The 253,705-nt window shown below is 43.1% G+C and overlaps 1 protein-coding gene across 1 annotated transcript; it reads left to right on the forward strand.

Annotated features, from left to right (window-relative positions):
- Positions 1-9,347: 9,347 nt before the first annotated feature.
- On the forward strand, positions 9,348-239,911 carry LOC126482390 (probable cytochrome P450 301a1, mitochondrial). Its single transcript, XM_050106497.1, has 12 exons — positions 9,348-9,450; positions 46,884-47,133; positions 71,134-71,267; positions 106,615-106,727; positions 122,429-122,545; positions 132,246-132,322; positions 139,312-139,513; positions 145,080-145,242; positions 159,436-159,608; positions 182,077-182,158; positions 203,822-204,037; positions 239,377-239,911. The coding sequence occupies exons 2-12, from the start codon at positions 46,893-46,895 to the stop codon at positions 239,485-239,487; spliced, it is 1,629 nt and encodes a 542-aa protein (XP_049962454.1). The 5' UTR covers positions 9,348-9,450; positions 46,884-46,892; the 3' UTR covers positions 239,488-239,911.
- Positions 239,912-253,705: the final 13,794 nt, after the last annotated feature.

A 253,705-nucleotide genomic window follows, 5' to 3' on the forward strand; every position in this document is an offset into this window, starting at 1 on the left:
TTCAATGCTGATAATTTGAAGATTAAGCCAAATACAGAGCACACGCCATAAGCTGTATTTTGATAGAGAGCTCAGTATCGGGCGGCTGTGTTTCACGGAGAATCAAAGTGGGGAGCTCGCAATAAACGCTGTTGCAGCACAGCTGCCGAAAACGATTCCTTTCGATAAAATCGAAGTCCATTTTAATTTAGCAGACCTCATGTTTGTAAAGGACTCTGCTCATTTTCATAGGTAAACGAACATTATCGCCTCATTTAAGCCAAATCTCTTTGAACTAGGTGGTCATTTGCACTTAGGCAGTCCTATCATATATGAACCAAGCTACCCGTAATTTTTCCCAGAGCATGATAAAGTTTAAAATCTGCAAGTCACTATAAGGGATTTACAAAGGATGAAAACGATTTTGTGATAGATTTTGGTGGTGCGAATGTAACTGTGCTTCTAGCAATGGTGTAATAAAGATGAACAAGATGGAAAGTTGACGGTGGCAGTCTTTCCCTCTAAACGAGAAGACTAAAAATAATTTGAATTTGCCAAACAAAGACGTAGAAATAGACGTCAGAGTTGGTGATGGCTGGTTTAATAATAATGCGACACATTAAGACGGTTCGGACTACACTGCCTATGAAGCCAAATCAAGTGTGAAACCAGTTGACAATTTTCCAAGTCAAGTATGGAGTGCAGCAATTGTCAAGAAAAGAGGACAGACTATCTACAAGGTAGACCATCCAGGCGTTTCTTCAACAGTTTTGTATCACCTAACGTCTTCTCTGGACGATGACACAAGATTCGAGGGAAATTTCATAACAACGAGAAGTTGGAAAGAAAAGAAAATGAAGTACTTTACCCGCTGAAAATGGCTGGCCGCTTTTTAAGGATGATAATCACGTGGGAAGAGGATTTAACGGTAACGTTGTAGGAAGTCCATATACTGGCGACGCTTCATGTTGTTGTTGTTGTCTTCAGTCCTGAGGCTGGTTTGATGCAGCTCTCCATGCTACTCTATCCTGTGCAAGCTTCTTCATCTCCCAGTACTTATTGCAACCAACATCCTTCTGAATCTGCTTAGTGTATTCATCTCTTGGTCACCCTCTACGATTTTTACCCTCCACGCTGCCCTCCAATGCTAAATTGATCCCTTGATGCCTCAGAACATGTCCTACCAACCGGTCCCTTCTTCCTGTCATGTTGTGCCACAAACTCCTCTTCTCCCCAATTCTATTCAATACCTCCTCATTAGTTATGTGATCTACCCATCTAATCTTCAGCATTCTTCTGTAGCACCACATTTCGAAAGCTTCTATTCTCTTCTTGTCCAAACTATTTGTCGTCCATGTTTCACTTCCATACATGGCAACACTCCATACAAATAATTTCAGAAACGACTTCCTGACACTTAAATCTATACTGGATGTCAATAAATTTCTCTTCTTCAGAAACGCTTTCCTTGCCATTGCCAGTCTACATTTTATATCCTCTCTACTTCGACCATCATCAGTTATTTTACTCCCCAAATAGCAAAACTCCTTTACTACTTTAAGTGTCTCATTTCCTAATCTAATTTCCTCAGTATCATCCGACTAAATTCGACTACATTCCATTATCCTCGTTTTGCTTTTGTTGATGTTCATCTTATATCCTCCTTTCAAGACACTGTCCATTCCGTTCAACTGCTCTTCCAAGTCCTTTGCTGTCTCTGACAGAATACAATGTCATCGGCGAACCTGAACGTTTTTATTTCTTCTCCATGCACTTTAATACCTACAACGAATTATTCTTTCGTTTCCCTTACTTCTTGTTCAATATACAGATTGAATAACGTCGGGGACAGGCTACAACCCTGTCTCACTCCCTTCCCAACTGCTGCTTCCCTTTCATGCCCCTCGACTCTTATAACTGCCATCTGGTTTCTGTACAAAATGTAAATAGCCTTTCGCTGCCTGTATTTTACCCCTGCCACCTTTAGAATTTGAAAGAGAGTATTCCAGTCAACATTGTCAAAAGCTTTCTCTAAGTCTACAAATGCTAGGAATGTAGGTTTGCCTATCCTTAATCTTTCTTCTAAGATAAGTCGTAGGGTCAGTATTGCCTCACGTGTTGCAACATTTCTGCGGAATCCAAACTGATCTTCGCCGAGGTCGGCTTCTACCAGTTTTCCCATTCGTCTGTAAAGATTTCGCGTTAGTATTTACCAGCTGTGACTTATTAAACTGATAGTTCGGTAATTTTCACATCTGTCAACACCTGCTTTGTTTGGGATTGGAATTATTATATTCTTCTTGAAGTCTGAGGGAATTTCGTCTGTCTCATACATCTTGCTCACCACATGGTAAAGTTTTGTCAGGACTGGCTCTCCCAAGGCCGTCAGTAGTTCCAATGGAATGTTGTCTACTCCTGGGGCCTTGTTTCGACTCAGGTCCTTCAGTGCTCTGTCAAACTCTTCACGCAGTATCGTATCTCCCATTTCATCTTCATCTACATCCTCTTCCATTTCCATAATATTGTCCTCAAGTACATCGCCCTTGTATATACCCTCTATACACTCCTTCCACCTTTCTGCTTTCTCTTCTTTGCTTAGAATTGTGTTTCCATCTGAGCTCTAGATATTCATACTAGTGGCTCTCTTTTCTCCAAAGGTCTCTTTAATTTTCCTGTAGGCAGTATCTTACCCTAGTGAGATAAGCCTCTACATCCTTACATTTGTCCTCTAGCCATCCCTGCTTACCCATTTTGCACTTCCTGTCGATCTCATTTTTGAGACGTTTGTATTCCTTTTTGCCTGCTTCATTTACTGCGTTTTTATATTCTCTCCTTTCATCAACTAAATTCAATATTTCTTCTGTTACCCAAGGATTTCTACTAGCCCTCGTCTTTTTATTTACTTGATCCTCTGCTGCTTTCACTACTACATCCCTCAGAGCTACCAATTCTTCTTCTACTGTATTTCCTTCCCCCATTCCTGTCAATTGTTCCCTTATGCTCTCCCTGAAACTCTGTACAACATCTGGCTCTTTCAGTTTATCCACGTCCCATCTCCTTAAATTCCCACATTTTTGCAGTTTCTTCAGTTTTAATCTACAGTTCATAACCAATAGATAGTGGTCAGAGTCCACATCTGCCCCTGGAAAAGTCTTACAATTTAAAACCTGGTTCTTAAATCTCTGTCTTACCATTATATAATCTATCTGATACCTTGTAGTATCTCCAGGATTCATCCATGTATACAACCTTCTTTTATGATTCTTGAACCAAGTGTTAGCTATGATTAAGTTATGCTCTGTGCAAACTTCTACCAGACGGCTTCCTCTTTCATTTCTCTCCCCCAATCCATATTCATCCACTATGTTTCCTTCCCTCCATTTTCCTACTCTCAAATTCCAGTCACTCATGACCATTAAATTTTCGTCTCCCTTTACTACCTGAATAATTTCTTTTATCTCATCATACATTTCATCAATTTCTTCTTCTGCAAAGCTAGTTGGCATATAAATTTGTACTACTGTGGTAGGCATGGGTTCCGTATCTATCTTGGCCACAATAATGCGTTCACTATGCTGTTTGTAGTAGCTTACCCGCACTCCTATTTTTTATTCATTATTAAACCTACTCCTGCATTACCCCTATTTGATTTTGAATTTATAACCCTGTATTCACCTGACCAAAAGTCTTGTTCCTCCTGCCACCGAACATCACTAATTCCCACTATATCTAGCTTCAACCTATCCATTTCCCTTTTTAAATTTTCTAACCTACCTGCCCGATTAAGCGATCTGACATTCCACGCACCGATCCGTAGAACTCCAGTTTTATTTCTCCTGATAACGACGTTCTTTTGAGGAGTCCCCGCCCGGAGATCCGAATGGGGGACTATTTTACCTCCAGAATATTTTACTCAAGAGGACGCCGTCATCATTTAACCATAAACTAAAGCTGCATGCCCTCGGGAAAAATTACGGCTGTAGTTTCCCCTTGCTTTCAGCCGTTCGCAGTACAAGCACAGGAAGGCCGTTTTGGTTAGTGTTGCAAGGCCACATCAGTCAATCATCCAGACAGTTGCCCCTGCAACTACTGAAAAGGCTGCTGCCCCTCTTCAGGAACCACACGCTTGTCTGGCCTCTCAACAGGTACTCCTACGATGTGGTTGCACCTACGGTACGGCCATCTGTATCGCTGAGGCACACAAGCCTCCCCAACAACGGCAAGGTCCATGGTTCATCGGGGTAGAACGCTTCATATAGATGGTTTTAAAAGGAGGATGATGGATTTGACATTTGCAGATTCTCGACCACACCATGGTTAAGTGGCAATTACGAATATGGAAATTCGAGTGCCTGTTGTGAAGTACGAACGAACTATGAAATGGAATTGAGAGAAAGATGCTTAAGTAGCCTAAAATACCTGTTTCATTTTTTGACCTTCAAACGCAGGAAATTGGGCGAATCAGAGGCAAAAGATATTTTGAACTTTACCTAACAAACTACTATAATTCTTTGGTGTTTCACATGTAGTATTTCAAACCAGCAGAAATAGAATCCAAGATGCAGACAAAAAGTGCTCTCAAAAAGCGGCCGTAGAAAAAGTGGCTGCCAAAAAGTGCTCGCCATCTTTTCGTAAAATATATGCGGGTTTGTCATCAAACGCCGCACTTACTTTAAGTGGCCAAGATTTCGCAAAAAACGGCCGCCAAAAAGTGACTGCCATCTTTTGGCCGAGAAGTACGGGTGCAAAGAGGCATCGCCATTACGGAAAGTCGCCAACATTTCCCAGAAAAGTGCTCACCGAAACGTGTCCGCCAAAAAGTGCCGGCCAAAAAGTGCTCATCATCTTTTGACCAAAAAGATGCGGCTTTGTCCTCAGCCACCGCCCTTCCTTCAAACTGCCAAGATTTCGCAAAAAAGTGACCGCAAGAAAGTGGCTGCAGCCTTTCGGCAAAAAGATAAGGTTTTAAGGAGGCTGTAACATTTGCGCAAAATGTTGGGTGTTTTGTCCTATACCATCGCATATACTACTAATATCAGCAAGTACAGTCCTCTTCATGGAAATTACATCCTTCATTTAAGACGTCTTCATTCAAATACTGTCGATGTACATTACTGTGGAGAGAGTAGCATCCATCATCTCAGGCGAGTAAAGCAAACGTGTTTGGCTTACTTCACTGTGACTACATCGCCATGACGACCACAATACAATATTTCATACATCTGTACCTCAGTATGGCTTATGCACGCCACACGGACAACTACTGCTGATGGACATCACCGTGGAAGCCGTGAAGTCCAGCCTCTCCTAGTCCACCATGACGACCACTGGACGACATTCAATCTCTTTCTGGCTTACGTTAAGTTATGCCCACCGTGTCAGCAATGTAGGTAGTATTTTCATACTTTTTCGATGTTATACCAGTAACATCTAATTGTTACTTACATTTCATATTTTATTAGTGGTTTATTCCGTTTTAAGCTTACTGCAGTTACATCTTAAACATACTGCAATTAGACTATTTTACAACAGACGTGTTTCGGTTTTATTTACAAAGCATCTTCTGTGGTCATTCTGGAAAGATGGATACATAACATGACTGAATACTTTGGTCTTATAGTTGAAGACTGTATTTTCTTATGAAGTTGGCGCGAAATTTACTTACAATGCTTTCCGTCTCTTTTTTAGATATTCTGCAAACCACTGCTTTTCCCTTCGTTTTTAACTGAAGCTGAACTCGAAAGAAATCTTGTTTGACATTCAGTCTTGGCAATTTTTCACATGTTGTGATACCACTCTTCTCACGCTATGTTGGCGGTATTTCTTCCTCACCTCACATCACAAAATTTCACAGCATATTTAATTTAATTTGTGGTAAGTTCCTATAGGACCAAGTTGCTGAGGTCATCGGTCCCTTGGCTTGCATACTACTTAATCTAACTTAAACTAACTTATGCTAAGGAGAACACACACATTCATGCCCGATCACAACCGAAGCAGAACTATGGTTTCATGTGTTTCGCGCTCATCACGGTGTTCATGTTTATTGATTTGTTTCTGTGTAGTTTGTGAGCGTCGCCAACCTGTTTGTTTGTGTGTGTGTGTGTGTGTGTGTGTGTGTGTGTGTGTGTGTTCCGCAGTGATGTGAGTGGAGTGGGGGCCGACGGGGGACGAGGGAAATAGTAGTTCGAGCTTGACGGCCAGGGGAGAGTCAAATGGTTCAAATGGCTCTGAGCAGTATGGGACTTAACATCTGTGGTCATCAGTCCCCTAGAACTTAGAACTACTTAAACCTAACGAACCTAAGGACATGACACACATCCATGCCCGAGGCAGGATTCGAACCTGCGACCGTAGCAGTCCCGCGATTCCGAACTGAGTGCCTAGAACCGCTAGCAGGGGAGAGTCAGTGATTATAAGGAAAGCAACAGGCAGAAGATGGTGGTGATGAAGGGAAACTGAGCGATGTGGTGGCTGGTACTGAGTGGCTGACATATTTAGAGATGAGGTCTTATGTCTATATTTAATATTATACTGAGTAGTTTCTTAGTTTAAAAGTGTGTAGTTAGCCAAGTTGGTAATATTATTTATGAGCTTTTTTTGTTTCCCGTTATTGTTATCTAAATTTGCGACCGATGTGGTAAATAGCCATACTAACAAACATCTTACTGTTAAACACCTTTACTTCTAAAACTATAAAACATTCCTGGATTCTCTTTTATTGTTTTACTTGTAACGCACACGTGTCATTATATTCAGTTACATTCCACATGAATAAGCGTGGCTTAGCCTTTGTAACTATCACACCTCTGTTCTTCACTCACTAGGCCTTTGCTCAGCATTTGACTAGCATAACTGGATATCACCTCTATGCCCACTACTGTAGCCGCAAATGTCAGATACATTCAAACTCATTTTCCACATTTTACTATTTTGTGCCGATATTACGCTATTATTTTTTGCCTTATGATCCCTTTTACCTACAACAGCTGTCTGATGAAGGTCTACTAACCGAGAGCGCTATCAACAGTGAATAAATGAGATTGAGATTGTACTTTACAGTCAAATAAATTGGTGGACCAGATGTCAACTTACACGATTCGTGTAAATACTCATTGTCAGTATGAGCAGCAGCATACGAAATAATTTACACGTGATCTTACTGTATTTGTTGCTGGTAAGCCTTTCGGGATGTGAGGTCGTGGTCCAACAAACTTTACCATTCCTGACGTTTCGTCTAGGACTGCGCTGGACATCTTCAGAGGCGCTAGCGATTCTGCAGAGCTACTGTCCAAATGCCGCTAAGTTTCATTGCCTCCTCTTTTCTATTAAAATAATCTGATGCTTATAAATTTCAATGGCTCCTCTACATAGTCGTGGATAATAATTTGACGTTGTAGATAAAGTTGACTATGCAGAGAAGCCATTGAAATCTATAATCACCAGGTTAATTTTAATAGAAACGAAGAGGCAATGAACCTTGCGACATATGGACAGTAGCTCTGCAGAATCGCTAGTATATTTTATCTTTGACAAGACGACAATCAATAGTTTTATCTTTGACAAGGATATTCTCTGCTCATCACGTGTTACTTCGACCACGCGCCCTTTCCTGCAGTATATAGGTCGCTCTCGGACGTCCGACCAGTCAGTCGGCAAGATTCAGCGCAGGAGCGTCTCTGAAGATGCCCAGCACAGTCCTAGACGAAACGTCAGGGACGGAAAAGTTTCTTGGACCACGACATGACATCCCGAAGGGTATACCAGCAGCTTTGTCATCCGGTCGTGACAGCCGTCTTACTATATTTGTATTCTCAGTAATACTGAACAAACGTGACTGAAGTGTGGCTTCTTTGGAACATACTTATTTTGGCTCGTTAGTTGTGTCACACTGGATGAGGACCATTTGGTTAGATGCTTTCTCTTGGTTGAAGATTAATAAACCAGATTAATAGAAGTTGTCATTTATTGCAGAAGATGCTTGTCAACAACAGTTACTAATTTTCTGTGGCAATTAATTTCAGGCAGGTTTCGGGCGATAGGCACACGGTTTCACCCTCTGCCGGGCGTGACCTGTTTGCAAGTTGTCTCCCTCCGATAGATCCGATTGTCTGGAAACTAAATTAACAATTAACCAATAATTGAAGTGTACTGCTGATTGCAGCTTTGAGAAACGTGTACACTGACTGTATTATTTAGTTAGGGAGATTTGTATCTCTAATGATGGCAGGAGATCTACCATAACAGTACACATGCACAAACGTAACCCGATGCACATACTCTATCGAAAATATATCAGCACCGTTGTACAGAGAGAACAGATCAAGACTAAATCACGTAAAACTGAATTATTGACAGTACGAATTAATTTAATGGATAATTCTGGACATCTTGATAGTTCGGCGCAGAAAACATATTTGCAAGGCATTTGCGATTTAGCGCAAGCGGACGAAGTTGCAGCTGTGACGGAAGATTTTCAACCGTCACCTATACTAAAAAATGTTCAAATGTGTGTGAAATCCTATGGGACTTAACTGCTAAGGTAATCACTTAAATATATCAATTTTTGGCCAATGTGTGGTGCGTCGTTTTTCTGGTGATAGAGTCTATTAAGTAATTAACTATGTGTCTGTCGATGTTTTAATTAAGAGTAATCAAAAATCTGTTTTGAAGGAAACTAGTTACCAAAATGGAGGTAGCTTGATGTCATGCTTCGACTGAAGTACATCACTTACGTGAAAAGACGTTTCTATAAAAGGCTCAAAACCAAGATGAAATTTGCTCTCCTACGAAGCTTTCCAAGATTAGTTTGTGGCAGCTATCACCCACAAAACGTATTACTTCACTGCAAGAAAGGGGTGATCCTGACTTTCAGTATACATTATTAAACCTGGGGATATTTTCTAAAAGCCGAACCAAGTACGAAAACTTGAACTGCGTTAAGAAAGCTAATAAAGTAAACACAAGTAAAAGGGTCGATATGGAAAGAGATAGTTGGTTTGAAGCAATTTTATGTAGCGGCCGAAAGTGTCTTTGTTGTTACGTAAGAACCAAATTTTATTACGTAGAATTTAAATTTAGATAATCATGAACGAAGAAGTTTTGATTTAAAACAATAGGTTTGGATTTATAAAAAGGGCGGGGACTTCGATAGAATTATATCACAGTACCAATCCTGCTACTACTTGTCACTTTGAGCGCTAGTGCGCAGTCGGCTCCCAGGCTATTGTCGAAGAGACCACTGCTGGCGCGACCTTGCCGCTTGTCCGCTTAATTCGTGATATCAGCTCTCCGTGCCCTATTGCCCCCCCCCCTTACCTCCCCCCTACCCCCACCCCCTACTGAAAGCAGACACGTCTGAGTGGTGGGGATAGCTGCCTGCACAACTCGCCGCATCCTCTCCCACCCAACAGTGGTCAGCTGCAGTCCGCTAGAGGCGCTACGGCGAGCACAAGGTCCTTCTACGATCAGGTACTTGCGCTGCGCGCAGCGTAGGCCTACACAGACTGACTATCGAAAGTTGAGCATGCCGAGTTCATCGTACTGCTGAACGATCAAAAACGATGCAGCTAGTGGACAGGGTATGTGTGCCTCTCGTGGTATAGGCGATCGCAGTGCGCTTCAGCGGCAGTTAATTGTAACTGACTGGCAAATCACATTATTTTAAAAAATGAACAGGCGTAAAATTCCTACGTTAGCTCTATTGAAACGGCATGTCCTGCTAGACAATCAGGAAAGGAGCTGACGCTGTCTCCAGTTGTAAAGCGGCTCGTCCAGTACGTAGACCTGTTGCCCGAGAATACAACCTGGAACATTTTCAGTTAAGGAAACTCGGCGGGAAAAAGGACGAGGAACTCTGAATAATAACAGAGACCGAACAACGAAGTATCACTGGAAACTACTGTCGAATTATACGAGGCACTAACGCACTGACGATGTTGTGCAATCCTGCATGTACTCTGTGCAGCTAAGTGCCACTAGAAACGAAGTCTCGTCCCGATATGATGATGATGTTTGGTTTGTAAGGCTCTCAAATGAGCAGTCATCAGCACCCGTACGAAGTCCCAATTTATTAACAGTCCAATTTTTATACAGTCAAATACAGCCACTGTCACGAATGATGATGTTGATGAAATGATGAGGACAACACAAACACCCAGACCCCGGGCAGAGAAAATCCCCCAACCCGGCCGGGAATCGAACCCGACGCGTCCCGGGAGCACAGTAACGCAAGTTCAGCGTCTGAGGCAGACTGAGATCGGAATCGGAATCCCCAGCAGCGCCGGCGATGCCGCTTATATAGGCTCGCATGACGCGCGTCGAACATGATCGCGCCATGACCTCCTGATCTCGGCTCTTTCCAGAAGCTTCTGTGCTACTACTCACGAAGTCCACACTACCTTTATCACAAAAACGCAGTTCCTCCTGCTTCCTAGCATACTTCACTGGCACACCATGTGCAACATTATACCATTAGCTATGCACTCTCAATACTTCACGCTATTCATTCGCGAAACATACGCGACAAAACATATTCCCATCCTTGTCCATATATTAGATGTTATTCCGTCCGTAGGACACATAAATAAAAATTTCAATATTCATGAATACGGTATAAGAGAAAAACGAAAGCAGTGGTCCGTCTTGTCCAGTCAATAAGAACATCGATTCATAAAGGTTCCATTACAAGTAGCGAAGTGTAAATTTGCAGTAGTTCCTCACATGAGATAAAAATTAGTTCTTCATTCTCACATTTTTGTAAAATCCTAACGTCATTCTCATATGTTCACTGTTCCTATTCAGTAAAAGAGTCTTTATAACGCGTGAAATACAAAAGTTGGAACAAGAAAGTGTAAGTTATCTTATTGCAATTAATGCAAGCTTTCTTCTGCTGTAATATATATATATATATATATATATATATATATATATATATATATATATATATATATATACACTCCTGGAAATGGAAATAAGAACACCGTGAATTCATTGTCCCAGGAAGGGGAAACTTTATTGACACATCACATGATCACACTGACAGAACCACAGGCACATAGACACAGGCAACAGAGCATGCACAATGTCGGCACTAGTACAGTATATATCCACCTTTCGCAGCAATGCAGGCTGCTATTCTCCCATGGAGACGATCGTAGAGATGCTGGATGTAGTCCTGTGGAACGGCTTGCCATGCCATTTCCACCTGGCGCCTCAGTTGGACCAGCGTTCGTGCTGGACGTGCAGACCGCGTGAGACGATGCTTCATCCAGTCCCAAACATGCTCAATGGGGGACAGATCCGGAGATCTTGCTGGCTAGGGTAGTTGACTTACACCTTCTAGAGCACGTTGGGTGGCACGGGATACATGCGGACGTCATTGTCCTGTTGGAACAGCAAGTTCCCTTGCCGGTCTAGGAATGGTAGAACGATGGGTTCGATGACGCTTTGGATGTACCGTGCACTATTCAGTGCCCCCTCGACGATCACCAGTGGTGTACGGCCAGTGTAGGAGATCGCTCCCCACACCATTATGCCGGGTGTTGGCCCTGTGTGCCTCGGTCGTATGCAGTCCTGATTGTGGCGCTCACCTGCACGGCGCCAAACACGCATACGACCATCATAGGCACCAAGGCAGAAGCGACTCTCATCGCTGAAGACGACACGTCTCCATTCGTCTCTCCATTCACGCCTGTCGCGACACCACTGGAGGCGGGCTGCACGATGTTGGGGCGTGAGCGGAAGACGGCCTAACGGTGTGCGGGACCGTAGCCCAGCTTCATGGAGACGGTTGCGAATGGTCCTCGCCGATACCCCAGGAGCAACAGTGTCCCTAATTTGCTGGGAAGTGGCGGTGCGGTCCCCTACTGCACTGCGTAGGATCCTACGGTCTTGGCGTGCATCCGTGCGTCGCTGCGGTCCGGTCCGAGGTCGACGGGCACGTGCACCTTCCGCCGACCACTGGCGACAACATCGATGTACTGTGGAGACCTCACGCCCCACGTGTTGAGCAATTCGGCGGTACGTCCACCCGGCCTCCCGCATGCCCACTATACGCCCTCGCTCAAAGTCCGTCAACTGCACATACGGTTCACGTCCACGCTGTCGCGGCATGCTACCAGTGTTAAACACTCCGATGGAGCTCCGTATGCCACGGCAAACTGGCTGACACTGACGGCGGCGGTGCACAAATGCTGCGCAGCTAGCGCCATTCGACGGCCAACACCGCGGTTCCTGGTGTGTCCGCTGTGCCGTGCGTGTGATCATTGCTTCTACAGCCCTCTCGCAGTGTCCGGAGCAAGTATGGTGGGTCTGACACACCGGTGTCAATGTGTTCTTTTTTCCATTTCCAGGAGTATATATATATATATATATATATATATATATATATATATATATGTGTGTGTGTATGTGTGTGTGTGTGTGTGTGTGTGTGTGTGTGTGTGTGTGTATATGTGTGTGTGTGTGTGTGTATATGTGTGTATATGTGTGTGTGGGTGGGTGTGTATGTGGGTGTGTGTGTGGGTGTGTGGAGAAAATGGCTCTCAGCATTATGGGACTTAACGTCTGAGGTCAGCAGTCCCCTAGAACTTAGAACTACTTAAACCTAACTAACCCAAAGACATCAGACACATCCACGCCCGAGGCAGGATTCGAACCTGCGAGCGTAGTAGTCGCGTGATTCCGGACTGAAGCTCCTAGAACCGCTCGGCCACCATGGCCGACATATATGGAGACAGTGGGATGCGAACCAGCAACACATAATTTATTATACTATTAAACTGTGTCACTTCTTACGTTACACCTACTTCAGATGAAGTAGAACTATACTTTCTATCTCACCCCCGCCTGAAGGCTTTAATCGCTCTTAACTGATATTTAATTTTAACTAATTGTATCAAGAACAATGCGGTTTTGATGGATCCTCAATATTCGGTTGCCTTTCACAGTATGCAAGTTACAGTTTCTCGTTGTTTTATTAGAACAAATCGTACAGTTAACGACGGCTTTTCAAAAGACCCACAATCTGCTGGTGCCTAGAAGCGGCATAGGTACACATAAGCTTCAGTTGAAACAAAATAGCGTCTCGCGAATCTGTACTGAATAGAGATGGCGTTATGTGAAGTAGGTGGCTTTCTTCATCTCATTAGCCTGCTTTAAACGCACTTCGAAAATGTCTGACATGCTAGGTATTGCCCTGCGCGTTCGGAGAACCTCCCCAGTGTGCTTTTTCAACGCTATGACGTCATGAGTCGAAACGCTCAACGTTCAAAGGCACGGTCTGTCTCCGTCGGCTTCAGCTACATGCGAGTGATAAACAGGGAGTAGTGCAGTACTTCTACACACAAACTAGGGAGTCCATTAAACATCACGTGGTGGAGAGTTCGTTATTACCAGTATCATCGATGTCCTATTCTTTTCCTTTGACCTTCCGATCGCGGAAAAAGAGACTATCTATATGGCTCTGCATGTCCCAATCTCTCTTATTATAGTCACATGGTCTCTGCGTGAGACGTACGACGTTCGCAGTAGAATGGTCGCAGTTTTTTTTACTGATATTTCCCTTAATCACATAGACAATAAATGCAGCAATAGTTAAAACTGTTCATAAATTACCTAAAACTTAGGATTATACACTGACGGAGAAAATAGCAACACCAATAAATAATGATTGTAGAGTAATGAAATTTCGGGAATACATTCCCTAGGTAACATACTTAAGTGATTAGCACTACGAAATCACAGGCTGAAGTAAGCGCGAGATAAGCCATTGCAATTGTTGTGCTAGCACAATGCATTAATAATCAGTGTAACCACCAGAATGTTGAATACATGCACTCAAACGTGCATGCATTGTGTAGTACAGTTGCCGGATATCGTTTTGTGGGATGGAGTTTCATGCCGGTTGCACTTGGTCGGTCAATGCAGGGACGGTTAATGCTGTTTGGGGACGACGATGGAGTTGTCACCCGATGCCGTCCCATATGTGCTCGAATGAAGACAGATCTCTTGATCGAACAGGTCAAGGCAACATGTCGACACTCTATATAGATCGTTGGGCTACAAAAGCGGTATGTAGGCGAGCTTTATGCAAGGTGCATAGGATAACCACGATAGTACTCCTGCTGTCGTAGAAAATCTCACCCCAGACCATAATTTCCAGATGTTGGTCCAGTGTGACTTGCACGCAGACAGGTTGGTTGCAGTCTCTCAACAGCCCTGCTGTCATACGAACTTTCACTCCAGACCGTAACTCCAGAAGTAGGTCCTGTGTATCCAACAGCCGGCCGCGGTGGTCTTGCGGTTAAGGCGCTCAGTCCGGAACCGCGCGACTGCTACGGTCGCAGGTTCGAATCCTGCCTCGGGCATGGATGTGTGTGATGTCCTTAGGTTAGTTAGGTTTAAGTAGTTCTAAGACAGACATCCACCCTGCCCGCAAATGAGTTCGCCCTTGATACCACTGAAGTCGCAAATGGCGATGGTTTAGGGTCAATGGAATGCACGCTGCAGGCCGTCTGCCTCAGAGCTGTCCTTGTAGTAAACGATGTGTAACATTTCGTTGTGTCACTTTGATGCCAACTGATGCTGAAACTGCTGCTGTAGATGCAGTACGATGCTTCACAGCCGTATGCTGAGCACAACGTTCATCCCTCTTGCTAATGCCACGTGGTCGTCCGGAGCCCAGTCTTCTAGCGATCGTACAGCCTGCTTCCCGTAGTCTTATTACACAACCTCTTTCAAATGCAGTGAACTGTTGATAATGACGTGTTTGTTACCTCAAAGGCATTCCTAGTATCGACACACAACTACGTATCTCAAAGGTGACTAACGCTCACCTCCAGTACTACGTGTATTTAAAGCAAACCTAATTTGCATTTTCGTAATGGCGCTATTAGCGCCACTCTTGCGCGACTGGCGAGAAATGCGAACAGACGTCATCTTTCAGATGTAGAAACACGTCTACCAACATTCATTTAGGTCGCACACCCCATTCTCGGTGTTGCAATTTTTTCCGTCACTTTAGTAGTCAGCACGGTGGATAGATCAAACAGTTTAATTGAATCAGTTATTATGAAAATGTCATGAGTCCAATTCTTCACAAATTCAGATTTCAGTTCTTTTGCAGTCTCCATCTGTAGAAGCATGCATCTGTTTCGAGAACGTCATGAGTTTCTGCTTTTAAAGCCAAGCAAATCGTTGCCAAAAATTTTAGTTGGTGTGAAAACGTCATGAGTCTAGGACTCATGACGTTTTCATACTACATCTTCTCATTAGTTTTATGTCATATTTTTTTAAATCACCGGAAGTAACCTACGGTTTATGTCCCTACATTAACAACAATCAAATTTTACCAGTACCGATTTCATGATCTATTGTTGGTACCACATTGTAATACAAATCTTGTGTGGCTGTTGTCTAATCTTTCAATAGTAGTGACAATTTAATCAGAAAAGAGAGCATGGACTCAAGTGAATAACAGCCATAACCCCATAACAAGACGAAAGGCATACAGCATTCTGAGAAATTCAAACACATCATAATAAAGAAGGATAGATTATGAGGAGAAGCGTAAATTAACTACAAAGCACAAAACAATACTGCAAGTGGTATGTTTGAAAAATCTTTCAATATTTTCCTATCCGGGGTCACTCTTTCCTACCTTGTGATAGGGTGTTTGGGCGTATAGTAAGAAAGTTACGACAAAACAAAGAAAGTTACGACAAGCTGATAGAGTTTACACTGTGAAAGAATATATTGTACTTACTCTTCATTCTGCCAATAAAAAGAATTCATTCATTGTCAACTACCTTTAGGATAACAAGAACTATAAGGACAGGTGGCCAGATCTTTCTAAATGCAATTCCCAGAATTTAGAAACAATGGGAAAAAACAATCCAATGAAAGTCAACGTCAGTGTTTCACAGTACAATATGTTTGAGTATGACAGCCACAACCCAGGGGTATTAGTAGACCAATCATTCATTGATGGACTGACACAAATCTCTTTCAGACTTTTAAAACCCCTAGGAAATGTCAGACTCCGAACAACCTTAGCACACGGAGTGAAATGTCCTATAACCAAAGTTAAGATAAACGATATAAAAATAAACTGTAGCAGTACCTCCCAGAGGATCACAAAACATTTGTATTGGTTTATTCAATTGGCCTTCAACAGCTGAAGAAGATTAAAATGTATGAAACCTACAGAAAATGTTGAAACAATGCTTATCTGTAATGATTATGTTAAAATGCTACTTGTAATTTGTGTTTATTAATTAATTCTCAAAATTCTATAGCTGTACTGTTATTAATTTTAATTTGGTTCAAAAACGTCATGAGTTCAAGATAAAAAAAATCATTTGGAGAATGTGAAAACAAAAATTGATGATTTGAAGATGTAGATTTAATGGTTTACAGGTACACCAGAGGATAAAAGTCCAAGTACTTCATATCTTCTACCATTGAAGTATAAAAAAGTTTTCTTTGAATATCTCAAAATCATGTTTTATGGACTTAATGGTCTTTTCATAATAACCAATTCAATTATAGTCATTACTTCATTACCTATAAATCTATTTTTAAAATGGTTGCGTTTGAAGCATCATATTCAAAGCACTCTGAGACTTCATTTTTAATAAAACTTCTTAATTTAAAAAAGTGTACAAAGATATCGTTGCTTGAATCTTCACATACAAATTTAAGTTTCAATTTATAAAAAAAAAAAAAGAAAATTGCAAAGGTACAGCGCATTATTCGAAAGACTGGTCTTTCTTCATGTGATAACTTGAACCAACAAAACTATAGTACACAGTTGAAATTTATATTTCACTTCCTTTTAAGATTCGGCTGTCAAAGTGTACTTATTTACATGCAATCGGCAGAGTAAGGAGGTAACACTTATAGGTGGAGGAAAACTTCTTGCAACCACTTTCTTGCACAATACTTCTCATACTTCTCTGTGCACGCCAGTTTTAAATGATTCATATCGGCATTCGACGGTTTGTTTCTGTTCACAGCTTCCAGAAAGTAGTATTTTGAATCTGTGCACATGTGCATTGTAACATCTGTGTACCAGCACCACACGAATGACAGACGTTACACAAGGTTCAAGAATACTTTGTTTCACATAGACGGACCAGAATCGAGGAAAGATGCCAGTATGTATAGGCGAAAGTGTTTGGCTACCTTTCTGCAGTATCACAGAAGGAACATGCCGCTTCTAGTAGCGCTATTACACGACCTTCTTCAAATGCAGTGAGGTTTTGACAGTGGCATATTTGACGCCTTTAAAGCGTTCTTGACTAACACCAACTTACCACTTCCAGTCTCAAAGTTACTGGGTGACAACTGTTGGTCTCAACGTTACAGGGTGACAATTTTTGAACTATATGAAACAAAATCGTCATAATTTCTGAACGGTTTGCGTTAGGACTTTCAAACTGCACAGTTGGCCGCTGGGCCGATGGGAATTCCATGGTCTGATTTAGTGACAAAGTCCCCTTTCATTTGGATGGCTTCCTCAATAAGCATTTGGTGAACCTGGAATCAGAATTTCGCGATCAAAAAATCTCTTCACCCTCAACAGGTGACTGTGTGCTGTTACAATGTCCAGTCACGGAATAGTCGATGCGATGTTCCTTGATGGTACAGTGACTGCCAAACGGTAGTTGAAGGTGATTCGATTCCTATCATCCAAGGTGACCCTGATTTCGACAAGATGTGGTTCTTGCAAGACGAATCTCGACCCGATCGAAGCAGGAAAGTGTTAGATATCGTGGAGGAGCACTTCGGGGACCGCATTCTGGCTCTGCAGTAGCTAGAGGCCATTTGCATGGGCGTCGATTGGCCGCCATATTCTCCGGATCTGAACACTTGCGACTCCTTTTTGTGGGGCTATATCAGGGTCAAGGTGTATAGGAATAACCCCAAAATCATTGCTGAGCTGAAAACAGGCAATCAGGAGATCATCGACAGCATCGAAGTTGCTACATTCCAGCGGGTCATGCAGAACTTCGCTATTCGTCTGCGCACACATCATCGGCAAAGATGGCAGGCATATCGCACATAAGTAAATCCGAAAATCTGAAGTGACTCTTACATGTTAAATGAAGTGTTTGTGTACGCCGTAGTTTGTAGGTAATTTACATTTTTTTTTCATATAGTTCAATAATTGTTACCCTGTAACTATGGTCAAGACATCTACAGCCTACATTTAAAGCAAACTTTATTTCCATCTTCATATAATGATGTAGGTTGAAGAAATGAATTAAAGTTTATGCGACAACTGGGACTTGAACCCAGGTCTCATTGTTTACTAGGCAGGAATGCTGACAGTTACACCATCTCAACACTATGGGTAACATTGCTCCAAGGTCTACCTAAGTCCAGTGCCCTCTCCAACAAAAAACTTCAATTCATATCTCTGGCCTACTTTTCCCTTCTCAGATCGTCACTATTCCCGAAGCTCTCCAGCACTGGAATAGCACTCCAGCATAATGGGGAAATCCTGTACCTCAGGTGTAGGTGATCTTATGTATCTTATAATTAAATTTTCCTCGAGACATTTGAGTCATCTACAATAATGATGGAAGCTGAAGAAATGAATTAAAATTTATGCCAAGGCCTGGACTTTAACCCGTGTCTCCTTGCTTACTAGGCAGTTGTGTTGATAATGTCTGCTGAAGATATGAAGTTTGTCATGGCACTGGACTTCGTAAACCGTGCAGCAGTGTCAGCCATAGTGCTGCAGTGGTGTGAGACTCAGTATTCCTGACTAGTAAGCAAAGAGGTGTGGCTTCAAGTCCCGGCTGTGGCACAAATTTTAAATCATTTCTTCAGCTCCTACCATTATTGTATATAAAATGAGACTCAAAATGTCTGAAGGGAAATTTAGTATAAAATCCGTAAGGTGCATCCTCATAGTTGTACTATTCTTAGGTCACTGGCGCGATGTTTTAAAAGACGTCATCTTTCAGCTGTAAAAATATGCCTACCAACTTTCACTTATGTCGCACAGCTCCAGCTTAGTGTTGCGATTTTTCTCCCACAGTGCAGATATTATCTTCCATTAGTTCATCTTTAAAGAGAGCTTTCATTCCATCAGGTGGAAATTTTGTGTAGTTTCCGTAGTTCCTAGCAATCGTTCAAATACTTTCATCTTACTGAGAAACTAGCAGCCGGTCGCTGTGGCCGAGCGGTTCTAGGCGCTTCAGTCCGGAACCGCCCTGCTGCTGCTGTCGCAGGTTCGAATCCTGCCTCGGGCATGGATGTGTGTGATGTCCTTACGTTAGTTAGGTGTAAGTAGTTCTAAGTCTAGGGGACTGATGACCTTAGATGTTAAGTCCCATAGTGCTTGGAGCCATTTGAACCATCTGAAGACAGTAGCATCGTTAGCGAACAACCTAATAGTAAAAATATTTTACATATATCGGTCTGCCTTGGGGCAAACGCGAAGTTTATTTCGTTTCCGCTGAATGTAGCGGGTTGCATCAATCAGTAATTCATCGATCAAATAACCTACCTGTGAAAATAACAAGTAGCGTCGTACATCGTCTACCAGTTGCAGTGTTGAACGCCTTTCGGTAGCAAGACAAGGCGGAATGTTAGTGTTCTTCTGCATTTACTATATGAAACGTGTTACATGTTTATCCGCAAAGCGAATTTAGTTCCGTAAAACTCGTTTACATTTTGAGAGGAGATTTATTTCGTCGGAGAATGTCATTACGTTTGAGCTTAAGTTATACTATAGCATTAACAACTAGATTTAAATCAACATCTACATCGGTACTCTGCAAAACATTGTGTGGATGGCAGAGGGTACTACCCATTGTACCACTTATTAGGACTTCTTTTTCCCATTCACGTTTTGGGTTCGGGATAAATTATAGTTTAAACGCATCTGTGCGTGCCATTTCCTGCGAGAGCGATACATAGCGGGCTGAAGCATATTCCTAGATTCATTGCTTAAATCTGGATACGGAAATCTTGGGATAGTTCACCCCCGTCTTCAAGTGTCTGGTACTTCAGTTTCTTCAGTATTTCGCTCATATTCTTCAATGAGTGACAAAAAACCTCTGACAGTTCGTCCTGTTCTAGTTAGTATATTTCAAATATCTCTCTTTAGCTCCATTAGGTAAGGATCCAACACACTTGAGTAACAGCGGCACTCCAGGAGGGATCGCACGAGTATTTTGTAATCTGCCTCCTTGTATACTGACTGCATTTTCCTGATGATTTACTTACGACTGAAACTTTATGGACATTCAATTTCATGTCCCTACAAACTGCTACACCCGGTTATTTGTATGAGTTGACTGATACCAATTGTTATTCATTGATTAGAAGTCACGGGATATTACCTATTTTCGTTTTGTGAACTGCACAAGTCAAACACTAAAGAGTTCATTGCCAGTCTTTGTATCACATTGAGATCTCATAAAGATTCAACTGAATATATTCGAAGACACTACTTCACTATGGATAAACGCATCATATGCGAAATGTCCGAGGTTGCTGTTAATATTGTCTGCAAGATCATTGCTAAATAGCATGAATAGCAAGGGTACTAACACAATTCCCTGGGGCACATTTGAAGTTACTTGTACATGTAACGATGTCTCTCCATCGAAGATAACATGCTTCATCCTCCCTACGAAGAAATACCTAATCCAGTCACAAATTTCACTTAACCAGTGATATAACTCTGTAAATATGTGTATTAGTTCTCACTTCGCACTACTCCAAAATTGTTCATTTAACAATCTTCGTATATTCTGTACCAAATCTTAAAGTAGAGTATTATTTTGGTTGTAAGGACATCGAACGGAAGATTTTAATTTGTCAGGAAGGTTGTAAGAAATTGTTTTACATTTCTAAAGTAAATCGCGCTGATGATTTTAGATTACTGCACCAGTTTTAGGACTTGTTAGACTTGACACAGATATTGAACGAATTAACAGAGGCACTGCTGGTCTAGTGAAATTTCTGTGGGAACTTAAATGAGGAGCTTTGGATGAAAGGTGACTTAGTCCTCACGAAACCTTGTTGAATGAATTAATAGATCTTGAATTCGATGAATACAGTGTGTTACCTCTGTTTCAGCATCCGTTTGACGTCTTTTACTGTACAGCCACTGTGTCATACTTACATACGATTTCAGACATGGGAAGGACCTCATTTGCAGAGTAGACCGATTTATCTTACGACGCTGGCCACAGTATGCTTGTATTTACACAGATGGCCTGCAGCCCCTCTAATGGCACCTGTCCAATGATTGCACTTCCACCTGAAACCTCTATCTACACAGCGGAGCTACTGCCGTAGGAAGGCCACATGTTAACGCATACAGACATTTAAGCTTTTACGCATATCCGACAAAAATATTAACAAATATATTCCGGATTTATTAGAGGCCATCACAGAAGTCAAGAAAAATGACACAGACCTCCATTTTTCATGGATAAAGGGACAACATCATGGAATTTTCCATAATGAAATAGCAAAGATGAGCGCTACAGATGGCGAATTCCGTCTAACACCAATCTCTGATATTGATTAAAAATCTACGATCAAGAAAACCGCTTACCATGACTGGAACCTTGGATGATATGTATCACAGTGTATCACTGAACAGTGTTTTCCACTGACCCCAAACCATCACCATTTGCGATTTCAGCCGTATCAAACAAGAGCTCATTGGAGGCAGGGTGGAGGTCTTGTTGTGTTTGCTGATGAAAGCTGGTTCTCTCTCGGTGCCCGTGATGACCACTTTCAGGTTAGAAGCAGGCCAGCTGAGGTCCTGCAACCAATCGGTCTGCGTTCTAGACACACTGGAACTACACTTTGAATTATGATCCGGGATGCGATGTCTTTTGACAACAGGAGCACTCTCGTGGTTTTCCCACGCATTCTGATTGCAAACTTGTACATCGAACTGGTGATTCGATCTGTTGTGCTGCCATTGATGAACGCCAAAGCAGAGGGTAATTCCCACCAGGATAAAATTCGCCCACATACCGCTGTTGTAACCCAATATACTCTACACATTGTCTTCATGTTGTCTTGGCCTTGCTAAATCATCAGATCTATCTCCAGTGGAGTTCATGTGGAACAACTTCGTAAGACAACTCCAGCGTCAGGCTCAATCAGCATTAACTGTCCCTGTATTAACGTACCAAGTGCAACAGCCATGGAACTCCATCCAACAAACTGACGTACAGCACGTTTCCAACACAGTGCACTCATGTTTGGATGTTTACATTCAACATTTTGGCGGTTATATCAGTTCTTAATACACCAGCATTTCACATTTGCAATGGCTTATCTCGCGCTAACGTTAATATATGGTCTTGTATTCTCATCACTTAAATATGTTGCCTAGACAAATATATTCCCGAAATTTCATTGCTCTACATTAATTATTTTTTGCTACTGTAATTTCTTTCGTCAGACTATGCAGTGTGGATTATGTTAGCACGTTATACACTTTGGACAACGAATACCTTCTCTATGTAAATCAGAATGATTTCCCAAATCAGAGATGTTGTCAAACTCAGCTCGTTCTGTTCGTCCATGACATCAGTACCGCTGTAGACATTGGCGCCCAGCTGGCTTCAGTGTTTTTTGACTTCTGTAAGGTTCTCGAAACTGTTCCATACTGTCGTTCAGTGAACATCATACGAACTTACCAAGTAAAGGGTCAGATTTTTAACTGGGTTCATGGCATCCTATCGGGTGAGACGAAACCGTCAGATGTAAAGGTAACATCCATCATATCCATCGGCCGATATATCGCGTTGTTATAGTGCCTGACGAAAAGTTAAGCACCAAGAAGACAAGCGGAAACAAATGGAATTTCTCGTATTGGAGGTTATGAGATATTATTTCGGTGGTTACAAAATCGAATCAAATTAGGAAGAACTTGACGGCATGAGTCATATTATAAGTATGACGTTGCATCCTCTCTGACCCGGATGCATGCACTTATTCGGTTGGGAAGGTTACAAAAAGGCCGTTGTATCGTCTCCTGTGCTGGCCCACGGTTGCTGTAAGCGATCATTGATATCCTGGATACTGGCACTAGGACAGAGCTGACTTCCGAGTTAGTCCCGCAAATGTTCTGACGAGGATAGATCTCGAGATATTGTTGGCCACTAGATTACCTCAGCATCACGCAGACGATAGATACATGGAACATATGTGGAAGAGCATTGGCCTGTTGAAACATGCCACCGCGAAACTGTAGCATAGGAGATAAAACATGAGACAAGTATGTCCGTGATTTACGGTTGTGCCGTCAGAGTTGCCTCCATCGCAACCAGCCCAATGGCTCCCTACAACACGACGCCAGGAGCAACACTGCTGTACCACTAAAAACCACTGGAACAATGATACCTCTGCCCATCTCGCCGCCATAATCGGCGACTGTGGTCCTCTGGGGTTGTGCAGAACAGCGACTCATCGCTGAACACAATTCGATGCCATTCATTCACGGTCATCGTACCACTGCAAACGCAACCGTCTGTGTGGAGGTGTTAATTGTCAACAGGAGTCCACCCATGAGACAGTGGTTGCCCAGTTCGTTTGCTGCGAAGGTCTGACCAATGGTGTGGAATGACACAGAATGTTTCAAGGAGTCCATTACTTTTTCTCGGTTGCAGGCATGAATGTGGACGGGTGATGATGTACTTGGTGTGAAATATGGCGAATCACCCTTGAAGTGGACATTATCGACCAGGAGGTAAGTGACGAGTACACCTGCCCTCACTTTCCCACGCAGTTCATATATTGGGTCACTGTCACATCCAGATGTCCCAAAAATCTAGGTCTGAACGACTCTTTCAACCGGCCAAATGAAGGCCCACGATATGATCAAGTTCTGGCATGTTGTAATAACGCTGTCTCACCTGAGTACTCGGTATCTCCGTGTCCATCAGTGATAACTCAACATCCGACGCTTTTACGTCCCTTATATACCCTACCACGCTGTTCACGGACGTTGTTGTCTGTAGGAAAGTTGCAGCACTAGGTGTGTTTAGCCAAATCCACGAATCTGTGCAGAGTAATGACGGTGAGTGCAGGGTCTGACAGAAGATTCTGAACATAATTAAAGGTAACGCATTGCACAAAATTTGACGATGGAATCCAATACTATTCGACAACACTGTCAGTGAATCAACAGAAACGTAACAACCGTAAAATATCAAGTGGTAGCTCTCCAAAACACCTAAGTAGAAAGAATATAAAAAACTTTCTTTACGAGAATCGTAAGTCATCCACGAGAGAGGTGGCTGAAAAACCACTCCTACGACCGCTTCTTGGTCATTGTCTGCACACTTAGTACGTGGTATTAATAAAATAATAAAGAGCCAATGAAAAGCAGCCCTCTTCTCCACAGTATCGTTTAATAAGTGTGAGAGCGTTACAGAAACACTCAACGAATTACAGTGCCACTGTTACAAGAGAGACGTTGCACATCTCGGAGAAGCTTACTGTTAAAATTTCGAGAGCGTACGTTCCAAGCAGAAGGGTCGGAACATACGACTTCCTCTCACATACGTCTCGCGAAATGACCACGGTGGGAAAATCAGAGAAACTGGAGTTCATATGAAGTCTTACCGGCAGTCTTTCTTTCTATGCACCATTTGCAAATGGAACAGGGTTGGGGGATATGATACTGGTACCAGAAGTACACTGGAAGTTGTCCTGCAGTGTACAGTTGTTGATGTAGATGAACATGCACTTAGTTTGTATTTCGTAATTCCATATTTCGTTAGATCTACATCTAGGATGTATTGTGTATGCCAACGCGCCTGATGAAAAATAAATGAAGCTCTCAGTGCGTCACGATACATCCAATTAAACTCTAACATTTGTAGAAAGTGGCTGGTACCAGTAAATAAAGATAATTATTTCATAATTGTTATGGTATGTACATTTAAGCCTTCGGCACGCAGGATGCGGCAGCTAACGTTGACAAGCAGGCAGATGGATATCCATCATCACGTGACATAGTTCCGTGGACACATGCCACGAGCTGGTTAACGTGATTTTATGCTCTCAGTGCCCTCCAGCGGCAGTTGCTTTTGTTTGGCACGCACACCATACAGTTTATTCCTATTTTAGCTCTATTAAAACGTTCATTCTTTGATCATATGATAGTCATGTTGTTCCGTCTGTGGTATACATACACTGAACAGCCAGAACTTTATGACCACCGATCTATTATCGATGTAAGCCCCTATATGCGATAGGAGCGTCACCTGGTGAGGATTGATTGCTAGTCAGACGCACGCTTGGTGCATGTAATATCAGTGAGTGTGCGATCTATCTTTGTTGTGATAGCCCAGAGGCTCTGCACGACGATTTCCGAAACTGCACGACTTCTCGGATGTTCGGGGAGTGCTGTGGTGAGCGTCATGTGGCGAATCCAAGGTGAAAACACGTTCAGACGTCATGGGGGTTAGGTGGCCACTCCTCGTTACAGATGTTGAGGCGCCTTGCCATGGTTCGCGCGGCTCTCCCCGTTGGAGGTTCTAGTCCTCCCTCGTGCGTGGATGTGTTTGTGTTGTCCTTAGCGTAAGTTAGTTTAAGTTAGATCAAGTAGTGTGTAAGCCTAGGAACCGATGACCTGAGCACTTTGGTCCCGTAGGAACTTACCACCACCACCACCGCCGCAGACTGGTAAAACAGATCGGGCGGCAAATTGTGGTGTAACTGACATCACACTTTAATGCTGCACATGTGCCTGAACACACAGTTCGCCGAACACCCTAACAATGGGCCTGTGCAGCCGACGATCCATGCATGTGCTGATGTAAACACCAGGGTCACCCTCAGTTCCGTACTGTGGCGCCTCAGCCAACTACGCTACACATAAATTCTGCTGCTAGAGACTTTGTAGTTCATGTTACAGTTTTCCGGAGACTTTAATAGGGGAAATGTTATTGAAATTTAATTATAACAAATCTTTAAACGGATAACACGCTTTCATAAATCTCCAATGGGTCGTTGATTTAAAACAGCTTATTCTCAACACGCGAGTTAAAACGCGAAAATAAATAAATACAGAACTTCTTCGACCGCCAATATGATGCTTCCCGTCATTTTGTTACAACAGATCGTGCCAATAACGATTCGTTCTCTTGACCTTCAATGTCTTTGCCCTTAGAGATAGCATATATTCGTAGGTTGTAATGTAGAACATAAGATCCATCGGATATGAGCTTCTACTGAACACCCCAAATAAAGCATGGTGTCTCAATTTCTACTTTCGACTTAGAGAACGTTCTAGTTCACGTAGTATATTGCTGAACTATCGCAGAACTTATTTTGTGTTTCAAGTGAGGAAACGACTCCTCAACGTGAAATAGCAGGAAGTGACTTCACAGAATTCGTACAGCACCACGTAAACATTAGCTCAAATGTTGTTTGTAGCAACGGTCTTAGTCACTGCCTGTAAAAGAAAGGAGAAACCTCTGGCGTCAGACTGGCCATTGTGGACTGACCGACCCCCGTGCCGTCCTCTGCGAAGACATCATTTGGCTGACATGCAGAGTGGCGCCGAGTGGGCACAGCGCTTTCCAGGCCGTACATCTAATTGAATTAGCTCCTTAATAAGCATCACGAGGTTAACTGGTCTCCATTCCAGGTCTCTCACCAAAAAAACGTACCTGGCAATACCGGTAATCGAACACAGGTCCTCCGAATGGCAGTCAGCCACGCTGATCACACTGCTACGGAAGCTGACACTGCCTCCACAATTCATTGCTAATCAGTTGTATGTCTGACAGTAGCCACATTGCTTGTTGCTAGTAAAACTGCGACAGCGCTCTTCGAAGCCACAGCTTCATAATCAGGGCTTCACCTGTTACGTGAGGGCCTTCATTGCGATGTCAATAAGCCAGAATTGGGTATCTGTGTATTTTGCTCATTTTTTTTTTTTTTTTTTTTGCATGCGATATCCCAACCGCCACCTGTTGTACACAGTGTTACACAAGGAGCGTTCAATAAGTAAAGAAGCTCATTTTTTCTGAAAGCAAATTGGTTTCATTCAGGATTCCAAAACCTCATATTATTTCCCACACTTTTAGCTGCAAAGCCCTATTTTTCAACATAACCGCCGTTCAGTGCGACATCGTTACGCCAACTTACTCGGAGAGCCTGTATGCCCGCGTGATATCACTCTGCGGGTCGATGTCGGAGCAAACGTCTTGTTGCCTCAATAACCTCCCCATTATCCACGTACTGCTTCTCGTAGGGTGCATCCTTCATTGAGGCAAACGGATGGAAGTCAGAAGGTGCGAGTTCCGGGCTGTAGGGTGGCTGAGGAAGAACAGCCCAATGAAGTTTTGTGGGCTTCTCTCGGGTACGCAAACTTATGAGGCCTTGCGTTGTCCTAGAGAGGGAGAAGTTCGTTTGCTGAGAGCAGCACAGTGCAATTGAGGGAGGACATCAAAGAGAATAACCGCTGCAGAGTCCCAGAAGACCGTCGCGATGACTTGACCGGCTGAGGGTGTGGCTTTGAATGTTTTTTCGGGGAAGGAAGAGGTAGCGTGGCACCACTCGATGGATTGCCGCTTTGGTGAACCCACGTTTCAAAGCCTGTGGCGATGTTTGAGAAAACACTGTCTCGATCAGTCTCGTAACGCGCAAGCAGTTCCACACACATGGTTCCGCTTTATGGTACGAGATGCGCTTGGAAAGTCAGTGCAAAGTCCGAGAGATGGCACAACCGGCGCGTATCGAAGTCATGTTTAGCTATTAGCATCTTTGGAAAGAATTCACACTAAGTTTCAGCAACATTGGTCTATTTCTTAGTGTTTGGCATTCGTGTAAATCAAGGAAGTCGAGCGATTGTCAAAAACGGACGAAAATTAATTTCGTGTGCTGATTACTTTATGAAAGGCAAGACGCCTCAGGAGACTAAAGAGAAGCTTGATGAACATTACGGTGACTCTGCACTTTCGATTAGAACAGTTTATAAGTGGTTTAAAAATTTTTGGAGTGGCCATATGGGCACAAGTGATGCTCAACGTTCTGGACGCCCTGGGGAGGTTACGATTCAAGAAATCATTGATAAAATCCATGATATGGTGATGGATGACCGAAGAGTTAAGGTGCGTGAGATTGCTAGTGCTGTGGGGATCCAGAATGAACGGGTACATAATATTTTGCATAAACGTTTGGACATAAGAAAGCTATCCGCAAGATGGGTTCCGCGATTGCTCACGCTTGAACAAAATCGGAATCGTGTGAAGTGTTGCAATGATGGTTTGCAGCTGTTCAGAGAGAATCTGTATGACATGGATACATTACTATACTCCTGAGACCAAACAACAATCTAAACAATTGGTTACCAAGGGACACTCTGCACTAAAAAATGCGAAGACCATTCCTTCGGACGGAAAAGTTGTGGCGGCTGTCTTTTGGGATTCGCAAGGGGTAATCCTCATCGACTATCTGGGAAAGGCTAAAACTATTAGACTTGCATATTATTCGTCGTTATTGGACCGCTTGAAAATCGAGCTGCAAGAAAACCTCCGGCGATTGGACGGCAATAAAGTCCTTTCCCATCACGACAATGCACCAGCACACACCTCAGCAGTTGTGGTCGCTAATTTAGTGGAAATATGATTCCAGCTCGTTTCACATCCCCCCTGTTCTCCAGACTTGGCTCCTTCGAACTATTATTTGTTCCCCAATTTGAAGAAATGGCTGGTGGAACAAAGATTTTATTCAAACGAGGAGGTTATTGCAGCAAGTAATAGCTATTTTGCAGACTTGGACAATTCCTATTATTCGGAAGGGGTCAATAAATTAGAACAGCATTGGACGAAGTGTGTAAGTCTAAAAGGAGACTATGTCGAAAAATAAAAAAGGTTTACCCCAAATATGAAGTAGTTTTTATTTTTGCACGGACTTTTCAAACGCCTCTCGTATTCTGTTAAGTGGCGAGGAACCGAGCGGGCATACATCTTCGAGTACCCGAACTGGTGGACGAGTACATCGGGACTAAGAAAGGAGGCGTCCAATTGTGGAGAGAGGTATTTCAGTGTGATCGGTCGATCACCTCTACTGAATGTGTCCGCTCGTTCCAACACTGTAGAGCGTGTGCTACCAAACGCCACATGGTACATCGGAAACGTTTGCTGACCTTGTTGCGAAAACAAGAGACGCCTCGCCCAACAACTCAGTGGTTTTGTTCACTGTCAGGTCTCCTTAGACGTTCTGTAAGCGCCTTTGAGTATCTGCTATGTTCTGATTTTCTGAACTCAATGACAGCTCTCTGCTTGCAAAGCACCTCCGTTACAGACGCCATTTTGAAGGCTACGTATAGTGCCGCGATCTACTGGTACTTATGAAACTACAGAGGCTGAGGCGAGAGAATTCCACGCTGTCCCATAACAAATTCCCCATTTTTCAAAGAAAACTATCTGGTAAAAAATGTGCTCTATCACTTTCGGTACGCCCCTCCTCTGAACATACACAAAGTATCTTTGAAAGGTAGAATTTACTTCATTTGAGCTGTCTTATACAGCAGAAATCAGCGGAATTCTCAGATATACCTTTGTGATGTGTTCACATTGCAATGAAGGTCGTCACATAACTGAAGCCCTGCTGATGAAGCTGTGACTTCGAAATGTACATTGTCAAACTAAAAACGATACTGAAAAGATAGTACACGAATTTTATTATAAAGTCTTCCAGAGTTTTCTATTTACTTCATGAAGAAGTTTTCCACGAGAGAGAAATTTTGTCAGAAACTGTGCTGAAGTACTGTATTACAGAAGTGGTTGCTAAAAACCCGGAATGTACCCACGAGACGGAGTCTGCCGCTGTTTGCTGTTTCGGCCACGTTTTGCTCGTACAGCAGGCAGACCTACCCCCGCAACTCCTAAAAAGCTTCCGCCACTGACAGCTGCTTCTTTTTGAGACCGCCAGAGCGCTTTCAAACAGCGAGTCAAGAGAGACGCCACAGCGACACACAGAAATGAGGAATTCGTTATCGGGTTGTTTACTCTGCGAGATGGGCTCCTGCCTGAGGAACAGCGGCCACGAGGATTCCGCAGTCATGTGCCGCCAGAAATGGACAAAACCACCGCAGCGACGAGTCATTGAAAAACCCTCGTCGTCACCCAAACGTTCACACTTGGTTTCTTTCGTAACAAATAGCTTATGTCAGACAAATACCAGTATCATCGTGGACACTGGAAAGCAGTTATTGTCTCGCACAAAACATAAACTGTACAGCTGGGTAGGAATGCAGTCCGTCTCCATTGCCATTCTGCATCATCCGCATCCACATTCCAGGAGCAGTCTTCTTGCATTCGAATTTTGCTATTCCATTCGCGAATGATTTATGGGAAGATTATACAGGGGGAGTCACAAACTATGTTCACCAAGAATAACTCCGAAAGTGTCATAGGAGCTGAAAAGTTTGTAGGACAAAGGTTGCAACGGACTACGGGGGCCATAATATGACGCTGGTTTTTTGTTGCTAGGTGATGTCGCTTCAGAGATATGAAGGTCAACTTTGGTTTTTTAAACGGGATGCTATAGTTTGCTACTTATTTTCTGATAGCGGCTATCGAGACGAATCCAGTGATGTGTTACAGTAAGGTCTTTGAAGGGCAACGGAGGTCACAAAGGTGGCATGAACGTTTATTTACAGAAGGTGTTCAAAGTGATGGTCATTGGTATCAATGCAGAGCTGCAATCTTCTTATCATGGATTGACTGGTATCCCTTATCACATCGGCACTTATCGAAGCACATGTTCTGGCAATTCTCTCTCGCATATCTTCAGGTGTAGTTGGAACGTCTTTATAAATAATGTCTTTTACGAATGGCCACAAGAAAAACTCCAGAGGCGTCAAGTCTGGCGAACGAGCCGGCCACGAACATCTCCTCCGCGTCCAACCCGATGATTTGGGAATGTGCCGGACACCCATCGTGTTGATACCATATTCTGTTCCTTGTTCCTAAAGGTATTTCTTCCAATAACAGACATAATCGTGTAGGAATGAGATGTACTTCCAGCCATTAAGATTTCCTTCAATGAAATAGGGGCCTATAATTCTGTCCTACAGGATCGCATACCATACATTCACCGACCACGGTTTTTGGTGCGCAACTTGCCGCAGCAAACATGGATTTGCAGTTGCCCAATAACGCATGTTATGCAAATTATAACTTCCATGGTACGTGAATGTAGCCTCGTCAGTAAATAAAATCAAATTAACAAGTGTGTCATACCTCTGAATCTCAAGTTGAGCCCATCGGCAGAATTCAATGCGACACATAAAATCCGTACCAGTTAATTCTTGGTGTAGATTGATATAGTAAGGATGATATTTACGGTGATGCAGAACACGAACAACACTACTCTGACTCATGCCAGATTCTCTTGCGATTTGGCGCGAACTAATACAAGGACCTCGAACCACAGTGGCAACTTTCCTCTGCCGAATGTGTTTCCGATGCATTGAAGATCTAGTTATTCTCGATTAATCATACACATCTTTAAATGTACGACGTGTAGGGTGAGTACGTTGAGGATATCTTTCAGCGTGTAAGTCTCTAACTCTAACTGAATTTCGTTGGCATTCTCCGTAAATGAGAAGCATATCGACTTGTTCTTCGAAGGAATACATCATTCACATTCCCTTGAGTCGACCATACTAGTCTTACCGTTCCTATTAGTGTTGTATTGCGAAACCGTCGAATGGTGTTTACATGTCAATGGCACGTTAGATGGATACCACGTATTCGGCAAACATTTACTATTTGCACAATATACGAGAGAGAATTGTCAGAGCATATGCTTCGATAAGTGCCGCAGTGATAAGGAATACCACTCACTCCATGATAAGAAGATTGCATCACTGCACTGATACCAATTCTCATCACTTCGAACACCTTCTGTAAATGGACGTCCGTGACACCTTTGTGACCTTCGTTGACCCTCAAAGACCTTACTGCTACACATCATTGGATTCACCTCGATGGCCGCTGTCAGAAAATAAGTGTCAAACTATAGCATCCCATTTAAAAAGAAAACAAAGTTGACCTTCATATCTCTGACGCGATCCCATACAGCAACAAAAAACCAACGTCATAATGTGTCCCCCCCGTTGTCCCATGGTACATTTGTCCCATACGCTTTTCAGCTACTATCATACTTTCGGAGTTATTCTAGGTGGCAACAGTGACTTACTTTGTATATCACTAAGCTTCGTTATGAGCTTAAATTTCCCCTAGTGTCCGTCGTGGTCATGAGGCGTGCGCGGGAGGAAGTAATAACTTCCCGAATAACACCTTCCCGACTCATCTAGAAAGACAAGCTCTCGAAATTTTGATAATAAATCTGTCTGTGATTCACATCTCCTGTGTAGTAACGCCAGCCACTGTAGTGTGTTGTGAGTCTCTGTAAGTCATTCCGTCTCTTTAAACGATACAGGGACGAAACGCATCGTTCTTCGTTGGGTCATCTCTACCGCTACCATTAATCCAACAAAATAATGCTACCGTAATGAGAACAAATTCAAGAATTACACGAGTACTTTTTAAGCAACTCCTTTAGTGGAGGAATTACATTTCCTATGGATTCTACCACTGAATCTCAGCGTGTCACCTGCTATTCTCACGAACTGTCCCATGCTGTCATTCGACAAATAATCAAATACGTATGTCCAGTCATTTTATTCCACATATTTTGAAGGTGAAGGGAGAGAGAGGGAGAAGGAAGAGAAGGGATGACTGATGTCAGCTGCATCATCTATTTACATTCAGCACGTTAGATTTATTTACGTTCCGAGTGAACCAGTTCCTGCACAAATATTCGATTCTCTGTAGGTCTTTTTGCATGTCGTTATAGCCTACTGGCGTTACAGATTCCTGTGTTCAACAGCGTCGTTCGCAAACAGCGCCAACCATTAGACGCTTAATGTGCATCGTGAACAACAACGCCCCCCCCCCCCCCCCCAATAATACACTGTCCAGTCGCATTAATATTGCCACCTCCCAAAAGCGTGAAAAACGCTCTTTTGCGAAGCGGACTGCTGAGAGACGAGCAGGAAAGGACTAAGTGATGTCCTGGAAGGTGTCGACAGGGACGTGGAGCCGACAGAAGTGCTATGAGCAGCTGTGCTAGAGTTCTCGTTTGAGGGTCCATGACGCCAACAGCCCGATCGAAGTGGTCCCACAGAATCCCCAGGAAGTTTAGTGTCCAGCAGAGTATGGCAAACGCATCCTGGTGCTCTTCTGAACACGGACGTACACTGCGAGCTGTGTGACGCATTGCATTGTCCTGCTGGTAGATAGTGCCAAGGAAAGCCAAACTGCGTGTAGTGGTGGACATGATCCCGCAGGAATAGATGCATACTGCACCTTCCCGAATACGAGACCATCCAGGGAATGCCACGAAAACATTTCCCAGACCAAAACGCTCCCTTGATTGCTGCAGGGTGTTTTCTTTCAGACGTTTCACGCTGTATACCCCAATAGCCATCTATCCAATGAAACATAAATGGTGATTCATCTCAAAAAGCCACCTGTCGCCACTCAGTGGACATCCAAGAGCAACATTCGCTGAACGGTCGTTGAGGACACACTGTTCATAGCCCCATTTATCCTCTGGCCGGTCAGTTGCTCAACAGCTGCAAGTCTGTTTGCACGTACACATCGTTCACCCCTGTTATCTATTGCCCGTGGTGCAGCGCAGTTGCCTTTATGCCAGCTTTGGATAGCCCCATTTTGCCATATACGGAATACTTTAACCACGGTGGCACACGGTTTGTTTATAAACATAGCCATTTCGGAAATGCTTCAACACCTTGCCCGGAAATCGAGGATCGTGCCCTTTTCGACCTCAGATGAATCGATCTGTTTTCGCATTGTGACAATGACTGCACTGTTTCCCACATCCCCACTACACGCTTAATACAGGGTGTTACAAAAAGGTACAGCCAAACTTTCAGGAAACATTCCTCACACACAAAGAAATAAAATATGTTATGTGGATATGTGACCGGAAACGCTTACTTTGCATGTTAGAGCTCATTTTATTACTTCTCTTCAAATAACATTAATCATGGAATGGAAACACACAGCAACGGAACGTACCAGCGTGACTTCAAACACTTTGATACAGGATATGCGCAAAATGTCCTCCGTTAGCGAGGATACATGCATCCACCCTCCGTCGCATGGAATCCCTGATGCGCTGATGCAACCCTGGAGAATGGCGTATTGTATCACAGCCGTTCACAATACGAGCACGAAGAGTCTCTACATTTGGTACCGGGGTTGCGTAGACAAGAGCTTTCAAATGCCCCCATAAATGAAAGTCTAAGAGGGTTGAGGTCAGGAGAGCGTGGAGGCCATGGAATTGGTCCGCCTCTACCAATCCATCGATCACCGAATCTGTTGTTGAGAAACGTACGAACACTTTGACTGAAATGTGCAGGAGCTCCATCGTGCATGAACCACATGTTGTGTCGTACTTGTAAAGGCACATGTTATAGCAGCACAGTTAGAGTATCCCGTATGAAACCATGAGAACGTGCTCCATTGAGCGTAGGAGGAAGAACATGGGGCCCAATCAAGACATCACCAACAATGCCTGCCCAAACGTTCACAGAAAATCTGTGTTGATGACGTTATTGCACAATTGCGTGCGGATTCTCGTCAGCCCACACATGTTGATTGTGAAAGTTTACAATTTGATCACGTTGGAATGAAGCCTCATCCGTAAAGAGAACATTTGCACTGAAATGAGGATTGACACATTGTTGGATGAACCATTCGCAGAAGTGTATCCGTGGAGGCCAATCAGCTGCTGGTAGTGCCTGCACACGCTGCACATGGTACGGAAACAACTGGTTCTCCCGTAGCACTCTCCATACAGTGACGTGGCCAACGTCACCTTGTACAGCAGCAACTTCTCTGACGCTGACATTAGGGTTATCGTCAACTGCACGAAGAATTGCCTCTTCCATTGCAGGTGTCCTCATCGTTCTAGGCCTTCCGCAGTCGCGAGTCATAGGCTGGAATGTTCTGTGCTCCCTAAGACGCCGATCAATTGCTTCGAACGCCTTCCTGCCGGATACCTTCGTTCTGGAAATCTGTCTCGATACAAACGTACCGCGCCACGGCTATTGCCCCGTGCTAATCCATACATCAAATGGGCATCTACCAACTCCGCATTTGTAAACATTGCACTGACTGCAAAACCACGTTCGTGATGAACACTAGCCTGTTGATGCTATGTACTGATGTGCTTGATGCTAGTACTGTAGAGCAATGAGTCGCATGTCAACACAAGCACCGAAGTCAACATTACTTTCCTTCAATTGGGCCAACTGGCGGTGAATCGAGGAAGTACAGTACATCCTGATGAAACTAAAATGAGCTCTAACATGGAAATTAAGCGTTTCCGGACACATGTCCACATAACATCTTTTCTTTATTTGTGTTGAGGAATGTTTCCCGAAAGTTTGGCCGTACCTTTTTGTAACATCCTGTATACCCTTCACTGCTAGTAATCAATAGTCATTCTTACGGTGCAACGTTGACATCTAAATTTTGTAAAATTTAACACCTTCTTCTTTGTTTTAAATTATTACAGAGTTTATAAATCTCAACAGCCTCTCTCTACATGCGCGCATGATTATGCTATGTTTTCGTTATGACGCTCGTCTCACCGAATTTTATTTCATGTTCACCCTTTTGGTAAACATGTTCCGCTACGTCCGCTATACGGTGCCTTCCTGATACATCCCAACAGCATTAGTCCGAAAATCAAATATCCCAGAAATGGAGAACTATGGGCAACTGAATTTTCTGGATGTTTCTGTCACCAAGCAAGGGGACAGGATGTTGGGCCATGGATGCATAGGGTGAATGTAAATGACGCGCATACTGACCGTGACCTTAATAACGTTTTTAACCGTAATTCGAGACAAAAAAAAGAGAGGTTCGATAAAAGCCTTGGTAGAGAAGGCGTACAAAATTTGTGAACCGACTTATTTAAAAGATGAGATTGAACATTACAATAAGTGACATTTCAAACGTTATGGGACAACTAATTTTGTCACATAAATCGTTGAGTAATCCTTAGACACAATTAAATATTTGAGACTGTATATGGATTTATAAAGTTGTACTGCAATTGGAAACAAGTTCTTTGCCGTCTAAAAGATTTACCCAACACATGCTGAACGTCGTTCAGCGTTCAATGGTGAGTGGTATCGCATCAATTTTATGTAATACTAAACAGTTACAAGAAAACGTGATTAACGGCGGCATACACACTACGGAAATCCTAACATTAACAGCGAATCACAAGTAATATCATTGTTCACATTACTCATCAACAGATACTTGTACACAAAGCTGTACTTAAAATGACATGGTCAACGTCTTCGTTCTGGATCCGGATGCAAACCCAGAACGTAAAGCCATTGTTACCCAAGCAAAGCTTTGTGTCTTATCGAGACTCGATCACTAGGCAGAAGGAGACGTCAAATATTGACGTTTGCATCAGTATCAGTTATCAATTATCAACTTGAACGTAAATGACGATAATGTTTGTACGAAACCAGGAACCCTAACAAGACAATTACCTTCTTGGTTATTAACCTCGAAAGTCGTTGTATATTGTTGCATTGTCAAGGAACAAAGGATGCACATGTTTAAAATTGAAATGCCATCATGTAATGCTGGTGACAAGGATGCGAACCCAGCACCTAATCGCATGGTTGAATAAGTACGTAAAATCAGAATGTAGATACTACAGTTTGTCACCAGGTTGGAACCTTAAATGTCGACTGAAGTTATATTGCCTGACCGGGATTCGAATCCGGAGCCTACCGCGGTCGTTGTCTAACCATGAACAGACGAAAAATTTCCAATGTTGGTCCATCATTTGCGAGATGTGCGCACGTTTAACTAGAAATAAGGCGACGAAAACGTCTATGCTGACTGAGAGTCGAACGCCGCACGCATGGATATGAAGACACGTTAATAATCAAATTCTTATTCTGTAGTAGCTAGGAGTAGCATCTTTAGTTGCAAACCGTAAGGCCTTTCTCATCCCTAGTAACGTGTAGCCTAATATCTGCGATATCATGGAGTTAATTTACAAGTGGATTGGCTGCTGTAAAGAGCAATGTTCTCTTCTAGTCGTGTATCATTGAGATGTAAATGAAGTGCCTCAGCAGAAAGTAATTTCCGTCGTGCAGCACGTATTGGTTCAAATGGCTCTGAGTACTATGGGACTTAACATCTGAGGTCATCAGTCCCCTAGAAAACCTAAGGACATCACGCACATCCATGCCTGAGGCAGGATTCAAACATGCGACCGTAGCGGTCGCGCAGTTCCAGACTGAAGCGCCTAGAACCGCTCGGCCACCTCGGCGGGCTACTTTTACATTCCGCTTAGTTGTCGTGGTTGAATACACGTTTTCTTAAGGCTACATCTAATGCAGAGCGCTTACAAGCAAGAATAGTTTCCTGCGTCATGCTATTGCTAGCTAGGTGAAATATTTTGTGGTAGATATGTTTAAAATGAATGTATTTTTGAACCTATTGTTCGTCAAATATTTGAATGAATCGTCAACTGTAGGTGTGCCTGCACATGTTATAGCATAACAGGTGTAGCTGCGTTAGTTTCTACTACAGACTTCGGCAGGTTAGGTGTAACTTTTGATCCTTCAAGGGGTGATCGTGCCATGCGGCCCGGGTCTGTATTAGCCGTGGCTCGCGAGCTACGGGCCAGCCAGGCTAGTCGAGGCGAGACGGAAGTGAGCGAGCTGGAGTTGGCGTTGGTGGGCCAACAGCCCGGGACGAGCCAGCACGGCTGCGCCCCACGCCTCTGCCTCTGCCGCTCCGTTTGACGTAAATATGTTTACCTCCTCTCCTGGCATCAGTGTAAGAGCGGCAAGCAGAAATACACATGAGGCAGTCTGTCGTAATGGCTCACTTGGAGAGGTCTATTCGAGATAAAGTCGTCGCTCTCATTGACGAGGGAGGATGTTCCATCGGAGAAGCTGGCAGACGGTATGGCGTACCACATACCACTGCAGCGAGATGGTGGAGGATCTGCCTTGAAAGAGGCGCCACCAACAGGGCTCCTGGCTCAGGCAGGAAGAGAGTGAGCTCACAGCAGGAAGACAGGGACCTAGTGTCTAGGAGCAGAGAAAATCCCTTTCTGAACGCGAAGCAGTTGCGGCGAGAGACCAACTTCCCCGGCTCCAGTGACACGATTAGCCGAAGGTTCAGGGACGCTGGACTACATGCACGACGATCCGCCGTGAAACAACAGCTCAGCGAAGACAACGTTTCATACCGGCTAGCATTTGCGGAGCTCCATCTGAGGGCGTCGTGGGACAACGTCATTTTCAGTGATGAGGTGTTTTCCACCAGTAACGACGGTCCACGAATCGTTTACAGGCCGCAAGGGAATCGCCATCGCCGCGAATATATAATCACGACGAGAAGAAGTGGCCGGATATCTGTTACCTGCTGGGGTTGGATTTCTGCGAGAGGACCGGGAATTCTTCACAGGATAGAAGGAACTCTGGGCAGCGTGCAGTATGCCCACATATTGGAAAATATGAGGCTTCCGTCAGTGCGAATGCTGTACGCAAAAGGGGACGTCACATTGCAAGGGGACCATTCTCCCATTCACAAGTCTGTATTTGCTCAGCAGCGGCTCTCCACGATTGGAGTCAACGCCATGGACCGGCCGCCACGGGCTGATATGAACCCCATGGAAAACATGTGGGCTGAGGTCGCCAGAACATTAACAGAGAACTGGCCACGAAACCAACCAACTAATGCGGACGCTCTTTGAGACTGCGTCCTGGAAGCCTGGGAGGAAGTTGCTTCTTCCAGCTGTTACGTCCGACGGCTTATACATTCTATTCCAAAACGCATGTTGGAAGTACAAAATAATGAAGGATTCTGGATAATATATTAGAGTCCTTAAAAGGTTTTGTTATGTCTTATTTTTCGCCATTTTTCCTCATTGGGAGCTAGTGGAAGATCGCGTGGCAACATAAAAAATAAAATATGGGTTAGTTTTCCTTTGAGTTGCCTTTTTAATTCAAGTGGGTTTCTTTTGAATATACAGTTTGTTAAATATTCTATTTGGATTTCATTTATACCCTGTCTAGATACTTGCAAGCTAATCAGCGTAGATGGACTCTGTCACACTAGTTTTTGATATTTCAAATACATCTCTCTCTTCCCCTCCATCCATGAATACACCCTCCATCCTCCACACAATACGCAAACGATTTCATATTATGTTTACTCGTTGTTAATATCTCCTCTATTCTCTCTCACACTCTATGACACTATCGTCACAAGTGCCCTTCTATTCCATTCCCCCAAAACTTTATAAACAAATCTAGCGGTTTCCATTGACGCTACATTTTCTCTTTTAATTGCTGCTGTCTTTACTCTCTATCATTCCTCTCAACACCTATGAAACCGTATTCTTTGATCTCCCCTTCCCTATAACCCATTCTTCGTTCTGAAAACAGTCCTTGCTTATCTCTCGGTCCTAAGACAAAACGAACTGTGACACACATCTAAGTAAGCAATACTTTGCAAGCATTTCACACTTATATTTTGCACTTCTGTCCATTCCCAGATCCCGCCCTCCTTCCTGTTACCCGTCGCTTGACATCTGCATCTACATCTAAATGAATACTCTGCAATTCATAATTATATGCTTGGCAGGGGGTTCTGTGGTCTGGTGGATTAATCTAGTATTGGTGTGTAAAACGTGTAGGTTCACATCTCACGTCCGGCGTAGATTTTTAACACACACAAGTAACTCTCCTTCACCCCTAGTAACGCCAAGTGCAGAACGCCAGTAAGCTCCGTAGTTCAATATCCGCAGTAAAGATAACATTTCTTCGCTGCCGACTGGGGCAGAGCGGCACTCGTTTCAGCTGTGAGAGTTGGAGAAACCCCGGAAGACAGAGACTCTGTCACCAGCAAGCCGTCATAAGCTAGAAAACGTATTTCATTTAATGGACCAATGGTCATGTAATTTCACAGGGCTCTTACTTTATTTGAAACTGAGATGATGAAAATTGTGGTACTGGACTGGGATTCGAATTCGAAATCACTGTGTTCCCCAAGATCGCAAACTCTTCTGCGCCTCCTCGAAAGGCACCTATCTGGCTTCGAATCCTGATCAGCACAAAATATTCATTATTTCATTTCAAGCCCTAGCATGTGCACTCCGAACTACTAGTGAAAAATAGTGGCATTTTCAACGTCTCTTCGTGCGTTGTCAGCTGTAACGTGTTCATTTCAACTCACAGCTGCATGATGAGCTTTTTATCACAAAATTACAAGATCAAACGTTTCCTTACATCTTTCAAAGTTTAAACATTCCTCTCCATCCTACTGGCGAAAACGGATTTCGGTTTGACGTTGTGTTCGATGTGATCACCAACGACGATATGTTGTGGATTCAACTTCTAGCCAGCAGAGTATTTTCCATTACATCATTGAAAGTACAAACATGCCACTCCTGGCTATTACTGGAAATGAACTTGATAGTTCATGTGTCTTCATGACCACGTGTGCGGGGTTTGAATTCCATTCAGCACAGAACTTTTCGTCGCCTGTTGTCTAGCTAAACATGCGCACATCTCGCCACTAGTGAACCATCAATAGCTATTTATCGTCTGTTCCTGGCTAGAAAACGACGGCGCTAGATGCTAGGTTCGAATCCCAGTAAGGCAACAAGAATTCTATCGTCATTTAAGCCTCACATCTCGCTATTGGTGAAAATATTTGATATTTAACTTCTGATTTTACGTACTTCGTTAACAATCCGATTAGGTGCTGGGTTCGCATCCCTGTCACAAGCTTTAGATGATGTCATTTCGATTTTACACATGAGCATACCTTGTTCCTTGTGAATGACACGATATTAAACGTCGTTGGGGGTAGTTCCCAGCAAGGTAACTGTTATGACAGCATTCCCAGCACAGTACAAACATTTTCGTCATTTATTTTCAGGATCTGCATTGATTACTGATACTGGTGCAAACGTCTATACTTCACGTCTCTTTATGCCTAGTGAACGGGTCTCAATAAGGCACAAACAAAGCTTAGCTTAGTTACCAATGGCTATAGGTGCTGGGTTTGAATCCAGGTCCAGAACGACGACGTTGGTCTTGTCATAATTAACGTTCGAATTTGTGTACACGTAGCTGTTGATGTGTTATGAGAACAATGATATTATTGGTGATTTGCTGTTAATGTTGAGATTTCCGTAGAGTGCTTGTTGCCGTTAATCGCGTTTTTTTACTGGTTCGTCCAATATCCAGTTTCCAGACCACTCGCCGTTGAGCGACGTTCAGCATGTTGATGGAAAACCTTTTCGAGAGCGAAAAACTTTTTTTCCAATCGCTGTACAGCTTTTTAGCCCCATATATTGTCTCAAGTATTTAATTTTGACTAAGGATTACTGTACTATATATGTAAAATAATCCGTTTTCCCATAACTTTTGGAATGTCACTTGTTGTAATTAAGTTTAGTTTATGAGTGTTATTGGGTGTCTCATCACTAAGAACGTGTTTTCTAATATGTTTTATATGACGATATTAGTTGACGATTAGACTGACTGCCATGAAGAACTTTGGTCTCTAGTAGTCTCTTGCGGTACCCATTGTGTGTAGTCAAATGACTGTATCCCACGGGGCTTTGGTGTTTAGAAAAATGGTTGAAATGGCTCTGAGCACTATGGGACTCAACTTCTGAGGCCATTAGTCTCCTAGAACTTAGAACTAGTTAAACCTAACTAACCTAAGGACATCACACAAATCCATGCCCGAGGCAGGATTCGAACCTGCGACCGTAGCGGTCTCGCAGTTCCAGACTGCAGTGCCTAGAACCGCACGGCCACTTCGGCCGGCGGTGTTTAGAGGACCTACTACACAGCTACGTTATGTTGGTTGTATTCGGCACTGACCCACTTTTTTTGCTGTCAATTGTACGTTCACAGAAGACGGGAAGGTGTTAAATTAGACAAAATTTGTATGTCAGTGTTGCACCGTAAGAGTAACGATCGATTACTTTCAATCAAGAAAGTTCGCATTACCAGAGATAATCTCGTAGCCAACGTTCGGTGATGGATTGTGGTGCCCTCTACACTGCCTATATATTCGGCGCTCCCTCGAGTTCTGGTTGCAGTGCAAGCTTGCTACTCTCCTTTAGAATCTCGACTTAAAAAAATGGCAAGATAATGTTAATCAGAACACAGGGACAAGTTGTGATCTAAATGACAATAGATTTATTCATCCTTAACATCACAAGACAGCAAAAATGACTTAAGAGATTGGAATAATAGAGAATTGTGAAGGTGGTTCGATGGACCCTCTGCCAGGCACTTAAATGTGATTTGCAGAGTATCCATGTAGATGTAGATGTAGACTAAAGAAGCGTCACACAAACATTTTTATTTGACAAACGCTTTCACTAACGTGGGGTCTATGGCGAACAAAGTGATCAGCTGGGGATCGACACACGACACTAACTGGAACACTAATTGCTTTATCTGACTTCATACACGTGAGTACGGCTTATGGCACAAAAACTAGGCCACCATCAACCATCTATATTCTACTGTTCCAAAGAAAGAAAAATATGGATCGAAATAACAAGGTGCTGAGAAACATATATTGGATCCCTACGCCATAGCAGCGAATACTTTACCCTTCTGCTGGTCGGGGTGCCACACCACAATGCGTTCGGTGACTGAAGTCATGGACGGCCGCAATCTGTTATTAATTGCGGCTCCCTAAAAATGCAAGTATGCGGTCTCGCGTTTGGGTAATTCGGAACGCAGGAACTTCCCTATGAGCCTGTGGAGCCCTGGTGGGTCCCAGTGTGCGGTTGGACCCGTTTCCTGGTCTGCCAAACCAATTTGATTCCGTGCCACGACTATGCGTGACAGAATATGTCAAATGTTTGGACGGCCGATTCAAGACCAATAAGTACAGCCAAGCATCACTCACATCACAGGCTCTAAGTGGCACACTAGCAAAGGACACAAGTATCTCCATTCAGGTAGAGACCTGCAGTTCCTTACTAGCGAAGTGATCTGTTTCCGTCTGCTTTCCTCCTCTGCTCAGTAGCAAAAGCCCATTTACATCTTAGACTTCCCCCATTTTAGCACAAGCCAATCACGAGCTGGAGCATGGCATTAGAAGCTCCAAGAGCGCCCATTGCTCTGCATACACCGATTTGACCAATCAGAGACTTTAAAGTTAATTAGGAGACATGGATAAAAGATTCAGCTTCGTGGCCCTCTTTCCCATGCACTTACGCCATGTCTTTTGCTAACAACATGACCAGGGTGGAACCACACCCCTCCATAGAAAGCTTGTTATCTCCCCTGTTGCGTCCATTTCGAAGTTTCCAAAGAATGGCCATAAACTCTATAAAAGCCTCGTGCTTTCAAAAATATGTTTTGTAACAGTGTCTGGACATCTGGGCGCCAGTGACGTGTCCCACAGAAATGTGCAGAATGCTCACAGTTGTCTTGTAGGCTTCCTGCCTAACAAGGGCCCATCCTCTGCTTTATTGCTGGTCTACAATGCGCTGGCCATTGCAGCTTCTCGGCGCTAGTCAGTGTACCTGGACATGGATGTCGACCGACTGGCGCCGACCAACGTGTCTGCACAATGAGACTGCAGAACTCTGCCATCCGGAAATGTTTCCAGCAGAAAAAATGCGCTTCCCTCGGCCCACCGTCTCTGTGCTTTTACTGCAGTCGTTTAAATCGTCGCCCTATTCCTTTGAGTGCACGTAAAGCTTACCGTTATTCCTTCCTTAGAGCACGCAAGCAAAAGCATTAACTACTCCCCACCATTTCATCATGATCTATGAAGTCAAATTGCAATAAAGATCATATTCCCTAAGAACATGAAGCAGCGTAACACTGAATCAGAGAGTGCTCTGCATCTCTCAGCAGTTCGCCGCTTTATATATGAAAATGTTTCCTGCAATCGTAGATGAAACGTTAGAGTAAAATTAAATGCATGAACCACAGCCTGTCATATCTGAAGTTTTAAGTGAAACCCCTGAGCTTGCTTTGTTGTATCACGAACTGAAAAGTTCCGGTGACGTCAGGCACACCCTGTAGCCATCATGTTGTAACGAGAAATTATGTTAAAACAGTAACATACACCGAAAAGCCACTCAACTGCGAAACATAAAATCACAGTAAAAAGTTTATTTTGTTAGCTTATTATTACAGTTTGCAATACCATCTGGAATATTTCAAGGTGTATGCCACTGTTCTGAGACTGTAACGAGCAACGACATCTGTTAGTATCAAAAGGAATTGTTCATATAAATATGGTCATTTCAGTCTGAACCCTTTAGTATTTATTCCTCTCAGTCACGAAATTAAAACAACAAAGAAAGTCCAATGAAGCTTTGTGCAGATGTTAGTGCAGCCAGTGGTGACAGCTCTGTGTACAAAGTTCCACGCATTGTAGACCCTCAAATGAAATAAAATTTTTAATCGTGGTTATTCCTGTTATACAATGTACGCACATTCCCTAAAACTTCTTTATTTTCTGTACATTTAGGTGTCATAATTTTAATGATCATATGTGTTAATTGATGAAAACTTAAACACAGAGACACGTATTAGTGAACTTCTAAAACAGTTAAGTAGAGCTAGTTTTGCCCTTCCCATAATTGCTAATCTTGTAAGCAAACGTACCAACCATCTGACATATTTTGCATATTTCCACCCAATAGTGTCCTACGAAATCACTTATTGACTGCAAAAAAGCGAACAGTAAGAAAAATATGGGGTTTTGACCTACGTACATCGAGTAGGTAACTTTTCAACGAGCTAGGCATTTTAACTGCGCCGTCATATATAATCAAACACTATCTCAGAAGAACGGTAATGATCACACAAAGAGGGAGAAAGGCATGAGCTAGCTTCAAGTTTTGTGTCGGGCCTCGTTTTGCCCTGCATATTGCAGCAACTCGTAGTTGCATAAACTCAACAAGCCGTTGAAAGCAGAAATATTGAGAGCCGCGCGGGATTAGCCGAGCGGTCTCGGGCGCTGCAGTCATGGACTGTGCAGCTGGTCCCGGTGGACGTTCGAATCCTCCCTCTGGCATGGGTGTGTGTGTTTGTCCTTAGGGTAATTTAGGTTAAGTAGTGTGTAAGCTTAGGGACTGATGACCTTAGCAGTTAAGTCCCATAAGATTTCACACACGTTTGAACATTTTTTTTTTTTCAACAGAAATATTGAGCCATGGTGCCCTTATAGCCATCAATAATTGGGAATGTGTTGCCAGTGCAGGATTTTTTGCGCAGATTGTACTCTCGACTATGTCCCGTAAATGTTCCATGGGATTCCGTTGGGCGATCTGGGTGGTCAAATCATTCGCTCGGCCTGTCTAGAAAGTTCTTCAAACCAGTCACTAACAACTGTGGTCTAGTGACATGTGGCGTTGTCATCCACAAAAATCAGATCGTTGTTTGAGAGCATGAGGACCATGAATGGCTGCAAATGATCTCCAACAAACCGAACATAACCATTTCCAGTTAATGATAGGTGCAGTTGGACAAGAGGACCAAGTCCAAGCCATAAAGACGCAGCCTGTGCCATTATGGAGCCACCACCAGCTTGCACAGTGTCTTGTTTACAACTTCGGCCCATGGATTCGTGGGGTCTGCGCCACACTCTAACCCTACCATAAGCTCTTACCAACTCAGATCGGGACTCATCTGACCAGGCCATGGTTTTCCAGTCCTCTAACGTCCAACCGATATGATCACCAGCCCGGGAGAGGCGCTGAATGCGATGTCGTGCTGATGGCTTTCGCGTCGGTCGTCTGCTGCCATAGCCCATTAACGCCAACTTTGGCCACACTGTCCTAACGGATACGTTAGTCGTACTTCCCACATTGTTTTCAGTGGTTATCTGACGCAGTGTTGACCCACTGGACCCGGCATTCGGGAGGGGAACGGTTCAAGCCCGCATCTGGCCATCCTGATTTAGGTTTCCCGTGATTTCCCTAAATCGCTTCATGCAAATGCCAGGATGGTTCCTTTGAAAGGGCGTGGCCGATTTCTTTCCCCCATCCTTCCCCAATCTGATGACCTCGCTGTTTAGTTCCCTCCCCCAAAACAACCATCTACGCAAAAGCCTCTGCTCTCGCTCATTAAGTACGGCCGTCAGTCACTGCATTGCCCATGGTGAGAAGTATTGCCTAAAATTTGGGATTCTCTGCACACTCTTGACACTGTGGATCTCGGAATGTTGAATTCTCTAATCCGAAATGGAACGTCGCACGAGTCTAGCTGCGACTATCATTCCTCGTTCAAAGTCTCTTAATTCCTGTCATAACCACATCGGAAACCTTTTCACATGAAACGCTGTTCCAATACTTTAAGTACAATACTACAGCGAAAACCGACCTTTATTATCCGTTGCTAAAGCTGTCAGTGCCTCAGAAAGGAGCTCCATACGCAGCACAAAAATATTTTGTTCATTTGATGAGTAATATAGCATGTCCGTCAGATAGCGAAACAAGTTTTAAATATAATTTAAAAATTTAAATTATTTCTCCTGGACACTACTTCATAAATTTTAACGTTAATGATGTATACACATTCTGTAAACTCGCTCCACATCATTTCTATAAAGGAGTTGTTCAAATGACCTACGGAATATGTAACTAATTAACCGTATAAAGGACTGTCTCTCCCCGTCTGTAGTCTCTTTCTCTTGGCATTGTTGCAAAGGGCGTGTTTTGACCTTCTTATAATTCTTAAATATATTCCTAGTTCAGCATAGGTAGAGTACTGTGCACGCAGCCAGTGCGTCACTTGGCAGGCCCCCACCATGGCCGGCGCCGTCCTCGCCGTGGCCGGATGCTCCGCCAGCTGTCACTGCCGCCTCCTGCCAATGCTGCCCCCAGCCGCCTTCGCCGCCGGCAGGTGGCTGTCCACCGTCGCAGCCCCCACAGAGGTGCCGCCCCGCTCTCCGTCTCAAGAATGGCTCAGCGCGAGGCCCTTCGAGGAGATACCCGGCCCGAAAAAGCTGCCCATCGTCGGTGGCCTCTTGAACTTCCTCCCCAAGTTTGGTAAGTTTTGTTTTGTTTTAAGACACAAAGACAACAAGGTCATACGCTAAGGTGACCACATTTTCTAGACTCAAATTCGGGACATAAACATATTTCCTAGGCCCAAATCCGGGACACATTAAAAATTTTGCAAAATATGCTATATTTATTTATTTATTCATTATATGAGAAGAAGGTTTCAATTAAATGTAATAAATACAAAATATCATTTAAATTTGTTACAAAGAAAAGCACATTTAAATTTTATTAATACCTTCTAACATGAATGAGTGTGATCAGGGTAACTGTATTTATCTGTGCTGTGAATTTTCTTTATCAAGTGTGTATTTTTCAACAACACATGAAAAAACTCGACACAAGTTTCATCATAATTTATTCCACTTACTAACATTGTTTTCATGGTTTCTACAGCCAACTGTGTTTTCTCACTTGTCCACATGTGTTGCACACCACTTTTCCTTTTGAGTCCGAAGAACTAATGTCACTGATAAATGGAAATTCTTTCTGCAATTGTTCATTGAAGGAGCACTTGCGCTTCTTTGAACTCATTCTTGCGAAGAAGTATTGTTATTGTTATTGACGAGGAAAAACAACTAAAGTTATCAAACGTAATATACCATAACACGACGTAACACAAAATTCAATCTGATATAATATGGCGCACACCGATTCTAGAGACCAGCATACACTGCGTTGGCGACGCCAAAGTCAACGAGAGCGTATATTATTGTTCGTCTGTTCGAGTTACTTTCTATTTCGTCTGCATGTTTGCTAAAAAACCTCCTCTGCCTCTTCCATGGCTATCAGAAAATATGCAGATTTCTTCCTTCTTCTGTTCGAGTTACGGTTAGAACTGTTTCGACCGCGCGAATGCGTTCGAGTAAGACTTTTTCCCAGTTGCCGTGGTCTCTGACTGCCCATTAACTGTTCTAGCTGCGGCCAACACGTGTTTGCATAGTAGAAACAGTTTGATAACGGTTTCGACAATTTGTCGTACCCTCTTTTCAAATAATTTCCCACCATAACTAAAACTAATAATAAAATATACCGATACAGGTGAAATGAATGTCTAATTCGGGAGGCTGAGCGCAATGAGTACAAAAGTGGTGAAGGAGCACCGCTTAACAAATGGCGATGGCTAAAAATATCTCCTTAAGGCGAGAGGGCCGAGAGGTGGTCTTCTAAGTCTCCGGGAGAGGCGTAATAACCCAGAGCTTGTTCCCATGAAGAGAGGACCAGTTGTGATGCCAAAGTGACACCACCTGCTGACAGACGGCAACACAGAGATCATCGGAGGGAATGTAAAAAATAGTGGTCTGAGATATGAGTATTGTATGCTTGGCAGCAGCGTCAGCAACCCCGTTTCCTGTCAAACCGACCTGACACGGGACCCACATAAACATCACAGTGGCTCCATCAGGAGTTAGGAAGTGACAGCTTTCCTGGAAGCCCATACCGAAAAACGTCAGTGCTAATGACGGAGGCACACCCGACAACACGGTCAGTCTGATAATTACACAAAGACACTATCACGAACTTCCACGCGAAGGTCTTGAAACTGAGGGGATAGAGCGAGGCTAGTTCGGTAAGTGCAGCCACTGCCAACACCTCTCGTAAGCGACTCAGCTATCGGGACTCAAGCTCCTTGAAGAAGGGACATTCTTGAGGCATTCTGCTGCTGAAGATGCGAAATTCTGCGATTCCAGCATGCACGCTTTCTGGTGTGGTCAATGTGAATCAGTGAGTTGCTCTGCCGACGGAGGCAGATAGAAATCTGAGGTACATGAATATCAGTGATATTAAAATTGAAATAAATGTCTACGATAGATAAGCAGTGGATACGAAATGAGGAGACTAATATTAAACACAGAATTCAGATAAAAAGAAGGGAATTCAGAGTTATTAAGCAAGTTGCGTTAGAGTATGAAGCTGTTCGACTGGTAAGAGTAACAGTCACGCGCCAATGATAAGACACGTTAATTGTCTTTTTCGATGTCTCATCTAAACTCTAGTAGTGGAGAAATTTCCAGACTGACTATCAGCAGCGTGCAACTAGCGACGACAGCAGTTGTGAACTGGAACTAGTTAGAGTTGAATTTTTATATAATAATCAGGGACTAAAATTACGAACGTGGTCCATGTTAGTTACTGAATATATAACATTTCCACACCGCCATTTATTAAGGTACAATTAATAATAATCAAAGTGTGCTAAAAAAAGTCGAAACAGGAAGATGACACTGGTTCACTGTAAAAGTTCACAGCTATAAAGCTTCCCCTGTTTACTTGTATGTGAGTTTGTTTCTAATTAAATTTGAGTTCGCTAATAACAGTTGAAATGTAGGTCGAAGACGGAGTAGAAACTTATACAGACGTCTATAAGACAAATCACATCTTTCTAACACACGAAAGGGAAGGCGACTATTCCACCGCGACAGTGGAACAGCTCTGGTGTGAGTCACAGCAATATCCTCGTTATGATGTAATACCTGCACTTAATTCATGAGACGTTTTGACAGCACCTTCATCCGTTGTCAGTTTCACCATTGCGTCAGCGATTACAGGGAAGGAGGGCACTAAACACATAATCTATTGTCCTCTGTAACCACAAGAAATGACCAGTCTACCACCGAGTCTTGTGAAGTGCGGTCTATAGTTAGTGTGAAGCTTTTGCTAGCAACAAAACGATGTGGTGCAACACAAACATGTATTCAACTTTTTAGCCACCAGACAAACAGTGATCTTAAAAGTTTTTTATCCTAGATTTAAGATTCCTACACATGCGTTGCATAGTACAGGTACGGTGTTTTATAATTATTAGTACAAAGGGGTGACAACAGGACAATGAAATCCTAATCCTAATAAAAGTAGGGCTGGAAGCCAGAGGTTTTCCGATCCGGCCCCGTTTCCTACCTGGCAGTCTTGATGGTCGTTTGTAGCTTCATTTTCTGTAACACTGGCTAATACACTATTTGGATAATGTTCCTTATGGTGCAACGATGCGTATATGTAACATGTGCAACGGTCCACTGACGAACTTTCATTGGACTGTTCGGGAATACGTAGCACGAATCTTCTACAACAAGCATATCGGTCGTGGCATACCAATTCTATGGCCTCCCAGATCGCCGTTTTCAACCTGTCACATTTCGTGTGAGGATCTATTTAAAAGCTTTCGTGTATTCTAGCCCATTTAGCAGTGAAGCTGAACTGTGGAAACGCATTGTGGATAGTATCAGTGCATTCGGAAGGCACCTGCTGTTTCTGATTTCAACAGCACGCCACAACGAATTAGCGGGTAGCGCGCCACACTTACGCAGGTTCGTGTTGCTATGCAATCGAGTCTGCGTTTAACAGGTGAGTATACTGATCAATGTATTGTAATTAAATCATAGGGGCCGGCCGCAGTGGCCATGCGGTTCTAGGCGCTACAGTCTGGAGCCGCGCGACCGATACGGTCGCAGGTTCGAATCCTGCCTCGGGCATGGATGTCCTTAGGTTAGTTAGGTTTAAGTACACTCCTGGAAATTGAAATAAGAACACCGTGAATTCATTGTCCCAGGAAGGGGCAACTTTATTGATACATTCCTGGGGTCAGATACATCACATGATCACACTGACAGAACCACAGGCACATAGACACAGGCAACAGAGCATGCACAATGTCGGCACTAGTACAGTGTATATCCACCTTTAGCAGCAATGCAGGCTGCTATTCTCCCATGGAGACGATCGTAGAGATGCTGGATGTAGTCCTGTGGAACGGCTTGCCATGCCATTTCCACCTGGCGCCTCAGTTGGACCAGCGTTCGTGCTGGACGTGCAGACCGCGTGAGACGACGCTTCATCCAGTCCCAAACATGCTCAATGGGGGACAGATCCGGAGATCTTGCTGGCCAGGGTAGTTGACTTACACCTTCTAGAGCACGTTGGGTGGCACGGGATACATGTGGACGTTCATTGTCCTGTTGGAACAGCAAGTTCCCTTGCCGGTCTAGGAATGGTAGAACGATGGGTTCGATGACGGTTTGGATGTACCGTGCACTATTCAGTGTCCCCTCGACGATCACCAGTGATGTACGGCCAGTGTAGGAGATCGCTCCCCACACCATGATGCCGGGTGTTGGCCCTGTGTGCCTCGGTCGTATGCAGTCCTGATTGTGGCGCTCACCTGCACGGCGCCAAACACGCATACGACCATCATTGGCACCAAGGCAGAAGCGACTCTCATCGCTGAAGACGACACGTCTCTATTCGTCCCTCCATTTATGCCTGTCGCGACACCACTGGAGGCGGGCTGCACGATGTTGGGGCGTGAGCGGAAGACGGCCTAACGGTGTGCGGGACCGTAGCCCAGCTTCATGGAGACGGTTGCGAATGGTCCTCGCCGATACCCCAGGAGCAACAGTGTCCCTAATTTGCTGGGAAGTGGCGGTGCGGTCCCCTACGGCACTGCGTATGATCCTACGGTCTTGGCGTGCATCCGTGCGTCGCTGCGGTCCGGTCCCAGGTCGACGGGCACGTGCACCTTCCGCCGACCACTGGCGACAACATCGATGTACTGTGGAGACCTCACGCCCCACGTGTTGAGCAATTCGGCGGTACGTCCACCCGGCCTCCCGCATGCCCACTATACGTCCTCGCTCAAAGTCCGTCAGCTGCACATATGGTTCACGTCCACGCTGTCGCGACATGCTACCAGTGTTAAAGACTGCGATGGAGCTCCGTATGCCACGGCAAACTGGCTGACACTGACGGCGGCGGTGCACAAATGCTGCGCAGCTAGCGCCATTCGACGGCCAACACCGCGGTTCCTGGTGTGTCCGCTGTGCCGTGCGTGTGATCATTGCTTGTACAGCCCTCTCGCAGTGTCCGGAGCAAGTATGGTGGGTCTGACACACCGGTGTCAATGTGTTCTTTTTTCCATTTCCAGGAGTGTAGTTCTAAGTTCTAGGGAACTGATGACCAAAGAAGTTAAGTCCCATAGTGCTCAGAGCCATTTCAACCATTTGAAATCATAGGGGTTGGTAAGTGGGTCAGTTTATTAATTGTGATAATACAGCCGGCCGTGGTGGCCGAGCGGTTCTAGGCGCTTCAGCCCCGAACCGCGCGACTGCTACGGAGGCAGGTTCGAATCCTGCCTCGGGCATGGATGTGTGTGATGTCCTTAGGTTAGTTAGGTTTAAGTAGTTCTGTTCTAGGGGACTTATGACATCAGATGTTAAGTCACATAGTGCTCAGAGCCATTTGAACCAATGATAACACAATGTTACGTCTTCAATTAGTCTAAAATCTTCTGTTGTACCATGTCCATTCATCCACAGAAACACGCCGTCTCTTGGACCCACCTTTCTCCTGTCACCGTAGACAAGGTTAATGGAATATCGCTAGTATAACAGACAACTCCGACAAATGAAATTTTTTATACACTATAACATATCTTTCGCTAAAACCCTCAAGAAATACATCTCAATACAGCCACAGTAGTACATCTGTTACCATGGCCAAATTACCAGTACTATCAATACTGAAAGACATCCTGCAAGAAGAACTACACAAGGACCACCAAGAAGATTGGTTTGGGCAGTTCCTTTGTAAGTTTTATTGTTTATTCTCGAAGAGCTAAATGTTAAATCAATACTCTCGATCACTGGAGTTGAGGGTTGTTCTTCGTTATCTTCCTCGTCGTCATCCTGACTGGTCAATAGTTCAGCATCGGTTAGAACATTATGGACACCGATGTCATCGGGAACGTAAATAAAAACATTAAAGGTTAGTTCGCTACAACTGGATAGAAGTTCCCTCCGTGAGTCTGGTGGGACTGAACTTGTTAATTCTCGTTATTTTGTTGGTTGCTGCTCGTTCTCTCTTTGCATTACAAACTCCCGCTTTTCAGTCATGGTTGTAGGCTGTCAAAATTGCTATCTTCACCTTCTGACCTCCCTCAGTGCTACCCAGCGCAACTAAAACAATTACCCAGCGGTAGAAAGTTTTAAAATTTCGTGTTATGCCCTGGGCCAATTGTTGCAATGTTGATGTTCTGCGTGAGAAAAAATTAACTTTCTTCCTGCAGTGAGTGTTTTCAGATTCTGACATCCGTCCATGTTGCAGGCTAGGACAGTGTTGCTCAGTTTTCCTCCGTCACACTTGCCAAAAATTCTTCAAACGAAAGAGACTGAGCTAAAGACCTGGCTTTTTTCCTTCAACATCAAAGCACTCACGGAACGTTGTGACCTCTACGCCAATGTTTCCACTTGAGAAAGCACCCCTCAATACAGTGAAATCCACCCTGACGTGATGTTCTACTTCCTGTGCCTGAGACACTCCCGCTGAAATCGTCCTTATTTTTTAAAATCATCGACAGTATAAATGGTTAAACGGCGTACTGGTGACGAACATCGTTTGTCGAAAGTCCACTCTCCATAGCTTCAGTAAAAACCTTGTTCCTCATAGCACTCACAATGTTTAAAAGTGTCGAGAAATTAGCCGGTGTTCAACACAGTATGAAAGCAGACTGCAGACTGGATGGAACATAGGTCACAGAAAAAAAAACTATGGACGGTCCGAGACTGTACTAGCAATGTCAAAGGTAAGGTGACTTCAATTGAAATCGCAGAAATAGATAACTTCAAATTACAGAGAGTGTGAGAGCGCGACTTCAAATTAAAAAGTGTTGGCGAGATGCCCTCGACACTACAACTTTAGATTACCTAGAGGGCTTCGATATTTTCCAACTTATCGAGTATTTTTTAAGGGGCTGAGTTTCAAATTATTGAGTGTCAAAAGTATTGAGCGTCGACTATATATAAGGTGCAGTTAAATTAAAATTGAACATCCGCCATACCTCACCATTGAATGGTTCCATTCAAAAGTAATCGCCACACAGTTTCTAACTTCTGGCCGAGACTACGTCTGTAGAGTGAAACATGGCGAAGGTTCGGTTATCATTTGGATAGCCATACCGTGGTACCCCATGGGCAACGTGGTGCCTATGCAGGGTCGATTTACTGCCAACGATTTCATGACCATGTTGACTGACCAGTACAGTGTTAGTTCCCCAAAGCTGATGCCGCGTTGCAGGATGACAGGGCCCCTGTCTGCACAGCTCACACTGGCCATGACTGGTTTTTTGATTACGACGATTAGCTGTCACATCTCTCCTGGGCACCACGGTCATCAGATCTCAATATTATCAAAATTTTGTGATCTATTTTGGAAAGGAGAGTGCGTAAATGCTGTACACTTCCATCAGCATTACCTTAATTTGCCACTATATTACAGGAAGAATGGCATCAGAATCCATTGAAAACCATACATGATCAGTATTTATCCATTCCGACTGTAAGCTGTTTCGAAGTCCAACCGTTTTCCTACACCGTATTTCGAACGGTAATATGTTGTGCTTTTGGTGTTTCCATTTTTGTCCATGTCCTGTATCTCTTCTGCTGCAAGCTCTTTGCTTTCCATATTTTGAAATATCATAGTATGTACCAAAGCAAGATAAAAATTTTCAATAAACATGGACCCTTAAATACATACCTCAAGGGCTTTGAGCCCTTGTTGAACTTCGCTGTTGTTGGAACACATCTCTTTTAATGAACAAGTTCAAAAATGTTTCAAATGGCTCTAAGCACTATGGGCCTTAACATCTGAGGTCATCAGTCCCATACACTTAGAACTACCTAAACCTAACGAACCTAAGGACATCACACACATCCATGCGCGAGGCAGGATTCGAACCTGCGCGGTTCCGGACTGAAGTGCCTAGAACCGCTCGGCCACAGGGGCCGGCTAGTGAACAAGTGCTCGTAAGACTTAAGGTACACATTTTAAACCCCAAGTTTTATTGGGCATTTTATTCAGTTCCATACTACCACCTCAGAATATAGAATACTTTTATTTCAACACTCTGTATATACACATAAGTCTCTCCTAATATTAATATTTTAGCTTGCAGTCGTAAGGCGAATTTTCTCTGGTTTTTTTAGTAGATATTTCCAAACTCATTTTTGCAGTGTGTAGATGGAATCGACCGAGAGAGCTACTGATCAACATGAGTCTCATACGACTCATACGAGATCCAGTTTCAACGGAAACCGTCGGTTGGTTACTCGTTACGAACGACATCATTTTAAAAGCGGAATTTTGCGTGCCCGGTCGATTGAGTGGTCCCAAATTAGTCTAGCTCGATATTCGGTTTAGCGATATCTTCTAGCAGGAACGGTAAAAGACGAAGAATAACCAGTACTTCAGCTCCGACTTAGTAGCACTGCTGCATGGCGGTAGCACCCGGTACGGGGCAAATTAAGGACCGCAGCTGGAGTACTCTTTACGCTTCGTGTTTTAAAGCCCCTGTTAAATGTAAATGTCGTGTGACTGGGGCCTTCCGTCTGGTAGACCGTTCGCCTGGTGCAAGACTTCCGATTTGACGCCACTTCGGCGACTTCCGCGTCGATGGGGATGAAATGCTGAAGATTAGGACAACACAACACCCAGTCCCTGAGCGGAGAAAATCTCCGACCCAGCCGGGAATCGAGTCCAGGCCCTTAGGATTGAAATCCTGTCGCGCTGACCACTCATATACCGGAGGCGGACACAGCCCCTCTTAATAAATATACATAAAACGAATTTGGGACCGTTTTATCCAATGGGCTCATAAACGTCTGCTTCAAAAACCATTTTTTTTCATGGGAAACAAACCGAAGCTGTACGTTGATGCTAGGATGACTCCAGCTATATATTACAATAACCTAATTTCAAATACACTCCTGGAAATGGAAAAAAGAACACATTGACACCGGTGTGTCAGACCCACCATACTTGCTCCGGACACTGCGAGAGGGCTGTACAAGCAATGATCACACGCACGGCACAGCGGACACACCAGGAACCGCGGTGTTGGCCGTCGAATGGCGCTATCTGCGAAGCATTTGTGCACCGCCGCCGTCAGTGTCAGCCAGTTTGCCGTGGCATACGGAGCTCCATCGCAGTCTTTAACACTGGTAGCATGCCGTGACAGCGTGGACGTGAACCGTATGTGCAGTTGACGGACTTTGAGCGAGGGCATATAGTGGGCATGCAGGAGGCCGGGTGGACGTACCGCCGAATTGCTCAACACGTGGGGCGTGAGGACTCCACAGTACATCGATGTTGTCGCCAGTGGTCGGCGGAAGGTGCACGTGCCCGTCGACCTGGGACCGGACCGCAGCGACGCACGGATGCACGCCAAGACCGTAGGATCCTACGCAGTGCCGTAGGGGACCGCACCGCCACTTCCCAGCAAATTAGGGACACTGTTGCTCCTGGGGTATCGGCGAGGACCATTCGCAACCGTCTCCATGAGGCTGGGCTACGGTCCCGCACACCGCTAGGCCGTCTTCCGCTCACGCCCCAACATCGTGCAGCACGCCTCCAGTGGTGTCGCGACAGGCGTGAATGGAGGGACGAATGGAGACGTGTCATCTTCAGCGATGAGAGTCGCTTCTGCCTTGGTGCCAATGATGGTCGTATGCGTGTTTGGCGCCGTGCATACGACCGAGGCACACAGGGCCAACACCCGGCATCATGGTGTGGGGAGCGATCTCCTACACTGGCCGTACACCACTGGTGATCGTCGAGGGGACACTGAATAGTGCACGGTACATCCAAACCGTCATCGAACCCATCGTTCTACCATTCCTAGACCGGCAAGGGAACTTGCTGTTCCAACAGGACAATGCACGTCCGCATGTATCCCGTGCCACCCAACGTGCTCTAGAAGGTGTAAGTCAACTACCCTGGCCAGCAAGATCTCCGGATCTGTCCCCCATTGAGCATGTTTGGGACTGGATGAAGCGTCGTCTCACGCGGTCTGCACGTCCAGCACGAACGCTGGTCCAACTGAGGTGCCAGGTGGAAATGGCATGGCAAGCCGTTCCACAGGACTACATCCAGCATCTCTACGATCGTCTCCATGGGAGAATAGCAGCCTGCATTGCTGCGAAAGGTGGATATATACTGTACTAGTGCCGACATTGTGCATGCTCTGTTGCCTGTGTGTATGTGCCTGTGGTTCTGTCAGTGTGATCATGTGATGTATCTGACCCCAGGAATGTGTCAATAAAGTTTCCCCTTCCTGGGACAATGAATTCACGGTGTTCTTATTTTAATTTCCAGGAGTGTATATACCGAAAAATCAGAGAAAATGTGCTTAAGGGGGAAACCAGATGGCGCTATGGTTGGCCCGCTAGATGGCGCTGCCGTAGGTCAAACGGATATCAACAGCGCTTTTCTAAATAGGAACCCCCATTTTTTATTACATATTCGTGTATTACGTAAAGAAATATGAATGTTTTAGTTGGACCACTTTTTTCGCTTTGTGTTAGATGGCGCTTAATAGTCACTAACGTATGACTCACAATTTTAAACGAATAGTTGGTAACAGGTAGGTTTTTCAAATTAAAATACAGAACGTAGGTACGTTTGATCATTTTATTTCGGTTGTTCCAATGTGATACATATACTTTTGTGAACTTATCATTTCTGAGAACGCATGCTGTTACAGCGTGATTACCTGTAAATACGACATTAATGCAATAAATGCTCAAAATGATGTCCGTCAACCTCAATGCATTTGGCAATACGTGTAACGACATTCCTCTCAACAGCGAGTAGTTCGCCTTCTGTAATGTTGGCAGAGGCATTCACAATGCGCTGACGCATGTTGTCAGGCGTTGTCGGTGGATCACGATAGCAAATATCCTACAACTTGAAACACGTATGTAACATAGCAGCGATGGCGAGGCATTGTAGCATCTGTGACCAGAGAGTTTGCGCTTGACCGCGCGAGTGTTGCGAGCGGTTCTCAGTTCTCTGTCGGCAGTCGTTGCGAGTCTGTAGCTCTGTGTAGTCGTGCAGTGCAGTACGCTAGTAGTCGTCATGCAGAGCGGTCGGTCAGTAGTAGCAGCCCAGTGCGGTTGTGTGATGTAGGCGGTCGGCAACACTGGTCAAGATGCTGAATGAGGTACACTATTAATTAATATAATCATTAGATAATGTAAAAATCTATTTACTGTAATTATTCTCCAACAAGTCCCCCAATAATAATTTTTATTTCAAAAGCATTTTTCAAAAAATTTATTTTTTATTGAGCTAAAGATTTCGTTGCACTTCCCATTTCATTCCACTTCTTTTGAAGAAAAATTTCAGTAAATTCACAGAAAAAAGGAATATTATTATTTGCAATGCAGTTCCTCCAAGCCGTGCGCAGAAATAAGAGCAGAAATTTGACATCCAGTTATTCTGAGGTAAGACTTTAATTCTGATTGTTTTACACAGGGCCAAAGACCGATGTTTCGGTTTAATTGAATTTTCTTGTCACTGAATGGACTTTAATTTTTTGGTGAAGAATTTATATTTGAGTCAGATTGCGAATTTCACATTTTTGTTCCCATTGTCAGTACATTTCATTGTGGGCAGGTTACGCATAGCGCAATGTCCATTAGTATTCATAAATAATGTTGTCATTCGTGTAAATTTTTGTGGGGAGGTTACACTCGGCTCCCATTTCTATTAAGTATTGTCTTTTATTTCTTTTAAAATTCGGTGGGGAGGTTACACTTGGCGACACCCAGTCCAGGATCGAATTTCGTTGAGAGTCTTTTGAAAAACAGTCACATATCTGCTCTTATTTGCTTAAGTATAATTAGGATTTGGCGCTACGCTTTTATTAATCTTGTGACTTTCTCTCTACAGGTCAACGGCAATTTGTTGCTTTGTTGTATTTGTGTGTTGCTTTTGCATATGTGCTTAATTGTTTTGTGAATAATTTTGACTATTGTTAAAATGCCGCGAAAGACTGTGAATAGTGTATCGCGAGGTATTATGAATGAAATTACCGACGCAAACAACTTTACCGATAGGACATGTGACACGCAGTGTAATGATGACAATCCTGCGTTCACTAACAATCAGTGCATTACAACCACTAGTGATGACTTTTACCTTGATAATGAACAAACGAACTCAATTGTCTCGTCTGTTAATTTGACGACAATTGATGACGCGGAGCGCTCTATTGTAATGAGCGCTGCCGAGCTTAACACACCCGATTTGGAAAATTTAAGTGACGAACAGACGAATTTGTCTAATGAAAATGAACAGGATACACAAAGTAAGACGGATTTATTTAATTCCGAAATAGTGAGTGACAGTGTACATCGGACTGATAATCCTTTTTGTAAGTTGCAAAATGACCAAATGGTCACACAAAGTGCGGCAACTGCAGGTACATCATTAAACAGTACTGAGAATAGAAATGCTAATTTTGGTTCGGATCAAATTATGACACTATTGCTGCAACGAATTAACCAAATGATGGAAAACCAAGACAACAGTAGTAAAGAGTTCAAACAACAATTTAGTGAACAGAACGAAAAATTAGACAAACAAAGTGAAGATTTTAAACAACTTAGTGAACAGGTCAAACAACAGAATGAAAAACAAAGTGAAGATTTTAGACAACTTAGGGAAGATAACAAACAGCTAAATGAAAAATTAGACGACAATTCTAGACAGCTTAGTGAACAAATTAGAGCTGTTGCCGCGCAGTGTCATGACACTAAGGAACAGTTGCGCGTGGAAATTGAGGGTTGTTCACAAAAAAATAGCGAAGAAATTAAGTCTGTTGCGCAAGAATTAAGGGAAATGCAAACAGCCGCGACAGATACACTCAGAGACGAAATTAGCGGAGTCGCTAAACAATGCTCTGAAAAAGCTACACAATTACGGGACGAGTTTAGAACAATGACGGTAGAACTTTCGCGCACTGTGGACGCAAAGATAGACGCGAAATTCGAACAGCAGAACACTCAGATTAACGAGCGCTTTAATCAGCACATTCAGAACAGTGATACGCGTTTCCGCAGATTTATTCAGGATCAAAACAAAGTAAAACGACAAGTCATGGAAACAATCACTGCACAAAGACAAGAGGACAAACGTAAAATGTTCGCGAAAGCGAAGACGTATGTAGACAATAATATTACTACAGTGTCCGACAAAATTAACACCATAGAACAGTTGAACGCGGAATTACGGGATGAAATTACTGATCTTAAATCAAAAACAGATACACACACAGTAAATATTCAAACAGTGACAGATAGATTCGAACAATTAGATCTAACACAGGATTGCGATGTCATCAAAGCTGATGTTAAAAAACTGAGCGAAACTACGCGTAAGTTGCAAAAACAGATTAATGCGTCCGATTCTAAAACCGATGATCAGGCAAAAATACTGACAGAAAAATATGATGAATTGGCCAGTCGTATTGATGCTATCGAAAGTGCGAATGACAATAAATCAGACGATACTGCACCGGTTTCATTTAACCAAACACCTGAATTTCAAAATTTACAGCAGACAATTAATGAGATCGATTCATCTAACAATACGTTACGTAGGAAGTTGTCAAATTTACAACAAGAAGTAACAGAGATCAAAAACATTTCAGTTAATAACATACCACAACAGGCGCCACTTTATGAGCATGTGTCAGACTCACGCAGCGCGTATAATTTGGGTAATCTGCAGAGAGTACGGGACTTAGATTCCGAACAACCACAGTTCAATAGATACTCTTACGATCCTGAACCTGTTGCATCACACAGAGATGATAATTTCGATTACAAACATTTTCTGTCAGTAAGAAAGTTCAAAATATTTAAAACCGATAGAACGCAGATTCACCCACTGGATTGGATGCAACAGTTTAGCTTTGCTCTTCCACCGACTTGGCCTGTAACACATAAACTTGAATTTATTTGCAGTTTTTTGGAAGGCGAACCGGCAACTCGTATGAGACCAATCGCGAGACAGTGTTACTCGGTAGAGGAATTTCAGAATGCTTTTCTGTCAGCGTACTGGTCGAAGACGACACAGCGCGGAATTAAAGATCAACTAATTAGTTTGCCAAACTATGAAAACTCAAATTTTCCCAGTGTGACGCAATTTTTTGAGCACATGGTACAACAAAACCAATACCTGAGTGAACCGTACAGTGAATCCGCACTTATACAATTATGCATTTCCAAATTACCACGGTCATTACGAGTGTCACTTCTAACGGGTCAGCAAAAAGAAAACATTTCAGCATTCAGAGATCTTTTACAGCTCTTGGAAGTACAGCAATCTGATTATTCTTTTGTAAACAAAAACTTTTTAAGTAACAACCAAGGTCAACATCCGTACTGCAATTATGATCAGGGACGTAATTCCAATCGGAAAGAGAACAGACGTTTTAGGAACGACAACTACCAAAACTTTAATAACAGACAGAATTCAGATTATCAATATCGTCAAAATTTTCAGCAACAGGAAACACATTTTGGTAACAATAGACGTTTTCCACCACAACAGTATGAAAGTCAGCCGGTTGGAATACATAACCAACAATGTAAAGCACAAGGTCAACCAGGCTTTAATGTTCCGCCGCGTGCGCATATAGCCCAAGATCCAACAAATAGTAACGCGCGGCAACAAGGAAACAATTACGCACAGAGAAGACAGTATTTCAATGCCTATCGTAATGCACCGTATAGGAATGACTATCACGACAGACGTAAAAACGATGAGCAGAATTATCAGCGTACATATAATAACAGTCGGTCTCACCAGCAACAAAATAATCAACAAGGACCTATTCTCATGAATGAACCCGACAGTAGGTACCATCCAGAACGTAATACGTCTGGAAGAAGTAATAGGACAGTTCAAATAGTCGAAATGCCACAACATCCTCCTAATAATAATAACGCGTCAGATAGAATCTGACTAGATACTGCACAGATCGCATCTCCCAATAATACAAGCACTACTTTAGACACGCAAAATGTTGTTCACGAAAATGTAATTACGTTTGACGACATCAGAGACACTCTTTTACAGGAAAGACCAGTTATTCAGAAAACCATTTCACATCCTGTTATCGAAATTAAAATTGGTTCATCGAAATTCTCGGCAGTAATTGATTCCGGATCACCAATATCAGTAATAAATGAGGAGACTTTCAACGAGTGCAACAAAGAGAATACCTATCCGACATTACCTTTAGGCAAAACAAAAGTGAAAGGAGCAGTACCGAGTAAAGGAGTAGACGTTAAATTACAGACGCATTTATCATTTTGTATCGCAGGTCACACGTTTCACTCTAATTTTTGGATTGTTCCTTTATTGACAACAGACGTTATTTTAGGCACGAATTTTCTGGTACAACACGACGCAGTTATCGATTTTCAGAATTCTTATTTAATGTTAAAGGATGAAAATGTACAACTTGCTTTAGAATTTCAGCACTCATTATCTGCGGAAGAACAAACAATCAACCGCACAGAGGTCATTTCCGCAACGCGTGACAGAGACTGTAATCCCACATTGTTAACGGATACGTACGTACACAACTATAATACTCCAGACGAAGCTGACTACGACGTTATGCAGTTAATTTCTGATAAGGTTAAAGAGAGCAGTGCAACTACAGACGACGAACGAACGCAATTACACAAAATTCTTTTACAGCAAGCTCCAGTTTTTGACAACATTCCTGGTACTATGTCCGGCTTTATGTATGAATTTCAAGTCAAACCGCACGACACATTTAAAGCAAAGCATTATCCTATTCCATACATTCACAGAGAACAGGTTAAAAAAGAATTGCAGGATATGCTTGATCAAGGAATTATTGAACCAGCAGTTAGTCCGTACATAAACCCGCTACATATTGTTAAGAAAAAAGATGGCTCACTTCGCCTTGTACTTGATTCACGTCACATTAATGACGTTATTATTAACGAAACAGATCGACCACAGACACTAGAGGAACTTTTACAGAAATTTCATGGTACAGCTATTTATTCTACACTAGATTTGAAATCGGGATTTTGGCAAATTCAACTTCATCCGAACTGCAGAAAATATACAGCTTTTCTCTGTTTCGGCGACTGTTATCAATTTTGCAAACTACCGTTCGGCTTAACTATTTCTTCTGCAGCTTTTATTCGCGGTTTGAACACTATACTTCCGACAGAACTTAAAGACAGAATTACGACGTATGTAGACGACATTCTTATCGCAGAAGCCAACTGGTCCGAACACAATCTGATTCTTGAACAACTGTTACAAACTTTTCATGCACAAGGACTTACAGTTAATCTTAGTAAATCGCACTTTGGCAAAACTTCCATAAAATTTCTTGGACACGTAATTTCAGCAGAAGGCATTGCACCTGATCCGGAAAAACTTCAAGCTCTACGTGACATTACCGTTCCTACGACGAAGAAGCAATTACGCAGTTTTTTGGGATTAATTAACTTTTTTCGTAAATTTATTCACCATTCTGCTTTAGACACGCCTAGACTATGCCAATTAACAGGTAAAAACAGTATTTGGTCTTGGGATAAGCAAGCACACTCTGAATTCATGAACCTGAAACATGCTTTGTTGAATGCACCACTTTTATCGCACCCAGATCTTACCAGAAATTTTTCCATTGCCACTGACAGTTCCAATACCGCTTTAGGCGTACACATTTTCCAGGAAATTGAAGAAGACGGTTCTACAGTAATTAAAAACATCGCATTTGCAAGTCGCATTCTGTCACCTGCTGAACGAAATTACTCTGTTACAGAATTGGAAACATTATGTGTTGTATGGGCTTTTACGAGATTTAGGCACTTTCTTTATGGCAGACATACCACCGTTTACACAGACCACAGAGCGATACAATTTTTACTTTCGGCTAAACTCACTCACGACAGGTTAAGCAGATGGAAACTATATTTACAAGAATTTAATTTTACAATAGTTCACATTCCCGGCACACAAAATGTTATAGCAGACGCACTATCGCGTTCTCTCGGCAACAATCAGCAAGACGTAGCAACCAACTTCTGCAAAACAAATTTCAGTGTCATGTACATTCAGCAAGTTGCATTTGAAAACTTTATTTCATCGTCATTACAGGACATAGCACAAGAACAAAACAAAGACAATGTGTGGAAAGAAATTAAACACCTTTGGCAAGATAAGAATAATGTTACGATTAGGAACCACTACACAGTACGCAATGACATTCTGTTTCGCCGCTCTCATCCTGACAGCAACAGTTGGTTATTATGCATACCTGACGAACTGGTTAACAAATTAATTTGGTACATTCATTTAAGCTACGCACATTACGGAGCACGAAAATGTTTTCTTATACTGAGACAGAACTGTTATTTTACTAACATGGAAAAACGTATACGACGAGTTTTAGCGTCTTGTAAAATTTGCCAGAAAGCTAAATCAGACACCACTTCACATATTCCTCATTTATATCCCATTGTACCTGTTAAATTAAGACATATGGCCGCAGTAGATATTTTTGGTCCGATTCCGAGAACTAACAGAGGTTTTTGCTACATCTTTGTCGCTGTTGAGCTCACTTCAAAATTTGTTACTTTCACTCCATTACGCAAAGCTACTGCTAAAACTGTTTCGAAAGCATTTGTAAAACATTTTCTATCTCATGTAGGGCATGTAATGAAAGTAATTTCTGATAATGGATCACAATTTCGTAGTAGCGTATGGACACGCATGTTACGAGCTAGAAACATTTCTCCGATCTATATATCCAAGTACCACGCTTCTTCGAACCCCTGTGAAAGATTAATGAAAGAAATTGGTAAACTGTGCCGAATATACTGCCACAAAAGACATATTGATTGGGACACACACATATTCTCATTCCAAGATGTAATTAATTCCATTCCAAATGAATCCACTATGCTATCTCCGTCTGTTATACTGAAAAATGCTGAACCACCTAACAAAATTAAAGAATTAATAACATTTCCTACATCTCGTCGATTACGACACCACGAAATAATTGACATTGCGCTGAACAACATCAAACGTGCCGCAGAGCGCCGGAGAAGACAGCAAAAACAGGTTTGTACACGCCGTGACTTTCACGTTGGACAGAAGATACTAGTACGTACACACTATTTATCCAGCAAATTAAAAGGTAAGTGCAGTAAATTTGAACTTCTATACGCAGGTCCGTATCGGATTCGCAGCATCCCTCACCCCAATGTTGTACACGTCGAAACTTTGAGAACTAGAAAATCGAAAGGCAATCACCATATCTCAAACATTAAACCGTTTATTGAGTGAAACCACTGTATTATTCAACACACTATGATGCCATTTACTAATGCAATTATTTCACGTGACTAATTACTGATGATTATCGTATTTTTTCTTGGCAAGTGCCCGGCAAGGTAAGGTTAGCAGGTCGCTTTTCTTGTCGTTACACATCAGACCGTGCACATTTTCCACTTTTTTGTGTATATGATTGTACTCCAGTTTTGTTTGTATGCACTATGAAATAGTTAAGATATAACACACACCAGTCGACTTTGACATTTTTTTTGCCTTATGACATCTCAACATCGTGACTGTTTCACATTTTTTTTTTTTTTTTTGCTGCTGCATTGTATTATTCTGTGTATATTTTGCATCTGAACACTGTCAATGTCTTTGACATATTACGTTTTCTGTCATGTTATGCTGTATGCTTAAGTATGTTACCATAAACCAGTCATTATTTAGTGGGTATATGATTTAAATGCAAGACATTAATCTCTGTTCATCAATTTCAGAAAGAAATGATGTATGTAAGAAATAAATCCAACAGAAATGGGAATTTCACCTACGGAATGAACGAAAGGAGATGCAATAACTTTATGAGGAAGAGTAAATGGATCAGGATTAACAAACATTAACAAGAATATACATTACTCATCACAGAATAGCAGTCTTAACTAATTTTTTCTTTCAGAATACAAGGTGATTGATGCAGGCTGTCAGACTGAACTACACATCTTAGTTTTAGTGATGAAATATGCTAGAGATAAGGAATAGTTATGTAATGAGTAATGAAGTGATTTTTTGCAGATGATAATGAATACTGATGAATAATGATGAAGGATATGATGTTATGAATAATGAAGTTTTTCTTTACAGGTGATGATAATAATGAAGTTATGATAATGTGGATAATGAAGTGATTGATAATGAAGTTTTTTCTTTACAGATGAGGATAATGTTGAAGTTTTATATTTATGCTATGTAGTTATTTAAGTATTTGTTGCAGTTTGCTTTGACAGCAGGTGTTATATTGCATAGTAGGATGACGGAAAGTTTTGGAAAGGACAGCTATGGAACACATTTTTATACACATTTCACTACCTGTTAATTCGACGTTCACTACTTTTCAGCATAGTATGCGTTTCTTCTTTCAGGCCAATAATCCATTTTGTATTTTTTTCCAGGAGAAGTTTTTCATGATACTTGCTAAACCTGTTACTTATTATACCTGTTCTAGTACTTGCATTTTTTTTGTATTTTTACCCATTTGTGTTTATCATTTATAAATGTGATCACATATACTGCCTTGTTACATAACCTTGCTACAGCTGACTCATGACGAATGACGTTACCTATCCTCGTTCGCAGCAATAGGTCAAAAGCAAATAGTGTTATGCCTCAGCAATTAATTATCGATCCCAACGCAATGCATTGCTAACAAAAAAAAAAAAAAGGTATTACCAGTCCCAAATAGTGACACCAGTTTGAGACAATTCTGAATAATACTGATTAGCTCTGAATAGTACGTCACTTGAGTAATGACTTCTTAATGAGACAAAAAAAAAAAAGGTATATATTTAAGATAATGCTTTGTCACTAGCTAATAACTGCCACTGTTTATTGTAATGAGACTACTTATAGTGCCTGTGATTATTAATGCTTTGATTGTAATTAACTGATTTTAATAATGACTTTGTAATGATCTGGATACTACTGAATGAGGAACACTGTTTATTGTAATGAGTACTTATAATGCCCATGATTATTAATGCTATGACTAATTAGCTGATTTTTAATAATGACTTCGTAATAATCTGAATAATACTGAATGATGATTCTATTCAATACTTGCTGGCCACTGAGTGCCAATAATTAATGTCACTCCACGAATTGTTATTAATTATGCCATTGATTAGCTCTTGTTTCCAATGTTGATACTTTGTAACCAGAAAGGAATGTGACTGTTTAATAATGCTTTGTAATTAGGAAAAGGCTAATGATTATTATTGGAATGACAAATGATTAATCAACTGTAATTAGGAGAAGGTTAATGATTCTTAATTATACTCTGTAACTGAAAAGAATGCGATTATTTCATAATACTTTGTAACCAGGAAAAGAAGGCTACTGATTCTATGTAAAACAATTAATGAACATTTTTCTGTAATACTGCATACTTAGTACAGAAATGTTCAATAACTGGGCTATGAATGCCGCAAACTACTAATGAAGACTGTAATTGTCAATGGTATGTGACATAATGTCCTTCACCTCATGAGCTAACTACCCTGAATTATTGCAATGTCCATTTGTCCTGTTTATCCTAGTGATCATGGAGCACTATATTTGGTTTTGCACTAATTCTACGTTGGTGTGCCTTGTAAGAGAGTGGTGTTGACACGACATGCTGTCCACCACCGTGAGCGATGAAGACATTATTATGGTCCCACGGTTTGGTGTACGTAATGTACTGCCAAAATGAAAACATGGAACATTACTACGACAGTTCAGTGTCTTGGCTACACTGATAAATTCTGATGGGAAAAGAACTTCAAGTTGTGTCACTTGGTGTTGTACTTCTGTGGAAAGATATGGACTTTCAGAACAGCTGTGTGCAATCTAAAGTGCTACAACCATGATGCAATCCTTCCCTTTCCTATCCTGATTCTTGTCACATAAAGAAAAAAATTTTTTGGTAACATCATTTATGTTCATAGGTTATACATTTTTCGATTCGCTGAACTCCAATGCGAGTACACTTATGTCACTTGTCATCATGATATTTTTTCTTACCAGTCTGTTTATTTATTCTGAATATGCTAAAGAATTTTTTCAGTGCCTGTGCACTTTGTTATCTGTCAAATAATTTGTATATGCATTTTTTCTGATTTGCTACTATGTTTTGTACTCACATTTGTCATTGTCTGATATATTTTGTACTTAGTGCGTGTGCACAACGTTTAAATATTCTGTAAGTTGAAGAATTTTGTTAATTAAAGAAAAATTTTGCCGCGCTTGGCAAGTCCAAATGACTCACCATCGCTGCCAAATTTTTGCCCCCCCCCCAGTGGAGGGTTATGAAACACGTATGTAACATAGCAGCGATAGCGAGGCATTGTAGCATCTGTGACCAGAGAGTTTGCGCTTGACCGCGCGAGTGTTGCGAGCGGTTCTCAGTTCTCTGTCGGCAGTCGTTGCGAGTCTGTAGCTTTGTGTAGTCGTGCAGTGCAGTACGCTAGTAGTCGTCATGCAGAGCGGTCGGTCAGTAGTAGCAGCCCAGTGCGGTTGTGTGATGTAGGCGGTCGGCAACACTGGTCAAGATGCTGAATGAGGTACACTATTAATTAATATAATCATTAGATAATGTAAAAATCTATTTACTGTAATTATTCTCCAACAAGTCCCCCAATAATAATTTTTATTTCAAAAGCATTTTTCAAAAAATTTATTTTTTATTGAGCTAAAGATTTCGTTGCACTTCCCATTTCATTCCACTTCTTTTGAAGAAAAATTTCAGTAAATTCACAGAAAAAAGGAATATTATTATTTGCAATGCAGTTCCTCCAAGCCGTGCGCAGAAATAAGAGCAGAAATTTGATATCCAGTTATTCTGAGGTAAGACTTTAATTCTGATTGTTTTACACAGGGCCAAAGACCGATGTTTCGGTTTAATTGAATTTTCTTGTCACTGAATGGACTTTAATTTTTTGGTGAAGAATTTATATTTGAGTCAGATTGCGAATTTCACATTTTTGTTCCCATTGTCAGTACATTTCATTGTGGGCAGGTTACGCATAGCGCAATGTCCATTAGTATTCATAAATAATGTTGTCATTCGTGTAAATTTTTGTGGGGAGGTTACACTCGGCTCCCATTTCTATTAAGTATTGTCTTTTATTTCTTTTAAAATTCGGTGGGGAGGTTACAAACTTTCCCCACAGAAAGAAATCCGGAGACGTCAGATCCGGTGAACGTGAAGGCCATGGTATGGTGCTTCGACGACCAATCCACCTGTCACGAAAAATGCTATTCAATACCGCTTCAACCGCACGCGAACTATGTGCCGGACATCCAACATTTTGGAAGTACATCGCCATTCTGTCACGCAGTGAAACATCTTGTAGTAACATCGGTAGAGCACTACGTAGGAAATCAACATACATTGCACCATTTAGACTGCCATCGATAAAATGGGGGCCAATTATCCTTCCTCCCATAATGCCACACCATACATTAACCTGCCAAGGTCGACTTGTCGCAGCCATCGTGGATTTTCCCTTGCCCAATAGTGCATATTATGCCGGTTTACCTTACCGCTGTTGCTGAATGACGCTTCGTCGTTAAATAGAACGCGTGCAAAAAATCCGTCATCGTCCCGTAATTTCTCTTGTATCCAGTGGTAGAACTGTACACTACGTTGAAAGACGTCGCCATGCAATTCCTGGTGCATAGAAATATGGTACGGGTGAATCGATGTTGATGTAGCATTCTCAACACCGACGTTTTTGAGATTCCCGATTCTCGCGCAATTTGTCTGCTATGATGTGCGGATTAGCCGCGACAGCAGCTAAACCATCTACTTGGGCATCATAATTTGTTGCAGGTCGTGGTTGACGTTTCACATGTGGCTGAACAATTCCTGTTTCCTTAAATAACGTAACTATTCGGCGAACGGCCCGAACACTTGGATGATGTCGTCCAGGATACCGAGCAGCATAGATAGCACACGCCCGTTGGGCATTTTGTTCACAATAGCCATACATAAACACGATATAGACCTTGTCCGCAATATGTATACTGTCCATTTTAACACGGGTAGTGTATCACGAAGCAAATACCGTCCGCACTGGCGAATGTTACGTGATACCACGTACTTACACGTTTGTGAATATTACAGCGCCATCTATCACAAAGCGAAAAAAGTGGTCCAACTAAAACATTCATATTTCTTTACATACTACACGAATGTGTAATAAAAAAATCGGGGTTCCTATTTTAAAAAAACGCAGTTGATATCCGTTTGCCCAATGGCAGCGCCATCTAGCGGGCCAAGTATAGCGCCATCTGATTTTCCCCCTTCAAGCTAGACGAGTTTCGTTCTTTGTAGCTTTTTCGTTTGATGCTTATTTCACGACATATTTGGCCCGGTCACTATCAATAGACCACCCTATATATATATATATATATATATATATATATATATATATATATATATATCTGTGTGTGTGTGTGTGTGTGTGTGTGTGTGTGTGACATAGTTACGTAATTCAAGTAGAATGTGTAATTGAGGTACAGCGTCTCTTAAGAATGAAAACGAGTATGTTTTTTTACGCCTGAAAATGAATGTGTGTATCATGTTATGATTAAATACAGTTTTATTATTTTTTGTCATTAGCTCTAACAAAATATCTTGTTAACATGTAACGAGTTGAAGAGAAAATAAAAATTATGTTCGAAAAGTCTTCCAAATAATAAACAAAATCTTTACTCACAACCATTATCATAGAAAATTTTAACGGAAATCATCGGTTTCGGCAGGCAATGGCCATCTTCAAATATACAGAAAAGTAGCTCTTCATTCATGAAAAAAGGAAAGAGTGTTAACTTAACAGAAATTTCGTAAACTATGCTTATTAAGTGAAGCAGTTTGTAGATAACTGTGTAGCATTCATAATTTAATCGTTCCGCACTTGTCTTTTTTACGAGTGGAGAACGGTTGTTGTTGATGAACCTATTTGATACAGAGAATTGTCTAGTAGATGTTTTATTTGTATCTATGCTGATCAGTAAAGGAATTTTTCTAACTAGAACTACTTTTTCCACTTACAGGTGAAACGGCAAAAAAAGATTCTATTGAAGTAGTTCAGGCGATGAGGGACTACTACGGAGACATAGTGAAATTGGATGGTTTTCCTGGAAAACCGACAGTGGTGATGTTGTTTAATGCAGATGATATCGAGAAAGTAAGTATACAGATTACACTTATCATAGCTGTCACAATTAAATGATTCTGCTTTTTCCCCAAAGTCAAGTGTCTTTCAAACTTAATTCGTACTGTCAGTCAGCTGGTCTTCGTTGAAAACACCTTATATAAATATAAAGCTACTACTTTTAAAGCTATGCGAAGTGCATCTCACGGCCTGGGCTTTGAAATATCCCGTTTCGAAAGTTAAGCGAGTCATTGTGGCATCAGTTTTACACTCAGAAGAGGAGTATGGGCTATTTTTTGAAACTTACCACGGATTAAAACTGTGTACTGCACTCGGACCCAAACCCAATCTTTCCTCTAGCAATCATGATAGATTTTCACCTATCAAGACATGTCTTCCATGCTGCTCTCAAGGCTCCAGTCAACATATACATCAATAATAGGCACATCACTTCACAGAGGGTACTACTGGTGCATCACTCCACCTCTTCCTCTTCAATTCGTGAATGTAGTGTGCGAGGAACTACTGTTGATAACCTCCCGTACCAGCTCTAGTTTATCTGATTTTTCAGTCGTGGTAATTTCATGAGATGTGTGTACCACAGAAAACTATTGTATCCTTTAGTGAAGGACGGGTAATATACAGTATTACTGAAATCAAAACTGAACAACGTGATAAGAAGAACACGAGAGACGTGGTCGGACTGAAAAGTAAGTAAGGCAGGCATTAGACAGTCTTGGGTAGTTAAGCCATGTCTCCTGGCTCCTAGCTCTGATGCCAACAGCTTCTTTTATCAGTCATAGCGGCTGGAGGCTTCCGATATAAGAAGTCATCTTAGGTCTGTCAAAAGCCTTCTTAAAATACGACGAAGAATCTTATAGACGCTGAGTGAATCCTTTCGTCATTGAGGAGACAAGTTTTCCCTAAACGTGGAGCAAACAGCGAAGGCAATCATCAAAAGTGAGCTCCAAGCAATAGACACCAATGAATTAAAAGACAGGCAAAGTGAATCCACAGGACACGCAGAACTCTAACAAAAAATTGTGATGATCAATTTCAGAAGTAACTTAGATCTCTGGGTGGAGCTTGCTCCCTTTGGGCATATCAGGAGGACGAAGAGACGAAGAATAAAGCTGTCATTCTGAGCATCGGTACATCTAAAGCTATGTGGAAACTGGAGAATCTAAACGGAGTGGTACATAGGGAAACTTGATATAGGTTTCTGAGTCGATGAGAGAATGACCACACTTTCTCCTTTCTTTAGTAAATTGCTCTACATCATTTAATGAATTTACATTAGAAGCTCTGAAAAGCGGTAGGTCAGTGAATGGTGTATCAGATGTTCGTATCGGAATAAGTAGTAAGTAAGGCAATAGGGCGGGTTACTAACAAGGAAACCAGCGACGAAACTATTCATCTGAGGATTGAAACTAAGGCAATGGAAAAGACCATTGTAGATGTTTATATGTCCAGATGATGAGAAAATGGAGAAAAAACAGTGGAAATAAAAAAATTGATAAAATATATTGATATGGAGAAAGAAGTGCAAATCTGACAGTCCCAGGAGATTGGGGCGCTATTATAGGGGAGACAATGCAAGTTAAATGACTTATTGAGCATTGTACATCAATTACCAGGTAATACTGATAGAAATGATACAAAATATCCAAGGACGAGCGGCGCGCTTCGTCACGGGATCCTTTAGTCGGTGCAAGAGCGTTACTGAGATGCTCAACAAACTCCATAGGTAACCGTTATAAGAGGGGTGATGTGTATCACGGAAAGGTTTACTATTGAAATTTCGAGGGAGGACTTTCCGAGAAGAGTCGGATAACATATTAATTCCTCTCACAAACATATCGCCTAATGACCACGATGAGAAAATTCGGAAAATTAGGTCCATTACAGAGGCTTACCGATGACCATCCTTCCCAAGCGCCATTCGCGAGTGAAACAAGGTACAGGGATCAATTAGTGGTATCAGAGCCAGCCTTTGTGACACACAGGTGGATTGCAGAGTGTGATGTAGAAGTAGATGTAAGTTTACTAGAAAATATGCCTTAATGGGAAGGAAGTGACAGGGTGGGAGACTTCCAGCGTTCTGTATTGGTTCCAAGTGATAGTAGCGAATGCTCTCTTCTGAAGAGAGGAAGAGATACGATGCACTCACTAGTAGGGGAAAAATGTGGCGGAATGGGGTTCTTAATTTTCAACACTCATTTTGCGGTTCAAAAACTAGTAAGTCGTTATTAAATTTGTTCAGACCTATTCAGAATAGTATTATTTTTATATAATCACACCATACCAATGCTTAATTATACAACTTTACATTTTTATTGAGAAAATTATAAAACGGTAATGTGCTCTGCTTTGCTAGATGGGTTGGGCAAAAATGTGGAATAATATTTCACACACAAAATTAGCCATAAATGAAAATCTAACGGTTTACATATATTTCACATATAAACACGTATTTACAAGTGGCTTATAAAATATAAGATTTTATGCTTCACATAAAACATCGTCCTCACCACTCTCGACTCCCCCCCCCCTCCCCCTCCTCACGGATTGTGAGCCTACGTGAAGCATACGCTACATTTTATCAAACTCTCTTCAGAGCCGTCAAGACAATAAGACATCAATTGGCTTCTTCTAATATACCGCTATTATTGAATGAAGACAGCTTCCGTAGTTTTGATGGTGTTTTCGAGCATGTCTTCTCTTCCTGCGTATTTTTAATGCAGTTTTTCCTTAACTCAGACTTTCCTGGATTCCTTGGACTAATTCAAGTCACCCTTTTGCAGACTTATGTTTGTTTGGTTTGGATCTGTTTCCCATTTTTTCAGCCTCTGCGTTATTAGCTCCCCCTCAAAAGGAGGAGAGGTCAAAATAAGTGTTTTGGCTCTTTTCTTTGACACTATTTTGGTTTTCTGTCTTACTTTTGGTGTCGTTAATTGGCACATGAACTGGAAATGTGGAGGTTAGGTTCTGGAGACATTGATATTCGTCAAGGAAACATGTTCGATGATTGTGTTGTAGGAGTAGCCTATGATAGAACCTCCAATCTTGCTGTGCTAGACGAGTATGGCGGCCTTGGTAGTTCGCAGTGGCTGCTGATGGTATGAAATAATCTACTCTAAAGACGCTCCTTTTAATAAACAAGTTTCCAGATTTTCGAAAACCTTTAACAGCAAGTGACATCATTGAATACTGCGAAGTGCCGGCCGGAGTGGCCGAGCGGTTCTAGGCGCTACGGTCGCAGGTTCGAATCCTGCCTCGGGCATGGATGTGTGCGTTGTCCTTAGGTTAGTAGGTTTAAGTAATTCTAAGTTCTAGGGGACTGATAACCTCAGAAGTTAAGTCCCATAGTACTCAGAGCCATTTGAACCATTTTTGAATACTGCGAATATGCACTGTCAAACAAGGCCGCCGTTTGGAATAATGTGCTCGCTTTTCCAGGACTGATCTCAGCCATTTAAGAAATTCGTCGTCATAGTATTTGCTAAAAGGTTTCATGTAGGCTAAGCCCAATGGCTGGAGCCTGTCAGAGATGTGTGGTGGCTAACAGAGAAGTAAGGGCCCATTATCCCTTGCTACACTCGTTAATTCCTAACTTCTTGTGTGAGTCAAATTTCTGTCTAGCATGAGCAGAAGTGAATTTCGTTTATTCACACGGGTCGACGATGCGAAATGTTGAACCATTCTAAAGCTAGCCCTTTCTTTAGTCATCCACCCTGTTTCGTGAACTACTGATACTGTACAAGGTGGAGACTAGTCTGGAATTTCTGTCTTATCAGTTCCCTAGGGAAAATTAACATTGCATGGACGTACACGCCACATCCAGTAAAGCATATCTTCACTGTCACAGTGTCATCTCCGTCAGCCTAGGTGACAGTCTGCACCACAAAAAGAGTCCCTGATATTCCAGTGGCATCGTTATTAAATATTTTATCCCTTATAAGATTGCACTCATGTATAACACTACGCAGCAAGTCAAAAATCTGTCAAGTGTTAGTTTATTAAGTCCAATAGCTTCTGGCTTTTGTAAACTTTTTGACGCCGCCTGAAAAGTCCTCTCACACGCTCTAAACATACTTTTCTATCGTTGTCAGATAGATGAAGCAAATTGTTAGCATCAGACAGTTCATTGTCTGAATGTCGAAATTTATTAATTCTCAGTACAAAAAGTTCAGTTTCACTTTAGACAATATATGACTAATTGAACTTCTTGTTATAAAGTAAAGGTACAATTCTATCGGCCAATACCTTTTAACACGATAGTCTTTGTTTTCAAGCTTTTGCTTGATAAGTCGCTCTAATGCGATTTGCGGGATGTTCAACCGAGGTGTCGTATCTGTATAGCCCATTCTTCCAGTTTTTACAGTGTCTACATTTCTTCCATGGATATAATGAATTAACTTTGGTTCGATAAGATAAAAATGAAGAACATATGATGTACGTTTTACTGCATTACATGTGTATTCGTTTTGCCACCAAGTGAATCACACCATAACATAGGCGAAATTTAACTTGGCGATTCATTAACAGGGACTTTCAAAAGTCCGTATTTCTCTTCACTAAAGAAAGAGAATTAGCCAACATAATGCATTTATAGCCACCTTTGACAAACAATATAAATCGTACCCCAATACACGATGTGAAAGCCGAAAAGTCATGCTACAAATGTGGATGTTCACTACAAGCCTAAAATCAAAGCAAATCATTTTTCTTTCTTTTTTGTGAGTACTGTCTTGTGATAAGTTTGATGTGGCCCGCCAACCTTTTCATCTCAGAGTAACATTTGCGTTATTCGTTAAATATATTTTTTTCCATTCTTTCCACGTTTTTCTCTCCTCGCCGTATCTGCAGAGAACTTCTTCATTCTTTATTTTATCATTCAAACTAATTTTCAGCATCCTCCTACAGAACCACACCTCAAACGCCACGATTATTTTCTTTTCCCGTGTCTGACGGTAGAGTGCCCCTGCTGGATAGTGCTATGAACTGAAAGAGGAAAGGTTCAAAACTGAGATTAGGTTGGCATTTGTTGGAGGGATTGTTGATACTCCCTCGTCACCTTCCGGGAATTCCTTACCTTCAACATGGGCTCACCATCCTTGTTCAGATCCGTTCCCAATAATACTAAAATTCCAGCAAAAGAAAGAATATCCACGGACATCCTGAAATTAGTTCCTGACCTAGTCATCCTCCTGGCAGACAAAGGCTACACCACTGTCATAATGAGTCACAGTCACTATCTGACAGAAGGCCTCCACCAACTGCCTGACCACCTACGAGCTCGGCTATAGTGATCCCATCACAGAAGACCAGCATAATCTTCGATGCATGAAAAATACATAGGCCATTTGCAGAACATCTCCCTCAGTATCCTATCACCACCTTGCACACTCACCTTCCACACGCTCTCCAAAATCCACAGATCCAATGATCACTGATGCCTCGTTGTAGCTGGTTGTTTTTCTCCCACTGAAAGAATTTCCACTCTTGTTGACCAACACCTCCAACAAGTTATCTGGAACCTAGCCTGCTAAACCTTAGATAATAACGCCTTTCTCCACCATCCCAGGCTCTTAATCGCCTGGATCCCTACTCATTACTATTGAAGGAACCTACCTATACACCAGTATCCCTCATGCCAATGGACTTGCAGCAATCGAACTGAGACGCCCTGCTCAACCCGCAGGACAGGACAGGTAGTTTAAATTGTGGAAAGTGGCCAAAGTAAGCGGCTGTCAGTTACACTCGAACATACAATTTTATTTATTTGACCAAACATTACAAGAGCCAATAAAATTAAAAGAAAAACAGGCAGCATTAATTTTTGGAACTTAATAACCGTCGGAATACGCCATACAATCTCATGCCTTAAGGGCAAGACCACCTTAATTTAAAATCGGCTGAAAGCCAATAACTTAAAACTCAAACAAAATCATAAATTTAAAAGGCAGAAGGCCTTACCGTAAATCAATTTCTTCAATTAGGCTGAAGGCCCAAACGATCTGACACCTTAAGAGCAAAACAACTTTAATTCAAATTCAGATGAAGGCCCATCACTTAAGACTCAACAAATTAAATTTTTAAAAAGGTCAAAAGCCTTACTTAAAACAGATCTTTAAATTAGGCTGAAGGCCCAAACAATTTTACGTCTTAAGGGCAAAACAACCTTAATTTAAAAATCGGCTAGAAGTCGTACAAATACAAACAACAAGAACAAATAAGAAAAGGCAGTACACCCAACGGCGTTCAGAAGTTTCCGATGGTCGGAATGGGATTAAAACACTAATGCTCACTTAGGTGAGACGGACAGTCGGCCCAATCATTCTCGATCCGACGACAATCCAACCAACAGACAGTCAACGGACCGACCTACAAGATAACTTCCGCTCCACCCCGACCAGCACGCAACAGGGAGTTCAATGGAAAAACGTAGAAGGTATTGCCGCCAAAAACCAATTATACATTGAGCTATCAAGTACACACTGTGCTGTACAGCGAAAACACGATGAGGAAAATACACTGCCTGAATTTACGTCAACGGCCAGGGCAGGTAACCTGAACGTTAACGGCCAGAAGGCAGAACACTTCGCTGGTGCACTTCATTTCAAAATAACCAAGTACAGTTAAACTCCACTGGAGGGTGGCTAAAATTTGCCAACTTGAAAACACACGTTGTTGCTTGCTGGAATGTCGCAACAGCCGACATCGAAATCCAAACGACACAATGTGAACAGTCATGACTTGCTGGTAGATTATGTCAACACTCAACTTTCGTGTCAAGAATCAGTGAGCCACAGACCTCGTAGCAATGGGAAGAGCCCTACACACTCTGACCGCGCGTAGAGGCCGCCAGTGGCCCCGACTAAACTACGCGCCGTGGAGATTTTGTCACTGCTCCACGCCAACTGACCAACTCCCAGGCATGGAAGTAGTGAAAGGACCAAATATACGCCGGCCGATGAGACGACCAACCGAACGACCAACCAACAGTCGTCCCACTCCAATCTCCCTTTCTTGGACAGTTCATGTGCGTCGCCAGCGATCTGCGAGCACTGGCTGTCCGCACCTCACCGGCGTTCCGTCCTCGACTTCACTGCTGCTGCATCCCGAGTGCACTGCTGGTCCATCTCCAACTGACTAGTCAGACACACGACGATCCGGAAATACTATCGGTCGCTCCAGAGAAGGCACAACAGTGCGCTTATCGCTACGTGCTGCTGCTGCCACTCACAGGCAAGTAAGGCAGGACGTTCGTGACCCCAGTAAATAGAATAAGAAAACGAGGCGGCACTACAGTAATAGAAGATGACAAACAATAAATGGCACGAACACGAGCTGTGCACGCTTCACGAACATTACCTTTGTCAACATCTTTTACATTGTAGACCCACCACCCATTTGCTATAACGTCTTTTAAATTCGAAACAGAACACTCATTCCTTATATAATTTACCAATCCTGGCTTACAACTACTTTTTCTTTGAAGAGAAGATACGCAAACTAATCCGTGGCACAGCCGTCAATATCTACATGCCACCATCCTACGCCAGTCTGTTTATGGATCATCTAGAGGAAACGTTCTTGGCCTCCCTAACTCCCAACTTCTTCTGTGATTTGGGTTGATTGACTGATGAAATCTTCATGATCTGGACTCTGGCTCAAGGCACCCAATCCTCATTCCTCTGCAGTCTCAATATCTTCTGTCCTATCTGCTTCACATGGTCCTCCTCTACCAAATACGCTGCTCTCCAGGACTTGACCTAGACCTGATTGGTGGCTCCATAAATGCCTCCATCCACATTAATCCTACTTATCAGCAGCACCTGCATTTCGACAACTGTCATCCCTTCCAGCCAAAAAATCCCTCCAAAACAACTTAGCCATGGAGAGATGATGTATCTGCAGTGAAACGAATTTCCTTGCCAAGTATGCTTAAGGTCTCACGAAGGCCTTCACAGACAGGCAGTACCCCCATACCTAGTTCATAAACAGATTTCAAGTGAGATATACTCATACGTCACGAATCCTCCCGCTAACGCCAAGAATTCAATAATTAAATACAAATGTGGGCCAATCTCGTCACCAAATATCACCCTGGACAGGACCAATAAAGCTGTATACACTGTCAAGACTTCTTCTCTCATTGTGCCTTGAAATGATGGACACCCTACCAAAGTTCTTTTCAACCCCTCCTAAAGTGTTGTTCCTCCATTTACCCAATAATACAACATCCTATTTCATCAGTATGTCACTCCCTCTCTCAACTCCTTGCCACAGGAGCCATTCCTTGGGGTAGACCAAGGTGCAAGATCTGCCCAGTCCCCCCACCCAGCGCTTCCTGCTTCAGTTCTGTCACAGGCTTACCCCACCCAATCAGAGGCCAGGCTTCTGTTAAATCAGCCATGTCATACACGAACTGTACTGCAAACACTGTACAGCTGTCAAATAGAATGAATGGCCGCCGCCAAACTGATGCCAAGAACAGTTTTATCAATCAGGTGGTACAACATACAGCTGAGCACATCGCACTCAGTTTCAACGGATACTTCTCAATTCAGGCAATCTGGATCCTTCCCTCCACCACCAGCTTCTCTGATGTATGCAGATGGGAGTTATCCTGAGAACAACTCATCCGCTCTCCAAATTGTCCTGGCCTCAGTCTCCGATGGCCCACTGTCCCACACCCTTCAGCCAACTGTTCGCTCCCTCCTCTGTTCTGTCACTCCCTCCCAATTCACGTTCCCACATCACTTTCAGAGTGCACTGCTCCCCACCGGTTCTGACAACCGTGAATCACATGACTAGCTCATGTGACTGCCACCCGTCCATCTCTGCATTCCTAGATGCAAACCCTCCAAGCCACTAGCCACTAGCCACTAAGACCCAGTACCTTTCCCTGGCTTCTACCTTCCCACCCCCCTCTCTACCCACCCCACTTGACACAACAACCACCATAAGCTAGTCCACTTGCTGAAAGTCATACACCACTGGCACTGCTCGTTCAGCCAGCACCGTACAGGCGCATAGGCGTGGTTGTGTGTGTGTGTGTGTGTGTGTGTTTTACTCTAATTTGAAAAAGGATCTGCATTTACATACATATCCACAATCCACTGTATGCTGGAGGGCGATGGCAGAGGCCATTACGTCGCATTTCCTTTCCTGTTCCACTCTCAAACAGAGCGAATCACTTGCTGAATCAGCAAGTGGTGTAGACGGAATTCTTCAGAATTATTTACCTCGTGCGAAACGCATGTCCTGTTGTGGGGCAACCGGCTATGGTTTTGGGACAAGTTGTACTGTCCCAGGGGCAAGGTGATCAGTTTCCCCACAACATTCAAAAATTGTGTACAATATTTCTACAGCTGCCTCATCTACTATGCTGCCTCAGCATTAATTTCAACTGACATGTTTGCAAGCAATATTAATAAACTACACAAAATTTTCCCACGTGTGTCTCACCTGCATCATTACAATCCATTAATCCGTAAATTTCTTTTCTCTAATAAATAAACTATAGTAAATTTTAACTCTCTCTTGACATGTGTGCAAGCAATATCAATAAACTTCACACAATTTTCCCACGTGTGTCTCACCTGCATCATTATAATCCGTTAATCCGTAAATTTCTTTTCTCTACTAAATAAACTATAGTAAATTTTAACTCTCTCTCTCTCTCTCTCTCTCTCTCTCCCAACTGGCTGACTCCTCAGTACCTGGTTTATAAATTGCAGTAAATTTCCTCTCTTTAACTCGCACTCATGTTCAATTTAAAGAGGAAACAACATTAAAACATATTACAAAGGGAATGAAATGAATGCAGTTTTATCCATTAGCTGATACTTCCCTAAGTAGCCGGAAACCTCAGTAGCTGACAATCCCAGTTGCAGACATCATCTCCCTGATATATACGCCAGTAAAATTACTCTCTCGAACTCCCTCTCATTCTCACTTTAATGAGGCAACAATATCATATTTTACAGCAAATGAAACGAATACAGTTTTTCTCTGTAGTTGACTTCACTCGGTAGGTTACATCCCCACACACCCAGCAGCTGAGACCTCCAGTAGCTGAAGTTTCCCAGTTGGTTGACACACGATGTAGCTGACATCTCCTCAGTAGCTAAAATTGTCTCACTGGTTTATACATGACACTAAAACTCCTATCTGTAATGCTTATTTCAAGGAGGGAAGAACATTAGAACATAGTACAGAGGGAGTGAAAGGAATACAGTTTTCCCTTCTAAATGACACCTCCACCAGTACCTGACACCCCAACAGCTAACATCATCTCTCTCACAGTAAAATTCCTCTCTCTATAACGTTTACTGTAAGTAAGCAACAACATAATATATCTCAGAGAGAATGAAAGGAACATAGTTGTCTCCTGTAGCTGACATCCCCACAAGTCCAGCAGTTGATACCCCAGTAGCTGATGTCTCACCAGTGGCTGGCACCTGCAGTATTTGACGGTTCTCCAGCAGCTGATATCCCTCTGATTTAGCCGGGACGTCCACTGGAGCGGTATTTGTCTGACTTAGAAGTTGTCCGAGGGACTGTACAACTACGACTGACCAATGGAGCTCGTCAACTGTAGCCGAGTAACAGTAGAGACACGGCTGGCAACCAAAAGGCGTGAAGCATGTGAGTCCAAGACTCACCTGGTGAGACCATTCGTACTGTCAAAACTTCGGCCACAGCGAAATGCTTTCAACAGGGGTCTTTCTAAGAATAATGACAATGGAAGTTGCAGCAAACTGGTGATTAAATTGATGAGTCTGATAATCTGGACATTGTAGTCGAATGTATATGCTGGCTACACAACGTCACATTTCACACGAAGGGTTGAGACAAGTATCTGCATTCATTTGTCATCTAACACAATCGACATAACCTTCTCTCGGCGGCAGTTGTTGTGTCAGTGCCGCGTAAACCACACGAGATAAATTTGTGACATTATTTCGCTCAGGGGAAGTGCATGGATGAAAGTAGTTTGTGTACTTTAGAAAATACTAGTTACATAGGGTGAATGTATGGTTGTAGGTGCTCTTCTCATTTTGATTTTAAATAGAGTCTCTAGAATTTTTGAAACAGCCTTACTGAATGGAGTGCTTTGAACCTGACTTAGATGTACAAAGAGAGCAGAGAATTCAGTAGAAAAATACAACAAAATATGCTTTTTCCAAGATCGACACTTTTTCTGTCACCAAGCCACACTAACATGGTACGACAGACGTTGGAAAGACGGGATTATAGAACTGTGAAGTATTTTAGTTTTTTCTCAATTCTGTTTTTAAATACAGTTTCCAGAATTTTCTAAACAGTCGTTTTGACTGTACGTTGTGCACCACTTATCACATATTCAATATAGGATGGCACAGTATTATATTTTTGCTACATTATGTTTAATGTTTTCTTTTAGCTTCCACACTCATGTCCTCTGGAACTTCCAACCATAGTTTCCTCTGTAGGCCGAAGTGGTGATATCTCTAAACTCGCTGTTCGAAGGGTGGCGTGTTCTCCTTCAAAAAACTTCTAAGCTTCTTTTCATCCATCGTTGCTAGTTACGTGCGAAACTTACCCACACACAAGCAACGACAGCCACTCGCCTGCAACAGCTACATCCGGTCAATCCCTTTTCACTACGATCCGCCGGCCGGTGTGGCCGTGCGGTTCTAAGCGCGTCAGTTTGGAACCGCGTGACCCCTGCGGTCGCAGGTTCGAATTCTGCCTCGGGCATGGATGTGTGTGATGTCCTTAGGTTAGTTAGGTTTAAGTAGTTCTAAGTTCTAGGGGACTGATGACCTCAGTAGTTAAGTCTCATAGTGCTCAGAGCCACTACGATCCGACCGTCAGCAGTGGCCGCGTTCCTACACCGCTATATGTCTTGTCATTAATTGGCCGCGTGCTGTCGTACAAGGCCGTCCAACTAATCGGACGAATACGGTTCCAGTGGACGCTCAGCCTTATATACACAGTAAAATTCCTCTCTCTACGTCTCTGTAATGCCGACTTTAATGAGGCAACAACATTATGATATACCTTAGATGGAATGAGAGGAAAACAGTTTTCACCGCCAGCTGAAACTAATGGCTAACTGACAACACAGCAGCAAATACCAGCAGTGGCTGAAATCTCCGCAGTGGTTGAAACACCCCTGAGCTAACATCTTCCCAGTAACTGGCACCACCTCTCTGTTTTATGCACTACAGTAAATTTCCTTTCCCATTGTAATCCTTACTTTAATGTGTCAACATCAACAATACATTACTGAGGGATTGAAAGGAATAGAGTCTTCCCCAGCAACTGACACCACCCCTAGTAACTGGCATTCCCTATAGCTCACATCATATCTCTATTTTAAACAGCTCTCTAAATTAAACGGCTTCGTCTCGGTCTCTTCTCCCTCTAACCCTTATTTTAATGAGAGAAAAGCTTCATAATAAATTATGGAAGAATGAAAGGAATACTAGATTCCCCAATAGCCGACCTCCCCCCCTCCCCCCCCCCCCCTCACGTATCTGACATACACCGGAGTAAATTTCATTTCTTTCAGTAATGTTCACTTTAATGAGGCAAAAATGTAATCATATTGAACACAAGATATGGAACGAATACAGTTTTCCCCAAGTGCTCCACTGCGTAACAGTAAAAAGTGACCACTCTTTTAACAACCTGGATGTAGCTAACACCCTACTTTGGTATCACTTTAATATCTCACAGATTTTGACATCGGAAGTGTTTCTGATGTCATTAGACGTTGGAATAACATTCTTTATGTTGGTAATTCTTGACGACAGGCGCAAATTAGATCATCAGCAGTGCCCGTAAGTGTTCTGTAATGTCACAAAACCAACAAATATGTATGTAGGAGACTTTACAAATAACCAACTGGGCTCATGCACTAACATTTCATTTATCTCAGTAGTGCGAATAAGTCAGGAGCGTGTATTTTAATAAACTAACCTGACAATGTACAAGTGTAAATGTTAAATCTGGATGTCAATTGCGCTTCGAAATTGTGGTCCTCAACAAATGCTGATAGAGGTGTAATTTATGTCAATAGTATTAATATGCAAGTCATGCTATTTCTAATGTACAGGTACGTCTTAAGCAGTTGAAGAAGAATTCTAGGGTGTGTTGTTATTGTGGTCTTCAGTCCGAAGACTGGTTTGATGCAGCTCTGCATGCTACCCTATCCTGTGTAAGCCCCTTCGTATCCGAGTAACTACTGCAACCTACATTCTTCTGAAACTGCTGACTGAATTCATCTCTTGGTCTCCCTCTATGATTCCCCCCCTCCCCCCCCCCCCTACCTTTTCCTCTACTACCAAACTGATGATACCTTGATATCTCAGAATGTGTCCTACCAACCAATCTCTTCCTATAGCCACGTTGTGCCACACATTTCTTTTCTCCCCAGTTCTGTTCAGCACCTTCTCATTAGTTACCTGATCTACCCATCTAATCTTTATTCACTGTCTAGTCGAAAGGTTTTTTGTGCAGTGCACATGGCTCCAGGAGTAAGAGGACCAGACCTATTTAAGGAGACAATACAATACGCTTTTTACTTCCTTTATTTACCACAACACAATAACACAACTCACAGGTATCAGCACAGGCAGCACCCGGTAAACTTTGTTCAAACAAAATGTAAGAATAAAATGACAAACTAAAAATGACAGTATATTGAAATTATAACTCGGAGCCACCGGCGACTAGCCCGTGAAATATAACACACAATAATCAAAAGCGTAAATTCGTACGAAAAATAGAATATTTACATATGAACGCCTCAATGTAAAACAAAATCACTCTTGTAACGTGAACAAATGGGAACGGCTCGTGAAGTTATACTACAACATAATTTAAACTCCATGTTAAAAAAAAACTCAGTTCCGTAAGAAAATTAATTATCGCAAGGATATAACCAATTCCATGTCAAGGGGACCAAGTATGACCGATGTCACAGCACTTAAACAAACATATCTTCGAGAAAAATAGAAAAATCAAAATCTTTCAAACAGCAATTAAAGGTTGTCTACTCTGCAGCCTGATGTGTCCTGCGAAATCAGTACCCTCTACTTCCTGTTACTTAAAATAGCTTGATTTACAACTAAAATGTTTTTTCTCAGGGAAGGCGCTTTCTCAACAACATTGAGTCATAGCCCCTTGAGAGAGCATGCGTCTAAAGGCATCAATACCTAAGGCAGCCTCCGACACGACACAGACAAAGAAGTTGCACTGTATAGAACAAGGGAAACCCAAAATATGACTCTTGTGAAGTCGTCATCCTTTTTCTCACCAATAATCTAAGGTAGCAAATATTAAATTAACTGATCAGAGGAACCAACTGTTTCGGTAAATACCACATAGCTCATACTGTGGCTCATATAGACCGACTTTCAAACAAGGAAGTTAATTTAATTATGAGCCAGTTTCTACTTTTCCTCTTCAAATAACCATAGCGCAAGTGGGCAACATATCAGTATTTCACCACAGAACTCATGTTATAGAAACACTGGGCGATTAACAGGCCTAACTAACCTAAGTAACACCAAATACCAGTAACGCGCAGCAAATAGATTTGAAATTTACAGAGTATAGAACGACACCTCCTGGGCTAAATGTAGTTTAAGAATCACTAACTGAACTACTGGAGCTTAGAGTTTTTCACTGGTTTCATGTTAAAACATGTTAAATGTTACGTGCCTAGCATGACCACAGAATACTTATTTTAAAGGCACAAGGAACTGATTTAAATATGCATAGCAGTATTGAAGGGGCAGCACTCGGGCACTGTTGAGCCAGAAAGTAAGGCTGTGCAGTCACAACATGGCATCGTTTCCAACAGAAAAATATCTGCCAACAACTTGGTATTTCGGACCACAGAACGTACAACGGCGAACCCGCTACGAAGGACGCCATCTGTAACAGCAGCATGAAAGTTGGAGTTACTGCGTCATGCCACAGGACAGGACACAGCCACACACAAGCCTAAAAGCCCAAGGACAGCAACGGCTTCCATGGTGGATGCTGACAACCCTAGCTCAGCTACGCCAACGTGGCTTCACCGCACCGACCCACTCAGCGGTGTTACTCCCTCCAAAGTCGCTGAAAACCGACCTCCTAGCCCTTCTGAGCCCGCTCCTTTTAAGCACCGCGTGGCCATTCACACCACAGTAAAGCACGCTAAGGCGAAGAGCCAACACACGGCTGGCGACAGAGATAAAGAGATGGCGCCACGGCTCAGTACTGGGTGCAGAATACGGAATGAGAGTAAACTGAAGAAACACGATAGTAATGAGACGTAGCACAAATGAGAATAGCGAGAAACAACATCAAAATCGGTGATCACATAATAGATGAAGTTTAGAAATTCTTCTTCCTTGGAATCAAAATAACCCATGACACATGAAGTGAGGAGGAAATAAAATACAGACTAGCACAGGCAAAAAGACATTTCTCGCCGAGAGACGTCTTCTAGTATCAGATATAGGCCTTAATTTGAGGAATTTCTGATAATGTACATTTGGAGCACGGCGTTGTATGGTAGTGAATTATAAATTGTAGGAAAAGTGGAACAGAGGAGAATCGAAGCATCTGAAATGTAGTGCTAGAGAAGAATGTTGAAAATTTTTGGATAGATAAGGTAGTAAATGAGGAGTATCTGCGAAGAATCGGCGAAGGCAAGGATGTATGGAATGTACTGTCAAGATAAACGGATATGTTAAGACATCAGAGAACAACTTCCATGGTACTAGTGGGAGCTCTAGAGAGTAAAATCTGCAGGGGAAGACGGAGACTGGAATACCAGCAACAGATAAGTGAGTGCATATGTTGGAAGTGCTACTCTCAGATGAATTGGTTAGCACAAAGAGGAATTCGTGGGGGACACATAAACTAGGAGGGTGACTGATGACTCAAAAGGGAATTAAATTATGGTAGTAGTGCCAAATGTGCTTTATGTGCTTTGTGCTTGATGTCTTCCATTTTATGAGAAATAATACAAATTTATTTTGCTGCGAAGTTTGAATTTTCGTTAGTGGTCAGAGATATGTTATTATACCTAGATATTATGACAAGCATTCTGTGGTGTACGTGTGGGTGCTATTCTGTCATTCTGCGCAACGGATTAATCTGAGATGTATCCTTTACCCTGTGGATCCTGCAAGATGTAATTTCCACCCCCACACTACTACAGAAGTCAGACAGACGCTCCTAACGTTCTAAAGAGAAATGTCTGAAAAACTTTCAGCAATAAATACCTTCTGGAGTCGTCCGCTGTAAGAAAATGAAACAAAAAATTCACAAAATTTCTTACGTAACTAGTGGGATACTTGGCTACTGGAGTAGTGCTAGTTAGTGTAAGAAAAACATTAAACTAACGAAAATTATTTTTTTTTTGCAAAAATTCTGAGAAATCACAATTGTAATTTTAGTTATGGACTGCACAAGTTATTTCCGGGTTCTTTTCAGAATGTGAAGTTACCTCTTAAGGATAGGATTCACTAGCGAAATTTCTATACAATTTTAAGATAGTTATTGACTTGGCAGAATGGCTGAGAGCCGCACCTACTCAATTTGAATAATTATCCATTAGAATGTTGCTAGGTACGGTCGAGGCTGTCGCATGTGAAATGGATGAAGTGTACTGTTGTGGAGGAAATATGGGGCTCGCAAGAGCTGTAGCACACAATACCGTAAGCTGTGATGACTGCTGTCTGCGCCGCTCACTGTTGATAAATAAGATAACTCTCGTACTGTCTGGATTGACCTTTGCCAATCAAACTCTCCCTACACCTTGATGAAGTCAACAACACCTATCAATGACTCCTATTCTCCCCTAGTCCAACTATTGGCGTGGTACACTGGCCAGATAACCAGTCCACCACGATGGCACTCAAAAATTCGCTCGCAGGCGTTTAACTATAACTCTGTCCATTCACACCGCACAATAAGTGTGGCGGCCAACACAGTGAACAACGCTTAATTGCAAGGACTCAATATAGAGTCGCACTCCAATTTGCTCTCGACAGAGGTGCTCTCCCAGTGAAGTACTGAGGAGAGACTTGTTCCTCACTCTTTAAGTACACGTACGAGCGCACACGCTCTCGTTACGTGTTCTCACTCCAAGAGCAACAACAGAATGGCCCCTCTCCATGCCAGACGTGAAGGGGTACATCTTTCGGTCTCTTCCATTACTCCTTCAGCTCAAGGCGTCAGGAATGTCGTATGCCAATCAGCATTGCTCTTTTAAAAAGGGGAGCCGGCCGAAGTGGCCGTGCGGTTAAAGGCGCTGCAGTCTGGAACCGCAAGACCGCTACGGTCGCAGGTTCGAATCCTGCCTCGGGCATGGATGTTTGTGATGTCCTTAGGTTAGTTAGGTTTAACTAGTTCTAAGTTCTAGGGGACTAGTGACCTCAGCAGTTGAGTCCCATAGTGCTCAGAGCCATTTGAACCATTTTAAAATGGGAGAATGACATTTCGTTTAAGGTGACCAATCCGGGAATCTGTAGCATCAGTGTTTGTCGTTTGCTGTCTCCCTGTGAAAACGTTTGAAACTGTGTGCAATGTTTGTAAAGAATGTGTAGGCTGGGTGCTCCCACACAATGTAGCGGAATTTGCTTTTAAGCTGAACACAGAGTTATTCTCCCTTTCACTCAGGCAAACGCTGTCTGCTCTATGGGCGGTTGCTGGCCGACATAGGTAGTTTGACTCTCCTGGCGTGTGGTTTACCTCTCCCAAACTAAAAGCTTTTGTGACCGTCATGTCTTGAATGTGTGTGTGTACGCCAGCCTAGAGTATTTCAACCTTGGTGCACACTTGCGATTTATTTGTGATTTGCATATCATTTACATGAATTCATACAACACTGACTTTATCTTATCGAGTTTGGGTTGGAATGAAGAGTCTTGATGTGTGGAATATGATTGTGAGGGAGGAATATGTAAGCAATGAATGTCAGGAGACCACGATGTTTTACGTACTGCCCTCCTTCTGACAAAATTTTTGTCTGGGGTTTGTCAATGCCGAGGAAACCATTGACAAAGTCAGGCAAAAATTTTTCTTTTAGATTAACCAATAAACTTAACAATTTTTCTAGTGATTTCTTTATAGCTGTTGTTTCTATTTTTTAATTCTACAATTTATGTTTTGTTGTTAGGGAAATACAGACTTTACAAAGGTTGTTATTCTTTGTTGTTTCCAGTATGTGTCTCTGTTTTTCCTTTTCATTTCCAAAAATTGTTTTTACTATATTAATTTTTCTAAACTTGTTAGTGTACAGTGTATTATGTTTTAATGTGGTTATATCTTTTCTTTAGTTAAGCTTCGCGTGAATGTTCGCAAAAGCTCTGTTGTGTGATATGTAATAACACAGCATAATATGGTAAATTTTAGAACCAGAAAATCTATTGAACTGATAATTTCACTTTCTGTACTGATAGGGATAAACCATAAATACATAACACTACACTATAATGTTTACTACAAAACTTCGTACTATCTATTGATCTGATTACAATCGGGCATAGGTTACCCTAGAAATAGCACTTTAGAATCACACACACAACGTCAATTTTGATAAAGGTAAAACACTGATAAATTTTGGTTTTTTATATTGACTTTAACTTTGCTGATCAAATCAGTCTAGAACACTTCAGAATTCAAATGAATAAAAAAGATGGGGGGGGCCCTGAAACTGTTATGATCACTGTATTAAAAAATTCGATTACTGAAATCATTATGTGCTCAAGATTTCCAATATATTAGTTACTACTCTTTTCACTTTATTTCCTGCTCATTTAAATACCATTATATCTGTCTCGAAATGATTAAACTTCACTACTAAATCAATATCAAAATTATCTTCCAATTTTGTCAGACCTTTGTTATTCGTCTATTAGTTCATTAACAAAAAAGTTCTTTAAACATCATTCTAACATAGCTAGGTCTGCAGGTAATTATTATTAACATAAACTTTAATTCTTCATTTCGGGACACTCCGATTGCACAACATTTGGAAAGGACCTTGGCTATGTTAGTTGTGAGGATAATTAAATGATAGGACAGTTCTGGTAATATTTAAGTTGTTATTGAGCAGTATGGAACAAAAGTAACACTGGTTCACACGAATACAGTACTAAAAGTTTCAACCTGTTCGTATCGATGCGGCGGTTGGCGGGCGGCGAGATGCCGAGGCACGGAGCACACATACAACCACAGCAATGGCTCTTGATGTATCGGCACTTTACTTCTTCATGGCGTCGCTATACTTTTCCATTTAGTGCCTATGGAATTTAGCCATGCTGTATAGGCGTCGGAACGGCATATCCGAGGCTCAATGAAACTACGTCTTCCAGGAGAGCCTCCTCGATCCAGAACGTGTTGCTCAGACCAATGCCCAACTCCGACTACTACTGCTGAGCCCGTTATGCCGTGCAGCGCCCGTGCGCATTTTCCCGCGCTCACCTGCCATCCACCTTTTACTGCTCCCCTTCAGACAGGGTATTCACCCGAGGTTTTGCATTCTACGTATTCTAACACATTGCCTACGTATGGATCAGACGCACAGTTACAATTTTAAACATCTTACAACAGTCTCAACATTTGTTACATTTCAATTCTATTACAATATTGCTTGACATTTGACATAAACATTAATATTCACATTGAAATTTGTTTACAGATTCCTTAACATAATGGCATGAAACAAAAAAAATTGAAATCAGAACATCGATTACACTAATTTATCGAAAAATCAGATGGAAAAAAAATTTACTTATATGTACAATAGTACAGCGTTGTTTTTGTTACACGTTATTGACTTGGCAGAATGGCTGAGAGCCACACCTATTCAACTTGAATAATTATTCGTTGGAATGTTGCTAGGTATGGTCGAGGCTGTCACGTGTGAAATGCATGAAGTGTACTGTTGTGGAGGAAATATGGGGCTCGCAAGAGCTGTAGCACACAATACCGTAAGCTGCGATGACTGCTGTCGGCGCTGCACGCTGCTGACAAATAAGATAACTCTCGTTCTATCTGGATTGACCTTTGCCAATCAAACTCTCCCTACGCCTTGATGAAGTCGAGGACTCCTATCAAGGATTCCTATTCTCCCCTAGTCTAACTATTGGCGTGGTACACCGATCAGATAACCAGTCCACCGCGATGGCACTCAAAAATTCGCTCGCAGGCGTTTAATTATAACTCTGTCCATTCACACCGCACAATAAGTGTGACGGCCAACACAGTGAACAACGCTTAATCGCGAGGACTCAATATAGAGTCGTACTCCGATTCGCTCTCGACAGAGGTGCTCTCCCCGTGAAGTACTGAGGAGAGGCTAGTTCCTCGCCCTTTGAGTACACGTATGAGCGCACACGCTATCGTTACGTGTTCTCGCTCCAACAGCGACAACGGAACGGCCCCTCTCCACACCAGACGTGAAGGGGTATATCTTTCGTTTTCTTCCATTACTCTTTTAGCTCAAGGCGTCAGGAATATCGTCTGCCAATCAGCATTGCTCTTCTAAAACGGGAGAATGACGTTTCGTTTAAGGCGACCAATCCGGAAATCTGTAGCTTCGGCGTTTGTCGTTTGCTGTCTCCCTGTGAAAACCTCTGAAACTGCGTGCAATGTTTGTAAAGAATGCGTTGGCTGGGCGCTCCCACACAATGTAGCGGAATTTGCTTTTAAGCCAGACACAGGGTTGTTCTCCTTTTCACTTAGGCAAACGCTGTCTGCTCTACGGGCAGTCGCCGACCGACGTAGATAGGTTGACTTGTCTTCCCAAGCGACCGGCCTCCTGCCATGTGGTTTGCCTCTCCCAAACTAAAAGCTTTTGTGACCGTCGTGTCTTGAATGTGTGTGTTTACGCCAGCCTCGAGAATTTCAACCCTGGTGCGCACTTGCGATATATTTGTTATTTGCATATCGTTTACATGAATTCATACAACATTGACTTTATCTTATCTAGCTTGGGTTCGAATGAAGCGTCTTGATGTGTGGAATATGTGCGGAATATGTAAGCATGAATGTCAGGAGACCATGACGTCTTACAGCTCGTTGGATCTGTTTTGTACTCGGAATAATTATTTATTGTTATGAATAATTTTCTTGTCATAGCGAAGTTGTATTTTCTAGATATCGGTTTTTTATCTCCATGTTTTTGTAGTGTCGTCTTTGACCAAGGTTCATGTCTGTCTTGTTTCAACACTTTCCTTGGTTATGTTGTGATGACTGTAAATGCAGCCCAATTTCCCCTAGTGTATAAAAAAATGCAGTTTAAGTGCTACATCATCATTTTAAAAAATCTCTTCGGATCACCGTCTTCATTCCTTCATAAGATCGTGCAGCTGGTTTTTTAACTTCTGGCTATGATGTCTGTGTTTTTTTCTCTACATTACATAGCTTGATTAGACGTTGGTGTTATGCAGTAGTTGGTTATAAGAAATATAGTTTTTGTGAGTCGTAGCACACAGTTTCGATTGGTGAAAACTGCCGCATTCCTTGAAAGGCCATTTTATGCTTAACCCATAGTACATTTAGGTCAAATGAAAATAAAAAGCAATACTAGGCTGCTAATAACACTGATTCTATTTTCTAGTGTGGACCACGAAACATTATCTTCGTCAACCCCAAGCTGATACTTGCTAACATGAATCATTACAGAAAATCCTGTAAGAACGATAGATGAAATCTGTTTGTACTATGAACCATCAATAACGTATTCTCACATTGAAATGACAACAACTTTTATCTACAAGTGGAGATACCATTGTAATAGTTGAGAAGAAACAGACACATTCAATTTGAGAGTGCACTGTATCTACACCAATTATAGGACTACGTAATGGATACCTAATTGATTGACTGTTAATATAGTATAACAGAGATGTTTACATACAGGGGTTAAAATTTTTAAAATATAAAACAATGAAATTCCAATAGTTTGCAGTAGCTGCATTTATTGAAGTTGGTTAGAGACTCTCACAACCAGTTTCGCAACTTTAAAGTTGCACCTAGAGACTCTCACAACCAGTTTCGCAACTTTAAAGTTGCACCTTTTGGCATACATATTGCAGTGTCATATGGTATAAGGAGTTATAACAGAACGTCGCAGAGTAACATATGACTTGGTTTAGCAAAGTTCTCAGCTTTCTTCTGTTGGTAGAACCATCGTCAATGACGGTTATCCTGTCTGTGTTAAAACCAGGATGAATTGTCATCATTTGACCGATTAAAATATGTTCCTGTGGGCCTATGACAAGCAACGGACGGTGCCCCTCGTAAATGTTATCTGGGAAAATACAAGGTCCGGAAGCCGACACGCTTATATGTATTTGCCACCAACAGTAATTCTAGCGGCTGACAACACAAGCTACGAGATGTGCACAGTATTTTGCCGGAGCGTGTCCGGTGTCGATTGCATGATCCTCAAGAAGGCCATTGGTGCAAGCACGTTAAAAACAACGATTATTGCATCCATTTTAAAAGGAGAGTACTGACTGACGTAAGGGCAGCAACCATCGTGCTTATCGCGAATCTCATGGGCAACCAGTAGCCCCTCCTCCTTATTTACAAAAAAGATAAAAGGTGCACGGAAGTAATGTCTTGTATCTCGTACATTGTTCTCTTACAGGAGTTTAGGTTTCGGGAAACATGTCACCACGATGGGCTCACTAGGAGTGTCTGTTAGCAAGGGTGCCCATTCATGGGGGCAAAAAATATAGTGCAGTCAAATGATTTTCTATAAAAATGATTTAAAAGTCAGTATTGCGGTGGTTTTCAACATGGTTTGAACTGGAACTTAATTATGGTTACTTACAAGTCGCATTTCGTCTTCCAAAGTATTAAAAATACTTCATACCCCCGGTGTGCCCCCACCCCCAAAAACAATCGTATGGGCGCTCGTGTCTGTTGGGAATGTGCAACTGAACTTCTCAGACATTGTTTATACGTTTGCAGTCTTTCTTAGGTGCTAAGGAGGGTTATGGTAACATTGAAATTTCTATATGATGCCAAAACCTGTGTATTCTGGTTATATACCGATCATAGTCACCTAGTTACCGCTTTTTCTCCGCCACATTATCATAAATTTAAGTACGACAGACGGACCACTAATTTCGAAAATCATCTGTAATGGTTTACCGCAAGTGACAGACCACTACTTGTAACACACATGCCAGAGAGATCTGTAAACCATTATGCTTTCCTGTCACCTTTCTAGAGAACGCGGAAAAACTCTGTCAGGTACACTACGTGACAAAAGCGCGAAGCACCTACAAGGGGAAGCATAAATATGAGACTTGACGAGTTGAGAGGGTATGTGATGTTATTTCAGTGATTACATAACCGAGTCAAACTTACAAAGAACTTGAGAGTAGGAGCCCAGCTGTCAGTATGACGTTGTGCCGCTTCTGTCCTGGATGCACCACTCATATGATTGGCAAGGATGTCACAAATCAGTCATATCCTCTCCTGAGGCAAGCTGACAAAGAACTGTTGTAAACGGTGCTTTACATCCTGGACACTGACACTAGGACAATTGACATCTGACCTACTTACACACAAGCTATATCGGCGGTGGATCTGGCGATCTTGGGGAGTAATTCAACGTTATGCAGACGTCATAGGGTCACGTGCCACGTCTGCACGAGCCTTGTCCTGTTGAAATATTACAACACTTCACTGTCGCATGAGAGGTAATAAAAGAGGACGCAGGACGCCGCGGCGTAACGTGGGCGTTTGAGTTCTCTCAATCACTGACAATAGTCACGGGAAGTCATATCTGATGGATCCCCCCCTTATGACTCCAGCAGTAACCCTACTGTGCCTCTCGAAAGCATCGGAAGAAAGGGATCTAAACCCCCCTCCCCTCCCTCTCCCCGGGGACACCATACTCCATACTCGCCGACGATAGTCCTCCGGGATAGTGGAAAGACTGCTATTCACCGTTGAACGCTATATGGTGTCATTCATGAGCAGCTATGCTTCGCCGTTACAGCACCAGTCCAAACGCAGCCATCTGTGTTGTGTTAACGTGAGCCTAGGCAACGGAGGGTAATTCCCTTGTCTGGCTGCTGCTGGTCTCCGACGAATGATGCGGGACGACATAGAACGTTGCAGAAAGTTCAGTACTTGTCCTGGATTGCAGGTTTAGATGGCTCTAGCTCTGAGCATTATGGGACCCAACATCTGAGTCATCAGTCCCCTAGAACTTAGAACTACTCAAACCTAACCAACCTAAGGACATCACACACATCCATGCCCGAGGCAGGATTCGAACCTGCGACCGCAGCAGTCGCGCGGTTCCGGACTGAGGCGCCCAGAACCGCTCGGCCACCGCTGCCGGCAGGTTTAGATGAAAAACACACTTGTGAATCACAGTTTCCTTCATTCATACACGATATCTTGCAACCCATAGATGCACCTGAAAAGGTAGGTTGCGTCTCTCTAGATCCACGAAAGGTGTTTGGTGCATACGCGTCTGACGCATACGTGTGATTAGTTCGATGTACGTTTAACTAATAGAACCCAGTACTTCAGATTCGATCGAGAATTCTGAACATAAACGAAATTAGCTTATGGTGTTCCTAAACGAAATGTAATAGGAACTCAGGTGTTGACAATAGGCGTAAAAGATAGGATTAGAAGCACAGTGGGGTAGGATTTCATCGCCATTGGAGGATCGTAGGGGAATTCTGGGCCTCAGGGAACATTTCCATTTAGCCCAATGAAATGCAGCTGTATTTTAAGGAGGAAAAACGCAATGTAAGGCCCCTGCACTGCACTGGGGCGTGCCGCGTGATTAGGCCCTGGGTGATGAGGTGAGCGTGTGAATGTTTACGGGATATGTATGTATCCATGGTAGTTGCGCCTCTCACTATCATTTCATAGATATTATACCTTATTACAATGGTTGTGGATTTTATTCTGCCGCTAGCCACAAATCGAGCAACGCTAGATTTACGGCGGTTGGGTGGAAACACACACCGTGATCAGTCGCCCTGATGGCGGGGTTCGAGGACAACCACCGAAATCAGACATTCGAAGGATTTGGGGACTAATCACAATCAACCCCGCAAGAACAGAAAACTACGTTACCATACAAGTAGCTTATTCGCCAGAAATATCAATGTCTAGCCATATCATTCGTGCTCTAGAATCACATTTGCAATACTCAAGTAACGTTTCATGGTCAGTATCAATCTTTAGAAGACAATGGTTTACAACAAAATGGAAATAAGCGTATGGCATCATTGGCCGGGAGGCCCCAATCTGGAAAGGTCGGCCGCCAAATGCAAATCTTTTTTCAGTCGACGCCACATTGAGCGACTTGCGCGCCGATGACGATGATGAAGTGATGATGTGGACAACACAACACCCAGCCCACGAGCAGAGAAAATCTCCAACCCGGCCGGGAATCGAACCCGGGCCCGCTTGCATGGGAGGCGAGCAGGTTACCATACAACTAAGCAAGCGTACAAAGGTTTTCAGTTACATCTTAAATGAAATGTACAAGCCAATGCACCGGTTCTTAATTGCAAAAACAGACACATTTCATATTTGTCAATTACGGAGCTAACTATCGCGAATGGGAGACAATGGTTTGAGTAAACCGTACGTATTTTTTGTATAGATTCCCAAAAAAAAAAAAAAAATTGCGGGGGGGGGGGGGGTGACGTGTGATTACCGTTTGAAAATACAAAGTTGACCCGGTCCACGCACAATGGGAGGGCAGTAGGTGGCTGTTGTAGTACAGAAAACTGTCTCATTTATCGTACGATGCGACGGTGCGTCGCTTTCGAGACATTTGGCTGACTGAAGTGAAAACAAATAACCATATAAGCGGAGTAGAGGAGAATGAACAATCATTCCATTGATTATACGGGCCGCAAATGCGTAACTTCCACTATGGGCAGATTGCTACGGCCCGGCGTTCGGAAACGAGAATCTAGTAAACGGCGAACCTGCTTGCCTGTTAACGTTCTATTATCGTGAGCATCTTATGGAAAGTAGATGCTGTGGAACCGCGAGTAGGCGACAAGTTTCAGCACCTCGAAGCGTCGTCACTGAAGGTGGAGTTCTGTGGTGTTCCCGGCCTGTAAAGCAGGAAAGGCGGCGATCGTACCTCAGAGTACAATGCTGGTGAAAGAACGAGTGTTAAAACAGCGCACCGTTCAGCGCACATTTTTTAATATGGAACGCCTACGAGTTCAAACGTTGAACCAACGACATAGTCAGTTACGATTGCAGCGGGCATAGGACCGCTGGGTAGGATCTTATATCAATGGAAATGGATCGCCTAGTCGTGAGAATCACGTGTTCTATCACAACTGCTCGATGGCCGTGTCCGGATACTCCATCATTCAGACAGCCCTTTGCTCGAAACGTGCATCACTCCACGAACACAAGCCAGAGGAAGCAGCACTGTGCTACGCGGGAGATACTTCTGGGTTTTCATTTGAATTGTTATTAGTGATTGGAGGCATCATGACAGTTGCGAACCACGTTAACATTATTGCAGACCATCTGCAGCCCTTCATGTTCGTTGATTTCTTCACGCTGTGTAACAGTCTGCGATACAAGAAACGTCTTACGGTGATCGAAGAGAATAATAGTGGTTCAAATGGCTCTGAGCCCTATGGGACTTAACATCTGTGGTTATCAGTCCCCTAGAACTTAGAACTACTTAAACCTAACTAACCTAAGGACATCACACACGTACATGCCAGAGGCAGGATTCGAACCTGCGACCGTAGCAGTCGCGCGGTTCCTGACTGAGCGCCTAGAGCCGCTAGACCACCGCGGCCGGCCAGAGTAATAGTGAACTCTTGATGTATGTCATGGCGACCTAAGACTGAGGGCCCATTGGAACGGTATCCGTCCGACGAGTTCGACGGCCGTATACGACCGCAAGCGACTGAGTACTCCCAAGGCTTATAGTGCCATATACAGGCGTCCACTGCAAACATACGGCCGTACACGGGCGACTGACTGACGGATGTCAGTAAAGTTGCACTGCCCCGAAGTAATCGTTGCAGGCGACTGCTTGTTGTTCCTCGTGTCTGTGTAAGTTTAGCACTTCATTACCAGCTTTGTGCGTAGAGAAGGTGCTAAGTGTTGTGAATGAGAGCAGGTCACCCTTGGAATAGCAAGATAAGAGAGACCACCATCGCGATTTACAGACGACGCTGTGGTTGAAAGTTGCAGAAGACATGAGTGTGCAAGTAAGGGCAATGGTAATCGTAAGATAGCAGAAAATATAATACTGTGTGTCCCGATTTATTGAACATACGGTACGTTATGCACAGCCTACAGTGAATAAGACTCTTTAAGATATTCTAGAAATTTTATTTAAAAGCACACTGAGAATTATATAGGACTTTCCACAGTCCCGTAATCCCACCTTGTCTACGTCTGTCAGATCGTTTTAGTGCGGCTTGGCGACGGAAACAGTACGGAAAAGACATATTTTGTTATATTTTTCTGTAGAATTCTCTGCTCTCTTCGTACATCACAGATCGATTGCAAGCTCTCCATTCAGTAAAACTGTTTAAAAAGTTCTGGAAGGTTATTTAAAATCAAAATTGGGAAAAACGTCTTCAATCAAACGTTCACCCTACGTAACTAGTATTCTCTGAAGTCAAAATTTTAGACATGGGTGAATAAGCAACTGCTGAAAATCTTCAGCATAAATAATAACAGCCAAACAGTTGCAGGATAAAGATTTATTGAAATCCTTGACCACGATTTCTGTATATCTAAGTATACCTTCATCAGAAGCAAAAATACACTACAATCACATCCTACAGTGGAGGTGCATAAAACGATCGTCGTCAGGCTAAGTACTAATAGTATGCCGTGTTCGCATCGACCATCTCTTCATAAACATGCTGTACAGATGGAGATGTTATTTTAACTTTCACTACTGACGACGATTGTTTTATGCACCTTCACTGCAGGATGTGATTGTAGTGTATCTTTGCTTCTGATGAAGGTATATTTAGATATACCGAAACCGTAGTCAAGGATTTCAGTAAATCTTTATCCTGCAACTGTTTGGCTGTTATTATTTACCGTGAAGATTCTCTGAAGTACTCAAACCGTTTTCATTCATGTACTTACCCTGAGCAAAATATCATAAATTTGACAAGAATGGATTACATAGCAGTGACACTGCGATTCTCGCCGAGAGTTGCATAACTTCTTGTCGACTGTGTCAGATGGAAAGTAATGCAGTTCTTTGGCAATTGCGATGTTGTGAAACAAGTATATACATTTGAGTATAATTGCTACATTATCAGGCTTATCAGATTCAGCACTATTTTGTTGCAGTTTCCATTATTCCAAACTCAAATTCAATCACTTGTCGTATCTTAGAAAGACATAAGTAGTTTGCATTGGTCCAAGTTTTGACGCTGGTAATGATCTGGTCAGGTAAGTCTTCAGTTCAGTTTCCTCGCGACTATTGGTTGTTGGCCGAATGACGGATGTTACTCATCTGCAGTGGACGAACTTCATCGATCGACGGTAGTCGTATGACCTTACGGACAACGTGTTAGTCCGACGAATACGACCCCAGTGGAAGTCCAGGCAACCGTCTGAACTGAACCGAACGGAACACATCTAGGAAGCTATTGGGCACCAGTGCTGCGTCTACAAACCGCTGGCCCATAATTTACGGGAACTGCGTGACATGTGCATAGATTCATGGTGACACGTACCTCCGGAAACGACAAAGGACTAGTCGGGTACACGACATGCAGAACTGCTACTGTACTGCGTGCCAAACATACACCAACACGCTCTAAAGTCAGCAATCATGTTTCGGCTTACCTGTGTGTACAGGGTGTATCATAATTAATAGCGTAAAAGCAAACACTTCTAAGTACACGAGCCGGCAGATGTAGTCGAGTGGTTCTAGGCGCTTCAGTCTGGAACCGCTAGACCACTACGGTCGCTGGTTCGAATCCTGCCTCTGGCATGGATGTGTGTGATGACCATGGGTTAGTTAGGTTTAAATAGTTCGAAGTTGTAGGGGACTGAAGACCTCAGATGTTAAGTCCCATAGTGCTCAGAGCCATTTGAACCATTTGTTAAGTACGCGACAGTATACTGTTTGCATCACAAGAATAAATCAGATGTAAACATTACATAATGTATTCTGCCGCGTTTGCTTGAATCTCATTGGATTCGTTCCACATGGAGCGGTAATCAAGCTCTGTCCATTACACTCAAATACAATCATCAGAATACGATGTATGCTGTGTTACACGCACATAGATTAAGCGATAATGCTGGACAACTGCTGTACCAGTGCATTGAAATTGCACAGCACTGGCCAGCCAGCTGGTCCACCTAATCTGCAATGATGTGAGCAGTTGCAGTTCATACGCCAAAAGAGACGACCAGTGAAACAATATAGCTTTGAATGACATTTAATTTTTAAGGAGAATGAAATAATATTCGGCAGAACTCCGTAACCGCACGTGGCGAGACGGGAAGCATAAAATGATCTCATTCTCACCTAACATAGTACTCTAATTACAAATAAGGGTGATGAAAATTCCTAATTTAAACACAGGGTGATTTTTCTGAGCGAGCTATGTGTGATGCAAAAGAATACTGGAGGTACGTCACTGTACTGCTGAATACTGAAACCACTGAAGGTATTCATTACAGTCGGTCGTCTGGTAATCTCTTAGCGCCTTCCTTATCACAGTCCTAGAAATGCGTTTCAGTTCTGGAATTGTCATCTACTACGTTTACAACGAGTCGATGAACAATAGAATCCGCGCAGCCACGGGGGCCCCCCATTTTCTCCTTTTATTTTCTGACGTGCCGTTCTCCATCCCTCCAGCGTTCTGCAGTGACATGTACGTCTGGTAGCTTAACAGACTTCTTATTTCCCTCGGCAAATCTCTTAAGTCGGCGCCAGATCCGTTCTGTTGGGTTCATATTGTAATAGTACAATGGCAAATGTAAAAATTCAGCATTTATATGGCGTGCTCGATGCTGCGAAAACGATTGTTTCTCATGTTTCTACGACACTTATCACCGTTGTACATGTCAGGCTACGATTGCGCTATAAAACAATGGACATAGTCCAAATAAAGAGTATTTGACTTATCAGTTTTTCCTAAAAATATAAACTGTCAGGTGTTCTTGATTTTAGCAACCTTTATTAATAATCTTTCATAAAATATTGATAATTAAGAATTTGTACTGGAAATGAAAACAGTTTCGCGTGCAGTATGTAATTAGAAACAAAAATATGTCTATTATTAAAAAAAATTATGAATTTTATATTGCGAGATGTTGTTGTTGTTGTGGTCTTCAGTCCTGAGACTGGTTTCATGCAGCTCTCCATGCTACTCTATCCTGTGCAAGCTTCTTCATCTCCCAGTACCTACTGCAGCCTACACTGCTTAGTGTATTCATCTCTTGGTCTCCCTCTACGATTTTTACCCTCCGCGCTGCCCTCCAATGCTAAATTTGTGATCCCTTGATGCCTCAAAACATGTCCTACCAACCGGTCCCTTCTTTTTGTCACGTTGTGCCACAAACTCCTGTTCTCCCCAATTCTATTCAATACCTCCTCATTAGTTATGTGATCTACCCATCTAATCTTCAGCATTCTTCTGTAGCACCACATTTCGAAAGCTTCTATTCTCTTCTTGTCCAAACTATTTATCGTCCATGTTTCACTACCATACACGGCTACACTCCAAACAAATACTTTCATAAACGACTTCCTGACACTTAAATCAATACTCGATGTTAACAAATTTCTCTTCTTCTGAAACGCTTTCCTTCCCATTGCCAGTCTACATTTTATATCCTCTCTACTTCGACCATCATTTTACTCCCTAAATAGCAAAACTCCTTTACTACTTTATGTGTCTCATTTCCTAATCTAATTCCCTCAGCATCACCCGATTTAATTTGACTACATTCCATTATCCTCGTTTTGCGAGATGTAGGTATTCCAAATTGAACGAAAAAAAGGATGACCCAGGCGAGACTTGAACCAGCGATCAATGAACTGCGCCAGTACGCTACCGATTCCGCTATACATCCAATATGTAAATGGGTCTCAGCTGTATTAAATACAGTTCCTCGGTAAACTTCAGAGCCGATTTTTGATGTAAAGTCATGAAAAACATTAAGAACAACCTGTTTCTCGGCACTCTTGAATCGTGTTCCACATGCATTTTGCTCTACGGAACAAGAAGCAGCCTCAGCCATTTTCATACTGTGTATTGACAGCGCGACAGTCAGAGTACAAGAGTACAGAGACTGTGACTGTACACGACTTGTGAAATAAAAACTACATAGCTAAAGTTGATTAAGAAACAGGTTGATGGTTGTTAATACATTAGAATATTTTAAAGTTTCGTTTGACGTAACTTAGTAATAATACGTCTAATACACTAGTAGAACCTAATTCTAAGAGCGTAACAACGCCAGTGTACGTGTTTTGCGGCTTCTCACCAATTATAGCGTTTCTTTGTTTACATTAGGTTTACTCTTATGATGAACAGCGTATAAGAGTAAAAATAGCTCAGTAAACACAGTTCCGCAAACGAACCGTTGACGAGATGAATGTGGCTCTGTGGTTACCAGCCACCAGTGATTCGATTCTATGTAAACGCCATCCCAGAAGGTCGTTCTGTTCATTTTTTGGTGCTGTAAGACCATCACCTGGTAAGTAAACACACGTTCAGTAAGAAAGGTAGCTGATGTAGAGACTTGGGCACAGCACGCGGATTGGTGCCTAGATGACCAGGGTTTAAGTCACAGTCGCTTTTGTCGCTTTTCGCTACCCGAGATCGAAGAATGACACGAATTTTAAAATAGATTTCGCAAAACTGTGACAACGTTGTGCCACAGAAACAAACTTTTTTTCCACCCACCTTTCTTTCCGCCTCCAAGAGGAGAGAGCGGGTGCGTGTAGAACTTCGTTCTTTTGAGCATTGCGAAAGCTGGCACTGGTGCAGGAGAATCCCAATTAGGCTACAAACACAAAGAAGCCATAACCATCTGTCACGAAAACAAACGAAATGCCGCCTTCCGCCCCAGAAAGCGACAACAATCACACACAGAACCAAACAACTGAGACTGAAAACACAACAAAGTTAGGGGTATGAACACGCCTTAACAACGTGTCACTCAGGCAAACGATATGCGCTTTCACTCCCAGCTAGTTGACCTCATTATTGATTGGGTATCCGTGGTAATACACTTACTCTCATCAAATGCACACTGCGTGTGACTGTACATTTTAAGAAGTGATTGATGAATTTGTTTTAAGCAAAAAAAAAATGGAACGAAGTCCTAGTCCTAGTGAAACTAAAAACGGACATAAAAAGGAACAAAATCTGTTACTACAATAGACGTACCAAATAAACAATTGGTGGAAATGTTATATGAATGGTGCAAAGTGCATTAAACTGGAGAAATTCAATCATTTGCCTGTAGTATGAATTCCAAAAGCATTAAAAGTTACAGAAGAAATACTTAATGAGCCAAGGAAAAAATTTGTTAAGACTTTTGCCATTCACTTGCTCTCATTGGGACATGCGGTAAATTCAATCTGTAAATTGGAATTCCTTGGTACCTGTGCTGGGAAAAGATAACTGCTAAAAAATTTAAACTGCTTATCATTTCTGACAGTATTTTGTTTTACTAAAGATGTGGTGTTTCTTGTTAATAAATTGTATCTGAATTTTCAAAAGTCAATTTATATTTTGACTGCATGCAAATTTCCATGAACTATGCCCTAGAAGAGCTCTACGACCCTAAATTGAAACATGGTCCAAATGACAGTCCTTTTATTGATAAAGTACCTCCAGAATTTCAAGAAGTTACAGCTTCGTGGAAGCACAATACAACATTCGTTGCAGCATAGAAGAGATATGAAATACGCGACCTGCAAATCTTAGGTATCTCGCTTATAAATATAAACGAGTGATTAGCAGATTTAGATAAGACAGGAGAATTTAATATACTGTATCCTTAATACTATAAAAATGATGACCACTATGGCAATGAGCAAGTCATAGATATGTATACACACCAATGGCTGATATCGAAAAACCTCAAGGAGGGGGAGCTAAAGATATATTGAGCTACCTTTCCTTTTACTGTAATAAAAAATAATGCAGTCACATGGAAAATTTAAGAAAGTTTTACTTAAACTGATTATATACATCTACAAGACAATGCCATTTTATGATATAAAAAAGTTACACTTGTGATTCTCTTCCTTAAATGATGAATTCTGTGCGCCTATTCTTCTTCGCAAATTGGTTAACTACATCTTCAATAGGACAATCAATGTTAGGGTGAGTGTTTAACAGAGCTGAGCCATTAAGTCGATCCTCCTTCACTGTAGACCTCAGCCATGTCTTTGTACGCCGCAGTGATAAAAAACTTTTTACTACTGTAGTAGTCGATGCAGGTAGACAAGCAAATATTTTGTACAGCATGTGCAAACTATGATAGTCAGATCTACGACCAACAGACAACGTTTACATAACAAAAACATGATCATTAAGGGCGTGCTACATAGGAAAGTACAGTTACTCTATAACTCGTTTCAGTCGATTCGACTGACGAAAGAAACGAACGAATAGCGTACAGGCTGACTAGCGGGGGCGGTGCGGGTGTCAATGCGGACAGCCCTGCAGCGAGGGGGGAGGGGGGGCATTATTTAAGTAGCCACTGAGCAGTAGATGCAATGGAATGAATTTCGAAGAGCTAATAGAGTTCATTTGTGTTAATAAGATGACTTAAGAATTTCCTCTTATGGATTTGATTATAGAGTACGCCGCTATCATTCCCCAGAAAACACTTGACTGTGAGTGTCGCTTTAGTTGCATGAACAATATAAAAACAGAAATCAGAAATAGTCTTCCTGTGGAAAGAGTAAACTGATGATTAATACTGATGGGCCATCTCAAAATTATTTTGATTTCGAAAAGGCTTCTGTGTGGGGTATGCATAAAAACCGACGTATTCTAAAGTGATACAATGTAATTCCAAATATGCAAATCTATACTGACAGTTTCTGTAGTCTAGAAGTGATATGGAACGTGTAGATCTAGAGGTGTAAAAGTTAATAGAAAAAAATAATAACATATAATTTAGCAGAGTACTGTTAGGTTCAATTCAGTATGCATGTATTTCACTTTTAGAACCCTCATTAATAGTATATTTTATAAAAATTTCTGCTCCCAGAATTTTTCACAAACTTCATATTTGCACAAATGTAAATTTTGATTACTTAATTATCTAGGTTAAGGCCTTGGATGTAATCACACCATCACGAGTGAATCCTCCTTCCTCTGCCAATAAAATGTTATTGTCAAAATTGTCAAACATAGGGTTGCCTATAGCTTTTTGCTGCATCCACTGACAGAACATTGGTCTAGGATCAAAGTCAGGCTGCCTAATACACTGAACTCGCTGAAGGTTTTACGCGTACAGTGCACTGCGATGCATTATTCACCGAACACTACTGTGACTCATACCAGGAACTTGTGTGGCAAGTCCCCTCGTCCAATTCTTGGAGTGTTCGATTATTTCCAGTATCTCATCTTCAAGTACACGTGTAATTCGTACGGGCCCATCCGTTCTGACAGCATGTTGAAAGCTCCCAATTTCTGGGAGGCGGTGACGTAAGCTTGTAAACGTTAGACATTCGAGTAGATTTCGGGCACATTAAGCTTCGTGATACAATCATGCAACCTTCCGTGCGTAGCCGTTAGCCCTAGCACACATGAAATGTATATCCACATACCCCTCGTTATTGTAACGTTCCATGCTACCATGAACGCTCGTGCAGCTTGACGCTCCACAAACAACTGACATGAGAGGCACCCTGACTGTGAACTGTACCATTGTATCGATTCCATTTGCAAATACACGTCTCGAAGATGTAAACGAAGACCATACCAAGAACCAGCCACACGCCAATAGTGGCTGGTAACCTAAAAGTCGCAAGTATCTTGCAAGTGCTTCATTTGCAGATCTTGGTTTACTGAGCCATTTTTGCTGCGTGTTTTGCGTACTTTCAGCTGTATGCATTTACGTCATTATTTATGATAACACGGAGTATACAGGTGTGAGTTTGTACGTACTTGTATTGGTGAAGTTCAGCCCAGTATTCATGTATGGCTCTCTAATGATTAATCGTTTCCTTGGTTTCTGCATTATAACGCTCCATCACTACGAAAATATTAATTTGTTAACATTCCAGATGACGCATTAGTGTTCATATAGAATGCTCACAATCGTACAATACAGTCGCACAGTCGTGAGTCTAAATGAGAGTTGTCTGTTGTGTTAGGCATTCCGCAACGAAGGTCAGTTTCCAATGAGGTCCGGCAACGATTCAACCATGTACTACCGGAAACACGTGAGGCCCGACTGGTTCCGCGGCCGCTACGGCCTCGTCGCCACGTAAGTACCACCTCATGTTAACAAAGTACCAGGCTAACATGCTTTTACATATAAGGAAACAAAATTCCGTTATCACTCACAAATCATAGTTTTTACTAAAAATAATTAATAATTAACACCACTATGCAGCTTGGTTCCTACGGATTAAAGTACTGGCCTTGCGCTTCTTCGAGGAGTGACATATATGGTCAGAGATAAGGCACACGCGAGCATGGTGTAGTGACAGTTATGATGATGTAGGCACGAGGGCTGACGTAATTATGCCACTGCTTCACATACGGGTCACAGGCGTAGTACGTCACATTACTGGTTACCACTAGGATAGACCCCGTAGCGAATGAAGTTTAACACGACGATTTCCGCACAGGCGGAGTAGTTATTACAACAGTGTTGATGATACACGGGGCAATGAAACCCCGAAGCACAAATGTTTGTTCTTAGTGCGTTTGCATGTTTTTATAAGTGCAACTTAAGGTTTAGTTTCCGTAAATAGTAAAATGGAAATGAGCCTCTGGCATCGTTGGCCGGGAGGCCCCATTCGGGGAAGCTCGGTAGCCAAGTGGAAGTCTTATTTCATTCGGCGCCACTTAGGGCGACTTGTGCGCCGGTGATGAGGGTGAAATGATGACGAGGGCAACACAACACCCAGTCCACCAGCGGAGGAAATCTACAACCCGGCCGGGAATCGAAGCAGGTGTCGCTTGCACGGGAGGCAAGCACCTTACCACCAACCTAAGCAGACTGACTCCGTAAATATCATTTTAGATAAACAAGGTACGTACAGCTATACAATGGCTGAATTCTGACAGTGTTAAACCGATAACGTTATACATTTTTTATAGTTGCGTTCCCCAAAAGTACATTGGGAGTTGGACAAGAAACTGTTCGCTACAATAAGGATAGTGATTTTATGAGTGGATATGTTGGTTGACCAAACAGCGCTTCTCATCGTATAATCACGCACCCCAAATTGATTTGCGGCTAGTAGTGTCTTCTTTTTTTGGTTATTTCTTAAACTGATTAATAACGCGCACATTGAAAAGATCACTGAAATGTAAGCACTCCGTACCCACCCATGTATTTATAACACATGGCCATCTCATTGATCGCCCACTCAATGTCACCACTGTCTTTATCACGCGTTCTGGAACGCCAGTGCCGTTCCCCGATAATTGCTGGTTGGAAACGCAAGGATATTAACAGGCGCTGTTAATGATCTGTAGGATTAAATGGATTTTAACTACTGTCTGCAGATGACACGAAAATGTTCATACACGAACGTCGGACACAGTGACCTGATTTTTTAAATTTCTTTTCCTGACTTTTTAGATTTATTAATTTTAATTTTATTTTATCAGTTTCTAGTTAAGGGTATATACACACATCAAAAAAAGTTTTACATCACCCCGGTTCCCAGAACTCCTAACGATAGACCCTGACTGTGCTTGCTGTATCACAAACACAGTCCCTTTGACTGTTCAGAGCTGTCACTAAACCAGCCCAAAGATGCAAACAACCATGCATGAGCAGCACCTATTAGACGGAGAGGGTCCGACAGCCGATCATTTCCAGTCATTCCACCACGAAGGAGGTACACGGCTCGTGTTATCTGTAATTCAACCATGCCTAGACAGTCAACACCGCGGTTTGGGCAAGGAAGGGCTCTCAACAAGGGAAGTGTTCAGATGTCTCAGAGTGAACCAAAGCGATCTCGCTCGGACATGGCGGAGATACAGAGAGACAGGAATTGTCGATGACATGCCTCGCTTAGGCCGCCCAAGAGCTACTCCTGCTGTGGATGACCGCTGCCTACGGATTATGGCTCGGAAGAACCCTGACAGCAACGTCACATGTTGAATAATGTTTTTCGTGCATCCACAGAACACCGTGTTACGACTCAAACTGTGCTCAATAGGCTGAATGATGTGCAGCTTCAATCCCGACGTCCATGGCGAGGTCCATCTTTGCAACCACGACACAATGCAGCGCGCTACAGATGGGCCCAACAACATGCCGAATGGACCGCTCAGGACTGGCACCACGTTCTCTTCACCGATGAGTGTCGCGCATGCCTTCAACCAGACAATCGTCGGAGGCGTGTTTGGAGCAACCCGGACAGGCTGACCGCCTCAGACACACTGTCCAGCGAGTGCAGCAGGGTGAAGGTACCCTGGTGTTATTGGGGTGGCATTGTGGGGGGCCGACATACGCCGCTGGTGTTCCGCTTAATAGGTCAGGAGTCCACTACACACCGGAGGCGGCTACACGGGTAGCAGGGGCTGTGTGGAAGGGACTGGGCGGCTTTTTAGGTTAGAGGGTCTGAGGGAACGACAGAAGGGGCGTCCGTCAGAAAGTGGGCAGGTAAACACAGTAAGGAAGTTGTAGAAACGATTGGTATTGTAAATTGTCGCAGCTGTGTTGGGAAAGAACCAGAGCTCCAAGCCCTAATAGAAAGCATTGAAGCTGAAATAGCTGTAGGTACAGAGAGCTGGTTAAAGCCGGAAATAAGTTCAGCCGAAATTTTTTCAAACGATCTAACAGTGTTCTGAAAGGATAGATTAAATACAGTTGGTGGTGGAGTATTTATTACTGTCAGAGGTAGTTTGCCTTGTAGCGAAATTGAAGTAGATAGTTCATGTGAAATAGTATGGGTAGAGGTTATACCTGACAATCGGACAAAAACTATTAACTGGATGTTTTACCGACCCCCCCGACTCAGAAGACATAGTTGCTGAACAGTTCAAAGAAAACTTGAGTCTCATTTCAAATAAGTACCCCGCTCATACAATTGTAGTCGGTGGTGACTTCAATCTACCCTCGATATGCTGGAAAAATTATACGAGTACTTTTAAAGCCGGCGGGAGGCATAAAACATCATCCGAAATTGTACTGAATGCTTTCTCAGAAAATTATTTTCAACAATTAGTTCATGAGCCCACTCTAAGCGTAAATGGTTGCGAAAGCAAACTTGACCTTTTAGCAACAAATAATCCTGGACAAATAATGAGTGTTGGGACGAATACAGGGATTAGCGACCACAAGGCAGTTGCTGCTAGGCTGAGTACCGTAACACCTACAACCATCAAAAAGAAACGCAAAGTGTATCTATTTAAAAAAGCTGATAAAAATGCTCTTAACGCCTTTTTAAGAGACAGTCTTCACTCCTTCCGATCTGATTATGTAAGTGTAGAAAAGTTGTGGAATGTTTTCAAAGAGATAGTATCAACAGTAATTGAGAGATATATACCACATAATCTAATAAGTGGTGGTACTGATCCCCCATGGCACACAAAACGATTCAGATCGTTATTGCAGCAGCAACGAAAAAGGCATGCCAAATTTAAAAGAACGCAAAATCTCCAAGATTGGCAAAGTTTTCCGGAAGTTCGAAATATGGCGCTTACTTCAATGCGAGATGCTTTTAATAATTTCCACAACGAAATTCTGTCTCGAAATCTGGCAGAAAATCCAAAGAGATTCTGGCAATACATAAAGCACACCAGTGGCAAGACACATCAATACCCTCACTGCTCGACAACAACGGTGAAGTCACTGATGACAGTGGCACTAAAGCAGAGTTATTAAACACGGTTTTCCGAAACTCCTTCACCATAGAAGACGAAGTAAATATTCCCGAATTCCAATCAGGAACAACTGCCAAGATGAGAAACATAGAAGTAGATATCCTTGGTGTAACAAAGCAACTTAAACCACTTAATACGGACAAGGTCTCCGGTCCAGGTTGTATACCAGTCATGTTCCTCTCAGAGTATGCTGATAAAATAGCTCCATATTTAGCAATTATGTGCATCCAATCGTTCACAGAAATATACGTACCTAAAGATTGGAAAATTGCTCAAGTCACACCAATACCCAAAAAGGGAAGTAGGGGTAATCCGCTGAATTACAGACCTATATCACTAACGTCGATTTGCAGTAGGGTTTTGTAACATATGCTGTATTCGAACATTATGAAGTACCTCGAAGAAAACGATTTATTGACATTTAGTCAGCACGGATTCAGAAAATATCGTTCTTGTGAAACACAACTAGTTCTTTATACTCATGAAGTAATATGTGCTATCGACAGGGGATGTCAAATTGATTCCATATTTTTCGATTTCCAGAAGGTTTTCGACACCGTTCCTCACAAGCGTCTTCTAATCAAACTGCGTGCTTGCGGAGTATCGCCTCAGTTGTGCGACTGGATTCGTGATTTCCAGTCAGAAAGGTCAAAGTTCGTAGTAATAGACGAAACGTCGTCGATTAAACAGAAGTAATATTCGGCGTTCCCCAAGGAAGTTTTATAGGCCCTCTATTGATCCTGATCTATATTAACGACATAGGAGATAATCTGTGTAGACGTCTTTGACTGTTTGCAGGTGGTGCTGTCATTTACGGTCTTATAAAGTCATCAGATGATCAAAACGACTTGCAAAATGATTTAGATAAGATATCTGTATGGTGCGAAAAGTGGCAATTGACCCGGAATAAGGAAAAGTGTGAAGTTATTCACATAGGTACTAAAAGAAATCAGATAAATTTCGATTACGCGATAAGTCACACAAATCTGAAGGCTGTAAATTCAACTAAATACTTAGGGATTACAATTACACATAACCTACATCGGAACGATCACATAGATAATATTGTGGGTAGAGCAAACCACAAACTGCGATTCACTGGCAGAACACTTAAAGGTGCAACAGGTCTACTAACGAGACTGCTTACACTACGCTTGTCCGTCCTATTCTGGAGTACTGCTATGCGGTGTGGGATCCTCATCAGGTGGGACTGATGGATGACATCGAAAAAGTACAAAGAAGAGCAGCTCGTTTTGTAATATCGCGAAATAGGGGAGATAGTGTCACAGACATGATACGTGAATTGGATTGGCAATCATTAAAACTAAGGCGTTTTTCGTTGTGACGGGATCTTCTTATGAAATTTCAATCACCAGTTTTCTCCTCCGACTGCGAAAACATTCAGTTGGCACCCAGCTAAATAGGGCGAAATGATCGTCACGATAAAATAAGAAAAATCAGGGCTCGCACGGAAAAAATTAAGTGCTCGTTTTTCCTTCGTGCCGTTCGAGAGTGGAATGGTAGAGAGACAGCATGAAGGTGGTTCATTGAAGCCTCTGCCAGGCATTTTATTGTGAGTAGCAGAGTAATCACGTAGATGTAGATGTGGTCATGGAAAGCGCCATAACGGCTGCACGATACGTGAATGCCATCCTCCGACCGATAGTGCATCCATATCGGCAGCATAGTAGCGACGCATTCGTCTTCATGGACGACAATTCGTGCCCCATCTCGCACATCTTGTGAATGACTTCCATCAGGATAAGGAAATCGCTCGACTATAGTGGCCAGTATGTTCTCCAGACATGAACCCTATCGAACATGCCCAGGATAGATTGAAAAGGGCTGTTTATGGACGACATGACCCACCAACCACTCTGAGGGATCTACGCCGATTAGCCGTTGGGGAGTGGGACAATCTGGACAACAGTGTCTTGATGAACTTGTGGATAGTATGCCACGACGAATATAGGCATGCATCAATGCAAGAGGACGTGCTACTGGATATTAGAGGTACCAGTGTGTACAGCAATCTGGACTACCACCTCTGAAGGTCTCGCTGTATAGTGCTACAACATGAAATTTGTGGTTTCCATGAGCAATAAAAAGGGCAGAAATGATGTTTATGTTTATCTCTATTCCAATTTTCTGTACAGGTTCCGAAACTCTCGGAACTGAGGTGATGCAAAACTTTTTTGATGTCTGTAGATTTTCGCATGCAGGTTACATATAATGGGCTCTTCCAATTTAATTGCTGGATTAGGTGCCGAAAATAATGTATGAGAATCTCACAGTGAATAAAATGGTAAGTACTAAGACGTAGCAGCCGCGCGGGATCTGAGGCGTCTTGTCATGGTCCTCGAGGCTTTTCCCGTCGGAGGTTCGAGTCCTCCCTCGGGCATGGGCGTGTGTGTTGTCCTTAGTGTAAGATTAAGTAGTGAGTAAGCTTAGGGACCGATGACCTCAGCAGTTTGGTCCCATAAGAATTAACCACAAATTTAAAAGCCGTAGCACAATGTTTCGCATGAGAGGGCTTTATAGTGGATATCATTTGAGTGTAATCAGCAATTAGACGTATATGCCAAGCTACCAAAACTGTTATATCAGGACGTTTGAGTCTGAAACAATGTTTCGTATGAGAGCATTTAAGTGCATCTGTAGCTGGATTAGAATGCCTAATTAGTAACTTGTTAAAGTGTCAGGATTTGCGAGGAAGCGAAAACAGTAGGCACCCGTTGAGGTGATGTAGTTAAACATTTTATAAGAGGCATGATGATTTACTTCAGTAAAAAGTGGTTGAAGGCAGTCCTAGAGAAGCCGCCGAAACTGCACGGGCAGCTGCCCAAGAGAGCAGGAGAGGAGAGCGTCTATCCGTGTCGGAAGCTGCCAGCACAAGTGGGCGGACGGCGTGTCCGCTCCCGGTGGCTGGCCGCGGATCCACCCCCACGTGACCTCCTCCAAACATCCCTATTGGACAGCCAAATTGTAGACGCGCGGTTCGGTAGCGTTACCTCGTCAGCAACACGTGAATTTAGTCGCTCATGGTTGAACACGTGAGTTTCGAAGTGGTTCTGTCCGGTATAACGCAACGTGACTTACGAACTGAAACTAGCCGCAAGACAGAAGGCATTGGCGAACATCAATTGAAATACAAAAAATTAAATTTTTGTAATATTACATTCATTTAGAAGCAGTCCCCACTGTACAATATTATTGCACTGCATCATGTGCGTATGTGACAGGTGGTTTGATCATAGGGGCACAATATGACAAACGTTGCTCATGTAGCATGCATGACCAGTAATGCTAAATTGTTTGGAATTACGCAAAATACTTCAGAATCCGTATTTCAATATTCGTTCTCTGTAAGTTACAACAGGACTCGCATGAACAGATACGCACTTTGAGTACAGGACAAGGCAATTTCAATGTGGTCACGCATGACATTATGTAGTAATGATTCTGTTTTAGTTGGTCTGTGTAATTGATCTTTACAAAACTATTGCCTAAACAAACGATACGTACCGTTTTAAATGTTTTATGTATGTAAACTATATGTATGTAATGAAGCAATAAATGTGATTTCTTTCATCGTACTTTATATTAAATGTGACTGTTTAATAAAGGCGCTTTTATTACTGCTATTTTAATTCGATGTGACCGTTGGCCGTGGACGCGCAGTTGTACATCAAATGCTTGTCTTATTTTCAAATATGTAGCGGGTACACGCGACACTGGTATTTAAATTTGTGTAACAGTTTTTACAATTTGTTGTCGTCATTCACTGTATTGATATCAGATTTAATAAAGGTGATTAGACGCAACCCCATTTTAAAAGGCGACACTGGCTGCGGACGTGCGCTTGTAAGTGAGGCGCGACGCTAGCGCCATCGAAGGTTTGCTACTGCTGTTGGCTCTGTTGACATCCAGTTTGATTGTGACTTGGTAAGAGGCAGGTGTGAATTGCGTTCATTCTGAAAACATCTACAGAGCATGTCTTGCCACTCAGTTCAAAAAAATGGTTCAAATGGCTCTGAGCACTATGGGACTTAACATCTATGGTCATCAGTCCCCTAGAACTTAGAACTACTTAAATCTAACTAACCTAAGGACATCACACACATCCACGCCCGAGGCAGGATTCGAACCTGCGACCGTAGCAGTCGCGCGGCTCCGGACTCAGCGCCTAGAACCGCTAGACCACCGCGGCCGGCTTGCCACTCAGTGTTTATTATTAATATCAGCAATGTCAGTACAGATATGTTTGTAGTCAGATAATTAATTTCTGTTCCATTTGAATTTTTTTTTTTTTTTTTTTTTTGTATTCACTGTTCACAGAGGACTGTGTACTGTTTTTTTTAGCCCCAGTAGGCAAGGCTTGAAAACAAAATGTTGAAACTGAAGTAGAAAGTCTTGCCGTGTGCAGAAGGAGGGGGGAAAGATGGTTGCCATTAAGGGCAACAAAACGGCGCGTAGAATGTCGTTGGCTTACTGCTGTAGTGTAATCGTGCCACAGAGGAAAGAAGTGCCATCCGAGATCAGCACTACGGGTTATCGGGTCATATGGCGGACGATATTCAGGATAATCCGAGGCGTCTCCAGACTTGTCTTCGGTGGTCAGTGGGGTTCAGTACGAAGCGGGATCACTGACCGACAATTCTACTCCAATAAATTAGATTCCAGGCCGATGACGTGTCTCGAGACGCCCGCACAGCAGTGTGATACCAAATTGACTGTCTCCCGCCGTACAGCCCGACAGCCAGGAGTGATGGGCTGGGAAGCCATTTGTTTTCTAGCCAGGAGCCCTTTGGTTGCCACCTGTGGCACCCTTACAGCACAGCGGTACGCCGAAGATATTCTACGACCCGTTTCATTGCTCTTCCCGGCAAACCATACTGGGCTTACATTTCGGCAAAATAATTGCCGCCCGCACACGGCTAGGGTTTCTATTGATTGTTTTCGTACCTGTCAAGCCGTCTCTTGGCTAGCAAAGTCGATGGATGCCTCCCCAGTCGAGAACGTTTGTAGAATTATGGGCAGCACTCTCCAACCAGCTGGTGATTTTGACGATATTACGCACAAATTGGACAGAATTTGGCACGGTATCCGCCAGGGGAACACCTAACAACTCTGTCAATCAATCCCAAGCCGAATAACCGCTTGCATAACGGCCATAGGTGGACCAACGCGTTTTTGACTTGTTCAGAAGCTCTTTCCCTTGAATAAATTTGAATGTATTTCACATTTTCACGTTTACCGCCTTTCGTCCCATTTGGATAATTCCTACGTTATGCGCTGTCTTTTATTTTTGTCTCAGCACAAAGAACCTAGCTATGGTATTTGTGTGATTCCATGGCCACACGATGTTAATCGTGACCGAAAACAATTTTTAACTGGTACGGACTGTAGACGAATGTCGCCTTTTGGCAATAAAAGTCGCTTTCAACACCAACAGGAATTTTTACTGCTAGCGAATACAGATCTATTTCAACCAGTTTGGAGGCGAACACTGCTTAGAGAACTGCATGCTGTACTGTCTGGAGTCGATTATATACCAAAATGCCACTGCTGACAGCGTAATATAAAGGTGCACAAACTGGACATGTATTGTGTCACCCGACGAATCGCAATTTTGCATTTTTTCCAGCTGATGCGAGGCGTCCTTGCCCCAAAGAGGCGTTTAATCGGCAATGTATGGAGTGTGTAGTTCGGGCTGGATACTGTTCCGCTGTTTTGGTGATGGTTTTTGTGTAGTAACTTGGTTCGACTTACCCAGATCACCATTAACATGAACCAGGACTTTTATTTCATCATCCTCAGATATTAGGTGTTGCCCATTATTCTATGTATTCACGGTGACTTTTATGGACACTTTCAACTTACTAGATAGCTCCAGCCTTGTTTAGAGATCTGGACGCATACGTTCCTGGTTTGTCGATCATTCAGGCACCCAGTCACAACTCGACTGGCCGCCTAAATGACCGGTTTTAATTCCCTAGGAAGCGTCTGTGACTATTAAGATCAGCCGATGAAACGCAGCAGTTAGTGTATACAGTATGGAATCTCTGCGGGATCTAATCATGAACAACTGGCTTCAACTGGATATGGCACATCCGAAGACACTTGCGAACTCTCTTCCTCATAGAGTACTAGTCAACGTCAGACGGTTTTAACTGCTTTTGCGTAATGTCTCCTACATGTGCCTACTCTTTCGTCCAGTTTGTTACGCACCTGGAGATGGGATATCGGGGTTTAAAATTCACCGTACCTTTTAATTTAAAAAAAGCAGTTTTTACGACGGAAGGAGAATGTTTTCCTTTTTCCTTTGGGTTTTACGAATATAATTCTCTCCCTACTACAACAATAGCTCACTGTTTTTTCTGTGTACGATACCCACCAGCTACTCATGTTCAGAGGAAACAGAGCACATTGAACAACTAGAGATAGGACGTTCACATTCACAGGACTTGTACATTAGTATGTTCTGCAGAAATAGTTAGCATTTCAGTCAATTAATTTCAACATGTGTCCTGATGCCTATTAGGCACAGAGTCCGCCATGGGCGCTGATACCTAGTTCCATGTGTGATGGCATCGACGGGTATAAACCGTGAATGACGTCCTGTGGTATAGCCATCTATGCTGCATTCACCCATGTTCATCTGTGGTGATAGCCACTGGATCACAGCGCTGCACCCGCCGTTACACAATATTCCACAGATTTTCGACTGGCGACAAGTTTGGTGATCTGGTAGGCCAGGGCAAATGGCTTACGTCCTGCGATACCAAGGAGGCATGTGTTTGTGCAGCAACATGTGGTCATGCATTGTCTAGCTGATAAATAGCGTCTCGGGCGTTGTGCGGGAAGGAAATGGCTGCGGGTCAGATGATGTCATTCACCTAGGTCACACTGGTCACAGTGCCCTGGGCACGTAGCAACTGTGATTTGTGGTTGTACCTTACAGCACCCCACAACATAAGGCCTTGAGCTGGCGCTGTACTTTGTAGGTCTTGTGCGAATGCTATCACTGTGATGCCGCTCTCCACAAAACACGACCATAATTTTCAAACAAACAACCTGGATTCGTCCGAAAACGCTATCTGATGCCATTCTCGTCCCCCAATCATTTCTGCAGAACATACTAATATACATGTCCTGTTAATATGAACGTCCTATCTTCAGTCGATCAAGGTGTTCTGCTTTTTCTGAACATGGGTGTACTTATACCATGAGGTCTGTGTGTACACTCTGTTAATTATGACCATTTTTACATCTCGAATTGGATAACTGGTTTTTCCTTAAACATGTCCACATACCGATAACCCAAAAGAATATTGCTGCAGATATGTGGTGTTTGTGAAAATGATTTATTTCGACATTAGTTTTCTTGACATAGAGCGACACTCTTACCTACTGCGAAAAACAGTCTCCAGTCTCTTTGTTGATCTAACCTGGTGCCCAAATTTCTTTCTGAGTATTTTAACCTGTCAACATCTTGTGTCAGAGGTTCTTTGTGAGATGGTCTGTTGCATCAAAATGTTAAAAGTACTCTCTGCTTAACCCGAAATTCGGAGGCTAGCGCATCTGCTTAACATTTGCTCCTAGCATCTGAACTCTTGGCCCATCCACAGGCGTAATTTTACCTTTTTTTAGTGACCGTAGCACTGGATACAAGAGTATATGTAAGGGAAGTGCTCCCGAGATACAATAAAGTCAGTAAAGTCTGTGGAACTCAACATATTAACGAGCTTTTGTAGAGTGAAGACATTCGTTCGTCGTATCACTAGGAGAAGGACGGTGGCAAGCTGGTCGTCCCATCCGCCTTTCATCGTCAGGAAATATCCCCTGTACTCAATTTCTTAGCAGACTGAGTAGGTCTGGGCCCGTCTTGGAAGCAATTTAACGAGGAAAATCCCCGCTCCGACCTGGGATTGAACCCGAGACCTCCAAGGAGAGAGTTTAACGCTTCACCTACTAGACCATCGCGGCCTATGAGAATTACAAATAATTTTCATTTCTATGTACTGGATCTGTCATTGTCAGTGAAAGGAATGAAGCACACAGCTATGAAAATCTACTCATCTAAATATCTGGCATGAAGCAGACGTATCTTTAAATGTAGGTTAAAATATTTTCTCTTTAATAATTCCCCCCCCCCCCCCCCCCCCCCCCACAGCTAAGTGGTCAGCCTGTGTGAATGCCATGCTCTATGCGTGGGTTCGTTTAGCGGCTGTAACGCAGATTTTCTCCGCTCGGAGACTTGGTGTTCTATTGTCCTCATCATCGTTTCATCATTATCGAGACGCAAGTCCCCCAGAGCTGTGTCACCTATAAAGATTTGCAACCCGGTCGCCGCACTTCCCCAGCTGGGGACTCCTGGACATCAATGCCATACGATCATAATCAATATCATCATTAACAATTTTTGTATTATAAAGGACTTCTTGGACAGAAATTAGTGTTTACATACTACAATATATACATATTTGTATTTCAGAAGACACCAGACAAAGTGTGGACTAAGCTACACAATGTGTCAGTTTTGTATTCTCCCATTCCCGCTCCATTTAGAGATTATACGACGAACTCAAGAGGATCGTTTAGCACCCTGTGTATGAACCCGAATATCTGTATTTTAGTCATCTGTACCCTAGGTGCATGTAAGAGAAAACAGCTGGTTTCTTCACTTGAACGTGTGTTCTTAGAAATATTCCCCGTGATGCACAGCAGTTCCATTGTAACCTGTGTGTGTGTGTGTGTGTGTGTGTGTGTGTGTGTGTGTGTGTGTGTATGTGTCACAGCTCCTTGAGAGTTTTCGTGACACTCTCACGGTTAACCAAAACCGTGACGGATCGTGCGGCTCTAATTTAAATCTGTTCTAGTTCTTTTGTTAATCGTAGTTGCTAAGGGTACCACACTTACGGACAGTGCTCGACAGCTGACAGAGCAGTACCTCTCAAATGAGAATTTTAGCTCTGCCCGCCGCTTTGGACGAGCGGTTCTAAGCGCTTCAGTCCGGAACCACGCGGCTGCTACGGTCGCAGGTCCGAATTCTGCCTCGGGCAGGGATGTGGGTGATGTCCTCAGGTTAGTTAGGTTTAAGTAGTTCTAAGTCTAGGGGATTGATGACCTCAGATGTTAAGCCCCATAGTGCTTAGAGCCATTTTTGAATTTTAGTTCCTTTCAAGTATTCTACTGAATCAGAGACTGACATCTGCCTTCGTCGCGGTTACATTTATTTGGTCGTTCCAACTTAACTGTATGCAGGTGGAAACTCCGAGATACTTACAGATCATGATTGATTGTGTTTCCAGTGGCCGATGGCGTGTTCAAGCGAATTGTGAACTTTTAGTGTTTTTACGATCAGTACGTCACACGTACTTATGAATAGCACAGTTTTCTGCAGCCAAGATTATTTGGTATTTTTGTTCTATTTAACCATCGCTTCCCTCACTCCTGTTACTGTTATGTCTTCATAATCTTTATTTTACTATTTGCTGTTTTCGTGTCACATTGCGGGGGTTACATGAGGGATTGATATTTCTCCCTCGAGTGCCGTCTCACACAGTAATCCAAATGTATGAAATTAAAAAGTTATCTAGCTGGACAAAGAAGAGGCTACTCAGTGCATAAATAAGAAGTTCAATAGATGAGAAAATCTTTTATTGGAAACAGGTTTCCACATTGGAGAAGTAACCTTTATTGAGGTAGAAAAGTTTTGAATAGCAGGACATTAAGCAAAAAAGATAAGAGATACGCACTGCCTTTTAAATATTGTTTTATGTGTTTATATTCAAATATTTTCTCGGTAGTATGAAATTTCGAAATGTTTGAGTACACTTTTCCTGTTCTTTCAGTTCTCAAGAGTATAGAGCATTTGCAATACGAATGTACACCGTGAATTTAACTTTTGGCCATTAACAGACTATATATTATTATTGCTAGTTCCTTCATTCTGTTACCACTTTTAGACATTATTTAGAGTGGCAGTACCTCATAAAATCATTTTCGCCGTTCAGGTAGCCAACTAACAGTAGACAATATTCACAATACACTCACGTTTCGAGCCGACGTGTAGAAAGAAACGACCACTTGGAAGAGGCTAATCTCAGTATAGGAATAAAATCCCAGGGGCTATGTGGTAGAACCCCTTGCTACGAGTAGTCGACGGAGCGGTCTCGTCCTCAGTTCGCGGGTCACTCCACATATCAGTTGGCAACGCCTCGAAAGACCAACGCCGGAAGGAACGCGCTCTCCAGCAGCCACAATATCGTTACCTACCACGGCGCGAGTATCGCAGCGTGTGCGGTTGTTGGACACGCGTTACGAGAATTGACCATGGAACGATTACAATGCTCATAGATGTCGAACATCTTTGGATAAACCAATGTGCATGTATTAACATGCAGTTGGCAGCTATTGGTAAAAAATGTAATAAATGCATGTCACTGTGAATTAGTTATGGATACCTACTGAGACATGAAAGTAGCTGTTGTAAAAGGATTTTGAAAGGCAGAGCCGGCCGCTGTGGCCGAGCGGTTATAGGCGCTTCAGTCCGGAAACGAGCTGCTGCTACGGTCGCAGGTTCGAATCCTGCCTCGGGCATGGATGTGTGTGATCTCCTTAGGTTAGTTAGGTTTATGTAGTTCTAAGTTCTAGGGGACTGATGCCTCAGATGTTAAGTCCCACAGTGCTCAGAGCCATTTGAACCATTTTTGAAGTTATAATTTTCATCTCAACAACCAGCAGACGTTCAACTCAGGAGGCAACACAACAAGTCCTCACATCAACAGTCATGTTCACAGTCACACACATAAACACAGACATGCACACAATAATAACTCAGGAAACAGTTACGTGCAGAGGAATAGCTGGTGACGATGCCTCTCAATCATGAATGACAGTGAGCTCTTGTCACTAGAAAGTGTTCAATCCAGTAGCATATTTGTTCGGATATTTGGTATTCGTGTACTTTGTGTTGGAAGTGATGCATCGAAAGCTTTCTCGAAGTCAAGAAACACTGCATCACCCTGATATCAGGTCTCTGCTTGCTTTTTGGACCATGCGATGATATAGTTTGCTTGGTTGCTTATGCCGTTGCTTATGCCGTTTCCAAACGCTGTTGTTGTGCTGTGCTTGCGAGTGCAGGTTCTTAACCTGCGGAATCCAGTGGATGGTTCAAATGGTTCGAATGGCTCTGAGCACTATGGGACTTAACTTCTGAGGTCATCAGTCCCCTAGAACTTAGAACTACTTAAACCTAACTAACCTAAGGACATCACACACATCCATGCCCGAGGCAGGATTCGGACCTGCGACCGCAGCGGTCGCGAGGTTCCAGACTGTAGCGCCTAGAACCACTCGGCCACTCCGGCCGGTCCAGTGGACCGAGAACTGCTTTTTACAGCTCGAACACAATTAACCGCCACCTGTATCTTCACCTCTATACCATATCGCACAACGGATACACCGAACACTCCACACGTAACATTTGCAACATCAACAGAAATTAATGAAAGCATCAACAGCAGCATCATGTTCGCAACTCGGATTAAACAAAGCTAAGTAAAAATACATTGTTCACACAGCAGCTATAATATATTTCTAATCTACTTTAGCTTATTATTTAGGCTAATCTAATTGTTCTGCAAAAGGGAAAACCAACGAACGGTTCAAATGGCTCTGAGCACTATGGGACTTAACTTCTGGGGTTATGTCCCCTAGAACTTAGAACTACTTAAACCTAACTAACCTAAGGACATCATACACATCCATGCCCGAGGCAGGATTCGAACCTGCGACCGTAGCAGTCGCGCGGTTCCAGACTGTAGCGCCCAGAACCGATCGGCCAACCCTGCCGGCGGAACACCAACACCGATGGAGTCCGACAACTGATACACATCACACCCATGTTGTGCGTTACTAGACTCTTACTATCAGGTCATTTCATAAGTGTCGACGAAAAAATATTGCGAATGCGCCGCTCACGGGTGCTGCTTTCGGTCTTAAAGTGTCAGCGAACGAAGTACTATCGCCATCTTCCACTTACAGCATTCTTTTTATAGCATAGCTATGTTCTCTTCAAAAAGTGAAATTTGTCACTATTTCCTTCTGCAGTCAGGAAGAAGAGTGGTACGACTTCCGGCGCAAAGTGAACCAGGCAATGTTGCAGCCGAGGTCCGCCAAGCTCTACGTGGGGCCCATAGACCAGGTGGCCGAAGACTTCGTCAACAGGTGAGTGATTGGGCTTCCATAGGCCTGAGCGGCTAGCGTCAGCATGAAGTCTGACCACTTGCTATTGCAGTAATTTTGATTCTCGTAACCGACACAGTACACCATCCAACCAGTAAGTAATTTGATTATTACAACAAAAAAGTGTTAGTACTTTCATAGTATACAGGCTGTATCACCTAAAGTTTGCACCGCAAATATTTCGGAAATGGAAAGTGCTATTGACAAGTAATTTTCACAGATTGGATTGGTAGTCGGGGTCTCGTGTTGTTACCCAATAAACATATTGTAATAATGCTTGGAAATTGTATTTTTTGTGCAAACATACACCTTTTTAAATGGAACAGTACCTACTGACATTAACAAACTAAAAGAAGCTAAATTAAAATGTCAGTGATGTTTGTTGTAGAATTCTAGTGCGAGTTGTTTATGAGAAACCGAGTTTTCAAAAGTTTCCACACTGACATTTGCATGTGCGCTTCGCCTGCGTAGTTGCTAGGTACGTTGTTATTATGTTTGCCTACAGTGTGCTTGTATGTTCCTTGAGTGCACTGCGACTTGCTAGTCAGTTAATGTGTAACAGTGCAAGCAGCAAGTCGTGAATGGACGATAGCATTAACCAATGCAGAAACAGCCAACATGCTCGTGGTGTACGGAGAGTGTAGGAAGAATGCAGTTCGTTCTTGTACGCTTCAACCATTTCGACAATTATTTATCAACCTCTTCATTGATTTATGTGAAAGTTATAGTGTTACACCTAGACAACGAAACGGAAGAAAACAAGTAACGACAGAAGAGGGGTAAATTAATGTTCTTGCTGCTGTTACAGTTGATCCGAACGTTAGCTCATGCACAATCGCATGACGAAGTGGCATGTGTGAGGCAAGTATCCTATACATTCTCCATCGGTTCATCCCTTTCACATCTCACTCCATGAAAAGCTGCGTGCAATCGATTATGAGAATCGTGTTAACTTCTGTACATGAGTATTAAGACAGGGTACTCAAGATGTATCATTTACCTTATTTACTGATGGAGACACTTTACCAATCACATGGCCAGGTAAACCGCCGCACAAGCACCACTAGTGCCGCGTCCCCCCTCTATAGAAAAACATTTTAGTGCTAGAGTATATATACATTAAATTCGAAATTTCGCATTCAGCTTTCGGAGAATACATTCGTATAAAAACTAGGTCTCTATAATGGGACGGAAATTCATAAATTACAAACTTTTTTTAACAGAGGGTAATTTTTCATTTTCTTGCTTGAGATCCTTCCCTGGCAGAGGCGCACATCATTCACAACTTGCCTGCACCTGCTGTCATCAACAAGTAAGACACGATTCGCGACTTCAAAGACAGAACCGACAAACCACAGGCCGTTGAGTAAGAGAAGACAGAGGGAAAGACGTCCCACTAAAAAAAAGAAAAGAAAATGTAATAGGACGACTTTTTTGAAAGATTTCGTAATGCCTTCAGCTGCCATTCTCTTCATTTCATTTGCGATTGTACAATTTCGACCTTACGCTATTTTCAAGTATCTAAAACGGAATCATTATACAATCGATACATTAGTGATACTTAAGTCCGATGTAGGAACAAGTCATATCTGCAGATACACGAGGCGCATTATAACTTACTTTATGGATGGTTTTTTAGTAGTAAATTATGCCATGTATGTCATTTCTCCTGTGCACGTTATCCTCATAAAATAAACCCAAGTTCTTTCACCCTATTTTAGGAGAACGTTATTTTTGAACAGTTGTTGCAAAGGTCTTCTATATAATGTCACTAGTATTAAGTACGTTAAAAATGGGCCTTACACAGTGTATAAAGTAATTGTACCTAGCAGCGATGTAAAGAAACGATTATTATAAAAAGATTTATTTTTATTATTGTAACTGAACGATTTGTTAAATCAAACGACTTATATATTCTGTTGTTATTCTTATTAAAATGTTTCGCATGTCTAGAACTTTATTTTTGAATAGTTGTTCCAAAGCTCTTATATATAATCTTACTAGTGTTACGTACATTAAAACATGGGCCTTATACAGAGTATAAAGTAATTGTACCTAGCAGTGATTTAAACAAATTATTATTATAAAACATTTTATTTTTATTATTCTAACTGAACGATTTATTATATCAAAAGACTTATATATTCTGTTGTTATTCTTATTGACCCCCCCATGATCCATGGACCTTGCCGTTGGTGGAGAGGCTTGCGTGCCTCAGCGATACAGATAGCCGTACCGTAGGTGCAACCACAACGGAGGGGTATCTGTTGAGAGGCCAGACAAACATGTGGTTCCTGAAGAGGGGCAGCAGCCTTTTCAGTAGTTGCAGGGGCAACAGTCTGGATGATTGACTGATCTGGCCTTGTAACATTAACCAAAACGCCCTTGCTGTGCTGTTACTGCGAACGGCTGAAAGCAAGGGGAAACTACAGCCGTAATTTTTCCCGAGGAAATGCATCGTTACTGTATGATTAAATGATGATGGTGTCCTCTTGGGTAAAATATTCCGGAGGTAAAATAGTCCCCCATTCGGATCTCCGGGCGGGGACTACTCAAGAGGACCTCGTTATCAGGAAAAAGAAAGCTGGCGTTCTACAGATCGGAGCGTGGAATGTCAGATCCCTTAATCGGGCAGGTAGGTTAGAAAATTTAAAAAGGGAAATGGGTAGGTTAAAGTTAGATATAGTGGGAATTAGTGAAGTTCGGTGGCAGGAGGAACAAGACTTTTGGTCAGGTGATTACAGGGTTATAAATACAAAATCAAATAGGGGTAATGCAGGAGTAGGTTTAATAATGAATAAAAAAGTAGGAGTGCGGGTTAGCTACTACAAACAGCAAAGTGAACGCATTATTGTGGCCAAGATAGACACAAAGCCCATGCCTACTACAGTAGTACAAGTTTATATGCCAACTAGCTCTGCAGATAATGAAGAAATAGGTGAAATGTATGACGAGATTAAAGAAATTATTCAGGTAGTGAAGGGAGACGAAAATTTAATAGCCATGGGTGACTGGAATTCGTCAGTAGGAAAAGGGAGAGAAGGAAACGTAGTAGGTGAATATGGATTGGGGGGAAGAAATGAAAGAGGAAGCCACCTTGTAGAATTTTGCACAGAGCATGATTTAATTATAGCTAACACTTGTTTCAAGAATCATAAAAGAAGGTTGTATACCTGGAAGAATCCTGGAGACACTAAAAGGTATCAGATAGATTATATAATGGTAAGACAGAGATTTAGGAACCAGGTTTTAAATTGTAAGACATTTCCAGGGGCAGATGTGAATTCTGACCACAGTCTATTGGTTATGAACTGCAGATTAAAACTGAAGAAACTGCAAAAAGGTGGGAATTTAAGGAGATGGGACCTGGATACACTGAAAGAACCAGAGGTTGTAGAGAGTTTCAGGGAGAGCATAAGGGAACAATTGACAGGAATGGGGGAACGAAATACAGTAGAAGAAGAATGGGTAGCTCTGAGGGATGAAGTAGTGAAGGCAGCAGAGGATCAAGTAGGTAAAAAGACGAGGGCTAATAGAAATCCTTGGGTAACAGAAGAAATATTGAATTTAATTGATGAAAGGAGAAAATATAAAAATGCAGTAAATGAAGCAGCCAAAAAGGAATACAAACGTCTCAAAAATGAGATCGACAGGAAGTGCAAAATGGCTAAGCAGGGATGGCTAGAGGACAAATGTAAGGATGTAGAGGCTTATCTCACTAGGGGTAAGATAGATACTGCGTACAGGAAAATTAAAGAGACCTTTGGAGAGAAGAGAACCACTTGTATGAATATCAAGAGCTCAGATGGCAACCCAGTTCTAAGCAAAGAAGGGAAGGCAGAAAGGTGGAAGGAGTATATTATGGAAATGGAAGAGGATGTAGATGAAGACGAAATGGGAGATAAGATACTGCGTGAAGAGTTTGACAGAGCACTGAGAGACCTGAGTCGAAACAAGGCCCCGGGAGTAGACAACATTCCATTAGAACTACTGATGGCCTTGGGAGAGCCAGTCATGACAAAACTCTACCATCTGGTGAGCAAGATGTATGAGACAGGCGAAATACCCTCAGACTTCAAGAATATAATAATTCCAATCCCAAACAAAGCAGGTGTTGACAGATGTGAAAATTACCGAACTATCAGTTTAATAAGTCACAGCTGCAAAACACTAACGCGAATTCTTTACAGACGAATGGAAAAACTGGTAGAAGCCGACCTCGGGGAAGATCAGTTTGTATTCCGTAGAAATGTTGGAACACGTGAGGCAATACAAACCTTACGACTTATCTTAGAAGAAAGATTAAGGAAAGGCAAACCTACGTTTCTAGCATTTGTAGACTTAGAGAAAGCTTTTGACAATGTTAACTGGAATACTCTCTTTCAAATTCCGAAGGTGGCAGGGGTAAAATACAGGGAGCGTAAGGCTCTTTACAATTTGTACAGAAACCAGATGGCAGTTATAAGAGTCGAGGGGCATGAAAGGGAAGCAGTGGTTGGGAAGGGAGTGAGACAGGGTTGTAGCCTGTCCCCGATGTTATTCAATCTGTATATTGAGCAAGCAGTGAAGGAAACAAAAGAAAAATTCGGAGTAGGTATTAAAATTCATGGAGAAGAAGTAAAAACTTTGAGGTTCGCCGATGACATTGTAATTCTGTCAGAGACAGCAAAGGACTTGGAAGAGCAGTTGAACGGAGTGGACAGTGTCTTGAAAGGAGGATATAAGATGAACATCAACAAAAGCAAAACGAGGATAATGGAATGTAGTCAAATTAAATCGGGTGATGCTGAGGGAATTTGATTAGGAAATGAGGCACTTAAAGTAGTAAAGGAATTTTGCTATTTAGGGAGTAAAATAACTGATGATAGTCGAAGTAGAGAGGATATAAAATGTTGACTGGCAATGGCAAGGAAATCATTTCTGAAGAAGAGAAATTTGCTAACGTCGAGTATAGATTTAAGTGTCAGGAAGTCGTTTCTGAAAGTATTTGTATGGAGTGTAGCCATGTATGGAAGTGAAACATGGACGATAACCAGTTTGGACAAGAAGAGAATAGAAGCTTTCGAAATGTGGTGCTACAGAAGAATGCTGAAGATAAGGTGGGTAGATCACGTAACTAATGAGGAGGTATTGAATAGGATTGGGGAGAAGAGAAGTTTGTGGCACAACTTGACTAGAAGAAGGGATCGGCTGGTAGGACATGTTTTGAGGCATCAAGGGATCACAAATTTAGCATTGGAGGGCAGCGTGGAGGGTAAAAATCGTAGAGGGAGACCAAGAGATCAATACACTAAGCAGATTCAGAAGGATGTAGGCTGCAGTAGGTACTGGGAGATGAATAAGCTTGCACAGGATAGAGTAGCATGGAGAGCTGCATCAAACCAGTCTCAGGACTGAAGACCACAACAACAACAACAACAACATTCTTATTGAAATGTTTCGCATATCTAGAACATTAAAAAGGGGGATGAAGACAATTTGTATTTCGGTGGTGTGAGATAGAGGATAGAGATTGTAACAAGCTGGACCCCACCCCCACCCCCCTACCCGAAAAGGAACCACGATCAGCGCCTGTACTAAAGAGGCGTTGTGCATCACGGAGAAGTTTTCTGTTAAAATTTCGAGAGAGTAAATTACAAGATCGGGAGAGCAACATACTACTTCCTCGCATATTCTTCTCCCTGACTGACCACGACGAGGAAAGCAGAGAACTTAGAACTGGTTCAATTGGTTACAAACTCTGACGCTTACAACGTATAATGCGCAATGAATCAGGATAGATGTTTTATAAGAGCAGAACACGAAGAACACTCCGCTATGTGCCGTAAGATTTAGTGTATAGAGTAGACGGACGTGTTGCCATATTTGCAAATGCAAAATAAATTCTGTGCTGGTGTTAACATTTCAAGTGTTCATATCTTCATTCTTTTGTGCAGTGGTACCTTGATTCGTGTTCCCGTAGTCTTTCCAGGCGGCATGTGCGAATAAAATGTTCTCGGTTTACAAGCAGCGTCAGTTCAAATAAAATACTAGATCTTTCGATTGCTATCTCCGTCGCCGTCCTCAGGAGTAAAAGCCACTGATTGCCTGGGCTGGTACAGTTTTCCGCGTACATAGGCAGGATTCCAGCCTGTGGCATCAGGGAGGGCCGAAACGACGCTTGCGCGGAAGGTGCCCAAGCTCACAGTAGGTCCGGCCCGCCGGAGGACCGACGCCCTCGAGAACGAGCTTTGCAACGAACTTATGACGTCACAGTAATCGGCTTGCCCACCGTGTTTCGCGAGTGCTCAGCCTCTTTCGCGAGTGCTCAGCCTCTTGTATGGTCCAAGGGAAATCTGTATGTAATTGAAAATGTACCCAGTAAAGGTCTTACCTTTGTCTTGTGCTATCGTGATCATGCATTTAAACACGCAGTCAAGAATTATTGAACTCATTGAAATAGTTACGGGTTCCCCGCCGGAGACATCCGTTTGCACTCGTAAAACGTGCAGCTTCACGTGCTGCGAAGTACGCGCCAAGCCGTGTCTTTCTCGTGAGCCTTGACACGTGATCGTGTGATGTCAATTGGGGCGAGGGGCCGGCGCCACGTTGAAACCGGCCCCCTACAAGCTGTAACATCCGTATTTCCATTCTTTCGATATCCAGTGCCCATTTCCACACCCTACTAAGTGCGTACCTCTAGACTGTTGCTGCGTATTCTGATCTCAATTGCCTCCTTTATACTGGAATCCCAATATGTTGATCCATGAGCCAAGAGCCTTCCGTTTTCAGACTATATTTTGCGCTCTTTTTCTAGTAAATGTTGACCTATGGCCGATTTGACAACACCCTTTGCTTCATATGTGGCTTGCGCTCTGTACAACGCTCTGCAGCTGTCTGAATACCTTGACTTATACGAGGTGCGACAGTAAAGTAATGAGACTGATTTTCCTTGCAAGATGTGGCAACCCTGCAGGCTTGCATAAGCACTATATCTATGACCTTGGTCTATAAGTTGCTTCTAGTCCAAGCAGCACATCGATGCAACTACTCAGTCGTGAGTTGTGCTGTAATAAGTTAACACGTGTTTGTGTCTCTCGTCACGGAAATGGAACGACATAATATTGCGCAACGGTATGCCATTTCTTTTTGAGTCAAATTGAGTGAAAACGCGACGAAAACTTACGGTAACCTTCAGAAGGCTTTAGGAGCGGAGGTCACATCAAGAGCTGAAGTTTTCCATTGGCATAAAATGTTTAGTGAAGCCAGAACGAATGTTGAAGATGAAGAATGCTGTGGACGACCATGAATCTCACGGACGGATGTCAACTTGGCCAGGGTGCGTGAACTCGTACGATCTGATCGAAGATTATCTATGAAAAATGATTGGAGGAGAACCGAACATCAATCGAGAAATGGTTCGTCTAATAATAACTGAAGATCTTGGTATGAGAAAGATTTGTGCAAAAATGGTCCCCAAAAATCTCGCACCACAACAGCGAGAAACACGGAAAAATGCGGCAGCCGATCTATTAGCGCAAACGGAAATCAATCCAAAATTGTTGAGCCGTGTAATCACTGGTGATGAAAGTTGGTTTTTTTCAGTACGATCCAGAGACAAAACGCCGTTGTTCGCAACGGTGCTCAAAGGGATCACCCAGACCAAAAAAATGCTCTCATGTGAAAGTCAAAAGTGAAATGCATGCTTGTGTGCTTCTTTGATTCCAAGGGAATCGTTCATAAAGAGTGGGTGCCTCGTGGACAAACAGTTAACCAACATTACTAAAAAGATATTTTAGAAAGACTTCATAAAAGAGTTCTTCATGTCCGTGTCAACATTGCTGATAATTTGATTCTGCATCACGATAATGCGCTATTCCATACTGCTCTGTAAGTAGCCTCAAAACAAATTTCATTACTACCACAGCCACCTTATTCACCAGATATCGCTCCATGCGACTTTTGTTCTATTTCCAAGAGTCATAACGGCCGCCAAGGGACACCGTTTTCAAACAGCACAAGATGTCCAAAAAGCTGTGACGAGGGTCTTGGAGGATATTACAGAAGATGAGTTCCAGAAATGTTACCATCAATGGCAGAAGCGCTGGAAAAAGTGTGTGCAATTTGAAGGGAACTACTTTCAAGGAGACAACACTAAACTTGACTAAAACGGTAAGCAAATTTTTTTTTCACATCAGTCTCATTAATTTATTGTCGCACCTAGTATTGTTGCTGCCACAAACACAAGGATCACTATGCACACTGGGCACCTGAAGAGCTCTGTTAGAGCGCAGCATAACTCGTGAACACGCTACCGCACATAGTAAAGATGATATCTGACGACGACCTCTCACATTCTGAATTGCAGCATTGGAAACACGTGTTCAGAGAGAATACTTATAGCGAGCGATACCTTCAAAGCACTTTAAGATGTCATCGACGGATTACAGCTTGTCAATCGGCTGAAGAGGCCAAGCCGGCTGCTTTTCTACAAACTGTGGGTCATCAGCAGCATATTAGGACATGGGCTGCAGAGACACGGACCGAGACCACTGTTGTGGCCCGTCCCCGTGATAGGAGGTATGCCGCGCCCTGTTGAAGACGAGATAGCTCTTCGTATGCCCTGCGTGTATCATGTCGCTTGCGAATGCGGCAACATTTATATACGTCAAACTATTCGCTCAGCTCCAAAGCGTTGCGCATGACCCCAAGCGACTGTTAAACAAAGGAGCTGGCCAAGTTGGCCATAGATGGGCGTTGTCTGGAAAACGGGCACAAAATGCAGTTTGAAAACACGAGGGTCTTGGTTCGTGGATCAACATATTGGGATTCCGGTAGAGATCAGAATAAATAGCAACAATTTTCGCAGGGACTAGCAGCGCTCACTTAGAAAACATGGGGCGGGTGTTGGATACCGACAGAAAGCAAAGACGGATGCCTGACGCTTGTAGCGAAGCGGTAGTGGCAGTTTCAAATGTGCCACTTCACTCGGTTTCGCGGCGGACCAGAGCTGCTAAGAGCTGCCCAACTCGCGCTCTACAAACACGTCCTTCTCTTATTCTAGCCAGAGGCTGCACTCGTGCCTACATAAGCAGGAAGCCTTACCGGCACCGGTGGTCAGTGGTTTTTACTCGTAACGGCGTTAGCCGTCATAGCCAACGAAGGCTGGAGTATTTTATTCGAAATGGCGGGGCCTGAAAACCGAGAACATTTTTTTCAATATTTTGGTTGACGCTAGTCATTTGTTGCTAGATGACCGCTTGATAAGCAGACCACCGCTTAGCAGTAAACAGATTTTAGTGAAGCAAGTCGCAAATCGTTTGCAGTTCATTTTTAAAAATTACTACAGGACCGCTCTCAAGGCAATAGTTACCATCTCCACCGGCAGGAACTGAAATTTTCCGTGACGTCAGCCCTGTAGAATTAAGGGAGGTCATCACTATATACGAGCCACAGATCAATCTCAGCAGTTCCTGACGATGAAAGTGACTAATACCTTCGAGTACTTAAGTTTTTACTCAAAATAGACGGGGCTTGTTCACTGAGAAAACCTTATACCTGGATTCCGTTGCTGAAAACTCCGAAGTCGGTTCTTAGCACGTATTACGACGTCTATAAAATTCTATAAAATAAGTCTATAAACCTGATTACTGATTGTACATAAACAGTAACAGACTAATACCAATTAATTACTGTTTCACAGAATGGTGCAGCTGAGAGACGAAAAGCAGCAGATGCCAGACGATTTCCAAAATGAACTCTGCAAGTGGTCCCTTGAGTGTAAGTAGTTTCTGAAACACAAATATTCCAGACCTTCCCGTCCAATTGGCAACTTTTCATGAGACAGCTTCAAACCACATCATTCTATACATTTCACATAGATTACTCGATCTTATTTTTTGGCTGTATCAATGAAGGTAAAACATGTGGTAAATTTTCATTGACGCAACGCAACTTATAAGTTTACTTAGGCAGCAGTTGTGAGACGTCGTTACTCGATGTGCGTCCTACCGAGACGGCGAGAACACATCAATTAAAAGAGTTTTGCATTCTCAGTTTTGGTGGGTGCAGCTCAGTTACAACTGTGCGGCGAGATATTTGTTGAGATTACGACACTGTACCTCTTACAGTAGCAGGGGCGTACGGATCTTGCATTTCACCACGGCCTAACAGGTCACCTGATCTCACGCTATGCGTGCGTTCTTTTTCTTATGAGATTGGGGGGGGGGGGGGGGGGAGGCGGAGGAGAGAGTGAGGTTCCCCTTCCAAAAACTATGGTTGAAGTGCGACACCACACAGCACCAGCACCACATAGACAAATGTAATGTATTGCGAATACATAGAAAGAAGGATCCTTTATTGTATGATTATATGATAGCGGAACAAACACTGGTAGCAGTTACTTCTGTAAAATATCTGGGAGTATGCGTACGGAACGATTTGAAGTGGAATGATCATATAAAAATAATTGTTGGTAAGGCGGGTACCAGGTTGAGATTCATTGGGAGAGTGCTTAGAAAATGTAGTCCATCAACAAAGGAGGTGGCTTACAAAACACTCGTTCGACCTATACTTGAGTATTGCTCATCAGTGTGGGATCCGTACCAGGTCGGGTTGACGGAGGAGATAGAGAAGATCCAAAGAAGAGCGGCGCGTTTCGTCACTGGGTTATTTGGTAACCGTGATAGCGTTACGGAGATGTTTAATAAACTCAAGTGGCAGACTCTGCAAGAGAGGCGCTCTGCATCGCGGTGTAGCTTGCTCGCCAGGTTTCGAGAGGGTGCGTTTCTGGATGAGGTATCGAATATATTGCTTCCCCCTACTTATACTTCCCGAGGAGATCACGAATGTAAAATTAGAGAGATTAGAGCGCGCACGGAGGCTTTCAGACAGTCGTTCTTCCCGCGAACCATACGCGACTGGAACAGGAAAGGGAGGTAATGACAGTGGCACGTAAAGTGCCCTCCGCCACACACCGTTGGGTGGCTTGCGGAGTATCAGTGTAGATGTAGATGTAGAACTCCCGAGAGGATCGCAAAAATCTGAGACAAGTTTCACTGACTTCTGTACGTTTGTATAGTGGGAACACAATTTCTTTTATGAATGGTAAGCGAATACCTTGATCCTAAAACACCCTCTAATGCTTCAGAGCACTCTGCCACGGTATTTCTTCCCACTTTCCTATCACCTTTCAGTTAGTTCAGGGATATGCTGCGATGTACTGAAATCGTTGAGATCAAAGCGCTCATTGTGCGTTGCGTTCTTTGCGAGGAGGTCCGCGCACCCTGTATATCTGGACTGTTGGTAGCTGACGGTGCACTTGCCAAGTCAGATAAGATCAAGATGTCATTCAACAAATAGACTGGTGATATTTCGGTGGACTGTCATCTGGCCATCTTTTGGGTGACTGGTAAGGTTTTTGGGTACGAAAACAGACAGAGTAGATATAGATGAAAAAATGATACTTCATTATTAACTGTGTGACTAGAATTCAGAGGCTGCTAAATCTGTAGTATGGCTAGGACGTTACGGTAACTTCTACTGCAGATCCGCCCCCTTTTCGAGATGCAGTGCATTTTTGGCTATAATCGCAATGTCGTGTTGGAAGATGATACTTCTACAATCCAAGCCTCTTTGTTTTTCGTGAACTTAATCCAGAAGACTTGCGTAAGCTTCCGCAGACATTGCCTCCATGAATCAAGAGCATTAATGGGAAGCAACATCTTACTTTCAAGGCATAATGTTGTTTTGCAAAAACAGACATAATGTCTTACGAGATAACAACAATCAGTGATTTTATAATGTTACTTAAAATCCGTCTTGATTGCAAATTTTTTTATTATTCATATGACCGGTTTCGGTTCATTCAGAACCATCTTCAGATCTGATATTTCAGTTACAGGAGTAACCCGTCCAAATCCAGCAACTTTCACATGTCATGTGGAAATATTTAGAGCTGTGGTTACTATCTATGTGTCTGAATAGATGTTACTCTGCAGAGCAGTGACACACATTAAACCCTAATTTGCTTCAATCATTTATTTTCGTTCCTAATCAACCATAGTTGGGAATGATTATCTCCTAGAGTGTCACTGATAGTTACGCATCACGTAAGAATACAATCACACGCAAAATATCATGTAAAAATTAATTACAGAACAAATACAAACAAAGTAAGCCGCTTCAGCACTTGTGCAGAAAATAAAATGTAAAATACTCATCACTACACGCATTTACTCGTACTTGCGACGCCACTTTAAAGCGCTGTAAGTTACGCAACGCAGTGACATTTTAGAACACGAAACACAAAAGCTAAGAGGAAAGAAAGAAAGAAACACACACATTCACACATTCGTGTCAGGACGAACGTACATCTGTTAAGTCACAACGATCACACAAACTGAAGTACATGGCACAGCAATTTCAACGAACAATGTCAACTACCTATGTCCAAAGAAATGTCCAAAAACAGTTCGTAATTCAAATAAAACCTGTCCATATTTATTGCAACGTCTTTCTGTTTAATATGTGGATCGATTCAGAGCCAATAAACAAGTGGACAGATCTTTAGTAAGTGGCTTTAAACAAATACGTACGGAGTAGGCTTACAATATTTTTTGGGCCCATCCCAGGACATATTTCCGTATCATTCTTGGTCTAGCCAGGAATTATCTTTGAAATCACATAAAATTCTTAAAAGAGTACTTAAACGTTAATCTATTTATTCAGTTGTATGTTTCACATGATTTTTATAAAAGACAGTTTGTTTGTCTTAATTACATAATACAATTCACAACAAGAAATTTCTGAATTAATTTTAACATTTAGCGAATTTTGGACACTAGATGGTGAAAGCCTACTCTTTCCTGCAGACCAAATGCTCCAATACCTATGAAAACTCACTCAACTTGAGTAGAGATCTCACGCGAAGGCGTCGCAAACTGAACCATTGTAGGAATATTGCAACATGAAATATCAGCCTTTTGAGACATCTCAAAAATTTTCTTCTTCGTGCTTTACCGCTGCTGTTGATATCTCGAAGTTTCGGGTGTTCCGCCGGGTACCAGTGTTGGACGCACCGACCACAAGGATATCCAGATGTGCACCCGACTTTCAAGGCATAATGTTGTAGCAGCTATGGGTGATAAATCAAAGGAACGGATAGATTAGTCAACGATCGACACATTGTGCAAGGCAATGGTAATGTTAAATTCAGTGTGTGTTCTTGCATTATCCTCTTTGGAACTGTACTTAAGAGGTGTTATGACAAAACGATTTATCATTATTTCAGAATTCTGGCAAACATTCAAACTCCCTTCAGTAATTACCAAATTAACCGAATGCAGTAGCTCCCGACACCACGATTCCATCAGATGGAGAGGTATCAGTCTCGAGAACAGCAACTTCTTGTGACCTTTCACAACGTCGTCTATGGAAACGCCAGGACCCAAACTGAGACTCATCGCTAAAAACCACGCAATGGCACTCAGCGCCATAGTTCACTGTGACCCTATACCATATTGTGTACGGTACGAGGTCGGTGGGAAGCGGAAAATGGCGTAATGAGATCTCAGCGAAGCTTTCAGTCATTTGTTCCCTTTGATTCGTGTTGACACACTGCCTGTAACCTCTGGGAGGGTTTTATTTGTTTTCTTCCGTCTATTTATAAGAGCGAGTCGACAAATATAACATCTTTTGGGGTGTAATCCTTCTGAAAGCAACCAACTCTACATTTCTTGCAACTCTGTTGTCCGGAGTCAACCTCGGTAGTACTCGTTCTACAGTCATTACGATACAGCCAACATTCTGTGCGCTCTGTCGGTATGATGTTCCCGTCTTCCGCGTGCCAATGACAACAATTTTCTCAAAGTTAGAAACATGCCGATAAGCTGCACTTGCACGTTCTTTAGGATTACTACGTTGCGATATTCACCTGAACCATTATTTTTTTGTATGTCCATGCTTTTGCCTGGAGGTCTTGGGGATCACGGCCTTTCACTACCAACTACCTAGAGAAACTTTCTTGCAACTCCAATCAGTTTGCAGTTGATGATTGGCGTGTTGGCATCACGGTTACAGATAGTCTGCGTAAACCAGTTATGTTGGCCACTGATGCAGCGTATATATGGTCCATGATAACCCCTCCAGCATCAAGTAAGGAGCACTGAAGCGGCGAAACTGATAGCTACGCAATAAATAAGATCATAAGGATGGCTGTAGGCGCTTCATTTTCTTACAGTAACCATTATGTACTCTCACTGTTCTTCATCTGCATGGATGCCTTTTCATGTGCCGAAGATGCTGAAAGTAAGCTAGTATAAGCAACAAATACTGATCACGGCAAACATGGTGTATATTATACTTCGTTTGATAAAAATGTTCATGTTTTAACCTTTACCTTTCCGTCGGTGTATTAATTGCTTACAAAGCTTTTCGGACAGATACACTATCTTTGATTCAACATTCTTATGATATACAACTTGTAAGATTACAGTTATTAAATAGAAAGATTTACGCAGCAGACTTTGAAGTCAGCGCAGCCACAGCATGGACGTATCATTCTGAAAAGACAAGACCGCTTTAGATGTAAGTCCTTTATTTACAGGTACGGATGGTTTCACAGCATTTTAGCTTCATCATCAAAATGAGATCTGTACCAAGTGATAGGCAAAGATTGATGTAAGCAAGAAAATATAACTAAATTGAAAATGAATATACTCACAAAATCAAGTCATGTACCGATCGAGAGAAGAGAATGGCATGACCAAGCGTTTATCGTTGGCAAATTTTTAGATAAATAGCGGACGTCAAGTATAAAATAACACCTAACGCCCCCGTGATACCTAGAAAGGACGAAAGCTACTAAAAGGATTTCGTAATAGGACAGTGTCAGGTAGGAAAAATTCGCATAAAATCCGCCCACCATGAGTAACAGTATCTGGTGAGGTAGCGCGGTCCCCGTATACCGAAACTGTGATCACATCATTGACCGTAAATAATCATCTACGGTATAATGTGAAATTTGAGCAGCTACTGCTCCCTCATTTGCCTAAAATGGATTGAAAAACATACTGGAAAAGACGAAGTTATTCAATCTTGAATTGCAGTAATCCCCAAAATATTCAGTATAAAACTATTTAAGAGCTTAGCACGAGACTGGCATGAAGTGAAACGGGGCTGAATATCGTGTCGTACATGAACAGTTCAATTGGCAGAAAGTAACATTGCGAAACCAGATGTCAAGAGGCTGAAGAAGGCAAAAAGGCATTATTCTTAAAAATTCCTTGCAGGGTGATATACAACACACCATAAAACTTAAAAATGCAAATCAGGATACGTGAGGCAAGCATGAGTATCACAGAATACCTTACCTTGGCAGAATTTCCGAACACTTCGGTAGACGACTGCACCCCAGTAACATTAAACGTGCTTACCTTATTCTCACAAGCGTGGTCCAGGTGTGGAAGCCAAGATTAAAACAACTGTCCTACATTGTAACTGGCGCCATGGCTGTCCAATGAGACATACCGACGAGAAGGGTAGAAGTTTTGAAGTAAAATCCAAAGAGAACCATAATGTGGGTAATTAGAAGTCGCCCTTAAGTTCGCACCTGACAACACACTCATACTGTTAGTAGCAATGAGTTTTTCGTCCTTTTTACTGAATTGCGTTGCTTTCTGCAGATTGAGCTGTTTAGGTAAGAAACGATATTCAGCCCCATTTCATTTCATGTCAGTTTCGTACTAAGCTTTAAAATAATTTGTACTGGTCTTTCTGAGGAACTGACTGACTGGGCCTCTATCAGTATGTTTTTGAATCCGTCTCAGGCAGATGAGGCACCGATAGTTGTTAAAATTTCAGATTATCCCGTAGATGATCATTTACGGTCTGTGCTACGATCGTTGTTTCGGTATATGGGGACCCCACTTGGTCACCAGATACTGTTACTCATTGTGAGTGGGATTTATTAGTATGTTACCTACGTGGCAGTCTCTCATTAGGAATTGCTTTGATCAGCTTTGTCCTCTATAGGTATCAACGGAGCGTTTCATTTAATTTTGTGTCTGACATCCACTACTTAGTGAAAGAACTGTTGACGGTGACAGCTGGATCATTCCATTCTCTTATCTCTATGACTTGGTTTTGTACGATCATCCTTTATACACTTTTCATTCTAGATACGTTTTCTTGCCTTATATGAGTCTTTGTCTATCACTCTGTACAGATTGCACCTGATGATGTAGCTAAAACGCTGTGAAACTGGTCATGGAGATAAATAAAGGACTTAACAGGAAAACTAGTCTTATCTTTTCAAAATGAAATATTGAAATTAAACTATTTCGGAATGCCGCTAAATTATTAGTTATGCTGAGGCCAGTGTCAGTAGTAACTGAAGCCACTGAAATCTCCACATTACTAATCGAAACTCGCGGCCCCGGATATCCTCGGCGAAAGAAGAGCACCGGCAGTTAATGTGGTTTTAGCGCCGTTGAGTCTGTCTTCTATAGCAAACTATCACACAAAGTGAATTTATGTGCATCTCAAGCCAATGCCTCATTTACCGTCATTGTAGAAGACTTATATTTAGATTCATGTCAATTCGGTACCTCCGCAGGTGAAGGCTGGCAATAGTGCAGTCAGCGTTCGCAGTACGAACTGTAGCAGATGATTTTATACCCAGTATGTAAAAAGTCTGGCGACGGCAGAAAGTGCGGTAGCGATGTGATGCCAACGCTGTGTTGTGACGCTGGTCCTCCTCCACTGTGCAGCTGTGTCGTTGGTGGCTCTGGATTCACGCCTAGGCTGTCTAGAGCCCAACCTACCGGCGGATTCCGAGCCCCAGAAGATGATCGACGCGGTCCAGTTCATCTTGGACGCCACATTCAAGCTGGAGTTCCGGCTGTCGCCCTGGAAATTCATCAGCACGCCTACGTGGCGGCGTTACGTCAAGGCCCTCGACTTCTTCTACGTGTGAGTGCATCTCTACTGCGAGGCCATCAATACTTTTAAAAAATTATCATCAACTGTGCTGACAAAATTGCCGCTGAACAATACATGTTATTCACAAACTTAATTTCTTGACAAACGTGGAACTCCCACTCATTTACATTTATGTTGAAACTGTAATGGCAACTTTGAGATATTCACCCCACACTAGAAATTAATTATCTGGTGACAGAGGTTTTAATAAATTCTGGTATGTGTCTCAACGAGTAAGTATCGGACTGCAAAATAGAAAATCTAGTATCCTGGAAGGCAAAGGTCCTGAGTTTGAGTCTCGGTCCGGCACACAGTTTTAATCTGCCAGGAAGTTGCGTCTGGTATCCTATAATCATGTGGTCCTTAATCAGACCTTCCACCTCCGGAAATTACTTGCGATAGTGAAAAACGCCAAGTTTCAGTGTGGTTCAGAGCCCATGATATGACAGCTCAAAGTTCAAGACAAGACAATGTCATACCAGTTACAATTGTGGCGCTGAAACCAAACACCAGGTTGACGACAGCCTTAAGTTTCTTTATTTATTTTAAACATTTGTACATGAGTGCAATTCTTAAAATTAATCTCAAAAGGAAGTATTGGAAGCACCAGATAAAAGAATGTCATGAAGAACATAACTTTTGTTTCCTGAAAATACTTTTTCCAACAACTGCTAGAATGGTTACAGTTACACTTCTGAAATAATTAACATCTATCCCTGAGAACAAAGTATTAAAAAATGAAACAATAATATGTCAGTTTCATCAATAATTATATCAGGGTCACTTTCCAGGTTGCTGATTATTACTTCGAAAAAATGGAACACTGACAAATAGTTATACAGATAGGTTTATTGATAGATGGGATCTCCAATGTTAGGCGGGTTAGTGCGGCACCTGTTGGACATGGCTGTCAAGTAGGGGAAGAAAGCCAATGTGCACTCCACATGCATTCCGAGTGGAGTCATTCAGACGTGGATCGGGTCCTTCTGGATGACATGAAGAGAACCGGGTGCAGTCAACTGCAGATGGTGTCACACGTCGGTACCAATGATGTGTGTCGCTTTTGATCCGAAGAGATTGTCTCTGATTTCGAGCGGCTATCAGAAGTCGTAAAGGCTGCCAGTCTGTCAGTGGAGCTCACCATTTCCCGCTTAGTCGACAAAACCGATTGAGGCCCTCTGTTACGAAGCCGAGTGGAGCGTCGAATCAGAGGTTCAGACGGTTCTGCGACCGTGTAGGCTGCAGATTCCTTGATTTGGGCCATAGGGTGGCTGGGTTTCGTGTTCCGCTAAATAGGTCAGGAGTCCTCTACACGCAGGAGGTGGCTGTCCGGGTAGCAGGGGTTGTGTGACGTGGACTGGGTGGTTTCATAGGTTGCGGGGTCTCTGAGAAACATAAAAACAGCTTCAGTTCAAACTATGCATGTCGAACACAGGAAGAAAGTAAATCCAGGGACCATGGATAGAGTAGTTGTAAATTTCGCAGCTGTTTTGGGAAGATACCAGAGTTCCAAGTGCTAATAGAAAGCACTGAAAGGTGGCTCAAGCCAGAGATAAGACCAGTCGAAATTTTTGCGAAAGACCAAAATGTGTTAAGAAAAGATAGGTTAAACACAGTTGGCGACGGCGTATTTGATGCAATTAAAAGTAGTTTATCTTGTAGCGAAATAGAAGTAGATAGTTCCGGTGAGTTAATACGAGTAGAGGTCATTTTTGGCAAACGGAATAAAATAATAATTGGATCCTTTCACCGATCTTCCAACTCAGACTGTACAATTGCTGAAAGGTTCAAACAAAACCTGAGTCAAATTTCAAACTCGCACCCGACACTCTTGGTGGTGATTGTCATGTTTAAATCCGGAGTTACGTGTAAAACGTTGTCCGAAATTGCGCTAAACGAATTCTCTGAAAATTATCTCTAGCAGTTTGTTCATGGGCCCACTCGAATAGTAAACGGTTCTGTAAACACACTTGACCTCTTAGCAACAAATGATCCTGAGCTAATAACGAGCATCAAAACGGATACAAGGATTAGTAAAGCCAAGGATGTCGTAGCGAGACTGAACATTGTAACTCTCAAATCCTCCAAAAATATAAGAAAAATATATCTATTCAGAAGAGCAGGTAAAAATTCGCTTGATGTCTTCCTGAGAGGCAATCTCCACTCCTTCCAAATTAATAACAGAAGTGTAGATCAGATGTGGCTTGAATTCAGAGACAGGTTTATACCAAATAAATTAACAAACAATTAAACAATGTAGATGATCCCCCTTAGTACACAAAACAGGTCAGAACACTGTTGTACAAACAGCGAAAAAAGCATGCCAAATTTAAACGATCGGAACATCTCCAAGATTGGTGATCTTTTACAGAAACTCGAAATTTATCATGGATTTCAATGCGAGATGCTTATAATAGCTTCCACAACGAAACTTTGTCTCGAAACCTGGCAGAAAATCCAAAGGGATTCTGGTCGTATGTAAAGTATGTCAGCGGCATGACACAATCACTGTAGTGAAATTGCGTTCTGCGTGATAGGAATGGAAATATCTCTCGATGACAGTGCTGCTAAAGCAGAGTTACTGAACAGAGTCTATCCAAATTGCTTCAGCAAAGAAAACGACGTAAACATTCCAGAATCCGAATCAAGTACAACTGCCAACATGAGTAACTTAGAAGTAGATATCTTCGAAACAGTGAAGCAACTTAAATCACTTAATCAAAGCAAGGCCTCCGGTCCAGACTGTATATCAGGTTCCTTTCAGCGTATGGTGATGCAATAGCTACATACTTAACGACAACAGCTCGCTCGACGAGAGATCCGTATCCAAAAACTAGAAAAACTAGAAAGCTGCATAGGCCACACCAACGTTCAAGAAAGGCAGTAGGCGTAATCCATTAGATTACGTGTCAGTATCATTAACGTCGATATGCAGCAGGATTTTGGAACTTATATTGTGTTCAAAGATTATGAATTACCTCGAAGAGAACGGTCAATTGACACACAGTCAACACGGATTTAGAAAACATCGCTGTTGTGAAACGCAAGTAGCTCTTTACTCACAGTGGTATTGACAAGGGATTTCAAATTGATTCTGTATTTCTAGATTTGCAGAAGGCTTTTGACAATGTATCTTAGAAGCGGCTTGTAGTGAAATTGCGTTCTTATGAAATATCGTCTCAGTAATGTGACTGGCTTCATGATTTCCAGTCAGAGAGGTCACAGTTCGTAGTAATGGACGGGAAGTCCTAGAGTAATCTGTGGTGTTCCCCAAGGTAGTGTTATGGGCCCTCTGCTGCTCCCTATCCATATAAACGATTTAGCAGAGAGTCTGAGCAACCGTCTTAGGTTGTTTGTAGATGATTGTGTCGTTTATCGCCTATTAAAGTCATCTCTACGGTGCGATAATTGGCAATTGACTCTGAATAATGAAAAGAGTGAGGTCATCCACATGAGTGTCAAAAGGAATCTGCTAAACGTCGATTACAAGATAAATTATTCACATCTGAGGGCCGTAAATTGAAGTAAATACCTAGGAAATACATTTACGATTATCTGAATTGGAAAGAACACATAGAAATTATTCTGGGGAAGGCGAATCGGAGACCACGTTACTGGCAGAAGATGCAACAGATATACTAAAGAGAATCTGCATTATGTTTGTCCGTCCTATCTTGGAGCCCTGCTGCATGGTGTGGGATCCTTACTCCTTACCAGATAGGATTAACCGAGGAGGTCAACAAATTTCAAGGAAGAGCAGCACGTTTTACTATCGAGAAATACGGGAGAGATTGCCGCAATAATTGGGGTGAACGTCATTGAAACAGAGGCCTTTTTCCTTGCCGCGGGATCTCACGAAATTTCAATCACCATCTTTATTCTCGAAATGCGAAAACATTTTGTAGGCGCCGACATCATAAAATAAGAGAAACCAGAGCTCGCATCATTGTGAAGGTGGTTAGATGAACACTTAGATGTGAATTGTAGAGTATCAACGTAGATTCAGATGAGTACAGGTGGGGATCAGTCATTAGGCAGCGCCGTCTTGGTGTGGGAGTCGTCAGCAAGCATTAAAGAATGGAGCGGCTGCTGTGAGCGAGGCTCCAGTCTCGGCAAGTATCTGTCAACTGTGACTGACAAATGACTGCTCAGATCGGAAGTACCGAGCGACAGTCCATCATACGCGGAAGGGAACATCAGACCTACCATTAAAGTGCCTGATGGTTCCAACGAAACTCAAGATGACAGAGAGAAAGCTGAAATGCTTGATTCGGTCAACTGGAATTGTTTCACACACAGTACGAATATCTAGACCTTGAGATAGGTGATCGCTGACTCGACAATGAACTAAAACCGCTTAATACTAGTAAAGAATCTTTGCCGGAGATACGTGTAAGATTCTACACCATGTGACGTAAGATAGTGGAGAAACAAAGGGTACCAAGTGATAAGAAAAAAAGCACAGGTCTTTCCCGCTTACTAAAAGGACCGACGGGAAGATGCACATAATTACCGGTCAGCATCGCTGATGTCAAGACAGCATTTTTAAAGTACGGAAATTTCGTCTTTAAAAATTAGTTTGGGTTCATCAAACACAAATCTTGTGGAACTCAGCTTGCTCTGTTCGTCCAAGAGATGAAGATCGATGAAGAAAACTATTCGACCAGGTGGGTATCGTGTTTCTTGACTTTTAGGAGTCGTTCGATAGAGTTCCGCAGTGTCACGTAAAGAACGAAAAATGAGCTTATCGAGTACTAAAATTACCAAATTTTTGACTGGATCCAATGTTTTGTAATACACAGAGCTCGGCATGTCATTCGTAAAGCTACTAAATCGATAGATGTGAAGCTATCTCGGGAATACGTCAAAAAAATCTTATAATGCCTTTATTATTTACGAGGATGCCATGTGGGTGGAGGATGAAATTTGTAATAATATAGTTGCCTGGTTGTTGCCGTCTGTAAAGTTCAGTCACTAATCCATTTTGTGGTTGAAGCTTACTTTTCGTCCGTGTTTGTTTTTCAATATTTTATTATCGGAACAGGCTTCGGCCCGACAATAGTAAAGCTGCACCAAACTTTGTGTGGGTGTTAAAAAAGTATTTGTGTTTGCTCAAGGGAGAACCCCATTCTTAGAATTAAATATATCATCATTAAAGTGGAGTTCATCAACTAGCTAAAATAGTCAAAATCATTTCACCGCATGCAAAACACTTCACTTGTGCCGGATTTAGCACGGTCGGGATTACTGATAGAACACAGTATTATATGGTAAAGAAGTAAATGGAAAATAAAATTGGGATGAAATGATACTTGCACTGCAGAGAAGTTTGCGTCCTCTGGAGCTGAATATTTATCAAAAGTGGATGTCAGGCTGCATGTGGCTGGGTGACTCAATTCTGCTAAGCTTTAAAAGCTGTAACCGATCATTAACACCCAATATCAAACTTCGCCAAATCACAAAAATTATACGTGATGTTGTACGCTGGAAATGGACAAGAGTATAAACAGTAGACCAAGGTACTCACAAGCAATGCTAAGCTATTGAAATCTTTCAGGACATCGATGAGACATATAAACGCCGCCATGGACCGCATCAAGGCAAAGGGCGAGAACTGCACGGGCGAGTCGAGCGTGCTGGAAAGACTGTTGCTCCAGAACGATGACCCTGGAGTCGCATGCGTCATGGCACTGGACATGATGTTCGCCGGCGTCGACACGGTGGGTGGTTAGTGTGCATGTGTGCGTGATTGCTAGTTGTAATTCATGTGAGTCAGGATAGGGGTGTGAGCGTGGAGAGGATATCAAGTACAGGTGCCGTCCAAAGGCTTTGTCTCCTGACACCGAAAATTGGTGGGCTCGTTCATACTTACTCCCATCTCGATGCTATTCTCTTTATGGTTCAAATGGCTCTGAGCACTATGAGGTCATCAGTCCCCTAGAACCTAGAACTACTCAAACCTAACTAACCTAAGGACATCACACACATCCTTGCCCCAGGCAGGATTCAAACCTGCGACCGTAGCGGTCGCGCGGTTCCAGATTGAAGCGCCTATAACCGCTCGGCCACTGTGGCCGGCAGTCTCTTTATGTTCTCGTATTTTATGCCAGCTTGACTCTCTCGTCGTCTATGGCTTCTTCCCTCCACCACTCCTTTCGGTCAGAGTAGTTAACAGAGAAAGAGAGTTACAAAATTCGAAAAGGGAAATGCAAAGGCTCATTATAGATGTAATTGAGATCAGTGAAATGGAAAGAAGACAGGGATTTCTGGTCAGACGAATATACCTTAATTTCAACAACAGTAGAAAGTGGTATAACTGTGGTAGGATTCATTAAGAAAGTGAGCTCCTGTGAACACTTCAGTGATAGGGTTGTTATTAGATTCGACAGCAAACAAACACCAACAACGATGGTTCAGGTATATAAGCCGACGTCGTAATCAGCAGCTGAAGTGCTAAAGTATATGAAGATACTGAACTGGTAATTGAATATGTAAAGGGGAATGAAAATCAAATAGTCATGGAGGAGGAACGAGGTTGCAGGGGAAGGAATAAAAGAAAGAGTTACTGGAGAATATGGCTTCGCAGTAGGAATGAGAGAGTAGAAAGACTAACCGAATTCACTTGGTAATAGCGAATACTCTGCTCAAGAATCCCAAGAGTAGGAGGCGTACTTGGGAGTGAACGAGAGACACGGGGAGGTTCCAGCTAGATTGCACAATTGACCAACAGAGATTCCGAAAACAGATATTGGGTTGTAAGGGGTACCGAAATGCGTATATAGACACAGATCACAATTTATTAATGATGAAGAGTAGACAGAAGCTAAGACAATCGTCCGAAAGAATCAGTATGGAAGGAAATGGGATGCTGTTGTACAGAGGAGTGACGAGACGCATTTGCAGTTCGATAATGATGTAGACATCGCGATAAGTAACACCTGACTAAGTAACTCATGTAAAGAGGAGTGGACATCTCCAAAAAGAGCAATAACAGATGTTGGACAGACATTAATGGGTACAAGGAACGTAACTTCGAAGAAACCTTGGGTAGCAGATGAAATACTTCAATCAATAGACGAAAGAAGGAAGTACAGAAATGTTCAGGGAAACACACGGAATACGGAAATATATACACGGTGATACAAAAAGGTACGGCCAAACTTTCAGGAAACATGCCTCACACACAAATAAAGAAAAGATGTTATGTGGACATGTGTCCGGAAACGCTTAATTTCCATGTTAGAGCTCATTTTACTGTCGTCAGTATGTACTGTACTTCCTCGATTCATCGCCAGTTGGCCCAATTGAAGGAAGGTAATGTTGACTTCGGTGCTTGTGTTGACATGCGACTCATTGCTCTACAGTACTAGCATCAAGCACATCAGTACGTAGCATCAACAGGTTAGTGTTCATCACGAACGTGGTTTTGCAGTCAGTGCAATGTTTACAAATGCGGAGTTGGCAGATGCCCATTTGATGTATGGAATAGCAAGGGGCAATAGCCGTGGTGCGGTACGTTTGTATCGAGACAGATTTCCAGAACGAAGGTGTCCCGACAGGAAGATGTTCGAAGCAATTGATCGGCGTCTTAGGGAGCACGGAACATTCCAGCCTATGACTCGCGACTGAGGAAGACCTAGAACGACGAGGACACCTGCAATGGACGAGGCAGTTCTTCGTGCAGTTGACAATATCCCTAATGTCAGCGTCAGAGATGTTGCTGCTGTACAAGGTAACGTTGACTACGTCACTGTATGGAGAGTGCTACGGGAGAACCAGTTGTTTCCGTACCATGTACAGCGTCTGCAGGCACTATCAGCAGCTGATTGGCCTCCACGGGTACACTTCTGCGAATGGTTCATCCAGCACTGTGTCAATCCTCATTTCAGTGCAAATTTTCTCTTTACGGATGAGGCTTCATTCCAGCGTGATGAAATTGTAAATTTTCACAATCAATATGTGTGAATTCGCACGCAATTGTGCAATCACCTCATCAACACAGATTTTCTGCGAACGTTTGGGCAGGCATTGTTGGTGATGTCTTGATTGGGCCTCATGTTATTCCTCCTACGCTCAATGGAGCACGTTATCATGATTTCATAAGGGATATTCTACCTGTGCTGCTAGAACATTTGCCTTTACAAGTACGACACAACATGTGGTTCATGCACGATGGAGTTCCTGCACATTTCAGTCGAAGTGTTCGTGCGCTTCTCAACAACAGATTCGGTGACCGATGGATTGGTAGAGGCGGACCAATTCCATGGCCTCCACGCTCTCCTGACCTCAACGCTCTTGACTTTCATTTATGGGGGCATTTGACAGCTCTTGTCTACGCAACCCCGGTACCAAATGTAGAGACTCTTCGTGCTCGTATTGTGGACGGCTGTGATACAATACGCCATTCTCCAGGGCTGCATCAGCTTATCAGGGATTCCATGCGACGGAGGGTGGATGCATGTATCCTCGCTAACGGAGGACATTTTGAACATTTCCTGCAACAAAGTGTTTGAAGTCACGGTGGTACGTTCTGTTGCTGTGTGTTTCCATTCCATAATTATTGTTATCTGAAGAGAAGTAATAATATGAGGTCTAACATGGAAAGGAAGCGTTCCTGGACACATGTCCACATAACATATTTTCTTTCTTTGTGTGTGAGGAATGTTTCCTGAAAGTTTGGCAGTACCTTTTTTGTAACACCCTGTATATATAAGAAACCAGCTAGAACTTAATGACTACCAACCTAATAGCCGGTGTGTCCACCTTTGACACGGATAACAGCTGCGAGGGTCGCGCCATGGAAGCAATGAGGCCTTGGTAGGTCGGTAGAGGGCGCTGGCACCTTATCTGTACACACAACTCACCTAATTCCCGGAAATTCCGGGGAGGGGGACGATGAGCTCTGACGCCACGTTAAATCACATCCCAGATGTGTTCCACCAGGTTCAACCTGGCGAGATGAGGGGCCAGAATATCAATTGGAACTCGCCACTGTGTTCCTCAAACCACTCCATCACACTCCTGGAATTGTGACATGGCGCATTATTGTTGAATAATGTCACTTTTGGGAAACATGATCTTCATGAAGGGGTGAAAATGGTCTGCAACCTGTCTACGATACTGATTGGCTGCCAAGGTGCCTTGCACGAGCTCCACTGTACCCATGGATGCCCCAGTGAATGTTCCCCAGAGGTCCGCATCTCGTGGTAGTGCGGGAGAGTTCTCGCTTCCCATGCCCGGGTTCCCGGGTTCGAGTCCCGGCGGGGTCAGGGATTTTCTCTGCCTCGTGATGACTGCGTGTTGTGTGCTGTCCTTAGGTTAGTTAGGTTTAAGTAGTTCTAGGGGACTGATGACCATAGATGTTAAGTCCTATAGTGCTCAGAGCCATTTGAACTATTTGTTGCCCAGAGCATAACGGAGCCACCGCCAGCTTGTTTCCGTCACACAGTACAGGTGTTCCCATGGAAGACGATGGATTCGCGTCCTCACATCGACTTTATGAAGAAGGTATCTGTATTCATCAGATCATTTAAATCCGCCAACGTTCATTGTGGACGGTCAGTCGTAGTTCCAGCTGTTGTGGTGTTAACATCGGCACACGCATGGGTCGTCGGCTGCTGGGTCCTATCGTTAGGAGTCTTCAGACACACTTTGCCCAGCATTAAAGCCTGATATTGGTTCCGCCACAGTTCGCCGTCTGTCCTGTTTTACCAGTTTGCGCAGCTTACGACGTCCGACACCTGTAATGAAGTGTGGCCGCCCAGACCATGACATCTGGACGTGGTTTCGCCTTGGTTTCACCATGTGTTAAAGACGCTCACCACAGTACTTCTCGAATACCCGACAAGTCGTATAGTTTCCGAATTGCTCGTGTTGAACCTCCGGGCCATCACAATTTGCACTCGGTCAAACACACAAGTCCATGACGTTGGGATTTGCTTCAAACCTTGTACACCTTTAGCAGGCCATTAAAACAACATAGTGTGCAAGTAGCAAGGTGCACTACTCTGACAATGCCGAGAAACTCGCAAGAGAAGTTTTGCGCGTCTATTGTGTAACTGATGTATCGGTGCATAGCTGCCGGACGGTAGAGTTCATGTTAGTTAAACTTCCCGCTTCGTAAGATGAACGTGTATGAGGTTACGGTTCGGCTCCTGCTCAAATCTTGCTTTTTGGAGTATAAGTGTAAATTCTTTGATATTCAAAACATTTGTACATGTACTAATCCTTGTTACTACATTAGCAAAATCTCAACGGAAGGCAGGTTAACTGCCAATAGTACCTGCATCTGTGTCTGCAGCTCGACCGGCCGCTGTGGCCGAGCCGTTCTAGGCGCTTCAGTCCGGAACCGCGCTGCTGCTACGGTCGCAGGTTCGAATCCGGCCTCGGGCATGGATGTATGTGATGTTCTTAGGTTAGTAAGGTTTAAATAGTACTAAATTTAGGGGACTGATGACCTCAGATGTTACGTCTCACACTGCGTAGAGCCATTTGCACCATCTGAATCTGCAGTTCTAAGCGTCGAGGTACAAAATAGTTTCGGGTACCTTACCAGATTGCTTGTGTAAAGGATTTCCCAAAATCGCGACAGGCATACGTTTTCAGGGAATCTATGCGTTTCTTCATTTACTTGTTGATGATTATAAATGTGTATGTTCTAATGATTAAATTTAATTAAAACAGTAAGCAGTCAAATAACATGAAATTCATTAAAAGTTATGCAAGTACACATGGTTTTTCTAATTTATATTATCTATCAAATGTCATATAAATTAAAATATATGACCAGTCGATGAAAACAATGCAGATTAATAATTAAGTTAGAGCAGGAGTCTAACTGCCGCTTCATAAGCGTTTGTCTTATGAAGCTGGAACGCTAACCACATTTTTTGTTTTCGTTACTGATCGTTGTGTTTGGACGTTGCGGACATTACATGACATCCATTACAATTCATTAGTTGATCCTTCCACTCAGTTATTTATTGCAGAGGCCAACCAGCTCTGACTGAACTCGCTAAGCTACCGTACCGGCATCACTTGACCACCAAGAACTCTTACAACTGTCACCTACACACAGACACATCAGTACATAATAGACGGGTGAAACTTCTCGTGTGATTTCCTCAGAATTGCCAGAGTAGTGCACACTACTACGTGCACAGTAAGTTGTTTAAATGGCATACTAAGGGTGTATAAAGTCTGAAGTAAATCTATGATCTCTGCGTCGTGGCCTCCCATTGTCAGATAGATTGCGCGCCGTCCCTATTCTACACACGGACAGACCGTGCTTGTGTCTGACTAGTAGTAGTTCTTCTCCAGATGACACTGCTATCTCATGAATGGGTGTATATCGGTGGTCATAATGTTCTGGACCATCAGTGTATAAATATATGTAAATTTCTTAGAAATGAAATAAATAGGAAATTCTGGACAGCCGAGGCGAAATGGCTACATGAAAGGTGTGGTTCAAATGGTTCAAATGGCTCTGAGCACTATGGGACTAAACATCTGAGGTCATCAGTCCCCTAGAACTTAGAACTACTTAAACCTAACTAACCTAGGGGCATCACACACATCCATGCCCGAGGCAGGATTCGAACCTGCGACCGTAGCAGTCGCGCGGTTCCAGACTGAAGCGCCTAGAACCGCTCGGCCACAACGGCCGGCAAAGGTGTGAAGAAATTGAAAAAGGAATGGTTATTACGTGGGAGTGACTCAGCATATAAAAAAGCCAAACAGCCTTTGGTGAAATTAGAAGCAAGGGTGGTAACATGTAATGTGCAAGGGGGATTCTACAGTTAAAAGCAGAAACAAGAGCAGAGAGTGGGAAGAAAACAGCGAAGGTCTCTATGATTGGGAGGACTTGTCTGATGTGTTAGGAGAAGAAATTGGAGTCGATAGCGATGACATAGACGATCCTGTATTTGAGTCAAAATTTAAATACTTTCAACATTGCAGCCCAGACAGCAATCGTGATAATCTAATATATAAGAAATTATTAGCCTCGATTGCGGTAATGAAACGAACCTTCACCTAGGTTTAAGCCCAAGTAATTAAGCCTTCTTCAGAAGATAAACCTGATTCTATAACATGTCGACGAGGTAATGGTCAAGAAATAAAACTAAAACAGCCTGAATAGGCCTGTTCAGGCTGTTTTAGTTTTATTTCTATACCATGCCCTTGTAGACATCTCCTGAAGAAGGCTCAATTACTTGGACTGCAACCTAGGTAAAGGTTGGTTTCATTACCGCAATCGAGGCTGATAGTTTCTTATATATTCAAAAATTAAAACTGCTCCGTAAGACTCGATCAAATAAGGCAGAAGGCAGACGTCGCGTGGACTTCCCTGTATCCTCGCGGCTCACAAATGGTTGAGTACCGTTCCACCGGAAACCCAGCGCCTAATGTGTTAAGTGTTTGAGGGAACTCAAGTACCTGCTGACCTTGATATCCGATGAACACGCACTGTACTGAGATGGACTGGGACAGGACGGAAATAATTTCGTGTTGCAATACCTTGTTAAAAGCAATGTCACGCATGACACTAAATAGACCATAGACACGGGCGTTACCAGGTTGAGAATGCAATAGTCTGCTGCGCCGATTACACAGTGTTGCGTGATCTGTGGCAGTCTACACGATGACGTCAGCGTTGAGCTAATAGAATAATAAATAATGCTCTCAGAAAATGTACGCTCTCCTCGGCTGCTCTACGCGCGAATACGTTCATCGTGATGGTGGACGCCGAATCGCAATTCGCCTGAAAGAGAGACTCCTGTGCCCAGTGTTGTCATTTAGTAGACCACTTTCGATGTGCCTGTCTTCGCTGCATCATCAAGTGAAACCATAGCAGTGCCACTACGATTTTGAAACATACGCTGCGGTGACATAAGTCGTGCGATAGCGACATGCATATACACATACGACAGTAGTATCCCATACACAACTTATAAAAATGCAGTGCATTGGTAGAGCTGTTATTTGTACTCAGGTGGTTCATGTCGAAAGGTTTCTGGCGTCATTATCGTCGTACGACGGGAATTAACAGACTCTAAATGCGGAATTGTAGGTGTAGCTAGACACATGAGACATTCCACTTCTGAAATCCTTAGATAATTCAATATTCCGAGATTTGCAGTGTCAAAAGTGTGCCTCGAATACCAATTTGAAACATTTTCTCTCACCACGGACAACACAGAGGCCGACAGCCTTCACTTAATGATGGGGATCAGCGGCGTTTACGTAGAGTTGTCAGTCCTAACAGACAAGCAACGGTGCCTGAAATAGCAGCAGAAATCAATGTGGGACGTACGACGAACGTATCCCTTAGGACGTTAATGGGCTATGGCGTTAGACGACCGACACGAGTGCCTTTGCTAACAGCACAAAAACTGCAGCTCCTGTTTTTTACTCGTGACCATATCGGTTGGACGCTTGACTACTAGAAAACCGTAGCCTGCCGACATGAGTCCCAATATCAGTTGGTAAGAGCTTAAGGTAGGATTCGAGTGTGGTGCAGAAAGCACGAAGCCATGGAACCAAGTTCTCAACAACGAACTGTGCAAGCTGGTGGTGGCTCCATAACGGTGTGGGCTGTGTTCACATGGAACTGCATGGTACTGCTGCATGGTATTACTAGTACGGGATACTGGTATTGCCATACGAGGCAGAACTGACAGAAAGCATTGCAGAAGTTCAGAAAGAGAGTGGCTAGTTTTATATTATCGCGGAATAAGCTAGAAACTGTGAGACCTGAGTTTCTCCTGGCGTATACAACTTTCAAATAACTTCCGGGAATTCAGCCCGGTAACACTTTCAGCAACCGCCGATATTTCGGCAGGAGAACACCCCGCCATTTTCAAGCCAAACTGCCTTTAAAATGGCGGGGTGTTCTCCCGCCGAAATTTCAGCGATCGCTGAAAGTGTTACCTGGCTGAATTCCCCGAAGTTATTTGAAAGGGAGAAACTGTCTCAGAAACGACACGCAATTTGAGGCGCCAGTCATTCTGATGCTGACGCTGAAAAGACGAACCTGTCGGCTCCTTCCCAACCACTGCTTCCCTTTCATGTCCATCGACTCTTATAACTGCCATCTGGTTTCTGTACAAATTGTAAATAGCATTTCGCTCCCTGTGTTTTACCCCTGCCACCCTCAGAATTTGAAAGAGAGTATTCCAGTCAACATTGTCAAAAGCTTTCTTTAAGTCTACAAATGCTAGAAACGTAGGTTTGCCTTTCCTTAATCTAGCTTCTAAGATAAGTCGTAGGGTCAGTTTTGCCTCACGTGTTCCAATATTTCTACGGAATCCAAACTGATCTTCCCCGAGGTCGGCATCTACCAGTTTTTCCATTCGTGTGTAAAGAATTCGTGTTAGTATTTTGCATCCGTGACTTATTAAACTGATTGTTCAGTAATTTTCACATCTTTCAGCACCTGCTTTCTTTGGGATTGGAATTATTGTATTCTTCTTAAAGTCTGCGGGTATTTCGCCTCTCTCATACATCTTGCTCATCAGATGGTAGAGTTTTGTGATGACTGGCTCTCCCAAGGCTGTCAGTAGTTCTAATGGAATATTGTCTACTCCCGGACCCTTGTTTCGACTTAGGTCTTTCATTGCTCTGTCAAACTCTTCACGCAGTATCATATCTCCCATTTCACCTTCATCTACATCCTCTTCCATTTCCATAATATTTTCCTCAAGTACATCGCCCTTGTATAGACCTTCTATATACTCCTTCCACCTTTCTGCTTTCCCTTCTTTGCTTAGAACTGGGTTTCCATCTGAGCTCTTGATGTTCATGCAAGTGGTTCTCTTATCTCCAAAGGTCTCTTTAGTTTTCCTATAGGCAGTATCTATCTTACCCCTAGTGATATAAGCCTCTACATCCTTACATTTGTCCTCTAGCCATTCCTGCTTAACCATTTTGCACTCCCTGTCGATCTCATTTATGAGACGTTTGTATTCCTTTTTGCCTGCTTCTTTTACTGCATTTTTATGTTTCCTCCTTTCATCAATTAAATTCAATATTTCTTCCGTTACCCAAGGACTTCTACTAGCCGCCGTCTTTTTACCTATTTGATCCTCTGCTGCCTTCACTACTTCATCTCTCAAAGCTACCCATTCTTCTTCTACTGTATTTCTTTCCCCCATTCCTGTCGATTGTTCCCGCATGCTCTCCCTGAAACTCTGTACAACCTCTGGTTTAGTCAGTTTATCCAGGTCCCATCCCCTTAAATTCTCACCTTTTTGCAGTTTCTTCAGATTTAATCTACAGTTCATAACCAACAGATTGTGGTCAGAGCCCATATCTGCCCTTGGAAATGTCTTACAATTTAAAACATGGTTCCTAAATCTCTGTCTTAACATTATATAACCTATCTGAAACCTGTCAGTATCTCCAGGCTTGTTCCGCGTATACAACCTTCTTTTATGATTCTTGAACCAAGTGTTAGCTGTGATTAAGTTGTGCTCTGTGCAAAATTCTACCAGGCGGCTTCCTCTTTCATTTCTTAGCCCCAATCCATATTCACCTACTACGTCTCCGTCTCTCCCTTTCCCTAATACCGAATTCCAGTCACCCATGACTATTAAATTTTCGTTTCCCTTCACTATCTGAATAATTTCTTTTATTTCATCGTATATTTCTTCAATTTCTTCGTCATCTGCAGAGCTAGTTGGCATATAAACTTGTACTACTATAGTAGGCGTGGGATTAGTGTCTATCTTGGCAACAATAAGACGTTCACTATGCTGTTTGCAGTAGCTTACCCGCACCCCTGTTTTTTTATTCGTTATTAAACCGATTCCTGTATTACCCCTATTTGATTTTGTATTTATAACTCTGTATTCGCCTGACCAAAAGTCTTGTTCCCCCTGCCACCGAACGTCACTATTCCCACTATATCTAACTTTAACCTATCCGTTTCCTTTTTTAAATTTTCTAACCTACCTGCTCGATTACGTGATCTGACATTCCACGCTCCGATCCGTAAACGCCAGTTTTCTTTCTCCTTATAAAGACGTCCTCCTAAGTAGTCCCCGCCCGGAGATCCGAATGGGGGACTATTTTACCTCCGGAATATTTTACCCAAGATTACGCCATCATCATTTAACCATACAGTAAAGCTGCATGCCCTCGGGAAAAATTGCGGCTGAAGTTTCCCCTTGCTTTAAGCCGTTCGCAGTACCAGCACACCAAGGCCATTTGTTAGTATTACAAGGCCAGATCAGTCAATCACCCAGACTGTTGCCCCTGAAACTACTGAAAAGGCTGCTGCCCCTCTTCAGGAACCACACTTTTGTCTGGCCTCTCAACAGATACCCCTCCGTTGTGGTGGCACCTACGGTACGGCTATCTGTATCGCTGACGCACGCAAGCCTCTCCACCAACGGCAAGGTCCATGGTTCTTGGGGAGGTGATGGGGGTTAGTAAAACTTAATCCCTCAGCAGGTCAGGCCAACGCGTGGTTGGCCTGTGGAGCTAGTCATTAATACAAAAAGGTTTTTCATTGCTGTAAGATTTTTTCACGAAGTTACAATCAGCAGCTTTCTCCTCCGACTGTGATGATACTTTGTTGATTCTAACTTGCCTAACATAAGAGAAATTAGACCTAAAACAGATAGATTTAAGAGTTAATTTTCACCACATACTATTCAAGAGTGGAACAGTCGAGAAATAGAGATTGGTAATATGAACAGCATTTCAAACAGAGAGCAGACATGTAGATTTAGATGTTGATGTAGGTATAGATGTAGAGGTTCGCCGTTCTTACAGTCTGTGGCGCTACAGTCTAGGTCACACTGTCGTTTTGTCGCAGCACTGCGGTGCTGCGACTTTAATTGCCTGCAGTATGTAAACAGTGATAGAAGCTAACAGTCGCAGCATGAATTAGATTTGATATGTGGGACATCCGCAACCGAGAGGTATGATTAATTGTGTTTCAGTTGTACTAAAGATTTATTCAACGGGTTTCGGGATATTAAAATCCCACCATCAGGTGTATAAAAGTTTAATATACGAAGGAGAGGAGTGAAAAACCAGAAGATGAGGCAATGGAACAAGGCGGTCCACGTTTTGTATTTCGTCGTGTGTAGTATGAGGTCAGGCCGCTCAGTGCAAGGCCTCCAAATCACTGTAGCGTGATCGGAGCTGGAAAAATAGAGGAGAGGGCCTAATAATCATACTTAACTAAACATGGACAGTCCGGGCGGGTGGGACAAAGGAGAAGAAACAAAAAACACTGTACTTAACATCGCCCACCGATGGGCAGCCGCAGTGTGTGAATGCCAACCGTGACTGAATGGGGGGACAACACGCAAGTCTGGATGTGCGGTGCGTCTCAGCGCCAGTGGTGTACAGGCAAGTAAACGGACATCGCTATTAGCGAAGATGTGGAAAATCGGGACTCACTGGTACAAACGCTTACAATACTCTATTTGAAAGAACAATAGAATATAAGCTAGCTGTGGCAGGCCGTTAGGGTAAATAATCCTCAGACCTGTAACAATACATTACGTTTCTGGCAACAAGGCAGTGGTACATGGGCACAATGAATAAACAAAGCATAGGAAACAGGAGAAACAGTCTTAAAAATTACTATCAGAATTTGTACAATGTAGGGCGTTCAGCGTTTTCAACTTGTTTTGTCAATTAGCTGTTCACGTAGCTGTAATCACTTTTTAGATCTTTAATGTTCTTTTATTCTATTTTAAGTCACCTGAGTACATAATGTATCATTCACATGACGATTTACTTAGCATGGTCTATGTTACCATTATTTTTCACCACTGTTTTTACTGTTACTTTGCTCATTCATTTTGCCAATGTACCATTGCCTTGTCACATGTAATTACACTACAGGCCATTAAAATTGCTACACCAATAAGAAATGCAGGTGATAAACGGGTATTCATTGGACATATATATTATACTAGAACTGACATGTGATTACATTGTCACGCAATTTGAGTGCATAGATCCTGACAAACTAGTGCCCAGAACAACCACCTCTGGCCGTAATAACGGCCTTGATACGCCTGGGCATTGAGTCAAACGGAGCTTGGACGGCGTGTACAGGTACAGCTGCCCATGCAGCTTCAACACGATACTACAGTTCATCAAGAGTAGTGACTGGCGTATTGGGGCGAGCCAGTTGCTCGACCACCATTGACCAGGCGTTTTCAATTGGTGAGAGATCTGGAGAATGTGCTGGCCAGGGCAGCAATCGAACATTTTCCGTATCCAGAAAGCCCTGCAACATGCGGTCGTGCATTATCCTGCTGAAATGTAGGGTTTCGCAGAGATCGAATGAAGGGTAGTGTCATGGGTCGTAACACATCTGAAATGTAACGTCCACTGTTCAAAGTGCCGTCAGTGCGAACAAGAGGTCTGACATGTAACCAATGGCACTCCATACCATCACGCCGGATGATACGCCAGTAAGGCGATGACGAATACACGCTTCCAATGTGCGCTCCAATGTGCGATGTCGCCAAACAGGGATGCGACCATCATGAGGCTGTAAACAGAACCTTGATTCATCCGAAAAAATGACGTTTTGCCATTCGTGCACACAGGTTTGTCGTTGAGAACACTATCGCAGGCTCTCCTGTCTGTGATGCAGCGTCAAGGGTAACCGCAGCCATGGTCTCCGAGCTGATAGTCCATGCTGCTGCAAACGTCGTCGAACTGTTCACGCAGATGGTTTTTGCCTTGCAAACGTCCCCATCTGTTGACTCAGGGATCGAGACGTCGATGCACGATCCGTTACAGCCATGCGGATAAGATGCCTGTCATCTCGACTGCTAGTGATATGACGCCGTTGGGATCCAGCACAGCGTTCCGTATTACCCTCCTGAACCCACCGACTCCATATTCAGCTAACAGTCATTGGATCTCGACTAACGCGACCAGCAATGTCACGATACGATCAATCGCAATCGCGATAGGCTACAATCCTCCTTACACGAGGCATCACAACAACGTTTCACCAGGCAACGCCGGTCAACTGCTGTTTGTGTATGAGAAATCGGTTGGAAACTTTCCTCATGTCAGCACGTTGTAGGTGTCGCCACCGGCGCCAACGTTTTGTGAATGCTCTGAAAAGCTAATCATTTGCATATCACAGCATCTTCTTCCTGTCGGTTAAATTTCGCGTCTGTAGCACGTCACCTTCGTGGTGTAGTAATTTTAATGGCCAATAGTGTACGTGTCACAGCTATCTAGCTTGATGTTCTGCCACTGCTGGACTATTCTATTATCCTTTTAAATGAAGTGTTGTAAGCGCTTGGACGAATCAGTTCAGATTTACCTAATCTTAGCTAATAACGACGTTAAGTTTTCTTGCTTGTACATCGTTGGTGTCTGCGCCGGACAGCGCATCCATACCTCTGGTGTGGCCTTCCGCTCAATCGTGGCTGGCGTTCGTACTGTGAAGCTGCCCGACGACTGATACGGTGAGCACAGTGTTGGGTTTTGGTTTCTTTTTCTTTCGTCTTACCCGTGCGCACGTCACATTTTTATGTCCGTTCGATGATTAGCCCCTCTCCTCTTTTTTTCCTAATTCCGCCTAAGATGCAGTCATTTGGAGTCCTTGCACTGATCAACCTAACCGCATATTGTGCATGAACAAGTACTACAAGAGAATCGACTTGTTTCATTAGTCTCCTCTCCTGCTTCTTTAGATACGTTGTATTACATTTCTTCTCTCTTTTTCTTTTCATGCCACAGTTTAGTACACCTGAAGATGGGATTTCAGCAATCTGAAAGCAGTCGTGGATGGAATAAATCATTAGTACTCCCGCAACTGAAGGGGATCTCTCTAAATTAATTAGTCTCAGTATGCTTTAGCGAGCAGTAATTTCCTCTGGTAGTGTTTGGTCTGGAGCTCTCACGTCTTGATACTCTTCCAGACTTCCAACGCGGCGGCGGCCTGCCTGTACTACCTGTCCAAGAACCCGAAGGCGCAGCAGCGGCTGTTTGAGGAGGTGTACGGCCAGCTGCCAGAGTCGCAGAGCCAGCCGCTGACGGCCAGCAAGCTGGAGGAGTGCCGCTACCTCAGGGCGTGCTTCAGGGAGGCCATGAGGTGCGTGCCCAGCATTTGTGTCCTCACCACAAAAAGCTGTGTACGGCTAACACTGTCGCTGGAAAGATGCAATTTGGCGCAGTATCTTCAAGTGAACATGTCAAGTGGCATCACCACAGCTACACAGTCAGCCTGAATACAGAACTACTGTTTACATCAATAATTCTATCCGGCTCACATTTCCTAGATTACAGTTATTATAACGAGACAAACGAAACTTTGGCAAGTGGACTATTAAGCTGGAACTCTTCAAATGATTTTATTATGAGGCTTTCGACTATTGTGTAGCTGCACGGTTAGCGTGACAGCTCTGTCGTGTTACGAGTGTCAAATTCAAAATTTCTCACCTAACTTTTGGAGCACAAAAAAACGGCCTCGAAAATGACCAGGAATTCTAGAAATTAGATGTGAAAGCAACTTTGAGTTTGTCCCAAGGGATTTTTATAGGACCATTACCTTTCATACTATATACAGGGTGTTACAAAAAGGTACGGCCAAACTTTCAGGAAACATTCCTCACACACAAAGAAAGAAAATACGTTATGTGGACATGTGTCCGGAAACGCTTGCTTTCCATGTTAGAGCTCATTTTATTACTTCTCTTCAAATCACAGTAATTATGGAATGGAAACACACAGCAACAGAAGGTACCAGCGTGACTTCAAACACTTTCTTACAGGAAATGTTCAAACCGTCCTCCGTTTGCGAGGGTACATGCATCCAACCTCCGTCGCATGGAATCCCTGATGAGCTGATGCAGCCCTGGAGAATGGCGTATTGTATCACAGCCGTCCACAATACGAGCACGAAGAGTCTCTACGTTTGCTACCGGGGTTGAGTAGGCAAGAGCTTTCAAATTCCCCCATAAATGAAAGTCAAGAGGGTTGAGGTCAGGAGAGCGTGGAGGCCATGGAATTGGTCCGCCTCTACCAATCCATCGGTCACCAAATCTGTTGTTGAGAATCGTACGAACACTTGGACTGAAATGTGCAGGAGCTCCATCGTGCATGAACCACATGTTGCGTCGTACTTGTAAAGGCACATGTTCTAGCAGCACAGGTAGAGTATCCCGTATGAAATCATGATAACGTGCTCCATTGAGCGTAGGTGGAAGAACGAAACTAAAATGAGCTCTAACATGGAAATTAAGCGTTTCCGGACACATGTACACATAACATCTTTTCTTTATTTGTGTGTGAGGAATGTTTCCTGAAAGGTTGGCCGTACCTTTTTGTAACACCCTGTATACAGAGGGGTCCAAAAAAATGTACCCACGTTTTAAAAGTCCATAACTGGCAAACTAATTGACGGAGTTGTCTCATCTTTGGTAGTGTACATCTACATCTACATTTATACTCCGCAAGCCACCCAACGGTGTGTGGCGGAGGGCACTTTAAGTGTCCCTGTCATTACCTCCCTTTTCTGTTCCAGTCGCGTATGGTTCGGGGGAAGAACGACTGTCTGAAAGCCTCCGTGCGCGCTCTAATCTCTCTAATTTTACATTCGTGATCTCCTCGGGAGGTATAAGTAGGGGGAAGCAATATATTCGATACCTCATCCAGAAACGCACCCTCTCGAAACCTGGCGAGCAAGCTACACCGCGATGCAGAGCGCCTCTCTTGCAGAGTCTGCCACTTGAGTTTATTAAACATCTCCGTAACGCTATCACGGTTACCAAATAACCCTGTGACGAAACGCGCCGCTCTTCTTTGGATCTTCTCTATCTCCTCCGTCAAACCGATCTGGTACGGATCCCACACTGATGAGCAATACTCAAGTATAGGTCGAACGAGTGTTTTGTAAGCCACCTCCTTTGTTGATGGACTACATTTTCTAAGCACTCTCCCAATGAATCTCAACCTGGTACCCGCCTTACCAACAATTAATTTTATATGATCATTCCACTTCAAATCGTTCCGCACGCATACTCCCAGATATTTTACAGAAGTAACTGCTACCAGTGTTTGTTCCGCTATCATATAATAATACAATAAAGGATCCTTCTTTTTATGTATTCGCAATACATTACATTTGTCTATGTTAAGGGTCAGTTGCCACTCCCTGCACCAAGTGCCTATCCGCTGCAGATCTTCCTGCATTTCGCTACAATTTTCTAATGCTGCAACTTCTCTGTATACTACAGCATCATCCACGAAAAGCCGCATGGAACTTCCGACACTATCTACTAGGTCATTTATATATATTGTGAAAAGCAATGGTCCCATAACACTCCCCTGTGGCACGCCAGAGGTTACTTTAACGTCTGTAGACGTCTCTCCATTGATAACAACATGCTGTGTTCTGTTTGCTAAAAACTCTTCAATCCAGCCACACAGCTGGTCTGATATTCCGTAGGCTCTTACTTTGTTTATCAGGCGACAGTGCGGAACTGTATCGAACGCCTTCCGGAAGTCAAGAAAAATAGCATCTACCTGGGAGCCTGTATTTAATATTTTCTGGGTCTCATGAACAAATAAAGCGAGTTGGGTCTCACACGATCGCTGTTTCTGGAATCCATGTTGATTCCTACATAGTAGATTCTGGGTTTGCAAAAACGACATGATACTCGAGGAAAAAACATGTTCTAAAATTCTACAACAGATCGACGTCAGAGATATAGGTCTATAGTTTTGCGCATCTGCTCGACGACCCTTCTTGAAGACTGGGACTATCTGTGGTCTTTTCCAATCATTTGGAACCCTCCGTTCCTCTAGAGACTTGCGGTACACGGCTGTTAGAAGGGGGGCAAGTTCTTTCGCGTACTCTGTGTAGAATCGAATTGGTATTCCGTCAGGTCCAGTGGACTTTATTGAGTGATTCCAGTTGCTTTTCTATTCCTTGGACACTTATTTCGATGTCAGCCATTTTTTCGTTTGTACGAGGATTTAGAGAAGGAACTGCAGTGCGGTCTTCCTCTGTGAAACAGCTTTGGAAAAAGGTGTCTAGTATTTCAGCTTTACGCGTGTCATCCTCTGTTTCAATGCCATCATCATCCCGTAGTGTCTGGATATGCTGTTTCGAGCCACTTACTGATTTAACGTAAGACCAGAACTTCCTAGGATTTTCTGTCAAGTCGGTACATAGAATTTTACTTTCGAATTCACTGAACGCTTCACGCATAGCCCTCCTTACGCTAACTTTGACATCGTTTAGCTTCTGTTTGTCTGAGAGGTTTTGGCTGCGTTTAAACTTGGAGTGGAGCTCTCTTTGCTTTCGCAGTAGTTTCCTAACTTTGTTGTTGTACCACGGTGGGTTTTTCCCGTCCCTCACAGTTTTACTCGGCACGTATCTGTCTAAGACGCATTTTACGATTGCCTTGAACTTTTTCCATAAACACTCAACATTGTCAGTGTCGGAACAGAAATTTTCGTTTTGATCTGTTAGGTAGTCTGAAATCTGCCTTCTATTACTCTTGCTAAACGGATAAACCTTCCTCCCTTTTTTATATTCCTATTAACTTCCATATTCAGGGATGCTGCAACGGCCTTATGATCACTGATTCCCTGTTCTGTACATACAGAGTCGAAAAGTTCGGGTCTGTTTGTTATCAGTAGGTCCAAGATGTTATCTCCACGAATCGGTTCTCTGTTTAATTGCTCGAGGTAATTTTCGGATAGTGCACTCAGTATAATGTCACTCGATGCTCTGTCCCTACCACCCGTCCTAAACATCTGAGTGTCCCAGTCTATATCTGGTAAATTGAAATCTCCACCTAAGACTATAACATGCTGAGAAAATTTATGTGAAATGTATTCCAAATTTTCTCTCAGTTGTTTGTAGTTTGTAGTTCCGGTAATCGCCAGACAAGCGTTGTATTCGGCTTTTTTGTTTTGTCAGATAACAGTCGCCAGATAGTCAGCGTTTTGTTCTTAGTTGCACCTGGTCACTCGAGTAAACATGGCTGGCGCAAGCCTTACCTTCGATGAAAGGAAGCCAGTTTTAAAGCGGAATTTTAAGTACGAAAACATTAATGAGGTTCAACGGCAATGGCGAAATGAGTATCAAATAAAGCCACCGACACATTTAACGATTCCAGTCCACCTAACTCCCGTCCTGTGTTACAACAATTCACTCGCTCACCACAAGAAGTCTGTGAGACAGTGTGCCCGTGATACTGGAGTCAGTCGCTAAAGTGTTCGGCGAATTTTGAAGACAGCAAAGTGGAAGTGCTACATCCCACGATTTCTACACGCAATGAACGAGGACGACCCAGATCGTAGAATGGACTACTGCGAGTGGTTTATTAACATGGTGCGCAACGATGAAGAGTTTGCAGAGATGATTGTATGGTCTGATGAGGCATAGATCAAACTCAGTGGTACAGCAAATCGCCACAATTGCATCTACTTGGCAGCGGAAAATCCGAAAGTCCACGTAGACATAGCCGTGAACTTGCCAAGAGTAAATGTGTAGTGTGGGTTGTTTTACCGTGGCTTCATTGGACCATTCTTCTTTGACGGCACAGTTACCAGAGAGGTGTACATTCAGAAGCTTCAGACATCCATTTCACCTGCCGTCCGAGACTTTTATGGAGACGGAAGAGTTTACTTTCAACAAGATGGTACCCCAGTCCACTACCAAAATCGTGTTAGGGCGTATCTCGACGAAAATCTATCAGGAAGATGGATAGGTCGTAGAGGCGCTGTGGAGTATCCACCACGTTCCCCAGACCTAACTCCTCTGGACTTTTACCTGTGGGGAACACTAAAGGACGTCGTTTATCGACAAAAGCCAGGCACATTAGATGAACTTCGAGAATACATCGTACATTCATGTGCAAACATCCAACTGAACACGTTGCAGTCAGTAGTTCGTGCTGCAGTTCGGCGGTATCGTTTGTGTGTGGATGTTATTGGTGACCATTTCGAACACCTACAGTGATATCTTTAAGTTGGCCTTTAAGCTACACTTCACCAAAAATGAGACAACTCCGTCGATTAGTTTGCAAGTTATGGACTTTTAAACAGTGGATACATTTTTTGGAGCCCTCTGTATACAGGGTGAGTCACCTTACATTACCGCTGGATATATTTCGTAAACCACATCAAATACGTACGAATCGATTCCACAGAACGAACGTGAGGAGGGGGGCTAGTGTAACTGGTTAATACAAACCATAGAAAAATGCACGGAAGTATGTTTTTTAACACAAATCTACGGTTTTTTAAATGGAACCCCGTTAGTTTTGTTAGCACATCTGAACATATAAACAAATACGTAATCAGTGCCGTTTGTTGCATTGTAAAATGTTAATTACATCCGGAGATATTGTAACCTAAAGTTGACGCTTGAGTGCCACTCCTCCGCTGTTCGATCGTGTGTATCGGAGAGCACCGAATTACGTAGGGATCCAAAGGGAACGGTGATGGACCTTAGGTACAGAAGAGACAATTGCAATCTCTGGCGTAATGAATGTCGTACACGACGCAGTACGTCTGGTGTAATGTCGCCGCAGGCTGCCACAATACGTTGTTTCATATCCTCTGGGGTTGTAGGCGCATCACGGTACACATTCTCCTTTAACGTACCCCACAGAAAGAAGTCCAGAGGTGTAATATCAGGAGAACGGGCTGGCCAATTTATGCGTCCTCCACGTCCTATGAAACGCCCGTCGAACATCCTGTCAAGGGTCAGCCTAGTGTTAATTGCGGAATGTGCAGGTGCACCATCATGCTGATACCACATACGTCGACGCGTTTCCAGTGGGACACACTCTATTCCACTTCGTAATTGAAAACGGAAACCACGTGTGTACGTTTACCTCACCCCTCATGGTAATGTACATATGCGTCAGTGAAAAAGACCAATAAAAAGGTGTTAGCATGTGGACGTAATGTGCTGTTCCAGTCTCTTCTGTACCTAAGGTCCATCACCGTTCCATTTGGATCCCTATGTAATTCGGTGCTCTCCGAAACACACGATCGAACAGCGGAGGAGGGGTACTCAAGCATCAACTTTAGGTTACAATATCTCCGGATGTAATTAACATTTTAAAATGCAACAAACGGCACTGATTACGTATTTGTTTTATTTTCAGATGTCCTAACAAAACTAAAGGGGTTCGATTTAAAAAGACGTAGGTTTGTGTTAAAAAATATACTTCCGTGCATTTTTTTTTTTTTTTGTCTTGTATTAACCAATTGCAGTAGCCCCTCTCCTCACGTTCGGTATGTGGAATCGATTCGTCAGTATTTGATGTGGTTTACGAAATATATCCAGCGGTAATGTTAGGTGACTCACCCTGTGTATGATCTAGCCGATAGCGTCGCAAGTTTCAAAAGATTTTTCGCGGGTAATAGTGTTGTGTAGACAGACGTGGCAACGCTAGAAAACTGTAGCTGAATGCTGGAAGACGTGCAGTGGACCAATGCTTGGGGCAAGGAGTGGTAATTGATCCTCAACATAAATTTACCTTTTGTGACGACATAGGAAGAGCCTTTGTTGATTGAATACACGATAGAACAATGTAAGAGTATCTGTACAGAGCCATTTCAAACAGGATAAACACATAAAATTAGTCGCATTAAGGTAGATTCCACACTGCTCCTTTGGAAGAATCCTCAGGAATTGTAGTATATCCAAATAAGAAGTAGTTTACAAAACACTCGTTCGACCAATACCTGAATACTGTTCGTAGTCAGCATGGGATCCGTACCAAAAATAAAGAAGATCCAAAGAAGTGCAACATATTTCGTTCTAGGTTCATTTTGTAAGTGCGAAAACGTCACAGAGAGCTACATTCTGTGCCAACTATAATGGCTGACACTCCAAGACAGGCGTTCTGCGCCACGGTATTGTCTACTGTTTAAATTCCGAGAACGGGACGGTCCTAGAAGAGTAAACCAATATATTGCTTCCTTCTACGTGTATCCTGTGAAAAGACCATGAAGATAAATTCGGAGAGATTCGAGCACTCACGGAGGCTTATCAGGAATCGTTCTTCCCGCGAACCACACGCGGCTGAATTAGGAAAAGAGGGAACTAACACTGGTGCACAAAGTACCATCCACCACTCATCGTAAAGTAGCTTGCGGGAGATAGAAGTAGCTGCTTGCCAGCCTGCATAGTCTTCCGGTCTGACGAGATGTAGAAAGCATTCCACCGAAGTAGACTCTCATTCACACACTGTGTGGACCTGTTGTCGACAACAAATCATACATTGGAGTTCACTGGCAGAGACGACAAACCACAGGAAGTTGAGGAAGGCAAGCCACACGGAGTAAATCCCTCCTTCTACCAAGAAAAAACTAACAAAGACTGAGCTCCGCATCATAGCCGAAAACGGCTGAAGGAAACACACTTTAGTATAGTAATTATACGCAACTTGTATTCACAATCGTAATTCTAAGCTGAACACTGGTAATGAAGAGAGCACACTTCGTTTTTTTCGCATATTGTGTAAATTGTGATGTCAAAGTTGTGGGCGTTTGTTACTCTTACATTTTTAACATCAGTTACGTGACACAGGTATTTTTAAAATTGCGGACGAAATTTTTAGCATGGTGTTTTTCTTCTAACTGCAGTTTCTTGGAAGTTGTAACGAAACCGATTGTTAAGATATTAAACTGCCGAATTTTGACCTTGAATTAGCCTAGATGTTTAAAGCAGAACTACGATTAAGTTAAATTTAGTCACATTGGATCCGGAAAGAATTCGTTCCGATACCATACTAACTGTGAAAGTCTCATTCCCAATTAGTGAACAAAACCCCCCTATATATAAATTACGAAAAGCCCTTGAATCCGTACATGTGATAGAAATGCACGAGGGTGTACTCAAAAGTGACGCCGCCGAATTTTTAATATGAAAACTTTTGAAGCTTTTTCAAATAAAATCATTATTAACATTCGACATCTTCATGCTTAATTTCTCCACATTTATTTCTTAACACAGTCAACCCGGGGGCGTGCACATTTTTCCCATCAAGAAACCAGTTCTTTGATACCGCCCCTGAATAATATTTGACTTTGTTGACGAAGCCACAACCTCACTTCTACTTGTACTGCTTCATCACTGTCAAAGCGAAATCCTAGAAGGTGTGCTTTAAGTTATGCAAACAGACGATAATCGGATGTGGCCATGCCGGGACTATTTAGAGGATGATCGATGACAGTTAACCGAAGGCATCGCATTGTTGCAGATGTAGTAGCTAGCGCTCATGTGTGGTCTGGCTCTGTCAGGCTGCAAAACACGGTGCTGCACGTCAGGAGGAACGCTTGGAATTCGAAGCTCGATTACAGCAAGCTGTTTCTTACGCACCGACATAGCTACATAACATGTCGCCATGTTACACGCTACAATTAAGAACCCGCTAGCGGCAGAAGGCTGCAAATATGCAGGCATGAAGAATATAGACGTAGAATGTTTATAATGTTTGTTTTATTTACAAAACCTTAAGAATTTTCAAATGAAAAATTCGGACTCATTAATTTTCAGTATGTCCTTGTGTGTGGTGGGTCGTTATAAATAGAGGCAGCTGCTCATATTTGTCCAGCGTCTGTACTAATTGTCGTATAGCAAGGAAAGTCGGTAGATATTCTAGCGCGTTAATGTGAAACCGATTTACGGCGGAAAAAAATAGTTCCAGTTTTGGCCGCCCGGTGCAATTCTGGCGCCGTGAATGCAAGAAAGATGTGTGTAAATGTTTCCGTATGTAATGTATTAGTAACTGTACATGGACAGAAAAGGTCAAGCAAGTGCGAAAGGCATAATGCTGATTTTATTATTAACCTCCGCTTACACAATTTGTTCGATGTGAGCACCGGAGACATAGACAAGATACTGCATACGTGAAACGACGTGATCAATAACTACTCGCAGCAGTCCCGATGGAATCTGCGCAACATGTACTTGTATACTGACCTTCAGATCATGTGCAGACCCAACGTCTCCCTGGTAAACGCCTTCTTTTAGATATTTCCAGGGCCAAAAGTCACATGGATGCAAATAGGTAACGTTGGAGGCCAAGCATCTGGAAGCCTCTGGAGATAACACGCTCGTGGAAGGTTACATGAAGCAGATCTTTCATTTGCGAGTGACATGAGGTGTTGCCCAACGTGCATGAAAACAGCGTTTACCATACGGCTGTGATCTTAGAAAACAGGAATCACATGCGGTACAAGGAGGTGTCGGTAACCTGCAGATGTCACGGTGCACCTGACAGCCCCTCCGAGCGTATTCCCTTCGAAAAAGAACAGACCGAGAATAAGAGTCCTTTGAATCTACACCACAAAGTGACATACAGGGAGTGCAAAGGCTCTTTGTGCACAACGCGCTGTTTAGTAGTACCCCATATTGGGTAGTTATGTGTCTTCACTGCACCCTGTAGCGTAAAATGTGCCTCTTCACTCCGTAGAATGTTGCTCGCCCACATGTCATCAACTTCGATCCGTGCCAGAGACCGAAGAGCAAATTCAGAAAGTTGTTGCAGATCATGAGGTTTCAGCTGCTTCACCGTCTGCATCTTGTATTGGTACCACTATAAAATACACCGAAAAACTTTCCATACTGTTTATCATGGTCTGGAAAGTTCTCGTGACACTGCACTAGCATTTGCGCTACACAGGGAACGTGTTGAGTGGTCAGTAAAGGGAACAGCAACCTCGCCTCTCTGAGATAGGACGCCTTCCTCTTCCAGGTGCCACACCACGCTCACCCATGTTTCCGAATTCCATTGTCATCTTCTTTAAGTCATTATGTGACATCGGGCTTCTCCTTAGACCTTTCAGTCGGCGATAGTCTCTCAGTGAAGCACTGTAATTGCTCCCGTTCACGTAAAACACTCGCCAACAGCGCACGGTCTCTCTTCTTGATAGCCATACTGGTCACTCACGTTATGGCATGTTGCACAACAGCGTGGATGTCCAAACAGTTTACAGTGCTAAATTGGCACCTTGCGGCCACAGTTGGAACTAATGTTTTTCCAGCTTATAGCGGTTCCACATTAAGAGATTAGGACGTTTATCAAGTTTCGCTGCCATACGATAATTATAGCCCACATTGGACCTCCGTGAGTAGCTGAACTGTAATTATAACCACCCAGAATGAATATGTGTATGTATGTATGTTTGTATGTGTGTATGTCTGTACGTATGTTCCGCATCTCCTTCTTAATCACTTGACCGATTTCAATCAAATTTGGTACATACACTCCTGGAAATTGAAATAAGAACACCGTGAATTCATTGTCCCAGGAAGGGGAAACTTTATTGACACATTCCTGGGGTCAGATACATCACATGATCACACTGACAGAACCACAGGCACATAGACACAGGCAACAGAGCATGCACAATGTCGGCACTAGTACAGTGTATATCCACCTTTCGCAGCAATGCAGGCTGCTATTCTCCCATGGAGACGATCGTAGAGATGCTGGATGTAGTCCTGTGGAACGGCTTGCCATGCCATTTCCACCTGGCGCCTCAGTTGGACCAGCGTTCGTGCTGGACGTGCAGACCGCGTGAGACGACGCTTCATCCAGTCCCAAACATGCTCAATGGGGGACAGATCCGGAGATCTTGCTGGCCAGGGTAGTTGACTTACACCTTCTAGAGCACGTTGGGTGGCACGGGATACATGCGGACGTGCATTGTCCTGTTGGAACAGCAAGTTCCCTTGCCGGTCTAGGAATGGTAGAACGATGGGTTCGATGACGGTTTGGATGTACCGTGCACTATTCAGTGTCCCCTCGACGATCACCAGTGGTGTACGGCCAGTGTAGGAGATCGCTCCCCACACCATGATGCCGGGTGTTGGCCCTGTGTGCCTCGGTCGTATGCAGTCCTGATTGTGGCGCTCACCTGCACGGCGCCAAACACGCATACGACCATCATTGGCACCAAGGCAGAAGTGACTCTCATCGCTGAAGACGACACGTCTCCATTCGTCCCTCCATTCACGCCTGTCGCGACACCACTGGAGGCGGGCTGCACGATGTTGGGGCGTGAGCGGAAGACGGCCTAACGGTGTGCGGGACCGTAGCCCAGCTTCATGGAGACGGTTGCGAATGGTCCTCGCCGATACCCCAGGAGCAACAGTGTCCCTAATTTGCTGGGAAGTGGCGGTGCGGTCCCCTACGGCACTGCGTAGGATCCTACGGTCTTGGCGTGCATCCGTGCGTCGCTGCGGTCCGGTCCCAGGTCGACGGGCACGTGCACCTTCCGCCAACCACTGGCGACAACATCGATGTACTGTGGAGACCTCACGCCCCACGTGTTGAGCAATTCGGCGGTACGTCCACCCGGCCTCCCGCATGCCCACTATACGCCCTCGCTCAAAGTCCGTCAACTGCACATACGGTTCACGTCCACGCTGTCGCGGCATGCTACCAGTGTTAAAGACTGCGATGGAGCTCCAAATGCCACGGCAAACTGGCTGACACTGACGGCGGCGGTGCACAAATGCTGCGCAGCTAGCGCCATTCGACGGCCAACACCGCGGTTCCTGGTGTGTCCGCTGTGCCATGCGTGTGATCATTGCTTGTACAGCCCTCTCGCATTGTCCAGAGCAAGTATGGTGGGTCTGACACACCGGTGTCAATGTGTTCTTTTTTCCATTTCCAGGAGTGTATATCACTTACTGCTTACAAAGAATCGCCGTGGAGTTAAGAACCGCCTATCTGTCAAAGGAGTGGGCGTGCTGGCAGAGAAAGAAGTCTACTTCTACATATGCATCTACATGGATACTTTGCAAATCACACTTCAGTGCCTGGCAGACGTTTAATTGAGCCACCTTCCCATCAATTCACTATTATTCCGCTCTCTAACAGCGCGAGAGAAAAATGATCACCTCTATATTCCCGTGCGAGCCCTGGTTTCCATTATTTTATTATTATTATCGTTTTTCCCTCTGTAGGTCGGCATAAACAAAATATTTTCGCATTCGGAGGAGAAAGTTGGTGAATGAAATTTTGTGAGAAGATTTCGCCACAGGGCTTTTGTTTTAATGATGTCCACATCGAACCCTGTATCAGGCCCGTGACAATCTCTCCCTTTATTTCTCGATAATGCAAAACATGCTGCTCTTCTTTGAGTATTCTCAATGTACTTCGTTACCCCACCTAGTAAAGATCCTACACCGCCCAGCAGTACTCCAGAAGAGAACGGAGAAGCGTAATGTATACTTTCTTTAGAATATATGTTGCATCTTCTAAGTGTTCTTCCAATGAAACGTGGTCTTTGATTCGCCTTCCCCATAGCATTTTCTATATGTTCTTTCCAACTAAGTTGTTCGTAATTATTATTCATAGGTATTTAATTGAATTTACGGCCTTTAAATTTGACTGATTTATCGTGTAACTGAAGTTTCCTTTTAGCACACATGTAGATGACCTCAAACTTTTCATTTTCGCAACATGCCGATATCTTATCTAAATACTTTTTTAATTTATTTTGATCTTCTGATGACTTTACTAGATGATAAATGGCAGCATCATCTGCAAACAACCTAAGTGGGTTTCTCAGATTTTCTCCCAAATCGTTTATATAGATAAGGAACAGCAGACGACCTGAGCACTATCTTGGAGTACCACAGGAATCCCTTCTCCTTTACTCAGTGACTTACCGTCAACCGATACGAACTGTCAGATTTTCTCCTAAATCGTTTATATAGATAAGGAACAGCAGAGGACCTGAACACTATCTTGGAGTACCCCGGGAATCACTTCCCCTTTACTCAGTGACTTACCGTCAACCACTACCAACTGTGACCTCTGTGACAGGAAATCACGAGTCCAGTCACATATTTGAGACGATATTCCATAAGCACGCAGTTTGCTTACAAGCCGCTTGTGAGGTACGGTGTCAAAAGCTTTCTGGAAATCTAGAAATACGGAAACAATTTGAAATCTCTTGTCAGTAACACTCAACACTTTGTGTGAGTAAAGAGCTAGTTGCGTTTTACAAGAACGCTATTTTATAAATCCGTGTTGAGTGTGTGACAATAGAGGGGGAGCTTCCAGGTAATTCATACTGTTCGAACACAATACATATTCAATAATCCTGCTACTTATCAGTGTTATTGATGTGGGTTTCTAATTTAGTGGTCAACTCCTATTACCTCTCTTGAATACTGGTGTGACTTGTGCACTTTTGTCTTTGAATACGGATCTTCCGTCGAGCGAGCGGTTGTATACGGTTGTTCAGTATACCTCCTCTGAAAGGAACATAATTGGTATACAGTCTGAACCAGAACAGCTGCTTTTATTAACTGAATTAAATTGCTGCACTGAGGATATTTATTTCTAAGTTACTCATGTTGGCAGCTGTTTTTGATTCGAATTCTGGAATATTTACGTCGTCTTTTTTGGTAAAGGAATTTCGAAAGTCTGTGTTCATTAACTCTGCTTTCGCAGCACTGTCCTCGATAGTATTTTCATTGTTATCACGCGGAAAAGGCAATTATTGTGGCATACTTCACGTACGACCAGAATCTCTTTGGATTTTCCACGAAGTTTCGATACGGAACTTCATTGTGTAAACTATTATAAGCATCTCACATTGAAGTCCGCGCTAAATTTCGACCGTCTGTAAAAGATCGCGATTCTTGGGGATTTTGCGTTCATTTAAACTTGGCATGTTTGTTTCGTTGTTTCTGCTACAGTGTTCTGACCTTTCTTTTGTACCACGGGGGATCAGATCCGTTGTTTGCTAATTTATTTGCTATAAACTTCTAAATTGGTGTCGATATTATTTCTTTTAATTCAAGACACATCTGTTTAATTTGAAAGGAGTAGAGATTGTATCTCAGGAAGGCGTCAAGCGAATTTTTATCTGCTTTTTTGAATAGATATATTTTTGGTTTATTTTTGTAGGATTTGGGAGTTACTGTATTGAGTCCCGCTACCACAGCCCTGCGTTCAGACCCTCCACTCGACTCTGTACAAGAGGTCCGGAACCTGTCCTGTTCACTATGCTGCAAATAGTGAGCTCTGATTTTGTCTCGTAATCAAGACTGGCAGCCTTTACCACTTCTAATAGCCGCTCGAAACCAAAGAGAATATCTTCCTGTCCAAGCGACACATATCACTGGTACCGACGTAAGCAGCCATCTGCAAAGTTGGCTGCACCGTCTTCTCTTCAGGGCATCCGAAAGAACCCATTCCTAGTCTGGAATGACTCCAGTATATACAGCTCAGAACACGGATATGCCAGACTTGATTCATCTAGTACTGAGCGACTTTTAACAAAATTTACACAGAATTTCAAACCTTTACGAAACTTTTTCTCTCTGACAGCCCTCACAAAATGAAGAAACGAAAAAATTTAATCGCTTACTACATTTCCACTTTTTATGCAGTAAAATTGCCACATCAGGCATGACGTTTTAATTTATTAATTCTCTGGCATCGGGCGCCACGATGGGTGAACTCCCGTCAAAGGAGATGGACTTATTAGCCGTTAGGGGGCGCCGCGGCCGCGCGGCGCTGGGTACGACGGCCATAGCGTTCCATGAGGCCGGTATGTAGGTGGTCATCCAGCGCAAAGCCAGAAACTACTAAAACTTCTAACAGGCCGCATCTGGGGTCCACATCCTTCTACCATTATCCTCACCTATAAATCCCTCATCGGCCCCATCCTAAACTACGCCAACATTGCTTGGATCTAGTCCCTTGAAATCCCGGAAAGACATACACTCTGCCTCGCCATCCGCATCCACACTGCTTCTACAACTCATCTTGTACCAACTCATCCGCTTCCCACTCTTCCTCTCTTCCCAGATCCGATACATTAATCGCATAACCAGTACCAGCACCCAGTTTCCCACCCAATAATAACCAATACAGGTATCCTGCTGCTCATCACTGCATCTTCATTTAATTTTCATCTTTTTACATATTTTAAACATCTTTTAAATGCAGTTTCTGTAATCTTTGGCTGTAAAGCTGGTTTTATCCGCTGTCAGCCCGCCCCCTTTGTGAGGAATTGAAATAACAATAGAGAAAAAAGTAAAGCAAAGCCAGTCAGTTCGAACTTGATATTTTCCGATCTATCTTCGCTTACCAGGACTGCTTTATAATTGCCTTTCTTGTCTCCCGCTACTCTCTTCGCTCATGTCTGGGATTTTTCTCTCTACTGCTCTTGGCCTTGTTGTCACCATTGCGGCGACGTCTTTGCAAAGCGCCTCGTTGTCGTCTAGGTTGTTTGTCCTGATCTGTTGTCATGTCTGCAGTCTATCTGTCACATTTCATTCACCTACCATTACTTAGGGTTACTTTTCCGCATAGACTCTCCAGCCTGGCAGCTTCCTCAGTTCCTCCATTTCCTCCGCAGCTTCGACGTGTGCACCGATATTGAGCCACCCGCGGATATACCTAGTCCTTTACTACTAATTGCATTCGCGACACATTCTGAAGACAGTATTGACTGCAGACAGTATTGACACATACCAGTGAATATGCCTGCAAAATTATGTCAGTGTTGACACACAGTTCAGAAGACATGACGTTATAAACATTGAACTAGGTGAAAATAACATTGCAGGACGAAATTCACTGAATATACAGGTGGACTATACCTACAGATATGTGTGAAATATGTCAACATCTGCATATGCGGTCTAAGCCGTGGGCAAAGGCACCTCCTTAATCCGTGGATCATTTTCAACAAGACTTGGTACACATCTGGAAAGGAAAACATTGGGGATAAGAACCAGGAAACTTCCAATGTGGTGGCAGTGATATCGTGGATAGAGAAGGGGGAGGAGGAGCTTCATAGACAGCGAGGGGGAAGGACATATGTAGGTTGAGAGGAGGAAATAGAAAGAGGAAAGAGGGAAGAGGAGGAGATAGACAGAAAAGGAAAGAGGAGGAGGTAGCAGTGACTGGAGAGATTAGAAGATGTACAGAGAGATGGACTGGAGATGTTAGTGTAGGAGGAGATAGATAGGAGACAAGGAGGTGAGCTTTCCGGTCGGTGTGGCCGAGCGGTTCTAGGCGCTTCAGTCTGGAACCGCGAGACCGCTACGATCACAGGTTCCAATCCTGCCTCGGCATGGATGTGTGTGATGTCCTTAGGTTAGTTAGGTTTAAGTAGCTTTAAGTTCTAGAGGACTGATGACCTCAGATGTTAAGTCCCATAGTGATCAGAGCCATTTGAACCATTTTTTTGAGGTGAGCTTAGAGGGGGCAGAGGAGCAGATGGATAAAAAAAAGAAAAGAAGAGGGGGAGGAAGAGATCCAGAGTTGGCAGAGGAGATGGTCACACAGGGCGGGGGAGAAGTGGAAAGAGAGGGGGAGGAGCAAATGGATAGGGAAAGGGAACAGGAGGACATCGAGAGAGAGACTGAGGAGAGAAGCAGATGGATAGAGAACGCAAAGAGGAGGATATAACTATGTAGGCTACCACGGCCAGAGTCAGTCGACATAAAACTTTTCTGGGTATTGTACTGTGTCATAATGTATAAAACTACTGGTGCTGGAGATAAACCAACGTTTTGGTCACGGTTGCAGCGGCCTTCTTCTGGGTCTAGAACCAAAAAAAGGCCACTGAAACCGTGACCAAAACGTTGGTTTATCTCCAACAGCAGTAGTTTTATACATTATGACGTGGTACCATACCCAGAAAACTTTTATGACAAAAGAGGAGGAGATGGACAGAGAGAGGGGCAGGAGGTAATGGACAGAGGGAGAAGAAGAGATGGACATCGAGAGAGAGGAGGAGGAGGAGTAGATTCACTTGGAGGAGAAGGTAGAGAGGGAGGAGGAAATAGAGGTGTAAGGATCAGATAGAGGAGGGAGGAACAAAAGGATAGAGAAACGAAAGAGGAGGTGAGGACAGAGACAAGAGGAGAAAGAGATGGACAGAGCTAGGGGGTGGAGGAGATGCAAAGACAGAGGAGGAGGAGAAAATGGACAGGGAAGGGAAAGTGGAGGAGGTTGAAAAAGAGAGGTGAGAAGTAGGTGCATAGATAGAGAAAAGAGGATGGATGGATAGAAAGAAGGGGGAGAGATGGAGAGGAGGAAATGGATACGAGGAGGTTAAGAAGGGGTTGTACAAAGAGAGAGAGGAGGAGAAGATGGACAAAGGGCGAAGGATCAGATGGACAGAAGAATGAGGCAGGAGGAGATGGATAAAGAGGGAAGGAAAAGGAAATGAGCAGAGAGTGGGGAAGAAGGAGATGTATTAATAGAAGATTAGAATAAATACGCCGGGTACTCAGCTATGAAATTATAAAACAAAAAGTCTGAACAAATCATATTATCCAATGATAACCCAGAAAATAAGTAATCTCACTTACGACTTCGGGAATTTTGCAATAGGACGAATCTTAAAACGTAACTTAAGTTTCTGTCATCGTCCAGTTATCAGATTTAAAATTCCACTTTATTTAGGAGTAGATTTTGTACCAATGAGAAATAATCTACTTTACTGTGGCTTGTCGGAGCCAAAATGGTGGGTACCATAGCTCGCCCACATTTTACCAGACAACACAAAGATACTGCCACGTAAAATTATCAAACAACATCACTGAACACACATATGCCCTAGCACATTACCAAAATTTTGGTACGGTTTTGTATAATAACGGCATACAAGTGCAAGAAAAAGACATATTCAACACACAGTAGTGTTAGGGAAATTATTGGCTAACAATGAAAACATAGACACTTGAATTTAGTTACTATGCTGCTATATTTACTGAAAAATCAGAGGAAGTAAAATTATATTATAAATTATTTGAACTACGTTCTGAATCTTCCCGGGGAGAGAGTTTTATGGCCTTGCGAAAATACTGTGTAATATTACTTATCTGTGCTTGATCAATAATACCGTTCGAGAGCAGTGAAGGATCCGTACATTTCTCATAACATTTTATGATGTTAATGGCGTTACCGAGTGTTACATTTTCCTGCTCTGATATTGCACCATGATACTGGCCGTCGATAGTATGAGAACACGGTTTACGAATACACTAGTTAACAACTTTAAACTTTTTTCTGCATATAGTTTGTAAATAGGTGGATTTACCTAATTTTGGGGTGCTGAATACAATGGTAAAATCAGTTTTTGTCTATAACGGCACATTTCCTAGATACACAGCAGAATAAAAAATGGTAATAGCGAAAATAGACACAATTAAGTCAAACAAAGATACGCATTCAGAACGTTTGAAATCAATAATATTTTGCATGTGTATATGGCCATGATGCCAATAAAACGTCCAAATTAGTTCGTAAGATATTTTTACCTTTAGTCGTCTTTGGCTTTTGAAAAATTCGACGACGGAGCTCTTCTTTTGTTTGCCGTTTCGTCGCTCTCCCTAACAAGATCCCAGCAGTAGTCACCCATTATCGAAAGGTTCCAATGACCTTGGTAACTATGTCGTCGTGAAAGCGTCACCATGCTCATCGTTTACGGCTCCCAAATTTTCCGGGAAGAAATCAAGGTAAGAATGTAAAAAGTGAATTTTAAGCGATATACTATACCCTATGTTCTGATAGTTATCCAACAGATCATTAACAATGGTAACATAGATTTTGTCTTTCCTGTTACCTAATATCTGTGATTATGTTATCAAAGGTTGTATCTTTCAGCAGTTTTTCTTATACCCTCTTTCAGCTTTGCCTCACTTAATTCGGGAAACTTTTATTTTAGTGATTAAAGGCCCCGCCTTCTTTATCCAGAGCTTTTACAATGTTCTTGATAACGCCCAACTTGATATGAAGGGGAGGCAAAATGATATTATCGGGCTCAAGCCATGGGGTATTGTTCACATTTTCGTTTCTAGGAACATATGACTTCCTTATAGGCCATACTTTGACTGCATAGTCGTCCTTGGTGTCACGGCTGTCATAAAGGCACAAATAGCAGCAGTATTTCGTGAGTCCAGGCTGTAAACCTGTAAGGAGTGCAACAACTTTTAAATCGCAGCAAAGTTGCCACTCATGATCCTTATATTTGATTGACTCTAGCAGTAAAGCTATGGTTTTATAAGTTTCTTTCATGTCTACTGCGTAAACCAAAGGTTCCGTTGGAAATTATGCAGTAGTACTGCTTCCAAGCTGGGTTTACTGGAGTCAATAAATAGTCGCCACTCCTGTGGATTATGTTGTGCTCCTAGCTGCATCATCACACCATTGACAGCTTGACACACACTGAATTCGGCATATCGAAACGCTGAGCGAAGAAAGCACCCCTTGATTGAAACAGCAAATTTTTGTCCCTGGAGCTTGAAGATTTCATTGTTGCAGTCTCGACCCGAAGAGTTCAGCTTGCTGTTTCGAAAGTTTTAGACCGCGAACCAAATAGTTCTATTCCTTTTGATTAAAGAGCTGAGGCCAAGTGTCATGATATTGATGGCATTACTCTTCTACATGTTCAATACTTTCTGGCTCACTTGACATGATCTCTGGTTCCGTGGTTTTCAAGTTACAGACAGGAACAGGCAACCCCTCATTACGGGGCACAGGCAAGTGCACTGAAGATACACTTGGATTTTTTATTTTATGTCTAGTTTTGCTTGAATGTCCCTAAATACACTACTCGCCATTAAAATTGCTACACTACGAATATGACGTGCTACACACGCGAAATTTAACCGACAAGAAGAAGATGCTGTGATATGCAAATGATTAGCTTTTCAGAGCATTCACACAAGGCTGGTATCGGTGACGACACCTACTACGTGCTGACATGAGGAAAGTTTCCAAACGATTTCTCATACACAAACAGCAGTTGACCGGCGTTGTCTGGTGAAACGTTGTTGTGATGCCTCGTGTAAAGAGGACAAATGCGTACCATCACGTTTCCGACTTTGATAAAGGTCGGATTGTAGCCTATCGCGATTGCAGTTTATCGTATGGCGACATTGTTGCTCGCGTTGCTCGAGATCCAATGACTGTTAGCAGAATATAGAATCGGTGGGTTCAGGAGGGTAATACGGAACGCCGTGCTGGATCCCAACGGCCTCTTATCACCAGCAGTCAAGATGACAGGTATCTTATCCGCATGAATGTAACGGATCGTGCAGCCACGTCTCGATCCCTGAGTCAAGAGATGGGGACGTTTGCAAGACAACAACCATCTGCACGAACAGTTCGACGACGTTTGCAAGCAGCATGGACTATCTGCTCGGAGACCATGGCTGCGGTTACCGTTGCCGCTGCATCACAGACAGGAGCGCCTGCGATGGTATACTCAACGACGAACCTGGGTGCACGAATGGCAAAACGTCATTATCTCGGACGAATCCAGGTTCTGTTCTGTTTACAGCTTCATGATGATCGCATCCGTGTTTGGCGACATCGCGTTGAACGCACATTGGAAGCGTGTATTCGTCATCGCCATACTGGCGTATCACCCAGCTTGATGGTATGGGCTGCCATTTGGTTACATGTCTCAGTCACCTCTTGTTCACACTGACGGCACTTTGAACAGTGGACGCTACATTTCAGATGTGTTACGACCCGTGGCTCTACCTTTCATTCGATCCATTCGAAACCCTACATTTCAGCAAGATAATGCACAACCGCATATTGCAGGTCCTGTACGGGCGTTTCTGGATACAGAAAATGTTCGACTGCTGTCGTGGCCAACACATTCTGCAGATCTCTCACCAATTGAAAACGTCTGGTCAATGGTGGCTGAGCAACTGGCTCGTCACAATACGCCAGTCACTACTCTTGATGAACTGTGGTATCGTGTTGAAGCTACATGGGCAGCTGTACCTGTACACGCCATCCAAGCTCTGTTTGACTCAATGCCCAGACGTATCAAGGCCGTTATTACGGCCAGAGGTGGTTGTTCTGGTTACTGATTTCTCAGGATCTATGCACCAAAAGTGCGTGAAAATGTAATCACATGTCAGTTCTAGTATAGTATATTTGTCCAATGAATAACCGTTTATCATCTGCATTTCTTCTTGGTGTAGCAATTTTAATGGCCAGTAGTGTACTTGTAAGACAGAAGTAACAGTCTAAATAATGGTCATTAGGCTCGCACCACGCCATCGGAACAGCGAATGGCAGGTCTCAGCGTTTTCCTTTCAAGCACTCGGTTAAGGTTGTGGTACAGTTTATGCAGTCAATATGAGGTGCAAAATATTTATGTTGATCGCCAACAGGAAAATCAAAATACAATTTCTATACCTTCTTAACCAAATCATTGATCGGTTTTTCTAGGGCATTTTGAGTGAATTTCCCACACACATAAGAAAAGATATCGAGATGGTTTGGGCTGCAGTGAGATTTACTAGTTGCCATTTTTCTTAGTGTAAGTTTTAAACACAAAACATTTGCACTATCTTTCACAGGAAACACTCACTGAGCATCTCTTTAACACCACTGTATTACCACACCAACCATTTACTGACGATTTGTAGATCTTCTAGCTCTCTTCTGAAAATCAAAAAACAGTTCAAAATCAAAACAGAAGAACCACAAAAAGCGAAATAATGCATACGAAAAATAAAAAAACCCTTAAAAACGCAAAGATATATTCGGATTCAATACACCACATCCCAAATGCAAAATGGTTGTTGACTAGTGTTATTGGCTCACACTGGCGAGCTTTCAGCATTCCTTCAATAATTACCAAATTAGTACTCATGTCGTACATAATACCCCCCCACACCATGATACCACGAGTTGGAGAAAGATGGGCCTCCATAACCGTTGTTTTCAGTGATTATCCCCCATATCATCTATGGACCGGTTGGTATTAAACTTAACCGCCACGCAAGTCTCGTCGATCTGTTCACTCCTGTTCCTGCTCGAAGTACATCTGTTGCCATCCGTCTATACGTCGTACATAGTCGAACAATCGTCTTGTGGCGTACTCTTCCTGGAAGGAACTGCGCCTGTTCTTCTTGCTACACTGTTGTCCCGAGGCCATGCTTTCATCACTCTTTCCAGTATCACTGACAAATGTCTGTGCAACCAATCAGTTTGTTGTTTGTCGTACCAGTGATATGACCTTTCTCAGCGTCCGAAAGATGGGGATTAGTTGCACTTGCACGTTCTCTTGTTACGCTGTCTGCAATCTCCCTTTGGCAAACCTCTAGTAAGTGAACGGCGCAGAGTTGTGACTGGGAATTTGGACTGAAGGGAGAGGTGCGTTATGGTGGTCCACGTAGTTGTGGAAAGCTGCAGTGCCAGTGTCGTGTTGCTGTTAGTAAGAGACCCAGGTTAGAATCCCTGGCTTTGGTACAAATTTTCATTTGCGGCTTCAGTCTGCATAAATACAGACTTGAAAAGGTCTCAGGATCCAAAATAGTTTAACTTCTAGCAATGGTAAACACACCAAATAACCATCATGTGCCTGCAACATTCTTTATTCCTAAAATGGGCTTCTTTTTCCGTAATGTAAACACTGAACGTATGCTCCCATAAGGATGAAATTTTGCTGATCAGATTGGTAGCGTTCCTTGCATCAGTGATTGCATCTGAGAGCCACACACATCTGGCAAATTACACGAGTGCTTGCTGTGTCTTGCACTGTTGTGATACACTGCCTTGTTTACGTTCCAGGCTGAAGCCCATCGCGCCGTTCAACGTTCGGCGGTGCGTGGTTGACAACCTCGTGCTGAGTGGCTACCGCATCCCCAAAGGGGTAAGTGTGTGCCAACTGGTGTCCCATACAGGTTATTGCTCAATGAACAGAAGAGTGCAGAGTCCACATTGAAGAGTCAAATTCATTTTCCCGAAGTATTTCTATGAAGTTAGACGATTTAAAACTGACATGGTTCTGTTTCTAACCTTTACGTAGTGGCTGCTTTTGTTAGCTGCACAGTCCGCAGCCCGTGGTCGTGCGGTATCGTTCTCGCTTCCCGCGCCCGGGTTCCCGAGTTCGATTCCCGGCGGGGTCAGGGATTTTCTCTGCCTCGTGATGACTGGGTGTTGTGTGATGTCCTTAGGTTAGTTAGGTTTCGTACCCCCCTCAGATTTAGTTATAAGTTGGCACAGTGGGTAGGTCTTGAAAAACTGAACACAGATCAATCGAGAAAGCAGGAAGAAGTTGTGTAGAATTATGAAAAAAATTAGTAAAATATACAAACTGAGTAGTCCATGTGAAAGATAGGCAACATCAAGGAAAATGCGAGGTGAGGAGCGCCGTGGTCCCGTGGTTAGCGTGAGTAGCTGCGGAACGAGAGGTCCTTGGTTCAAGTCTTCCCTCGACTGAAAATTTTACTTCCTTTATTTTCGCAAAGTTATGATCTGTCCGTTCGTTCATTGACGTCTCTGTTCACTGTGATACGTTTAGTGTCTGTGTTTTGCGACCGCACCGCAAAACCGTGCGATTAGTAGACGAAAGGACGTGCCTCTCCAATGGGAACCGAAAACATTCGATCGCAACCGATTCCTCCGATTCCTCCACACGAAAAGACATCTCATATATTCTATACGACACTGGTGACGGCATGTGCATCACATGACAGGAATATGTTGTCGACCCACCTAACTTGTACACGTAGCGAATGGGTAAAAAGATTCTTCTACCTTGCCCGATTTAGGTTTTCTTTTGGATATGATAATCACTCCCAAAAAAGTGTTGAAAACATAAGAGTTTGTCACATAAACTGAAAATAAAAAATTAAAATTATCACTGGAGGGAATACTTGAACCTAGGACCTTTCGTTCCGTAGCTGCTCTCGCTAACCACGAGACCACGGCGCTCCTTGACTCTCACAGTCATTGATGTTGCCTATCATGGGATGGACTACTCAGTTTGTATAGTTTACTAATTTTTTTCATAGTTCCACACAACTTCTTCCTGTTTTCTCGATTGATCTGTGTTCAGTTTTTCAAGGCCTATCCACTGTGCCAACTTATAACTAAATCTGAGGGGGGTGCGATGGGGAGGTTCCCTTGTCAGAGCCATTTGAACCATTTTTTTTTGTTAGCTGCGCACTCAAGAAAACTTATGCATTGACCCTCGTGTTACATTAGTCATTTTAATTATTACTGGGCTCCACGCTGAAGTATTTCAGTAACTATCAGAACTACACGGAGGAAAAGAGGTTAATAGGGAGCTACATACCCGTGCTTTAAAAAATATATATATTATTAGCTTCCGTTTTCCATGAAACACATAAATCAAATAATTGCCCTTTACATCACAGAGCCCTTGATCCGATTGGAAGATTATCGGTGGATTAATTATTCCACATGAAGCTCTGAATGCTGATACATGCACCTCGTGTTAGAGTCACTGGCGACAGGAGAAGATGGGAGTTTCTCGTTCGTAATGTCAGTAGGTAAGTTTCGTTGTTCACTCACTTGGTAGGGTCTGTTGGTACTTCGTAAAGCTGTTGGGCAGTGCGTCGGTAGCCAGTCAGCACCTCGATACTCCACGTATGGCCATGAGTCATTGAATGTGAGTGATGAATATATCCCTCTTAGAAGACTGCTCACATCATCATTGAGCGACATCGAACGGATAATAATCAGGCCTACCTAACTATTTGGTCTCCCATCGTCTGTGCCTTCTGGGACACCAGTTTTTGTCCAATTTAAGCCATTGGTCACAAGTAATATGCGCTTTCGCCAGTGATGGAAACTGTTACGGCTACTTCAGCCCTTCTCTGAAACTACCGTTGATTTCATTTAGTCTTCACTGTTCGTCGTTTTTCATCTGAGTGATTAAAAATAATGCTATACGGTTTCTAACGGTTCCCATGCGTCATGTCTCTTATAATCCAGCGAAAATCGAGACTCTAAGTAGACGTGCACTGTCTCTAAATATCCTTAGCCCAAGCGTTGTGTACGCGACACTAGTGCACCAGCTGTATTGGTGAAGTAATATAAATTACACACACATGTTATTCACGCCTTAATTATTTTGCAGGTGAAACTTCATATTTTACTAACGCCTTTCGGCTATATTTTAACGCATCTCCGCCACAACATACAACCCAATAAGTTCGAATAATCTTTTTGTGTTCGTAATGAGATATTTTTCTACAGTTAGTATGTTTTCACTATTTTTTACTATTCCCTTCCGAGTAAGTAGTTTTTATAAACGTTGAAACCAAGGTGAAGCGGTTTAAATAAATCTTTAAATAAATCTTTTTATTTTGCAGGTGATTGGCTCTTTCTTATTTCCTCTTACGTTCTTTCTTAGCTGCCAAGTAAGTTGTCAGGTAGACTAAGACAAGATACTAAACAAGCATATTGACATTCTCTTGCACAATAAATATAGCTGTTTGGATTTTTTTCCTTCTTTAGGGTTCCATATCTCTATTATAATAATAGAGGTCTTATGGGATCATTATGTTATCCGCCCGTCCGTCTTTCTGCCCGTCAAGATCCCTTTTTGTCAGGAACGAATAGACGTGTCAAGGTGGAATGTTTGTCACATACTGAGACTTATGGCCCCTTGGTGGTGTAAAAAACGTAAAGTTACACGTCATTTCAATGAAAAGATCAAAATTATGTTATTTTGATACACGCAAACCCACTTTTCAAACCCTACAGGATATTTCCCATTGACCTAAAATCAGGAAATTGGGCAATAAGCAACGCTTCACAGTACAAGGCAGGAAGAAAATACTAAAAATTGTTAATTTGTAATTATATCACAAGAAAGTAAAATATTTTTTCGGAGGACTCTGTCTCTCCGTCTGTAAAAACATAATAATTATCATTCTCGAAAGTCTTGGTATTCTCGGCACCGATATCTTGCCAGTATTGATATGGACAACAGGCAAAAATCGTCCAGATTCTCGATGGCTGGGATGAATGTTCCACTGTGGTCTGCGTTTTAACTATGCTGTTGCCCCATCCTGAATCCTGATTAAAAATTACTAGAGTGCTACCTCCACATCAAGTCTGTTAAAAGAAACGCAGGAAAGATCTCAGCCACTTCAGACGTTGGCACTTCACTGAACAGAATATTCCCAAAATAAACTTGTTACAGCAGTCTGTAGAAACTCAAGCAAGCTCTACTCCTATGAGTGTTAGCGATAGTTGTCGAAAATGTGTAATTTATTTACTATAAAATGTTTACGTACAAGAGAATGGTTTAACAATGGGTTGTAAACCAGCTGGGAAAATGGTGGACCTCTTCTTGTAAGATTATGAAACAGCTTTTTTTAAAGAAAAATGTTAAGTACAGTCAGAAACTACGTGTACGTAAACATATTAAGTTTTTACAGACGGAGAGACAGAGTCCTCCGAAAAATATTTTACTTTCGTGTGGTATAATTACAAATTAACAATTTTTCGTATTTTCTTCCTGCCTTGTACTGTGAAGCGTTGCTTATTGCCCAATTTCCTGATTTTAGGTCAATGGGAAATATCCTGTAGGGTTTGAAAAGTGGGTTTGCGTGTATCAAAATAACATAATTTTGATCTTTTCATTGAAATGACGTGTAACTTTACGTTTTTTACACCACGAAGAGGCCATAAGCCTCAGTATGTGACAAACATTCCAACTTGACACGTCTGTTCGTTCCTGACAAAAAGGGATCTTGACGGGCAGACAGACGGACGGGCGGATAACATAATGATCCCATAAGACCTAGATACCGGCTCCCAGGTTGATGCCATATTTCTCGACTTTCGAAAGGCGTTTGACTCAGTTCCGCACTGTCGCTTGCTGCAAAAAGTGCGCCTAAGGTCTATCCGGTGATTTATGCGGTTAGATAGAAAGTTTTGTAACAGACAGAGAGCAGTATTTCGTCCTGAATGAGGTGACTTCAACAGAAACAAGCGTAACTTCAGGTGTGCCCGACAGCAGCGTAATAGGTCCGCTGCTTTTTACGATTTACGTAAACTATCTGGTTGATGGTATTGACAGCGGCATTAGACTGTTTGCCGATGATGCTGTTGTCTACAGGAAAGTAGTATCACACGAAAGTTGTGACCACATCAATGTGGATTTTCAGAAAATAAATGCGTGGTGCAATGACTGGCAGTTATCTCTCAATATTAGTAAGTGTAGCCTACTGCATATAACAAGGCGAAAATCCCCATTAATGTACGAGTACAAAGTAAATGCCTAGTCTTTGGAAGTGGTAACATCCACCAAGTACATGGGTGCGACTCTTCGAAATGATCTCAAATGTAATGATCAGATTACATAAGTAGTGGGCAAGTCGAACTCTATTAGTAGAATATTGAAGCGATGCAGTTCTTCAGAAATGGAAATAGATTACAATACGTTAGTTCGTCCAGTCTTAAGAGTATTGTTCGTCTGTATGGGCCCTTAAGTTGGATCTGATCCAAGAGATTGAGAAGGTCCAAAGAAGAGCGGCAAGATTCGTGACTGGTACATTTTACCATCGCGAGAGCGTTACAAATCTCATAGAAAGTTTGAAATTGGACACACTTGGAAATAGACGACGCGCCAAACGGAAGGGGTTGCTCACTAAATTCCGAAATCTGATCTTCGCCGAGGATGAGAACATATATTATTACCACCAACTTTCAAACCGCATAATGATCACCATTCAAAGATGGAAATAGAGCTCGTACTGAGGCGTTCAGACAGTCGTTTTTCCCTCGCGCGATCTGCGAGTGGAACAGAGGGGGAATATGACTGGCGCGAATTGTGCCCTCCACCACACACCGAATGGTGGCTAGCGGAGTATATATGTAGATGTAGATGTAGAATCTATGACCTCATATCATTTTCTTTCAGTATGGTGATCATACCTGTGTATGTAGTTGGTTCAATATGTATTCTGCATTCAGAGGAGGAAGTTGATGACTGAAATTTCGTGAGAAGCTCTTGGCGCAACGAAAAACTCCTTTTTTTTAGTGATTACCACTCCAACTCGCTTACCATATCCATACCACTCCCTTTGTTGTTTCACAATAATATAAAACGATCTGTCGTTGTTTGGGCTTTTTCGGAGTAATCTGTTAATCCTATCTGGTAAGGTGGCAAGATGCGTAAGAGTATAGTATTTACGGTAGAGCAAGAAGGATTTTTGAATTTATTTGAGGACAGAAGAATAACAAACGATTAGATTACAAGTATACAGGAAACCCACGTTCAGAGGTTCTGTTGTAAGTTTTCTAAAGTGTAGGTTTTCTATGATGGCACTCAGATGTAACTTTTCAGCTTTGTAAGTGTCAAAGTGGAATTCTTCGAATGAAGGTTAATAGTTTGACATCTTAGCAAAATATTTAAACTTTAATCTGACTGTGTACGTAGTGCAACTTTATGCTCTCTTGTTGATGTATGAAACTATTACTTCGGTGCGTGTGAAGCTTTTGCGTTTGAAGTACCTACGTGCATTATTACGAACATTACATGCAATCATGTACAAAACACATCTAACCTATCACGTGCAATAACTATATCACTGAGTAAACTTTATACGTGATCTCAGTACTTACATTTCCAGTGAAAAACAATTACACAATCATTATGCTAAACAACTTCAGAATGTGAAAGTAACCTGTATGGATAACCACTGTTCCGTACGTGCTCAACACACCATTCAGTTCTGGCGCTAATAATCACGTTGACTTACCTCTGCAACAAAGGATGAACAGCTATGCCTTGCAACTGTTGTCTGATGTAAATCAGGCTGCTTTGTCATCCTTTCAAATAACTTTGTCATGTGCAATACAAGATACTGCGCAAGCTTAACATGCAGTTAGTAGTCAGACCTCGCGATCTGTAATGAGAGCCCAAAATATTTCTCTCTTAAATCTCTTGAATAGAAATTGGGATGCGGAGGCTTAATGTCTAATAATTAAAAAAAACTAATTCCGCTTCAGGTTTGTGTTTTAATCAGCGAAATTAAAAAGATTTGAACAAGACTGCATTACAGAGCACTTTAAGTTAATAGTTTTGGCCAAACTTAAAACATCCGTACAATTTACTCTTCAAACAAAATTTACATTCATTATTTAAAGATGAAAAGAGGTAAAGAGTGATGTATTCCTTCCCTTAGTTCATGCATTTACGAGGTAATGAGACAACGGCATCGTTATTGTCAATAAATGCAAGTTACGAAAATTCACAAAACTGAAAATGTTCCAAAACGCGACCTCGCCCTTTCTGCAATTAGAGCAAGCGACTGGATATTACCTTCTTTAATAACTTCCAGGTTACAGCAACAGCATTCCGAAACTAGATCTCCACACGCCATTGGTAATAGAAGAAATTAGTTGCCTTTAGTTAACAACCATACTTCGTGAGAGTGTTATCTGTCAACAAGAGATGTTCAGCACAGTATTTTATATGTTTGACGATGCTTGTTTGCTGATGAGATCTCTGTTTTTGATAGTGCGTAAAGGCATGTTAACTTTAAAGTATGTAAGAGATTCATACGATTTAAATGGTTGTCAGTATGTATGTTAATCCAACGTAATGACTTTTCTTTTCTTACATAGCTTGATAATGAGATACTGAAGTCACGAAAACTGTTGCAGTAAATAGGTCACACATTTAAAACAGCTGGTGAATAACATTCAAGTACTGATTCATTATGCTGTTGTACTGCGGATTCACGACAGCAAATCAAGTCAGTCGACGAAAGAAGGAAGTCCAAAACTGATCAGGGAAATCCAGGAATACGGAAACACAAGTCACTCAAGAATGAAATAAATAGGAAGTGAAGGAAAGATAAGGCGGAAAAGCATCGTGAAAAATATGGAGAGTTCGAAAAAGAAATGATTGTGGGAAGGACTGACTCATCATATAGAAAAATCAAAACAACCTTCCGCGTAATTAAAATCAAGGGCTTTAAGGTTATGAAATCAATGAGGTCCACTTGTAAACATAAGGGTGAGGGAGAATAGATGGAAGTAGTACACTGAGGGGTCTCTGTGAGGGGGAGGACTTATTTCATAGATCTGACGAGATAGAAAAAGAAAACGGCAGTCGATAGGGAAGAGAGATGGGATTCAGTATCAGAATAAGAATTTAGAAGAGCTGTGCAAGGCCTACAATCAGATAACGTAGAAGGGATGGATAACATTCCATCGGCATTTCTAAAATCATCGGGGACAGTGGCAACAAAGCGATTATTCATTCTGGAGTCTAGAACGTATGAGACTGGCGATGTACCATGAGATTTTCAGAAAAACGTCATCCACAGAATTCCTAAATTAGCAACAGCCGATAACAAACAGAATTATCGCACACTGAGCTTAACAGGTAATGCATCCGTACTGCTGACAAGAATGATATGCAGAAGAATGGAAAAGACAATTGACAGTCTCTTAGATGACAATCAGTTCGGCTTTAGGAAAGGCAAAGGCACCAAAGAAGCAGTTCTGGCAGTGCGGTTGATAATGAAAGCAAGACTGAAGAAAACTCCAACATTCATAGGACTTGTCGACCTGGAAAAAGCATTTGACAGTGTAAAATGGTAAAAGATGTCGAAATTCTGAGAAAAATAGGAGTAAGCTATAGTGAGAGTTGGGTAATATAAGATATGTACAAGAGCCAAGTGGGAGTAATAAGAGTAGACGACCAAGAACGAAGTGCACGGATTCAAAAGGGTATAAGACAGGGATGTAGCCTTTCACCCCTACTGTTTGATCTGTACGTCGAAGAAGGAATGACGGAAATAAAACTAAGGTTCAAAAGTGGATTTAAAATTCAAGGCGAAAGGATATCAGTGCTAAGATTCGCTGATGACATTGTTATCCTCAGTAAAAGTGAAGAAAAGTTACTCGATCTGTTGAATGGAATGAACAGTCTAATGAGTACAGGATATGGATCGAGAGAAAATCGAAGAAAGACAAGAGAAATGAGAAGCACCTGAAATTAGAACAACTAGAAACTTTGGTCATCACAAAGTATACGAATCTGAGGAATTCTGCTAGCAAGGCAGCAAGATAATGTGTGACGGATGGAGCAATGGGGACATAAAAAGCTGACTAGTACTGGCAAAATGGGCATTCCTGGTCAGGAGAAATCTACTACTGTCAAATCATAGGCCTTAATTTGAGGAATTAATTTCAAAGTACGTTCATATGGAGCACAGCGTTGTATGTTAGTGAGACATGGACTGTGGGAAACCGGAAAAGAAGATGTGAGATTTGGTGCTACAGAAGAATGTTCAGAATGAGGAAGTTCTCCACAGAACTCTTGAGGAAAGGAATATACAGAAGACACTGACAAGAAGAATTAACAGGATGGCAGGAGATGTGTTAAGACATCAGGGAATAACTCTCATGGTACTAGAGGGAGCTGAAGAGTTTAAAAACTGTTTATGAAGACAGAGATTGGAATACATTCAGCATGTAATTGAGACGATAGGTTGCAACTGCAACTCTGAGATGAAAATATTGGCAGTTTGCTGTATTCACACTCGACATCTTGCAAATGGTAGGTGCAGCTTAACAGATGGATTCTGTCTTCCTAGATTTGCAAAAGACGTTCAGCAAGGTACATCTTCGTCCATGTATAACTGTGATACGATCGTCTTCATACACCTGCCATTCGCTGGATGAAAGCGTGTCGAATTCAGCTCAGCAAATTAATGGTGTAAAATGAGACGGAAATGTAAAATTAGCTGAATGGAAGACAGTTTTGTTTGACGCAATCTAACAAAGTGCGGGATATCCGTCAAATAATTCGCATGCAAGACAGTAGAAACCTTATAAACAGAACATGAGGGGAAGCAGACACGAATGTAGAGACGCGCAGATAGATTCTTGAGTGGTCAGTGCAATCCATGCGGAACTGTAACGGAGGTCTGAGGTGTAACAGACAGGTTTCGATTAAAGCTACATGTTCTACCTTGATCTTTCAATCCGACGAATGATGTCCAAAAAGAAGGAAAAAAAAAATAATTTTCTTGTTAGTTCAATATATGTTTCCAACACACCTTCTATGCGTGTAATTTTTGGTATTATTTGCTCGTGTATTGCGTGCTGAGGTGGCGGACAGGCATATTGACGGTGCGTTGCGCACATGATGCTGCGAGCGATTCCTCCATGCTGCTGATGTTTCGCTTAGGAGATACGCTGCGGTTCATGGAACCCCCAGGAGTTTGGAGACGGTGCTCAGGGAAGTGTCTGTCGCTGTTTGACAGCTGTTGCGTAACTGCTAATGCTGTATAGCTCGAGTTGTAAGCACCTGTTGAATGCAATGTATAGGGAGTTTAATACGAGTATATTGCGTTGGTACCTAAGTTCGTAGAGTTTTCTTAATAAGTTTAATAAACACAACAGATACACATAACTGAGACTTTAATCATCAGTAATATGTTCTCCTTTACTATTTGCAACAGTTTTCCAACGCTAGGATAACTTTTCAATTACGCGAATGTAGAAGTCACATGGTTTTGAGGCGAACAACTCGTCGAACCATGTTCGGACCGCAATGTCATCCAGAAAGGAAGTGTCCTGAAGGTTGTTCGATAAAGAGCGGAAAGAGTGCAACTCTGAAGGCGCAAGATCCGGTGAATAAGGTGAGTGCGAAATGGCTTCCCTACCCAGCTCCCGTGTAGTGATCATAGTCAGTCTAGCAGAATGCGAGCGGCCGTTATCGTGGATTAGCACCACTTCACGTAGTCATCTTGGTTGCTGTTCATGGACTGCGGCTGCAAGACGTCTTAGTTGTTAACAATAAATATCTGTAGTGATGATTATTCCTCGGGGAAGCAATTCGTAGTACACCACACCGTCGCTGTTTTACCAGACAGGTAATATTGTCTTTAGTGAATGCGTGCGGGTCATTGCATGTGGAGTTGCTGATTTGTTTGGGATCAACAATTCCTTTATTTTCCTTACGTTAGCACAAAGACCATTTCTCGTGACCAGTAACGAATAGGACTGGTCGGTGCTGTTCACGACCCCGCTGATGAACAAGCAGAGACGCGCATAAGGCAACCCGCTGTTTTTTGTGATTTTAGCTTAGGGCATGCGGTACCCACACACCTGATTTTTGAACCTTCCCCATTGTACGGAATTGTCGTACGAGGGTAGGATGATTGCAATTCATTACATCTGCTAGTTCTCGAGTACAAAGACATGGGTCTTTCTGGACGTACTCTGTTCATGGCCCTATCCCCGTACACGGCGTAAATGTTTGTGTCTGCCTCCGCTGCTGTCACCCCTTTATTGAACTCTAACATAAGAATATGTCGGAAACGTTCGGATTTCTTCACTTGGCATTCTAGTTTCTAGGGTTCACAGTTCCACTACCTATCTACAAATGACAAGCTGACAATATGTAAACTCAAACAGCAACGTTGAACTATAAATTAAAAATTACAGTCGATAAATAAATCCATAGCAACAGGATTACCAACTTTCAAAAGAGAGATTCTACGAATTTATGCAGCAGCTTAATACGTATCGCAAAGAAGGAAAGTTCAATAGCATTCAGTAGTAGCTGGCTTTCTAAGTAACTCTTCAGGCTGAACCAGTCATCGCAATTGAGGAAAAGGAGTCTTGGAGCTAAGACAGCAGGGCAATGGTTACTTCTCCAACTGGTTTGAAGTGAAAGAAGGTGAAATTGATAATCCACGGCGACGCCCGTGAACTATACAAGCAAAAGACCGCAGAGACATAAGGCACATTCACATGCTCGGGCGAATTAAGTGAGAAACTTCGGAAGATAAATTCCATTATTGTAGAGAAAACTTGCTATGTAAATTTACAGAACAGTCCTCGTATCATGGCCCTGGGTTAGTGCAGGAAGATAACAATAGTGGCACAAAGGCTCCTGCGGCCTACAACGCCCAGTGGCTTGCAGAGTATGCAAGTAAGTTTAGGCGTGAAATAAATGGAACATCTAGTTTTCTTTCAATTTCAACATTTCTGAAGTTGGTATTGTCCGTGTCTGATCAAAAGGTATGCACATTATTTCCGCTACAAAGTGAGGTCTGAATGATTCTACATCTACAAAGCGTGAAAAAAATTGGAAATTTATGGTAAGATCTTGTGGGACCTAACTGCTGAGATCCTCGGTCCCTAACCTTACACACTACTTAATCTAATGTAAACTATCTTACGCTACAGAAAACACACACACCAATGCCCGAGGTAGGGCTCGAACCTCCGACGGGAGGAGCCGCGCGAACCGTGACAGGACACAATAGACCGCGCCGTGCGCGACAAAAAGTTGCAGCAATCCACAGAAGAGGACGAAACGAAATGAAACTTCATCGGATAAGAGGATATGTGAAATGATTACAGTAATTAAAAAAGCTAGTCAAATTTACGATGACTGAACCCGCTTGTCACTATGACGTTGCATCAGCCCTGGCCTGGATGCATGCACTAAATCGATTGGGAAGGGTGCCATGACGCTGCTGTATGCTCTCCGAAGACAACAACTGACTCACAATTGTAGTAACTGGTGCTTGATGTGCAAGATACTGGCAATGGGACGAACTTGACGTCCAAGCACGTCCCACACGTGAACTGTTGGAGACAGATTTCGGGATCTTGCCGTTCACTGGAGTATCTCAATTTCACGCAGATAGTTCATGGTGACACGTACCATGTGTCTTGTAGCAAACTGGCCCCGCGATACAGTCACGTAAGAGGTAACATGTTGTGATGCAGGATGTACGTGATGTACCGTGGTGGCACCGGACTCCTCTCAATCACTACCTGCTGTGCTGTGAAGTCAAACACGATGGTGCCTCACACCATGACGCTAGAAGTAACATCGCCTTGCAGCTGCAAAACATGGGAAGAATGAAATCTGTCTCCAGGTGATCGTCATTCTCTCCAACGATGGTCACCCGGGGTCACTCTCTGCCAGGCATTTAGGTGCGATTTGCAGAGCAACCATGCAGATGTAGCGTAAAACTGGAATTCATCGCTGAACGCAATGTGACGCCATTCATCAGCGGTCCCTGGCTCCCGGTCACGGCAAACTATACAAAAGTCGTCTGAGATATCAACCATCGAAGATAACTACATAGGTCGTAACTTTCCTACATCATATACAATGAAATAATCTACGGTAACATATGGAAATTACGTGTGTTCTTGACGTCGCTATGACGTAATTCACCTAACTACATCATGTGAAAGTATCACAGAGAGTACTACACTGAAGTGCCAAAGAAACTGGTATAGGCAGGCGTATTCAAATACAGAGATGTGTATATAGGCAGAATACGGCGCTGCGGTCGGTAACGCCTATCTAAGAGAACAAATGTCTGGCGCAGTCGTTAGATCGGTTACTGCTGCTACAATGGCAAGTTATCAAGATTTAAATCACTTTAAACGTGGTGTTATAGTCGGCGCACGAGCGATGGGACACAGCATCTCCGAGGTAGCGATGAAGTGAAGATTTTCCCGTTCGACCGTTTCATGAGTGTACCGTGAATATCAAGAACCCGGTAAAACTTCAAATCTCTGACATCGCTGAGGCCGGAAGAAGATCCTGCAAGAACGGAACGAACGACGACTGAAGAGACTCGTTCAACGTTACAGAATTGCACTCCTGCGATAACTGCTGCGGATTTCAATGCTGGGTCATCAACAAGTGTCAGCGTGCAAACCATTCAACGAAACATCATCGATACCGGCTTTCGGAGCCGAAAGCCCACTGGTGTACCCTTGATGACTGCACGACACAAAGCTTTACGCCTCGCCTGGGCCCGTCAACACCGTCATTGGACTGTTTATGACTGGAAACATGTTGCCTGGTCAGACGAGTCCCGTTTCAAATTGTATCGAGTGCATGAACGTGTCCGGGTATGGAGAACACCTCATGAATCCATGGATCCTGCATATCAGCATAGGAGGGTTCAAGCTGGTGGAGGTTCTGTAACGGTGTGGGGTGTGTGTAGGTGGAGTGATCTATGGACTCTGCATATCAGCATGGAAGTGTTGAAGCTGGTGATGTAATGGTGTGGGGTGTGTGCAGGTGGAGTGATATGGGACGCCTGATACGACTCTGACAGGCGACACGTACGTAAGCATCCTGTGTGATTGCCTGCATCCATTCATGTCTATTGTGCGTTCCGACGGACTTGGGCAAACCCAGAAGAACAATGCGACACCCCACACATCCGGAATTGCTACATAGTAACTCTAGGAACACTCGTCTGAGTTTAAACACGTCCGCTGGCCACCAAACACCCCAGGCATGAACATTATTGAGCATATCTCGGATGCCTTGCAACGTGCTGTTCAAAAGAGATCTCCACCCCCTCGTACTCTTACGGATCTATGGGCAGCCCTGTAGGATTCATGGCGTCACCTCACTCCAGCACTACTTCAAACATTAGTCGAGTTAGTCGAGTCCATGCCACGTCGTGTTGCAGCACTTCTGCGTGCTCGCTTGGGCCCTACACGATATTAGGCAGGTCTACCAGTTTTTTTTCTCTTCAGTGTAGTGTGACTGTTAAATAATGAGAGTTACGACAGAGAAAGTCGTTGGAATCGCGCATATTCAAATCTGACGCTACATGAAAACCGTGAAACATTTATCCAACAACGTCGCCACTGAAGCGTCCGTGCTCACACAATCTTCAATCGGCTTAAGTATTCGATCTTTTACGGTCTGGAAAATATCTACATGTATAAGACTGTTCTTCAGTAACACCTCTTTGGCACAGGACTCATTGAAACACTTCTATACTAGTAATGTACCATTCCATCAGCACATGGGAAAACGAATGTCTAAGTGTTTCCAAGCGAGGGGCAATGAAAACCGCCTGTGCTTCTATGATTGCCACTCCAGCTCGCGTGTCACAGTGACACGGCAGTCATCTGTTGTTGTTTGGAGAGAAAAGTTTGTCGCGGATCGCACTACTCTGTACCAGAACTGGTTCAAAAGTTTTAAATTATTTAGTAACTTGCACTTGTTGCAGGTTTGTTTATTTAATATCTTTTTATGTAAAATTCGTATAAGTCGTATCAGTGTCTCGGGTGATTCATCTCAACTCATTTTCCAGTTGCCGTACTGTAGTTTGTCGTACTAATTTACATTTACGTGTAATCAACACAAAGATGGATAAAGCGCGGTCATCTGTTGTTGTTTGGAGAGAAAAGGGAAGAAAAACAAGGGCGGACGCACGGTCGTTGAGGCCGGCGGGGGAGACGGCGGCGAGCAAGTGATTAGCGGCAGATCGCTCTCCGTGGACGTGTCAGTTTCAAGCGGCTGGCGGTTACGTGACGTCACGAGGGTTTATCCCATTCCTGCACAAGGCTTTAAGACCGCGCTTTATCCACGTTTGTGTTGATTACACGTGAATGTAAGTTAGTACGACAAACTACAGTACGGCAACTGAAAAATGAGTTGAGATGAATCAGCCGAGACACTGATACGACTTATACGAATTTTACATAAAAAGATAATAAATAAACAAACCTGCAACAAGTGCAAGTTACTAAATAATTTAAAACTTTTGAACCAGTTCTGGTACAGAGTAGAGCAAGTGCTCATTTTAAAATTCTCACCTAAACTCAGTAACTAACATAATTGTGTAATTTTCAACGTTAATATTTGATTCGTAAAACGCCAATTTTATTAATTTGCTGCTAATAATTAATTAAAATAAATAATACAAGACAGGTACACAAATAGCAAGGCGGTGCGTGATAGCGTGTGTCGTTACACACATTTCAACATGTTTAGTTTGTGATATTTGTAATTGTTATGATATGTTGTCCTTGTTTATTAATAATTTTTGCATAGTTTTGCCCAAATTTGTTTAACCTATGTATATACATAAATCCTCATTAGTGCATCAGAAAGAGCGCTTCAAATTCATATGGAAAGTGGTGCCTCATAAAGAAGTGTAATGTTATTTAGTGGCACAAATATACAAAAACTATTTTCACACTCTGCAAAGACAATCGCAAAAATATTCAGACATTAATTCTGAGCCAACTATTGCAGCTACAAATTTGTGTAATGTGTGTGTTTTGATGAAAATTTGAGTGCGCATGTAATGGTACAAACAGAATTAAGATTTATCTTCTTTGTAAAAACTTATGCAAAGAACTGGTGGTCAATGGAAAGCAGTTACGTGACGTAGCTTGGGGCATTTCGGATCGAAAGTATTTAAGCAGAACTGACACAAAGCTCCAGCGCCGCCGTCACCCCCCGTCCACCTTCTCCAGTTTGCCGATGACACCGCCTTCCTTGCCCTTGCCCCCACCCTGCAGCGCTCCCAACACCTTCTCCAATCCCATCTTGACTGGTTCACCGCTTGGTGCAACCAGTGGTTGCTCAAGGTCAATCCCTCCAAAACCCAGGCGATCATTGTAGGGAAAACCACCCCTTCCTTCCGCCTCCTTGATTTCTATCTCACCATCTATGGCCGTCCTATCGCCCTCACCCCCACCCTTAAGTACCTTGGCGTCACCCTCGCCCGTCGCCTCTCCTGGACCCCCCATCTCCGGACAATCCAAGCCAAGGCATGTTCCCGACTCCATCTCCTCAAGCTCCTCTCCGGCCGTACATGGGGTCTGGACCCCTCCACCATCCTCCACACCTATAAATCCCTCATCCGCCCTATCCTTTGTTACGCCCATCCGGCCTGGATCTCCGCCCCCCCTACCTTTTATAAATCCCTTCAAATCCTTGAACGCCATGCTCTCTGCCTCACCTATCACATCCGTCTCCCGTCCCCCATGCGGATCCTATACGATCTCATTCCATTCCCTCACCTCCTCCTTTTCCTTGAAAGGATACGGATCCTGTACAACTTCCGCAAACTCGATCCTCCTCACCCACTTGTGTCGCCCATCCTATCCCACCCCCGCCTGCTGCCGCGCCTGTGTTCCCACGTCCCACCCGGTCTCATCTCTCCACCCTCCTTACCCTCTCCCAAGGTGGCTTCCTGATGATGTCCTCCACCCCTCCATCTACCCCTTGTATCATCTTTGATCCTCCCCCCCCCCCACTTCCTGCGTCCTTTCCTTTAGGCACCCTCCCTCCCTTTCCTTTTCCCCCCATCCCCCTTCCTCCACCCCTTCCCCCGGGCTTCCCCTCCCCCTTCCTCCCTTCCCCTTATCTCCCCTGCCCGTGGCATCTCTGCTCTCCCCTCTCCCTCTCCCACCCACCCTCCTCCTCTCTTGGCAGGTCTCGTACACACTCGGTGGACTTTCGCGCGCCGGAATTCATCGCCATCAGTGTCTCGTGTGTGTGCCTTCGTTTTGTGTTTAGTGTTCTTTCGCCGTCACGCCACCACTGTTCATGTGTGCCGTCGCAGTCATCCGTGTTATGCACGCCGTGTCAACAAGTGTTAGTGCTTTTTCTCGTCCAGCGTGAACAGCTTCATGTTTATTGTTTTTTGTATCTACATTTTTGCCTGCCGTTTTTATTGTATTGTCTGTGCCACCTATATGTCATATTATTGTACCACTCAAGGCTGAAGAGCAGCGTAACATGCTGCTGATAGCCCGCCTTGTATGAGGTGATTAAAATTATAATAAAGAAAAAAAAAAAAAAAGCTCCAGGTCCGAGTTCGGCGCGCCTTTGCTGACGCCGGACCCGTGTTGCTCGACGCGACACTTTGGTGACAGTTTTGCGGTTCCAGAAGTGTTGAACTTAGCCGAATTTCACGTGTGAGTGCAAACGGAATATGATTAGGACTTGAGATATTTTCAGTGAGGAACACAGTAGTGACTTGTGTCTTTCGCGCGTTATGTATTTGGTTGAAATGGCTCTACGCACTATGGGACTTAACATCTGAGGTCATTAGTCCCCTAGAACTTAGAACTACTTAAACCTAACTATGGTAAGTACATTACACACATCCACGCCCGAGGCAGGATTGGATCCAGCGACCGTTGCGGTCGCGCGGTTCCAGACTGAAGCGCTTACAACCGCTCGGCCACACCGGCCGGCTGTGTATTTGGTGACCGTTTTTGTAAGCAAACGGCACTTTGCTGCAAGAATCGTAGCTGTGGGACTCTGTTTCCATTCGAGTGTCGTCACACTTAGCCGCCGAAACGCTGATGTGGGAGACTTTATTTTTGATGATTCTAAACTACGTTTTGGGGTGTAAACGGGACTTAATTTCTGATATGGTCAGATTGGACTATTATTTTACCACATTTAGGTGACTGATTCTGAAGCAGTGCCACTGCACTTCAACTGTGCTTAAACCAGTCTGGACGAATATTTTTTGTCATCCGACACTAACGAATTCGCACTAATGTCAAGTGAACTTTAAACCCTCGGGATTAGGCCGTGTTTTATGGAACTGATCAATTTGCTAAATGTCAGTCGATGTTGTTCAGCATTCAAGAACTTCAATTAAAATTTGTAGCGTGTTCATCATGGCTTTTAGGGGTCAAACCAATAAGTAAACCGGGACCTAACTGTTTGGAAGATACCACCAGTGAACTTTATTTAGTTAAGAGTAAAAGCTTGTGCATTTCAAGGAACTTAACACACACCTTCGATTCGTCATTCCACTTCAGCCTCTTAGAGTGCACCCTAGTTAACATTTGTACTTGTCCGTCAGCAGCATCGAGAGTATTTTATTTATGCACGATAACAGGTGTTAAGCACACGTGACTGGCGACAGGAAGGATAGGAGATCATCCCCGAGCTAGACAACGAGAGCCAGCCCCATTCCCATTCCGCCGACCGTCGCAGTTGTGGGCTCCTCCGGGGTTTAAGCATTTGCATACCCATTCCCATTCCGCCGACCGTCGCAACTCTCTGCCCTATTTCACAATAATACAAAACGTGCTGTCCTTCATTGAACGTTTCCTATGTTCTCCGTTAATCCTATCTCGTAAGTATCCTATATCGCACAGCTACATTCTGGCAGAGGACGAACAAGTGTAATGTAGGCAATGTACTTAAAGTATTTGGTGCATCTTGTAAGTGATCTGCCAATAAAACGCCTACCCCACATCGTCTTTTATGTGATGGAAACGAAGTATGTTGTTCGTAATGGTAATCCCTAGATATTTATTTGAATCTACGACCTTTAAAACTGTATAATGTATCGTGTTACTGAAATTTAGCGGAATTATTTTAGTATGTTACTCATGTTGAAACAGTCAACTTTATTTTATTGATTAGGAGCAATAGCTACTTTTTGCACCATGCAGCTATCTTTTCTAAATCACTTTTGCAGTTCGTTTTGACCGTCTGATGACTTTTCAAGATGATAAACACAGGTATCATCTGCAGACAAAGTAAGAGGACTGCAGACAATTTCTCCTAAACCATTTATGTAAGACTATTAACAGCAGATGGTCGGTAATGCTCCACTGGAGAACCCCAAATATCGATTATCGCTAGACGACCTCCCGTCAGTCAGAACTAACGGTGTGCGGCCTCTCTAACAGGAATTCACTTCTCTGTTCGCGACACCGGACAATATTACACAGGCCAGCAATTTGATTACAGGCTGCTAGAAAGGAAGTGTGTCAAACTTTATTTGGAAATCTAAACTTATGAGATCAACTTGAGATCTCCTTTCGGTAGCACTCATTAATTTGTGTGAATAAAGACATTACACAGGAAATATTTTGCCGTAAACCGTGCTGGTTATTTGCCATTGGATCGCCTTCGCCGGCCGTTGTGGCCGAGAGGTTCTAGGCGCTACAGTCGGGAACCGCGCGGCCGCTACGGTCACCGGTTCGAATCCTGCCTCGGGCATGGATGTCTGTGATGTCCTTAGGTTAGTGAGGTTTTAGTAGTTCTAAGTTCTAGGGGACTGATGACCTCAGAAGTTAAATCCCATAGTGCTCAGAGCCATTTGAACCATTTTTTTGATCGCCTTCTTCAAGGTACAGTCTAAGACAAAATTTAAAAAAATACACACTACGACGGAATTACTGAAATACGACGGAAATCGATAGACCTGATGTAATTTACAGATAAACAAATGATTACAGTTTCAGAAAAATTCGATGATTTATTCAAAAAAGAGCTTTACAAGTTCATTAGTTTAATAAGACATTGTTCTACTTTTGGCCCTTACGCAAGCAGTCTTCGTCTTGACACTGATTTATAGAATTGTTGGATGTACTGCCGAGGGATATCGTGCCAAATATTGTACAATTGGCGCGTTATATTGTCAGACTCCCGAGCTAGTTGTAGGGGCATGCTGCGGATGAAAACTAAATGGTCGTAGTGGGAAATGAATTGGCTCTCTAGATCCTCACTCCTTGGATTGTATGGCGGGTGACAGTCATATTCGTATTCCACTGCTGTCCGGGGCGTCTCCAGAAACGGTTTCGCTGGTTATCGGGGCTCATTTCGAAGTGGGATTCATCTCTGAAACAATTCTGCTCCAGCCAATGAGATTCCAGGTTGAACGTGGTCGAGAACACTGCAAAGGGGTTTGATGGTGTACAGAGGTAAATGGTGGTTCCCGCAAGGGGTGCCGTGGGCTCAGCCCTCTTTCTAGGAGCCGCTGTGGTCACTGAAGTACCAGTTGCACTCCGGATCGATGCTGATCATGAACCCAGGACTCTGAGTGTCTCTCTGACGATTGATCAGTCTTTAAGTTTTGTCGTCGCTGTAGATCGACCTCGTTCTTCTTAGCGCTGTGTTCGGTCATGGTTCACTCATTTCTGCGAACAGCGTCGGATCGTGGCATCGTTCGTATTCAAATGTCGAGTGATTCGCCGATTACTCCAACCGGCTTCTTTAAGCTTAAATGCTGACATTTGCGTATATTGTTCACGCGCCAGTCTGTGAGGCATAGCGACTATCCATCTGAATAAACGGAATGAAATTCGTGAAGACTTTATGTCCTGGTCTTCATATGTCCCTTTCCCTGCCAGAAAAACGGTGAAACGGCGCTTCAGCGTTACACGTTTCCCCATTGGCCGCCTAAGTTTACAATTTTGCATTTTGCGTCAATATTTACACTACTGGCCATTAAAATTGCTACAACACGAAGATGACGTGCTACAGACGCGAAATTTAACCGACAGGAAGAAGATGCTGTGATATGCAAATGATTAGCTTTTCAGAGCATTCACACAAGGATGGCGCCGGTGGCAACACCTACAACGTGCTGACATGAGGAAAGTTTCCAACCGATTTCTCATACACAAACAGCAGTTGACCGGTGTTGCCTGGTGAAACGTTATTGTGATACCTCGTGTAAGGATGACAAATGCGTACCATCACGTTTCCGACTTTGATAACGGTCGGATTGTAGCCTATCGCGATTGCGGTTTATCGTATCGCGATATTACTGCTCGCGTTGGTCGAGATCCAATGACTGTTAGCAGAATATGGAATCGGTGGGTTCAAGAGGGTTATACGGAACGCCATGCTCGATCCCAACGGCCTCGTATCAATAGCAGTCGAGATGACAGGCATGTTATCCGCATGGGTGTAACGGATCGTGCAGTCACGCCTCGATCCCTGAGTCAACAGATGGGGACGATTGCAAGACAACAACCATCTGCACGAACAGTTCGACGACGTTTGCAACAGCATGGACTATCAGCTCGGAGGCCATGGCTGCTGTTACCCTTGACGCTGCATCATAGGCAGGAGCGCCTGCGATGGTGTACTCAACGACGATCCTGGGTGCACGAATAGCAAAACGTCATTTTTTCGGATGAATTCAGGTTCTGTTTACAGCATCATGATGGTTGCATCCGTGTTTGGCGACATCGCGGTGAACGCACATTGGAAGCGAGTATTCGTCATCGCCATACTGGCGTATCACCTGGCGTGATGGTATGGGATGACATTGGTTACACGTCTCGGTCACCTCTTGTACGCATTGACGGCACTTTGAACAGTGGACGTTACATTTCAGATGTGTTTCGACCCGTGGCTCTACCCTTCATTCGATCCCTGCGAAACCCAACATTTCAGCAGGACAACGCACGACCAAATGTTGCATGTCGTGTACGGGTCTTTCTGGATACACAAAATGTGCGACTGCTGCCCTGGCCAGCACATTCTCCAGATTTGTCACCAATGGTCAATGGTGGCCAAGCAACTGGCTCGTCACAATACTCCAGTCACTACTCTTGATGAACTGTGGTATCGTGTTGAAGCTACATGAGCAGCTATACCTGTACACGCTATCCAAGCTCTATTTGACTCAATGCCCAGGCGTATAAAGGCCGTTATTACGGCCAGAGGTGGTTGTGCTGGTTACTGGTTTCTCAGGATATATGCACCGAAATCGCGTGAAAATATAATCACATGTCAGTTCTAGTATAATATATTTGTCGAATGAATACCCGTTTACAATCTGCATTTCATCTTGGTGTAGCAATTTTAATGGCCAGTAGTGTATTTCTATTATTTCATCAGCATACTCTGAAAGGAGACGATTTGCGCAAAGGCAATGCCTGCCATCCTGGAGAATGGTCCGATAATGAGTACCGCGATAAGGCAGCGCCTCTGAGATCGTACTGAGCTGTGCGTGTATGCCGGCAGGTGGACCTGATGATGGGCCACGCACGGTTGTCGCTGTCGGAGCAGTACTTCCCTCAGGCGGACCAGTTCCGCCCCGAGCGCTGGCTGAAGGGCCCGGACGGCCGGTCGGAGGCGCAGGACGCGCACCCATTCGCCTCGATGCCCTTCGGCTTCGGCCCCCGGATGTGCATCGGCAGGCGCTTCGCAGAGCTGGAGGTCTACACGCTGGTGGCCAGGGTACGTATCTGTCGCAGCGTAGCAGCTGGCACTGTCTGGGGTGGACTACGTTCACTGTTAAGATTGTCACAAGCCTCCGGTGGAACATGAAAAAAGTCCATATGTGGCTATTTTTCAATAGACTCTACCGTTGTATCATAAAAACAGAGTGTTTCAGTGAAGTGTCAAACCAAGTCCGTAGTTAAAGTTTCATCCAGCAGATCTACATCTACATTCCATGCTCAACATACCACAGGGTACGTCCCATTGTAACAGTTATGTGGTTTATTCCGTTCCATTCATGTATGGAGCACGGGAAGAATGATTATTCAAATAGCTCTGTGTTTGCTGCACTTAATCTAATCTTGTACTCACGATTCCTCTTGGAGCGATTAGAGATTATAGAATATTCCTAGAGTTACCGTTTAAAACCGATTCTTGAAATTTCGTAAGTAGCGATGCTCGGAATACTCTACGTTTGTCTTCAAGAAACTGCTATTTTAGTTCTTTCAAGATATCTGTGACACTCTCCCACGCGTCAAACAAACCTGTGACAATCCGCCTTGTCTTTCCCTGTATATGCTTAATACCCCCGGCTAGTCGTATTTGGTACAGTACAGGTCCCAAACACTTGAAAAATGTTGTAGGATGAGTGGCACGAGTGATTTGTAAGCAAACTCCCTTGTAAAGTGGTTGTATTTCCGTAGTGTTCTGCCAACAAATCTAAGTGTCCTACCTAATTTACTCACAGCTTAGCCTATATTATAGATCCATTTAACGTTCCTATAAAGTGTTACTCCGGGGTTTTTGTATGAATTTACAGAAGTGTTCTGAACTCCAATTCCTGACTGAAAATAAAATCTGAAGACCTGAAGTTCCAAGACTCTAGGCACTCGTTCTTGCCTCTTGCGGCTTGCCTTGGTAAAATCGAAGCAGGCTAGCAAAAAAAAAAAAGAACACCACCTTTACTTGCTTGACAATTCAATCAGTATGATAAACTCAGCGAAGAGGAATAAACCTAATTTCACAGAACTTTCTTAGCACAAAAACTTTGGAAAACTCCATAACTAACAGGAAAGGGAACACACAAGGAGAACCTCTCAATTGGTATCATGTGCTGACTGAAGTTTGAAAAAGCTAAAGGACTAAGTTGCGAGAAGCAATCAGCTAACATTGTGCTTCCTGTCCAGATATTATTCTGCAGAAAAAGGGGTTGGTTCAAATGGCTCTGAGCGCTATGGGACTTAACAGCGGAGGTCATCAGCCCCCTAGAACTTAGAACTACTCAAACCTAACTAACCTAAGGACATTACACTCATCCATGCCCGAGGCAGGATTCGAACCTGCGACCGTAGCGGTCGCGCGGTTCCAGACTGTAGCGCCTAGAACCGCTCGGCCACTCCGGCCGGGAAAAAGGTGGGTGGGAAGGCACCTGTAGACACGATCCAACAAATAACAACATGCAATAGTGACAATTGTAAAACTATTATAGGCTTTAAAAGCGCAGCTACTACGAAAACCGAGTACTTTGAAGGCCTGTAAGTTAATATAGTGGGAAAAAGATTTGTATATCTTATAATACGGTATTAATAACAAATCGTATGTCAAATATTTTACTGGATGTTTCATACAAGTAGTGAGGCAATAATTGCTTTCAATGAGTGGACATAATAAAGCAAAACGGTCCTTTTAAGCCTTATCAGACATACATAAAGCTTGATCTATTAAATTAAGTGGTTTATCTTTTTAGTCCTTCCTCTCAAAATATTATTTAACAGACTTTTTAATTGCGAACACTCCCCATGTGCAAATTACCTACTAAATAGTCTCGGGAGCTTCAGGAGGCTGTTCACGATGACACTGTTATTTCTAGAGAAATCACAACGCTAGAAAATTGCTTTGAAGTCCAGAAAGACCAGTAGAGGATCGACGCTTGGTGTATGGATTGGCAGTTGACCTTCAGCAAAAACAAATTGAAACGTCTCCTTTGAAAAATTATGAATGACTGTGTTAGGAAACCTCTAACGTTATTTGATTTTCAAACAGCTGAGTAAAACTGAACGTACTCAGACATTTCTCTCTTTACTTATTCTGATCATCACTAAACTGACACACAATATTTTTAAAGCAACGCAGTCTGACTTTCAATAATCCCTACAAAAGAATGGTCCTGACTAACAATAACCTATACCTTTCATGAATCACTTACCTCACAAAAACCTTCGTTACTCGAACTACTGCAATACAGCGAGCGCCAATACTGCCAGCTAAATAAAAGATTCAAACTACTGAAGACACTAACTACTTATAGGGAAAGGTAGAAAATGAAAGATTTTGATAGAGAACTAACAATATATTTACCTTAATAATGAGCAAAAGTCATATATATATATATATATATATATATATATATATATATATATATATGTGTGTGTGTGTGTGTGTGTGTGTGTCAATTCATGACATCCATCGTTACAAACTTCCTTTTTCTGGCGGACACACGGCCAGATCGTCCGATTACAGTAACCTTTCAAAACTTTGGCATTTCTCTCTCCACATCCACCACTGCTGGCGGCTCACCTCCAACAGCCCAACGCCACGCGCTGTTCACATCCAACTGCCCAACACTACAATAGCGAATATTCCAACAATGCCAAGCAGCCACAGACTTCACACAGCACACTCAGCGATTTTCATACAGAGCACTACGTGGCGTTACCAACATAAAAACCTAAACAGCCTACTTACGGATTGACCACAAATACGTTGAAAGGCTCGTCGTCGCGCGGCGAAGTGGGTCCTTTCTACAAACGATTCAGTCCAAAAGAAGAGCAGCGAGTTCCGCCATAACTTCGTTTAGTGAGCGTGAAACGACAGGGACTCGGGCTCCATGACAGTTGCTCAACATTTGAATGTCTTTTCGCCCGTACAGATTGCAGTCGTCGTTCACCCTTGTCAACTACGAGCTGTGGCGCATCACAGTTGCTTCGGCGCCACTTTTAAATAGCGCCATTTTGTCATCCATAGTACACTTTAACCACCGCATCAAGCGAACAGTCTACAAACTCAGCCATTTCAAAAATGTTTCCACCCTTGCCATTTTGAACGTCAGATAAATTCTTCTGTTTCCGTATTACGACAGCACTATTCTCTACGTCCCCCCGACACGCTTTATGTACCCTTCACTGCAAGTGTTGCCATCTGCCGTCTGAGAATGAGTGTCGGACACTGACTTCGACGAAGGTGGTGGTCAAATTAATGTGACTGGATCGTCTATTAAAACAAGTTTCATTAGTTCGCAGATTAGGTGCAAAAAAATGTTGTAATGTGTGTGAAATCTTATGGGACTGAACTGCTAAGGTCATCAATCCCTAAGTTTACACACTGCTTAACCTAAATTATCCTAAGGACAAACACACACACCCATGCCCGAGGGACGACTCGAACCTCCGCCGGGACCAGCCGTAGGCGCAAAACGATTAGATAATATGTACATAAGATTTGGTTAAAAGGGCATCCGTAACTGATCAACATGACAGAGCCTGGTAATTAACTGCTCCAGTTGTAAAGAGTTTTACTGGTTGAAAATCACTACTGTTGTTGGGCGATTATAAGCCCGAGAATAGTATCTCGGCTTCACATGCGGCTTTCACTTGCCCGAAGCCTTGTGTTCAGTCTATTGCTACCATGCGCTTGACGGTTTTTGTTCACCTGAAGATGGGCCTACAATCGGCCGAAACCGGTCGTGATTTTTGACCAATAAAACTATTTACGACCGTTTCCTGGTTCGTCATTTATTTTATTGTCTTGCATTTGCCGCCGGCCGGGGTAGCCGAGCGGTTCTAGGCGCTACAGTCTGGAACCGCGCGACCTCTACGGTCGCAGGTTAGAATCCTGCTTCGGGCATGGATGTGTGTGATGTCCTTAGGTTAGTTAGGTTTAAGTAGTTCTAAGTTGTAGGGGACTGATGACCTTAGAAGTTAAGTCCCATAGCGCTCACAGCCATTTGAATCTTGCACTTGCCTGTCAGATATGTTTGCATGTACAGCAAGCTCCTGTTATACAGGTTAACGCAAATCCGCACAGGAAACCGGAAACTACTATTTACTGTTCATACGAAACATATTAGACCTCACATTCGAAACCCTAGTGCATTACTTGCGCGTTGGAAATTATCGATTTTTAGTTTCTAGGGCAGACAAATGGACAGAGGTAATTGGCGACGAATATGCCTCAAGGATGGACACCTCGCATATATCTGAAGATAAAATCGGACACAACGGAAAAAAAATTTCAGGGATGTGCGACAAAGAGATAAACTCCGACTGGCGTTATCTTCCGGAAGTAAAATATGAGTCATCTGCGTAATAGTGCATTTTAAGTTAAAATATTATAACCATGAAACTATATTTCAGGTTTCTTTTTTATTATTCCAAAGATCGCCAACCTTCTGCATCCGGGTCATCGGGAGTTTGATGTAGTTATAACATCTTGTTTTGAGAATTGAAATACTATTTTTTTTTCATGGACGCGAATCTCAACTTGCTGAAGAACTTGATAATTTTAAAAGTTTTTTAACCACATCTGATTCACTAAATCATGAACTACAGAGTAACATCGTATTCAACTAAGTAATACACCTTCAGTTCTCCCTTAGAGTTTTTCAATGTGCAAACTGCTTTAAAACGCTGATTTGGAGTTAACTATGACAACATTTCCCCTAGTATGACCCTCATCACATGATCAGCCTAAGGATCTATAGATTCAAAATACGGCCTTGTTAGATGTAACCTACAACACCCTTCTCGTAATAAATGTAATGTAAAATACTTAGAACGCCTGGTTAGATGTAAGAGAGGGTCTGATCTTCGTAATTGACCAAGATAAACAAACAATATTTGAAGAAAAGTTCTGCTTCCGTGCAGGAGCCATTCTATGGGGATACTGCCAGAAGTGGAGGTGTAAGGGCACGGTGCCTGCGTAGCACACTCGTCTTAGGCACACAGCTCACCAAAGTGTACAGGGTGATTAGAAGCCTGAGAAGCTTGTAAGGGTGTTTCAGGGAAGGTTGTGCTGAAGAATAATTGCTAAGAAAAAAAATTCGATACCTTGCATCGTTTCCGAGTTAATTAGCATAGACATTAACCAGTTAGGTGTTTGACGCGCAAATCCAAGCGACACACCAGAAACGGTGTCGCCAAACGTGTTCTTCGTTTGGTTTTCCTAAAACCGATCGAGAGAACGATACAAAAATTGTGCATGAGACCGTAGTAAGAATCGAAATCAATCAAAAGACTGAGCAGCCTCGTGTGTTATCATCTACGCTGTGAGAACAACTCACAGTAATTGTATCTGGCAGGCCCCTTAAGTCAGCGCGCGCAAAGGCCTGATTGGCTAACCTCGATGCTAATTAACTCGGAAACGTCACAACATATCAAATTTTTGTCTTCACAAATCTTTCTCGGTATAAGCTACTCTGAAATACCACCACAATGTTCTCAGACTGTTTGTGACCAACCTGTATAATGAACTCTTGTCTGGCGTTAATCTAGCAGCAGTATTTAAGTAGTGGATGGCAGTACTCATTCCTATGACTCAGCAACGAACATCAATTAAAATCTACAGACTCTTAGCTTCGTTTAATGCTGCTTTCAAGTTTTCCACACGGGCATTCAACATTCAACTCAGAAGAGTACCCATAATATTCTATGTGGCTACGAGATCAGTGCAGTTCGCTTTTGGTCAAAATTAGATGCGTAGTACAGCTAATGAGATCTGACATTCGTGTCTGCGACTTCACTAGATTTTCAAGAATGCATATGGTACAGTTAAGCTTTCACATGTCATAGAGTCTTTGAATGTCCTGCTTTTCCAACTGTGCCGAGGTACATTCAGGGCACTCACACTTACATTGAGATTAATCAGACCGTGATTACACATGAGCCAATCCGAAACGTTTTGAGTCAAATTTGCTCCGTCTCAGAAAATTTGTATTCGATCGAAGCGGAGCTACTAGACAGACGAAACTACTATCATCTACTCTAGTTTTGATGTGGTTATCGCCCGTTGGCACTAGTCAGTCAGTCAGCAGCCACCGACCAAGACAGAGCAACCGATTTTGTGACATTCTACGAGTGCCTAACGGGGAGACGATTATATACACTCCTGGAAATTGAAATAAGAACACCGTGAATTCATTGTCCCAGGAAGGGGAAACTTTATTGACACATTCCTGGGGTCTGATACATCACATGATCACACTGACAGAACCACAGGCACATAGACACAGGCAACAGAGCATGCACAATGTCGGCACTAGTACAGTGTATATCCACCTTTCGCAGCAATGCAGGCTGCTATTCTCCCATGGAGACGATCGTAGAGATGCTGGATGTAGTCCTGTGGAACGGCTTGCCATGCCATTTCCACCTGGCGCCTCAGTTGGACCAGCGTTCGTGCTGGACGTGCAGACCGCGTGAAACGACGCTTCATCCAGTCCCAAACATGCTCAATGGGGGACAGATCCGGAGATCTTGCTGGCCAGGGTAGTTGACTTACACCTTCTAGAGCACGTTGGGTGGCAAGGGATACATGCGGACGTGCATTGTCCTGTTGGAACAGCAAGTTCCCTTACCGGTCTAGGAATGGTAGAACGATGGGTTCGAGACGGTTTGGATGTACCGTGCACTATTCAGTGTCCCCTCGACGATCACCAGTGGTGTACGGCCAGTGTAGGAGATCGCTCCCCACACCATTATGCCGGGTGTTGGCCCTGTGTGCCTCGGTCGTATGCAGTCCTGATTGTGGCGCTCACCTGCACGGCGCCAAACACGCATACGACCATCATTGGCACCAAGGCAGAAGCGACTCTCATCGCTGAAGACGACACGTCTCCATTCGTCCCTCCATTCACGCCTGTCGCGACACCACTGGAGGCGGGCTGCACGATGTTGGGGCGTGAGCGGAAGACGGCCTAACGGTGTGCGGGACCGTAGCCCAGCTTCATGGAGACGGTTGCGAATGGTCCTCGCCGATACCCCAGGAGCAACAGTGTCCCTAATTTGCTGGGAAGTGGCGGTGCGGTCCGCTACGGCACTGCGTAGGATCCTACGGTCTTGGCGTGCATCCGTGCGTCGCTGCGGTCCGGTCCCAGGTCGACGGGCACGTGCACCTTCCGCCGACCACTGGCGACAACATCGATGTACTGTGGAGACCTCACGCCCCACGTGTTGAGCAATTCGGCGGTACGTCCACCCGGCCTCCTGCATGCCCACTATACGCCCTCGCTCAAAGTCCGTCAACTGCACATACGGTTCACGTCCACGCTGTCGCGGCATGCTACCAGTGTTAAAGACTGCGATGGAGCTCCGTATGCCACGGCAAACTGGCTGACACTGACGGCGGCGGTACACAAATGCTGCGCAGCTAGCGCCATTCGACGGCCAACACCGCGGTTCCTGGTGTGTCCGCTGTGCCGTGCGTGTGATCATTGCTTGTACAGCCCTCTCGCAGTGTCCGGAGCAAGTATGGTGGGCCTGACACACCGGTGTCAATGTGTTCTTTTTTCCATTTCCAGGAGTGTAGTTTCATCTGTGTGCTTTGGAAGATTAGTTTTTGAATTTCTGCGGTTTAATTTGATATCTACTAGAAACAGTTATCGCGTTTTCGTTTCTTTCGTTGAGTAAACGATTTTGTGACATTTTACAAGTTACTAAACATTAGAAAATTATTTAGTCTCAGCTGAGTGCTTTGGTAGTTTAGTTTTGGAATTTTGACGTGTTAATCTGTTTTATTACACACAGTCCTTGCGTTTTCGTCAGAATCTACAGTAGTGTTTCGTAGCGCATGTTGATAGTCCTTTGTTTGTCTGTGTAGTTTAGTCTTCAGTATGGACAGGCACTGTGATTTCTAGAATACGGAGGCGAAATCAGTAAAGGAGACTTCACTCTTGGCTGCATGCTGTGTCAGCTATGGTTACACAACCTGAGGCTGCAGTGGATGGGCATCACTGCTGTGGACTGGCTGGCGGGTTCAACGGACGTCCAGCATGATCCATGAGTCCACCAATCGACTCGCGCCGGTGGCCATCCCATTCACTGCTAGCATTGAGGTTACCCCTCACCCCTGATCGACTAGAAGGCCGCCTAGGGATGAGGCAGTCCGTGAAAGACTTCCCAGAGGAAAGGGGGGGGGGGGGGGGCAATCTGTATGACAGTTCCGGGTGCTATCTGTGGGTGACAATGTCCCTCAGACAGAAGCATTCACTTGTTCTGTTTCAGGGGAAACCTCTCAGCCTCGAAGATCTGGGAAATCACAAAGGGTGGGATTATTGGTAATTGGGATGTCTTAGGCACGTTTTGAGGTCCCTAAAGGACATGACTGACAAGGAGGTGAAGAAAGCCAACGTGCAATTCTTGTACGTACCAGGTAAAGTCATTCCAGACGTGGAAAGGGTCTTTCTGGATGCAATGAAAAGCACAGGATACTGCCAGCTGCCGATGGTGGCTCGTGTTGGTGCCAGTGACGTGTGTCGCCTTGGACCAGAAGAGATTCTCTCTAGTTTCGAGCGGCTCTTAGAAGTGGTAAAGTTTGGCAGTCTTGCTTGCGACATGAAAACTCAACTCACAATTTGTAGCACAGTAGACAGGACCGATTGGGAATCTCTGATACAGAGCTGAGTGGAGAGTCTGAATCAGAGGCTCAGTCGGTTCTGTAGGCTGCAGATTCCTCGACTTGTGCAATGGAGTGGCGAGGTTTTGGGTTCCTGTAAATTGGTCAGGAGCCCATTAGATGCAGGAGGCGGCTACATGTGTAGCGGATGCTGCGGGGGATGGACTGGGCGGCTTTTTAGGTTAGAGGGCCTCGGGGAAATGGCTGCAGGTCGACCACAGGAAGATCCTAGGTCTAGGAACCATAGGTATCAGTGTTGTGCGCTGTCATAGTTGTATTGGGAAAGTACCGAAGGAAATTTGGTAATTTGTGGTAAGGTCTTATAGGACCAAACAGCTGAGGTCATCGGTCACTAAGCTTATACACTATTTAATCTAACTCAAACTAACTTACACTAAGGACGACACATACACCCATGCCCGAGAGAGGACTCGAACCTCCGACGGGGGAGCCGGGCGGACCGTGACAAGACGCCTGAGACGGAACGGCTACCCCGCGCGGTAAAGTACCGAAGTTCTAAGCCATAATAGAAGGCACTGATGTTCAAATCGTTATAGGCACTGAAAGCGGGCTGAAGCTGGAAATAAGTTCAGACGAAATTTTTGCGTACGACCTATCCGAGTTAAGAAAGGATAGGCTAAACACAGGTGGTAATGGCGTTTTTGTTGCCGTTAGACGTAGTTTATCTTCTTGCGAAATTGAAGTAGAGAGTTCCTGTTAGTTGGTATGGGTAGAGGTCATTCTTGGCCACCAGAATAATATAATAATTGGACCCTTTTACCGACCTCCCAACACGGATGATACAATCGCTGAAAAGTTCAAAGAACTCTTAAGTCTAATTTCAAACAAATACCCGAATCTTATAATTATAGTTAGTGATGATTTTAATTTACCCTCGGTGTGCCGGCGAAAATACTTGTTTAATTCCGAAGGTATGCATATAACATCAACCGAAATTGTGCTGAACGCATTATCTGGAAATTATTCCGAGCAGTTAGTTCATGAGTCCATGCGAATAGTAAACTGTTGAGAAAACAAGCTTCATATCTTAGCAACAAATAAGCATCAGCTACTAACGAGCATCAAAACGGATACAGCGATTAGTGAATATAGGGTTGTCGTAGCGAGATTCAATAATCTAAACCCAAAATCCACCACAAATATACGAAAAATATATCTATTCAAATTATCTTATAAAAATTCGATTGACGCCTTCCTGAGAGACAATCTCCACTTCTCCCACGTTAACAATGTAAGTGTAGACATGATGTGGCTTAAATTCAAGGAAATAATATCAACAGCGATTGAGAGATTTAAGCCCAATAAATTAACAAACAACGGGGTTGATCCTCCTCGGTACACAAAACACCTCCTACCACTGTAACAGACCCTGCGTAAAAAGCAAACCAAATTTAACGAGCGCAAGACTCCCATGATTGGCGATCTTTAACAGACGCTCGAAACTTAGTGTGGACTCCAATGTGAGATGCTTGTAGTAGTTACCACAACGAAACTTTGTCTCGGTACCTAGCAGAAACTCAAAAGATATTCTGGTCGTCTGTACAGTATGCTCTCGGTAAGGAACAATCAATGCCTTCTCTGCGCGATAGCAATGGAAATACTACCGGTGACAGTGCTGAAAATGCGGAGTTATTAAACACAGCCTTCTGAAATTCCTTCATCAAAGAAGACGAAGAAAATATTCCAGAATTACAATCGAAAACAGCTGCTAGCATGGTTAACTTATTAGATATCGTCGCAGCAGTGAAGCAACTTAAATCACTTAACAACAGCAAGTCTTCCGGTCCCGTATAACAATTAGGTTCCTTTCAGTGTATACTGATACAACAGCTCCCAGCTCCCTATTTAACAATTATATATAACCGCTCATTCGAAGAAAGATCCGTATGTGAAGACTGGAAAGTTGCTTAGGTCACACCAGTATTCATGAAAGGCAATAGGAATAATCCACCAAATTACAGGCCCACATCATTAACGTCGATATGCAGCAGGAGTTTGGAACCTATATTGTGTTCAAACATTACCTCGAACTGAACGGTCTATTGACACACAGCCAACACGAATTTAGAAAACATTGTTCTTGTGAAACACAACTAGTTCTTTGCTTACACGAAATGATGTGTGTTACCGACATAGAATTTCAAATTGATTCCGTATTTCTAGACTTCCACAAAGCTTTTGACACCGTACCTCACAAGCGGCTTGTAATCAAACTGCATGCTTATCAAATAACGTCTCTGCTATGCGAATGGACTCACGATTTCCTGACTGTTCAAGAGTATGTACAGGTCGGAGGCCCTATACTGAGCACGGATAAATCAGTAGTAAATCGGCCGGAAATCCTGTCTAACTAACAAATCTTGAGCAAAAGGGGAGGAACGACGGTGGTAATTGGGTTTATGGATCGTAGTAAATCCTAGAGGTATGGAATCCACAATTGGGACAAAAAATGTTGCGCTACCCATTCGACCTTAAGATCGAAAAATATGAGTCCTGCAGAGGCTGAAAAACGAGTTCTTCATCAATAGGTAGATATTTACTACACTCCAGTATAGTTCTTCCAATGAATCTCAGTCTGGCATCTGCTTTACCGACGATCAACATTACATGATCATTCCATTTTAAATCACTCCTAATGCGTACTCCCAGATAATTTATGGTATTAACTGCTTCCAGTTGCTGACCTGCTATTTTGTAGCTAAATGATAAAGGATCTATCTTTCTGTGTATTCGCAGCACATTACACTTGTCTACATTGAGATTCAATTGCCATTCCCTGCACCATGCGTCAATTCGCTGCAGATCCTCCTGCATTTCAGTACAATTTCCCATTGTTACAACCTCTCGATACACCACAGCATCATCCGCAAAAAGCCTCAGTGAACTTCCGATGTCATCCACAAGGTCATTTATGTATATTGTGAATAGCAACGGTCCTATGACACTCCCCTGCGGCACACCTGAAATCACTCTTACTTCGGAAGACTTCTCTCCATTCAGCTTAACAATTGTTGGTATAGAACACGTATACTACTTCTAGGGCTCGAGTCCCGGTCTGGCACACAGTTCTAATCTGCCAGGAAATACCAGCGCACATTTCGCTACAGAGTGAAGATCAATACTTGAAATGGATCGTATAGGAAAATAAATACTTATTTCCCAAAGTCTTAAACTTATAAAAACTTCAGGGAACAACCCACTCCACATCCAGTACTGCACAGACGGCTCACACGGAATTGGCCACGCAACTGGGAGAATATGCGTAACAAACCATTGCTCACTGCTGTCCACTCCAGTTGGTGGGAAGTGGTCACAGACGCATTTCCTACTAGGGATAAAAATCTGGAGCTCTGCATAGCGATGCTCCCAAATTGTAAATATATCATGTAGCGGCATCCTTACCCCACCGTTGTACTGGTACCTAGCGATACAAGTTCTAGAATGCTACCCAGTCAGCTCCAAACATAAAACCTACACATAAATGCTTAAGCATTGTATTACTTACCCATATTAATTACCCACAATAACTGGACACACAGAGGCAGAGGATTACAGATACTGCATGCCTGATTAGCACTGGAACCTGCAAACCTGACTTGATTACAGCTACAAGATATCATACCAGAACTTTTTAATACATGCCTTTTAATATTAGAAGAAGAGGATGTTCTTAGCTGTGTTTAGATCACTGTAGGTTATTGGTCAGTGTTGTTGCCACTTATTTTTACTTTTATCTTATTTTTCCTACGATTTGTCATTTTTCCTCATAATTAATTCAGTTCACTGTGCCCAACGAACTATATTACCTTTGTGTTCCTCGGAGGAATTGGCGCTTAATTTTAACAGGTTTCACATTTAAAAGGACGAGACTCATAAGCTTACACATAAAGTAAGACTTCTTCTTTGGCATTCGAAGTAGTCAAGAAATAAGCAAAATTCAATAAATCTTTTTGAGCATAATGCTGAAAAGCGCGATTTTGGCGATTTTAAGATTGTATAAAAAAAGGGGGAAAACTTAAATCGAAAAGACAGTTCCCTTCTAAAGACAAGTTTCCGCTTTCGAGACCCACTCCGGCACAGAGAGTTAACGTGACTGAAAGTTTCAACACAGTACATACTCCGATGCAGAGTTAAATAATGAGTATGCGAATCTTGCATACCATCCACTAGTCACCGATGCACTTGTGTTAAATGAACACTGACGGCCCTGCTACACTGTTCTCCTTTTTTACTGATATCAAAAGAAACCCACAGAGACCGGGCTATGAACGTTTTAAAAACATTTGTATATTGGGCCAGCTTTTAAATGACTATTCGTTTAATGTACCGAAAGTTTGAAGATTACTTTGAATCCAGCAAGAAAACTATGCCCCTCTACAAAACTAGGCTACACAAATGTCTTCTAAATTTTATACAAGACAGCACAGTAGAACACGTTGCTTCTTCGCGACAACCTAAACTAAACTTTTGTTTAACAAGGAATAGTATAAACATCGGTGTCCGTAAGCCGAACTGCCCATCAGATTCGACACTCATTCGAACAGTAAACAGTTGCAGGTACTTTCTGGGAGAACTCGGCCGTTGTACAAAATTACGTGACACGACTAGGAAGGACGCAGTGAAGTCTGCATGTCGTGTGGTTTCAGGCCTGGCTGAAGCGTTCTGGAGGCCTCAGCCATAGTTTGCAAATAGCGGTCGCAGGAAGGTCGCCGTCTGAACTCTGGCCCGAGCCAAGTGACTGTGATTGGTTAATCACAGCGGCATGAGTCGCATCTGTGGGATGCTTTGCAGGGTGCGTGAAGTGCATATTGAAGCGTCTGCAGTACCTTTATCCTCTGTCACCCTATAACAAACGTTCACAACACATTTCGTACTTTTATCACGATTAGAACTGAGTAGTTTACTGTTGTAAGCAGAATGACTGACGTGAAATTTCCACTTAGTGTAACGAAAAGCAGTTCTCAATAAATGTGATGTAGAACACACAACAAAAAGAAATATTTCGATAGTATCTTATTACAAGATTAGTGGAGTACGTCATATCATTTGGACGTTATACTACTGTATAGATACTATATTAAGAAACGAAAACATAGAATTTTCAATGTCTGTCAAAAAAGTGAAGCATCCGCAAGTGGTGGAGCAAACGAAACAAAACTTCACCGATTATAAAATAGCGTCAAATACAAAAATAGCTTGGGAGTACGACCCTACTTATCAGTATGACGTTGCGCCGTCTCTAGCCTCGATGCATCCACTGGTTCGTTTGGAAAATTTGGCACAAAACTACTGTGTACCCTCCTGAGCTAAGACGACCCACAGGTTCAAAATGGTCCTTGATTTGATGGACACTAGCGCTGGAACGAAGGTAACGTCCGAAGTGGTCCAACACACGGGCTCGTAGGGACACATCTGGATAACCAGCAAGGGGAATAACTCAGTATCACGCAGACAGTTCACAGAAGCGTGCCATGTGTAGAAGAGCACTGTCAGCTTCCAAAATGGCATCATTGTGTCGTCACATAGTAAGTACCACACGAGGACAAAGGATGTCTGTGACACGGTGCGTGCCGCCAGTGTTCCCTCGATTAGTATCAGCTGTGACTTGAGGTAATAACCACTGGCTTCCTCACAGTGATACGAGGAGCAACACCGCTGTGTCTCCCCAAAACACTTTAAGAATGGAACCTCGCTGACGATGGTGATCTAGAACAGAGCAGAGCCGCAGTTCACCGCCGAACACAGTGAGAATCCATTCATCAGCAGCCCATGTTCCCAGCCACGGTAAGTGTGCCCAGGGGCAAGGGGCCCGCGGCCTGCCGTGGCTCTCAGGGAAAAGAAAAGAAAAAGTGAACTAGTCAGGTGTTTTTCTTTCAACAAAATAATTTAAAATTCAGTATTAGGCCGGTTTTTAACAGGGTCAGAGCAGAAACTTCTTTATGGTTACGTACAAGTCGCCATTTGTCTTCCAGAATACTAAAAGGCACTTCCTACCCCACTCCCCCCCGGTATGCCCTCCCCCACCCAACTTTCGTATCGGCGCTCTGGGTGAGAGATTGCAGGCCACTCTCACTGTTGATATAGTCTCATACTGCTTAATGTTCTTAAGGAAGATGATCTTTATTACTTGGTTGCTATACTTGGTATGATCTGACTTCATTCATATGATGAAATGCTTGGCAGTAGTTCATGCTCTTGCTTGTGTGCTCTAGTGGAGGAATAGCAGTAAGCTTTACCTGCGTTCGAAGGAAGAGGGTGCGGAGTTAACTGACTGCAGTAAAAGCGTATGGCGGCTGAGGGCCGAGGAGAGCGTTTTTTTCTTTGGAACCTGAGTGAAAACGTTTGCAGACTGCCATGTCCCTCGGTCTCATTGTTCAGACACATTGGGTGGCGCCGGTCGGTCGGCGGCCATGTCGAGGTAGGCTGACTAGCACCGAGGAGTCGCTGGAGCTGTCAGCAGAGCATTGATGACCGGCAATAAAGCAGAGGATGGGCCCTTGTTAGGTTGAAAGACGATGAGACAGCTGTGAGTTTCTGCGAATTTCTGTGGGACAGGGCAGAGGTGCCCAGGCCCCCCTACTCTGCTACAAAAGATATTTGTGAAGGCATGAGGCTTTTAGCGACTTTATGGCCATTCTTTGGAAAGTTCGAAATGTATGCAATAGGGGAGATAAATATCTTTTTATGGAGGGCTGTGTTCCATCCAGGTCATACGTTTAGTAAAGTGTGCGAAAGAGGCCACAAAGCTCAATCTTTTTTACCTTCCTCCCAATTAATTTTTAAAGTTTTTTGGTCAGTCAAGTCTGTGAATGCAGAGCAAGGAGCGGTCTCTCAGCTTCGAATGCCGTGCTCCAGCTCGTGATTGGCTTGTGTTAAAGTGGCTTTACCTAAATGGTCGCCGGCCGAAGTGGCCGTGCGGTACTAGGCGCTACAGTCTGGAACCGCGCGAGACCGCTACGGTCGCAGGTTCGAATCCTGCCTCGGGCATGGATGAGTGTGATGTCCTTAGGTTAGTTAGGTTTAACTAGTTCTATGGGACTAATGACCTTTGAAACATTTTGAACCTAAATGGTGAGACTTGTGTCCTTTGCTAGTGTGCCACTTAGAGCCCGTGCCAGTCACCATCTGAACTATCAGAGGTACTGCTTCTTGCATCATGCACACAATAAGTGATGCGTGGGTGTACTTATTTATTTTGTGTCAGCTGTCTAAACATTTGACATATTCCATCACAACTAGCCATGTCACGGAGTCAAATTGGTTTGGCATACCAGCAAATGGGTCCACCAGCACACTAGAATCCATTGGGGTTTCAGAGGCTTATAAGGAGGTAACTGCATTCTGAATCAGCCGAACGCGAGACCGCATATTTGCATACTTCCGGACGCGCGCTTTTAATAACATTTATCGCTGTCCGTGAGTCCAGTCGGCGACCGCGTCGTGCTGTGCCGGTCTCACCTGCAGACGGGTAAAGTATTCGCTGCTACGGCGTAGGGCTCCAATATATACAACAGTACTTCTCAGCACCCTGTTTTTTGGAACCATATTTTTCTTAATGGAGTAGTAGAGTGTAGATGCTTGATAATAGCTTAGTTTTGGGCCATACCACGGAGTCACATTTATGAAGTCAGATACAGCGATTAGTTCTGGTTAGTGTGGTGTGTTGATCCCCAGCTGATCACTTTGCTAACCATAGACCCTATATTATTGAAAATAAAAATGTTTAAGTGGCGTTTCTTTAGCCATCTTTTGTGATATGATGTTAAGAATGAATAAATCTACTGTTATTTAGACCACAACTCCTCCCATTGTTCTGATTAACATTACCTTCTCCATTGTTATTAAAGTCTTGATTGCAATAGAAAGAGCAGAAGTTTGCATGGATCACATCACGACACACCAACCTACGCGTGGTAGAATAATTCCCTAGCCCGGCGGCTGCTAGTGTCAAACCAATTGTGTGGAATGACCCAGAAAGTTTCAGAGTGTCCATTACTTGTTCTCAGATGGGTAACAGATGTGGAAGGGTTACAGTGCACTTGGTTCTCAACACGACGATACTCCCTTTGGTGGTCAGGTGTGCTAAAATAGAACGTTGACAGCGTGTATGCCTGCCCTCACGTTCGTGTGAAGTTCAGTATCGAGCCACTGTCACATCCAAGTACTTACAGATATGGATATTGTGCGATTCGACCTGTAGGCCAAATGAAGACCCACAATAAGGCCTATTTCAAACTCAGTCAATTGCTGATAACGGTGTCTCACACTTATACGCAGCATCTTCGAGTCCTCCGGAGTAATCTCTCAACATCTGAAGTCGTTCATGACGCTTATATAACGTACCAGACCTGGTAACAAAACTACAAATGAACAGCTATAGAGAACTCTGGTTGCCGTTCTACAAGTCACAGAGAACTGCAACCTTAATCATTTTATAATCTTTATCAGTAAATACCAGGGTGCCCAGAAAGTAACGCACAGCATTTTCTTCTTCAATAATTCTTTGTTAAACATAATGAGGATTACAGGCATGAAATAATGGTGTTTTATCTACACGCCCTATTTTTCCACATAATCTCCATCCCGTTCTGTGGCCTTCCTCCAGCACGAAACAAGGGCGTGTATGCCCTGTCGGTACCAATCCTTGTCCTGGTGGCGGGGCCAGTGCTTTACTGTGTGAATCGTCTCCTCCTCGTCCTCAAAATGTCTTCCACGAATGACGAATGACAACATCAGCTCGTTGCAACTTGTCAGGCGTGACAGCTGTGGACAGTCCCCGATCGCCGCAAATCGTGGAGCTCCTTCGACCTGCCTTCTAATAACCTCACCCTCCGTGCCCAGCGACCAACTGTACGTCTGTCGAAGACTTAACACAATATTCTCCACAGCTTCTTTCTCTGCAGTGAGAAATTCAATGACGGAACGTTGCTTGTAACGTACATCACCTACAGACTCCACTTTGAAACTGTCGTGCAGCTTCACTATTTGTCGGAAGTGACAGAAACTTGGCGCGCTTACTCAGGAGACTTCAAATAATACACACGTACCGTTTCGCATTCATAGCGTTGTTTTCGGCTGAGAAGAAAAAGTGTGACGCATTACTTTCTGGGCAACACTCATATCCATAGCCATACGATATTTAAAGAAAAGCATTTTTTTTTTTTTTTTTTTTTTTTTGCCATCAGATGTACATACTTAAATTTATTTTTGACCGGTGTCGGTTATTTAGGTCATCATCATTGGAATTCTGAACAATCAGAAAAAAATGTGTGTTGGATACACGGGCGAAAATATTGAAAATATAGGAACTGTGCCTCTATACATCAACACTATAGACAATAGATATAAAATTATATATCTCTTGGATCGAAAAAGGCATGTTTCTTATGGAAAATACGTAAGCATACCAGGTATAACGATGAAAAACTGTCGTACGAAAATAACCATAATTTATCAATATCATGAAGCACACAGGCAGGTTGCATATCCAACACTGATAGTTGACACGTGAATGACATCTCAGGCCTACGTAACCTCAGGTACCAAAGAGTACCATAGCAAAGAGTATAGACTTGTAACACAGTCGTTGGAGAAGTCAGAGGGAACATTTAGTAACAAGACTCGTTTAGTGTTTGCGCTGTGGGGTTAGCATTAACAAAGATGTTCATTAAGTTTTGGAAACAGATGAAAATCTGATGGGACCAAGTGGGGATTGTGTGTAGGATCACTGAGCATAGTGAAGCCAAGGCGTCGGATTTTTGCACCTGTTGCAGGCTCGTGTTTGGTCAGGCATTATATTGCTGAAAGAGTGGTTCTCCATGTGCGAATGAAGTTTTCTGGTGTTGGAAGCTCGATTACAGCACGCTGTTTCTCATACGCCGACATACAATGAGGTGACAAAGGTCCTGGGGCACCTCCTAATATCGAGTCGGACCTCCTTTTGCACATCATAGTGCAGCAATTCGATGTGGTGTGGACTCAACAAGTCGTTGGAAGTCCCTTGCAGTAATACTGTGCCACGATGCACCTATAGCCGTCCACAATTGTCGGTGTAGGATTTTGTGCACGAATGCATGTCCCATAAATGATCGATTAGATTCATGTCGGGTGATCTGGACGGCCAAATCATAGCTCGAATTGTCCAGAATGTTCTGATATGGCGTATTGTCGTCCATAAAAATTGTATCGTTGTTTGGGAACACGAAGACCATAAAAGGCAGCGAATGTTCTGCAAGCAACGGAAAATAACCATTTCCAGACAATAATCGGATGAGTTCGACCAAAGGACCCAGTTTGTTCCTTGTAAACACAACCCATACCCTTATGGAGCCACCACAGGCTTGCACAGTATCATGTCGACAACTTGGGTCCATGGCTTCGTGGGGTCTGCGCCACACTCGAACCCTACCATCAGCTCTTACCAACGCAGATCGGAACCATCCGACCAGGGCACGGTTTTCCAGTCACCTAGCGTCAAACCGATATGGCCATCAGCCCAGGAGACGCGGTGCAGTCGATGTGGTGGTGTTAGCAAAGGTATTCCCATCGGCCGTCTGCTGCCGTAGCCCATTAACGCCAATTCACCGCACTGTCCTAAAAGATACGTTCGTCGTACGTCCCACATTGATTTCTGCGGTGCTGCTTGTCTGTTAGCACCGGAAACTATAAACAAAAATGGCTGCACACAGTCGTTAAGTGAAGGCCGTCGGCAACTGCGTTGTCCTTGGTGAGAGGTAATGCCTGAAATTTGGTATCCTCGGCACACTCTTGATACTGTAAACCTCGGAATATTGAATTCTCTACAGATTTCCGAAATCGTGTGCCCCACGCCTCTAGCTCCAATCACCATCCCGCGTTCAGCATCGGTTGATGCCCGACGTGCTACCACAATCACTTCGGCAACCAGTTCAAGTGAATCACCTGAGTACGAATGACTGTCCCGTCAGTGCACTGCCCTTTAATACCTTGTGTATGTGGTATTACCGCCACCTGTATACGTCCACATCGCAATCCCATGACTTTGTCACCTCAGCGTAATTGTTACAGGCCACCACGTTACACGCCACAATTCGGAGCCCTCTAGCGACAGAGGGCTGCAAATATGTAGACATGAAGAATAATGACGTAGAATGACGTTAACGTTTGTTTGAAATATGAAATTTAAAAACCCATCAACAGTTTCTACATAAAAATTTCTGGAGGGATTACTTTTCATCACGCTCTCTTATTTCTGCATGCCGGTGAGTGGCCAAAAAAGTATAATTTTACAGAACATTAGGAAAGTGTTTCCTTTTAAATATTGCTGATATGTTCTGACAAGCGGCGACAGAAAATATTTGTCATCCTTTTATATTAATTTGTATGTTATTTCACCTTTATCTTTATTTGTGCTATATATAAATTCCCCTTATTTATCTGTTCACATTTCGCGCTTTCCCTTTTTCTCCTTCTTCTCTACTTCTGAATAACGTTTCCACCAGTTAGAACTCAGTATAGATTTCTTTCGCCTGATGTGAGTCGCATTTTCAGATACAGACATACAAATAAGCAGTATGATAAAAATCGAGTATCACGTTCTACGGGCTATGGCCAACGTAGTGACATCGTTTTTGTTATCATGCAGTTATCAAAATAAAGTTTAAATACCTGTTGTTCTCAACTTTGTGATGCAACTGGAAGGTTTACTTCCTTTGCCGACAACGAAGGATGGAAAATGCAGTAAGGAGTTGATACACATTACCTTCCTCCTTGTTGTGGTCTTTAGCTGAAAGAGTTGTTGGACGCAGTTCTCTGTGCAACTGTAACCTGTACAAGCTTCATTTCTGCGCAACTTCTGCAGCTTCAACCATTTTACCCTGCTTACTGTATTCAAATCATGGATTCCCTCTGCAATTTTAAGCCTCCCGCCACTACCCTCCGCCACCAAATTGATGACTAATTGATGTCTCAAGTTATGTCGAATCAACCGATTCCTTTACTCAAGTTTTTCCACAAGTTTCTGTCTCCTCCAGTTCGAATCAGTGCAGCCTGGTTAGTTATTCGAACCATTCATCTAATTTTCAAAATTCTTCTGTAGTACCACATTCCAAAGCTTCTATTCCCTTATTTTCTGAAGGCCCTGTAGTCCATGTCTCACTACTGCACAAGTACCCTACATGCAAATGTTTTCAGGAAGACTTCCTAACGCTTAAATTTATCAACAACATAGGACCGTGGGTCCACCCTTATGCAAAACACGTTTTGTTTTATTTGTTTGTTCCCTAACTAGTTTCAGTGAAGATATCGCCATCATCGCTAGGTTCTTTGGTTCTGAAACATGTAAAAATAGTTATAAACACTATATAACATTATTACATGTGTACAAATATTGTGTTCTATGAAGAGTTTCATAATACCATATTTACTTTAGGCCACAGCTTGGCATTTTAGTTTGGTCACTGTTTCGGCGTATTTTCTGTGTTTTTGTTGACGTTTCTTCAGCATAGAGTATGTCATCTGTGGCTGCTAGTAAGCAAATATGGAAACGGGAGCTTACGCTGAAGAGTCAAAGAAACTGGTACACCTGCCTAATATCGTGCAGGGCCCTGCGAACATGCAGATGTGCCGGAATACGACGTGACATGGATTATACTAAGTCTGAACTAGTGCTGGAGGGAACTGACACCATGAATCCTCAGGGCTGTCCGTAAATCAGCAAGAGTACGAGGGGGTGGACATGTCTTCTGAACAGCATGTTGAAAGGTATCCCAGACATGCACAATAATGTTCTTGTCTGGGAAGTTTTGTGGCCAGCGGAAGTGTTTAAAATCAGAAGAGTGTTGCTGGAACCACTCTGCAGCAATTCTGAACGTGTGGTGTGTAGCATTGTCCTGCTGAAAATGTCCAAGTCCGTCGGAATGCGCAATGAACATGATTGGATGCAAGTGATCTAAAAGAACAAGTGTGCAATATCACTGCAACTGCACATGCCCCACACCATTACAGAGACTCCACCAGCTTGAATAGTCCCCTGCTGGCATGCAGGGTCTATAGATTCATGAGGTTGTCTCCATACCCATACACGTCCATGAACTCGATACAATTTGAAACGAAACTCGTCCGACCAAGCAATATGTTTCCAATCATCAATAGTCCAATGTCAGTGTTAACAGGATCAAGCCAGGCATAAAGCTTTGTACTGTGCATCTCATCAAGAGTGCACGAGTGGGGCTTCAGCTCTGCAATCATATGTCAGAGATGTTTCGTTGAATGACTTGCATGCTGACAATTGAAATCTGCAGCAATTTGCGGAATGGTTGCACTTCTGTCATGTTGAACGATTCTCTTCAGTCGTCGTTGGTCCCGTTCTTGCAGGAACTTTTTCCGGCCAGAGGGATGTAGGATATTTGATGTTTTGCCGGATTCTTGATATTCACAATACACTCGTGAAATGGGTGTACAGGAAAATCCCCACTTCATCTCTACCTCAGAGATGCTGTGTCCCATTGCCCATGCGCCAGCTATAACACTATGTTCAAACTGACTTAAATCTTAATGACATGCCATTGTAGCAGCAATAACCAATCTAATAACTGTGCCAGACACTTGCTGTCATATACAGGTATTGCTGACCACAGCACCATATTCTGCCTCTTTTTTTTCTTTATTGCCATTTCACTCCCCAAAAAGGGGCGGGCTGGCAGCGGCACAATACGCCACTCTTCAGCCAAGAGAGATACAGCGAAAACATAGGCTAATGAGAAAATAACACATAACATGGAATGGTATATAATGATGAATTAACAAGAACAAAAAGAGATGAGTAGAAATGGTAGATTAAAAAACAACATAGACTAGAGCCATACACACATGAGGAGAATGGAGTCAACACAAAAACAAAGAACCACCACAGTGGGAACACAAATGAATGATGCTGGCGACACACTGGTGCTGGTGGGACATAGCACTGGACATGGCACTGGAGTAACACTGACATCACAATGAAAATGTTAAAAATCACTGCCCCGAAGGGGACCTACCACCGGGTGAAGGGAGGGGAGCCCAAAAGGGGGAGAGAGATGGTAGGGGGAAACTGGGAGGGGGTTAGGAGGGGGGCAGTGGAGTGGAGAAGGAAAGGACCTGGAAGCTTGGGGGTGAGGGGTGAAAAGGAAAAAGAAAGTGTTCAGCAGGGGAAAAGGAGGAAGAAGGGAGAGAGGGAGCCCTGAGGAGGGGGAGAGAAGCAGGGATTAGATCTGGTAGGAGGGGTAGATGGAAGGCACGAGGACATCATCTGGGAGGGGGAGTTGGCGGAAGCCAGCTTGGGAGAGGGTAAGGAGCATGTGGAGATGGAGACCAGGCAGGATACTGTGGTACAGGCACGGAAGTGGGCTTGGATGGGAGAGCATGGGGGAAACCAATAGATGGGGGGGACATATAGGAATCGTATTCTTTCTTGGAACAGGAGTAGATGGGGAAAGGGAATCAGATCACCTACCTCTTTACATATCTCCATATTTGAATACGCATACCTATACCAGTTTGTTTGGCGCTTCAGCATATAAACGCCGAGTTGTACTATTGGGATTGTGGTAGTGAGGGTAGAGTTTTGGTGTGCATGTTAGGTAGTCTGTCACGTACTCAGGTTCGTTGGTAGGCTTGCAGCTGCTTTTAAACACAGAAAACGATACTACTGAACCTTGTTCGTAATCTAACACATTATGCCGTCTAGGTGTTCGCATGTGTCGCGAGAATGTATCACATGTTGCGAGTAGGTTTCGGATATTGCAGCAGGGATTCTGACGACTTCTGTTTCTTATTTATGTCTCTATGCATGATGGGTGAGTGGTGTGTGTGTGTGTGTGTGTGTGTGTGTGTGTGTGTGTGTTGCAAATTTGATAATACTGGCTGCTGTTATAAACAGATATAAAATAGTTGTAAATGTTGTCATTTAGGGTGTACTCAGGTTGTTTACCTTGATGTTTACACATTTGGAGTGGATGGCTCATTTTCTGCGTTTAGATAGGATGTGTAAGATGCTGATACTTGTGTTATGAAGATGGTGTTTTCTTTCCTGCAGTTGGGTGGCTATTGCTGACGTGTAGCAGTTTTTGTGTTTCAGTGCTGTGATTTGTTCCTTGGTCCTATTATCAAATGATCTCCCTGTCTGGCCTATGTAGAAACTGTCACAGTCCAAACACTAAATTCTGAATACACGTGTACAGTGGCGTGGGCTGCTTCTGTTACTATTATGAGGCAGCTTCTGCCAAATCTTGTTGACAGTGATGAAAGACTTATTTATGCCTTGTGTTTGAAGGCACTGGAAATCTGGTATGAAATACTACTCAGAAGTGGTATTGTTTGGAAGTTCTTATTTTATGTTTGTATTTTTGTGCTGTGATTGTTTCGCCATCATTGAGTGTTACAGGGTGTCTACTATGGAGTTGTTATAGCCATTTGCAGTAGCTTTTTGTTTTATTATTTTAATTCCTTGTTTACAATTACCTTCAAAGAGTGGTAGTTGGATTGCTTTGTTTATCATAAACTAGAGTGCTGCTTTTTGTGAACTATGAGGTGATAAAAGACTTGTGGATGACAGGTGTGTGTTGTTGTAGGTTTCTGATGAATTTGAAATCGTATCTGTTATTCATTAGTCTAATGATCAGGTCTAGAAATCTTTTGTGCCACTGATTAAAATGATTACGTCACCTATATATATATATATATATATATATATATATATATATATATATATATATATATATATATATATGTAATAGTAGATAATATTTCTGAGGGTGTCATAGTTGTAATTCGGAAAATTTGTCTTACAAGTTGTTTGTGAATATTCCATCTAACGGTCAAAAAAGTTTGACGACATTGCTAGGCCATCTTTTTGTCTGTAGTGTTTATTGTCGAATTTGAGATAAATGTGTGACAGTTTGGATTTTAAAAAGCCCATTAGTTCAATAATGTGACTGGTAGGGACTTTTTAATATTTCTCTTAGGTTGGAGTCAGTTGTCTGTATTGTGGGATCTATTGGTAAAGATTAAAAAATGTTTTCTATGCCAAATGAGGTAACTGTGGCACCATCAGGAACTTTTATGATTTTGACATGTTTTGTAAATTCTACTGTCTTTCTAAGTGGTGCATTATTATTAAATGTATATGTTAATTTAAGAATTTTGAAGAGTTTTTGTTGAGTTTGAATGTTGGACTGTTTCCACAATTCACTATAGGCAATGTAGGCAATGTTTCTTGCTTCTTGGATGGTGACCAAAAACTTTATGTTATTTAGATGACTTTACTGTCTTTTTGTATTCTGGCAGTTGGAGCTTTACGTATTCCTCTTATGTTGTTAGGTAGGAAGAAGTCTCAAGTTTTCCTCTATGTATGTTGCTCTGTTTGGCACCACATCTACATGTCCCTTGTCATTTCTTACAGTTATTGCGTTATCTGTACTCAGTTTAATTCTGATTTTACATTTGAGCACTTATCCCCTTCCCCGTGTGCTATGAATGGTTTTGCGGCGTCCTTCTCAATAATTTCATAATTTTTTTAGCAGGCTACTATTCTGCCCTTTTGCTTGTCAAAGACAATGGCTGAAATCTGTGTGATGAGTTTCTCTCACCCATTTTGGTCCAGTGAACTGTGAATTTTGTGTTTCACTCCTTAAACCTGTAATGCCTCTTCTACTGCAGTGAATGTAGATGTTGTTTAGGAAGGGTGTGTGAAAGGTATGCCGGCCGCGGTGGTCTCGCCGTTCTAGGCGCGCAGTCCGGAACTGCGCGACTACTTCGGTCGCAGCTTCGATTCCTGCCTCGGGAATGGATGTGTGTGATGTCCCTTAGGTTAATTAGGTTTAACTAGTTCTAATTTCTAGGGGACTGATGACCTAAGATGTTAAGTCCCATAGTTCTCAGAGCCATTTGAACCATTTTTTTGTAAAAGGTTTGTTTCTTTCAGTGGTATTCGTTCAGTTTGGGAGGTAACTCATTTGAAGAGGTTTGCTAATTTTTTCTTCCTGTACTTGGCTTCCTTACCCGCACAATGTATTCGGTGAAACTTTTGACATTTTCAACAATGGAGTCATATTCTAGTTAATGAACCAACTTTCCTAACAGTAACTGTGCATTATAAAACTGTGCACTGAATTTTTTTTACTATGAAGTTCTTTCAGATCATTTTTCCTCCATAGTTTTCACGCCTTTTCCAAAGTTTTCTTTGCAGTTGTTGTGTCTTCTTTGGCATCAGTGTTGACGTAACGTGGAATGATTTTACCCCTGTGGAAATTTCTGTTGAACTGAACGCGCTGTATCTTCAGTGGAAGCTTTTCTATGGTGTTTATGTATTCTAAAAGAGCCTTGATTGCCTGACTAAGCAGATTAACTTTCCACAACGCGTTTCAAGGCTTCAACCTTCTACATCAGGTGTATTTACATATTTGTATTACTAACTTTTGTGTGTGTTGTGTTACGACTTTACGGTAGTCTGTGGCACGGTCTTGCAGAAAAAGAAAACTGTTTCAGGACATGATTCTGATAATGTCTTTGAGTGAAAACTGAACTTTAATATATATGTGAAAATGTAAAAAAGCTAAAATAGAATGCAGGCTCTTTTCACCGTCTACCCAGTCAGGCAGTCAACCCTGTGCTCGTATACCTTTCTCTAGTTTTGCCAACTTTCGCGACATGTTCTAACCATCGTCTTCTTTGGTATGTGGTGGCTGAGGACATCTCATTTTTCGTTTTATTGTTTTCGTAGGTGTCTGTGCCTGCAGATGGTAGACATTGGGATATGAAGAATAATTTACGTGGGGGAAAATTGCTAACATTAATTTTTTGTCTATTTTCCTTTAACAAGGAAGAAAAGTGGTACAGGCGGATAGATGAATTACAGTTTATTACGACTCTGCTCTAGTTTCAGTACACCGAGAGAAACTTCGTGGGCTGTGGCGGCAAGAACGTTTAGAACGAAAGCCGTTTCCCATCTTCACAGTTCCACTTGCGGTCAGTGTGTGGAAACAAGTTGCTGAGTCTCCGTATCAGGTGAAAATTCTGTGATTGTGCTCGTTTCGTGATACAAATGTAGGGGCTGGTAACATGCTTTCTGTCTAGTATTAGAAGTACGCTCTCGGAATGGCTCTGAGCACTATGGGACTTAACATCTATGGTCGTCAGTCCCCTAGAACTTAGAATTACTTAAACCTAACTAACCTAAGGACATCACACAACACCCAGTCATCACGAGGCAGAGAAAATCCCTGACCCCGCCGGGAATCGAACCCGGGAACCCGGGCGTGGGAAGCGAGAACGCTACCGCACGACCACGAGCTGCGGACCGCTCTCGGAATTATTAACGGTAAAACCGCTCAGCGATGTACAGTGTCTGCTAGTTGGATGACCATATCCGTGACGCCCCTGCACTAAACAAATCCGTGACGAAGTAGGCCACTCTTCTATGGATCTTCTATGCCCTCAGTTAATGTCCAGTTTTGTGTTCCGTTTTATATAAATGTTCTGAGTTTTTTTCTTAACACCCGTCTCACTATGTTACTGAACGGGCGCTGAAGACCTTGCTGTCGTGCGCCCAAGAAACCCCTCTACTACTACTACTACTACTACTACTACTAATTCTAAATGATAAAGTAACCAGACTAATGAGGTACACTCAAGAAATTGTTCGACGATATTTTGTAATCGAGTTCTGTCGTGGAAATTTAGTCGGAAATCTTGTTTTGCTTAGGTGCTCGGGGTGTAGACACCTAGATATGATACTGCTACTTTCCAGATGTTCATCATCTGGTCAAATGTATCCAGACACAACTTAATAGGCATTAACATGTGTCCATCCTTCGCCACTACCATTTCTTTAAGGTCATCAGTCTTCTGATTGGTTTGATGCGGTAAGCCACGAATTACTCTCAGTGCCTATCTCTTCATGTCAGAGTAGAGAGTAGCACTGCAACATACATCCTCAATTATTTGCTGGATGTATTCCTGCATCTGTCTTCTTCTATAGTCTTTGCCCTTTATAGCTCCCTCTAGTGCTACAGAAGTCATTCACTGATATCTTAACAGATGTCCTATCATCCTCTCCCTTCTCCTTGTTAGTGTTTTCCACATATTCCTTTCCTCTCCGATTCTGCGCAGAACTTCCTGATTCCTTACCTTATCAGTCCACCTAATTTTCAACGTTCGTCTGTAGCACCACATCTCAAATGCTTCGATTTTCTTCTGTTCTAGCTTTCCCACAGCCATGTCTCATTATCATACAATGTTGTGCTCGAGACGTACATTCGCAGAAATTTCTTCCTCAAATTAAGGCCCACGTTTGATAATAGTAGACCTCTCGTGGCAATGAATGCCCTTTTTGCCAGTGCTAGTCTGCTTTTGATATCCTCCTTGCTCCGTCCATCATTGGTTATTTTTGGATATTTTGCTGGCTAGGTAACAATACCTTAACATCATCTACTTCGTGACCACCAATCCTGATGTTAAGTTTCTCGTTGCTATGATTTCTGCTACTTCTCATTACTTTCGTCTTCCTTCGATTTGCTCTCAATCCATATTCTGTACTCATTAGATTGTTCATTCCATAGAGCATATCATATAATTCTTCTTCAATTTCACTCAGAAAAGCAATGTCATCAGCGAATCCTATAATCCTTTCAGCTTGGATTTTAATTCCATTTCTGAACTTTCTTTTACTTCCACCATTGCTTCTTCGATGTACACACTGAACTGTAGGGGGAAAGACTGCATCTCTGTCTTACACCCTCTTTAATCCGAGCCCTTCGTCCTTGGTCATCCACTCTTATTATTCCCCCTTGGCTCTTGTACGTATTGTATATTACTCGTCTCTCCCTATAGCTTACCCCAATTTTTCCCAGAATTTCGAAAATCTTGCACCATTTTGTATTGTCGAACACTTATTCCAGGTCGACAAATCCTATGAACTTGTCTTGATTTTTCTTTAGTCTTGCTTCCATTATCAACTGCAAAGTCAGAATTGCCTCTCGGATACCTTTACCTTTTCTAAAGCCAAACTGATCGTTATTTAGCACATCCTCAATTTTCTTTTCCATTCTTCTGTATATTATCCTTGTGAGCAACTTGGGTGTATGAACTGTAAAGCTGATTGTGCCATAATTCTCGCACTTGTCCGCTCTTGCAATCTTCGGAATTGTCTGGATCATATTTTTCCTAGAGTCAGATGGTATGTCACCAAATTCATACATTCTACACACCAATGAGAATAATCGCTTTGTTGCCACTTCCCCCAATGATGCTGGAAATTCTGATGGAATGTTATTAACCCCTCCAGCCTTATTTGATCTTAAGTCCTTCAAAGCTCTTTAAAATTCCGATTCTTATACAGGATCCCATATCTCTTCTAAATCTACTCCTGTTTCATTTTCTATCACATCAAACAAATCTTCCCAATGTACTTTCCAACTATCCGCCCATTCCTCTGCATTTAAGAATGGAATTCCCAATGCACTCTTTATGCTACCGCCCTGATCTTAATGTCACCGAAGGTAGTTTTCACTTTCCTACATTTTTTTCTTTCCAATTTCTGTGATCGTCCTTTTTAGATATGTCCATTTCTCTTAAACTGTACTGCCCACTGAGCTGTTCCTTATTGACGCATCTATAGCCTTACTACTTCCGTTTCCCACTTCTTCGCGTATAGTTTCTTGCTGACTAATCTACTGAACTTCAGCCTACTCTTCATCACTACTACACTGTGATCTGCTACTGGGCACGCCTTGCAGTCCAGTATCTGATATCGGAATCTCTGTTTGGCCGTGGTGTAATCTGTATGAAATCTTCCAGTATCACCCACCCTTTTCCAAATATACTTCCTCCTCTTGTGATTCTTGAGATGAATATATGCTATTACTAGCTGAAATTTATGACAGAAAAATCAGTCTTTCCTCTCTCTCTTTCCATGTCCCAATCCCATCATCATCATTTAAGACTGATTATGCCTTTCAGCGTTCAGTCTGGAGCATAGCCCCCTTATAAAATTCCTCCATGATCCCCTGTTCAGTGCTAACACTGGTGCCTCTTCTGATGTTAAACCTATTACTTCAATCATTCTTAACCGAATCCAGGTACCTTCTCCTTGGTCTGCCCCGACTCCTCCTACCCTCTACAGCTGCACCCATAAGTCTCTTGGGTAACCTTGCTTCTCCCATGCGTGTAACATGACCCACCGTCTAAGCCTGTTCGCCCTGACTGCTACATCTATAGAGTTCATTCCCAATTTATCTTTGATTTCCTCATTGTGGACACCCTCCTGCCATTGTTCCCATCTACTAGTACCTGCAATCATCCTAGCTACTTTCATATCCGTAACCTCAACTTTGTTGATAAGGTAACCTAAATCCACCCAGCTTTCGCCCCCATACAACAAAGTTGGTCGAAAGATTGAACGGTGCACAGATAACTTAGTCTTGGTACTGACTTCCTTCTTGCAGAAGAGAGTAGATCGTAGCTGAGCGCTCACTGCATTAGCTTTGCTACACCTCGCTTCCAGTTCTTTCACTATGTTGCCATCCTGTGAGAATATGCATCCTAAGTGCTTGAAACCATCCACCTGTTCTAACTTTGTTCCTCCTATTTGGCACTCAATCCGTTTATATTTCTTTCCCACTGACATTACTTTCGTTTTGGAGATGCTAATCTTCATACCATAGTCCTTAAATTTCTGATCTAGCTCTGAAATATTACTTTACAAATTTTCAATCGAATCTGCCATCACAACTAAGTCATCCGCATATGCGAGACTGCTTATTTTGTGTTCACCTATCTTAATCTCATCCAGCCAGTCTATTGTTTTCAACATATGATCCATAAATAACATGAACAACAGTGGAGACAGGTTGCAGCCTTGTCTTACCCCTGAAACTACTCTGAACCATGAACTCAATTTACCGTCAACTCTAACTGCTGCCTGACTATCCATGTAAAGACCTTTAATTGCTTGCAAAAGTTTGCCTCCTATTCCATAATCTCGTAGAACAGACAATAACTTCCTCCTTGGAACCCGGTCATATGCATTTTCTAGATCTATAAAGCATAGATACAATTCCCTGTTCCACTCATAACACTTCTCCATTATTTGCCGTAAGCTAAAGATCTGGTCCTGACAACCTCTAAGAGGCCTAAACCCACACTGATTTTCATCCAATTGGTCCTCAGCTAATACTCGCACTTTCCTTTCAACAATACCTGAGAAGATTTTACCCACAACGCTGATTAAAGAGATACCTCTGTAGTTGTTACAATCTTTTCTGTTTCCATGTTTAAAGATTGGTGTGATTACTGCTTTTGTCCAGACTGATGGAACCTGTCCCGACTCCCAGGCCATTCCAATTATCCTGTGTAGCCATTTAAGACCTGACATTCCACTGTATTTGATTAGTTCCGACTTAATTTCATCCACCCCAGCTGCTTTATTGCACTGCAATCTATTGACCATTTTCTCCACTTCCTCAAATGTGATCCTATTTCCATCATCATTCCTTTCCCATTCTACCTCGAAATCTGAAACATTGCTGATCGTATTTTCACCTACATTGAGCAACTCTTCAACATATTCCCTCCATCTGCCCAAGGCATCCACAGGATTCACCAGCAGTTTTCCTGACCTGTCCAAAATACTTGTCATTTCCTTCTTACCTCCCTTTCGAAGACTGCTAATTACACTCCAGAATGGTTTTCCAGCAGCTTGACCCATAGTCTCCAACCTGTTTCCAAAGTCTTCCCACGATTTCTTCTTGGATGCTGCAATTATCTGTTTGGTTTTGTTTCTTTCTTCAACATAACTTTCTCTGTCTGCCTGAGTTCTAGTATGTAGCCATTTTTGATACGCCTTCTTTTTCCTTTTACAGGCTGCCTTGACTGTGTCATTCCACCAAGCTGTTTGCTTCATCCTACTTTTACACACTACTGTTCCAAGACATTCTTTAGCCACTTCTAGTACTGTGTCCCTGTACCTTGTCCATTCCTTTTCCAATGACTGTAATTGACTACATTCAACTAACTGGTACCTTTCGGAGATCGCTGTTATGTACTTGTGTCTGATTTCCTTATCCTGAAGTTTCTTCACTCTTATCCTCCTACATATGGACCTGACCTCCTGCACTTTCGGCCTCACAATCCCAATTTCACTGCAGATTAAATAATGATCAGTGTCATCAAAGAATCCCCTGAATACACGTGTGTCCCTCACCGCCTTCCAGAATTCCTGATCTGTTATTATATAGTCAATGACAGATCTGGTTCCCCTGCCTTCCTAAGTATACCGGTGAATATTCTTATGTTTAAAAAAGGAGTTTGTGATTACTAAGCCCATATTGGCACAGAAATCCAAGAGTTGTTTCCCGTTCCTGTTGGCCTCCATATCCTCTCCAAATTTACGCATAACCTTTTCATACCCTTCTGTTCGATTTCCAATCCTGGCATTAAAATCACCCATGAGCAGAACACTGTCCTTGTCCTTTACTCTAACAACTACATCACTGAGTGCCTCATAAAAACTATCCATCTTATCTTGATGTGTCCCTTGCTAGACACTGTCAAATCTATCCAAATCAGTCGTTCGTTTACATACCTTATTGCAACTACGCTGGGTTCTATTTCTTTCCTGATGTAAAGCCCTACACCCCATTGTGATATTGACTCCTGACAGGTAGACCTTGTATTCTCCTACTTCCTCTTCTTTCTCACCCCTTAACCGAATGTCACTAACAGCTAAAACGTCCAGCCCCATCTTACTTGCAGCCTCTGCCAGCTCTACTTTCTTCCCAGAGTAGCCCCCATTGATATTAATAGCTCCCCATCTCATTACCATTTGTTTGCCAAGTCGTATCTTAGGAGTCCCTGGTTTGTCAGTTAGAGGTGGGACTCCGTCACCTCCAAAGGTCCGAGGCATTTTGCTCTGATTGTTGCCAGCATCATATTTAAAGTACCAGGGAAGCAGGTTGCTAGCCTTACTTGCCCCGAGTCCCATTGAGTTTTACCCCTAACGGTTGAGGGACTAACCGGTGGATTTGGTAGTCTTTGCCGTATGAGCACAAAGGTGACCACGACTCAGAATACGTCCGAGATGCCCAGCCTTATTCCAAAGTAAATGGTATCCCGACTGTCGGGACCACTTACTTGGCCACTCATACGTTGCCCGTGGTTCATGAACTAGGACATGACTACAGGAACCCACACCATGAACCACCAATCCCATGTTCTCCTGAAATGTTTTCTTCTACCTCTTCCCATACAACTGCATTCCAGTCCCCCACGACTATTAGATTTTCGTCTCGCTTTACTTACTGTATTGCCCTTTTAGTATCCTCATATACCTTCTCTATCTCTTCATGTCCAGCTTGCGACTTCGGCATGTATTCGTGAACTATCGTTGTCGGTGTTGGTTTGCTGTCGATTCTGATAAGAACAATCCTATCACTAAATTGTTCACAGTAACACAGTTTCTGCCATACCTTCCTGCCCTTAACGAAGCCTACTCCCGTTATACCATTTTTTGCTGCTGTTGATTTTATCCTACACTCATCTGACCAGAAATCCTTGTCCTCTGTCATTATTTGATATTTAATATGAAAATTCTAGCAAAAAAGGCCTTGCTTTTGCATTGAAAACAAGTGGCCGGCATTTTGTGAGCAGGTAGTTTCGACTACGCTGTAGAAGTTTCTCTGGGAAGCCCTTACATATTCTCCACGCAATCCCGATCTCTTCTCATACGATTTCCAAATTTTTGGAGCCCTGAAGAAAGATATTCGTGGACGTCAATTTGCTTCTGACAATCATCGTTCCGCAGACAGCCGCAAATATTTTTCCGTGAAGACATTGAACTTCTTATCTCAAAAAGGGAAAAATTTATTAACAGTTATGGAGATCACCTCTGAAATAATAAACAGTTTACTTACTTTTCGATCTGTTTCATTTCCATTTGGCTGCCCCTTATACAACTTATTTTTACATTTTTTTCTGGAGACTTCCTGATTCGTGACATTTATTGGTGAATTCCATATTAAATATAGTATCCGGATACTTTTGATCAGATTTCGTCACCACTAATAATTTCGTGTAGCTCAGTGGTCAGGTGAAAGCCTTTCAATTGGACGCCACTTCTGTGACTTGAGTGTCTCTAATCTACCTCAGTTATCCTACCGGAGAAAAGGGTACTAACAGTTTAACGTGAAATCCTTCTTACGGCGGGAAACCAGAGCATCACCGAAATTCGTAGGCGCTTGCACTGTGTCTACGGAGACCTGGCAGTGAACAAAAGCACGGTAAGTCGTTGGGCGAGGCGTCTGTCTCTATCGCAACAAGGTCACGCAAACTTATGCTCTCTCCCGCGTGCCGGCAGGATGCACACAGCTGTATTTCGTACAATGTTTCAACGTTGGGACACTCTCATTTGTGGTGATCAACGGTTCACAGCAGTACTGACACATTCGATCACCAGTTGGGGTACTAAAAAATGTGTGCCCACTCGGTTCCTCACCGCCTAACAAAGAGCATAAGAGCGACGAAGGACCATCTGAGCGGAAATGCTTGCGCGGTACGAGGCTGATTGTGACAATTTTTTGTCTAACATCGTCGCATGCGATGAAACATAGGTTTATCAAAAATGGTTCAAATAGCTGTAAGCACTATGGGACTTAACATCTGAGGTCATCAGTCCCCTAGACTTAGAACTACTTAAACCTAAATAACCTATGGACATCACACACATGCATGTCCGAGACAGGATTCGAACCTGCGACCATAGCAGCAGCACGGTTCCTGATTGAAGCGCCTAGAACCGCTCGGCCACAGGGGCCGGCACAGGTTTATCACTTCGAACCGTACGCAAAACGGCAATCGATGGAGTAGTGCCACACTACCTCTACTTCAAAGAAAAAGTTCGGAGCGGAGCTCTCCACCGGTAAAGTCATGGTGACGGTCTTTTGGGACTCTCAATGGGCTATTCTGTTTGATGTCCTCCCTCATGCTGCGATGATCAACTCTAAAATGTTCTGTGCTACCGTCAGGAGCTCGAAGGAATGACTTCAGCGTGTTCGTCGCCACAAAAGTGCAAACGAACTTCTCCTTCTCCATGACTGCGCAAGGCCTCACGCAAGTCAGCGCACCAGAGAGGAGATCACAAAATTTCATCGAACTGGCCTTCCTCATCCACCGCAGGAGAGCCCAGATCTCTCACCCTCCGCCTTCTGTCTGCGTAGTCCAATGCATGATGCGCTCTGCGGGAAGCAGTATGTGTACGACGGGCGGGTTATTGATGTAGCAGGACGTCTGCTCCGACATCGACCAGTAGACTGGTAACATGTGCCCATACAGGTCTTTCCAGTAAGGTGGTGTAAAGCAATCGCACTGAACGGAAATTACGTTGAGAAATAGGGTTTTGATGTCAAAAGAATGGGGAATAATATGGTGTATTGGAATCCTGAATAAAACCAAGTTGTGTTGAGAAAAACGTGTGTTGCACTACTTACTGAACGCCTCCCCTTATGTTTCGTGACCAATATATAACAGTTATTGCGGTAACCTGGAAATTACTTTGAAATCTCCACATCATTATTCAAATTTCTTCATATTCTTTCATTTGTTCCTCTTTCTTGCAGAACTGAAGGCGTGTCACCTGAAAACGGTCTCTTTGTTCACAGATTATCCGACGCTTCCGTGTGGAGTTACACAATGATGTTGCGTGGAGGACTGCCCTAATACATCAAGCCGCTTCGCCACTCAAGTTCAAGGTCATCGACAGGAACGTCTGATTCTCCTGTTGTGTTTCCTCTCTATTCCCACGGATAAAGTGTATTTCGGACCCCTGAACCAGGTGTCAAATGTAACTGCAATAGGCTAATTAATTGCTTTTGAGAGACAAGTGTTTCGCTCTAATTCGCTTTAAGTTTTGACGAATGACACATATACACAAATATTGTTCGTTTTTATAAGCATTGAAATACATCTCCTCATTATTTCACTTTCTAACAAACGACGGAGAAACAGGCAGAAACTATCTAGATATTTCTTAATATCTTATTTGTTTTTAAGTTCCAACCCTGTGACTAAAGAAAAGTCTGTTTGTTTGACTGCGTCCTTTATTTTTTAACCATTCTCAGTACATATTTCCTTCACTGTATCTATGTACGTAATAAATACAGGACGAAACAGCTCTAAACATGTTTCTAACTACAATTCTCGTTGTTAGTTTTTTACAGTTGAGTAAAAATGTATATTTTACCACAGAAGTTACTCAAGACTCTGAGGTTTTTTTGCTTCGTTTTAGATTTTGTGTAATCCTTTCTGCGCATCTCTGCCGTGCTACAACTGTAGTTAATTTTCTTTATGAGTCCTGGTTCTCCTGATCTGAACATTTGCTTGCACATTTGATTATACAAACTTCAAGCTCCCACGCGCGCGCGCCCGGTGGCCGTAGACAGTCCATTTTTCTTTATATATGGGATATATCTTAATTAATGGCGTAAACGCATACATTTGAAAGGTCACTATACTAGAAGTAAAAAAGTCTCAGTAAACATAGGGGCGAAAATGCATGCCTTAAGAGCTACGAGCAATTTTTCATCTTCGATACTGAGAAACAAATCTCTTCTACTGCAAGTTTTTTGCTTTCCACATTTTGGGAAGTGGTTATGAGCACATGAACATTAGAAGAGTTGTGTTTCGAAGTATCAAAACAACTTTCGCTCATCGTGTCCATCATACGATGCCGTTTGTCGACGGTAAGTATTGCTTCCCATCACAAGCAAAATGGTTTTCAAACCGGAATTTCACAAGCCTATTGGACAGAACGGTCGCAAGTTTTTCTGAAACGCAACACTTTGAGAATCCTGGTACTTTGATGGAATACCTTACCTATTTTGAAGGTAAATAATTTTTTTATTAAAAAATAATAAAAATTCGTTTGCTCAGTGAATACTTCAATTTTAAATCATAAATAATAACACAGAAATCGTTATAACGTCGAAAACCAATGTTCCTCGGAAATCTGGGAAAACCTAGTCTAGTGAGACATTCGTTTTATCGACATGTATTAAGAGGAATAATAGCCAGTATTCCAGCAACTATTGACAGTACCCTGGCAAGCGTTGACTGCTGCCACCAAGCAGCAGTGCTGCTCAGTCGCTGCTGGTGTATTGTCCCTCTTGATGTGCTGTATATCGATAAAATTAATGTCGTGCTAGACTAATATGGAACCGCTCCACCAAAGGGATAGGTAAAATTCCGTTTTAAAAATCACTTTGTTCATAACGGGAAACAGACGCTTTCCAACGACATAGAACACCTGATGAACAGTATTTGTTGGGTTGACTCCAGCTACACATTGCAAAAATTAAATTTCAAATATCTGCCGAAACACCAGAGAAATTGCGCCTGACACTCTTAGGAGAGATACCCTGTGCAGTATATGCAGTGTTAACCAGAACCCCATTGACAAACCTTTGCATGTGGCAATATGTAGAAAAATAAGAAAAAATATCTAATAAACGTAGTCTTATTTCCATACCTTAAGAGATATGAGCACTTGTTCATCGTCGATACTGTGAAACATCTCTTGTACTGCAAGCTCTTTCCTTTCCATATTTCATGGGAGGTGGTGAAGAACAAAATAAAAGAAAATACTTCAACAAAGATGTTTTTTCTCTCACTTTGTTCTGGAATTTCTTCCTGTCATCCTCATATATAGTTGACAACGAACTACGGACTGTGGATCGACCGAAGACATAAAAAATGCTACCCAGTTGTGTTTGTTTATCTTGTCAACAGCAGCATACCGGGCTAAAGGCAAGCTGGATGAGCTCATGTGTAAAGAAATAAACTGTGCTTTGGAAAGCATACGTGAGTAGTGTAAATTTGTCACTCTGCACAAGACTAGATGCTACGACTACTGTTGATGCTCCCAATATTTGTCGTACAGAGCAGTATGGAACAGACTGTCCCTGAAATTTCGTCCCCCCCCCCCCCCCCCCAGATTAGCTATCGTCTGAGAACTACCTTACACTAAAAAAGAAGCAGACTACTGCTGTACAATGCCGTTCTTTTGGTATAATAATTTTCTTGTATCACGGTAGTTCGATAGCAGCGTCACTGTATTCCGCCGGCACGGGTCATAACTACGGCATGGCAGCCAACCCACGTGGATGCTATTGCTGGGTCTGTAACTCCTTTGCCGTTAACATAGAAAGCTACCTAGACGGTTCACGTAACTAAGAAGCTGATGCAGTATATGAACAGCAGCCAGGAAATAGGACACTGTTGATGAAAACTGTTGATGAAAACTTGAACCAGAAGATACGTATTACTCAGCTGCTCAAACAACCAACTTCAGAAGCTTCCACTATTAGTCTTGTATATTTAAGTCAACATTAAGTATTATATGACACGTAAGAAACTAAGGTGCCAAAACGACTTTTTGTACAGTGCCAAAGACGATCCACGTAGAACGAAACTAGTGGCACATACCAATGGAAATTGTGCAGCAGCTAGAGATTCAAATGGTTCAAATGGCTCTGAGCACTATGGGACTTAACATCTGAGGTCATCAGTCCCCTAGACTTATAACTACTTAAACCTAACTAACCTAAGGACATCACACACATCCATGTCCGAGGTGGGATTAGAACCTGCGACTGTAGCAGCAGCGCGGTTCCGGACTGAAGCGCCTAGAACCGCTCGACCACAACGGCCGGCAGCGAGAGGTGTATATACGAAATATGATCAAAAGTATCCGGACACTGCTGTGTAATGCGGAACTGATCATTAAATGTCACGATAAGCGCTCTACCCAGAATAATTTAAAACCACTCCACTTAACAAATACCGCTGTGACACAGGTACAGCAACCGTAATATATCTCTAGAACAGAAAAAAAACAGTCTTGGTTGCACAAGATAGGTTTACTTGAACTTCACATGTGGCGCTTTCGCGTTTTAGGCATCATCAGACAATTTGGAGGAATTAGAAACTGGCATAAATATAAATTATCATTAAAAACAATAGTACATGAATAAATTGAGAATAACAAAAGGAAGACATGTACCGATTGGAGCACTAGGCCACATTTGTGCTTCAGGGAGTGGTGAGGGGTATAAAGTTCAACTCAAAATACTGTACCATAACTGAACTTACCGATAGAAAGTATTTCTAATCGTTACCAATGTGCCAAGCAGAGTTAAGAATTCCAAAGAACTGGAGGGTAACAGCCAGACATCCACAATACATCACCAATACAATTTTTTCTACCCTTAACCGAAACGTCTAATGTGATTCAGAGCCCCAAAGAAATGTTAGGTAACAGTCAGATTGCCACTGGCATAACATCATATAGAAGCAATACGAAAAAAGGTAATGGCAATAGGAAACAAAGCTGCTGCAGCGTACAAGGGGTACCTAACTTAGGCAAACTGGTTTATTCAGTTAGCAGGAAAATCTCACGAATGCAAAATACAGGCATATAATGGATAGGCTAATACACCTTTGGCAAATGACTGGGCACTAATAAGAATAAAGGGACAGTTAAAATATTAACTAAAATTATGAAGCAACACTAGACCGGAAAACAAACTGTAACGATGCTAACTCGCCCATGAAGAAACCGTCCCATGAACACAAATAATATTTTTCTTTTAACAATTTACTTCATAAACCAGAAGACGGCCTTGCAATGGCCATTGCCCCTCCGATTTATTGGCCGATGCGTTTATCAGTCACGTTCAAACTGAATATTTTAAACGAAAATTCCCATTAGTTGAAAAATCATCCTGTACAATAGATATGTGAATGATGTTTTGATTCTTTCCAAAGCTACTCGTGAACAGATTGAGTCACAGAGGAGTTTAATCGGTTGCGTCTTAAGTTAATGTTCACCCGTGAAGTAATCGACCAATATAGAATCTTACATTATGTTGACCTCTATCTACGGCTGAATGACGGTAAAGTTGCTTTCGATATTTGCACAAAGCCTTCTACTAGTGTGTCAACACTCCACTCATCCTCTAATCATCCGAGTCCCTATGAATTCAACTATTTTAGAGCTGTTATAACACGGAGGAACTCCCTCTCTCTGAGGGCGATATAAATAAAGAATTAGACAGTCTTAGCATTGTAGCACATAAAAATGGTTGCAGCCCATCTCTGGTGAACTGTTTGTGCTGAAAGAAAAAACCTTCTAGTCTTCACTATTAATTGTTCGCTTACATCCGCGGTGTACGACATCACACGTTTGGCTATCCTATCCCTTGGGTCGTTTTCATACAGTTTGGCTAAGCCATTTCGGCATACTAACGTCCAAGTTGATTTTTCGAAGGGCTCTCCCATGGAATACACGCTCACCCATAACGAGCAACCCATTTATTCTCTAAGTCAGGTGTCTATAAAATTAAGTGTAGTGGATGTTCCTCCTAGCATATCGGTCAGACAGGGAGATCTTTCGCTGTTAGGTTTGGCGGGCGTCTATTAATAAATAAAGGTCAGGTGAAAAAATTTTCCGTCTTTAAGCAGCACCTCAAATCTCCTTGTCATCGGCCCACTGATCTAGGAAACCTTAAAATTCTTCACGTGACTAACACAGACTTCCTTTTGTTATTCTTAATTTACTCATTTATTATTGCCTTTAACAGCAATTTATGTGGCAACGGCCTTTCCGCAGTGGATACACCGGTTCCCGTCAGACCACAGAAGTTAAGCGCTGTCGGGCGTTGCCGGCACTTGTGTAAGTAGGCTGTTTAGGGTTTTATGTTGGTAACGCCACGTAGCGCTCTGTATGAAAACCACTGACTGTGCTGTGTGCAGTCTGTGGCTGCTTGGCATTGTTGGAATATTCGCTTGTGTAGTGTTGGGCAGTTGGATGTGAACAGTGCGTAGCGTTGCGCAGTTGGAGGTGAGCCGCCAGCAGTGGTAAATGTGGAGAGAGAGATGCAAGAGTTTTGAGAGATTACTATAAGCGGACGATCTGGACGTGCGTCTGCCAGAAAAAGGAAATTTGTAAAGATGGATGTCATGAATTGATAGATATATATACACTCCTGGAAATGGAAAAAAGAACACATTGACACCGGTGTGTCAGACCCACCATACTTGCTCCGGACACTGCGAGAGGGCTGTACAAGCAATGATCACACGCACGGCACAGCGGACACACCAGGAACCGCGGTGTTGGCCGTCGAATGGCGCTAGCTGCGCAGCATTTGTGCACCGCCGCCGTCAGTGTCAGCCAGTTTGCCGTGGCATACGGAGCTCCATCGCAGTCTTTAACACTGGTAGCATGCCGCGACAGCGTGGACGTGAACCGTATGTGCAGTTGACGGACTTTGAGCGAGGGCGTATAGTGGGCATGCGGAAGGCCGGGTGGACGTACCGCCGAATTGCTCAACACGTGGGGCGTGAGGTCTCCACAGTACATCGATGTTGTCGCCAGTGGTTGGCGGAAGGTGCACGTGCCCGTCGACCTGGGACCGGACCGCAGCGACGCACGGATGCACGCCAAGACCGTAGGATCCTACGCAGTGCCGTAGGGGACCGCACCGCCACTTCCCAGCAAATTAGGGACACTGTTGCTCCTGGGGTATCGGCGAGGACCATTCGCAACCGTCTCCATGAAGCTGGGCTACGGTCCCGCACACCGTTAGCCCGTCTTCCGCTCACGCCCCAACATCGTGCAGCCCGCCTCCAGTGGTGTCGCGACAGGCGTGAATGGAGGGACGAATGGAGACGTGTCGTCTTCAGCGATGAGAGTCGCTTCTGCCTTGGTGCCAATGATGGTCGTATGCGTGTTTGGCGCCGTGCAGGTGAGCGCCACAATCAGGACTGCATACGACCGAGGCACACAGGGCCAACACCCGGCATCATGGTGTGGGGAGCGATCTCCTACACTGGCCGTACACCACTGGTGATCGTCGAGGGGACACTGAATAGTGCACGGTACATCCAAACCGTCATCGAACCCATCGTTCTACCATTCCTAGACCGACAAGGGAACTTGCTGTTCCAAAAGGACAATGCACGTCCGCCTGTATCCCGTGCCACCCAACGTGCTCTAGAAGGTGTAAGTCAACTACCCTGGCCAGCAAGATCTCCGGATCTGTCCCCCATTGAGCATGTTTGGGACTGGATGAAGCGTCGTCTCACGCGGTCTGCACGTCCAGCACGAGCGCTGGTCCAACTGAGGCGCCAGGTGGAAATGGCATGGCAAGCCGTTCCACAGGACTACATCCAGCATCTCTACGATCGTCTCCATGGGAGAATAGCAGCCTGCATTGCTGCGAAAGGTGGATATACACTGTACTAGTGCCGACATTGTGCATGCTCTGTTGCCTGTGTCTATGAGCCTGTGGTTCTGTCAGTGTGATCATGTGATGTATCTGACCCCAGGAATGTGTCAATAAAGTTTCCCCTTCCTGGGACAATGAATTCACGGTGTTCTTATTTCAATTTCCAGGAGTGTATATACAGGAAGAGTCACCTAACGTTACCGCTGGATATATTTCGTAAGCCACATCAAATACTGACGAATCGATTCCACAGACCGAACGTGAGGAGAGGGGCTTGTGTAATTGGTTAATACAAACCATAAAAAAAAGCACGGAAGTATGTTTTTTAACACAAACCTACGTTTTTTTTAAATGGCACCCTGTTACTTTTGTTAGCACATCTGAACATATAAACAAATACGTAATCAGTGCCGTTTGTTGCATTGTAAAATGTTAATTACATCCGGAGATATTGTAACCTAAAGTTGACGCTTGTGTACCACTCCTCCGCTGTTCGATCGTGTGTATCGGAGAGCACTTAATTACGTTGGGATCCAAAGGGAACGGTGATGGACCTTAGGTACAGAAGAGACTGGAACAGCACATTACGTCCACATGCTAACACCTTTATATTGGTCTTTTCACTGACGCACATGTACATTACCATGAGGGGTGAGGTAAACGTACACACGTGGTTTCTGTTTTCAATTACGAAGTGGAATAGAGTGTGTCCCACTGGAAACGCGTCGACGTCTGTGGTATCAGCATGATGGTGCACCTGCACATTCCGCAATTAACACTAGGCTGACCCATGACAGGATGTTCGACGAGCGTTTCATAGGACGTGGAGGACGCATAAATTGGCCAGCCCGTTCTCCTGATCTTACACCTCTGGACTTCTTTCTGTGGGGTACGTTACAGGAGGATGTGTACCGTGATGTGCCTACAACCCCAGAGGATATGAAACAACGTATTGTGGCAGCCTGCGGCGACATTACACCAGATGTACTGCGGCGTGTACGACATTCATTACGCCAGTGATTGAAATTGTGTGCAGCAAATGATGGCCACCACATTGAACATATATTGGCCTGACATGTCGGGACACACTCTATTTCACTCCGTAATTGAAAACGGAAACCACGTGTGTACGTGTACCTGACCCCTCATGGTAATGTACATGTGCGCCAGTGAAAAAAACCAATAAAAAGGTGTTGATATGTGGACGTAATGTGCTGTTCCAGTCTCTTCTGTACCTAAGGTCCATCACCGTTCCCTTTGGATCCCTACGTAATTCGGTGCTCTCCGATACACACGATCGAACAGCGGAGGGGTGGTACTCAAGCATCAACTTTAGGTTACAATATCTCCGGATGTAATTAACATTTTACAATGCAACAAACGGCACTGATTACGTATTTGTTTATATGTTCAGATGTGCTAACAAAACTAACGGGGTTCCATTTAAAAAAACGTAGGTTTGTGTTAAAAACATATTTCCGTGGATTTTTTTATGGTTTGTATTAACCAGTTACACTAGCCCCTCTCCTCACGTTCGGTTTGTGGAATCGATTCGTCAGTGTTTGATTTGGTTTACGAAATATATCCAGCGGTAACGTTAGGTGACTCACCCTGTATATGATGACTTTTGAACATTATTAAGGTAAATACATTGTTTGTTCTCTATCAAAATTTTTCATTTGCTATCAATGCCTATTAGAAGTTAGTGCCTTCAGTAGTTAGAATCTTTTGTTTGGTGACAGTATTGGCGCTCGCTGTATTGCAGTAAACGGAGATTTATGTGAGGTAAGTGATTCATGAAAGGTATACGTTCTTGTTAGTCAGTGCCATTCTTTTGTAGGAATTATTGAAAGTCAGATTGCGTTGCGCTAAAAAAAATATTGTGTGTCAGTTTAGCGATCATCAGAATAAGTGAAGAGGGAAGTGTCAGAGTATGTTCAGTTCTGCTCAGCTGTTTGAAAATCAAATAACTTTAGAGATTTATCAGCACAGTCATTCATAATTTTTCTAAGGGGACGTTACACTTGGATGGGTGACCATTCGGGCTGCCATGCGCTGTTGCCATTTTTAGGGGTGTACTCCACCTCGTGATGCTAACTGAGGGGCTACTCGACCAAATAGTAGCTGCTTCAGTCAAAGAAAACCATCGTATCGACCGGGAGAACGGTGTGCTGACCACACGCCCCTCCTATCCACATCCTTAGCTGAGGATGACACGGCGGTCGGATGGTCCCGTTTGCCACTTGAGGCCTGAAGACGGAGTGCTTAGTGCTTAATAGCAATTTGTAATGATACCAGTTCGTAATTCCTCCAGGTTGTCTGATGATGCCTAGAATAGGTGAAACCCGCCACATGTGAAGAGTAAATAAACTTATTTTGTGCAACCAAAACTGTTTTTTCTGTTCTCTCCAGAATAACAGGAGGCACGGGAATTGCGTTGTCAATACAGAAGCGGTAACAGCAGAATGGCTCGGTCACGAGCGCTCGGTGACTTAGAACGTGGACTGATCATTGGATGTCACCTTAGTAACTAATCCATCAGGCACATTTCAACAATTCTAAAGCTGCCCAAGTGGATAACGCGAAGGAACAACCACATCCAAACCTAGACCAAGCAGATCTCGTGTACGCACGGGTATGGATTGTGCGCATTGTGTAGCGTGGTTTAAAAAATTTTGAATAAAAACAGCGAAAGTTGCTACTTGCGAGTTCCAAAGTTTAAAAGAATGCGGTAGAGTTGTAGAGGTGCTCCTCAAAAGAAACAGTCTTTGGTATTCGCTACTGAGGGCAACGCATCCTGTTACAAAGCAGCCTCTGGGAGGCAATGCTTTGTGGACGACAACATTCCTGAAAGACACTGGCGTGCCCAGAGTCCCGACCTGAACCCAACGCAATACGTATGGGATGATTTAGAATGTTAACTTTCCTCAATACCCCAGCTTTCGTCATCAGTACCCGAATGTGTCCCATGCAAAAAACAAGCTGCCAAGAAGGCGAAGGGGATGGGGGAGGCACACCCCATGTTTTATCCACTAATAGTTGTTCGGATATTGGATCAGACAGTGCAAACATATCTATCGTTAAACACACTACAGCTGTGGAGTAGGATCATGGAAAGATAACTTACGCTGAGGTGACAAAAGTTCATGGAATAGTATACACGTATACAGATTGCGCTAGTATCACGTAAACAAATTTTAAAAGGGAGTGTATTTGCAGACCTGTCATTTGTACTCAGACAGTTCATGTGAAAAGGCTTCCTACGTGATTATGGCAGCAAGACGCGAATGAAAAGTCTTTCAAAGCGGAATGGTAGTTGGAGCTAGATGGGAAATTACATTTCGCAAATCGTTCGGGAATTTCGAGATCCACAGTGTCAAGAGAGTGCCGAGAACACTACATTTGTGGCATTATCTCTCGTCACGACAACGCATTGGCCGACAGTCTTCATTTAACGACCGAGAGTAGAGGAGTTTCCTAGAGTTGTCATTGCTAACAGACAAGCACCATTGCGTGAAATAACCGCACAAATCAGTGTGGTACATGTGACGAATTTATCCGGTAGGACACTGCTCCGAAATTGGTGTTAATGGGCTATGCCTGCAGGCGACCGCTCCTCTCCTTGACTTGTGACTATATCGGTTGGATCTTAGACGACTGGAAAACAGTGGCCAGGTCAGATGAATCCCTATTTCAGTTGGTAAGAGACAATGGTAGGGTTCGAGCGTGGCCCAGATCCCACGAAGCCATGGACCCAAGTTGTCAACATAAAATGGATTGGGTCCTCTGGGCCAACTGAACAGATCACTGACTGGAAATGGCTATGTTCGGCTACTTGGATACCACTTGTGCCATTCATGGCCTTCATGTTCCCAAACAATGATAGACCTCTTATGGATGCCAACGCCTCATGCCACCAGGCCACAAATGTTCGCGATTGGTTTGAAGAACATCCAGATCACCCGAAGCGAGTCCCTTCGAACTTCTGTGGAACATAATGGAGAGATCCTGCACGTGCCACACTTTCGCGACCGTGAACAGGTATAGAAGGAGAATGGTTCATTGTTTCCGCAGGATTTCTAACGACTTGTTGCTGCATTACACAGCACAAAAGGAGGTCCTACACGTTGTCAGTGTACTACTGAAACCGTTAGACGCTTTGAAGGCAGTTTAATGTTGTTGTTTTGGTTTGGTCTTGAGTTGGAACACGGATCTGACGTAGCTCCCCACGCCAGTTCATCCTATCAGAGCCTGTTCATATGTGAACAGCTACCGCAGCGGTCACCCGTTTGAACCCGGTTGCTGAAATCGAGCTTTGGTGTTCCTCATTATTGTATGTCATATTTACCTGTCTGATTCGTGTTGCATGCAGCAATTACACCATGTACATCGATTGTTATTGTGTTAATAAAATTGTTGACTGAAGCTAATACGTAATTTAAGTTTTAGCAAGCCCCTTGAGACCGAAAGACAACTAACGACTCCAAAGCCATCGACAGCACCAGCCGTTTGCTCTAGGTTTTATATGGCCGTTTAAAGGCCCCCTCAGGATTTTCTGTGCGTTATAGACTTCAGCTATTCGCATACACGTGGCTCCTGAATCTTTCCTGCTGATGTCTACTGTTCATCTTACGAGAACGGTAAGTCACTGTCTCGGAATTTTATTATCTATAGGAATCCAGTAAAGACCTTTCTTCGGTCATCAGCCATCATTTCGCCTGCCTATGTGTCTCACTAATTTACATTTTTTATTACTGAAGCCACAATTATGTCTTCCATTCTAGACCATTCCCGAATCATTTGCTTCCTCTTCGTAATTATTCCCACCATCAACTTTCCATTGCTCGCTGAGTAGTCATCAGTTTTCGAATGATTTTCGCATGAAATTTGCATATCTAATTGCCAACAGTCAAACGCGATAACACACACCGAGTGTAAATTTTGTTTCCAGACAGAATAGAAACTTAGTCCCAAAAAACTATTTAGATTATAATTAGCACTCGAAGCCATTTTTACTCTCCTCTTACTTTCTTTTTGTTTCCATCCAACCGTTGTCTTCGTCTGTCGTAAACACTAAAATATATCAGCTGCTTCTAAGGCTTCATGTTAATCGGGAGTCTCTTGCTTTCGTGGTGATCGAACGATTCATTTCCATTCTTCACTACTCCGAGCTTGTTCTCCGTCTCTAATGGTCTCGATGTCGACAGGACTGTAAATACTGTTGTGGTTGGCAGGAGAGCCAACACCGTGTTACTAGAGGAGGCCGAAAGGCACGCGGTTTAGCTCACGCAGGCTGGCGTGAGGTCTGGAACAGGACAAGGAAATGAGACTTTAGAAAAACGGATGTAGCTGGTGGAATACTTAACTTTAATCCATTAATGATGAACGTCGGTCTGGACGGTACATGATTCACAATATCAATAGTAACTGATAATGGCGCCTTGCTAGGTCGTAGCAAATGACTTAGCTGAAGACAATGCTAAACTATCGTCTCGGCAAATGAGAGCGTATTTTGTCAGTGAACCATCGCTAGCAAAGTCGGCTGTACAACTGGGGCGAGTGCTGGGAAGTCTCTCTAGACCTGCCGTGTGGCGGCGCTCGGTCTGCAATCACTGATAGTGGCGACACGCGGGTCCGACGTATACTAACGGACCGCGGCCGATTTAAAGGCTACCACCTAGCAAGTGTAGTGTCTGGCGGTGACACCACATTCCTCCCCCGCAAATCGACGTACGGTTGTGGCGTAAGGCTTCCGCCCGCCGTGGGGAGGACCCCATGTTGACGTATACGACGAGGTGGGGAGCCTAACCAACAGGCGAGGCTGTGCCACCCGCACCCTGCCATTCGGACCGCGGGGAGCTAGGAAACACCTGAAAACCTGCTCCAGGGTGCACGCCAACATGCGGTGTATGCGCCCGCAGAGAGACAGGAGGGGCCGAAGGGTCGATCTCCATCGGGCCGGGGCACCCGACGGCCGAAGACGACATATGGTCCGGAGCGGGCAAGAGTTCCATGTCGGAGGACAACTGGTCACGGGAAGCGATCGGCGGCGCGTGACCCAGAGAGGCGCCCGGCGGTTGCAGCGACGCGTCCACTGCGGGTGTCGCCGGCGGGAGAACAGGCGGCGGCGGCGGTGGCGGCGGGGCGTCTCCATGGGGCAAAATGGAAGGTAGCGTCGGTAACACCTGGGGCTGAGGCGAGCCAGTAGATGGGGCCCCAGGGCGCTGACCGGACGGCACCGTCGCTGAAAGCAGACGGCGAGCGGCAGATCCCGTGCGACGACAGAGGAGCAGCTGGTTGAGATGCCGGCGCACATCAGAGGTCCCCAAAACCAGATACATAGCGCGTCCGAGGCAGCGAAGAATGCGCCCTGCGAGCCAACGCCGTGAACCTCGGTAGTGGCGGTAGTAGACAACGTCGCCTGGGGCCAAAGCAGGTGTCTGCTGCTGCATAGGAACCTGATGCGGCGGATGTAGCAAAGACATCAAGGTTCGATGAGGGCGACCGTGGAGCAACTCAGCTGGCGAGCGACCATCTCGGGGCTGAGAGCGATACGAGGACAAAAAGAGCAATAACGCGTCCTCCCGAGAATGCGACTCTTTCAACTTTAACATCTGTGACTTGAAAGTCCTGACCAATTGTTCAGCGGCAGCGTTTGACTGAGGTGAAAACGGCGCGACGTCAGATGTTGAATACCATTGGCCTCGCAGAATGACTGAAATTCTGTAGACATGAATTGTGGGCCATTGTCGGAAACAATAGTCTGTGGAAGACCTTCAATGCAAAAGATAGCAGATAACGCTTGGATGGTGGAAGATGACGTCGTGGAAGACATCCGGACAACAAAAGGAAAATTACTGAATGAATCTACCACAACCAACCATCGAGCATTCCAGAATGGACCAGCAAAATCGATGTGTAAGCGTTTCCAAGGGGAAGTGGCTTTTGGCCATGCAAAGAATTTCCGTGGTGGTGCTGATTGTTGTTTGGCACGCACCATGCAAGAAGAGCATATATTTGTAATCGCGGCATCGATTCCGAACCAAGTACAGTGCTGACGAGCAAATTGTTTCGTTCTCACTATACCCCAATGTAACTGGTGGAGGAGCTGTAAGACAGAGGACTGTAACGAACGTGGTACCACGGCCCCAACAGCAAAACAGCACGTCGTACAAAATGTCTCTCCTGGTGAGCAAAAAATCGGTGAACCAACAGATCCCCGATCCGTGAGTTTGACAAGGGCCATTGCGTAGCAACAAAACGCAGAACGGTAGCAAGGACAGGGTCGGCAGCTTTGGCTGTAGCTACACGACGAAAATCAATCGGAAACGATTCGACCACGTCATCAGTTTCCGCATCAATGAACATTTAAGCAAGTTCGGATGAATCGAATGCTCTATCCTCAGCAACAGGCAAACGGGACAACGCATCGGCGTTTCCGTGCTTAGCAGTGGACAGATACAAGATATCGTAGCGGTACTGCGAACGGAAAATAGACCAGCGAATGAATTTCTGCGCTGTACGTGGAGGTACAGGCTTGTTCGGATGAAAAAGCGATGTCAAAGGTTTGTTGCCTGTGATTATGGTAAAGGAACGACCACACAAGAAGTCATGAAACTTTGTAACACCAAATACGAGAGCCAATGCTTCTTTCTCAATCTGTGAATAGTTTCTTTGCGGAGACGAGAGCAATTTGGACGCA

Source organism: Schistocerca serialis, chromosome 5 (genome assembly GCF_023864345.2).
Source record: "Schistocerca serialis cubense isolate TAMUIC-IGC-003099 chromosome 5, iqSchSeri2.2, whole genome shotgun sequence".
In the NCBI taxonomy this organism is placed as follows: domain Eukaryota; kingdom Metazoa; phylum Arthropoda; class Insecta; order Orthoptera; family Acrididae; genus Schistocerca; species Schistocerca serialis.

What these genes read in the sequence shown, in the direction of transcription:
- LOC126482390 (XM_050106497.1), top strand. Translation starts at nt 46,893, where the DNA reads ATGGCCGGCGCCGTCCTCGCCGTGGCCGGATGCTCCGCCAGCTGTCAC. An exon ending in GCCCTCGACTTCTTCTACGT is followed by an intron (nt 139,514 to 145,079) that starts GTGAGTGCATCT and finishes GAAATCTTTCAG; the next exon opens with GACATCGATGAGACATATAA. An exon ending in GCTACCGCATCCCCAAAGGG is followed by an intron (nt 182,159 to 203,821) that starts GTAAGTGTGTGC and finishes GTATGCCGGCAG; the next exon opens with GTGGACCTGATGATGGGCCA.